The sequence below is a fragment of the Oncorhynchus mykiss genome, chromosome 4 (genome assembly GCF_057628025.1).
Source record: "Oncorhynchus mykiss isolate SJ-2025 chromosome 4, ASM5762802v1, whole genome shotgun sequence".
NCBI lineage: Eukaryota > Metazoa > Chordata > Actinopteri > Salmoniformes > Salmonidae > Oncorhynchus > Oncorhynchus mykiss.
Window position 1 is genome coordinate 61325461 of NC_143025.1, and position 288358 is coordinate 61613818.

Sequence of the window (288358 nt, forward strand, 5' to 3'; positions counted from 1 at the left end):
AGGGTCCTTAGCTTTGTGATGAGCTTTGAGGGCACTATGGTGTTGAACGCTGTGCTGAAGTCAATGAATAGCATTCTCACATAAGTGTTCCTTTTGTCCAGGTGTGAAAGGGCAGTGTGGAGTGCAATAGAGATTGCATAATCTGTGAATCCGTTGGGGCGGTATGCAAATTGGAGTGGCTCTAGCGTTTCTGGGATAATGGTGTTTATGTGAGCCATGACCAGCCTTTCAAAGCACTTCATGGCTACAGATGTGAGTGCTACAGGTCAGTAGTCATTTGGGCAGGTTGCCCATGGAAACATGTTGGCATTTCAGACAGACAGGGAGAGGTTGAAAATGTCAGTGAAGACACTTGCCAGTTGGTCAGCGCATGCTCGGAGTACACGTCCTAGAAATCTGTCTGGCCCTGCGGCATTGTGAATGTTGACCCGTTTAAAGGTCTCGCTCACATCGGCTGCGGAGTGCGTGATCACACAGTCATCCGGAACAGCTGGTGTTCTCATGCATGTTTCAGTGTTACTTGCCTCGAAGGGGGGAAAGAAGTAATTTAGCTCATCTGGTAGGCTCTCCTTCCTCCCATTGTGTGCCCTTGTTCACTTCCCTGTACCTTTTAAAGTAAATTAGTGCAATAAGAAACATGGTGGAACCTACCACTAGCCAATGCCTCCACCAATCCAATGCTTTTAGAATTATGGGCAGTAGTAAACAATTCAGGAGACATGAGACATTATTGGGACCCACCGGTGAGGTGATATGAGTACACTTGAGGCACCATTTTGTCCCATTGTCTGTGTGTAGAGAAACATGAAGCAGATGTAGCCCTGGCCTCCTCTCAGGTGATCTCTAATGATATGTAGCTATCAGCTTTCAATCTGGTATTGGATGACTTCTTTAGGGGGGAAAACTTCACCAGTTTAATGTTACTAGGTCACTCAAAAATGTATGATGCCCAAGTCGTGGTGTTGTGTGGAAACTTGGTCTGCAATGCTGTCTGTCTTCCCTTTTCTTAGAAACCCAGCATAATTGCTTGGAAACAATTATGGCTATTGAGCCACATAACAGTAGATGCATAGACAGTTTAAAAAAGATAAGGGATACATACTCTGGATATAGAAAACATTAAGAACACCTGCTCTTTTGATGACATAGACTGACCAGGTAAAAGTTGTGATCCCTTATTGGAGTCACTTAAATCCGTTTCAATTAGTATAGATGAAGGGGAGGAGATTTTTAAGCCTTTAGACATGGATTGTGTATGTGTGCCATTCAGAGGGTGATTGGGCTAGACCAACGATGTAAGTGCCTTTGAATGGGGTATGGTAGTAGGTGCCAGGCACACTGGCAGTTCTGGTGTCAAGAACTGCAAAGATGATGTCCCCCCCCCCTCCCCCCGTGTCTATCAAGAATGGTTCACCACCACCCAAAGGACATCCAGCCAACTTGACACAACTGTGGGAAGCATTGGAGTTAGCATGGGCCAGCATCACTGTGGAACGCTTTCAACACTTTGTAGAGTCCATGCACTGACGAATTGAGGCTGGTCTGAGGTCAAAAGGTCGGGGTGCAACTCAATATTTGGAAGGTGATACTAATGTTTGGTATACTCGGTGAAGAATGTTAAATGTGTTCAACTGACAGTCAGTGTTAAGCGCTCCCAATGGCCAATGGATGCTACTGCGTGTGATGCTCATGACGTCACGAGCAATTCCCTGGGGTGTATTCATTCCACCTATTCTGTTGCAAAACGTTTCTTAAACGGAAGCGAACGAAACGAAACGGGCGGAACCTACTTGAATTGGTCCAATAGAAACTCTCGTTCTGCTCTCTTTGCTTCCGGTTGGTTCTTAAACGGTAAATGGTTATCGTAATGAATACATACCAGGACTTCTGAGGGAGTCGGAGGGTGCTGCTGCAGGAAGGGGAGCTCTGGGAGAGCTCGGATCTGCACCCGGCAGTCTATCGTGGAAACTTTACATGTTTTATAGACAATTAGTGTCCGACTGCACAGGTTGAAACGCATACGAGGTAGGTAACGTCCGCGACTGTCTTTTTCCTCCACAAACTGAATCCAATGTAATTGTTGAAAGCTTTGGAAATGGTGGTAGTTTTCCGTAGCTGGCTAACGTTAGCAGGCTACATTGATGCCAATGGAGGCTGTCAACACAGAAAGCGATTGACATCAAATGTATCATTCCTTTCGAAAACCGTAAACGCTGCATCTTGGAATGTGGAATTGTGTTGCCATTGTCGCTGAAAGCAATGCTCCCTTTTAGAAAAAAACTACAGGTTTCGAATGATATGAAGCTATATCTGGAAAATTCGACATTTGACAAAAACTCCAGGACAGAACAGTGTGGGAATCACTGGTTCGTTACACCACTCTTCAGTTCAGTCGTTTCCCAGCTGTAGAGCATGCCAGACGGTTGTTTTATAACCGTTCCAAGGAATAGTTATATTCCAATAGAATCCTGTCCATCGCGCATCCCCAACGCGACTCCATGAGGATTAATGGAACCCTTACTTGTCCCCTGGCCGTGGTGTACCGGTTTGTGTATTCATTGTCCACAGTGTTAATGAAGTATGGGCTTAGGCCCGCATATATCTTACAGTACACAGTGTTGAAAATAGAAACAGATGTCATATGTGGACACACAGGTGTGCGTGCTCACGTTATGATTGCAATAACTAATGCCTATGCTCTTTTCACATGTGTAGCCTACTGTCCTGAAAATTCTACCCTTTCTGTTAATGATTACGTAAGAGTTCAGTGTGTGCAATGTAATCAACGCTGTTCTCGGGTCTGACAATTAGACCAGACAGACCACTGATGATGGAAAGAACTAGAGGTTTCAATTTGACAATTTCCCATTGGTCCCGCTGTTTGTGGAGGGACGTTTTCCACAGAACATTATTTGTCATCGTTTTTCGAGGGACTATGATCTTTGGTCATTTCCCTACCTGGTTTTACGAGAGTGAATTGGTATGAGTCATGTCACAGTGATACTGCTGCTTTTTGCCACAGAGGTGTAGTACCTGTGACATCCTGCTAGTAAATGTTGAGGGAATTAAAACTTCAAAGTGCTTTTCATGAAATGCTCACTTCAATACCCAGCTCCTGAACTAACCTGTTTTGTTTACATTCTGAAGACCATAATGGCGAGACCCAGTGGAGGCTCCTCCAGAGGAGGAAGGGGAGGACCGTTCTCAATTTTTCAGAAGTTCACTAAAGTTAACCTGACTCATAAGAAGGCAGTGGTGTCAGTTCAGCTGGGAAACTTTCCAGTGAATCGGCGCACTGCCTAAACAGTTTAATTTGCTGGTCAGCCATCTGGCCCCATCTCTGCTTTTTTAATTTAAAAAAAAGAAAGAAAGGTGTGGCAGGCTGGCAACTTCTCCCGAGGCAATGCTCCGCGTGGTCCTAAAGCCAGCCTGTCTAGATGCTTAACAGCCGTTTCATTTGAATTGAGATTGATTTTAGTCTACTTTTTTGTAGTCTACTTTTACATTTTGGCCTTGAGATATGCTATGGCGCCATAACCTGTTTGAAGGCCTTTGGATTTACTGGCGCTGCGCGTACACTATAAAACACAAGGTTTTTGAGGCTGTAAAATGCAATCTCACTGGTTACTTATTTGATTACTGTCGTCTGTGTGTTGATTGTGAAACTTGGAGATGTTTTCCTAAAACAACATCCCACACATTGGCCTAGCCAGGGTTACTGTGACCCTTTCATCAGGCGTTGGCTGCATCCTTGATAGTGCCCTACATTTGACTGGGGTCCTGGTCAAAAGGAGTGCTCTATGTAGGGGATAGGTTGCTATTTGGGACGCAGACATTGACTCCACCCATAACCGAAGCAGATTTTAAGGCTAACCACCACAGTAGTGCGGTGGGTGCCAGTGATGACAGAATGGGGACGGGACTGCACAAATGGATCGTGTTTCTGGATGGTGTGATGCTCCTATGTAAGGTTCCAGACCCCACCACCTTTGTAATTAGTGTAATGTGAGCTGAATTAGTCATGTCCCAGTGATCAGACTGAAGTCTCAGTTTAGTGTGATGAGGAGTGTCACCTTACACAGTTTGCGGTGTAGGCTATTGAGCCTCTTCTCCAGGTGCTGTGTCTGTTGTACGTGCGCGCACTGTTGTACAGGACAATATGCTTAGATTGAGGGGCAATGGAGGTTGGAGCTGTAAAAGGAAAGTATTTAGTTTTTCTTTCATTGTGCTATTAGCACATAAAACAAACTGTTCTGGTTTGTAGATGTTTAGGGGTGTAAACATTTCTTTAAATCCAATTGGGATGTTAATAAATAATAAAATCCCTAACCAAAACTTTTTCTTCCACAAAATAAAAATCCCAGCGCAGTTATCACACACTTCCACTAACAGGCGAATACTTAACACATCAATGCTGTAACGTTAGGAGACGTCTTTCAAATGATTTGCCATGGATATAAAGCACTCCGCACGTAATCGTTGGAAAAATGGCAGAGAAAGGCAAGCAACAGTAGCGAAACAGCCTGCTCTGCCCTGAGTCAATACTGCTGCCTGTGCTTTTTAGTGGGCCCAATGTTACAACGTATCGATTGTTGCTTTGGAAACATGTCGACAACTTCATCAGCAAGCTGTCAAACAGTTGTAAATAAGTGACAAGTTACACGCTGTTTATCAGTGCAGTGCCCAACATCCTTGGCTAGCTAGCTAAAATTCCATCTCTGTGTTTGTCAGGGAATCTACCTAGCAGCGGACAGGCTACAGCAAACTAAATCAGCTGATGAAATCACTGGTGACTGATTTATACTTCACAACTTTCTCAGGGCAAGTTTGTCTCTCCCCCAGTGTGTTTCATAGCGAGTGAGGCATGCACAACGGGTTGCGGGAAGCAATGCTAGCGAATCTATTTAGAATTTTTGAAATATTGATAAGTGGCAGTTGGGACATGGAGTGTGCATCGTCTCCATGATCATTTTGGCCCAAACACTTGCGGACTAGTAATCACTATCGAACAAAACAGCAAGTGCCCACTCGATAAAGGGCTTATGGGCGAATTGTTCAGTTTGAGATTTAAGACGGACTGCGGTAGGTAGAACTTCATTGCCCCCTAGAGGTCATAGGCAATATGACTATATTCGCATTGTGAATAAGTGTGGAATTGTATTCATCTTTCTAATTGAGACATATTCCCCCCCCCCCCCCCCCCCATCTGTCACATATCTATGTGATTTCTTTCTTCACTTCCTAAACCAAATGGCTGAGCCTCTGTACTGACCATGGCACATTTGGCATGACACTTACCACCTCAGACTGTTGTGTTTTGGGTGTGGGCTCGACTCTTCCGTTCATGTGTTTTTATCCCTCCATAGCTCAGCTGTGAACTTGGCCTTATTGCCAAACTTAATGCCTTATGTGATTCAGCTGGCAACATGCATGCAAATGAACCCAGACATAACTAAGGCAGGGAGTGTAACATACATTGCATTATACCTTGTCCCGGATGCCAGAGATCACACGTTTTTGACCTTTGGAACCTCAAGCCAAGGCTGCCCTCAGAAATGGCGTTAGCCTCTATGTGTGTCTCTGTACCAGATAGTCTGTACTATTGCTGTAAGGACAATAGCCTACATGGTTTAGACTGCAGTGCACGCTACAGTTAACGTAGGCCATTTCCATGTAAAAGGACCCATGAGCACCAACGTGAAGTTCATAAGGGCGCATATGATTGTGTCAAATGAAAGCAAAGGGTCTATATTTGAGAAATGAAGGCATATATATATATATATATACTTTTTTTTCCCAATCTAAAGATTTTGAATGAGGAAAGCCATTTTGATTTCTGGTTTAACAGATGGAGTAGGGGTCTTCACTTTTAAGACTTTCTGGTAGCTGTTTTATATTAGAAATGCCTCAACCCAATAATGTTGACGTTAAGACCCTTGCCAACTAATATCAACGTTTTTGTTTCGTTTTAGAATTAGAATAATAGCCAATGTGTCAAATAATACCCAAACATGCAAAAGGAGGATATGGCCTGTTTCTAACTTTTTTTTTTTTTGTACTTATTCAGGATGCATCACAATGATCACATAAGTATGCATTTCTGTATAGTACACATCAGGGACTCACGATGTCATTCACTTATCAGGTGTAAATCCGCTTCATTTACTGTACCAAAACATATTTTTTTTCAAACTCAAGGTGTCATATCTGACACCCCATTCTTTCTGCTGACATCTTAAAATCTTAATTCAGTGTAGACATTTTTTGTGTTTTTGGGGAACTTGGTGTCAAAAAAAAAAAAAGAAACTGAGGGAGATGTTCACGTCCCTATGCACTGTTCTTTGGCAATTTTCTGTGGATGTTTTGTGTAAGGTGGTAAAAATCTGTCTCCTTGTGGTTCTGTTACCATGGAAATTGCCCAGTACCCGTATGTTTTAGTGTTGTTGCTGTTAGGAAGTGTGTAATCTCGGATATATTTGGGGATTTGAGTATCAGCTCGATAGTTTTTATACCAGTGCCCAAGGCTGAATAAACCTAGTAACACACAGCCACAACACACAGGCTAGACAGAGGCCTATTAAATCCATTTATTTCCATCTCTTTTCACTGTCTGCAGCCAGCTAGTGCTCTAAGCTATGACTTTAGACTAAAAAGTTGCTGTTGACTCAAGCATGAGGAGTTTCCATTTGTAATATATGACTGCATTATTGATCCCTTCCATTGCCATCCCTGAAGGCTCATTAGGTATTTATTCTGAACAAAAATAGAGGCAACGTTTTTCAAATATTTTACTAAGTTAACAGTTCAATTGACTGATTTCCTCATGAAGTCAATTAATTAAGCCCTAATCTATGAATCTCACAACTCGGAATACAGATCTGCATCTTGGTCAAAGATGCCTTTAAAAACAAATAATAATAATAATAATAGAGGCGTGGAGCAGAAAAGCAGTTAGTATCCGGTGTGACCACCGTGCTGCGCTGCATGAGGTAAATCTCCTTTGCATGAAGTTGAACAGGCTGTTTGTGGCCTGTGGAATGTTGTCCAACCAGAGCATCCCAAACATGCTCAATGGATGGTGACATGTCTGGAAGAACTGGAATGTTTTCAGCTTTCAGAAATGGTGCGGCAAACTGCTCGTCAACATGACGTCATACATGTTGTCTGCCATTTTCCTCGTACTGTTGAAACCGGTATTCATCCATGAAGAGTACACTTCTCCAGTGTGGCAGTCAAAGGTGAGCATTTTCCCAGTCGGTTACGACGCCGAACTGCAGTCGGGTCAAGATCCTGGTAAAGATGACACGCATGCAGATGAGATGTTTTCTGACAGTTTGTGCAGAAATTCTTAGGATGTGCAAACCCACAGTTTCATCAGCTGTCTGGGTGGCTTGTCTCTGACAATCCCGAAGGTGAATAAGCTGGATGTGGGGGATCCTGGGCTGGCATGAGTTACACGTGGTCTGCAGTTGTAAGGCCGTTTGGACGTACTGACAAATTCTCTAAAATGACTCTGGAGGTGGCATATGGTAGAGATATGAACATTCAATTCTCTGGCAACAGCTCTGGTGGACATTCCTGCAGGAGCGTGCAATTGGCACACTGACATCCGCTCGACACGCCTGTGGCATTGAGGTGTGACAACTGCATGTTTTAGTTGCACCTGTGTAATCCACCTCTTGATATGCCACAACTGTCAGGTGGATGAATTCTTGGCTAAGGAGAAATGCTCACTAACAGGAATGTAAAGAAATTAGTGCACACAATTTGAATTTGTTTGTACGTATGGAACATTTCGATTATCTTTTATTTCAGCTAATGGAACATGGGACCAACACTTTACATGTTTTTATATTTTTGTACAGTATTTATTAGGGTTGTCGCGATACTCTGAGGTATCGTGGCAAGGTAACAAACATAAAGCGGACTGAATTTCTTGAACAAAAAAGTTCTGTTGGAACAAGCGGCCTTATGTTGTCACCCTGAGTCACATGTTTCTTTTCCAGACTATAGTACACAATATTTTACATACAGTACTTTAATGGACCAAAGAGTTTAGTCTGCTTTATGTTTTCCTTTTATGCCATGGAAAATCCGGTGTCGAAGTATCGCTGGTATCGTGACAACCCATATTAGGATCCCCCATTAGCTACCACGGCAGCAGCTGCTCTTCCTGGGGTCCAAACAGGAATTAAACAATACATAATAAAACAATACATCATACAAGACATTGTTATACATGTTTAAGTTGCGCCAATATTACAAATGTATTATATTGCTAAAATATTTACAGCTGTGTGTCTCCACAGTCCGTCTGGTTCCATCAGGTGTTTCATTTATTTTTTTATTTCAGGTTTTACTGCTAGCTTGAGTTACCCAGCGTGGATGAGTTCCATGTCGTCATGGCTGTATATAGTACTGTGCATTTCCTAGCCTCTGTTCTGGACTTTGGGACGGTGGAGAGACCACTGGTGGCATGTCTTGTAGGCTATGTATGGGTAAAGCTTATTCAAGGTGAACTGAACCCATATTATTCCATCAGCTCCCTTATCCCAACCCTGTGACATAAAAGGGAATAATAGGCCAGTGCTTTTAATTGAGGATGTTTTTATTTTATTTTTTGGGGGGCTATTTTTCTACACAGAAATATTCCGGTTCTATAGATAGAGTAGTGGAAAAGGTTTTGCCTCGCCCATGGGATGAGCATTCAGCGTTCACTGTTTTTAAAAATAAATAAATCAGCATTTCGCCACAGCATCCATTATTCACGTGTCTCTCTCGCCTTTAACCATGTATAGCTTTTTACTAAACTTAGCTCTCCACTGTGTTGCTATCCATCCTGTACCTCTGCTGATACTCAACTAGTGCTTTTTAAGAAACAGTGGGATAAGCAGCTTGGGGCCTCCAGACCCTATTGTGGGTTTGTCGGTCTGGGTTTCCTGGGCCGTGTGTGTGTGTGAGGCCACCACGGTTTTCCTTCCAGTCCCATTTGGCTCCAGTCAGTATCTCCATGTGTTTTCCATGTTCTCTTCAGCTGGATAAGATTGATTTGCCTCTGGGGGAAGTGGGGACTCCTCTCCTGGTTCTTTGGTTGGCGGTGTGCCTCTGTTGCTATTGGAGTGTCTTCCGACCGTGGCGCCACTGAGGCTTCCACTCTATTCATTGTGGGCGTCTGTAGAGTCCCTAAGTCCCAAATGGCACCCTATTCTCGAGTGCACTACGTATGGCCAGAGACCTATGGGCCCTGGTCAAAAGTAGTGCGCTTTAAAGGGAATAGGGTGCCGTTTGGGATGTGCACGTAGAATAATCAGTGGTGTTCACACAGCAAAGAGATTACTGTACGCCTGAAAAGACAAGATTGTGGGGAAGAGATTTTGTCTGTGTATGTCTCGAGGGACTGGCGGTAGAGGAAGTTATCTTAGGGGTTAGTTGACAAAAGACCGACTGCACAGACAGGGCCCCAGTTCTGTCTCGTTTTCAGTGAGCGGAATCCTTATTTGAGTGACTCGCACCAAAATTAGCCTATGCATACAGTATGTCAATGGAAGATTGGCACGAATCGTTGTATGTGACGATGGAATCAAAGATTATGGCGCACGACTCGAAGCATGACTGGAAATAAAATAAGAGTGTACTTTTTTTAATATGAACTTGAACAGTGATGGGCTTCTTGCCAGAGGAGTTTAAAAGCTCTTGGAAGCTGTGGTGCCAATAAGGCTGGGCACATTAGAAGTGAATTGACACTGAACATGTTAAGCTCATTTTAAAATGTTTTATTGATACTTTAATTTCAGGTAATAATGTGTGATCTGTAAGCCACCTTGGCCCTTTTTTAGTCAGTTTGACTTTTTAATAATACCAGTGGATGTAGCCTAGATCTAGTGCAGTGCAATCAGGATCAAATCCTCTCGTCTATGCTTAGGCAGAAATGCTGCTCAGTTCATTAGGGGCAAAACATTTGTTAATCTTTTTGTGGATTAAAGTTGGATTGAATTTGGACAATTGTTATTTAAAGTGCTTTCGGAGAGTATTCGGACCCCTTCCCTTCCACATGTCATGTTACAGCCTTATTTTAAAATGGATTAAATACAAGTTTTTCCCTCATCAGTCTACACAAATTTACCCCATAATGACAAAGCGAAAACAGGTTTTTAGAAATGTTTTTCAAATTTTATAAAAATAAACATACATTATTTACATAAGTATTCAGACCATTTGCTATGAGACTCAATTGAGCGCTGGTGCATCCTGTTTCCATTAATCATTATTTAGATGTTTCTACAACTTGATTGGAGTCCAACGGCGGTAAATTCAATTGATTGGACATGATTTAGAAAGGCACACACCTGTCTATATAAGGTCCCTTAGTTGACAGTGCATGTCAGAGCAAAAACCAAGCCATGAGGTTGAAGGAATTGTCCGTAGAGCTCCGAGACAGACAAGATTGTGTCGAGGCACAGATCTGGGGAAGGGTGCCAAAACATTTCTGCAGCATTGAAGGTCCCCAAGAACACAGTGACCTCCATCATTCTTAAATGGAAGAAGTTAAGAACCAACAAGACTCTTCCTCGAGTTGGCTGCCCAGCCAAACTGAGCAATCAGAGGAGAAGGGCCTTGGTCAGGGAGGATGGTCATTCTGACAGCGCTCCAGAGTTCCTCTGTGGAGATGGGAGAACCAGAAGGACAACCATTTCTGCATCACTCCACCAATCAGGCCTTTATGGTAGAGTGCCTAGATGGAAACCACTCCTCAGTAAAAGGCGCATGACAGCCCGCTTGGAGTTTGCCAAAAAGCACCTAAAGGACTCATACTATGAGAAACAAGATTCTCTGGTCTGATGAAACCAAGATTGAACTCTTTAGCCTGAAGTGTCGTGTCTGGAGGAAACCTGTCACCTTTCCTACAGTGAAGCATAGTGGTGGAAGCATCATGCTGTGGGATTGTTTTTCAGCAGCATGAACTGGGAGACTAGTCCGGATCGAGGGAAAGCTGAATGGAGCAAAGTACAGAGTTCCTTGGTAACCTGCTACAGAGCGCTCAGGACCTGACTAGGGCGAAGGTTTATCTTCCAGCAGGACAACGACCCTAAACACACAGCCAAGACAACCCAGAAGTGACAAGTCTCAATGTCCTTGAGTAGCCCATCCAGAGCCCGGACTTGAACCCGATCGAACATCTCTGGAGAGACTTGAAAATAGCTGTGTAGCGACGCTCCCCATCCAACCTGACAGAGCTTGAGAGGATCTGTAGAGCAGAATGGGAGAAACTCTCAAATACAGCTGTGCCAAACTTGTAACTTCATACCCAAGTAGACTCGAGGCTGTAATTGCTGCCAAAGGTGCTTCAACAAAGTACTGAGTAAAGGCTCTGAATACTAATGTAATTTCATTTGAAAAATGAACACTTCTAAAAACCTGTTTTCACTTTGTCATAATGAGGTATTGTGTGTAGAACTATTTTAATCCATTTTAGAATAAGGCTGTAATGTAACTGTGTAAAGTCGAGGGGTCTGAATTCTTTCTGAATGCACTGTATGCCCAACACCTCTAAACAACTGTATGAAATAGGAATTAGGCCCAATAGGAAGGAATTGTTTCGATCCACTAGACCTGTAGAATTTGTCCAATGTTTAACTTTTAAGTTGTAGAGTCCCTCTGAGAAACTTTTTTTAATGGGGTTAGACTTGAAGATGATTCTTGTCAATCTTTAAGCTGTGTAACAGGGGTTGTAGGTTGAAGTTTAGCTTTGGATTCACTGCATCTGCTGACCTCATCAAAACCAAATTCACTGGACTGGGAGGGAGTTCACAAAATGGAGTCTCTAGGAATGAGGGAGGGGGGGACTCAGGAGGGGAGGAGATTCCTGTCCATTTCAATAGCAAAAAGCTGGTAATCTTCTTATCCTTTTACACTCCTAGTTTGGGCAAGGCTTGGCTTTAGGAGAGTAGTGCTTCAGCTTTTGTACAGTTGCCTATACTGGGTCAATCGCTCACTGGGCACACAAACTGGAGAAATGTCAAATTGAGAACATGAGCAGTAATACAGGCTGAGTTCAGGTACTGTTGGCTACCTCCTGAGTTTAAGACCCTTGTTTTAAACCCTAGACTCATGTCTGGTGAGCTTGACCCCCTAGTAGCCATTACCTTCCTAGACCAGACTGGCTGGAACCAGGATCAGGGAACTTCTCCTGCTGAGCCCATGTCAGCTCCAGTTAACAGGGCATGGATAAGCCCTATTTCTGACCTGCAGTCAGGAACCTTAGAATGAGTTTACCAGACCAATTGCCAAGGTTAGAGGGTTGGAACCTGTTCTACTCATTCTATTTCTTTGGGTGGAACCCTTTCTGACAAAACATTTCTTTTGTGTGAGCATGACAGTGAGAAATTGAATTCCCCACATAGTTATAACACCTTACGGATACATCTTGTTAACTTAAATCATTAGGCCCTATAGTTCCAAAACCTGTTTTTGTCAGGTATGTACAGACTGTGTTCTAGGGCAAACCGACGCACCCTTCAGCAGGGAAGCAATAGTTTTATAGTCTCTCTCACTCTGGGACATAGGTCATGTCTCGACAAACCACCTCGACCTGACTCTTACTCCGTGAATCAAGTTCTAACATAGTTATTAAGCATGGCATATGTTATTAAAGTCCACTAATCTGCTGGAGTAGGCCTCTCCCACTCTGAGCTCATACCACCATTTAGCTTACATTTTGCAGGCTGCAATAATTGATATATCTGATTTCCAATCATGTTAAACACATTAAACAGGAAACGATAGTTCATACCAGTAATGTGCTATATTTATAGAGCTAATCATAGCCATAGAAAGAAAGGCTGAGTGTCATAGAAATTGAAAGAGACTTTGCAGGCAGATTCACAAGGCTTTGAAGGCTCAGCTCTTCTTGGCATGTTCAACACAGCCTCCAGGCCCATTGTTTCTAAACCCATCACAGGGTTTTGTGTTCAGAAGCTGTCTGTGTCCCAAATGGTACCCTATTCTCTGTATAGTGCACTGCTTTTGACCAGGGCCCCTAGTCTCTGGTCAAAAGTAATGAGCAGGGTGACATTTGGGATGCAGCCTCTCTTTTGTCTCTCCACCACGTGACTTTGCTTTACCATGACAGTAAAGCTCTGTGTGCAGCAGACAGTACAGACAATACTCCAACAATCCTCTGTTTTGTTCCCGCTGTGGCCGAGTGAAGAGTAGGCCCGACATGCATAACTCACAGCCCATTCAAACACTGCCTCTCAACTATTTCCTCTGCTAAGGTAGCAGTGTCTTTCTTTAGAATGGAAAGGCTACAGTCTGCCTTGATCTCCAGCTCCTCTTCAGAAACACACAAGAAACCTCAACCAGCAGCTGCCATTGGCCTGAACGTTCAACTGAATACCATTGGTTAACTGTCTTCACAGAACTGTCCCTTTTCTTAAATACCATTTTGGTTAGAGTGAGTAGGCTTGGCTATGTCTCCCAAAACAAATACACACACACACACTCCCACCCCTCGTGGCATCCTCCCTAAGCTCTTCTCCCATATTTGCGTCCCTCTGTTTTGACAGATTGTGGCATCCTCAGAAGAGCGAGAGTAGCGTGCAGAGTGGGTGAAAACGTGCTTTGGTGATGACATTCTATGTAACAAAATACATTTTACCAAGACACACACAATTTTCATGTCCTGAATCGTCAATCATGAAGATTCTCATGACCCCAACCATATGAAGACATTTGTGATTAACAGCCAATGTTTACTTTTTTTTTGTTTTTGAGGCTATAGCAGTCAATGGAAAAACATTCTAACATGCTGACCACACCGACCGTTTTGCGTGCTTGGTTCTATTTGAGACGCTCAACACGCTGCAAGTCCTGCCTCTCCCATCTCCTCATTGGTTTTTAGGCGCATATGCCCATGTGGGTGATTGAAAGATGAACTGAGGTCCCCACTCCAGTTGGTGGTGGTAATGCACCTTAAAGTTGGTTGCCAACCTCCATATGAAGGCCAAAGAAGACTAGAGAAGGAGTGATGACTAGAAACTAACTTCATCCTGCGTGTCCTGATCGTCTGTGGGTGGGCCAAATCAACATGGAGCACGCAAGTGGTCAGCATGTAACAGTATTTCTGATTTTTGTCTTCTCAACTCACAATCACTTTTTTTATGTCTGGCTATGACTGTCAAATGAAAATTAGTCTGACATGTCTATCTCTACGCAACTAATGAGATGAGTGTGCTTAATGAATGTCTGAGCTTTGCAAAGTTGGGGCGTGGTCAACAGTACGCACCTCATCTCTGCAGACGAGCACACTAAACCCAGCTTCACACAGATATGAGCTGGCGAAGGGTACCGTGAGTTTTGATGCTCAGAGGAAGGTGGCAGGGTATTCCCTTTGAATCAGGTATCAAAACCCCTCCGCAGGGTCCCGTGAATGCGTTGTCTGCAACATTCTGTCACATGACAGCTCGAACAGTTTTATTTCACTTACCGGCATGACAACTGAGCCAGGATCACAGTCAAACGGATTGGGAAGTAGGTCCCGAAGTGCTCTGCCAAACGTTGGCGGTGAGCAGTCACCACTCGTGTGTGTCACTTACTGATGCTGTTCTGCTGTTTTCTTTCAAAAGCATGATTCGCTTTTGAAAGACATTCTTTCCACTGAATCGATCACTCATCTGTCGAATGTTTTTGTATTTCCCCTGCATGCTTGTGTTCAGTTCATTCAGTTTCCCAAATATGTCTGTTACATAGGCAAGGAGACATTATTTTCATTACACAAAGTCAACCAAGTGTTTAAAAAAAAAAAAATTTTTTTTACATCCATTGTGAATCACAACAGTTCCCCTCTTAATGTGAAAAATATTTCCAACCCTCCCTCTTGATAACCACCAAGCCTTGGTGTGTAGCCTGGTCAGCGTGAAATAGAACATCGTCATGTTCTGATCCCACATCTCCACATAGCAACAAAAAAAACAACTAACAAGCAGTGGATGTGGTTTACAATTGAAGTTACCTGCTGTAGTAAATCTCAGTTCTGTGATAAGCTCTTGCCGACAGTTGCTCTCGTTGTATCATACAGTGCGTCCATATGACAGAGGGAGACCCCATTCATAACTAGAGTGCAGATGCCGTCGCGCCTTAGATGGAGCCCATCTGTTGCGGAAGCCCACTGTTCAACCCCATGGGATCTGTTTTTCGTCAATATAGCCACGCAGCACACTGAACATCCCCTGTGCCGTTTCATGCTTGTGAATTGTGAGACCGAACAATATTTCCTTGTGAATAGTATTCCCCCGAGATGTATAGCAAACAGAGGTCAATGCATGGGAGTCTTAGCCTCCCTCACAGTTAACATCCATTTGGAGAGCGTAAGCTATGGAGTTCTTGACTTGTTCAGTTGATTGCCAGCAATAGCAACACTTGAAGAATTGATATCTGACAAAAGGTATTGATGTGAGTTTCTGTGCCTCTGCCTCCCCACACATTATTTTCACCATATACATTTTGGGCGGTAATATGTAAGTCTCTGTCATAGTGTTTCGTAGCGAGCCTAGCCATGAACTGTAGGAATGATTCCAAGGGCAACGGTCAAGTGGCCTTTTCCCATTGGTTGGTTTAATTTGATTCTTTTAGATTTGAATAATTTTCGTTAAGGGTAACCACATTTTACAATGATTTGAGATTCAAAGACTATTAGTTTTTGTGTATGTATATATTAGTTTCTCTGGATTTGGGAAATTTTCCTGCAACCTCATTTTCATATCAGGCGACCCCTAATTTGGTTACTGCTGCCCTAACATATTAACATTTTATATCCAATAAGTCAAATTTTGTTACCTAATACATCTGATAATAAACACCAAGCTCTGGCAGAACGGTGCAGATTCCTCCCTAAAACTTTTGAGAATTTTACATTTTGTGGGCAGATACTTTGGGGGCAGCTGACATTTCACGTGTACACACAACACAATCACTGATGCAACTGGTTCATCATGATGGCATAAGGCTGTGCGAACTCTGCGTGACGGTAGTGTGTATGTCGCCTTGTTGCTGCTAATGTACCTGACTCCAGCTGGGCTCATTATGACAGTAAAGCAAGATTTTGTGGTTTCGTTGAGCTGAACAACAAGTCAACCCTTAAGTTCCCATGTCATTTGCTATGTTGTATGCTGAGCTTCTTTGAGTTAGGCCTACATTTTGAATGTTACTGAAAAAGAGCCGTGCATTGCTCAAGTTGTTCATGTCCGAAACCAGTTACTGGCCTTGATGTCTTCCTCAAATTTCTTTGCTTATTATGTAAATTGTAAGAGACGTGGGCTGATAAGCAAATACCTCCTTGTTACACAAGCATTGTCCTAGTAGGTGTGTCGAGCCAGCGTGTCATGCCCCCCCCCCCAAAAAAAAGAAATTCCTGTGAAAAATGTCTTCTTTAGTTGCCAGGCGTTTGCCCAGGCGCCGTGCTGGAGTTGCCATGATGCAGCAATACATCACAGCAGGACTTTGTCTGTCTCAAATGGCACCCTGTTCCCTATATAGTGCACTACTTTTTTTTACCACAGCCATCTAGGCCAGGCTGGGCACTAGTCCTACACAGGGAATAAGGTGCAGCCCTTGTCACAAGGCCAGGCAAATAAGTCTCGGCATGCCCTTTCCTCTGCCCAGGGATTGGTAACATGTTTTCTTCAAATGCACATTGCTCAACCTATTTCAAATGTGCCAGAGTGCCTTTTTTTTTGATCAATGGCGTGAGCTGTGAAGATTGGCTGGCATACCTAAAGTGCGTTCAGGAATCTCATTTCTGGTTTTTATTTCACATGCCAATGGATGTGATAGTGAGCATGCGTGATGTATGCCAGTCAGCCCTGTGGTGGAACTCTGACACGCACAGAAGGAGAGCCCTTTGCCATGGGACCTTTAGTTTTAGACTACGAGCTAAAATGTGACCACAATTCTGCTTGTGAACACATGGGCCTACATGCATTTTTAGGTGCTCATTGAACCTTCAATAATTCTGCTGAAGCTAAACTGTCAGATGTTGCAGTGTGTAGGCTTCTGTGGGTGGGTATCAGGTTCAGTCTTGCCTCGCTCTGCTCTGCATGGCTCCAGCTTCTTTCCATGTCATTTCAGCAATCCATGACGCCCACCATCTCAGATTTTTCTGAAATTGTTTCTGTAGTTGGAAACGGATAAGAAAAGTATTACAGAAACCTTATTCTGTTGAGTTTATAATCTGATTTCTGAGAAATTAAGCTAATTCATTGCACCAAAATTAGCATTTTTATTTATAGGATTCATTTGACAGCAGTCTATGCAGTGGTTTTGTTGGACACTGTTTCAAATGCTAACTTTTTTTTAGCATTTGTGTCACAAATTCATTGCAAGAAAATGGTACCTAATATTAGAGTTTTCGCGCTTCATATCCAAGTCGTCTAAAGTAACATCGTTGTTCCACAATCCATGTTTTATGCATTAGGATGATTTGGACATGAAGTGTGTAAATGCTCATATAAACTTAGCAAAAAAAAGAAACGTCCCTTTTTCAGGACCAGGTCTTTCAAAGATAATTTGTAAAAATCCAAATAACTTCACAGGTCTTCGTTGTAAAGGGTTTAAACACTGTTTCCCATGCTTGTTCAATGAACCATAAACAATTAATGAACATGCACCTGTGGAACGGTTGTTAAGACACTAACAGCTTACAGATGGTAGGCAATTAAGATCACAGTTATGAAAACGTAGGACACTAAAGAGGCCTTTCCACTGACTCTGGGGAAAAGCACCAAAAGAAAGATGCCTAGGTTTTCTGCTCATCTGTGTGAGGCATGCTGCAAGGAGGCATGAGGACTGCAGATGTGGCCAGGGCAACAAATTGCAATGTCCGTACTGTGAGACGCCTAAAACAGCGCTACAGGGAGACAGGACCGACAGCCAATCGTCCTCGCAGTGGCAGATCACGTTTAACAACACCTGCACAGGATCGGTACATCTGAACATCACACCTGCGGGACAGGTACAGGATGGCAACAATAACTGCTCGAGTTACACCAGGAATGGACAATCTATCCATCAGTGCTCAGACTGTCCCCAATAGGCTGAGAGAGGCTGGACTGAGGGCTTGTAGGCCTGTTGTAATGTAGGTCCTCACCAGACATCGCAGGTAACAACGTCGCCTATGGGCACAAACCCAATGTCGCTGGAACAGACAGGACTGGCAAAAAGTGCTCTTCACTGACGAGTCGCGATTTTGTCTCACCATGGGTGATGGACAGATTTGCGTTTATCGTTGGAAGGAATGAGCGTTACACCGAGGCCTGTACTCTGGAGCGGGATCAAGGTGGAGGGTCCGTCATGGTTTGGGGCGGTGTGTCACAGCATCATCGGACTGAGCTTGTTGTCATTGCAGGCAATCTCAACGCGGTGTGTTACAGGGAAGACATCCTCCTCCCTCATGTGGTACCCTTCCTGCAGGCTCATCCTGACATGACCCTCCAGCATGACAATGCTACCACGCACAGAATGAGCAGTGTGGCTGATCTCCTGCAAGACAGGAATGTCAGTGTTCTGCCATGGCCAGTGAAGAGCCCGGATCTTCAAACTATTTTTCACTTAATAGCAGGAACAGCGTCTAGGTGTTCAGAACCTGGTAGTAGTATTAGTGTTGGAGGGGACATAAATCTAACTAAGTTCTCTGAATAGGGGAAAAAATAAACTTCTCCAAATTCACTGAGAATACATTTTACACAGGATGAAGAAGCAAAAATCAGAGCCGCAGCTGCATACTACATGGGTGACTTTTGACTATTTCTTGGGATTCCTCATGTCTAAGTCATTGTTAGAGAAAAGTTTGATCCAAATCGGATGTTAGGTACTATATTTAGTTTAATATTATGTGAATCCTCTAAGTGCCAATTTGGGTGCAAACAGTTACATTTTTAGATCAAATGATTTCAATAGAATGCTACAAGAATCTTAACCGTTTCTAATAACGGGAACGACTTTGGAACAATCTGAGATGGTTGAGGTCAATCTTCTTTCTTGTACTTTTTGAGGTGGAACGACCCTCCAGGCAGTTCTAGTAACGCATTTGGTTCATGTGACTATATTAGAGTACTGCATGGGCATGTATAGTACGTGGTAGTATGTGTTGAGGTAATGTCTAACTGGGTTAATTTAGCTTGAAGATTGCTTAAGGTTAGGAAAAGGGTTAGCTTTAATGCTACAGTTCTGTCACTCGAACGTGCAACCTTTTGGTCTGTAGCAGTACTCCGTGTACCCACAACCTCCTGATGTGGTTTCAGGAATTAAGCTTTGACTTCAAATGATCCTGCATCATCAGCTCTGTCACGTGTCTTCGCATTGGGAGAACTTCCTTCTCCTCAATAGACTGGTCAGAGTGACGTTAGCCAGATGCCAAAGAGTTATTGGCCAAGTGTAGCAAAATATTATGGACAGACAAAAGAAAATAGTCTTTAGACCTAGTATTTCCAATGGAGTTAGCCTATCTCTCTCAAGAGTACTCATCAGCATGAGGATGTGATGTGTAAAACTTACAAGGGCAGGTGAATTTTACAGCCCAGCCAATAAGTTACTAGCAAAGGCTGATGTTTTGTTATGCCTGATTGGATAAAGGGACATTTCTGGAGTAGTGAGTCCCTTTTAGGGTTATGTGGAAAGCAGACTCAGCTCTTGGCACAGGGCTGAATTGATAGAGGTAATGACTGAATGAAGGTCCCCACACCTACTCATTCCAGGGTTTTTCTTTATAGTTACTGTTGTCTTCATTGTACAATAGTGAAGACATCAACTACAGTGCCTTGCGAAAGTATTCGGCCCCCTCGAACTTTGCGACCTTTTGCCACATTTCAGGCTTCAAACATAAAGATATAAAACTGTATTTTTTTGTGAAGAATCAACAACATGTGGGACACAATCATGAAGTGGAACAACATTTATTGGATATTTCAAACTTTTTTAACAAATCAAAAACTGAAAAATTGGGCGTGCAAAATTATTCAGCCCCCTTAAGTTAATACTTTGTAGCGCCACCTTTTGCTGCGATTACAGCTGTAAGTCGCTTGGGGTATGTCTCTATCAGTTTTGCACATCGAGAGACTGACATTTTTTTCCCATTCCTCCTTGCAAAACAGCTCGAGCTCAGTGAGGTTGGATGGAGAGTATTTGTGAACAGCAGTTTTCAGTTATTTCCACAGATTCTCGATTGGATTCAGGTCTGGACTTTGACTTGGCCATTCTAACACCTGGATATGTTTATTTTTGAACCATTCCATTGTAGATTTTGCTTTATGTTTTGGATCATTGTCTTGTTGGAAGACAAATCTCCGTCCCAGTCTCAGGTCCTTTGCAGACTCCATCAGGTTTTCTTCCAGAATGGTCCTGTATTTGGCTCCATCCATCTTCCCATCAATTTGGGGCGGCAGGGTAGCCTAGTGGTTAGAGTGTTGGACTAGTAACCGGAAGGTTGCGAGTTCAAACCCCCGAGCTGACAAGGTACAAATCTGTCGTTCTGCCCCTGAACAGGCAGTTAACCCACTGTTCCCAGGCCGTCATTGAAAATAAGAATTTGTTCTTAACTGACTTGCCTGGTTAAATAAAGGTTAAATAAAATAAAAAAAATAAAAAAAATTTAACCATCTTCCCTGTCCCTGCTGAAGAAAAGCAGGCCCAAACCATGATGCTGCCACCACCATGTTTGACAGTGGGCATGGTGTGTTCAGGGTGATGAGCTGTGTTGCTTTTACGCCAAACATAACGTTTTGCATTGTTGCCAAAAAGTTCACTTTTGGTTTCATCTGACCAGAGCACCTTCTTCCACATGTTTGGTGTGTCTCCCAGGTGGCTTGTGGCAAACCTTAAAATACACTTTTTATGGATATCTTTAAGAAATGGCTTTCTTCTTGCCACTCTTCCATAAAGGCCAGATTTGTGCAATATACGACTGATTGTTGTCCTATGGACAGAGTCTCCCACCTCAGCTGTAGATCTCTGCAGTTCATCCAGAGTGATCATGGGCCTCTTGGCTGCATCTCTGATCAGTCTTCTCCTTGTATGAGCTGAAAGTTTAGAGGGACAGCCAGGTCTTGGTAGATTTGCAGTGGTCTGATACTCCTTCCATTTCAATATTATCGCTTGCACAGTGCTCCTTGGGATGTTTAAAGCTTGGGAAATCTTTTTGTATCCAAATCCGGCTTTAAACTTCTTCACAACAGTATCTCGGACCTGCCCGGTGTGTTCCTTGTTCTTCATGATGCTCTCTGCGCTTTTAACGGACCTCTGAGACGATCACAGTGCAGGTGCATTTATACGGAGACTTGATTACACACAGGTGGGTTGTATTTATCATCATTAGTCATTTAGGTCAACATTGGATCATTCAGAGATCCTCACTGAACTTCTGGAGAGTTTGCTGCACTGAAATTAGAGGGGCTGAATAACTTTGCACGCCCAATTTTTCAGTTTTTGATTTGTTAAAGTTTGAAATATCCAATAAATGTCGTTCCACTTCATGATTGTGTCCCACTTGTTGTTGATTCTTCACAAAAAAATACAGTTTTATATCTTTATGTTTGAAGCCTGAAATGTGGCAAAAGGTCGCAAAGTTCAAGGGGGCCGAATACTTTCGCAAGGCACTGTATGAAATGGCACATATGGAATCATGTAGTAATCAAAAAAGGAGTTAAACAAATCAAAATATATAATAATTTCTTCAAAGTAGCCACCCTTTGTATTGATGACTGCTTTGCACACTCTTGGCATTCTCCCAACCAGCTTAATGAGGTAGTCACCTGGAATGCATTTCAATTAACAGGCGTGCCTTAAGTTACTTTGTGGAACTTCTTTCATCCTTTTAAGCCAATCAGTTGTGTTGTGACAAGGTAGGAGTGGTATTCCAAATATAACCCTATTTGTAAAATACCAAGTCCATATTATGGCAAGACCAGCTCAAATAAGCAAAGAGAAACGACAGTCATCATTACTTTAAGACATGAAGGTCAGTCAATATGGGAAAACGTGCAGTCGCAAAAACCAAGCGCTATGATGAAACTGGCTCGCATGAGGACCGCCACAGGAAAGGAACAACCAGAGTTACCTCTGCTGCAGAGGATAAGTTCAATTAATTACCAGCCCAAATAAATGCTTCAGAGTTAAAGTAACAGACACATCAACTGTTCAGAGGAGACTGTGTGAATCAGGCCTTCATGGTTGAATTAATGCAAAGAAACCACTACCAAAGGACACCATTAAGAAGATGAGACTTTCTTGTGCCAAGAAACACAAGCAATAGACATTAGACCGGTGGAACTCTGTCCTTTTGGTCTGATTCCAAATTTGACCTTTTTTTGGTTCGAACCGCTGTGTTTTGTGAGATGCGGAGATCACAGTAGATTCCTACTGTGAAGCTTGGAGGGGCTTTGTTGGTGACGCACTGATTTTATTTCGAATTCAAGGCACACTTAGCCATGCTGGTTATGTGGCAGCTTCATTAAATAGTACCCACAAAACACCAGTCAACGTCAACAGTGAAGAGGTGACTCCGGGATGTTGGCCTTCTAGGCAGAGTTGCAATGAAAAAGCCAGATACAATAAAAGATTAAGGTGGGCAAAAGAACAGACACTGGACAGAGGAACTCTGCCTAGAAGGCCAGCATCCCGGAGTCGCCTCTTCACTGCTGACTTTGACTGGTGTTTTGCAGGTACTATTTTAATGAAGCTGCCTGTTGAGGACTTGTGAGGTGTCTGTTTCTCAAACTAGACACACTAGTGTTCTTGTCCTTTTGCTTAGTTGTGCACCGGGGCCTCCCACTCCTCGTTCTAGTGTTTAAAAAATAAAATATATATATATATATATATATAAATAAAAAATTGAATAACTGTTTCATGGCTTTAGGAATGTGAACAGGCCTCTAACGGTCCCCTGTTTCTTTCCTTTTGTGTTGCAGTGCTCTTCAAGCGGTCCAATGGAGGATGGGAAGCCGGTGTGGGCGCCCCATCCAGCAGATGGGTTCCAGCTGGGGACCATAGTGGACATCGGAGCCAACAGCTTGACCATCGAGCCGCTGAAACAGGGGCAAAAGGTAGGCGATCATATGTCCTGCAAATATACACACACCCTTGCGAAAAACAGACATCATCGCTGTAACATTTTGCACATAGAGAATTTGCGTAATTGTGGTGGTGGCCATCAGTAGGCATGTTTCTATTGCACGAGGTTAAGGTGACAAAAGCAATGCCCCCCCACCCCCCTAAAAAAACATTGTGACATGTTAACTGCAGCTATAGGATAAATGCTCTAAAGATCAACTTTTATCTTTTCGACAGGTGGATTTCCTTCTAAATTTATTGTGACAAATTTTGATGGAACCAGTTTTTTGAATAACTTATGATTGACAAGGAGGGACCTCCACTCTGCAATTTATTTTAAAGGTGTACTGCTTGGTAAAATCTTGTACTGACTTTCAAGAATGCCTGCTTTGCTTTGCTTTTCTGGATGCAAGTTCCACCATCCAATTATTTCACATCTACAGGAGTGCAAGTTTCCCCATGGCACGGACCGTGGCAATACCTTGATACCTGGTAATATTTAGAAAATTGCAAATATTTAATGGGGGCGGGGGCCACAAAAAATCGGAACTCATCTTGAGGGGCCGCAGTTGCTGGCGGGTTTGCGTGCCCATTTTGCCATGGGGCGTAGAGAAATGTTTGCAGGGTATTAACATATGAGTAAGACTAACAAAATCATATCTTTTTATATAAAAAATGTTAGTTGACATGTCAGTAATTTATAGTCACTCAATTAGCCTAACACGAGAAACTACTGATGCATAACCACATTTTGAAATTGCACCTAGTGTATTCTACTATTCAAACTCTCAACAGTAAGTTGAGACCCCGACTGAGTTCCTAACACTGTTCAATATACATTCTGCGTAACCACAGCATTCAAATAACGCTGCAATGAAAACTAATGGGACTGTAGAAACTGTGGCATTAAAATCCGGGGTGTGAACTACATTTCTATTCAAGTGTTGATTGACAATGGTAATGGACCAATAGTACTGGAGAAACTGAGAAAACGGACCTCTCTGACGCGGTACTCTACATTGTGACGTTTCGGCACGCATTCTGCAACTCGTTGTGTGCCGTACAACCTCTTTCCACCAGGAGTAGCGCTTCTCTCGCAGAATAAAAAACAAGAAATGATCAATGGTGAGTTAATTACTCGTGAGTTCATCAATAGTTAATTCAATCAATAGTCAAATGTTTGCGTCATCGCTGCGAGCCGTCATGACTCTAAAAAGTCGCGATGGCCGCGGTTTACTTGTGAGAACGTTTTCCCGCACAACATATCTCCCCCCTTTTTTACCATCACTCAGTAGCCTTCGCTTTCCCCTCCGCCCTTTTTAACAAGACCTGGCAGAGCTCCATTGCCTTTTTTAGTCCTCCGTAGACGTGCAGCATTAAGGTCTCATTTATTTTGTTGGAAAGGTGAGATTGCGCTTTACAATGATATTCATATTATAGTTGACCAGGAAGTATTACATTTTTGGGGTGCTAAAATAAGGTCAAATGTACAGAAGTTTGCTAGCTAGTGTTTTCACACACCGAGTGTGTATACAATACATTAAGATCATGATTATGAAAGCTTGCAGTCTATGACCCCTTACTGATGATGTCACTTGTTAAATCCAACATCAATGTTGATGAAGGGGACGAGACCGGTTACAGAAGGACAAGACCTGGATTGTGGATGGGTGCCATTCAGAGGGTGAATGGGCAAAGGATTTAAGTGCCTTTGAATGAGCTATGGTAGTAAGTGCCAGGCGCACCAGTTTTTGTCAAGAACTACAACGCTCCTGGGTTTTTCACTCTCAACAGTTTCCCTTGTGTATCAAGAATGGTCCACCACCCAAAGGATATCCAGCCAACTTGACACGACTGTGGGAAGCAATGGGGCTAACATGGGCCAGCATCCCTATGGAATGCGTTCAACACCTTGGAGGGTCCATGCCCTGACGAACGCAATATTAGAAAGGTGTTCCTAATGTTTATATATATATATATATATATATATATATTACACAGTGCCTTGCGAAAGTATTCGGCCCCCTTGAACTTTGCGACCTTTTGCCACATTTCAGGCTTCAAACATAAAGATATAAAACTGTATTTTTTTGTGAAGAATCAACAACAAGTGGGACACAATCATGAAGTGGAACGACATTTATTGGATATTTCAAACTTTTTTAACAAATCAAAAACTGAAAAATTGGGCGTGCAAAATTATTCAGCCCCTTTACTTTCAGTGCAGCAAACTCTCTCCAGAAGTTCAGTGAGGATCTCTGAATGATCCAATGTTGACCTAAATGACTAATGATGATAAATACAATCCACCTGTGTGTAATCAAGTCTCCGTATAAATGCACCTGCACTGTGATAATCTCAGAGGTCCGTTAAAAGCGCAGAGAGCATCATGAAGAACAAGGAACAGGCAGGTCCGAGATACTGTTGTGAAGAAGTTTTTAAAGCCGGATTTGGATACAAAGATTTCCCAAGCTTTAAACATCCCAAGGAGCACTGTGCAAGCGATACTATTGAAATGGAAGGAGTATCAGACCACTGCAAATCTACCAAGACCTGGCCGTCCCTCTAAACTTTCAGCTCATACAAGGAGAATACTGATCAGAGATGCAGCCAAGAGGCCCATGATCACTCTGGATGAACTGCAGAGATCTACAGCTGAGGTGGGAGACTCTGTCCATAGGACAACAATCAGTTGTATATTGCACAAATCTGGCCTTTATGGAAGAGTGGCAAGAAGAAAGCCATTTCTTAAAGATATCCATAAAAAGTGTCGTTTAAAGTTTGCCACAAGCCACCTGGGAGACACACCAAACATGTGGAAGAAGGTGCTCTGGTCAGATGAAACCAAAATTGAACTTTTTGGCAACAATGCAAAACGTTATGTTTGGCGTAAAAGCAACACAGCTGAACACACCATCCCCACTGTCAAACATGGTGGTGGCAGCATCATGGTTTGGGCCTGCTTTTCTTCAGCAGGGACAGGGAAGATGGTTAAAATTGATGGGAAGATAGATGGAGCCAAATACAGGACCATTCTGGAAGAAAACCTGATGGAGTCTGCAAAAGACCTGAGACTGGGACGGAGATTTGTCTTCCAACAAGACAATGATCCAAAACATAAAGCAAAATCTACAATGGAATGGTTCAAAAATAAACATATCCAGGTGTTAGAATGGCCAAGGCAAAGTCCAGACCTGAATCCAATCGAGAATCTGTGGAAAGAACTGAAAACTGGTGTTCACAAATGCTCTCCATCCAACCTCACTGAGCTCGAGCTGTTTTGCAAGTAGGAATGGGAAAAAATCTCTCGATGTGCAAAACTGATAGACATACCCCAAGCGACTTACAGCTGTAATCGCAGCAAAAGGTGGCGCTACAAAGTATTAACTTAAGGGGGCTGAATAATTTTGCACGCCCAATTTTTCAGTTTTTGATTTGTTAAAAAAGTTTGAAATATCCAATAAATGTCGTTCCACTTCATGATTGTGTCCCACTTGTTGTTGATTCTTCACAAAAAAATACAGTTTTATATCTTTATGTTTGAAGCCTGAAATGTGGCAAAAGGTCGCAAAGTTCAAGGGGGCCGAATACTTTCGCGAGGCACTGTGTGTATATAGATAGATAGATAGATAGATAGATAGATATATATATATATATATATCTATCTATCTATCTATATCACATACACACACACACACACACACAGTGGGGCAAAACAGTATTTAGTCAGCCACCAATTGTGCAAGTTCTCCCACTTAAAAAGATGAGAGGCCTGTAATTTTCATCATAGGTACACTTCAACTATGACAGACAAAATGAGAAAGAAATCCAGAAAATCACATTGTAGGATTTTTTTATGAATTTATTTGCAAATTATGGTGGAAAATAAGTATTTGGTCAATAACAAAAGTTTCTCAATACTTTGTTATATGCCCTTTGTTGGCTATGACAGAGGTCAAACGTTTTCTGTAAGTCTTCACAAGGTTTTCACACACTGTTGCTGGTATTTTGGCCCTTTCCTCCATGCAGATCTCCTCTAGAGCAGTGATGTTTTGGGGCTGTTGCTGGGCAACACGGACTTTCAACTCCCTCCAAAGATTTTCTATGGGGTTGAGATCTGGAGACTGGCTAGGCCACTCCAGGACCTTGAAATGCTTCTTACGAAGCCCCTCCTTCGTTGCCCGGGCGGTGTGTTTGGGATCATTGTCATGCTGAAAGACCCAGCCACCTTCCATCAGCAAGGGCATTGAAGATGAAATGAGGTTTTCACTCAAAATCTCACGATACATGGCCCCATTCATTCTTTCCTTTACACGGATCAGTCGTCTTGGTCCCTTTGCAGAAAAACAGCCCCAAAGCATGATGTTTCCACACCCATGCTTCACAGTAGGTATGGTGTTCTTTGGATGCATCTCAGCATTCTTTGTCCTCCAAACATGACGAGTTGAGTTTTTACCAAAAAGTTATATTTTGGTTTCATCTGACCATATGACATTTTCCCAATCTTCTTCTGGATCATCCAAATGCTCTCTAGCAAACTTCAGACGGGCCTGGACATGTACTGGCTTAAGCAGGGGGACATGTCTGGCACTGCAGGATTTGAGTCCCTGGTGGCGTAGTGTGTTACTGATGGTAGGCTTTGTTACTTTGGTCCCAGCTCTCTACAGGTCATTCACTAGGTCCCCCCGTGTGGTTCTGGGATTTTTTCTCACCGTTCTTGTGATCATTTTGACCCCACGGGGTGAGATCTTGCGTGGAGATTCAGTGGTCTTGTATGTCTTCCATTTCCTAATAATTGCTCCCACAGTTGATTTCTTCAAACCAAGCTGCTTACCTATTGCAGATTCACTCTTCCTATCCTGGTGCAGGTCTACAATTTTGTTTCTGGTGTCCTTTGACAGCTCTTTGGTCTTGGCCATAGTGGAGTTTGGAGTGTGACTGTTTGAGGTTGTGGACAGGTGTCTTTTATACTGATAACAAGTTCAAACAGGTGCCGTTAATGCAGGTAACAAGTGGAGGTCAGAGGAGCCTCTTAAAGATGTTTTTACAGGTCTGTGAGAGCCAGAAATCTTGCTTGTTTGTAGGTGACCAAATACTTATATTCCACCATCATTTGCAAATGCATTAAATCCTACAATGTGATTTTCTGGATTTTTTTTCTCATTTTGTCTGTCATAGTTGAAGTGTACCTATAATGAAAATTACAGGCCTCATCTTTTTAAGTGGGAGAACTTGCACAATTGGTGGCTGACTAAATACTTTTTTGCCCCACTGTATACACACACACACACACACACGAGTATGTGGATTTGGCTATTTCAGCCACACCCATTGCTGACTGGAGTATGAAATCGAGAACACAACCCTGCAATCTCCATAGACAAACATTGGCAGTAGAATGGCCTCACTGAAGAGCTCAGTGACTTTCAACGTGGCACCTTCATAGGATGCCACTTAAGTCAGTTTGTCCAATTTCTGCCCTGCTTGAGCTGCCCCCCGGGCAACTGTAAGTGCTGTTATTGTGAAGTGGAATCGTCTAGGAGCAACAACGGCTCAGTCGCGAAGCGGGTAGGCCACACGCGCTCATCATATAGGTTTCCATTGCCGAGCTGCCGCACACAAGCCTAAGATCACCATGCGCAATGCCAAGCGTCAGCTGGAGTGGAGTAAAGTTCGCTGCCATTGGACTTTTGAGCATTGTAAACGTGCTCTCTGGAGCCCCGACCTCAATTGGAACGCCGACTGTATGTCAGGCCTAATCGCCCAAAATCAGTGCCTGACCTCATTAATGCTCTTGTGGCTGAATGGAAGCAAGTCCCCGCAGCAATGTTCCAACATCTAATGGAAAGCCTTCCCAGAAGAGTGGAGGCTGTTATAGCAGCAAAGAGGGGATCAACTACATATTAATGCCCATGATTTTGCAATGAGATGCTCGATAAGCAGATGACCACATACTTTTGGTCAAGTAGGGTATGTATTTTTAATTTGGGTGGGGCAGGGAATTGATCCGAGGACCTTCAAAAGGGGGGCCGCCAGTTGCCGATTCCTCTCATAAATGGATAATGGAAACACTTCAACCACTTTTATTTGACACTAGGTTTTTGCAAAAAATTGTTTTAAAATTATTTTTACCGACAGTCAATTGTCACATCTATTTTCTATTAACTTTTTTAAAGTCGACCAAAAATCGCTGGAGAAGTTAATGGAAACATATCTTGACACGAAGACCCTCCACTAGCTAACATACTAGTGAAACATCAAATCTCCCAGAGGCTGTAGTTTAGTCGTTTACCCTCCACTGGTACAAAATGAAGCCCCAGTGTCTGAGGTAAAGTGGCTCTTACCTAGTCAAGTAGGCTTTCCCTTCGACGCCACCAGCCACTGCTAATTCACTAGATAATGTATTACGCTAAAGCTCTTGACGTTAGCGAAACCCAGTTTCTATGGTAACTCGTACTTCCTTGTGTGGCTTTGTCATAAAGTGAACGTCCTCCTCAATTTGCTCACTTCTAGTGTTTACATCCGGCCCATAAATCATCAGACTCCGGCAGATCTTTTATTATGAAGGAAGTTGTACGTGTGTGTTCCAGTCATTTGTAACGGAAGAGTCCGTTCTCTGGCATTTATGGTCCGTTCTGTGCTGTAACAGGCAGTCTGAGGGGCACAATGTGTCTTCTGTTCCTGCAGCAGCCAGTTAGTGCCAGTCTACAGCTCCCTTCCTCCACACCCAGTCCGCTCAGAGCAGCAGCGGCGTACGCAGCCTGGCAGACCCCTGGGGGGGGGGGCTGGCTGTCAGGAGAGAGGGGCTGCTCAGTGCATGACACCGTGTCACACACACACAGCCTGAGCCACAATGGCTGACTCTGTGGCCCACAACGTTAGGTCATGTGTCCCCAATGGAACTCTATTTCCTATATAGTGCACTCATTTTGACCAGAGCTCTGTTTGAAATGGGTGCCCTATAAAGGGAATAGGGATAGTTTTTTCTTTTTTTTGTCTGTGAAGAGGGAGAGGTGAGGGACATATTTAAATTCAAGGGGGCATTGCCTCACCGTTCGTCCCTCCCCACCTCCCTCTCCTTTTACTCTTGCCTTCAGTCACCCCATGTGGCTCAGTGCTTTGGAATCCTGCCAGTTTGGGCCCAGAATGTGGCACATGTCAGTGCAGGAAGAATGAACTGACTGTACGTCACCTTGGCATCTCCACTCTTGGATGTTTTAAAACCTTCTTGCAGTGCCTCTATTGGAGAAACTAAGGACACATCCCAAATAGCACCCTATTTTCTGTATAGTGCAATACTTTCAAAAGTAGTGGACTAAATAGGGAATTGCGTGCCAATTGAGACGATACCTAAATTGCTGGCCCAGAAGAGGAGATGCCAACAGGTCCCCATGGCCCGCAGGAGGGAGCTGGCATGGGCTGTGTGTGTCCCAAATGGCGCACTATCCCCTACATAGTGCCCAGAGCGCTGGTCAAAAGAAGTGCACTATGTAGGGGATAGGCTGCCATTTGGGACGCAATGCTATGTCTGGCTTGGCCTAGTTAGCTACACACATTGCAACCCGCCTGACCCGCCTAAGGTCACCCCACATATGTTCCCCAAACGAACTTCTAAAATATTTGTTAAACATGTACGTTTTTTCCCCCTGGTGAAGAAATGTTTTTGCCACGTGTGGAATGGGCAAGGTAAAATTGCAGAAGGCTTTTAGCTGGTGCTGTGTTAGGGGCAGGCCAGGAGAATGTAGCTCTCAAACTCCAGGCTGCATTCTGCCTTCTCCCTACAGTTTTTACCAGTTAACTCAGCGCCGGGATTGTAGTTCACATGCGCTTTAATGTTTAGAAACGTCAATCATCGCTTGCGATACGGCTTTCGAAAACAACATATGGCACTTATCTTTCATCTGCGAGAAAGATAACCCTTCTAATAAAAAAATATACACTTTTACTGTAGCAGTTATGCACAGATCCATAAGGCTGTGTGTGTCCATCTGACAACTACACTTCCGTAGTGACGCTTGGAGCACACTAGATGGCGAATTAGCACAGGCGTTCACCTCGGTCTTTTGTCTGTTTCCCTTAAACAAGCGCTGTAACATTGGGATATGCCCCGGTGGGAACACTAACCCTATAAAGGTGTGTAGTAATTTAAAGTTTTTAATTAAAAAAATATATATTTGTATAATATTTATATTCTCACTGATATGAAAGATGCCTTCCTTATGTTTCTAAAACAGTACCGCAAGTGGTGCGTGTTAATGTTTACAGCAAGCGTCTGGGCTCTTACCAAAACTCCCTCGGTCAGACGATACCATCGTCATTAGGCGCTAAAACAGTTGGCGTCTCTGAATTGGGTAAGGAGAATGTATCCATGCAGAAGGAGAAAGGATGGCTGGCTGCACCTTTCACTAGCTTTGGTTATCCAAGTAGTCCACTGTGTTTGTTCATAGTTCCATAAACATGAATGCACTGCATAGCTTCAGAAACTATTCATACACCTTGACCTTTTCCACATGTTGTTGTGTTACAGCCTGAAATGTATTAAATTGACATGTTTAGTCACTGCCCTACACAAATATACCCCATAATGTCAAAAGTTGAATTATGTTTTCGGAATAAATTAAAAGCTGAAATGTCTTAAGTCAAATATTCAACCCCTTTTGTTATGGTGAGACTCATTTCAGGTGTAAACATTTGCTTAAGTTGCATGGACTCTCACTCTGTGCAGTAATGGTGTTTAACATGATTTTTGAATCACTGCCTCACCTCTACCCCACACATACAATTATCTGTAAGGTCCCTTAGTCGGGCAGTGGATTTCAAATATAGATTTAACCACAAAGACCAGGGAGTTATAACCACAAAGAAGGGAACCTATTGGTGGATTGAGTAAGGAAACTCATCAACTACCCTGAACTGCTAGTGCGCTCTCACATACGGAGTCACGCTAACTTGCAATTGCAGTGTGCTTTTGATTCTGAAATGACCCATAGTACTCGCCAGATGTGTTCACCTTAAAAGCACATGCTATGAGTTAAACACACCAGCCTCACATCTCAAGCCCTGCCTATGGGAACATGTAGCTAGCTGTATTGTTTGTCCTGGGCCATGCACGTGTACTGATAATGCATGGTGGCTGTGCTCTGCAGTGGAGGTGCTTTCTGACAACCATGGGCCTGAATAGGGGAGGGGCTGCTGCTTGCAGCCAGTCTCCACAGCGCCTCACTAGTTACTCCCAGATCCTGTTTCTGCCGCTCTCTCCAAATAATTCATTGTCCCTTGGCGTGTCACTCACTGCTGCATACACCAGGGCTTTTTGAAGCAATGGCGTTCTGAACAGTCAGTATTTGAGTGGCCGTTGGGGAAACTTGGGGATTGATGAAAGAGCACGTTAACAGACTTGGAAAAAGGTTACTGACTTGTATTTTTTAAAAGCAGGCACATTGATCGGAGTCAAAGTAGACTTAATGGGTTTATTTACTCGTGTGTGTGTGTGTGTGTGTCTCTCCTTTGTGCGTTATTTGGTATTTTAGGCCACATACTTTTTATGTACTTCGTTGAACTACTCTTCCACTTTAATGCATTGGAAAGAGAACAGCACGGTGAAATGCTTCAATTGAACAGATTTCGACCCTGTTTCACGTCCATCTTGTTTTGACAGAGCTTTACGGCCCAGATCAACCAAGTGTTCCCAGCTGAGGATGATGTCAACAAGCATGTGGAAGACAACTGTGAGTTTTTTTTTATAGCACCAACACTGCTATTGTTTTACAAGAAGTCTCCAGCACAAGGTTTTTTTGTTTCTTACCATCACATAAAGTTGCCCTAATGGGCACCTAAGTGATTTTGCAGCAAGTAATGAACTCAATTTACAACCCTGAAACTGTTACCCCCCCCCCCCCCCCCAAAAAAAAAAATCCACTGAGGATTTAGGAATGCCATTTTGTGACATTGTGTTTTCCATTTTGATCCGTCCTCTTCTTGACAGCTTGTGATTTACTGTTTTTTCAGGTTCGTTGATGTACTTGAATGAAGCCACTCTACTGAACAACATCCGCGTGCGGTATAGTAAAGACAAAATTTATGTAAGTACTTTTATAACAGACCTAACCTGTATTTACGCTGCCGTTCAAAAGTTTTGGGTCCGGTGCACAACTGAGCAAGAGGACAAGTACATTAGTGTCTAGTTTGCGAAACAGACGCCTCACAAGTCAACTGGCAGCTTCATTCAATTGTACCTGCAAAACACCAGTCTCAGCGTCAACACAGAAGAGGCGACTTCGGGATGCTGGCCTTCTAGGCAGAGTTGCAAAGAAAAGGCCGTGTCTGACTTTCCAATAAAAAGAAAATATTAAGGTCAATGGTCAAACGAACAAAAACTGGACAGAGGAACTCTGCCTAGAAGGCCAACATAACTGTAAAAGGGTTTTCTAATGATCAATTAGACTTCTTAAAATGATTAACTTGGATTAGCTAACAACGTGCCATTGGAACACAGGAGTGATGGTTGCTGATAATGGGCCTCTGTACGCCTATGTAGATATTCCATTAAAAATCAGCCGTTTCCAGCTACAATAGTCATTTACAACATTAACAATGTCTACACTGTATTTCTGATCAATGTGATGTTATTTTAAATGAACAGGTTTATTTGCTTTTTATTTCAAAAACAAGGACATTTCGAAGTGACCCCAACCTTTTGAACGGCAGTGTGAATCCTGCTGTCTTCCCCATCAGTCTTGTTCCAACAGGTTGAACCAGTAGTGGCAAGGCCGATCGAACACTCACTCATTATCATGCTAAAGCCCTGTCGCCTCAGCCACTTCTGTCTCTCTATGCCTGCTGTACTTTACTGCATGTGTTGTGTCCCCTCCCTGATGGACGGCGTGACGGTCTTATCGTTGTCACTCTGGGCTGCATGTCCGGTGGCTGATGGACGCGAGGGCCGTTACATTGACGCGCGCACACACACACCGTTATAGCGCGTGTCACTGTAACTACCCTCCCACCCAGCAGCCACCTGACAGGCAGCCCAGAGTGACAACGACAAGGCCTTCACACCGTCCATCAGGGAGGGGACACAACACATATACACACACTGACACAGCTAGCGCTTGTCATCAGTCTCCCTGCTGGCCCCTGTGTCTACCCCTTTTGTAATTGGCCAGGGAGCAGAGCAGAGCCTGGGAGCGCTATCCTGTTCCCCACTGAACTTAATTAGGTCCTCTGAGGTGACAGCCAGGCAGGCAGGCAGGGGGACATGGATGCCAGCTGGTGGGGAGAGGAGAGTCATGGGACACTTGTCTTCCAACGGGTGGCATCTAGTGGCTGCAGTGAGAAACTGCCTTGCTGTGTTCTATGGAAGTGTTTGGCTGATATGCAGTGAGACAATTCCTTTTAGCAGTGATGAGACTCATGATTTGTTAGGTACTTGAGGAAAAGCTGGGTGTTATATCAGAAGTGTTTACCCCAAAAGCATTTGATGTGTATTGAGCATTTAACTGAAATGTTGGTCATTTCTTTGCTTTTTAAACAACTAATTTGCTGACATCAGTTAAATTATTTGAATTCCATGTTTGTTTTTTTTTCCTGTGAGCTCAATGCGCAGTTTCTCTAGAGAGAAATCTGATGAAGCCTGAACTGTGTGAGTTGTGGTTTTCAACATGGCAGAAATAATATGAACGACAATAACCATAATCCATTGCATGCCTACGTGTCCGGTCTGTGTGGGGCAGACATGGAGAGGGAGAAAAGAGACAGAACGTGCTGTTGCTTTGCTTGGTATATCTACCTGAAAATGCATGATTTAAGTGATTTTGATAGTTGGTATTCAGCAGTCAGTATGCCTCATCTCTATAGAGATGAGATGCTGATATAGAATGAAGTCATAAAACAAAATAAATGTAATATACATTAAGAAAATATAGTTAAGTAATGTGAATAAATGATGGTTAATAAGTGCCGTTATGGGCAGTCACTACCATCATGGGACTTATTAATTGTTTTATTCTGTGTTACATCATTCAACCCACAATGTATGGTGCATTATATTGTTTTAAAAAATGTACGAAACTGAACCGACCTCAAAAAGCACTAATCGCTCAGCACTTAGTACCGTATCTTGCTTAAAAACTACCTTCTGTGCTAGAGTATTTCTGACTTCAGGTTTCCCTTTGTTTTTTCTCCCAGACGTTTGTAGCCAATATCCTGATTGCAGTGAACCCGTATGTTGACCTCCCAAAGCTCTACGCTCCAGAGACCATTAAACAGTACCATGGGAGGTCCCTGGGCACCCTGCCGCCCCACGTCTACGCTATCGGTGAGTACTAGGGAGGAAGGAACACACAGGCTGCATTCCAAATGGAACTCTCTTCCCTATATAGTGCACTACTTTGATCTAGTCAAAAGCAGTGCGCTATGTAGGGAATAGGGTGCCATTTGGGATGCAGGCACACAGCTGTCTCTGTGCCACTGTTGGGCTGACAATGCGTTACTTTCACATCTGTCCACTGGAGGGCAGTCTATAGTAATTTTCACAATACACTTATGCTCTGGAAAATCACATTTTATTGGTCACATACACATTTAGCAGATGTTATTGCGGTCATAGTGAAATGCTTGTGTTCCTAGCTCCAACGGTGCAGTTATCTAACACATCACAATACACATCTAAAAGTAAAATAAAGGAATTCAGAAATATATAAATATTAGGACGAGCAATGTCTGAGTGGCATTGACTAAAGTTGAATAGAATACAGTATGTGAACATTATTAAAGTAACCAGTGATTCCATGTCTATGTATATAGGGCAGCAGCCTCTAAGGTGCAGGATTGAGTAACCGGGTGGTAGCCGGCTAGTGATGGCTATTTAAGTCTGATGTCCTTGAGATAGAAGCTGTTTTTCAGTCCCAGCTTTGATGCACCTGTACTGACCTCTCCTTCTGGATCATAGTGGGGGGGGGGGCAGGACGTGACTCGGGTGGTTTGATGTCCTTGATCTTTTTGGCCTTCCTGTGTCTTGGCATATTTTCAGTGTGATTTCGCGACCTATTTCCAGTTGACATTCAATGTACAGTTTGACTTTGCCAATGCAGCCATCCATCTTGAGGATCCCATTTGGATGATGTGGTGTGTGTGTGTTACTGATGTCAACACTAATCATTTAGAAGTACAAGGAGCATTCATTGTACCTTCTGCATGGCCATTGCAACCGTATACTTCATTTATGATCCCATTGAGATACTTTTTTTGTGTCACTGAGGTAGTGTAAATAAACTGTCTAATGGCTGGATGTCTCTTGTCAGCTGACAAGGCCTATAGGGACATGAGGGTGCTGAAGATGAGCCAGTCCATCATCGTGTCCGGGGAATCTGGTGCCGGAAAGACTGAAAACACCAAGTTTGTCCTTCGGTAAAGTCATGACGTTCTCTGTGCATCGTCAACAGACCGGCTGTGTCCCAAATGGCACCCTATTCCTCATGTAGTGCACCATTTATTTTCCAGAACTAGTCAAAAGTAGTGCACTATATAGGGGAGTAGGGTGCTATTTGGGACGTACCCCAGTCTGATCTGGCAGGCTGTTTCTATTGGTTCGTGTAAAGAAGTGCAGTCAGAATATTCACATTAACTCTGACATGTTTTTTTTTCTGCCCTGTAGATACTTAACAATGTCCTATGGAACAGGTCAAGATATTGATGAGAGAATAGTTGAAGGTACATCAAAATCTCACTCCCCAGCAGCATGACTTAATACCACACTGTATGGATTTGTGTTTTGATTTCTTTTTATCAATCCCACAGCCAATCCCTTGCTGGAGGCTTTTGGGAATGCTAAAACTGTCAGGAATAATAACAGTAGTCGCTTTGGGAAGTTTGTAGAGATCCACTTCAATGAAAAGGTACAGCAGCAGCACTGTCAACAGACAACACCATGATAATAGTGTTTTAAATACTATTTGAAATTGTTAAAGTACTTTTGAGCGTTTGCTTTGGCTACGTCTGCTGCTAATTGAACCGGTGTTGTCTGGTCAGAATACTGTGGTGGGAGGCTTTGTGTCCCACTACCTGCTGGAGAAGTCCAGGATCTGCCAGCAGAGCCAGGAAGAGAGGAACTATCACATCTTCTACCGGCTGTGTGCCGGAGCCTCAGAGGACATCAGGACCAAGTTCCATCTGGAATCCCCAGATGCCTTCAGGGTAAGTGGGGCCTATCGGCCGGCCTAAAACTCACTCACCTTTCGCTAGCTCCTTGGAGCCATGTGCGCTCAAGAAGATCAACCTGAGTAAGGCGCTCCGCAGAATCGCTGATCTACAAATCATCTTGCATCTCAAATAACGAGTCATCGTGTGATTGAGATTCGTGAACCGGCGCAGCTCCTTGCTAAGGGCGATCCCCTCAAACACACTACTTGACCCTCGTATCAGTGTGAGGGAGTGAGGACTCAGCTCCTCCACCTCAAGCAGTCAGCTCAACAGCTCCTCGTTAATATTAAGGAAACTCACGTTTTGGTGTTTAGGATTGACATTTTCATAGCATCATTTTATGTTAAGTCACGATACTTGTTTGGATACATTTTTATTGTTGCGCCGTACCTCTGAGACCACTAGATGGCAGTCTCAGCCATCCTTAAAGAAGGGCTTATTTTCTTGCCATAAACTTCACAAATATAACAATCAATTTCATTGCGCTTTAATTAAACAAAAGCCAATTCTGTTATAGTCAGTTGTCAGATTATTTGAGAAGTTGTACAAACTCTCTTCCTGCCTTGTCCATTATCGTTCATCCTTTATTAAAATTCCCTGTCTGGTTCCCCTCAGACTCAGTGTTATCGACACCCAATTCTGCTGTTATTAGCTGGCAGTTGTACTAACTCCGTGCCTGCCATTTCTGTCCGTCATTGGTCTAAAGATCCATGTCAGGGGGATGAGATTCTTTTAAGACACCCCATTATGTTAACTGGCAGGTTTTTAAGGAAGTTGTACAAACTCCCCTCCTGCTTTGTCCAATATTGGTCCCCTCTTTTAAAGTTCCCTGCCAGGGCTCTTTAGGCCCGGTGGTTCCCAACCTTTTCTGTTCTGAGGACCACCAAATTGTGATCAACTGCGCCACATTTCTTCAAATTGACCACCAAGATATTTTATCAGGGAATGTAATAGATTAAAGGCATTATTATTGTTATTATTATTACTATTATTATTATTATTATTACTATTATTATTATTATTAACAATTGTCATTGTAGAAATTAATGTAAAATTGCAGAATAGCATTAATACTCCAAAAAATGGTGAACTACCTGCACACCCCTGCAGACCACCAGTAGTTGTTCAGGAAGATGAAGTGCTTTGACTCCACCTCCTGACAGGAACATCATCCACTATAATGGAGATAGTCAAACTGAGGGATGCAGTGAAATCTCAACTTGGACATTACTATTGACTGTTGGCAATTATATCGAATTATCAGCACCCAGACAACCCATGTGCTCTCTGTTTCACATCCAGTGCAGATTAGCATCGCATGGAATTGAAACAGAGTTTGAGCAGCTAGACAGGAAGGAAGTTGCAGGGAAAAGAAAGGATTTCAGTACCTTCAACATCACTTGCTGCAGACACATCATTTCAGAGTGGCTCCAAAGGTAGCCTACATCTCCCCTCTCTTCAGCTGGGCATCACTTTAATGTCAGAATTTTCTTCAGCCTCCTCTCATTTGTGTCATTTTAAGTACTGCTTTTGGCCATAGTTTCCCTGTATTTCTGTGATTTATCTCCCCTGCGAAGCATTCTGGGCAGTAAGCCAGGTACTTCTGCTCGACCGTGGTCCCTTGCTTCCTCGAATAGTCTTATCTGTCCTACCATTTTTCTGATGATCTGGAAACGGAAAATGACATTTTATGTATTGATCACAACAATTACTTTTGTGCACAGCAGAGACCCAGTGGGATTAGCAGCAGGGCTGTGTGGAGCTTTGTAAGATGTCTGTTATGCTCTATAGCCTTGTGTTGTTACTGAATATGCCCTGTCTGGAGTGTAGAGCACAGGGCTGGGAAGAGAAGGAGCGCGACATGTACAATCCTCCTCAAGGCCTATCTCTGTAATTAAAGTCTTTGTTCCGTTCCATCTGGCCAGCTGAAAATGACTCGTCTCCTACAAACAAGATAAGCAACCGGGTTCTGTTTTGTTATTCTCTCCTACCCACCTGGGACACTGTCGTCGCGCTCATCAGGCCCGTATCTCTAGTGACAGGCAGGAAGGGAGCAAGCGACTGAGAAGTCATTAAAAGTCGCACAAAGGCAATTACGGAGAGGAATAACGTATTTTGTGCCAAATACACTCTTTGCCATGAACAAATGGTGAATGATCAAGACCCAAGTAAACAGCAAATCCGCTCACAGCGAAGTGTAATCCATCATGTGGAACGCCTGTGCAGGCCACACAGACTTTACATGGAAATAGAGAGACAGTGATGTGGAAATACAATCGCTACGTTTTGTTGCCTTCACATGAACCCTCAAAAGGGAATAACATTAGTTATTTATTTTTTTGTCCTACTCCACATTTTCAAAGTTGAGCTACAATTATCAAAACGTTTCCAATTAAATAAAAAAATAAAAAATGTAGTTATTGCTCAATGCTTCACTCACCAGAGTTGATGCTTGGTGGAAGCACCTTTCGTAACCATTACAGCTGTAATCGTTTTTTTATGAACATCTACTAACTTTGCACAACTCTCAGGGCAGCATTTGTTTTTGTCAAAATTGCTCAAGGTCAATCAATTTGGCTGAGTCATTGATGGACAACAATATTCAAGCCTTTTTTTAAGTCTGTTCTGAGGCAGGACCACTCGGACTCTCAACACCTCATGGAAAGCCATTCTTGTGTGTTTTTTTAAATTTATTTTACTATTTTCTGCATTGTAGAATAATGGTCAAGAAATCAAAACTATGAAATAAAACATGGAATTATGTAGTATCCAAAAAAGTGTGATAAAATATATTTTGATTTGTTTTATCTAAATTCTTCAAAGTAGCCACCCTTTTCCATGATGACAGCTTTGCGCACTCTCCCAACCAGCTTCATGATGTAGTCACCTGAAATGCATTTCGATTAACAAGTGTGCCTTGTTAAAAGAATTTATGGAATTTCTTTCCTTAATGTGTTTGAGCCAATCAGTTGTGTTGTGACAAGGTAGGAGTGGTATACAGAATATAGCCCTATTTGGTAAAAGACCAAGTCCGTATTACGGAAAGAACAGCTCAACTAAGCAAAGACAAATGACAGTCCATCATTACTTTAAGACATGAAAGTCACTCAATACAGAAAATATCAAGAACTTTTAAAATTTCTTCAAGTGCAGTCATAAAAACCATCAAGCGCTATGATGAAACTGACTCTCATGAGGACCGCCACAGGAAAGGAAGACCCAGAGTTACCTCTGCTGCAGAGGATAAGTTCATTAGTCATCAATCTCAGAAATTTCAGGCCAAATAAATGCTTCACAGGGTTCAAGTAAGAGACATCTCAACATCGACTGTTACGAGGAGACTGTGTCAATCAGGCCTTTGTGGTTGCTGCAAAGAAACCACTACTAAAGGACACCAATAATAAGAAGAGACTTGCTTGGGCCAAGAAACACGAGCAATGGATATTAGACAGGTGAAAATCTGTCCTTTGGTCTTAGTCCAAATGTTTGATTTTTGGTTCCAACCTCCGTGCCTTTGTGAGACGCAGAGTAGGTGAACAGATCTCCCTCCGCATGTGTGGTTCCCACTGTGAAGCATGGAGGATGTGGTGTGGGGGTGCTTTGCTGGTGACAATGTCTGTGATTTATTTAGAATTCAAGGCACACCAGCATGGCTACTACAGCATTCTGCAGCGATACACAATCCCATCTGGTTTGGGCTTAGTGGGACCAACAGGACAATGACCCAACACCTTCAGGCTGTGTAAGGGCTATTTGCCCAAGGAGGAGAGCGATGGAGGGCCTACACAATCACCCGACCTCAACCCAATTTGAGATGGTTTGGGATGAGTTTGACCACAGAGTGAATGGAAAGCAGCCAACAAGTGCTCAGCATATGTGGGAACTCCTTCAAGACTGTTGGAAAAGCATTCCCTGTGAAGCTGGTTGAGAGAATACCGTGTACAAAGCTGTCAAGGCAAAGGGTGGCTACTTTGAATAATCTAAAATATAAAACATGTTTTAATTTAACATTTGTTTTTTGGTTACTACGTGATTCCATATGTATTATTTCATTAATGAGTAGGTGTGTCAACTTTGGACTGGTACTGTGTGTAATTTTTAAAATGGTATTGTTCCAATAACAAATCAAACTCTATCCCAGGGTTAGCTTTTCAGAAGACTAAGGCAGGTTTTCCTCAAACTTTTTACCTGGGCTTTGCTCCTTTTACATATTTTATCCTGACAAATGTTCCATTCCTTGCCAGTGACAAGTATATGCATGACATGATGCTGCCACCACACTACTTGAAAATACAGAGCGTTTCACTCTGTTTTGTTGTACATGATTTGACCCAAGACTGTTGTTTTTAATGAACTAAATGTCTTTGCAGTATTACTTAACAGCCTTGTTGCAAACAGAATGGATGATTTGGAGCAAGTGTTAAAGTGTTAAAAATGAAAAAAAGACTTAATTATGCGTATGCCGATCTCCTGCAGGGACTGGGGAGTTTGTTAGGATAAAAGTAAACATGAAAGTAGCAAAGCCCAGACAAAAAGTTAGAGGAAACCCTGCCTCAGTCTTCTGAAAACTTAAACCTGGGATCGAGTCCAATTTTTCAGCTGGACAATTACACACATTTTTAATGCTAAAGACACACCAGACTGGCTTTCCAATATGTGTTGAGTTTTCCTGATTGGTCCTGTCTCAGGCTTGACTTAATTGTGCTTGAATTTCAGAGACAATGATTGAATGGTTCTGTCATCAATGACACCCAACCAAACTTACTGAGCTTGAGCAATTTTGACAAGAATGATGTATATATGTTGTGCAAAGATTCTTATTCAAAATACTTTTCACTTTTCAAATGTGGAGTAGGTTGTGTACATCAGTAGGAACAAAAATCTAATTTTAAAATATTTTAATGTAATTTTAAGGCAGTGAAATGTGAAGATTGTGCAAGGGGTGTATAGACTTTTACTAGGCACTGTATTACTTACCAATGGCTTTCAAAAGTCCATAGTTTCCCATATTACTGCTAATGGATTGTGTTTGATGTGTTGACAAACCATCCTGTACCAAGGTTGATGGGATATTCAATAGATTTAGGGCCAGTTTTAACTATACTGAACAAAAATATAAACGCGACATGTAAAGTGTTAGTCCAATGTTTCATGAGCTGAAATAAAAGATCCCAGAAATGTTCCCATACGCACAAAGATTTCTCTCAAATTGAGCGCATATGTGTTTACATCCCTGTTAGTGAGCTTTTCTCCTTTGCCAGGATAATACATCCACCTGACGTGTGGCATAAAAAAAAATCTGATTTAAACGGCATGATCATAACACAGGTGCCCCTTGTGCTGGGGCCAATAAATGGCCGCTAAAATGTGCTGTTTTGTCACAACACCACAGATGTCGCAAGTTTTGAGGGAGCATGCAATTGGAATGTTAACTGCAGGAATGTCCACCAGTGCTGTTGCCAGAGAATTTAATATTCATATCTCTACCATAAGCCAACTCCAGCGTCGTTTTAGAGAATTTGTCAGTACGTCCAACTGGCTTCACAACCGCAGATCACATGTAACCATGCCAGCCCAGGACCTCCACATCCGGCTTCTTTACTTGCGGGGTCGTCTGAGAGGGTGCTGAGGCGTGTTTCTGTCTAATATATCCCTTTGTAGAGAAAAACTAATTCTGATTGGCTGGGCCTGGTTCCAAACTGGAACCCTCCAAGGCCCACCCATGGCTCGGCTGGGCTGCGCCCCTGCCCAGTCATTTTAAATCCATAAATTAGGGCCTAATTTTATTTTAATTGACTGATTTCCTTATGAACTGTGACTCACTAAAATCTTTGAAATTGTTGCATATATATTATACGGCAGTATCTTGATCCATGCAATCTTCTGTTGATTGTTATATTTCTCTGTGTTGCAGTATTTGAACAGAGGATGCACTCGCTTCTTTGCAAACAAGGACACAGACAAACAGATCCTTCAGAACCGCAAGAGCCCAGAGGTACAGTGCATGTCTTAATCTCTTTCTCTCCTTCATGTACCTTCCATATTGATTGTCTTTAGCTACTCTGGGTATTCCCAGATATCTGGACAACCACAAAGGAAAATCCTCACACTGATGCTTAGTTTTTGGCTGTCTAATGACAGATGGTTTGTCATCTCCAGAACTAACTGGAAATGCACTTAGGCACGACTGTCTGTGCTGAGAGAAAATAACAGAACGTACTCTTTCATCCCGATCTTGCTCGCTGAATCTGTCACAATGTCTTTTTACCTTTTACTAAACGACCTGCTCAGTCAAATAACGATCATTGTTCTTGGTCTGCGGATGCAATGATGTAGTGACTCTTTTTATTTTATTTTAACTGAACGAGACACTTAAATATATTTTTTTACAAGTTTTAGAACTCCCACCAGTTGCCTACAAATTTTATTTTATTTGTATCACTTTATCTGAGATGTAATGCAAACAATTTAATTAAGAAAGGAGCCAATGAGATGAGCACCCATTTGAATAGATGAAAGTACCGTATCAATGAGAATTCTTTATGCTCAGTCGAAATGAGTTCCTTGCTTTGCCTTCTCCCTTTGATTAATTATGCATAAGTTCTCCATTATTGCAACACCCCTTCAGGACTCACAAGTGTAATGAATTATTATTGTTATTATGAAATGCTCTGTACAACAGTATGCCTCTCTTACTCTCCCCTTGAGGGACATTGATGATTAATCCATTCTATGTAGTCAGGGACATCAGTGGGAGAAAATAGCGTGGCTATGAGTGTGGACGTTTTCAATCCGATAATATCATGTTTTGTAATTGTGCTGCTGATGCCGTATGTTTTACTAGAGGTTATACTACCATGTAGGTTAAAACCATACAATTTAGTATGACTTCCATTTCTATAGTTAAAACTACACAGTAAGCAAACAAATTGAGTACTTTTTGGGCTGAGTTTTTCAGCGTCTGTTTTACCTAAGCAGATGGTTTTCAGATGACTCTTTTAGACGGGTAGGAACAGTATATGTAGGTGATACCTTTGGCCCCTTTTTAGGTTCACACCAGGAGAAGGCAGTCTCCAGAGAGGTGTGTAAGCTTGTTGTATGATCATGGAGGATTGTACCTTTTTGATCACAGGAAGCACCTGTTCATGATAAATGCTGGGTTTGGCCTATTAGAGAGAATCATGTTGTGACCGATGCTGAATAAGGCCTTTATGCTCATTGTCTGTGTTCCAAATGGCACCCTATTCACCGTGAGGCCTGGTCGAAAGTAGTGCACTAACTAGGGAATAGGGTGCTATTTGGGACGGACCCCTCGTTTTATACTATGTTTACTGTCACTGTTGTTGATCAAGGTTGTATGTCTCTTTGCACTGCTTCTGCTCTATATAATACAGGATGATCAGGTGATTATAGATTTGGTGCTGTTACAAGGATTATTTATTTGATATTTTATGATGTGAATTTTGGAGTTTTGTTTTTTGTGTTTGGGTTCACATTGGTGCTGAGTGTGGTGGATTCCTTGCATGCTTTCTCTCTAAGTGCATGATGGGATTTTTCTCTGGAGTGTAAGACCTGAGGTCAAAAGGACCACATATTTTGTGTCCAGCGTAAAGTTGGACCAGAATGTCAGAGTACAATGGGTTTTTTAATGGCGTAGTCGAGGACTACAGATGCAAAGTAGCTATTAGCGAAATCTGGTGGGACGCATCATTTGAGTGCTCTGAGACGTATTTTTTTGTTGTGCATCGTCCCTGCCAAATAAACCTAAATAAATAAACTGGCACTCGGGGCAATATTATCCTTCTATTTGATATCCAAAAGTTACTGGAAAGTAAAGGAACCAAGGAACTTTTACTCGGTACATGAAATGCAGCCAAGCAGCTACTGTATAATTGGGAATGAAGTGTTCAAATGTGCTTTTAATAAACTGCTTGGTTTCCATTATTGTAATGGCTTGCATTTCATATCACCTTAGGCCATCAATTTTACTGTAGAGAAGAATAAACTGCTCTTACACACTCCTATCACTCCTATAACTTATGGTTGTTGTTTACAAGGCCATGTCTGCTCTGTACTGTTGTATGCAGAAACGTATTACTCATTGCCTTCGAGTTCATTCATAAACCAGTGCAACCACCTTCAGTTACAGAATGTCAGTTTATTGCTTTCATGAAAAAAAAATTCAAGTGTTAAGTTGAATGATGAGATGGATTCGTACGAGTGTCTCATTAGCCACAAAACCCATTCAAATGTACGTCTTTTTAAAAAAACGGTTTTATATTAGGGAAGCCCAATTATCATGAAAGCCATTTATCTGCCATTCTAATCTGGTGTTTGAAGCTACTGTATGTTGTTATTGCAATGCCAGTATAACATTCTTCTTTGTGTTGCTGGTTTTCCAGGTGTGGGCTCTACCTTACTATCCTTGCTCCTCTTCCTACCGCAGCGAGCAGGAGATGTTATGTACTTTGTCTTCCATGCAAGTTTAATGTGCTTATTCCATTTTAAAAAATCAGCCCAATTAGCTTAAAGTCCAATAGCATTGCCTCATCTCGGATCTAAACAAAAAAGTCGTGCCAGTGAGGGAGATGGATGGTCTTTTTTATTACTTTATAGGGTAATATGTTTTGTGTCATTTTATTGACGTTGGGGCACACCAACACGGCTACAATGCAAGCCTTCAATCTTTGAGACGGTACCCCTTCTGTAAAGAGCTTGTGACCCTGGTCACTGACCCATCCTCTCCCCGTGGTTCCTCAGCACCTGAAAGCTGGGCCCCTGAAGGACCCTCTGCTGGACGACCAGGGGGACTTCAACAGGATGTGCGGGGCCATGAAGAAGATCGGCCTGGATGACACGGAAAAGCTGGACCTGTTCAGAGTGGTGGCCGGGGTTTTGCACTTAGGCAACATTGACTTTGAGGAGGCAGGGAGCACATCAGGTGAGCAGGGTGTCTGTCGGTCTTTGTCCGTCTCTTCGTCTGACTGTCCTTTTTCTCTCTCACACACTCTCACTTTGTCTCTCACTTGTTCACGGCTCACTATAGTTTCCACATCAGGTGAGCAGGGTCTCGGTCTCTCTCTCCCTCCCTCTCTTCCGCTCAGCGCTCATTATAGTTTCCACGTCATGTGAGCCGGGTCTCGCGCTCGCTCTCACTGACTCCTCATTCTTTCAATATTTTTTTTGGCATGCTTGTTTGCAAGCTTTCTTAACAGATGGCTGGCTTATAAGATGTCAGAGTATATCACCCCACTCACTATTTGGTACACTAACCGACAACAAAGACACAGCTGTCTCTCTTTCAGTGCAGTGACAATATGAGTAAAGCACCAGGGCACAGGACAGGATGTCTAAGGGATGCTGAGGAAGTGGTAGTTTTGTCAGAGAGCTGGCAGATACCTTTTTGCATTTTCCTCATTTGTGTGGTGTTGCCTCAATAAGTCATCTGTCTAGTCCAGGTATGGGACATTTTGATGGGGGGGGACACAAAAAATCTGAACTCATCATGAGGGGCCGCGACCAGAAACACAAATCTTCTTTTGTGTCCTTGCAGTAGGTGCGCCATTTTTCTGTTGTCCACAGGAAACTCTGCTCTGTGATCAATTACTTTAATCTTCAGCTTTCTTCTAAAGGCCCACGTGGCCTCTTGTTGTAGTCTGAAATGTCTTTTATTCACTATCAAAGAGCCACCGACACAAGGGCACTTGGGACTTGTCATTCTCCTCCCATTCATTTATTATTGATACAAAGCCATTGGATTAATTGATGAAATGTTTCACATGTCTCTTTGTGAGTGTCGCTCTTTGTTAAGTCCCCAACGGTTATAATAATATCATACAGAATAATCTCATAGATTTCTATTATTGTTGTTAGGGCAAGTATATTCTTTCATTTGGCAAGGCTGATTCATTACGATGTGAATGTCTTAGGCTCTCCTCCAGCCACTGACTTCACATTACACAACATGCTGTTTCCGACGACCCAAAGGAAGGTCACACTTTGAGAATAGACCATTCCTTTTGAACATCAGAGTGAAACTCGAACGTACTGCCTTTCAATTCTCTTTTTTCCCCCCTCTGTGAGAGTAAGAGCGGCACAGCACGGCAGCATTTAAAACGAGTAGTTTGTACTCAGTGGGAGTCTCCCGTGGCGCGTTTTTACAGTGACCTGAAGCAAAGAGTCCAGTCAGAGAAGATGATGATCATGAGGATGGGAACTGTCCTGCTGCTCCCTGTCCCTGACATGAAACACAGGATATCCTGCCTCAGCTCCTTTTGAGAGAAGGGCATTCTGGTGTCGCACGGAAAACTGTCTCCCTTATCGCCCTTTTTCCGTCGTCACCACCAAACTGTACCCCTTATCCCCTCCTTCCCGTGTCGCCCCAGCCAAACATCCCCCTTATCACCTCCTTCCTGTCACCCCTAAAATTGTCCCCCTTCTTCCTGTCACCCTTAAACAGTTCCCATTATCCCCTCCTTTGTCTCCTCCCGAAACTGTTCTCCTTATCCTGTGTTGCACTTGAACTAGCCATTTTAGCTCATTACTTTCCCACTCACCTGCTTATTGCAATCTACAGACTGTATGCCAGATAATGTGATATAACCAAAGATTGTTGGGTGTCAGTTACAGGAAAGCCCCACACAAACCACGCCATATAATTTTGAAATAACCTTTTTAATTTTTTAACCTTTTTAATTTCTCGATTTGGACAAAAAGAAAGTATCTTTTAGAAATGTCAGTTTCCAGTTGCATGTGGTTCTACAAAAAAAAACATACATTCTGAAAGATATGAATAAATCCATGTTTTGTGTCCATTGAGATGTCATCTTCTACACATGGCCGCGTCGCATAGAAACGACTAGTACCTGTGAAGATGCTGGGAAATGTTAGATTTGGGAAGCTAAAATGGCGAGGAACCTCCTTGCTGGTTTTTGTAGGACCACCTGCAACTGGAAACGGCCATTTATAAGAGAATGAAGACAGTACCGCCAGGAAATGGTTAGCTGAAAAATCTATGGCGGCGGTTTGTACGGGGCTTTCCTGTAATGTCCAGAAAATGGACACCAAAAACCTTGTGGTTATATCACGTTGGCGTAAAATCTGTAGCTACCTCTTGTCCAACCCTGGCACGGTTGGAGACTAATGAAATGCATAGCGTTAGGCAGTGATGGGGTGCTATGGTTCAGGAATAATGAAGCCTGTTTCATTGTGAAATAGATTGGCAAAAAGGTTACGTCTGTGCTGATAAATCATGCGAGATTGTTTTGTAGGCTTTGTCCTAATACAATTGAGACCAGATTAGGGTGAAGCTGGATTGCTGTACGTAGCTAGTTCTTTTTTTTAAACGCAATAGTCCCGCAGCTAGGAAGAGTATCAGACTTTGATCGTGCTGTTTCCTTATTGACGGTCTGTCAGAATCAATGACTCTATGGCCGGAATGGATGTTATCGATATGGGCAGTATTGAACTGCAATCCATGTCATATGTCAAGACCGTGCTGTAATGTACAATATGTGCAATCACTGTATGCATCTTTACCCAGGGTCAGAGTTTACTCAGTCTTCAATAAAATCACTGACATTCTTCCTAACCGCCAACATCATTCTACACGTCATCCTTACAACGTTGCTAACAACCTTACTAGCTACTTACAACGTAACCACTCCGTATGTCTGGCCCACCAGGTGGCTGCACCATAAAGAACCAGTCAAGCCAGACTGTGGAGTACTGTGCTGAGCTGCTGGGTCTGGAAGAGTCGGACCTGCGAGTCAGCCTCACCTCCAGGGTCATGCTCACCACAGCAGGGGGCGCCAAAGGAACAGTTATCAAGTAAGTCACCATATAATGACTTTTTGAACATTATTATTACATACAGTACCAGTCAAGTTTGGACACACGTACTCATTCAAGGGTTTTCCTTTATTTTTTAAAACTAATTTCTACATTGTGGAATAATAGTGAAGACATCAAAACTATGACATGGTCCTCGTGAGAGCCAGTTTCATCATAGCGCTTGATGGTTTTTGCGACTCCACTTGAAGAAACTTTCAAAGTTCTTGAAGTGTTCTGGATTGACTGACCTTCATGTCTTAAAGTAATGATGGACTGTCTTTTCTTTGCTTATTTTAGCTGTTCTTGCCATAATATGGACTTGGTCTTTTACCAAATAGGGCTATCTTCTGTATACCAACCCCTACCTTGTCACAACACAACTGATTGTCTCAAACGCATCAAGAAATAAAGTAAAACAAATCCACAAATTAACTTTTAACAATGCACACCTTTTAATTGAAATGCATTCCAGGTGACTACCTCATGAAGCTGGTTGAGAGAATGTGCAAAGCTGTGCAAGTGTGCAAAGCTGTCATCAAGGCAAATGGTGGCTACTTTGAAGATTCTAAAATATATTTTGATTTAACACTTTTGGTTACTACCTGATTCCATGTTATTTCATAGTTTTGATGTCTTCACTATTATTCTACAATGTAGAAAATTGAAAAGATAAAACCCTGTAATGAGTGTCCAAACATTTGACTGGTACTGTATAGCGCTATAGCGTTTCTGTTTTAAGTCACTTCCTTCTCCTCAACAGCCTTGCATGGAGAGAGGACTGCGGGTGCATCTTAAATTGCACCCTATTCCCTATATGGTGCACTACTTTTGACCAGGACCTATAGGGTGTTTTTTGGGAACCATGCACTGCCTTTTATGAGAGGACAGGCAAAATAACGGGGAGCGCCTGTGTTCTTTAATTGCATGTGACATGTGTTTGAATTCCTAAACGTTCCGATGTGAGACAGTATGTGTGTCAATATGGTGATTCTAGCCTATATTTCTATTTATATTGGAAGGCTTGTCTTTGTGCAGATGGTGTCAGGTCCACATGATTAGCACTCATGCTCTGTTAACAAATGCCTTACTGTTCACATGCCAGTTACCATAGGAACCAACAGATGTGTGTGTGTGTGCGCATTTGTATTGTGTGTGTGTGCTGCAGTTGTCACTAACAGTAGTGCTGTGCCTCTGAGTAAAAATAGGAACTAGCCACTTTAATGAATACGGGCCCTTCCCTAGTCCCTGTATGTGTCCTAAATGGCACACTATTCCCTATATTCTGTAGTGTACTACTTTTGACCAGACCCCTATGAGTCCTGGCCAAAAGAAGTGCACTATATAGGGAATAGTGAACCATTTGGGATGCATACCTCGTTCTTGATCTATGGCAAGGCCCTGTGTGCATTTAGCCGTGGCCCAGCCTGTCTTATGCCTGACAGTGATTGTTGTATGGGCAGCTTGGCGCTCCCTCAGCTCGCCAGCCTGAATGCCAAGCCAGTCGCTATGTGCAATTACCCTTATGTCCTCCCTCACTAATGTTTGTCTCATTTGTGGCGAGAGAGCGACACTTTACCACAGTAGTTAAGCTTTAACTGCTGCTTTATACGGGCCTGGCTGCGTCTTAGGGTGTGTACTACTCTATTCCCTACATAGTGCACTATTTTTGACAAGGGCCCATGTTGTTCTGGTGAAAAGAACAATGCGGGGGATCTGGTGCGATTTGGGACATAGCCTCTGAGGGCGTAATATTAAGCAATTAATTAGTGGTGTGCTGTGGCTTGTTTAATTAATAGCAGCAATCGCAATGTGTGAGTACAGTTACATTAAGTGACTTATAAAGGGTGGGTAAGGATTTCAACCGGCTCTCTCGGTCTGTGGCTCCACCACTAAGCGGCCTATTTTTATGACTTATGTAAGGGGGAAAGCCGTAACTAAATGTTAGCCTGTTTAGGGACTAGCTTTTAAGGTGTTTATGTGCGAGGCAGAGTGTGTGTGTGGGGGAGGGGGTGTTAATCGTGTTGACCCCACCACGGTGAATTCACTGGCGGACTTGGCATCTCGGCAAAGCCAGGTGGGGTCAGTCCACTCTCTCAACCTGCCCATATGCGCAGTGCAGTACCAGACTCTTAACGGTGATTTAAATAAGATGTGTGCCCCTCAACTTCCTGATAACATGCTGCCGGAGGTAATTTTGTGGAGATCATTGAGCAAGGTGGATAACCTCGAGCTTCATAGGGAATACACACATCCCCCGCTACTGTTAGTATTCTGGAATTTCATACCTCTTGGTTTGTAAATGAGAGGCCAGGGCTTAACCCTGGTATTTAAATGTTTTAGCTGTGGACCGTTAGTTTCTCACTGGCTGGGAGAATATAAATGAAACATGGTTTGTGGTTGAGAGAGGGCGAGCGAGGGCCCAGGTGTACTGAGAGCTTAAGGGGGCAAAGGTGTAAGACGAGGTGGTGTGATGCTGGTATCATAATGGGGAGTTCTTGTCTTGTGGGATGTGTTAAATGGAGATCCACAGGGGGGACGAGATAATGGATAAGTCCTGCCCGAAGAGTTTGTGTGTGGGTGTGAGGGGTGAAGGTGTATGTGAGGAGAATCTTTAAATCAACTCTCACTTCAAGACATTAGAGGTGTCTTTTGGACATAGCCGTTCTCTAAGTACTTAATGGCTAAGTGCTACTTGTACTGCATTATCCTGGTTCTCTTCCGCCTGAAAGGAGAGACTTTAGAAGGCAAGTGTCACTTGCCACTTAATCACAATGATTCATTTTACATCATCTTAATGTGACAAGTGACACTTTGCATCTTGAAGTACAATAGCTTAGACTTGACATGCAAAACATTGTGGACTAATGAAGAAAAATACCAAAAATATAGTTTGAGTGGAGTTTTCCTTTTAGGTGCACGACAAAGAAGTGAAGGTAAAGCTTGACGAGAAGCTTCAGTCCACGTGGTAGTCACGGTGTACATTTCACGCTCCGCTGCATTCATAGCCCTCTCTCGGTCTTCTCGGAGTATTCAGCTGAGCACTTGACCGCAGTCCGAGCTCTGGGGACGTCGCAGTACCTTCACAGAGCTCTTTGACGCTTATACTTTCTCTCATTGTCATGGCTCTTTATCACACCACAATCACTCTTTCCCCAAGATGTCAATAACCCAATTATCCGTTTGGGAAACCAAGCAGACCCTCAGTATTTTTGCAGACCCACGGTGATGAATGCATACGATTATTTAAACAGACTCTGCCTCTGTTATGAATTGTTAGGCTATTGATTTCACCAGCCGCCATTGCTCAAGTCTCTTGCCTTAGCGCTATGTTTCTTTGCTGGTGACAAATCCAATTTCCCCTTGTGCGGACCACATGGTAGATTTTGGATGAGATATACTTAAATGTACTTTGCATGCAGAAAAGGCAAGTATTCAATTATAACATACAGTATGCTATTTTTAGCAGCTGCTTTTATCCAAAGCAACGGTCATGCTTGCATACGTTTTAGACATGGTTGGTCTTGGGAATCGAACCCGCTATGCTGGCGTTGCAGAGTACGGCGCTTGCAAAACGGAGCTACAGAGGACCAGTGCTAGAAGGAGGAATTATGTGCTCTCTCTTTGTCTCTCCCTCCCAGGGTGCCATTGAAAGTGGAGCAGGCAAACAACGCGCGGGACGCCCTGGCCAAGGCTGTGTACAGCCGGCTGTTTGACCACGTGGTCACCAGGGTCAACCAGTGCTTCCCCTTCGACTCCTCCGCCAACTTCATCGGGGTTCTGGATATCGCAGGCTTCGGTCTGTATCCCCTATATGTGCTATATCTACGTGATATATGATGTAGTGGTAAACGATATTATCCCTCAGGCGGAAAATGGTTTTGCAGCGTAATTGTCCATAAAAACGACATCAAACAGACATTTCGCCATGGACATTATACACAACATAACACAAACCACACATTGCACACGCATGCTAGAGTTCATTAGTCGGAGACGGTGGTTTACAGCTGAAGTGTCTTTTTTTTAATGTCTTTTAATTTCCTCTTCCAGAGTACTTTGAGCACAACAGCTTTGAGCAGTTCTGCATCAACTACTGTAACGAGAAGCTGCAGCAGTTCTTCAACGAACGCATCCTGAAAGAGGTGAGAGCTTCTTCCACTGTGTCTGTAGACCCCGATGCCCCCTCTCGACTTAGTTGACATCCCAGCTGTCCAAGAGCTCAATCTCAAGTTGCCTTTCTGTGATTCCTACCATCCTATCTGCCTTGACTCCTCCTCAACTGTGTTAGAGGGGAATGACCAAGGTCCCTCCCATTGGACCTTCTCCAATGCATCCTGAGAAGGAGAGAGGATGCGAGAAATCTAGGAAAGATGAACTGAGAACGAGGCCAGATGTTTGCAACAAGCAAAAGGAAACCTTGATTTTTATAAGATTCAGTTCTATTGGTTAGTGAACTTGCTAACGTAATGTATTATTGCTGGATAGCTATAATAGACAAAGCTTCTGCCCTCATAGACTTTATTTGAACACATTTGAGTCTTTGTTCTCTATTCTAATGGAGCAAATCTTATATACACTACCGTTCAAAAGTTTGGGGACACTTGGAAATGTCTTTTTTTTTTTGTCCATTTAAAATAACATCAAATTGGTCAGAAATAGTGTTGACATTGTTAATGTTGTAAATGACTATAGTAGCTGGAAACGGCTGATTTAAAAAAAATAATAATACAAAAAAATATGGAATATCTACATAGGCGTACAGAGGCCCATTATCAGCAACCATCACTCCTGTGTTCCAATGGCACGTGTGTTAGCTAATCCAAGTTGATCATTTTAAAAGGCTAATTGATCATTAGAAAACCCTTTTGCAATTATGTTAGCACAGCTGTAAACTGTGGTTCTGATTTAAAGAAGCAATAAAGCTGGCCTTTAGACTAGTTGAGTATCTGGAGCATCAGCATTTGTGGGTTCGATTACAGGCTCAAAATGGCCAGAAACAAAGCACTTCCTTCTGAAACTCGTCAGTCTGTTCTTGTTCTGAGAAATGAAGGCTATTCCATGCGAGAAATTGCCAAGAAACTGAAGATCTCACATGACGCTGTGAGGTCGACCGATTTTAAAACAATTAAAATATTTTTCAATACCGATTTATTGGAGGACCAAAAAAAGCCCATACCGATTAATCATCCTATTTGTTTACAGTTGAAGTCGGAAGTTTACATATACCTTTGCCAAATACATTTAAACTCAGTATTTCACAATTCCTGACATTTAAAACTAAACTTCCCTGTCTTAGGTCAGTTAGGATCACCACTTTATTTTAAGAATGTGAAATGTCAGAATAATAGTAGAGTGATTTTATTCAGTTTTTATTTCTTTCATCACATTCCCAGTGGGTCAGAAGTTTACATGCACTCAATTAGTATTTAGTAGCGTTGCCTTTAAATTGTTTAACTTGGGTCAAACATTTCACATTTCCACAAGCTTCCCACAATAAGTTGGGTGAATTTTGGCCCATTCCTCCTGACAGCTGGTGTAACTGAGTCAGGTTTGTAGGCCTCCTTGCTCGCACACGCTTTTTCAGTTCTGCCCACAAATGTTCTATAGGATTGAGGTCAGGGCTTTGTGATGGCCACTCCAATACCTTGACTTTGTTGTCCTTAAGCCATTTTGCCACAACTTTGGAAGTATGCTTGGGGTCGTTGTCCATTTTTGGAACACCAATTTGCAACCAAGCTTTAACTTCCTGACTGATGTCTTGAGATGTTTCTTCAATATATCCACAATTGTTCTCCCTCATGATGCCATCTATTTTGTGAAGTGCACCAGTCCCTCCTGTAGCAAAGCACCCCCACATGATGCTGCCACCCCCGTGCTTCACAGTTGGGAAGGTGTTCTTCGACTTGCAAGCATCTCCCTTTTTCCTCCAAGCATAAAGATGGTCATTATGGCCAAACAGTTCTATTTTTGTTTCATCAGACCAGAAGACATTTCTCCAAAAAGTACGATCTTTGTCCCCATGTGCAGTTACAAACCGTAGTCTGGCTTTATTTATGGCAGTTTTGGAGCAGGGGCTTCTTCCTTGCTGAGTGGCCTTTCAGGTTATGTCGATATAGGACTTTTACTGTGGATATATACATTTGTACCTGTTTCCTCCAGCATCTTCACAAGGTCCTTTGCTTTTGTTCTGGAATTGATTTGCACTTTTTGCATCAAAGTACGCTCATCTCTAGGAGACAGAACGCATCTCCTTTCTGAGCGGTATTGCGGCTGCGTTGTCCCATGATGTTTATACTTGCGTACTATTGTTTTGTACAGATGAACATGGTACCTTCAGGCGTTTGGAAATTGCTCCCAAGAATGAACCAGACTTGTGGAGAGCTACGATTTTTTTTTTAGGTCTTGGCTGATTTCTTTAGATTTTCCCATGTTGTCAAGCGGAAGAGGCACTGAGTTTGAAGGTAGGCCTTGAAATACATCCACAGGTACACCTCCAATTGACTCAAATTATGTCAATTAGCCTATCAGAAGCATCTAAAGCCATGACATCATTTTCTGCAATTTTCCGAGCTGTTTAATGGCACAGTCAACTTAGTTTATGTAATCTTCTGACCCACTGGAATTGTGATACAGTGAAATCTGTTTTGTAACAATTGTTGGACAAATTACTTGTCATGCACGAAGTAGATGTCCTAATCGACTTGCCAAAACTATAGTTTGTTAAGTGGTTGAAAAGGTTTTAGTGACTCCATCCTAAGTGTATGCAAACTTCCGACTTCAACTGTATATATATTTGTAATAATAACAATTACAACAATACTGAATGAAGAGCTTTATTTTAACTTAATATAACACATAAATAAAATCAATTTAAGTCTCAAATATATAATTAAACATGTTCAATTTGGTTTAAATAATGCAAAAACTGTTGGAGAAGAAAGTAAAAGTGCAATATGTGCCATGTAAAAAAGCTAAAGTTTAAGTTCCTTGCTTAGAGAATGAGAACATATGAAAGCTGGTGATTCCTTTTAACATGAGTTGTCAATATTCCCAGGTAAGAAGTTTTAGGTTGTAGTTATTATAGAACTATTTCTCTCTCTACCATTTGTATTTCATATACCTTTGACTATTGGATGATCTTATAGGCACTATGGTATTGTCAGCTTAATCTCGGTAGTTGATAGGCTTGAAGTCATGAACAGCGCTATGCTTAAAGCATTGCGAAGAGCTGCTGGCAAACACAAGAAAGCGCTTGTTTGAATGAATGCTTACGAGCTTGCTGCTGCTTACCACCGCTCAGTCAGACTGCTCTATCAAATATAACATTAAATATTAATTCTAATAAACACACAGAAATATGAGCCTTAGGTGATTTAATTGTGTCAAATCTGCAAACTATCATTTCAAAAACAAAACGTTTTGTTCTGAAAAATACGGAACCGTACCATATTATATCGAACAGGTGGCAACCCTAAGTCTATGCATTGCTGTTACATGGCAACCTTCAATGTTATGTCATAAATATGTAGAATTTTGGCAAATGAGTTACGGTCTTTGTTAGGAAGAAATGGTCTTCGCACAGTTCATAACGAGCCAGGCGGCCCAAACTGCTGCATATACCTTGACTCTGCTTGTGTTGAACGCAAGATAAGTGACAGTTTCCCTAGTTAATATTGCCTGCTAACAAATTTCTTAACTAAATATGCAGGTGGTCAGCCTGCCACACAGTCTCCCCGTGGATTGCAATGTAATCGTCCATACACCGATTTTGTTATAACTTGAAATTGGCCCTAATTAATCGGCCATGCCAATTTAATTTGAGCCTGTAATGCTGATGCTCCACATACTAAACTAGTCTAAAGAAGGTCCAGTTTTATTGCTTCATTAATCAGAACAACGGTTTTCAGCTGTGCTAACATAATTGCAAAAGGGTTTTTAATGATCAATTAGCCTTTTGAAATTATATACTTGGATTAGCTAACACAACGTGCCATTGGATCACAGGAGTGATGGTTGCTGATAATGGGCCTGTACGCCTATGTCGATATTCCTTAAAAATCAGCCGTTTCCAGCTACAATAGTCATTTACAACATTAACAATGTCTACACTGTATTTATGACCAATTTGTTATTTTAATTGACAAATTGCTTTTCTTTCAAAAACAAACCCATTTCTAAGTGACCCCAAACTTTTGAACGGTAGTGTAAGTAGACAGACTTAAATAATTTTCTGAATGTCATTATAAATGACATTACCAATGCTTGTTATTGGTACCGTTCTGTTTTGAATTCTAGGAACAAGAGCTGTATCAGAAGGAGGGTCTTGGAGTAAATGAGGTCCATTATGTCGACAATCAGGACTGCATAGGTTTGTCTCGTCTTCGTATCATTACATGCACATCATTTCATCGGTTTACCCTACATACATTATCCTCCGCCTAGTTTCCAGCGTTTTCCCCATGTTTTTATTTCTCAATGTGTCGCCGTTCAATGTTCTTCTGACTGGAGATGTTTTGGCCTCCGTTTGCGTGGGAAGGTGGAATAGCTGTTTTCTCTGAGGTTACGCTTTTGAGCACACTACTCTTAACCCTGACCCCAAGTTTTATGTTTCATGGTCAACAGAAATGAAGCAGTTGATGGGAGGTAGATTGATTATGTTGCAGAGCACCCCTAAACCCCTCTCTTTGAGATGTGTGGGGTACGGCGGCAGGATACCAGGGAGTGGAATGGAGGTGACCGGGGTTAATGCTAGATAGAATTGGGTCTGCGTTTAAGAGAATCAGCCGTTGGTGCAAAGCATGCCCTGTAGACTCACTCTCTGAGAACAGACATTTTACTTTTTGGCCAGAAACGCCCAACCCTATATCACAATATTTCACTTTTTTTTTAAAATAAATTTATATTTTGAATAGAACTGGTTATAAATTTGCTTTAAGTAGTGCATGACCTTAGCATGGCAACACATACATTCTAAGTGATTTCAATGAGTCTTTCTCAATACTGTTTGTTTTATACTGTTAAATCAAACTTCAAACAAATGTAATTTTCATAAATGTCTGCATTTCTTGCTCTCATTTTGAGATCATGTCCACAATGCCACGAATGGCTGCATGATATGGGCAAACAATTGAGGCCTTATTTTTTAAACAAATGTTGCTATTTGACTTGTGATTTCGATCAAAATACTTGGGTGAACTGTTGCAATCATGAAAATATATCTAAATATTATTTTAATTCTAGAGTTATAATAATGGGCACTTTGAATAGTGTTTGACATGAAAAAGCCTGGGAGTTATTGTGACCGGTTAGGAAGTGTTGGTCAGTGTTTCCCAGCGGACCCTAATTAGATGTTAGCTACGTTAATGTTTTCTCTAACTTGATCTAGCTAAAATATTCCTGTCTGATTTAGAAGATACTGTTGCATAAACAAAATGCTGACTGGTATCCGGCTGCTAGCTATGTTTTCTCAGTAAAAACTCAGTAAATGTATTAGCTAGCTAGCTTACTTGCGATTAGCAGCTAACACTATTTATTTTAGCCACTTATTTTAATTAGATTTTTTTAAAACCTTTATTTAACTAGGCAAGTCAGTTAAGAACAAATTCTTATTTTCAATGACGGTCTAGAATCAGTGAGTTAACGGACTTGTTCAGGGGGCAGAACGACATATATTTTTACCTTGTCAGCTCGGGGATTTGACCTTGCAACCTTAGGTTACCTGCTGCCACTTGCTAATAAAATACAAACTAGCTGTTTGCAGACAGTAAGAAACACAAACTAATAGTGTAATTATAGAACCCTTGTGGATTTCTATTAAGATGCCAAGTGGAAAGCGGCATCGTTGTCAACACTTTGTTTGCGTCTGCTGCATGCAGACTGAAGAGTGAAAGACGAGTGGTCTCGCGGTCGAAGCAACAACTGCGCTCCTTGAGTGACTAGGGGTGGGGAAAGAGAGGGGGAGACGGACGACTCAAGTAGCGGAGTGAACTATAAAAACTGACCTGTTACACAACACACGCACTCTACACACGTACACATGGATTTTGTGTTGATATGTGATAGTAGAGTAGGGGCCTGAGGGCAGACACTTAATGTGTTTTGAAAAGTGTTATGAAATGTAATATCATGTAATATTTGTATCTAACTGCCTTAATACTGCTGTGTCCCAGGAAGACAGCAGCTAATGGGAACCCCTAATAAATACGCCACACTGCCATGTTTATTTTATCACATTTAGCAAACCAAACATTGAAATACCGCTATAGAAGGTAAAGTAAAAACCCAAACCGGTCTGTGCGTCAATACCGATGTCAAATTTGATTGGTCACATACACATATTTAGCATATGTTATTACGGGTGTAGCGAAATGTTTGTGTTCCCTAGCTCCAACAGTGCAGTAGTAATCTAACAGTTCACAACAATACACACACCTAAAAGTAAAAGAATGGAATTAAGAAATATATAAATATTAGATTGAGCAATGTCAGTGGCATTAACTAAAATACAGTAGAATAGAATACAGTATATACATATGAGATTAAAGCAGTATGTAAACATTATTAAAGTGACTATTTTTCCATCTATTCAATTGACCAGTGATTCTAAATGTATAGGGCAGCAGGATTACGTAACCGGGTGGAAGCCGGCTAGTCTGATGGCCTTGAGATAGAAGCTGTTTTTCAGTCTCTCGGTCCCAGTTTTGATGCACCTGTACTGATCTCGCCTTCTGGATGATAGCGGGGTTCACAGGCCGTGGCTCGGGTGGTTCTCCTTGATGATCTTTTTGGCCATCCTGTGACATCAGGTGCTGTACGTTTCCTGGAGGGCAGGTGGTTACAATTCAAATTGTATTTGTCACAGGCGCCGAATACAACCGGTATAGACCTTAGCAGGAAATGCTTACTTACAAGCCCTTAACCAACAATGCAGTTCAAGAAATAGTTAAGAAAATATTTACTAAATTAAGTAAATAACTTTTTTTTTTTTTTTTAAATCTAAAAGTTTCAAGAAAACTACATAACAATAACTAGGCTTTATACCGGGGGTTCCGGTACCGAGTCGATGTGTGGGGGTACAGGTTAGTCAAGGTAATTTGTAAATTTGACAATGCGTAGATAATAAATAGCGAGTAGCAGAAGTGTAAAACAAGCGGGGGGGGGGGTCATCAATGTAGTAGTCCGGTGGCCATTTGATTAATTGTTCAGTAGTCTTATGGCTTGGGGGTAGAAGCTGTTAAGGAGCATTTTGGTTCTAGACTTGGTGCTCTGGTACCGCTTGCCGTGCGGTAGCAGAGATGAGTCTGATTAGGGTGACTGAAGTCTGACAATTATCCCCTGACACTCAGATTGTCGGTAACGTGTGCACCGAGGAACTTAACTTTCCACCTTCTCCACTGCAGTCCTGTCCATGTGGATAGGGACGTGCTCCCTCTGCTGTTTCCTGAAGTCCACGATCAGCGCCTTTTGTTTATTTGATGTTGAGTGAGAGGTTATTTTCCTGGCACAACTCTCTGTGCCCTAACCTCCACCCTGTAGGCTGTCTCGTCATTGTTGGTAATCAGGCCTACTGCTGTTGTGTCATCTGCAAACTTGATGATTGAGTTGGAGACGTCCGTGGCCACGCAGTCACAGGGAGTACAGGAGAGGGCTGAGCATGCACCCTTGTGGGGCCCTTGTGTTGAGGATCAGCAAAGTGGAGGTGTTTCCTACCTTCACCACCTGGGGGTGGCCCATCAGGAAATCCAGGACCCATTTCTTACATAGGTATTCCTCTTGTCCAGATGGGATAGGGTGGCGTGCAGTGCGATGGTGATTGCATCGTCTGTGGATCTATTGAGGTGGTAAGCAAATTGAAGTGGGTCTAGGGTGTCCAGTAAGGTAGAGGTGATATGATCCTTAACTAGCCTATTAAAGCACTTAATGATGAAAGAAGTAATTTAGTTCAGTTTGTTCCTGTACCCAAGAAATGGTGGACATCTTGAAGCGAGTGGGGACAGCAGACTGGGATAGGGTGAGATTGAATATGTCCGGGGGGGGGGGACACAATGTACAAAAGGGTGCTGTAATTTCTAAATGGTTCACCCGGTATGGATGGAAATACCTTTAAATTAAAGCTGACAGTCTGCACTTCATAGTTGTTTGTATCATTTCAAATCCGAAGTGCTGGAGTACAGAGACAAAGCAACGAAACATGGGTCATTGTCCCAATACTTTTGGAGCTCTCTGTATCTCTTATACCTTCAGTGCAGTGTTTCCGCTGCAATCATTTTGCTGTGGCGTTGCGCCACGGCAACATCATTTCCGCCACAACAAAAATATATGGAACATGAAAGGCGCACTTTCATGTTCTACTTTGAAGATGCTAGAAGAGCACACAGACTTTTCCTCTGCAAACAAAATGACTAATGAATAGAAAAATCTGACAACCCCATAGTAAAATATTATATCTATTGACCTAGTCGGCTTGTTGTTGTGCGTTCTAATGCAAGATAAATATTCCTCAAGGCGCATTCAAGTTCCCAAGTGCCATTGGGAGGGAAACATGTATTCTGTCAGTCAAGGCACAACAATTCATAAAGCTGTTTTAATGGCCTTTGTTAAAAAGAGGGGGATCCCAGCTTTGTGTTTATTATGGATCCCCATTAGCTACTGCGAAGGCAGCAGTTACTCTTCCTGGGGTCCAGCAAACATTAAAGCAGTAATATACATTTATGATACAATTTTTAAACATTAAAATACATTTTACATCAAATTTCACAGTACATTAAGTGTGTGCCCTCCAGCCACTGCTCTACTAACCACAACACACAATTCAGGCATGTGTGTGTGTGTGACTCAGTTCCACACTGTTCCGTAAGGTGTAATGTGATTTGACTGCTTATGTGAGTTACTTGATGTGGAATAGAGTTAAATGTAGTACGGTGCGCCTCCCATAGTCTGTTTTGGACTTGGGGAATGTGAAGAGACCTCTGGTGGCATGTCTTGTGGGTTATGCATGGGTGTCTGAGCTGTGTGCTAGTAGGGCTGGGCAGTATACCGTATTTTACGATATACTGGTATTGATGCTTGGACCAGTTTTTGTTTCTTTACATTCTGTAACGGTATTTGAATGTTTGGTTTGTTAAATGTGATATGCCGTGTTTCCATGTTTATAGTTTTCTACTTGAGTCATCTCTCTCCGCTCTCTCTCTCTATGCCGCTGTCCTTACAGACCTAGCCCGGAGCGCATTTGTTCCTTGAAAACGAGACACTTGCGTTCAGTGTGCATGGTCAATGCAGCACATACAATGCTCATAGGAGGTGGACATTATATTTTAGGTTGTGGCAGCATCGTTTTATTTTAATTTTGTAGTAGAATGTCCCTTTTAAAAAGTCCCCAGAACTGAGCTTCTCGGTCCTTCTACATTATTCAGTGGCCCTGGGCATGGCCGGACTACTGCGTTTGGTAATCCAGCCCTGGGCTATACAAAGACTAAACCCCTAAGGAAATACAGGAAACAGTATAGCTCAAACTGAAATATGATTGAATATAGTCATTTTGGGATACGTTGATCTTTTTACCTCTGTCTGTTTACAGACCTTGTGGAGGCCAAGCTGGTGGGCATCTTGGACATCCTGGATGAAGAGAATCGTCTACCTCAGCCAAGCGACCAGCACTTTGCAGAGACGGTACACAACAAGCACAAGAACCACTTCCGACTAACCGTGAGTTTTAACTTTAATCAGGATTCATGTCCTTTCTGTCTGTTATAGGCTGTGTGTGTGTGCATTTTAGCGTTTGTAAAGTAATTTGTGTTTCTTTCTTTTAAGCCATTTGAAAGGTCATGCTTCAGTGGTTGTATTCGTTTCGCTTATTTAAAATGGATGGTGTGTGTGATGCATCCCTCAGGTGCCCAGGAAATCCAAGCTGCAAGTCCACAGGAACGTGAGGGATGACGAGGGATTCATTGTCAGACACTTTGCAGGAGCGGTGTGCTATGAGACAGTATGTTCAAGTTCACACACAATGACTCAGCATGATGTCTGAAGGCAAAAAAAACATGACACCTTTTTTTTATGATTTTTATCATGTATATTTATGTTATCTACCATATCCTTGTGGTAGCCCTATACTGCAGCATCGCCCACCAAACATTCTCCTGCTTTGAAACCTGCTCAAAACCCAGCAGGTGGAACTCAAAGCATGTTTATTTTTGATTTAAGTGCCCCACTTATCTTCCCAAGCAGAGTAGCCTTTTTCTGAACAGGGTACTTCTGCATCTTCAAGGTTGTACATTTTCTCTGAATTGCAGACCAAGTTTGTGGAGAAGAACAATGATGCGCTGCACATGTCCCTGGAGTGCCTGGTGAGTGAGTCTAAAGACCGGTTTATCCGGGATCTCTTTGAGAACTCCAACAACGCCAAGGACTCTAAACAGAAGGCAGGCAAACTCAGCTTCATCAGCGTCGGCAACAAATTCAAGGTGAGGACGCTTTTTATGGCCACGCTTTTTATGGCCACGCTTTTTATGGCCACGCTTTTTATGACCACGCTTTTTATGACGCTTTATTCTTATGCTGCTTAACATCGTAGGTATCCCAAATGGCACCTTATTCCCTATATAGTGCACTACTTTTGACCAGGGCCCATATGTTCATGTATGTTAATCCTGTGTTTTTATAGGCAAAACAGTAGCATCAAGGCTACATGTTTACTTTATGGTCATAACAGTCATGTTCTTCCTCACTCTATGCTAAGTGATATTGACCCTGTGAGAAGTGTTATTATATTAATAATTATTAAGTGAAATCCGAGGGAAATATTTTGTCATGTTAATAGGCATTTCTTGTTAGCTGTCACGGAACTGCACTGCACCTAGACAGTGGAGAGAAGCAGAAAGGTTAAGGGCACAAAGAGAGTAGCAAAAAGTTATTGCAATTTTAGAGGGCTTGAACAGGATTCTCGGTTGAATAATGTGTTTTGAAGGTGTTGTCTGATTTGAATCTACCCTTCGTTTAGTTTCCACAGAGTTCGTGTTCTCTCTCTCTCCTGTTACCTGTGGTGTTCTTCCTAATGCCTCTCTCTCCCACTGTTCCACCTCCCTTTCTGTATCTCCATCCTTTGCCTATCCCCCCCATCATAGCTGTGATTTAAAGTTGTGTAGTGAGAGGGAGAAATACAGACAGGAAAAGCAGAAACGCAGGGGGGGTAAAAATCAATCGTGATGACTCGTAGAAACAGCCAGGGAAATAAGGTAACTCGTCTTGTGCTGTTGTGTGTGACGAATCCCACAATGCATCAGTGAATAATGCAGTGAACGCCCTGCTGTTCTCCAGCTAACCGCTTCCAGCCACCCCCTGTCCCCTCCCTCCCCAGTCTTGTCTCTGTGCTGCCTCCCTCCACAATTTGTCCCCTGCAACACAACATGCATACTTTAGGTTTGAATCTGAATTCAGCCCACGGCAAACACTTGCTAATGATATCTGGATGTTGGCAGCTTTCAATTCCAATTCATCAAAGTTATTCATTTCAATATTTTTGCAACTGCGAGATCCATAGCTTGTAGGATCAGTCTTTACTGACAGGATCAATGACCATCGATCCAATTACGATGCCTCATTGAAATTCTGACAAGTACAAGACTTATGTGCATTCCAGTTGGCAGTTGCTCCCAATATGACTGCCTGCCAAGCAGCTACTGTAAATATTATGTAGCTACTGTAAATATTATGCCGCTACTGTAAATAAGGCAGCTACTTTAGAAATAGTGATATAGATCAGAAGTCTTTGAGCTTGACTAAGGCCTGATCACTGATGCAGTGTAGTACCTGTCTGTTCTCAGAGTTACGAGGTGAGATAGAAAGCGTTAGCAGCTGACTATGGGTGGGTGGGTGTATGAATGTCAATGTCCCACTGGTGGTCCCTAGAGCAATCAGTCTGTTAAACACAGCTCTTTGCAGACTAGGGTTGCAAAATTCCCAGGTTTTCCAGAAATACTGGTTGGATAATTCCTGAAACCCAGGAATTCATTTGAACTGGGATTTCTGAGAAACCTGGCCCAGTTGGGAAAGTTACAGGGGATTTGCAACAAGAGCTCTAGAACAGTGATCGAGAGGGGCCAGCAAGCGGTTGTCTGTCTGTCTGTCTGCCATCCCACAATGCGTTCCTCCGTCTGTGTCTGTTCCTGTGGTCCTACCGGGGTTGTATTTAGACCCGTTTGCATGAATTACATTAAAACAGAATCTCTCTTGTTTTAGTTTCAATGCGCTTCAACAATAAAACGCGTGGTTTCACGGCTGTACTGTTGCTTATTAAGTAGCTGTTGATTCTGAGTTTTGGGCAGGTGAGCTGGAGGCAGAGAGCGAGCGAGCACGCTTAGTAAGCATGTGTTAATATCGTCTTGGACTAGACAGGCCTGTCGGTGTCACTAAACAAAGGTTCTCTCTTTCTTTTACCTCGACAGACCCAGCTGAACATTCTACTGGAGAAGCTTCGCAGCACGGTTAGTATTTACTGCAGTGCTCAACGATTTACTGCTTCACCCCACTCACAGGGCATCTAACTTGAGCTGAGATCAGGTCTCCTATAATATAACTTTATCGATCTCCCAGGGAAATGTTTTCTTTTGTAAGTGTCTGATGCCTAAGCCGATGTCCAACCAATCTGGGTCACCAAAGAAGTGCGCTGTGGCCATCTTCAGTGTGGCTGCTGTCAGGGCTTGACAGCCTGAAATTGCATATAGAAACACTTCAATTGAATAGGGTCTTTATGATTCTCTCTTTCTCACCCCCCCAGGGCTCCAGTTTCATCCGCTGTATCAAGCCCAATCTGAAGATGGTTAGCCACCAGTTTGAAGGGGCCCAGATCCTCTCCCAGCTGCAGTGCTCAGGTTGGTGTATATATATAGTGCTAAAGAGAAGGACTAATCAACTTGGCACCCTAGTCCTTATGGGCCCTGGTCAAAAGTAGTGCACTATAAAGAGAATAGGGTGCCATTTAACACACTCTACATTGGTGTTGGATGACGATGAGTTTCCCTACCGTGCTGTAAAGCGTTAATTATTAATTTGTTTATATTTGACTTGCGTACAACTAGACTGGGAAACATGACTACAGATGTGGATTTTTGAATCTGCCCGAAAGCAATCAAATGCAAAATGACCGGTGTGATTTCACGTGCGTTTATTGAAAACTCCGTTTTCTTTTCTCTCCAGAAATTGGCACACAATTACAGTTGACGAGCTACTGTATAGCATCTACGTTTCTGCTTGTTTGTCACAAGTTCCTACCAGTGACCTGAACTTGACAGTGCCCAGTTCCACAGCAATCCTCTTCGTCCTAGACCTAGATGGTTTTATGTGGGGGGCCCCCCCCGCTGGGGACAACAGCCAAGAGCTGTTCTACTTTAGTGTTTTCTGAACTTTCCTCTTTCTTGGACCTTTAAACTAAAGGCTGCTAGGCAAATGAAATGTCCCATTCTCCTGGTAAATTTGCATATTGCATTTTACATGCTTTTCTTCTGTGTCCTTGGAGATGCCAGATGATATATATATATATTTTTTTTTTAATCTTCACGAACTCATTAGTGATCCCACAGATAAAGGGCGAGACTCTGCGCCAGTTCTCTGAGTTTAAGTACAAATGGTAGTGCATTAACTATATTGAGTGGGTGATGGACTGAGCGGAGTCAGCAAACGTTAGTTTGATACATTGGAAGAATGAGTCTGAGAAATGTGTGTTGACGTTTACCTCTGAAGCCTTAACTATGGTTTTACAATACATTTAAATGGCGTGTCACGCCTCAACTTCTGATGCAACATTTGATTCTTTAAGGTTATTTGATGCATCGTTCGAGGGAGAAAAAAAATCCCCCTTTCGACAATAAAGCTGCCATTAGTTACAAGTGCCAAGATGTTGTGTTCTCTCTTTGGCCTGGAGTGACCCCTATGTATGTCTGTGTAGGAATGGTGTCTGTGCTAGATCTCATGCAGGGAGGCTTCCCCTCCAGAGCGCCATTCCATGAGCTCTACAGCATGTACAAGCAGTACATGCCTGCCAAGCTGACTCGCCTGGACCCAAGACTCTTCTGCAAGGTGAGTGCCTCATGGCACACATACACACACACACACACACACACACACACACACTGGCCCTGCTCTGGGCTCCTCTACAAACACAGTTTGGACATGTTGATATGACATGTATTGACGTCTTGTATTTGCGCTGCAGGCTTTATTCAAAGCGCTGGGTCTGAACGAGAACGACTACAAGTTTGGGCTGACCAGAGTGTTCTTCAGACCTGGGAAGGTGAGAACTCCACGATCTGTCTCTGCTGTTGTCATTGCGCTGGTTCTCATCATTACGATGTTCCTCTGACTGAATGCACTTCAAAGGAATCCGCATTAGTCATTTGACAGTGAGGGGAAAGGGATTTTGATAATAAGCCATCTAACACTGTGGGTATTCATTTCTGCACCAGATGAATTGGTCAGTGATGTTAAATGTGCGGTTTGGCATTTCACATTGAAGCTCTGTAGTTTGGTGTTTATGAGTAAATCAATATGTTATCCTCTATTGACCCTGACCAGACAGGAACTGCTGTTATGGCTTTGAATTAATATATCCACCCGCTATTGTCATCTCCACTGAGCAGGGAACATCCGCATACTGATGGCTGTTTTAGAGGGGAAAGTGCCTTTGACTGCTCTGTTCTCTCTCTCCCACCCGTGTCTGCCTCCTCTCTCTCTCACCCGTGTCTGCCTCCTCTCTCTCCCCACCCGTGTCTGCCTCCTCTCTCTCCCCACCCGTGTCTGCCGCCTCTCTCTCCCCACCCGTGTCTGCCTCCTCTCTCTCTCCCCACCCGTGTCTCCCTCCTCTCTCTCCCCACCCGTGTCTCCCTCCTCTCTCTCCCCACCCGTGTCTCCCTCCTCTCTCTCCCCACCCGTGTCTCCCTCCTCTCTCTCCCCACCCGTGTCTCCCTCCTCTCTCTCCCCACCCGTGTCTCCCTCCTCTCTCTCCCCACCCGTGTCTCCCTCCTCTCTCTCCCCACCCGTGTCTCCCTCCTCTCTCTCCCCACCCGTGTCTCCCTCCTCTCTCTCCCCACCCGTGTCTGCCTCCTCTCTCTCCCCACCCGTGTCTGCCTCCTCTCTCCTCCCACCCGTGTCTGCCTCCTCTCTCCTCCCACCCGTGTCTGCCTCCTCTCTCCTCCCACCCGTGTCTGCCTCCTCTCTCCTCCCACCCGTGTCTGCCTCCTCTCTCCTCCCACCCGTGTCTGCCTCCTCTCTCCTCCCACCCGTGTCTGCCTCCTCTCTCCTCCCACCCGTGTCTGCCTCCTCTCTCCTCCCACCCGTGTCTGCCTCCTCTCTCCTCCCACCCGTGTCTGCCTCCTCTCTCCTCCCACCCGTGTCTGCCTCCTCTCTCCTCCCACCCGTGTCTGCCTCCTCTCTCCTCCCACCCGTGTCTGCCTCCTCTCTCCTCCCACCCGTGTCTGCCTCCTCTCTCCTCCCACCCGTGTCTGCCTCCTCTCTCCTCCCACCCGTGTCTGCCTCCTCTCTCCTCCCACCCGTGTCTGCCTCCTCTCTCCTCCCACCCGTGTCTGCCTCCTCTCTCCTCCCACCCGTGTCTGCCTCCTCTCTCCTCCCACCCGTGTCTGCCTCCTCTCTCCTCCCACCCGTGTCTGCCTCCTCTCTCCTCCCACCCGTGTCTGCCTCCTCTCTCCTCCCACCCGTGTCTGCCTCCTCTCTCCTCCCACCCGTGTCTGCCTCCTCTCTCCTCCCACCCGTGTCTGCCTCCTCTCTCCTTCCACCCGTGTCTGCCTCCTCTCTCCTCCCACCCGTGTCTGCCTCCTCTCTCTCCCCCACCCGTGCCTGCCTCCTCTCTCTCCCCCACCCGTGCCTGCCTCCTCTCTCTCCCCCACCCGTGCCTGCCTCCTCTCTCTCCCCCACCCGTGCCTGCCTCCTCTCTCTCCCCCACCCGTGCCTGCCTCCTCTCTCTCCCCCACCCGTGCCTGCCTCCTCTCTCTCCCCCACCCGTGCCTGCCTCCTCTCTCTCCCCCACCCGTGCCTGCCTCCTCTCTCTCCCCCACCCGTGCCTGCCTCCTCTCTCTTTCCTCCACCCGTCCTCACCTCAGTTTAAGGAGTTTGATCAGATCATGAAGTCTGACCCTGACCACCTGGCAGAGCTGGTCAAGAAGGTCAACCAGTGGCTCATCTGCAGCCGCTGGAAGAAGGTCCAGTGGTGTTCCCTCTCTGTCATCAAATGTGAGTAACATCCTGCTACCTACCACATCACCATTATACACCAGGGCCTGTATTCTCAGTGTCTCTGAGTAAGAGTGCTGATCTAGGGACAGTTCTCCCAATTAAGTCATAATGAATACAATTATATGGACAGGGGGGACCTGATCATAGATCAGCTCGCCTATGCTGATATGCTTTGTGAACACGTGTTTAAGGAGACAAATGGTTTAAAGTGATTTGCACCAGTTGCTCCGACCCAATTCTGACCATAAAACGCCAACTGGCTCTGGCCATCTGTTTTGTGTGGCGATGTCCTCTGATATAATAAGACCGCCTCATAAAACTCTCAAATCAGTCACTTTAAACCTCTTCATCCTGGACCAAGATATTGCTTTTTCCTCCATTACTCTAACGTGCTGTGGGGACGTGTTGGCAGACCGTTCACCTCAGTCCTTCAGATATGATCTATTACCTGCCCAGACAGTATACACTGGGTGTACAGAACATGAGGAACCCCTGCTCTTTCCGTGACATGGACTGACCAGGTGAATTCAATCAGTGTAGATGAAGGGGAGGAGACCGGTTAAAGAAGGATTTTTACGCCTTGAGACATGGATTGTGTACGTGTGTCATTCAGAGGGTGAATGGGCAAGACAAAATATTGAAGTGCCTTAGAACTGGGAAGTAGGTGCCAGGCGCACTGATTTGAGTGTGTCAAGAACTGCACCGCTGCTGGCTTTTTCAAGCTCAACAGTTTTCCCGTGTGTGTCAAGAATGGTCCACCAACATCCAACTTGACAAAACTCTGGGAGTCATTGGAGTCAACAAGGCCCAACATCCCCGTGGAAAGCTTTCGACACCTTGTAGAGTCCATGCCCTGACGAATTGAGTCTTCTGAGTGCAAAAGGTGGATGGTACTCAATATTACACTCCTTGTGTGTGTCCCAAATGGCACCCTACCCCCTAGGTAGTGCATAGGGCTCTGGTCAAAAGTAGTGCACTAATAAGGGAATAGGGTGCCATTTGGAACATGCACTCAGTCACACATAGTCTTTGACCCATTGGGTTTACCTCTCACTGAGGCAACATTTCCATATCGTCTGCTCTTTCTGTGTGAATTACCACTGGAGTGTACTGTGCAGCGTGTCCCCTATATTAATTTAGCAGCGGCGCGCCACATGTCTGGGCTCTCGTTGTCATTCTCTTTCTCTCCCCTCTTTCTCACGCTCCATGTCTCCCACAGTGAGGAATAAGATGATGTACCGCGCCAGTGCCTGCATCAAGATGCAGAAGACGGTGCGCATGTGGCTGTGCAGGAGGAAGCACAAGCCCCGGTGGGTATCCTCTAATACCCCTCTCTTCCTCATTATACTGCACTTTCACAGCTCAGGGGTGCCAGGCTGCTTAGCACATGATGCATGCATCTCCACGGAGACCGTCTTATCTGTACCAGCTGGTGCCACAGGACTGTCTTATTACCTTTGTAAAGCTCCAGGAGATCTGTACTGATTACCACAGAGCCCGGTTGCATGAAACACCTTCAGTTACTTCTCCCTTCCCTTTAATTGTCCTTAACTTTAAGTCAGTTGCACCAAACATTTTAAGGTGAAGTCCCCCCCCCCCCCTTAAATTAAGTGGAGGTTAATTGTACCCGTGAGGTCCCTTAACGGGTTCATTCAGTATGGATATCAATGTACACATTATTTGTGGAGGGGAATGTTGCTTTCATCTCTTCTGGTTCCCAAAGGAAAACATCAACCAGCTAGCTACTTAGCTAAACAATGGAAGGTGCACAATCCATGGCTACAAAGCTAGCTGGCTCGTTAGGTATAGGTACTCTGTAAGCTAGCTTGACGTACTAGAAAGCCATATAAAAAGTAACAAGAAACAAGGTTTATTATCTTCTGAAGCAATTTGGTTGTCCTGTCTTGATTGTAGATCTCTTTGACGAGACGTTTAGTGAGTGAATCAGGTCGTGTCCATGGTAGCCAGATACTCTTTCTGCCAAACATGCCTTCAAACCACCGTAAAACCCCTTAAGAATGCCCCTACCTAAGGAGATATTTGATATTTAAACAATTCCCTTAGGTAGGGGAACATTATTCCTTAAGGTAAACCCTAAAGGTGTTTTATACAACCGGGACCAGAGCTTCTAGGCCAGTGTGATAGGTTACTATGCGTTTTTTGTAATTATTTGAAAACCAACTGTCTTCGACTAACTGTGTGTGTATGGTACAGGATCGATGGGCTGGTGAAGGTTCGTAACCTGAAGAATAGGATGGATAAGTTCAACAAGGTTATCGCCGGCCTGAAGGAGGGGAAGCAGGAGATGAGCAAGCAGATCCAAGAGCTGGATGCCTCCATCAATGCAACCATGGTCAAAATCAAGGTCTGTGAGATGATACCCCCCCTAGCCTTGTAACCTCTGAGTTCTATGAAACCTCTTCTTTCTGCTTTTTAAGTCAAACTTCTACATAACCCCTTTCTCCTCTTGTCTATGAATCCAAAAAGAAAATTCTATTTCATCAAGTTAACTCTCTCTATTTCCAAATAAATTATTTCTCCACGTTTCGACGTTGAAAACCTCTATACAACTCCTTCTTTCCCCTCTTGTCAGTTCTCTAAGAAACCAAAAACAAAAGTCTTAAGTTTGCTAAAGGGAGATCAGACATCAGACATGTTTGTTCACCTTTGTTTCATCATTCCTTCTTTGAATGTCAAACTTCTATCCAAATGCTCCAAAAATAGTATTTTGTCAAGATATTTCATTATTCATTATTTCTCTACATTCAACATTGTGTTTTCTGAATGTCATTACGCCAGTATGTGCATCGAATCTGCTCAACGTCAAAGACTTGTCCCAAACAGCACCCTGTTCCCTGTAGTGTGCGGTACTTTTGACCGGCCCTGGTCGAAAGTAGTCCACTATACAGGAAATAGGGTGCGGTTTGGGATGCAGGCATAGCGCTTATATAACACATTCATCCCAGTGTGGAATATTTAACACATGGTGGATAGTTGGAGGGAAGCTCTACCTGTTAATAATAGGCTTCAGCCAGCCAGATGGTGTGCAATTATGGCAGGCTCAGTGTACAGACTGAATGTTTGGGGAACCTCTGGGGAACCTCAAGACTTTTAAATGAGGGCAGCTTTGACTGCTGTAAATCACTCCCCTGTTCATTTTCTCTCATTTTGTGAGTAGCATGATACAGGGTTTGTTATTTATTCACAGGATCTGATGGTTTTTTTGGCAGCTATACTGTATATTTGAATCAGGCCTTCTCTCTCTCTACCCATTGGCATCGTGGCTTTTTTTTTTAAAGATGGGAGGTATTTTTCATCAGAGCCAAGGCTGGATTTAATAGGATGCCTCAGTCCATGATCTGCATTTTGAGAAGAAATGCATCTGGTCTGAGAGCCGTGTATATGAGCTTTTCATTTTTAAGGTTCTGTTAATGATCAAATTGTATTAGTCACATGCTCTGAATACAACCGGTGTAGACCTTAGTGAAATGCTTACTTACGAGCCCCTAGCCAACAATGCTGTACAAATCAAATCTTCCAAAGCCAAGTTGACAAACAGATCACCGACCATTTCGAATCCCACCGTACCTTCTCCCCTATGCAATCTGGTTTCCGAGCACCTCAGCCACGCTCAAGGTCCTAAACGATATCATAACCGCCATCGATAAAAGACAGTGCTGTGCAGCCGTCTTCATCGACCTGGCCAAGGCTTTCGACTCAATCACCGCATTCTTATCGGCAGACTCAATAGTTTTGGCTTCTAAATGACTCCCTCGCCTGGTTCACCGACTACTTCTCAGAGTTCAGTGTGTCAAATTGGAGGGCCTGTTGTCTGGACCTCTGGCAGTCTCTATCGGGGTGCCACAGGGTTCAATTCTCAGGCCAACTCTTTTCTCTGTATATACAGTGAGGGGGGAAAAAGTATTTGATCCCCTGCTGATTTTGTACGTTTGCACACTGACCAAGAAATGATTGGTCTATAATTTTAATGGTAGGTTTATTTGAACAGTGAGAGACAGAAAAACAAAAAATCCTGAAAAACGCATGTCGAAAATGTTATAAATAACAACAAAAAAATCAAGAAAAAAGTAATGTTAAAAATGTATTTGCATTTTAATGAAGGAAATATGTTTTGCAGAGGGGTCAAATACTTGACTTAGTACTTGGTGGCAAAACCCTTGTTGGCAATCAGAGGTCAGATGTTTCTTATAGTTGGCCACCAGGTTTGCACACATCTCAGGAGGGATTTTGTCCAACTCCTCTTTGCAGATCTTCTCCAAGTCATTAAGGTTTCGAGGCTGACGTTTGGCAACTCGAAACTTCAGCTCCCTCCACAGATTTTCTATGGGATTAAGGTCTGGAGACAGGCTAGGCCACTCCAGGACCTTAATGTGCTTCTTCTTGAGCCACACCTTTGTTGCCTTGGCCGTGTGTTTTGGGTCATTGTCATGCTGGAATACTCATCCACGACCCATTTTCAACGCCCTGGCTGAGGGAAGGAGGTTCTCACCCAAGATTTGACCGTACATGGCCCTGTCCATCGTCCCTTTGATGTGGTGAAGTGGTTCTGTCCCCTTAGCAGAAAAACACCCCCAAAGCATAATGTTTCCACCTCCATGTTTGACGGTGGGGATGGTGGTCATAGGCAGCATTCCTCCTCCTCCAAAGATGTTGAGTTGATGCCAAAGAGCTCCATTTTGGTCTCATCTGACCACAACACTTTCACCCAGTTGTCCTCTGAATCATTCAATGTTCATTGGCAGACTTCAGACGGGCATGTAAATGTGCTTTCTTGAGCAGGGGGACCTTGCGGGCGCTGCAGGATTTCAGTCCTTCACGGTGTAGTGTGTTACCAAGTGCCTTGAGATCATTGACAAGATCCTCCCGTGTAGTTCTGGGCTGATTCCTCACCGTTCTCATGATCATTGCAACTCCACGAGGTGAGATCTTGCATGGAGCCGAGGGAGATTGACAGTTCTTTTGTTTCTTCCATTTGCGAATAATCGCACCAACTGTTGTCACCTTCTCACCAAGATGCTTGGCGATGGTCTTGTAGACCATTCCAGCCTTGTGTAGGTCTACAATCTTGTCCCTGGCATCCTTGGAGAGCTCGTTGGTCTTGGCCATGGTGGAGAGTTTGGAATCTGATTGATTGCTTCTGTGGACAGGCCTTTTAAACAGGTAACAAGCTGAGATTAGGAGCAGTCCCTTTAAGAGTGTGCTCCTAATCTCAGCTCGTTACCTGTATAAAAGACACCTGGGAGCTAGAGATCTTTCTGATTGAGAGGGGGTCAAATACTTATTTCCCTCATTAAAATGCAATTCAATTTATAACATTTTCGACATGCGTTTTTCAGGATTTTTTGTTCTGTCTCTCACTGTTCAAATAAACCTACCATTAAAATTTATAGACCGATCATTTCTTTCTCAGTGGGCAAACGTACAAAATCAGCAGGTGATCAAATACTTTTTTCCCTCACTGTATATCAATGATGTTGCTCTTTCTGCCGGTGATTCGCTGATCCACCTCTAGGCAGACGACACCATTCTTTATACATCTGGCCCTTTGGACACTGTGCTAACAAACCTCCAAACAAGCTTCAATGCAATACAACACTCCTTCCGTGGCCTCCAACTGCTTTTAAATGCTAGTAAAACTAAGTGCATGCTCTTCAACCGATTGCTGCCCGCACACTCCCACCCGACTAGCATCACTACTCTGGACGGTTCTGACTTGGAATATGTGGACAACTACAAATACCTAGGTGTCTGGTTAGACTGTAAACTCCCCTTCCAGACTCACATTAAGCATCTCCAATCCAAAATTAAATTGAGAATCTGCTTCCTATTTCGCAACAAAGCCTCCTTCACTCAAGCTGCCAAAAATACCCTCGTAAAACTGACTATCTTACCGATCCTTGATTTCGGTGATGTCATTTACAAAATAGCCTCCAACACTCTACTCAGACTGCATCCAATTTGCTATCACAGTGCCATCTTTTTCGTCACCAAAGCCCCATACACTACCCACCAATGCGACCGGTATGCTCTCGTTGGCTGGTCCTTGCTACATATGTCGCCAAACCCACTGGCTCCAGGTCATCTAGAAGTCTTTGCTTGGTAAAGCCCCGCCTTATCTCAACTCACCGGTTACCATAGCAACATCCACCCGTAGAACGCGCTCAAGCAGGTATATTTCAATGGTCATCCCCAAAGCCAACACTTCCTTTGGTTGCCTTTCCTTCCAGTTCTCTGCTTCCAATGACTGGAACGAATTGCAAACATCACTGATGCTGGAGACTTATATCTCCCCCTCTAACTTTAAGTGTCAGCTGTCAGAGCAGCTTACTGATCACTGTACCTGTACACAGCCCATCTGTAAATAGCACACCCAACTACCTCATCCCCATATTTTTACTTATCCTCTTGCTCTTTTGCACCCCAGTATCTCTACTTGCACATCTCACTCCAGTGTTAATGCTAAATTGTAATTATTTCGCCTCTGGCCTATTTATTGCCTTACCTCCCTACTCTTCTACATTTGCACACACTGCACGTAGATTTTTCTATTGTGTTATTGACTGTACGTTTGTTTAACTGTTGTTTTTGTCGCACTGCTTTGCTTTATCTTGGCCAGTTTGCAGTTGTAAATGAGAACTTGTTCTCAACTGGCCTCCCTGGTTAAATAAATAAAAAAGAATAAGAAATAAAAGTAACAAGTAGTTAAACAGCAACAGTAAAATGGCAATAGCAAGACTATATACAGGGGGTAACTGGTACAGAGTCAATGTGCGGGGGCACCGGTTAGTCGAGGTAATTGAAGTAATATGTACAGGTAGAGTTATTAAAGTGACTATGCATAGATGATAACAGAGTAGCAGCGGTGTAAAAGAGGGGGGTGGCAATGCAAATAGTCTGGTTATCCATTTGATTAGATGTTCAGGAATCTTATGGCTTGGGGGTAGAAGCTGTTTAGAAGCCTCTTGGACCTAGACTTGGTGCTCCGGTACCGCTTGCCGTGCGGTAGCATAGAGAACAGTATGACTAGGGTGGCTGGAGTCTTTGACGATTTTTAGGGCCTTCCTCTGACACTGCCTGGTATAGAGGTCTTGGATGGCAGGAAGCTTTGCCCCAGTGACGTACTGGGCCATATGCACTACCCTCTGTAGTGCCTTGCGGTCAGAGGCCGAGCAGTTGCCATACCAGGCATTGGTTACCAGGCATTGATGCTCTCGATTGTGCAACTAAAGAACCTTTTGAGGATCTGAGGACCCATGCCAAACCTTTTCAGTCTCCTGAAGAGGAATAGGTTTTTTGTGGTACCCTCATCACAACTGTCTTTGTGCTTGGACCATGTTAGTTTGTTGATGTGGACACCAAGGAACTTGAAGCTCTCAACCTGCTCCACTACAGCCCCTTCGATGAGAATGGGGGCATGCTCGGTTCTCCTTTGTCTTGATCACATTGAGGGAGAGGTTATTGCCCTGGCAACACACTGCCAGGTCTCTGACCACCTCCCTATAGGCTGTCTCTTTGTTGTTGGTGATCAGGCTGGTCTGTTTTGTCAGCAAACTTAATGATGGTGTTGGAGTGATGAGTGAACAGGGAGTACAGGAGGGGACTGAGCATGCACCCCTGAGGGGCCCCTGTGTTGAGGATCAGCGTGGCGGATGTTACCTACCCATACCACAAGGGGGCGGCCAGTCAGGAAGTCCAGGATCCAGTTGCAGGGGGTGGTTTTTAGTCCCAGGATCCTTAGCTTATTGATGAGCTTCGAGGGCACTGGTGTTGAACGCAGAGCTGTAGTCAATAAATAGTATTCTCACATAGGTGTTCCTTTTGTCCAGGTGGGAAAGGGCAGTGTGGAGTGCAATTGAGATTGCATCATCTGTGGATCTGTTAGGGCGGTATGCAAATTTGAGTGGGTCTAGGGTTCCTGGGATAATAGTGTTGACGTGAGCCATGACCAGCCTTTCAAAGCACTTCATGGATACAGACGAGTGCTACGGGTCGGTAGTCATTTAGGCAGATTAAATTGGTGTTCTCGGGCACAGAGACTGTTGGTCTGCTTGAAACATGTTGGTATTACAGACTATGTCAGGGACAGGTTGAAAAAGTCAGTGAAGACACTTGCCAGTTGGTCAGCACATGCTCGCATTACATGTCCGCAGTACATATAATCCGTCTGGTCCTGCGGCCTTGTGAATGTTGACCTGTTTAAAGGTCTTACCCCCATCTGCTGCGGTGAGCGTGATCAGTCTTCTGGAACAGCTGGTGCTCTCATGCATGTTTCAGTGTTAATTGCCTCAAAGCGAGCATACAAGTAGTTTAGCTCGTCTGGAAGGCTTGTGTCACTGGGCAGCTCTCGGCTGTGCTTCCCTTTGTAGTTTAATGGTTTGCAAGCCCTGCCACATCCGATGAACGTCAGAGCTGGCGTAGTACGATTCGATCTTAGTCCTGTATTGATGCTTTGCCTGTTTGATTGTTCGTCGGAGGGCTTAGTGGGATTTCTTATAAGCTTCCAGGCTCCTTGAAAGCGGGCAGCTCTAGCCTTTAGCTCAGTGCGAATGTTGCCTGTAATCCATGGCTTCTGGTTGGGGTATGAACGTACGGTCACTGTGGGGACGACGTCATCGATGCACTTATTGATGACGCAAATGACTGATGTGGTGCACTCCTCAATGCCAACGGAGGAATCCCAGAACATATTCCAATCTGTGCTAGCAAAACAGTCTTGTAGTTTAGCATCTGCTTCATCTGACCACTTTTTTTAAATTTATCAAGTCACTGATGCTTCCTGCTTTCATTTTTGCTTGTAAGCAGGAATCAGGAGGAGAAGAATAATGGTCAGATTTGCCAAATGGAGGGCGAGGGAGAGCTTTGTACGCGTGTCTGTGTGTGGACTAAAGGTTGTCTAGAATTATTTTAACATGCTGTTAGAAATTATGTCAAACTAATTTAATTTTGCCTGCATTAAATTCCCTGGCCACCAGGAGCACCATCTCTGCGTGTGCGTTTTCCTGTTTGCAGCTCATTGAGTGCAGTCTTAGTGCCAGCCTCTATATGTAGACAGCTATGAAAAATACAGAAACTCTAGGTCGATAGTGTGGTCTACAGCTCATCATGGGATACTCTACCTCAGGTGAGCAAAACCTTGAGGCTTCCTTAGATATCGTGCACCAGCTATTATTTACAAAAATACATAGTCCGCTGCCCCTTGACTTACTAGACGCCGGTGTTTTATCCTGCCGAGACAGCGTATAACCAGTATGTTGATTATGTCATCGTTCAGCCACAACTCCGTGACGCATAAGATACTACAGTTTTGAATGTCCCGTTGGTAGTTTAATTTTCTGGGTAGGTCATCGATTTTATTTTCCAAAGTTTGCACCTTTGCTAACAGAATCGAAGGCAGGGGTTTATTCAATCGCCTGCGAATTCTCATAAGGCAGCATGCCCTCCGGACCCCTTTTCTCTGCCTTCTCTATATGCAAATGATGGGGATCTGGGCCTGTTCCCGGGAAAGCAGTATGTCATTCACGTTGGGCTCGATAAAGGGAAAAAAGGATTCTGCCAGATCGTGTTGAGTAATCGCAGTTCTGATGTCCAGAAGTTACTTTCGGTCATAAGAGACGGTAGCAGCAACATTATGTAAAAAAATAAATAAGTTGCAAACAAAAAATCACCATTGGGTAGGAACACGTAAAATGTCAGCCTTCTCAGTCGTTATGTTTACAATTGATAGTACAAAAAAAAGTGTTAAACAATTCATTCCTTTGCGTCCAACTGATTTGTTAGCCTTTTAAAAGTTCAACTTTTTATTGTAGAGTAGTGGGCCTTTTTAAGGTGAAACTAACATCAAATGCTGTTAAGTGTGACTTCAGAGTCTGATGTCGTACACAAAGCATAATTCAACGGATGTTTGGGTTATGAAAACCGAGTGAGGAGACGCTCTGTAGCCGTGTCCTCGGGCGGTAGTAAAACACATCAAACACAGGCCCACAGCTGCGGAGCAGAATAGGGCCTGATAAAAGGTTACTTTGACGGCAGATGTGTATGAATATTCATCAGCAGCAGTGTGTTGCTGTAATACGTTTGCCTCTAATTCAAACCTACACCACTGTCTGTGGAAGCTCTGTAAATGCCAGCAGTCACAAATGTAGGGGCTCTGATTGGGATGAATGTGTTAGTGCTCAGGGACGGAGATGGCACCCAACAGAAATATGAACTTGAATACCCTCCCGTGCCATCAAGTCCAATTAGTTGAGGCGTGAGTCTTGATGGTCTGGGAAGGTGTTCCAGGATCGTATTTCTGTTTGCTGCAAGGAGACACTTGCTGAATCCCAAACCAGTCCCTTCCTCTCGGCCCTCCATCTGCGGAAGTGTCCCAAAGCTGAGGGAGTGAAAATTAAGTGTGTAGGGGCTAATTAGACCCTTCAATAGTCAATTCGACCAAGCCAGCAAAGCTGAAGTACTATTCCAACACGCGCCAAGACTTTGCTCAATTGCATACAAAATAATGGAGAGGAGTAGCTTAATATTTGCATTGTATTTGTTTGTTTTTCGAGGTTAAAATGACATCTCTCTTACCTGTACAGATGTCCTACTCCCCCTTCAATGTAGAGATTGGGTGGATACTGCACCCTGTGTTACTTGGTCTTTACTGAATTCAATCAAATTTTGGCTGATGCCTTTTTCACGGAACTCTACTCTCTCCTCAGACTACAGTCATGACCCGCATGGACATCGACCACGAGTACCAGGCCCTGGTGACCCGGTCAGAGCAACTGCTGACCGCCATGCAGAACAAGAAGAAGGAGGAGGAGGAGAAGGAGCGACTGAAGAAGATCCAGGAAGAGATGGAGAGAGAGAAGAATAGGAGGGAGGAGGAGGAGCAGCGCCGCAAGCAGGAAGAAGACGACAGGCGCCTGTGAGTGGAGGGGGATGGAGAGATGGAGGGATGAAAAGAGAGCAGAGGTTGTCAGATACATTAGTCATGCTTAGTGTCCTCCCCTCTTTTCATTGGTGTATAAAACCATTGAGCAGAACTAATGGCCTATTGTATCTGTCACTAGATCCTAATTTAAGGCATTAGAGACGACTACCAAAACTTTATGGACCTCCGACAACTCTGCCAACTTTATATGCTTGGTAACTGAAGGGCACCGTCATGGATATGGTCTAATAATTTGGCCTACCTACTGCGGAGGCACTTTGAGCATGACCATGTCAGAGGACCTTGATAAAGTCATAGATGTCGTAATGCAATTATCAGGGCTCTTCCAGTGGTCACTTACTGTCGGTTGGATTTTTTTATCCAATTATTATTTATTGGTTGAATCCAATTGAATTGATTCATCTGTTTCACCTCCCTTAATACTGTAGCAGTGTCCTACCAGGATGGATAAAGTATTGATCTACAGACTGTATGAGCTTGACTAGTACTGAGGAGCTGCTGTATGTTACAGTATTGATGATGAAGTTCAACCTTTATGACTCTGTGAGAGAGACACCAGTCCCTAACAGCCTTCCTTATTCTCCCTCTTCCTCAGGAAAGCAGAGATGGAGCTGAAGAGAAAACACGAGGAAGAGGAGCGGAAGAAGAGGGAAGAAGAGGAGAGGAAGCTTCAGGTTAGTGGCAGTGTTCTTCGAGCGCTCTCTCTCGAGCGCGCTCTCGAGCTCTTTCACTCTCGAGCTCTTTCGCTCTCTCTCTCGAGCTCTTTCGCTCTCTCTCTCGAGCTCTTTCGCTCTCTCTCTCGAGCTCTTTCGCTCTCTCTCGAGCTCTTTCGCTCTCTCTCTCGAGCTCTTTCGCTCTCTCTCTCGAGCTCTTTCGCTCTCTCTCTCGAGCTCTTTCGCTCTCTCTCTCGAGCTCTTTCGCTCTCTCTCTCGAGCTCTTTCGCTCTCTCTCTCGAGCTCTTTCGCTCTCTCTCTCGAGCTCTTTCGCTCTCTCTCTCGAGCTCTTTCGCTCTCTCTCTCGAGCTCTTTCGCTCTCTCTCTCGAGCTCTTTCGCTCTCTCTCTCGAGCTCTTTCGCTCTCTCTCTCGAGCTCTTTCGCTCTCTCTCGAGCTCTTTCGCTCTCTCTCTCGAGCTCTTTCGCTCTCTCTCTCTCGAGCTCTTTCGCTCTCTCTCTCTCGAGCTCTTTCGCTCTCTCTCTCGAGCTCTTTCGCTCTCTCTCTCGAGCTCTTTCGCTCTCTCTCTCGAGCTCTTTCGCTCTCTCTCTCGAGCTCTTTCGCTCTCTCTCTCGAGCTCTTTCGCTCTCTCTCTCTCGAGCTCTTTCGCTCTCTCTCTCTCGAGCTCTTTCGCTCTCTCTCTCTCGAGCTCTTTCGCTCTCTCTCTCTCGAGCTCTTTCGCTCTCTCTCTCTCGAGCTCTTTCGCTCTCTCTCTCTCGAGCGCTTTCGCTCTCTCTCTCTCGAGCTCTTTCGCTCTCTCTCTCTCGAGCTCTTTCGCTCTCTCTCTCTCGAGCTCTTTCGCTCTCTCTCTCTCGAGCTCTTTCGCTCTCTCTCTCTCGAGCTCTTTCGCTCTCGAGCTCTTTCGCTCTCGCTCTCTCTCGAGCGCGCTCTCGCTCTCTCTCGAGCTCTTTCGCTCTCGCTCTCTCTCGAGCGCGCTCGCTCTCTCTCGAGCGCGCTCTCTCTCTCTCGAGCGCGCTCTCTCTCTCTCGAGCGCGCTCTCTCTCTCTCGAGCGCGCTCTCTCTCTCTCGAGTGCGCTCTCTCTCTCTCGAGCGCGCTCTCTCTCTCTCGAGCGCGCTCTCTCTCTCTCTCTCTAGCGCGCTCTCTCTCTCTCTCTAGCGCGCTCTCTCTCTCTCTAGCGCGCTCTCTCTCTCTCTCTCTCGAGCGCGCTCTCTCTCTCTCTCTCTCTCTAGCGCGCTCTCTCTCTCTCTCTCTCGAGCGCGCTCTCTCTCTCTCGAGCGCGCTCTCTCTCTCTCTCTCTCTCGAGCGCGCTCTCTCTCTCTCGAGCGCGCTCTCTCTCTCTCTCTCTAGCGCGCTCTCTCTCTCTCTCTCTCTAGCGCGCTCTCTCTCTCTCTAGCGCGCTCTCTCTCTCTCTAGCGCGCTCTCTCTCGAGCGCGCTCTCTCTCTCTCTCGAGCTCTCTCTCTCTCTCGAGCGCGCTCTCTCTCTCTCTCGAGCGCGCTCTCTCTCTCTCTCGAGCGCGCTCTCTCTCTCTCTCGAGCGCGCTCTCTCTCTCTCTCTCTCGAGCGCGCTCTCTCTCTCTCTCTCGAGCGCGCTCTCTCTCTCTCTCTCTCGAGCGCGCTCTCTCTCTCTCTCTCGAGCGCTCTCTCTCTCTCTCTCGAGCGCTCTCTCTCTCTCGAGCGCGCGCTCTCTCTCTCTCGAGCGCTCTCTCTCTCGAGCGCGCTCTCTCTCTCGAGCGCGCTCTCTCTCTCTAGCGCGCTCTCTCTCTCTCGAGCGCGCTCTCTCTCGCGCGCGCGCTCTCTCTCTCTCGAGCGCGCGCTCTCTCTCTCTCTCTAGCGCGCTCTCTCTCTCTCTCTCTAGCGCGCTCTCTCTCTCTCTCTCGAGCGCGCTCTCTCTCTCTCTCGAGCGCGCTCTCTCTCTCTCGAGCGCGCTCTCTCTCTCTCTCTCTCGAGCGCTCTCTCTCTCTCTCTCGAGCGCGCTCTCTCTCTCTCTCTCGCTCGAACTCACTCTCACTCACTCACTGACTAGCTCTCTACACCCACTCACTCCAGTTCCGTGGAGATGGTTAGACTTCTGATGTTTATATACTGTCCATCTGGCTCCCCATGTTGTCCATCTGAAGAGGGATAGCACGAAAGCGCCCCAGAGATCTGACCCTGGATAATCTACAGGCTTTTTAGCTTTTATTGCTGAAAACTGCACTCTTAAATCAGTGTCTGGCCTAGAGCCCACCCTGAGCCAGGGACAGGGTTGGTGCTTACGCAAACAGCCTTTTTAACCTTTAGATACCCCATCAACATCACATTTGGCTTCCGTGTACACGTTGGTATGAATATGCATGATTTACACTGCAGATGTTTGAGTTTTGGGAGGAAATAACTACATGAAACAGGGCTGTGACGGTCACGAAATTTCGTCAGCTGGTGATTGTCAAGCAAATAACTGTCGGTCTTACGGTAATTTACCATTTAATTAACATAAACACATTTAGCATATCATGGCCTATATGCCACTGATGCAGACCTTTGGAACATCTACATTTTAAGTTGAATAAATCCATGTAATATAGCCTCTACTTTCAAAATAAATCCATTATTTATTTTAGACAGGTCTAAAGAAGCATGATAGGAAGAGTCTATTTCAGAAGAACAGAATAGCATACTCTGAGTTGTCCTTATGGTAGGCCCTGATCTGGCTATGCCTTTTGCGGCCAGTGGATGTTGTACCCTTTGCCTGGAGTGCTAGTTGTGCCGTTCTCCCTGATTGCTGCGAGCTCCAAAGCACCTCTCACTCATATGGCTCTCCATCACGTAATTGGGTCTTTCTCACAGGTTACAAGTGAAGACCGACACATCGGGGACGCAACTGCATGTGTCCTTATCCAATTCCGAGGTGCATATTGAAGATATTGAAAGAACTGTCCACATTTACTTCAGCCAACAAGATGAGTAGGCCTTTACTAACAGCAAAAGCACTAGCCTATGTCAATCGACTATCCCCCATAGTACAAAAGTTGACCCATTATATTCTTTGCAATAAATAAATATTCCAAACATAGGCTGGGACAGTTGTGGGATGCAATGGATCTCAAATTAATACAACCACTAGTATCAAAATATGCAATGTGACTGATGCAACAGATACGAACATTTAGCTTAAAATGTTGATAAATTATTAGGCTATTTCTTCACATGAGCGCAGCAATGCGCACATGGCAGTAGGCTATAAGCGCTTATGTTCCATTAGCGGAAAACACCGTTATCAAAAGTGACCGCAAATGTGATTATGCAAGTCATGCTTTTATTATAAAGGTGCAGCTTTATGGTGAAAATGATCTTCCCCAAACTTGAAACTCATGCGCTGCTTATGTATGCCTGTCTGCCAGGCTTTACGCCCCATATGAAGCGGATTTTTGCTTAATTTTAAGAAGTTATTTGGCCACTTTGTGCGCTCCGAGCGCGAAACGCTCCAAATTTACAAACTGACAATTTGACAAACGCTCTGACTTTACGAGCGCACTCTGGCACTCCAGATTGAATTTAAGAACACACCCGAAGTTGTATAATGTAATTTGTTATGCTAACTAGCTAGTAAGATGTTGCATAGCAACAGCATCAACTTCAGGTTGACGGGCTAACAGCACAACTGAAAGCATAAGGTTTGTTTACAGAAAACTAAAAATAAACTAATAGTATATACTCATTAAGTACGTAGTATACAGTATGTTAATATGGGTATTCGAACACAGTTTGATTTAGAAAAAGTTGCAACAAAAAAGGCATAATTTCTTGCCTTATGCTGGACATCATTCACAAGTGATAGGCTAATATTGTCACCCATCAGACTATTCTTGATTTATTCTTGTCTTTACATATACTAAATAATATGTGACATTTTGGGGATTTAGAAAGGTGCGTGCTAATGGTCCAATCTCGAAGCAGGGGCAACGGGAAAAATGCATGTCATCTATGCACTTAAAATAAATTGAGGACACTTTTCCCGTGATTCATTTTCATGCCAGGCAGGTAGGCTATACTCCTGTTGTAAAGATAAGCAATGTACTTAATATTAGGAAAGTTGAAATAAATATAGTAGGCCTAGCCGATAGAAAGCTGATGGGGTCCTCTTTTTATTAAGAGGCCATCACTGTTTTCCCGTACAAATGCATAGCCTATAGAAATGCTGCGCAACATGAGCTCATGATGTTTGATTAGATTTTCGATTACATTTGCATTGATGTCAGGTGATTAGAGGGACAATATAGTGCTGACTACCAGGCAGGTAGCAAGTTTGGTAGACTACTAATGACCAGCAGCAGCATTAGAGCTTGGAGAAGTCTAATTACCGGAACTAAATGGTCACGTGGAATTTGACTACCTTCATGACTCGGCGGTTGTCTTCCTGAATGGCATTTCTCTCAACCCAGGTGTTTCTTTCAGTGGTGTAAAGTACTTTAAAGTACTACTTAAGTCGTTTTTGGGGTATCTGTACTTAACTATTTATATTTTTGACTACTTTTACTTCACTACATTCCTAAAGAAAACATTGTACTTTTAACTCCATAACATTTTACCTCCATAACATTTTACCTGACACCCAAAAGTTAAATTTTGAATGCTGAGCAGGACAGGAAAAGGGTCAAATTCACAAACTTATCAAGACAACACATGGTCATCTCGTCTGCCTCTGATCTGGTGGACTCACTAAACACAAATGCTTCTTTTGTAAATGATGTCTGAGTGTTGGAGTGTGCCCCTGGCTATCCATATATTTTAAAAACAAGAAAATGGTGCCGCCTACTTTGCTTAATATAAGGACTTTTAAGTGATTTTGACTTCTGATACTTAAGTATATTTTAGCAATTACATTTACTTTGAAACTTAAGTATATTTTATAACCAAATACTTTTACTCAATTAGTATTTTACTGGGTGACTTTTACTTGAGTACCTTTCTATTAAGGTATCTATACTACTACTCCAGAATGACAGTTGGGTACTTTTCTCCAATTGGGTTTCTTTGAACACAAGTTCTCCATTGATCTTATTGCCAAAAAAATTTGGTGATATTTTCAACCCTGCCCCTTGTATTTTTTCCCAGTAGAAAACTTGACCAAAATATAAATGTGCTTGGCTTGGTACTGTGGACTCCATTCCCTAGTTGCATGCCTGAGGGCTGCTTATCTCCTGACCCTGGATGGTGGCCAGCTCCTGTAGACTACAGCTAACAGTCCCTCAGGGATCGACAGGCAGAGGAAAGGCTCATTAGTGGATGTGTAACGAGTCTAATCAGGCCCTGCCTCACATATAGCCACCTCCTTTACATCTCTGTGCTTAAGTCCCTGACAGACTGTATAGAGACTGCGGCGGGGGGGCGCAGATGTAGACTGGGAGGACGAGACTGGGAGGGCGCGAGGGCAATTTGAAGGTGCCAAAGGGAGTATCACCCAATCTTGTGAACCTGCAGTCATCCCGAGCCTGCAGCGATGAGCTGCTATTTTGAGAGCGCTGTAAAACGTCATGCCCATGTTTATATGCGTCAACTTCATACAAGGCGTCTTTGGTGCCCTCCATGAGTCTGGCTTGGGCAAGGAGTGACTTATGAAAATGCTCATAAGGACATGGTGCAGGCAGGACCATCCATTGTATTACTGGGTCCATCAGAAAACCACATGCCACCTTCAGCGTAACAGGAAATGAGGCTGTCTTCTGACTCGCCTCACTCCCACAGGGCTCATTCTACGCTGCCTTGGGTGTGTTATTGGATGCTGTACTTTGTGTATTTGTGCTTGTGCATTACAACATCCTGGGATGTGGTGTGTGTGTGTGTGTAAGCACGTATATTAAGGTAAACTGTCTCTGCAGGCGGAGATGGATGTTCAGCTGGAGGCTGAGCGAGAGGAGGAGGCGGTGCGCCAGAACATCTTGGAGCAGGAGAGACGCGACAGGGAGCTGGCCATGAGGATCGCCCAGAGCGAGGCTGAACTCATCCCAGAGGAGAGCCAGAACGACGCAGGCCTGCGCAGGTAACAGCTCACTAACACCGCTAACACACCTCTATAGACCATCTGTTACCCTCTGATGAGAGAGGGTCCCCAGAGATGGGTCTTGATGAGGACTTTGGACCTGGGGAGAGACTCTGACCGTCTGTAGGCCTGCCTAACCAATCTCTTCTCTTCTCTTCTCCCAGTAACGACACCTCAGGTGTTCCATCATCCCCAGAGAGCGCTACGTAAGACACCAAGATTTAAACCCCTTAACCCCCCCCGTCCCGTCCCGTCCCGTCCAACCTTAACCTGACCAGTGAAACATAACTACCCTGCATGCTGTAGCAATCTGCCAGCTAAACCAACCTTACCTCTTACATGCAAACACAGCCATTGATTGATGCTAGGCTAAGTATGATATTTAAACCAACTCATAGTTCAGTTAGTGCTGACTTTTGATTCAGAATCACCTTTATTTACCAAGTACATTTACGTGTACCAGGAATTTGACCTCCGAATTTGATTCCCAGACATGACTGAGCTCACTTGATCAATCAAGTCCATTTATTTTCAAATGATTGCCAGAGGAATGATCTGTCCTTTTAACCAATCAAAGAAAGAGGAAAAGGAAGCACCTTTTCTTCCAGTTCCCCATTGTATTGTGTACGGTTGTAATCCTCATCATTCTCTTGTTGCAGTGGAGCTGGTGGATCTCAAAAGCTCAAGGGCATGTCCATGTAGGTTCCTTTTAAACATCACCTTTTCTGTGTAAATGCACCTTCAGCACACTGGCACTTCTTCTTTTAAATTCAGACGAGGTGCACGTAGAATATCACACGTTATGTTTTCTATTAATGAACTATAAGGATCTGCACTTCTCTTTGCATGCCTTTTGTTCTCTTTTTTTTGTTGCCTTGAGGCTGAAAATAATGCATTGTGGGAAAAGCAACGGCTAGGCTGACTGCACTGACCGTTATCTTGATATTACTAATCCACTGTGTGCTGTAGCAGCATCTGCCAACTAGACCTCTGCTCCCCACAGCATTCCCACAAGCCCCTGAACTGCACCAACTCACTAACCTACGTGTTGATGGATGTGTCACGTTGTGAATCAAAGACATGCTGATGTGCACTCTGAAAGGGTGTTTTGAAGGGTCATAATGGATTTGCCATGTGGTTACTCTCTTTTACAAGCCACTGTTCCTGTCAGTTTAAAAGATTTCTTTGGAAATACGCTCGCTCTCATCCGGTAATAAGAAATTGCTTGGAAACACAGTAATACATGTTATAGGCAGAGCATAGCTATAAGAATGTACACGTTCTCTCAGTTCTACGTCACCTGAGAGTGAGCAAACCGGGAAGAGAAGCGCTAAACAACAGGAGTGAGAACATCAGAGTGGTGAGTTTTTAATCAGTGGCCCTGTAGATCAAATCTAAGTTTGGTGGTGGCGTCCACAGATTTGCAAGTGAAGCTAAGCGTTTCTGTTTATAGCTGCAACAGTTCACATGCTGAGCTCTGGGCTGTTCACACGGCCTCATGCGGAAAGGATCTCACACACACACAGATTTACATTTGAGTCATTTAGACAATTATCCAGAGCGACGTACGGGAACAATTAGGGTTAAGTGCTTTGCTCAAGGGCACATACAGATTATTTTTTTCTTCACCTAGTCGGCTCAGGGATTCAAACCAGCAACTTTCCGGTCCAACGCTCTTAACCACGTGACTACTGTCCGCCTGATCAGCCTCTGTATGTCACGCCAGAATGTGAGACCTGCTTAGATGATACAGTGACCAGTAAACCAGCAGTGTTCCAGGGAGGGAGGGAGAGTGCATTATATTCCTGGCTGCACCTGCACACACCTTTTCTCTCTTTACACGCCTTCTTTCTCTCTCCTGTCTTACAACTGCAATCAATGTGACAGTTGGCTGGTATTGAAAGTGGTTCTAACTCTTATTATGCTGGGCTCATCATGTCCTTTTAGGGAGGAAATGGCCAAGGAAATGTCTGAGCTTCTGTCTAGGTGGGTAGAAATCCTTTCAATTCCATGAATTAAATCTCAGGTAATCGTTACGATCAAATCTCTGGATCAAAACGTGTGATTCTGCGTATCCATACTAATCTTCTTAGTAGATATGTATCATCATTTAGGCTAATTCTTCATAATTCCACACAATTAACCATTGAGTGTTCCTACACAATGGGGTAGGGCTCCTCACCATGCAAATGGATGGATGATTGGTTTTCAAATCTTTTGAAAGTTGTTAAATCTCAGACGATCACTTAACTTCAACTAGCTTTTGCTACTGGTAAGTAAATAATGGTGGCCTCATATGTTTGTTCCAACTATTATAGTTACTCACACATGATATAAGTCAGCTATATCCTGATTCCTGGCCCACTGATATTGCACTGTAGTAGAGCTCTTCTTTATTGGGATCCCAATTAGCTGGCGCCATGTGGCCAGCCGTCAGAATGACTGAATGAGAGATGTTTGCTGGAGCCCGTCGACCACAAACCCAGCAGGCACTGTTACGTTGTCTGTTTACTAATTGGTTCAAGCCGCCTCCCACTACGCCTTATTGCGACACATGGCCACAGGAAGTGGGAGCAGAAGGTGCCCCGGCCTGCTGGCCCAAGGTTGATGGGGCTGCGTGCTTCTGGGTACCCGGAATAGCCGCCAACGGTGGAGAGGCTAAATCAGCCAATAGGATTAGAGCGTGGCCCAGGGCCCACTCCAGCCTCAGATCCAGAGAGTCTAAAAGGGGCAAATCCCAGCCAGGATGTAATTAGCCCTGTCAGCAGTTAGGAGGAGGAGACCACAGATCAGACTAGCAAGAAACAGCTGGAGAGTAGAAAGACACACAGGGCCAATTTCCCCGACATGGATTAAGCCTAGTCCTTAATCTGTGTCAGGGAAACCATCCCATACAGTGCTAAATGGCTGTTCAACAGAATAAAGCAGCACTGGAGCAGCTCCATGACCAATTCCGTGGCCTTGTGGTTAGTGTCCTGCCTGAGGTTGGGAGTTCGATTCCCGGCCGAGTTATACCAAAGACTGTAAACAAGGGACCCAATGTGTGTCTGTTTGGCACTCCGCATTATGGAGAAAAATTAGGGGCGAGGCCCTGTGATAGACTAACATCCTGTCCAGGAGGTGTAGTTGCACATCGAGCTGCCTCACGCTACAGAAACAGGAGATGGGCTCCTGCTCCTATGAGCCGTTCCAGCTCCATACAGTTGGGTTGTGAATAGTCTGTGTTACTGGTGTGGGGTTGTTAAATTTCTCTTGTCTAGCTGCAGTTCACCTGACAAACTTCACATTTCACCCCACATCATCCTGCTCCCAACTCCTCCAATGAAAATCGCAATATGTCATCATGTGATTATGACCTTTGATCTCTCTCGTTATGGATCCTGTCATTCTTGCTCCACTGGTGTAGGGTGAAGTTGCTCCTAGATGCTGATCTTGGGTCAGCTTAGAATTTTTCCCACCGATGGTTAAGGATTGGGGGAGGGTATGCCGATCCTACATCTGTACCTAGGGGAAACTTCACCCCGGAGCCTGCTCTGGTTTTGGTTGTAATCCCACTGTCTTGATTGTTTCTGTGCTGCCAGAGGCCCACAGGTTCAGGCCACCAAAGCTGCTGCTGCTGGCACCAAGAAGTACGAGCTCAGCAAGTGGAAGTATGCCGAACTGAGGGACGCCATTAACACATCCTGTGGTAAGAAAGTCAGCCATGTTGAATGTTTGGGTGAAGCTCATTTAGAAACTTGACTCTGACATTTTGACGTTAAGAATCTTGACTGGGACATTTTGCTGAGACAGTGTCGCTCCTAACGAACCTTATGCAATATTGAACTGTCAAACTGTTTTCTGAGCCTGGTTCGCTTCGGTCTAAAAGTGAATTGTGATTTTACAGCTTTAACTTGCTCCATGGTTATTTATTAATGCCTACGTTATTATTTGATCACTTCCTTGTACATGAAAGTCAAATTCTTCTATCATTTGGTAAAACAGTGGGGTACCAGTGGTCAAATGTTGTGCAATATGTAGGGCAGGGATCCTCCATTACATTAATCCTCGGGCCATTTTTTTGTAGTTGAGCAGATGGTTATAAATAATTTGTATACTGCAAATGGACCACAAGAAGCCAAAACGGGTATAGTATTTGACCAAAACATAATCATTTCAAACCTTGATTATTGATTTACACACTTGAATACTCTAACAGATTTCCTCAATTAGAAACACTACGCTGATTTCAACGGGGGGGGGGGGGGGGGGGGGGGGTTTAAGTCACCCCTGACCCTATTGGGGAACCCTAGAATTGGCTTTCATTTTGGGCGCAGGCTCATTCATTCGCTGCTCCCCAAGCCCTGTGTCTTATGTGCTACCAAAAAATGCCCAACAATGGGTTATCTGGGGTTGCTGACACATTTGTATTGAAAGTATTCACAAAGCATTCAGGCATGCTGATATTAAGTAGTGTGCCCATTACAGGGAGACCTTTTTGACAGTGAAATGACTAATTTATCTGGTAGGTAGGGAGCCATCTTTGTGAATTCAACTTTACCAAGGCACTTAGCGGGTCTGCTGATGACAGTTTAAATGCGTTTTAACCCTAGCAGCAATTGTTTTAGAATTTCATGAAGACATAGAAAGACAAACCCATAATGCTGTCTTGTCTTTTTATTATTTTATGGCTTTTGAATTGTTGTTGAAGTAATGAAAGTCTTTTAGCTGTAGCTATCGTCTCTCTGTTGGTCGTCCTCCATCTCTGTGTGCAGCTCTGTCCTTTGTGGTGCTGGTCGACTTTAGAACCTGCCATGCTCTAATAGCTCTTCCTCTCTCGATCTTTCTCCCTCCCTCTCCACCCACAGATATTGAGTTGCTGGCTGCCTGCCGAGAGGAGTTCCACCGCCGGCTGAAGGTCTATCACGCCTGGAAGTCAAAGAACAAGAAGCGTGGCAACGACACCGGCAACACTGAGCAGAGGGCCCCCAAATCAGTCACCGACTACGGTAAAGGGACCCCACAGGCCACCTTGTCCCCAACCCACAGGGTGTTTCAGACAGTGTTATACAGTACAACATCAATGTAGGCGTCTTATTATGGGTCTCTTTCCATGCTGTGATAGTCGTGATTTGGAAGCATACATTTTTTTTATTCTGCTCCCAATATCAGACCTCTAGTCCCCTACTGATATATTCTACTGCAATACTGAGACTGTGGCTGCATCCCAAATGGCGTCCTATTCTCTACATAGTGCACTCCTTTTGACCAGACCCATGTGGGCCGTGGTCAAAAGTAATGCACTATCTAGGGAATATGGTGCCATTTGGGACACAGCCTGTTGGTGCCTGCTCTCATCCTCCAGCCTGACCTTTTCTCTTATTGTTCTCCATAGCACCCCATGCTGTCTCGCTCTGTGAGCCGCAAATGGGTCCTTTCCATGTACAAAACATGGAGTCGCCATGACAACAAACAGCTATTTTTCCTGTGTGGCAGATTGCAGATCCACTTTGTATGTGCTGTTTGTTAGACAACTGCATACCACATACACAGCCCCCATAGAATTACATGTATAATTCTAGGATCTGTAGCTATGCCCAGCCCCCACCTGTCCTCCTCTCACTTAGTGCTCTATTTTCATCTGGCGTTAAGAAAGCACTATTGTCAAACGTGTGCTTGTTTGCAATTTCGACCTGTTAAATCCCGACGCTCTTCTATTTTCAAGCCCTAGCGCCAGGATTGGTAATTTACCTGTCTTATATGAGCCCGCTTGCGCAAAGGTTGGAGGGGTAGCGATATCTGATTTGTTTCCTTAAAAACATGCGCCGTTTTCAGTATGAGCTGGTGGGGATATTTTAAGACCAACCGAAAGCTGGTTTTAGCGGTAACGCGGTTGGTTATGGCATGGATTTTGACAGCAGAAGCTCAGCCTATCCAGCCATGATGCATAGTGCCCATATACACATGGAGCAAGAGATGTGCTTTGTGCCCGTGAATCTCCTATTTAGAAACTTTTTTTCCCCCATTTTTGTTGTGAGGATTGTGAGACTTCTTAGAAATTAATCTTGATCACCAAAGTTTTATTCAAAGATCAAGTTTGGCAGCAGCAAAACTGTGAGCGGACATCACTTTTTTTTTAAAAATCTATGCAGGCTATTACATTATTTTAGCCAGCGCCTCTTATTATTATGGATGTGCATAAAACCCCTCCATGTAGACTAATTACCCATCATGGAACGAGAGATAAGATCATCCGGTGACATTAGTATTTAGAATTTTTTTGTTATTTTCCATTTTGTTTAATAAAAAAAAAATATAATAATAATAATTAAAACCTTAGTAGGCTACCCTTACCCTACTATAACAAAAGCTGGTTCAACAGCAATACATCTGGTGTCAATCTTGTCCTGGCCATGCATTAGCCAAGTAGCCTTTCTATAACGCATGCGGTATTAAGGCATGGAACGCCATGATTGGCTAGTGAGTGACCAAGCCTTCGTCACAACCACAACTTGTTTATTCATCAAAACCCAGCCCTTTCGCGCCACCGCCAGCTATTGCGCTCATAATAACGGCTGTGAAAATAGCAACAAACAAAAAAATATTGCCCGGACCAATAGCGCTACCGCCACTGCTTAGATTTACCATTGCGTTAGGTTTGTTAAAATAAAGCCCGTAGTGTCAGACACAGCACAGTGCCAGCTATGCCTACCTGCTCTCTGACACATTAACAAGGCAGAGGCTGAGGAGAGCTCTCATATTTTCAGGCTCCAAGGATAATGTAACCTACAATCAAATGGTTTTGCTTGTGAATGGCCTTCCCTGTACTTCCATGCCTATGGTCTCATCCATTTAGGCCATGGCTACAGTAAACACATGTAAAGACATGGTAATAGCGCTACCATTAATATCTATGAAGAAGAGGCATTGATATTGGTGATCGGCTCAAAATAGCCTAGTCTTTCTAGGAAATTAATTTGTAGTTCCATAATATTGTCTTGCATGTTGATTTTGTTTTATACCTGTGTCATACTGCATGTGTTTGTAAGTGTAACCTGGCATGTTTACTTTCAGATCTCGCACCTCATGTGAGACAAGCACGTAAGTGGTTCTCCATGATGTAGTAGCACCACTAACCTCAGCCCAGTGCTAAGCCCTCTATTAACCATGGGGAAATGGAGGGGAGGGCTGTCTGTGTGTGGTGGTCACTACTCGCCTATGTGGAAGGGTTTTACTTTCTGTTTTGGGATAAGGCTCTGGTCAACAGCAGTGCACTATATAGGAAATAGGGTACCGTTTGGGACATAACCTTGGTGATGGCGTGAGGAATCTTACAGCAACTGGTTTCTTTCTAAATGTAATCGTCTTTGGTGTGCATGTTATTTTATAACAGAAGAAGGGGTTTCAGCTAAGTGCACCTGGAATTATTTGTAAGTGTAGGCTATTGTATGAGATGCTACAGACTTCTAGTTTTTTTTTTTACAAGGCAGTGTTCGATTTGGATGGTGTTTTCAAATGTGGAACTCGAGCTGATAGAGAATGAGGATGGGCACAAAGAGATTTCAAAGTGTTAAAATGGCTGCTGTTATTGATGTTGCTGCAAATGTTTTGTGGCTACGCTTGACAATTGGAGCTAAAATCATTCAGGGCACTTAGGCTAACTGGTGTTTGGATGGATGTGTGCCCGCCTCCCAAATGGGACCTTATTCTGTAGATGGTGCTCTACTTTTGGGCCAGCAGCCGAAAGGTTGCTGGTTTCTAATCCCTGAGCCGACTAGGTAAAAAAAAAGATCTGTCTGTGCAGACCCTCTCATTCACTGAAGTGCATCAGACAATGAGTAGCTGGCCGTACAAATCGACGGACATCCTTGCAACAAAAATAATTCACATATAGTGCGTCTGTCAAGGAGTATGTTCAAAAGGAATGATGTGTATTCACATAGAGATTGTGTACACGTCATTGGAACAAACACCACCAAAAATTCTGTCAGTCTCGGTTGCAGCTTTTGCAAGCTTTTTCTCTGGACAAAATCAACTGTTTATATGAGGGAAGGACTCTCTGAAAGGTGTTGGGAATGAGTGGGCGGCCATTGTTTCTCTAGTTAATTGTACCGCAATGGTGTTGGTTGCAAAGTGTCATCCTCATAGTTAACGGCACAACCTTTTCGGCTTTCTCACCTTTTAGTAAAGGATCCGTTTTGTTTGGTGGCAGGGAGTCAGGGAGAGGTTGCTCTAAACTAAAGAAAAATATGTACTGTACCATGCCTGTCAACAGGACTGAGGCTACTGCACCCCCACCCCCCCATCTTTCCCTGGTCCTTTTCTCCATAGAGCCTCCCACCCCTTTCAATCACTTGGCCTATGTATGTTCTTTATGTTTTGATACGAGCAGGCTCTGTAACAAACATCTGACATGCCGCTTGTCCCTGATTTGCTCTCTGCTAATGCTGACCCCCCCTAGCTCTAGCAGCAACGCAGTCCCAGCATCCCTATTGGTTCCTGTTTTCATTTCTATTGGTTCCTGTTCCTTCCCATCCCTATTGGGTTCTGTTACCATTGCAATCAGCCAGCATCATTAGCCTCTCTAACTAATCCCTTCCCCAACAGCCCAGGCGAACCCAGCCCCACCCATCCCAGCCAGGCAGCATGAGGTGGCCATGAACCGGCAGCAGCGCTACTTCCGCATCCCCTTCATCAGGCCCGGAGACCAGTACAAGGACCCCCAGAACAAGAAGAAGGGCTGGTGGTATGCCCACTTTGACGGGCCCTGGATCGCCAGGCAGATGGAGCTGCATCCGGACAAGCAACCCATCCTGCTGGTGGCAGGTCGGTCAGCAACCTGACCCCGTGGGGTGTCTTTGTGTGCATTTTGTGCGCGCATGTGCCTGTCTGTTCTTTTCATACTGTTACTGCCTCATAAAATTTGTTTTGCTGTTTTCTCTGTGTGTCTGTAGGGAAAGATGACATGGAGATGTGTGAACTGAGCCTGGAGGAAACAGGCCTGACGAGGAAGAGGGGAGCTGAGATACTGCCCCGGCAGTTTGAGGAGATCTGGGAGCGCTGCGGGGGTATCCAGTACCTCCGGAGCGCTATCGAGAGCCGACAGGCCCGCCCCACCTATGCCACAGCCATGCTGCAGAGTCTCCTCAAGTAAAAAGTGTAGGGTGAATTTCCCCCTAGTCACTGATTCTGGGTCAGTTTTTCATTTTCCCCACTAATGGTTAGGATTAGGGAAGCTGATCCTAGATCTGTACCTAGGGGAAACTTCCACCCTGGCGCTAAATCCCCTGTCCCAAACCACAGGCCTCTATCTCACTACAGCAAAGGGAAGAATGCATTTAGCTACTGTACCGAACACGGCGGGCATTCAAGCATACTGTACCATGTTTTGACTGGAGGTACTCAAGTCATAAGTGAACTGCTTTTTGTTCATTGTCCATTTTTTTTTTCTTCATGTTCTTGCCGGCTTTCAATTCTCTTGTTGGTTATTATTTGTTGGTGGGAGCAGAGGAATTTGCAGTGAACCTATGCAGAGTAATCAGACACTAATTACATCTAGTTTTGTTTCTTGAGCAAATGTGAGGTTTTTCTTTAATATTCCTGCTACTTTAACTACGAGGCCTTATAAATAAAAAACGACTTTAACAGGGTCATTTGCTGAAAGTAGGGACTGTTTTCAAAGCTGCGCCTCCAAATAAGAGTTTTAAGAGTATTAAATCGTAGATGTTTATTACTGTGTTGGTGGTTTAACCTGACATCTCATCGTTTTCTCTCTGCAGTCTTAATAACAGCTTTTTGATGATCTCACGTAAACCAATACTTTCTGTTCATGTGGTTATTACAGGACAATACTTGCACAAAAGAGATGTTTGATCCATGGGTGGAAATGGGCTTCAACGCATTCTGGGGGTGGTGGTGTTGGCGGGGTGATGATGATGATCTCTCATGTGAGGCAGTTATACTTGAGCGTCAGGTTCTTAAGGATTATTTTCAGTAACTGCACATAAATTCATTCATTTCAAATTATTATATTTGATAATACTGTAAACTTCTTCTTTTTTTTTACCTCTGACTTTCAGACAGAATGTAATTGAGTCGATTTTGTTCCTTCAGTCTTTACTTTTTGTTTATGTGTGATTTAGGAATGCTAATGAGAGAAAGAACGAAAGAAAGCTAAAGATGTTTTCATTTTCACATTCCCCAACCATTCATTCCTAAAGCCACATGGTTGAAATTGAAATGCATTGTTTTATGTTGTCCACACAAGGCTATGATATTCCAAATATTGTCTTAAGAAGAAAAATAATGTGCTAATCAAATTTAATTTATGATGTGGATTACCAGAAGTGAACCATACAAATCTTGAGATACTCTAGGATTTCAAATAGCATTCAAGTCATACTGTTGGACCAAATGTGTGTATGGGAGCAGAACTGAATGGAGAAATGAAGTAGGAGGGGTCAAGGAGACCTCAAGCTCAGATACAGATATCCAGCTAGTCTTCCCTCCTGGATATATCATCTCATATTTCAATAGACACTTACGTACAGGATATTTTATGATACAAAGAGAGTAATGTTTCTACAGGAATGTACACATTTATTTTCAAAAGAAATCTTTCTACTCTAAAATCAAAGGGTTTGGGCACATGACTCATGTTTCTTGAAAAAAATAACTACTTTAAAATGAAGCAATAATTCCTCAAAGCTACAAGGAGAAGGACAGCCTTTGTCATGTACAGTACTGTGTGTTTTAGAGACAATCTCTTGTGAGACTAGAACTACTCTCTTCAGGTAAGGCTGATTGTTAGTCTGGGGTTTGTTTTCTAGCGCTTCTTCTCATTCCCTTTGACGCTCGGCACAAGCGAAAAGGCGACGTCGTGGTTGTTTTGAATGCATGAGATCTATCCACTCGTGCGCGTGTCTGAGGCATGTCTTCAGTTTAGATCTAAGTATTTATTTATGACTTGAACACCAGAGTATACTACTGTACGTACTGTGTGGTCTCCTGGAATATCTCTTGTAATGTACAACCAATTACTGACTGGCTTCGATATGCTCTGTGTGTCTCTCTCCACGCGTTACAATCATTCCTCAAATACTGCCTTTTCACTGTCACGTTTTTCTAATGCTGATCTCTAACTGTTGAAATAAACGCATTCTTTCACTCAACTGATATTGCTCCTCGTGTTTTACGTTCTGTTACTCAATGCTACAGCAACACAAATAGAGAGAGTTCTGTGAGGAAATAGTTTTAAAAAAGCCCTATTGAAGATGGTGAGCAATTTCATTTCCCCGACGTGTACAGAACAGCAGTAGTTTTACGACCCTGAGGAAACACCATTACATTATTACAGAGACAGATGTATCATTAACATCACCCACACAGGTGTACAGTACGTGTTATTCACTATACAACGTTGCAACATAAGTACCTCATTATGAGGAAAACATTTCTTGTAACTTTTCGTCTGGCATTTTTACATTAACACTTTCACTACTAAAATAAATGTCAGCACATATGTATAAAAGCAGTTAGCGGTCCTGGGATGCCATAGCAAAATGATCACATCCGTTTGACATTCATCTGTCGTTCCCGAGTCATTTGTTCACTGATGACAATGACCGAGTACGGCTGTCCAGAGTTCGCCTGAATGTCTGTTTGACAGAAAACGGGAGTATCCTTTCTGGTGAAACACAGGCTTCGGAAAGGTCAAATGAAGGGGTTGTCTGGCTGAGTGCCTGTCTGTCCATCAGTAGCCAACAGGTCAATGTCTTTCTGCAATCACAACATTGTCCGTGATCTGCATCTGCGATTTAGCTATTGTTTTATTAACATTCCTGTGTCTCTTCTGCAGTTGCCAAGTCTAAAAAAGAGAGACACAGATTCCAGTTGTTACCTTTCACAAAGACTGTACAGTGCAAGCTAAAATGTATGTCATTAATCTAACTGGGATACTGTATAAACCCACGTCTGATGCTTTGAATTGTATTATCTTTTGAATGAAAGTTAGTCAAACTCAATTCTGCATTCCGTTTCCTTTCATTTAACTCTTAATTCAATTTGACCCTGTTCCTCAACAACTAACACTGACCCGGAAAGAGGATCAAAGAAGGCCAGACTAATCACAAAGCCAGACTACCGACAAAGCCTACATTCCGAAAGCAACAACGGCTTCTGCTCATAAACAGGCTTGACAATCCGCCTCTCCTCCATCAAGAGGTGAATAACATGGGATAAGCCTTCCCTTTGGTAGGTTTAGTTTGTCTGTGTGAAGTGTTTGTCTGTCTGTCCGGCTTACTGTCGTGTAGAAATACACTCCGCTCTAAATCCATTTGAGATCCACCCGTAAACTATCAAAATATAATGGAACAGTTTGAATAATAATTATGTCATGGTTTGATTCGCCTTTCTTGTTGCGATAATGTAATTTGACACCTTGGCATTCTCTGTCTGGGTCAGAAATGGAGGTCAAATGAAAGTCAAAGTTGTCCAGAGAGCACAAATGACCTAACAAGTCCTTACCTCAATACGGAGGGTTGTCATTCAACACTCGACGTTCTTAATTTGTCAGCCCTGGAAGACGTATACTTTTCTGGGTATCTACAAAATAAGAGAACTGATATTGAGACAAAACGAGCAAAGGAAGCAGCAAAAAATAAAACCATTATCCCAAGGGGCAAAGTCACATGGGGTGAAGCGCAACAAGGTTTTTCTGTAAAGAATATGTATTAGTCAGGAGCTTCTAGTGTACATTATAAAGACCTGTGAGATGGAAGGACACCAAGTTAAATATGGTGCAGTATCCTCTTCGCGAAAACAAAGTACTTGACCTTCACGTTGCTTATAGACCAATCATTTTCAAATATATCCTGATTGTAGGCCTAAATTGCTGTTCAATAGCAAACGTCTTTGAGAAAATAATACATTCCATAATGTATACATTTAATTTCAATTTGGCTTTAGACCCAACCATTCTACAACTACAGCATTAGTGAAACATACTGATGATGTACCTTTTTCATCTGACCAAGGCAAACTAACGGGTGCCATTTAAAAATAAATGAAAAAGCATTTGATTTATTTCAATATTCTATCTTAAAATAATAAATATTTGGTTTCACAACAACAAATTTAAACTGGTTCCATGCGTATCTGTTTTCATAAGACACAAATCACAACTTCTTGGACTCACAACCTCAAGGCTCAGTATTCATCATTGAATTGCCTCATTTGTCAGAATACACATGTTCACACACATGCTAATACAGAGCTCCCTATACATCAGGTTAAAATATTTTGCAGATCCAAGCAACACTCCAAGATGATATTAACACTGGTTTTAAATCAAACAAAGTCCTATATGCTGTTTAGTACATGGCAGAGAATAAACTCCACATCAGGCAATTGGGTTACTATACAGATCTACTGTAAGAATTGTTTTATTGTAACCAGTTGTGTTACTATGGTGACTATCAAAACACTACCAAGACCTTACTTTACGAATTAGATGTCATTTATAACCATCTTTGCAGATTCATTCTTGGATGCCGTTATAAGACACATTGCACAATGTATGAATAACTAAATTGGCTGTTACTCCCAAACAGGAGATGACTGCATTGGTACCAATTTCTTTTTTAAGTGTATCAACTTACAATTCCTTGTATATATTAAGGAACACCTAACTTCACAAGACTCGCACTACTCCTTTCGGCAACAGCAGCAATTCCACATTCCAAGGGTACATCACGAAGTTGGAGTAAGATCTTCCAGATACAAAGGCCCAAATGACTGGAATAATTTACCTATAGAAGTCAAGGCATTAAAATGAGTGAATTTAAGAAAGCTCTTTTTCAAATGTTAACCGTTAGTTTTTAACTAATAGAAACATCTCCATGAAGATATTTGTAAATATGTATGCTGTTGAAGTCGAAAGTTTACATATACCTTAGCCAAATACATTTAACATTTCACAATTCCCGACATTTAATCCTAGGTCAGTTAGGATCACCACTATATTTTAAGATTGTGAAATGTCAGGATAATAGTAGAGTGAATATTTCAACTTGAATTTCTTTCATCACATTCCCAGTGGGTGAGAAGTTTACATACACCTAATTAGTATTTGGTAGCATTGCCTTTAAATAGTTGAACTAGAGTCAAATGTTTCAGGTAGCCTTCCACAAGCTTCCCACAACAAGTTGGGTGAATTTTGTCCCATTCCTCCTGACAGAGCTGGTGTAACTGAATCAGGTTTGTAGGCCTTGCTCACACACGCTTTTTCAGTTCTGCCCACAAATCTTCTATAGGATTGAGGTCAGGGCTTTGTGATGGCCACTCCAATACCTTGACTTTGGAAGTATGCTTGGGGTCATTGTCCATTTGGAAGACCCATTTGCGACCAAGCTTTAACTTCTTGACTGATGTCTTGACATGTTGCTTCAATATATCCACATAATTTTCCTTCCTCATAAAGCCATCTATTTTGTGAAGTGCACCAGTCCCTCCTGCAGCAAAGCACCCCCACAACATAATGCTGCACCCCTGTGCTTCACGGTTGGGATGATGTTCTTTGGCTTGCAAGCCTCCCCCTTTTTCCTCCAAACATAACGAGGGTCATTATGGCCAAAAAGTATGATCTTTGTCCCCATGTGCAGTTGCAAACCGTAGTCTGGCTTTTTTATGGCGGTTTTGGAGCAGTGGCTTCTTCCTTGCTGAGCAGCCTTCCAGGTTATGTCGATATAGGACTCGTTTTACTGTGGATATAGATACTTTTGTACCTGTTTCCTCCAGCATCTTCACAAGGTCCTTTGCGGTTGTTCTGGGTTTGTTTTGCACTTTTCACACACAAGTACGTTTATCTCTAGGAGACAACGAGTCTCCTTCCTGAGCGGTATGATGGCTGTGTGGCCACATGGTGTTTATACTTGCGTACTATTGTTTGTACAGATGAACGTGGTACATTTAGGCATTTGGAAATTACTCCCAAGGATGAACCAGACTTGTGGATGTCTACAAATAAATTCTGATGTCTTGGCTGAATTCTTTTGATTTTCCCATGATGTCAAGCAAAGAGGCACCGAGTTTGAAGATGGCCTTGAAATTCATCCACAGGTACACCTCCAATTGACTCAAATGATGTCAATTAGTTTATCGGAAGCTTCTCAGGCCATGACACATTTTCTGGAATTTTCCAAGCTGTTTAAAGGCAGTCAACAGTGCATGTAAACTTCTGACCCACTGGAATTGTGATAAAGTGAAATAATCTGTCTGTAAACAATTGTTGGAAAATTATTGTCATGCACAAAGTAGAAGTCCTAACCGACTTGCCAAAACTAGTTTGTTAACAAGAAATGTATGGAGTGGTTGAAAAATGAGTTTTAATGACGCCAACCTAAGTGTATGTAAACTTACGACTTCAACTGTATATTATAGGTAATTGTTTTATTCGTAGTTGTAGCAGTAGTTTTTATTAGTTGTAGGGTAACACTATACTTGACATCTAGCATCATAACACATTATGACATGGTCATAACCATGTCATAAAGACATAACAGCTGACAACTTGTCTTAACCTGTCATAATATGGTCATAACACTGTCATGGCCCATATATTTAGACATTGTGATATTGCGTTATTTTTATGGCTGGTTATGACACCTACATAAGTTTCAAAACCCACATTTTATTCAAATGCTTTTTTTTCCTGCCAAGAAGTTTCCTTTCATTTGAAAGTTTGTTAACTCATTTTTTGTTGTTGTAATGAGTTCTTTAAAGTCATGTTTTTTTTTCATATTTTAAATAACTTGTAGAAAATACACTTTATGACACTGTCATGACGCATAATGACCATCCTGTCACTTTACTTGGATTAAGAAAATGACCTTTATGGCACTGTCAGGAAGCCTTATAGCCATCCTGTGTCACTTAGACTGAGAAAAATGCACTTCATGACACTCATGAAGCATTACGACCATCATAATTATAAAAGAGGGTGTGTTGTCCTGCTCCTGCAATATGATTTCATATTCATCTCAGTCATCAGCATCAGAGCATTGGGGTAGGTGCATCTCTGACATTAATGTGTGTGCAATTACAATGATTACTTAATATGGTCAATTTCAGAAAATGATATATAGAAAAATACTGTGGACAAGTAGGCTATGGTGTAATAAAATGTTTTGCTTTGTAGTGGTAGGTTTTTTTTGGGCACTCTTATGTTGTCATAATCAGCCATAAAATAACACTATATAGTACCAGTCAAAAGTTTGGTCACATCTACTCATTCCAGTGAAAACATTTTTATTTGACTTTTCTACATTGTGGAATAATAGTGAAGACATCAAAATGATTGAATAAATATGGAATTGTGCAGTAAAAACATTTGTTAAACAAATCTAAATATTTTATATTATATTTATATAAGTAGCCACCCTTTGCCTTGACAGCATTTCTACACATCTTGGCATTCTCTCAACCAGCTTCATGAGAAATCACCTGGAATGCATATCAATTAACAGGTGTGCCTTGTAAAAGTTTAATGCGTTTGAGCCAATCAGTTGTGTTGTGACAAGGGAGGGGGAGCTGTACAGAAGATAGTCCATATTAGGGCAAGAACAGCTCAAATAAGCAAAGGGAAACAACAGTCCATCATTACTTTAAGACATGGTCAGTCAACTGTGAAAGTTTCTTCAAGTGCAGTCGCAAAAAAACATACATCGCTATGATGAAACTGGCTCTCATGAGGACCGCCACAGGAAAGGAAGACCCAGAGTTACCTTTTCTGCAGAGGATAAGTTCATTAGAGTTATCAGCCTCAAATGGCAGCCCAAATAAATTAGTTCAAGTAACAGACCCATCAACATCAACTGTTGAGAGGAGACTGAATCAGGCCTTCGTGGTCGAATTGCTGCAACGAAACCACTTCTAAAGGACATCAGTAAGAGGAAGAGATTTGCTTGGGCTGAGAAACACGAGCAATGAACAATAGACCGGTGTAAATCTGTTCTTTTGGTCTTGTGTCCAAATTTGAGATTTTTGGTTCCAACCGCCGTGTCTTTGTGAGACACGGAGTAGGTGAACGGATGATCTCCGCATTTGTGGTTCCTACCGTGAAGCCATGGAGGAGGTGTGATGGTGTGGGGGTGCTTTGCTGGTGACACTGTCAGTGATTTATTTAGATTTCAAGGCACACTTAACCAGCATGGCTACCACAGCATTCTGCAGTGATACACCATCCCACCATCCCATCTGGTTAGGGCTTAGTGGGACTATCATTTGTTTTTCAACAAGACAATGACCCAAAATGCACCTCCAGCCTGTGTAAGGGCTATTTGACGAAGGAGAAGTGTGATGAAGTGCTGTGTCAGATGACCTGGCCTCCACAATCACCCGACCGCAACCCGTTTGGGATGAGACGGACCTCAAAGTAAAGGAAAAGCAGCCAACAAGTGCTCAGCGTATGTGGGAACTCCATCGAGACAGTTGGAAAAGCATTGCTTATGAAGCTGGTTGCGAGAATGCCAAGAGTGTGCAAAGCTGTCATCAAGGCAAAGAGTGGCTACTTTGAAGATTCTCAAATTTAAAATTGATTTTGATTTTGTTTAACACTTTTTTGGTTACTACATGATTCCATATGTGTCATTTCATAGTTTTGATGTCTTCACTATTATTCTACAATGTAGAAAATCGGTAAAATAAATAAACACCCTTGAATGAGTAGTTGTGTCCAAACATTCAAATTGTACTATATGTCACAATAGGTCTAAATATGTGTCATGATCATATGACAGGTTATGTCAACTGTTATGACTGTTATGACGCTGGATGTCAAGTAAAGTGTTACCTTATTTGGGGGGGGACACACTCTTGAAAACGAGCTGCTGCATCTCAAGAAATTCAAAATGTCTAAATAAAATGGTTTCATAGAATAGATCTGCTGAGACAAAATTGCTCTTTATCTTTGACCGGAGAAATCTTAAACTAGTTACAATAAGATTACAGGAAAGCTAAATAACGTATTAACCTTTTAGATGTTCTAAGACTTGATATTGTTGACTGTCTGTGGTGCTGTCTGGTCTAGGAGCTAGATTAGTACTATATACGGAATAGGTTGCCATTTTGGATGTACACTGTGTTAATGGGAGATGGCAAATCTAGGTCTGTGTGGGTGGGTTGACTGGTTCCTTGTAGGGTTGAAGCCCTCAAATCCCCAGACAAGCAGAAAAGCTGCTCTCACATGGAACTAACTGGATCAGAGGGGGAACTAAAGCCACTGACACTTTAACCTTTGCTTGAACACGACTTTGTCACTGTAAGTACTTTATCGCTGTTTTTACATATACTGTGTCGAGGGATTAGTTAAGTGGTAGCATAGTTAGTGAAGGATATTTGGACGTTTCTGATTCTTGTCGTATGGGCTTTACTGAAGAATAAACATTAAAAAGTTGCCCCCATACAGAAATACATCTTTAAGCATATACCAGTAAAGACATAATGATTAGCTTTGAATGTGTATGTTAAATAAGAACCAAGATTTGAGTGGTGGTGACTTTAAAGATTTAATCCCCAAAAATAAAACCTTTTTTCCAGAAGGTGAGTATGTTTAATCGGGTCTAAACAAAATGATATTAAGGGAAAAAATGATTATACAGAAATGTTTTCTGTAGGTTCCAGTGTCAGCATGATGCTGTCTGGATGACTGCGAGCTGTGAGCTTATAGCGCCAAGATAACGTCACTGAAGTCCACTAGTATTAAGACTACAGTACCAGTGCTGCTCTCAAAGCAAAATGTATGTTATCTCTAACCAGAGTGTATGTGTATATGTGTGTGTATATATATATATATATATATAGCAAGTGTAGAAGTAAAAACACATATAGTACAGCTAAGTACATGTACCATACAAATCCGCACAGTGAAGAAAATAATTTTGCTCACGCCAAAGTCACTGTCTCTCTGGTCCGTCTACATTGTGTGTACATGAATGACATGAGAGCTATCACGGCATAAACAAAGGACAGGAAGCCCACAAAGCAGCTCATGAAAAGGAAGGGGTCTACTGGCACAGCCACCAGCTCAGTGCAGCGCTCCCCGTTAAAGTGCCAGACTTTACCTATTGGGCATCTAAAGCAGTGAAAGACACTTGGTTAGAGCACATAATGTACAGTTCATGAAGAGTATGTGTAGTGTTGACTGTGGTATTACATTGTCACGTTGTGTTGCTTCCCTCGCAACACTTTAAGTAAACAACATAAACAAGTAGAACAACGTAACAGGTGAGAGAAACAAGTGATGACAATGGATATTATGAATATTAGGTAGCAGTAAAAATGTACGGTTTAATACAAATCTTGGTACACGTATAGAAACCTACTGCAATGCCTCCCATATGTTCAGATAGTTGAAGTATTCTAAGGTACCTGCAAGTGGCTCCATGCCTTGGTACTATCTCACAACGGCCCCCGTTCTGGCAGTAGTCAGGCTGCAGGACACAGATACTCTGACAGGGCAGGCCGTCCATAGCCATGTACCCCGGGTCACAGAGACATTCGGCCTCCCGTGACCACCGATTCACCACACAGTGAGAGAAGTCGTTGCACGCCAAGAACTTACAGGGATCTGCTTGATCAGCTGTTCAAAAAAAATGAGGAAGGGGGAAATGGTAGGATCAGTTTCCATGAAATACCAAAGTATCTGTGTCTTCTCCCCTTTTTCTTCTCAGGGAGGTAGTCAAAAGAGTTCAATGTTTAATGAGGTTTTCCCTCTGTTTTTGTCAGAATCTAATTTGAAGGTTTAGCACTTTAGTTATTGAAAAGTCTAGCAATGATGGCCCATTGCATTCGATAGATTTTAGACTCTCGACAATTTATGGTCTGCGATAAAAGTGCTTTATTCTTTCAAGCTGTAAAAGTCTCCATGCAAAATGTTCTCATTCATTCGACTGTTACTACAGTATATTTGTTATGTTCTGTAAACATCTTGAAATGAGTGCAACTGCAGTGAAACATGGTCTGTCTGAAATGGCACACTATTCTTATGCATCGCACTACTTTTGACCAGGGCCCTACCTATGGGCCCTGCCTATGGGCAAAAGTAGTGCACTATATATGGAATAGGGTGCCATTTGGGACACAACCCCGGGCCTCGTCTCGTACCAGGCTCTATGTCCAGAGAGTGACTGTCAATCTCAATGTTGAGTCTCATGGCTGCAGCGTTGCAGAAGTCTTCCAGGACACAGTGGACGGCCCGGGTCACGTTGTATGGCACTGACTTGGTGAACTTCATCTTGCTGTTGACCACAATGCTGCCATTCCTGAAGTTAAGAATCTCTAGCTTCTTGAATCCTGTTAGATTGGACTGCAGGTACGGCAGCAGCTGAACAGAAACAGAAGAGAAAAGCCACAAGTGACTAAAGCGTTGAGGACAAATTATTTTCAATTGACATTTAAATGTGTTTAACTTTTTTCTCTTAGGCATAGAAAGAGATTATTGGCCTTCACTGACTTGAACGACTTTCTCATAGCAGTGACATTTAATCACTATCCGTAATAACCATGTGGTAGTTCAAAGAGTTCTACCCGCTACTCCCCATGTTTTTATACACGATTGAAGTGTAACAAAGCCCTTTTACTAAAAATCCTCTACTTGTGTGTGGCAGGGTCCCATTATTCAAAGCCATGAAGTGATAATACCAGGTCTGAGGTCTAACCAGGTCTAAGCCAGGTCTAACCAAGTCTAAGCCAGGTCTAAGCCAGCGCCTTCCCTCTGAGTTAAATAAACCATTTAAAAGGATGTAATTCCTCGGCTCCTGAGCATAGATCAGACAAGTCCGGGGGGCAAAAAAAACTTTGCCTTCAGTGATTTCTTTCAATTGGAAATATTGAATGTAGAACCGTTACTGGCAGGCAGCACATTGAATAGTTTTTGATCTTTGGAGGAAAACTTAGGACAGCTTTGATGCTGGTTGAGATCTCGGAGCTTGGCAGTTCATCAGACTTTTGTTGTCAGCACAGCAATCTTCCTTATAGTTTTTCTCACTCCTTGGTTTTGTCAAAGGGATTCAAAGCTACCATTTTAGACAAACAGAGAGCATGACCCACTCTGCAATTATATGTTAATTATGCACAAATTGTGAGTGAAGTGCCATATCTTTCGAAAATACATATCCTCAAGAGTTGAAACACCTTAAAGGTTGCCTAGTTAAGGCTCTACGGGTCCAGTATAGAATAGATCTGATCAGGCTCTATGGAGCATTTGGTGTTGAAGTATCATGTTATTATGACGCAGCTGGTCATAATGGCTCTATCATTCATTTATCCACATACAGAACGTGCATATGTTTACAATGAGCCGTCCATTTCAAATCCATTAACTTCTCAGAGAGTCTGGCCCTTCAATTTACAAATAGCGTTATTTTTTAAGCCTGAAATTAGCCCAAACAAACTATTCAATTGGAGTCTGTACATGTGGAGAGGCTGAGGGGTTACCAGCACGCTTTTAGTGATGAAGCTATGGGGTCAATGACAGCAACAACAAAAAAATGGTTTGACATATGAAATATTTAATCTCCCTCTCTCTCTCCTTCTCTCTCTCCCACATCTTGTCACGTCAAAAGGAACCAGACCAGTGTCTACGTGCTCGGTTGTCAACATGGCAGCCCTCATCTTCTACAACTTATTTAACTGTAAGCTGAGTCATTGCACTGTATACCGAGGGGAACGGTGCAGTTGTTTCAGCGTGAAAGCGAGACATGTTATTCGACTTATGTGCATAAGTAAATCTAATCGATGTAAATATCTGTTGATGATACAACCAATCATTAAAGGCAGCTAATAGAGTATTCCTATCTAACATGTCAAGTTCAAGAGAAAGGTGAAGACAGGTTAGCTATGCATATACTTTCACAAACAATATACCCATCAGCTGCATCATTTCAATGTATCTTATTCTGAAAGCTAAATCTGCTATCTTTATGACTCGTTGCTAAATTCGCTCAACGTTAAAGCAGGCACGTCAGTTTAGTCCGGGGAAAAAGGAGTCATGCGAAACGCAGGCCTTAAAAATATGGACGTCACTCTTAAATAGACGTCACTCCAAAAATGAACAAAGCTGAATTGATGCATTTGCTAAAAAAAAAAAAGAAAAAGGCACTGCATCGCAGTGTTGTGGCGTCACTACAGCCTGGAGTTCGATCCCAGGCTGTCATTACCGTCCGGTAAAAAACATACTCTGATCTTGTATATTATTTAGGGTTAGGAAAATATTCATGAGTAATAATAAAAAAGAGTTCTGGAGAACCTTTACAGACTAAATATCTTGGTGAATCAAAAATACAGAGGTTCGATTCATCCTGAAAGTTGACATTTTCAATTGTTTAATCCGTTAAATATTGGGAGGTGAGAAACGAGTACAACAGGGGTGAAACGGTAGTACTATAAATCTACCTTAATAATCCTCACTAATCACGGAACTGTGATGACAACCGTTCAATCTCCAGGTTTAAACTGCTACGTATGGTCTGTGTTCAGTAAGGATTCAAATAGGCCACATGTCCCAAATTATTGCACAGCTTGTAATACGTTAGCCTAATTGGCAAGCGATCCTCAGGAACAACCACACAAAGGTGACCGAGGAAAGATATGCTACCGATAGTGGGTAATATTTAACACAATACAAATTGTCAAATTTTGCAAATCATAAATCAACTGAGTAGGTTTGGTGTTATAATGTCATTTGCTAATGGCTACAGAAGCCTATAGCTTGGGTCTCCAAATGTCATCCCTGCAAGGTTAAAAGGCCAGTATTTCATAAATGTCCCTGTGGAAAAGGTGATATGTTGATATGTTACAGTTTGCCTCCGTACTGTACGACTGGTTTCACATTTGTCTCGGAATTCCCCCCTTTATGAACATATTTCATTCTCACTCACCAGTTCCAAAAAGGTGTTCTCCAGGGATCTGTATTCTGAAGAGCTCTTGTTGAAGAGGTCATCTGAGAACCTCATGTTAGTAACCCGTAGACTGAAGAACACCACCAGCTCCCTGCCTTTACTCGCCGTGGTCATGGAGGGAGTGGTCAGGTATCTCAGTGGTGGAGAAGCTGTGGTCTCGACGGGGTGCTGCTCAGGAGACAATGAGTATCCACTGGCCTCTGGAAGGTTAATGGGCTCTGTGCTTACCAGGTCCATTTGATCAAGTTCGTCTGCAAGGTCTTGCACACGCTCGTCCTCAGGTTCTGAGTCCTCTACGACTTCCTCTTTAGCCTCTTCATCGATAACAACCACCTCCGGCTCCTCAGTATCCTCCACCATCAGCTCTAATTCTGAAGGTGACTCTGTTACATCTACCACAGGCACAGTGTCAGATTCTGCAGGGGGTGTTGACGTAGAGTCAGGGATGGGTTCTGCTATCATTGCTATCTTCTCTTCACTCTCCTCTGGCAGTGGAGCCACTTCCACTTCACTGACCTCTGCTGTGTCATCTTTGTAATAGAAGGGGATATTTCAATAAGTCACTAACCATCACAAGTGTGTTTTACCCATACTGCAAATGCCTGCCAACTGTCCAATACATAATACATTATCCTGCTTTATACTGAATGTGGAGCTTCATTCCCTATATGACTGCTGGAATGAAACCGTTCCAGGCGAGCCATTCATTTCTGCCGGGGCCTTGCAGTGAATAATATTTGTCTGATTTATTCTATAAAAATCAATCAGCATCATTTGATAAAGTATCTCTCAGCGGTATAAGCATTGGTAATGAATGAATTGTCAAAAGCCTTGTGTTTACTGCATACAAAATGATAAACACGACAAAAGATTAATCAGCAGGCAGCACAGCATTCAGCCCAAATATAGACCATTAATACATCTCCTCCCTGGGCCGGCCTGTAATTATTAGTTGTGATGCAGCAACAAAATTCATTGTTGAAAATGTTGAATTATATATGACTGTTATCTGTTCTTTACTGGTCAAAAACAGCCTTTGTAACCTACATTACTCACCTGTTTCTTCCACATTATCAACAGCTTCCTCAGGATAGCTGTCCTCATACCCGTGGTATTCAGGCAATAGTTCCTCCATGTCCTCCTCAGTTGACTGGTCTTCTATTGGGACAATATTGTCCTCTTCAACAGGATCAGGTATCCAGGTTTCCTCTCCAAATAGAGTGTCCTCTAAAGAATCCACAGGTTGGATGATTTTAATTTCTTCAGCTGGTGGCTCACTAATATTTTCCTCAAGCTGTGTTTCCTCAACTACCCCTTCCTCAGGTTCTGGATCTTCAACTTCCTCTTCCTCAGGTTCCGGTCCTTCAACTTCCTCTTCTTTAGTCATTGGTTCTTCTACTTCCTCTTCCTCAGGTTCCGAGACCTCAACTACCTCTTCCTCGGGTCCTGGGTCTTCAACTTCCTCTTCCTCAGGCTCCGGTTCTTGAACTTCCTCTTCCTCAGGCATTGGTTCTTCAACTTCCTCTTCTTCAGGTTCCAAGACCTCAACTACCTCTTCCTCAGGTTCTGTTTCCTCAATGACCTCTTCCTCATATTCTGGTTCTTCAACTACCTCATCCTCTGGTTCTGGTTCCTCAACTACCTCTTCTTCAGGCTTTGGTTCCTCAACTACCTCTTCCTCAGGCTCTGGTTCCTCAACTACCTCTTCCTCATATTCTGGTTCTTCAACTACCTCATCCTCTGGTTCTGGTTCATCAACTACCTCTTCTTCAGGCTTTGGTTCCTCAACTACCTCTTCCTCAGGCTCTGGTTCCTCAACTACCTCTTCCTCAGGTTCTAGTTCCTCAACTACCTCTTCCGCGGGTTCTAGGTCCTCAACTACCACTTCATTAGGTTCTAATTCCTCAACTACCGCTTTCTCAGGTTCTAGTTCCTCAACTACCGCTTCCTCAGGTTCTGGTTCCTCAACTACCTCTTCCTCATATTCTGGTTCTTCAACTACCTCATCTTCTGGTTCTAGTTCCTCAACTACCGCTTCCTCAGGTTCCAATTCCTCAACAACCTCTTCCTCAGATTCTAGTTCCTCAACTACCGCTTCCTCAGGCTCCGGTTCCTCAACCATGTCTTCCTCAGACTCTGATTCCTCAATTACCTCTTCCTCATATGCTGGTTCTTCAACAACCTCAACCTCTGGTTCATCAACTACCTTTTCCTCATGTTCCAAGACCTCAATTACCTCTTCCTCGGTTTCTGGTTCTTCAACTACCTCTTCCTCAGGTTCTGGTTCCTCAACCACTGCTTCCTCTGGTTTCTCAACAACCATTTCCTTAGGTTCTGAGACCTCAACTACCTCATCCTCTGGGTCTGGTTCCTCAACTACCTCTACCTCAGGCTCTGGTTCCTCAACTACCTCTTCCTCAGGTTTGAGTTCCTCAACTACCTCTTCCGCGGGTTCTAGGTCCTCAACTACCACTTCCTTAGGTTCTAATTCCTCAACTATCACTTTCTCAGGTTCTAGTTCCTCAACTACCGCTTCCTCGGGTTCTAGTTCCTCAACAACCTCTTCCTCAGGTTCTAGTTCCTCAACTACCGCTTCCTCAGGCTCCGGTTCCTCAACCATGTCTTCCTCAGGCTCTGATTCCTCAATTACCTCTTCCTCATATGCTGGTTCTTCAACAACCTCAACCTCTGGTTCATCAACTACCTTTTCCTCATGTTCCAAGACCTCAATGACCTCTTCCTCAGTTTCTGGTTCCTCAACCACTGCTTCCTCTGGTTTCTCAACAACCATTTCCTTAGGTTCTGAGACCTCAACTACCTCTTCCTCAGGCTCTGGTTCCTCAACAACCTCTTCCTCAGGTTCTAGTTCCTCAACTACCTCTTCCGCAGGTTCTAGTTCCTCAACTACCGGTTCCTCAACAACCTCCTCCTCAGGTTTTAGTTCGTCAACTATCTCTTCCTCAGGCTCTGGTTCCTCAACTATGTCTTCCTCAGGCTCTGATTTCTCAATTACCTCCTCCTCATGTTCTGGTTTTGCAACTACCTCATCATCTGGGTCTGGTTCCTCAACTACCTCTACCTCAGGCTCTAGTTCCTTAACTACCTCTTCATCAGGTTCTAGTTCCTCAACTACCTCTACCTCAGGCTCTAGTTCCTTAACTACCTCTTCATCAGGTTCTAGTTCCTCAACTACCTCTTCCTCGGGTTCTAGTTCCTCAACAACCGCTTCCTCAGGTTCTAGTTCCTCAACAACCGCTTCCTCAGATTCTAGTTCCTCAAATACCTCTTCTTCTGTTTTCTCAACTACTTTTTCCTCATTTTCCGAAACCTGAATTACATTTTCTTCAGGTTCTGGTTCTTCAACTACCTCTTCCTCAGGCTTTGGTTCCTCAACTACCGCTTCCTCAGGTTTTAGTTCCTCAACTACGTCTTCCTTAGGTTCCAAGAACTCAACTACCTCTTCCTTTGGTTCTTCAACTACCTCTTCATCAGGTTCTATTTCCTCAAGTACCTCTTTCTCAGGTTCCAAGACCTCAACTACCTCTTCCTCAGTTTGTAATTCCTCAAGTACCTCTTTCTCAGGTTCTGACAACTCAACTACCCCTTCCCCAGGTTCAAGTTCGTCAACTACTTCTTCCTCAGGTTCCAAGACCTCACCTACCTCTTCATCAGGTTCTGAGACCTCATCTACCTTTTCACCAGGTTCTAGTTCCTCAGCTACCTCTTCCTCAGGTTCCAAGTTCTCAACTACTTCTTCCTTAGGTTCCAAGACCTCAACTACAAAGACCTCATCTACCTCTACCGCAGGTTCTGGTTCCTCAACTGGTTCTTCACCTACCTCTTCCTCAAGTTCTGGTTCCTCAGTTACTTCTTCCTCAGGCTCTGGTCCCTCAAATGCCTCTTCCTCAGTTTCTGGTTCTGGTTCTACCTCTTTCTCAGGTTCCGAGACCTCAACTACCTCTTCCTCTGGTTCCTCAACTACCTCTTCCTCTGGTTCCTCAACAACCGCTTCCTCGGGTTCTAGTTCCTCAACTACCTCTTCCTCAGGTTCCAAGAGCTCAACTACCTCTTCCTCTGGTTCCTCAACCACCTCTTCCTCAGGTTCTGGTGCCTTAACTACCTCTTCTTCGGGTTCCGAGACCTCAACTGCCTCTTCCTCAGGTTCTGGTTCAACTAATTCTTCCTCAGGTTCCAAGACCTCAACTACCTTTTCTTCAGGTTCCGAGACCTCATTTACCTTTTCACCAGGTTCTGGTTCCTCAGCTACTTCTTCCTCAGGTTCCGAGTTCTCAACTACTTCTTCCTCAGGTTCCAAGACCTTAACTACCAAGACCTCATCTACGTCTGACTCAGGTTCTGGATCTTCAACTAAGTCTGCATTGGGCTCTGGTTCCTCAAATACCTCTTCCTCAGGTTCTGGTTCCACAACTACCTCTTTTTCAGGTTCCGAGATCTCAACTATCTCTTCCTCAGGTTCTAGTTCAACTACTTCTTCCTCAGGTTCCGAGTTCTCAACTACTTCTTCCTCAGGTTCCAAGATCTTAACTACCATGACCTCATCTACATCTGCCTCAGGTTCTGGATCTTCAACTACGTCTTCATTGGGCTCTGGTTCCACAACTATCGCTTTTTCAGGTTCCGAGATCCCAACTACCTCTTCCTCAGGTTCTGGTTCCTCAACGTCTTCCCCTTCAATCGGAATATGGATAATATCATCCTCAACTTCAAAGTCCTCTATTGCTTCAGTGGCAGGCTGATCTGTGATGGCTGAGAGAGTCGTCACATGTAATTCAGGGTTAGATACCTCTTCCTCAGTGGCAATGACTGTGGTAAGCTTAATCTGAGTGGTCGGAGTAGGCTCAGCCTCCTTCTCAACAACAGCCTCCTCCTCTGATATCAAGTTAGGAAGGAGTTTAGCTGGAGCATTAGTTTCTATATTTTTTATTTCATGGGCAGAGGTAATATCCAAATCCTCATGGGGCAAAACAGGGTACCCATTAGTAGGGACTAAATTACCAAAAGGTGGCTCAGGGTATTCCTCAGCAGGAGAGGTTGGGAAATAGTCTCTTACAAGCTCACCAGTTCCCTCATCAATGGCTTGAATGGTTTCAATCATGTGTGTGATAAATGGCACCTCTTCCTCTGGTTCAGTTGTTGCTTCAGATTCACTCTCCACTAATTCATCACTAGTGTCCTTGTAGATGTAGGGCACATCTCCCCTCTCTGGTGGTGCTGCTTCTTCTTGTTTTTCTGGAATATCTGTAGAGTCCAGGAAGGTGATGAGCGCATTTTCCTTTTCCACAGGGCCAAGTGGAACATCCAGACGAGGCTTCTCCATGGCAATCTCTGGCTCATCTGTGGATATGTCCAGATCGTTGTGGAAAGCTGGCTCAAACGACTGTTGATGAAACAGACAAAAAAAAGGCATGTTGATGCAAAGTATGGTATTTTACCATTAGTCTAGATTAATAAGCCAGTACTTACATCTTCAATCGTTTCCTCAACAGCTTCCTCAACTGGTGTTGTAGTTGGTGGAATCCCTTTTACTGTGGAAAGACGTACAACAACGATGCAAAACATGTATTTCACAAATATAACAACTTATTCACAGTGATTTGGCTACCTGGTTCAAAGTTTAATGACTGTAGATCCACTGGCAGAGAGGCCTCTTCACTCAAAGCCTTGGCCACCATTTCCCGCAGGTTGGGCACAGCTGACACTGGAGTCCCTGTGTCATCCTCTGAAATTGTCTGAAAGACCAGAGAATAGTGCACTGTCACTCCTCCAGGTCTGAAAAAGAAGAATATATTGTATGAGAGAAAATAAGAGTAGTTAGTGATTACTGTATTATACAGATCTATATACACTTTAAGCAATTAACTAAATCAACTAAAAACAAAGCAATCCCCTGGTAGGTTTAAGAATTGGAGAGTCAAGATACAAGATCAATTGAAAAGTAGTGTACTTGAAATGCAGAGCATGGAAATCAACCACTTTTTTCTTGCAGATTTGAATGACACTATCAAAAATTTAGCAATATTCAGCTCTGTCAATGCGGAAGCTGGAGGGTAAACATATTAGTTCAATGGGATTAATAGCAATGATACATCAATGTTGATACATCAATTTCTTTCCTTTTTGTTTTTGTGAACAGTGAAGATGCCAAGGTCGAATGAGTTGTGTAATCCTTTATCAGATTAGTGAAGCGGGCTCGAGCCACTAACTGGCATGGATATTATTGCATGTGACAGCACTGGCCACCACAGGGCCCGCAAATTAGGGAGGGAGCAACTCTGCAATTATTCTATTCACACAGGGCTTTGTATTGTACTACTTACATGCCTTCCATCCTAAGATGAAAAAGCCTATGAAAACCTTGTTAACCCAAAAGGGATACTTTGTGATTTTGGCAACGAGGCCCTCTATCTACTTCCCCAGAGTCAGATGAACTCGTGGATATAATTTTAATGTTTTCATGCAGTTTGAAGGAAGTAGCGCTTGAGAAATTGCTAACTAGCATTAGCTCAAGGACTGGAAATCTACTGGTATGCTACTAGCATGCTAGCAGATACCCATGGACTTCCAGTCAATGTGCTAATGCAGTACCTCTAACTTCCTTCATACTGGACACAGAGACATAAAAATGGTACCCACGAGTTCATCTGATTCTGGGGAAGTAGATAGAGGGCCTTGTTGCCAAAATCACAAAGTATAAATGAGCTACAGAAGGGGAGAAAAATGAGTCCCAGTTTCAGCTGACTTTGGTCGCCATTTCTCAACAATGTCCCTGGTTGATGTATTGACCCATCATGGCTGCAGTGCACAAACAGCCGAGTAATAGAGCTCGCCAGCTTGTAGTCCTAAAAACCAGAAATGATTTACCTCTGGTTCGTTCAGCCATTCCTAATGGGCAGAAAGAATAGAGTTTTGGAATAAATGCCAAAAATAAGGTCTGAGGTTAACACAGGCTTCTGAGATCTTATATGTTTTGTTCTACGAGATAACATCAGTCAGTTAACATGACCTTTATGAATTATGAAGCCTTAGTCTATTACTTTAAAAAAGTTCACAAATTCTTCAAAATTCACAAAAACTGATGTAAGCTGATGAAGATTATAGCATAGAACAAAACGTATATATGATCTCCTAAACTTATGTTTACCACAGACCTTATTTTCGGTCTTTATAAAAAAAAAACTATATTTTGACATAGGCTTTGTTGGTGAGTTGGTGCCTACAAAAAGACGCCATCACTCTCTATTAATCTCTATTGCCGAGTTGCTGTTTGTTTAGGGGAAAATCCATTTGAATTCAATCACTTTTTTAAAGCAGTCCTTTTTGATTTGAACGAAACCTTCCGTACATATTTGTGATTCGTAGAAGTGCTCAGAAAGTGACTTTTTGGACTTGAATGGCAAAACATTCAGGCGCTAAAGATGCTGAAAGTTGACCTATTTTGCATACCCCACCATAGCATGAGACATTCATGTCTTCATTACTGGACAATATAAATGGTTGAGGTTGACATCATTAGAAAGCTTACGAACAGGGTTGTTAAACCATTGTATTATTTATTGATTTAAAATAAGAATAATTTTGGATAATTCTTTTTTTCAAAATAATATATATGGGTGATTGGAAATTATGCAGACAGTTACATTGATAGAAGCCACAATCTATCTGCAATGTTAAAGCTGATATTATTTATTTCATATTCACATATGTTGTAGCTTAGACCCTATTTTACATCATCTGAGGTTTTTGTGTTGTGCCCGCCATCGGTTGAGACACAACATGCTTCTAATTACTTCTTTGTGGTTCTAATTACAACCACAAAGATGGCCCTTGGTCCACCCACCAAAAAAAATCGTGAGTTTATCCATTTTTAGATAATGTTTTTTATAAAAAGAAACTCAACCATAGGTTGAAGATGTGACGAAGACATGGACGTCTCGTGGTATGGTGGGGTATGAAAAAGGGGTCACCTTTGAGCACCTTTATCTCCTGAATGTTTTGGCATTCGGGTCCAAAAAGTCACTTTCTGACCACTTCTTCCATGGACAAACATGTACAGAAAGTTTTGGTTTAAATCAAAAGGGATGCTGTCAAAAAGTGATTGAATTGAAATGGATTTACTCTCAGGTTATCTGATCCCTCTCTCCCTGGGTCCTGTGATAGATCCAGATACACACTGAGCGAAGCAGCAGACTGGCAGGGACAAGCACAGACACAGAGGGAAACTGCAGCTACCACTCAAGATGGCTCTCATCACAGTAATTAAATTACCCTTCACTCTCATGGGCCTCGCTAAGATTTGGAGAGAGGGAAGAAAAGAGGACAGACATTAGTATGTGATATATTGACTTGTCAGCCGTTAGTATGTGATGTAATGACTTCTCAGCCATTAGTATGAGATATAATGATTAATCATCTACAAAGGAAATAAAACGTCCTTCATTGCTGGTCGGGTGTCATCACAAACATGTGCTTTTCACTCGTGACATGTATTCTTTTGTATTTGAATGTAAAGATATAATGACCTTTAAAGATATAATGACCTTCAAAGGAAAGATGTATTTTTGGCATGCATGTCGTTCACACTAATGACTAAAGAACTCTTATTACAGTCAGCATAGCCAAGACCACAACCTGTAGCATGACAGAATGGCTGGATGGCACTAAAATATTTTCTGTTCCTGGCATTTGACTGCATTTCAGCTAGGTGGGAATGGACTTGTTATGTGTTCAAATGAATCCAGAGTCCATTCCAAATCAACACGTAGTTAAAGGTCCGATTAAAATAAATTGAGTCTGAGAGGAATTTCTCAGCGCAGTGAGAGGCTGTGCTTCACTTCTACTGGTGGAGCTACCAGCTTTCACCTGGCTTTCATCTGTCTCACCTAATCTATTGCTTTTTTCATTAGCTCTCCAAAATGTTGGAATTAAGCTCGAAGGCACCAGATGTGATTATTCATGTCTGCCACAGACTTACCTGATTCCCAAAACACTGATCTCTTTAAATCCTGGGAGCTTGTCAAAAACATGGAGCATCTGTTGAAAAAGAAGATGGACTAAATTAAACTTGTTTATTACAGAATCAAATATGATGCCATTTTCTGTTGGCACAAATGTTACTGGTTACCAGCTCTCATAATGTAATCTGAGGATATCTAAAGTACTGTAAGTCAGGAATGTATGAACGGGACACTTACACTCATATATCTCTACCTTTAGTTACTCACATTTAGCAGACACTTGCCACTGGGCACACACTGGTTGAATCAATGTTGTTTCCACGTCATTTCAATGAAATTTCTTTGAACGAACGTGGAATAGACGTTGAATTGACGTCTGTGCCCAGCTTTGAGAGTCCAATGAATTTCCGCCATTGTAACATCCAATGGGAGAAAATGTGCAAGTGCATATTTCGGGAGAAGGGTGGAGATCGGGACTGAACCATGGTGTATTCAGGTTGAGAATCCATTAATTGCAACTCAGTAATCTGCTTTCTTTGCTTCTGACTCATGATCCTGTGGCATTCTATAATTATTTTTAACCATGAACCCCTTCAGAGGGCCACAACCCATGAGGACAGGAGCACTTGTAGCAACGTGTCACAGATCACACTCTACTGCATCAGGTCCCTGTATCTGTTAGTTGATCGTGTGACACTGATAAGATAATGACTTTATTTCCAATGGAAAATGTTGTTTGCGGCACTGTGCATACATTAAAAACATGTTTTTAAAAAACCCATCAAGACACCAAATAAACTGTACCTCAATGGGATAGCCCATTGGTCTTAGGGACATTTACATTACTGATGGACATAAAGAGGGTATACAGACTACAGAGCCTGGCCTCCCATAAGTCTTTCCATCTACTGTGCAGTATCTCGACTAGCCTGAGTGTCAGTCCGTTTGCCCCATCATGCCAACTCCTTGTCACTCATTTCCATTCTATTTGGCTTGACAATGACAGCAATGGTTATTATCTCACCTGGTCTTGCAGGTGTTGAGAGAGGTCAACATATTGGGGGGAGTCAGGGTCGTCCAGTAGTTCCCTGTAGCCTGGGTCCACCAGGTCAATGCTGAACTCCACTATCTCCTCCACATGGTTCTCCGGAACAATGTTGGGCAGCTCAGAGTCCTACAAACAGTGGAAGAAAACAGGGCCCTATTCATTAGGTACCAAAAGAGCCCTATTGATTAGGTACCAAAAGAGCCCTATTGATTAGGTACCAAAAGTCCTATTCATTAAGCATCAAAAGGAAAGAAAACAGACTGAAATAGGGAGGGACAACCTGAACTTAAGAAATACCCATTTTAGTTTTCCCTTGCAAAACGTTATGCTATGGTGTAGGCTCGGCCCTAACATACTGTATGTGCTCTCTGTAACCTCTGGGTCTGCATGGCAAATGGCCCAGGAACACAAGGAACATTCTCAAGGACCAGTCAATCCTTTCCCCATCAAGAGGCCAAAATGCCTTTCTCTCTCTCTGTGACACAGTATGCAGCGGATAAACTATTGAAATGTGTGTTAGTGATGCTTGTTTGGTCTCTATCTGAAACTTGTACCCTGAAGAGAACACTGATGCTATCTACGTGGATGTATGATCTCTGTAGTAAGTCTAGATGGTCAGAGTGAACTCTGACGACACTGTATGCAAGGATCTCTCAGGAATGATGTCTTCTCTCTAGTATACCCAGCCCTCCCCCTCAGGTCATCAAACATAGATGTGACCGCCTTCCTAGAGGATGTTGGCTGGTTCGATCTGATTGGATATCTTATTTTTATTCATTTTGGTTTGGTCTGTGGTTGTCAAAAAAACATATTTTCAACACAGATAATTCAGATCTGGTATAAATGGAATGGAAGTACTTACTTCTCTCACTTGCTTCTGTTATCCACTCTACAGAAAGGTTGTTTGGACATGTTTCTCTTGTAGGCTGCTCGGCCTTCTGCCTGAGTAGACCTGTTTTGTTCATGCTTTGCTTTGTAACTCTGACATCTTTATGCCTAGAATAATTCCTTGTAGTGCTTGTTAATGTTTTGTAACTTAAGCTTTATGCCTTGTGTGGGATTTCATTGTTTTACAATGTCATGAAATATCTGCCTTAGGCAATTCTCAGACATTTCTCGATGGCTTATTACTGTAATCCAACTATAGTCTCTTGCAAAGAAAGCGAAATCATCTTTATGTAGTCAGGTATTTCGTTTTAGTAGACTTTGATCATATTAATTGCATATTAGTCTTATGATGGGTCATATGTAAGGTATACTGTATATAAAATGCATATGATACATATTACTTCACTACAATGGTTTGCCCTAATGAATAGGAACAGCAGTTAGATAATGTATTTGATGATAGCTTTTAGACCATATGGCTAAATGTTATCAGCTCACCCTCTCTGTCTGAGACATACAAGGCAACAGCTGGGCTGGGCAACCACAAGCAAACATTCTGTCAGCTTTCCTTTCAATCTGCAAGCTGTTAGCAATCTTAACATCTAGCCTAAGCTACAGTGCCTTCAGAAATTATTGATACCCCTTAACTTATTACACATTTTGTTGTGTTACAGCTTGAATTCAAAATGGATTCAATATTTTTCTTACCATCTACACACAATTCCCCATAATGATGAAGCAAAAACTGATTTTTATAAATGTTTGCACAGCTATTTAAAAAAAAGAAAGAACTGAAATATTACATTTACATAAGTATTCAGGCCTTTTACTCAGTACTTTGTTGAAGCACTTTTGGCAGCGATTACAGCATCAAGTCTTCTTAGGTATGACGCTACAAGCTTGGCACACCTGTATTTTGGGAGTTTCTCGCATGCTTCTCTGCAGATTCTCTCAATCGCTGTCAGGGTTGGATAGGGAGCGTTGCTGCACAGCTATTTTCAGGTCTCTCCAGAGATATTAAATCGGGTTCAAGTCCGGGCTCTGGCTGGGCCATTCAAGGACATTCAAAGACTTGTCCCAAAGCCACTCTTGCATTGTCCTGTCTGTGTGCTTAGGGTCTGTGTCCTGTTGGAAGATGAACCTTCGCCCCAGTCTGAGGTCCTGAGCGCTCTGTAGCAGGTTTTCATCAAGGATCTCTTTGTACTTTGCTCCGTTCATCTTTGCCTCGATTCTGACAATTCTTCCAGTCCCTGAAAAACATCCCCACAGCATGATGCTGCCACCGTAGGGATGGTGCCAGGTTTTCTCCAGATGTGATGCTTGGCATTCAGGTCAAAGAGTTCAATATTGGTTTCATCAGACCAGATAATCTTGTTACTCATGGTCTGAGAGTCGTTAGATGCCTTTTGGCAAACTCCAAGCAGGCTGTCATCTGCCTTTTTACTGAGGAGTGGCTTCCATCTGGCCACTCTACCATAAGGCCTGATTGGTGGAGCACTGCAGAGATGGTTGTCTTTCTGGAAGGTTCTCCCATCTCCACAGAAGACCTCGAGAGCTCTGTCAGAGTGACCAACGAGTTCTTGGTCACCTCCCTGACCAAGGCCCTTCTTCCACGATTATTCAGTTTGGCCAGCTCTAGGAAGAGTCTTAGTGGTTCCAAATGTCTTCCATTTAAGAATGATGGAGGCCACTGTGTTCTTGGGGACCTTCAATGCTGCAGACAGGTTTTGATACCCTTCCCCAGATCTGTGCCTCGACACAAGCCTGTCTCAGAGCTCTACAGACAATTCCTTTGTCCTCATGGCTTGGTTTTTGCTCTGACGTGCAAAGTCAACTGTGAGACCTTATATAGACAGGTGTGTGCCTTTCCAAATCATGTCCAATCAATTGAATTTATCACAGGTGGACTCCAATCAAGATGTAGAAACATCTCAAGGATGATCAATGGAAACAGCATGCACCTGAGCTAAATTGCGAGTCTCATAGTGAAGGGTCTAAATACTTATATAAATAAGGTATATCTGTTTTTGATATTTTATACATTTGCAAAAAAAATGAAATAAGGCTTAACAAAATGTGGAACAATTCAAGGTGTCTGAATACTTTCCCGCTGGCAAGATTTGAAAACGGCTGTCTAGCAATGATCAACAACCAACTTGACAGAGCTTGAAGAATAATGTGCAAATATTGTACAATCCAGATGTGCAATACTCTTAGACTTACCCAGAACGATTCACACCCCTGAGTCAATACATGTTAGAATCATCTTTGGCAGCAATAACAGCTGTGAGTCTTTCTAGGGTACATACAACATGCGGAAAAAGTCAAGGGGTGTGAATACTTTCTGAAGGTACTGTCAATGGCGTTTACCTCCTCAGCAGCGGTTTCTTCTTCTACTTCAACTGTATCATCAGGAGCATCAGGGACACTGGAATCACTGGTCACGGGAGTGGGTGGTTCTGGTGCAGCAGTCTGGGTCTCTTCTGGACCTAAACGGATCATTGATGTCATGAAGAAGGGCTCATACCCGAAACGTTTGTGCAGGAATACAAATCTGTTCATTTAAGCTGTTTTGGTTGTCCCCTAAACAGATCATTACAATCTAATTATACTATATGCAAGACAAACATACTGTATATTCAGATTTATAAAATCATTGATTAACTATTGATATGTGCCTTTTGATAAAGTGTCTTGCCATACCTGCTATCTCAGTGACCTCTGGTGCTGCTATGGTTGCGGCTGCTTCTGCTCTGCAGGTGAAAGAGTAGATCATACGAATAATGAATGATGAATGTTTGTCCATAATAGCCCAGCTGTGAGTGTTTAAGCTAATGGTTTGTGAAAAACAGCATTTGACAACAAGCACTTATCCCCCAATTACTTTACAAGATAATTACCATGGCAATGCACAAGCTCTCCACCTGTTTTAAGAATACAATGGTCTTCAACCAGCAGCACCATACAAGAGTGCATGCACATGTACAGTATACCAAAGCAGATGTAATGTACAGCATATAGTAACAACCTGGGCAAATACTTGGTCATTTATGGTAATTATGTCACGTGATATGGACTTTGACCTCTAGGGTACATATCTGAATTACCTGTATAAATTGCTTTAAAAAAAGAAACCCTGATACATTTTAAACTATGTTGCCAAGTGTTTCTAAAAGGTGATGAAATTACCTTTCAAATTATAAATAATATAACTCTATGGACAAGCTTCCGACATTCTAATGTCAATGGCACAATAGGGCCTATTTTTAAACAATAGTTGTAGGTGGTGCTTTCAAAGTTGGTTATATAACAACAAAGTAACAATGTATCAAGGTGTCCTTTTTAAAGCAATTTATACAGGTCATTCGGATATGTACTCTAGGTTCCCAACCTTTTTCCTCCAGGGCCCCCTTTATCACAATTGAAAAATGTAAGCCCCCACCCTACCCCCACCCAATTCACCCCTGAATTCCCAAAAATAAAACGTTTTATTATGATATGTATATAAACCTTCAATTTAATTATGGGGTATACGTGAGCAATAACTTGTTGACATTGTTTGTCATAGGGTTAAATCCATATGGGAAATGTGAAGAAAGCTGAAGAAAGCACGCAGAAAGCTCTCATTGCTGCAATGCTATCACACATTTTCCAACTCTAGGGACATAAACCTCCAGGAGAATCCCTATTAGACATCGTCACCCCAAGTGAGCCTGACCAACCCCCCCCTGGCCCATGGACCACATGGAGTGCTGGAATTATATGGCAGGTCAAATTCAAAGCCGGACTCAAGAGGGCTGCAGTGTGTGTGAGAAAGAAGCACCGTTGACATCTATCAGCAGACAGCAGGCGGCATACTGCCTTGTCTCTAAGCCTTACCCAGTCGACTGCCTCTCGTCTCGCAGATTCATCCTCTACGAAAGTAGAAAAATCACATCACCACATCAGTCATACACATCATCTGGACTTTAAACCAATAACATAATACATCAAAACTGTGTAGCATATAAAGTATCACTGAAACTTGGGAGTGCTGTCTGCAAATATACATGCATTTTATAAACTCTTATAGATGTAAATGAACCAAATTGACTAGACTAGAGATTAATATGATGCTGTTTTGTGTATTAATGGGAGCAATATAACAAGGATATGTTTCCCCTTCACTCAAGAGACTGATATGTAATTAATACTGAGAGGAAAGACGAGTTCCTACAATTACTTTCCCTGTGGCTATTGTGCAAAAAACAATGCTGTTGTTTCCTGAGGAAATGTACTAAAATAAATGGATTTCACATGATATCATAAATTCACCCATTGGCTATTGCCATTGAAAATTGTTTTACCCTCAGTAACGACGTGCATATGCTCATTCAAATAATTAAAGTCATTATTGGTCTCACTGCTACAAAACATAAAAGGAAGGTGTGTGTTGTTGGTTCCTCACCCTGTACACCATACTCATGTGCTCCTCTGAGTTGCTGAAGTTAGTGGCCAGGTCGGCGAGACACAGAGACTCGTGTTGACATGTGTGAACCCATGTTGTGTACTCTGTAGTGACAGGGATCCTGTCAAAGAAGATTCGGAAGGCCTCCCACACAGCCTCCTGACAAACTGACCAAAGACAGAACAGTCTTCCGGTGAGAATGAAAGATCCTCAGCACCTCTACCAATAGATAGAGATCCACATAAAGTCCAAGTGTACATCCCAAATGGCACCCTATTCCCTATATTGTGCACCACTTTTGACCACAGCCCTATTGGCCCTGGTCAAGAAAAGTAGTACACTATAAAGGGAATAGGGTGCCATTTGGGGGGTGATAGAGATGTCTCAAAGGAAAAATAACTCTAAACAAAGCAGATTGTTTTCAGATACATGAGGGTTCAACAGTAGTGAGATAAAAGCTGGGAGAACGGCGGCTTTATCTTGTCAAGAGAACACACCGATGGTTCTCATGATGAACGACTAAATTCAGATTTTTTTCCCCTGACCTGTCCTTAGCCAAGTTCCCCACTCCATCCTCCATCCTCCCCTCAGGATGGCCCAGCGCTATCGGATTGGTTACCCTTTCAAATGCGAAATGAACTCAAGGCTATTGCTGCAATCATTCAGTTTGTTCTTATCCTTCAATCCACCTATTTTGAGACTCTCAGCACGAAAAGAGTTGTAGAGTAGACACAAAGTCTTATGTCTGGTGAAAAGATAAAAGTCTGCTCTTTTATCATCTTTACAAAACCTCTGGGGGAAAAATGGAATTCCTATTCCCAAAGGTGTGCTTTTATGTTTTTAAAAGGCAGCGAATAAGTCCCAAATGGCAACCTATTGCCTATATAGTGCACTGCTTTTGTATTGCATGCTGCCTCAGGGTGAACCTGTGAGTTTTCTCCCTGGATTACTTTGTTGTTATTCTGCTGCCCAGTCTTCAGTTCTCCTCACTGTCTACTGTAGACTGTAGACTTATCAACATGTTCTCTCTGGTGCACACCTGGATATCAAGTTGTAGGTATTGCTGGGCACTGCTATGGTCCACAATCTATACTAATTGAGACGTTTATCACTGGTGCATACCACAACCTTCACGATTTAGTTTGAGTATAGGCTTTATACTCACCACGCAGCAGGCAGAGCCTCAACTCATGCCCTCTGGGGCAGAAGAGCTGGATACTAAACATATCACCCGGCAATAGCCAACATGATAGCATTTGATGACATAACTGTAATGATTGTCTGTAATGAACGGGAGGCCCATACCTCTGAGCCTGTAGTAGGCTTGATGGCTGGCAATGACCTCATTGATGGTCTCCTGAGGACAGACTCTCACTCCAGAGTGAAAGACTGCGGACCGCTTCCTCCGATGCTTTTCCAGGTCAAATACCGTTCTGACATTAACGTTTTGTTTGGTCGTTTTCAGAAGTTCAACCAAGTGCATTGAATTGATGGCTTCTGTTTCTGTCCCGATTACTCCTCTCTGCAAAGAGCCCCGATTATTCCTCTCTGCAAAGACAAGATAAAAGGAAAAATACATTCAAAACATGATATTTACAAGATGTGTCAAATTGTATAATGTACTGTACGATGTTTGAAAAGCCTGTGTTGAAAAGCAACATTTTCTCTCATGGCTATCCTGAAATAGTTCTGTTATATCAATGCATACAATATTCAACCATGTCTCTGGCTTCTATTTGTGATACAATTACATAATTGACTGATCTCTCAGCTGTGAGAGAGAAGAATTCTACTGTAGTGGCGGGAGGGAAATTCTCAACTTATCAGCAGAAAGTATCCCAGCTAGCACAAAGCGTTCTGAGAACCGTATGTTTCTTAGAGTTTGGTCAGAGCGTGGGAATGGTGCAGGATAGTTGCTTGGCTTTGGACATTCTCAGCACATTTAAGGAACTTAAAAAAAATTCAGTACTTCAGCATAATGTTTCCTACCGGTTTGCTCATGGTTTTATTTAAAGTAATGTTCTCAAATTGTTCCAAAAATGTTAAGAAACAACGTTCTTCTGTAGGAATTTCAGTACTTCACCATGACATTTTCATACAGATTTCCTCATGGTTCTTTCAAAGAAGCGTTCTCAAATTGTTCCTGAGGACATTAAGAAAACATTCCATAAAAACCGCAGGAAAACTTTGTTAAAGTTCATGGAATGTTCTAGAAATATTATTTAAAAACATATCCGTTCCGTTCTAGAGAACAGAAGATTATAGGTTTGAATCTCACTCATACCGGATCACAATAACAAACAAAAATGTGATTGCATTAATGCCTAAGGAAATTCATTTCCATATGTGCTTGGAATTCAAATTCCCCAAATAAGCTAGCAGTGTTATTACAACTCTTAATGAAGCATTCCGTGAAAGTTTTAAGGAAGTTATCAAAAAAACTCAAAATAACCTATAATTTCCGTTCTCGGAGTGTTAATAAAACCTCCCAGGAAAACCTTCAAGGAACCAGACTAAAAGCTTCTCAGAAAGTCTCTGCCACCTAAAAATAGGCTTCCCAGAACAGGCAAAATGTTCACTATTGTTCTCAGAACGTTTAAAAAACGTTCAGTTTTACCAGTCAGGAAACCTATGGCTTCATTCCCACAACCAATGTGAAACCAAAAACATACATTTCCACAACTTCAAAGGAACTAAATGTGCTAGCTGAGTTATGTTTACATCCCCTAACCATGAAAGAATGTAGCCTTTTCAGATTTGCACTCATCACCAAGGAAACAGAGACCACCGCAGTCTTAATTTAAATGTTGCCAGTAGATTTCCATGTCGTACACAGACAGGAAAGATCCATGAAATTGAGGATCAACATGATTCGGAAAATGATTGTTACTTCATGGTCATGGGTGGATATTCCAAATTGAGTCACTTCCTTTCATTGCAAATATTTACAGTTTGAGTAATTCTTTAAGACCTTGAAACAGCCTTTCGTCCTGCGCGTGTGTGTCTTTAATACTACAAGAAAACATCTGTCTTCTTTTGATATAACAACAAAAAATACTGAGCACTTTGTGTGGATATCAAGTTGTGGGTACTGCTATGGATACCGCCATGGTCCACACTCTATTAGCCTACTTATTTAGACATTTCTGCTGGTATGGTGTAGAACCGTGATCACGGCACAATCAAACTACAATAAACAGGCATTCATTTGTCTAATGTTAAATTTGACCCTTTGTCTCTATAGCCTTGAAACAGTTATATCTTCCAAGCCATTATTACGTCACCGAGTTAGTGCCAGCTGGTTATGCAACCACAATGAGCTCTAAATTGTTCAAACAATGCCAAAAGTTCAAAGAGCTTGTGACGCTCACCTCTTAGGAAAACTCACCAGTATCAGGATGGGAAGCACTGTATGTATAGTAGATACTCTATGAGATATTGTAGAACTACAGGCCTGTTGTTATGCCACCATTATGCAACCTGCTCATCCTGCCCGTCATATTCCTATCACGCCAGCCATATTCACCATCAAATTCTGGCTTCCTTGCTGCCATATTCACTCCTTACAAGGTGCAGTATCTCTTACGTGCGTTTCAAACGCAAGGCTGGGAGTAGTATCTTACAAAACCTTTTGTGCAAACATATTGCAGTTGAATCAGTATAATCAGCGTAATCAGTAGGCCTCTTGTGTCAGAGCTTTAATGGTAGCAGTGATATACCAGTGGTAAAGATAGAAAGCTCATTTTGGATCATTCTAATGCTTGGTTACACCCAATTACCCTTAAAGTAATCTTGCAGATTGCCGTTGTAAAGTTCCACACACAATGTCCAAAATGTAAAATCGTCTTAGCTATGAAACTGAAATGATTTAACCCACTGTATAAGGGGTGTAACATTTGATATCTAAAGCAGCGAGATCCCATAAAAACGGATTAAGTGTAGTGCCCTTCAGGTACTTAAGGTTTATGGCTCTGTGAACTAAAATGGAGCTGGAAGCTTACCTTTAATTGCAGTGGCGTGGAGAGTGAAGAGGACCAGGAACAGCGTAATAACGAGTCCACATTTCCAAGGCATAACGGAACCGTTTTGTTTGCAAAGTTAGAATAAGAAAAAAATCCAGGTGCGGAGTTTATCTCATGTGGTGCTAATACAGTCCTTGGGATCATTTAGTATCAGGGTGTCTATCGATTCCGCATGTAGGAGGCTGGTCATTTAGGCTAAGGCTTTGACTTGCTTCCCGGCAGATAGTGAGAATTTGAGGGTGGCATCTGATAGACATGGCATGGAACTAGGCAAGCTCTCTGGGTCCAACTAGGGATAGTGGACTCGCTCGAAGTGCGACAAGAGGGACAGGGTTAAAAAAGCAGACACTGTTTCGGGAATAATCTGTTTATCTACTGCTCAGACATAATCCGTCTTTACCCCATGGGCCCTACAGCCCCAGCGTCATCCTGTTAGGGACTTTCTTGGTGGAAGCATCTGTCAACCAGACCTGCCTGCCACCCCCTGGCACTCCTGCCCACCTCATCCTCCACTCCCATCCTCACCTGATACCCCCCCCCCCCTTTACCTCCTCACCCCATCAACTACTCACTATGTCACCCAGATCCCTACTGTCCTCTTTAAGCTTACTTGGAACCCAACTGCAGCAGCTTTCAGTAAATCCTTGACAAGACAATGCACTCTGTTCCCCCGTGTGTTGTACTGTACAGTACGTCAGACAGTGTTGTGTCTCCTCTAGGGTTTAAAGTGGGTGCTTTAACTGTGGATTTCCCCCTGCACTCCTGTCAGCTAGCAGGGGGGTTGCCAACCGCCGCTGTTATTTTTGTTCTTGCCGCTCTAAGCCCCCTCTTAGGATGAGTGTCTATGAACTGTGACCTGATTGATTAGGATGAGTGGGGGAAAGTTGCAAGTACTTACTTATGTCACTGACCATTCAAAATGCCACCCAGTGGAGGCACAGCTTACGCTCGTTGGTCAGAATATTTTTTACATGTAATGTCTTACTGACAATGTATGAGCAAACACAACAAGTCCACAATCGTGGTTCTGTGTGGTTCAATATTGTGAGTTGTAGCATTTAAGTTCCATTCCATTAACCACGTAATCCCAAGGCAACTGGATGGTTGACATTTTATTATTAAGTAGCCTCCTTCTGAAGCTATCACCGTTAATATTCAGATGCTGTATTCATTGCCCTATTCACAGAGGCAACACGCAAAGTGTAAATTGACTCCTTAACAAAAGGAAGTGATGAGCTAAAAATAATTGATATTTGTTTGGTACAAACTGTAGTATAAATACACATGTAGGTAGACTCCATTCTCCATTTTTTTCCTTCCTTTTCTTTTAAGAGCTTTGTCACAACGGACCACTCAGTCAATGCCCCCTCAGAGGTTATGGAGTATGCAGTGTCACTCAAACGGAACATTCTAATAGAAAATGGTAGCTGGTAACTATTGAACGGAATTGTTAGATACTACTACACTGTTGGAGCTAGGAATGCAAGCCTTTCGCTACATTTGCAATAACATCTGCTAAATCTGTGTATGTGACCAATAACATTTGACTTGTTTGTACGTAAAGGTGTTTAAGCCTTACACTTATAACCATAATCTCCATGATTGAAGCCAATTTCCCAAATCAAGCGACATTATTTTGTCTTCAAAAGGACAGCTCTCTTATAGTGCATTTCAGCTAAATATGAAGATAGATTTTCCACAGGAATCTATAGTATATGGCTATTGTCCTTTGTCCTGTAAGTGCCCTATACAGTTTCACCCTGCCTCTGTGATAACATTGACAATGAGGGCTAAAATGTCAAGTCTTAACACCTGCATGGAAACACTAGCTACTACAATGCTGTGTATGTTTTTACTTTGCTCAATTGAACACTTCATGCCATAAAATTATTATAACTTTTGTTCCATTGTCATGGATGATCAGGCAGTGCTGTCTAACCTATGTTTGGTTGTCCCCCTCTGACCCTTTTAAATAGCATTATGAGTCATCATCTCATCACTGTTTACACTCCCTGGGGCTAACCATGTTGCCTGAGGGCTTTGCTAACATGAAAATGTCAATGCTGTTATAGAGGCTGTTTTATATCATATGCTTGGTTGAGCCTTTCCTTATCATCTTGAGTCATGTTCTGAAGGGAATAAGCATTATAGTCTTTCTTAAAGTGATATTCATTAAGGGATTTGTTGGGGGTAAAGGTACATGTCATTGGTACAGAACAAATCCTTATCATCAGTCTAAACGAAAGAGCTCCTCCGGGGGTTTACTTTTGAACAACGCCCTATATAACATCACGTTTACCATCGCAAATCCAACATCCTCTTTCCCTTTTAGAACAGGGTAGCGAATCATTTGGCTATGGTCTGTGGTGTTCCATTGGTTCAAGTTTAACTTGAACAAACTAAGTTTGCTAACTAATCCTGTCAAGGCACTTCAGTTCTGCCTCTGGATTACTCTGTCTGTCGGTTTTGCAGACAAAGATCTGACTCACCCTCAGTCTCTAAAAATGTAATCTTGTTCCAAAATGTATCCTTTGATCTCTCAGCATGCCAGAGTGTGCGTGTGTAAATGTTCTCATTAGCATCCCAGAAAGAGGTATATTTGTAGGCCTCAGAGAAAAATAAAGTGTATGATTTTTGTAAAATTACTATTCCATTAAGCATTTACCATCTTTTTTTGGTCCTGTCCAGACCGGCTGTCTTCTCTAGGTATTTTTTTGGTGCGGTCCGGACTGGACTTGATTTCAATGTCCAGGGACGTATATTTTTGGTTCGGCCCGGACCAAATCTGAACCAATCATAGATGTCTATGTTTGTTTGGCCTTAATTTCAATGTCCACAGACGTCTGGTCTATATTTGGCCCAAATATAGATGTCTATAATTGGTTCAGATCTGGTCTAGTCCAGACCAGCCTTAATGTGGCCCAAACACAGATGTCTATGATTGGTTCAGATTTGATCAGGTCTGGACTAGACGAAATCTGAACCAATCATAGACGGCTATGTTTCATACGTTTGGACAGTACAGCAGAGCACCACAGATTACAGTAAAGTACAGTAGAGCACAGTAGAGTACAGTAGTATGTCATGTATTGTACTCTACTGTAGTCTACTCTATTAAACTCTAGTGTTCTGCATTGAACTAAACTGTACTGCACTCAGTGCATTCGGAAAGTATTCAGACCCCTTGACTTTTTCCACATTTTATGACGTTACTGCCTTGTTCTAAAATTTATTAAATAAATGTTTTCCTCATCAATCTACACACAATACCCCATAATGACAAAGGGAAAAACAGAAATACCTTATTTACATAAGTATAAGTATTCAAACATTTTGTTCGGGTGCATCCTGTTTCCATTGATCATCCTTGAGATGTTTCTACAACTTGATTGGAGTCCACCTGTGGTCAATTCAATTGATTGGACATAATTTGGAAAGGCACACACATGTCTATATAAGGTCCCACAGACAGTGCATGTCAGAGCAAAAACCAAGCCATGAGGTTGAAGGAATTGTGCGTAGAGCTCAGAGACAGGATTTTGTCATTGCACAGATCTGGGGAAGGGTATCATTTCTGCAGCAGTGAAGGTCCCCAAGAACACATTGGCCTCCATCATTGTTAAATGGAAGACATTTGGAACCACCAAGACTCTTCCTAGAGCTGGCCGCCTGGCCAAACTGAACAATCGCGGGAGAAGGGCCTTGGTCAGGAAGGTGACCAAGATCCTGATGGAGCCTGTGGAGATGGGAGAATCTTCCAGAAGGACAACCATCTCTGAAGCACTCCACCAATCAGGCCTTTATGGTAGAGTGGCCAGATGGAAGCCACTCCTCAGTAAAAGACACATGACAGCCCACTTGGAGTTTGTCAAAAAGGCACCTTAAGGACTCTCAGACAATGAGAATCAAGATCCTCTGGTCTGATGAAACCAAAATTGAACTCTTTGGCCTGAATGCCAAGCGTCATGTCTGGAGAAAATTTGGCACCAGACTGGGTTCACCTTCCAACAGGACAACGACCCTAAGCACACACCCAAAACAACACAGGAGTGACTTCGGGACAAGCCCAGACTTGAACCCAATCGAACGTCTCTGGAGAGACCTGAAAATAGCTGTGCATCTGTGACTTTCCCCATCCAACCTGACAGAGCTGGAGAGGATTTGCAGAAAATAATGGGAGGAAGAAGACTTAAGGCTATAATCGCTGCCAAAGGTGTTTCAACAAAGTACTGAGTAAAAGGTCTGAGTACATAATTTAATATTGAAATTTTTGCTTTGTCATTATGGGGTATTGTGTGTAGATTGATGAGGATTTTAAAAAATCAATTTTAGAATAAGGCTGTAAATTAACAAAACGTGGAAAAAGTCAAGGGGTCTGAATACTTTCCGAATGCACTGTAACTTTACTGTACTGTATGGTACAGTACAGTAAGGTACTATACTCTACTGTACTGTGCTGTTCTATACTGTGCTGTTCAACCTTGGGAAACATAGACGTCTATGGTTAATTCAGATTTGATCCAGTCTTTACCGGCCTTAATTTGGCCCCCAGAAAGACATCAATGATTGGTTCAGATTTAGTCCGGACTGGCCTTGATTTGGCCCAAACAATATCTATTATTGGTCCAGTAGGGCGTTTGCCTTTCATGCCACGACCCGGGTTTGTCGTTCTCTACAAATGTTAGCCATGACCGTAAAACATCATGACTGGTAGTCCAAGTAATATGGTGAAAACTCATTCTACTAGCCTATAATTCCACTGATCCTGCTTTTAGATTAGTGGGAAATACTGTAGGGAATGAGTATAGGCCTACACTTATTTTTTTAAGTTGTGGGGAAATGCCCTTTATAGGAACCTTCTGAGGCTGAATGATTGATTTCTCTCCGGATCCAGATTTCCTGCAGTAGCAAATACATCTTTCCCATCCAATCAAATTACTGAATGAACAGGCATAATCAACAAATTGTTGCTACAGCAGACCAGGTGTAGCTTGTTAAACACCATATGGAAAGAAGAAGAAGTAGCTTGGCACTTGTGCTGCAAGACAGACGGAAGACTCACTAAACTGGGTAAGCTTTTTCTTTTTCTAAATTAACATTCAATTCAACGTTATTTCTAATTCTGCCTATTCTACTTAAACTGCGTTTGGTAAATTCGCCAGCAGCGATGGCTAGGCTACTGGTATACTGTAAAAATAAAAAATAAATAAAAAGAAACTGTAGAAACTTAGCTAACGTTAAATATAATCAGCGTATTATGCTGTCTATATGCTGTAAGAGTTGATAACCAATTGGTGTTAATTGTAATTTTTATGTCATATTTTGCACGACTCTTTAGTCATTTTTGACCTAGTGCGTACAGCGTACTACGATTCCCAGAGTGTTATTCACCTCTCAGAGCGCCAGTAACCTCCCTCAATAAATACACTTAGATGATTGTGTGTTCTGTGTAATTTCTTTTGTATTTTCCAATGCTAACTAAATGGTGAATGTCTGGTGTCATTTTGTCTTCTTTTTGTATGTGAGAAGAGATGTTGTTTCTTAGAGGAAGGTAAATGTTCATTTTCTATTCTGTATATTTGAACAAAATTCCTTAAGGTGCCCGTTTAAGACCTGGGAAAAGCTACACATCTCACTGTGGGGTAGATGGTGAAAGCTTCTAAACTGAATTGTCATCAACACGTTTCCACTGTCCATACCTGCCTACACCTTTAACACCTTAGACAACATGATTACTCAGTTTATTTGGACTATTAAAAGGACAAGGATTAACCTAGCTAGATTAGACAGAGACGGGAGAATTAAAGCTGCTTAACATGTAATTATATCAAGAAGCCTTTATAACTGCCCAAATAGGCTCTAATAGGGCAATTTGGGTTGACATTGAAGAAGAACTTAACGCCCCATTTGGAGCATCGTTTTATCTGAGTCCACACTTAAATGTGGGACTGCAGAATCCCATAATGTCTGGTACTAAGAAATATGGCGTCGGAAAAATAAGAGACATCTTCACCTTTCCTGACAAGCTATGCTTCGTTATGGAACAACCATACATTAGGAGGACAGGTGGTTTTCTGGAAAGAGTGGTATACGTTTTGTCTAAGCCTCAAAACTAATACATTTCACTTTTGCTTTTAGTGTCAACTTGAATTTAAGTTAGGCTGTGGAATACTGGTCCCTTGATGATGTCTACAAGTGGCTGAATACCAATGATCTCCATGATTCAATACCATCATTCCAAGGTTAACAATCTGTCTGAAGAATAACAACTCTATTCAATTGTCCATTTGTAACAAACATACTTTCTCTGTGTCCAGACCACTCACACATATTGGCCTCTATCACCAGCATGAACCATGTTTTCCAATTACCGGTGGACTTAATGGGTGTGGGAAAACAAAAAGATGTTTCAGAGCCTATCGGTCACACATCTACCGAAACCACTAAGAGCTTTTAAGCGCCAACTTAGATGAGAATTGCCCTCGTGATGAACCCATTGAAGATAACGTGAGCAGTGTAGAGACTCTGCCAGAGGCTGAACATGTTCATGCCACAGAGATCAACAATGACCAGCTATTTCAAGGTCTAAAAAATAATATCTGTCTTTTTATTTTGAAAATCAGGGAAGAACACTGCATCCCAGCTACGGTACAGAATAGCATATTTGAGGACCTCAGAACCATTTTTGATGCATTTATGAAACGCGACAATGATGCCCTCAGGTTTTACCTTAAAAATAAGCAAAGAAATGTGGCTGAAGATGACAATCTCAGGGACTTGCTTAACAACTCTGTAGTAGTTGAGGAATTCATTAGAGTGGATGCTGGAGCACTACTGTGTGAAAGAATTGGATATGGTCAGGCCAATTTGTCAGGCCAATTGAAGTACCCCTGAGCAACAAAGAAGGTCATAAAACAAGGTCATTTCAACACATCCCATTGGTCAGCATACTGCAAAAAATAGCAAGTAATGAACAGGTCTGGGCCACCTTGAATCAATATCAAAAGCCACATAATGATGAAATTCTGGAAGACTTTACTGACAGTGAAGTGTTCAAATGAAATCCCAATCTAAGGAAGCAGAGCCTCCATCTGCAGTTCTGTATAAATGCATTTGAAGTTGCCTTCTAAAAAAGGCAAGCACAAATTGACCACAATGTACTTTAGATTAGGAAATCTTTACCACAAGGATACTTCCCATCTCCAAAATATATACCTCTTCACACTGGTTCATCGCCACCTCATTAAAAAATCCATCACTTACGAAGAAGTATTGAAGCCTTTGATACGTGACATCCAGGAATTGGAAACACAGGGTGTTACGTTATCATGCAATGGTGAAAACGAAACATTCCGAGGCACAATCACAACAATCTCAGCAGATATTCTCATAAATTCATTAAAAATCCTACAATGTGATTTTCAGGATTTTTTTTTCTCCATTTTGTCTGTCATAGTTGAAGTGTACCTATGATGAAAATTACAGGCCTCTCTCATCTTTTTTTAGTGGGAGAACTTGCACAATTGGTGGCTGACTAAATACTTTTTTGTCCCACTGTATCTCCCCAAGCCGATACCTCGTCGGCCCTGGAAGCACTTCACTGGACTCCATGTAAACTGGAAACCATACATCCTGACGCTGCATTTATTGTAGCCGGGGATTTTAACAAAGTTAACCTGAGAACGAGTCTTCCTAAATTCTATCAGCATATCGAATGCGCAACACGGGCTGCTAGCATTCTGGATCATTGCTACTCTAACTTCCCGAAATGCATACAAAGCCCTCCCCGCCCTGCCTTTGGCAAATCTGACTCCAAATCTGACATGACTCCATGTTGTTGCTCCCAGCCTTTAGACAGAAAGTAAAACATGAATTGCCCATGCTCAGGTCTGTCCAACGCTGGTGTGACCAATCAGATTCCACACTTCGGGATTGTTTCGATCACGTGGACTGGGATATGTTCCGGATAGCCTCAGACAACAACATTGATGTATACGCTGACTCGTGACAGAGTTTATTAGCAAGTGCATCGGAGATGTCGTACCCTTTGTGACTAAAACATTTCCTGACCAGAAACTTTGGATTGATGGCAGCATTCGCACAAAACTGAAAGCGATAATATTGAAATGGAACGGCGAAAGTATTCGGCCCCCTTGAACTTTGCGACCTTTTGCCACATTTCAGGCTTCAAACATAAAGATATAAAACTGTATTTTTTTGTGAAGAATCAACAACACGTGGGACACAATCATGAAGTGGAACGACATTTATTGGATATTTCAAACCTTTTTAACAAATCAAAAACTGAAAAATTGGGCGTGCAAAATTATTCAGCCCCCTTAAGTTAATACTTTGTAGCGCCACCTTTTGCTGCGATTACAGCTGTAAGTCGCTTGGGGTATGTCTCTATCAGTTTTGCACATCGAGAGACTGACATTTTTTCCCATTCCTCCTTGCAAAACAGCTCGAGCTCAGTGAGGTTGGATGGAGAGCATTTGTGAACAGCAGTTTTCAGTTCTTTCCACAGATTCTCGATTGGATTCAGGTCTGGACTTTGACTTGGCCATTCTAACACCTGGATATGTTTATTTTTGAACCATTCCATTGTAGATTTTGCTTTATGTTTTGGATCATTGTCTTGTTGGAAGACAAATCTCCGTCCCAGTCTCAGGTCTTTTGCAGACTCCATCAGGTTTTCTTCCAGAATGGTCCTGTATTTGGCTCCATCCATCTTCCCATCAATTTTAACCATCTTCCCTGTCCCTGCTGAAGAAAAGCAGGCCCAAACCATGATGCTGCCACCACCATGTTTGACAGTGGGGATGGTGTGTTCAGGGTGACGAGCTGTGTTGCTTTTACGCCAAACATAACGTTTTGCATTGTTGCCAAAAAGTTCAATTTTGGTTTCATCTGACCAGAGCACCTTCTTCCACATGTTTGGTATGTCTCCCAGGTGGCTGTGGCAAACTTTAAACAACACTTTTTATGGACATCTTTAAGAAATGGCTTTCTTCTTGCCACTCTTCCATAAAGGCCAGATTTGTGCAATGTACGACAGATTGTTGTCCTATGGACAGAGTCTCCCACCTCAGCTGTAGATCTCTGCAGTTCATCCAGAGTGATCATGGGCCTCTTGGCTGCATCTCTGATCAGTCTTCTCCTTGTATGAGCTGAAAGTTTAGAGGGACGGCCAGGTCTTGGTAGATTTGCAGTGATTTGCAATACTCCTTCCATTTCAATAGTATCGCTTGCACAGTGCTCCTTGGGATGTTTAAAGCTTGGGAAATCTTTTTGTATCCAAATCCGGCTTTAAACTTCTTCACAACAGTATCTCGGACCTGCCTGGTGTGTTCCTTGTTCTTCATGATGCTCTCTGCGCTTTTGACGGACCTCTGAGACTATCACAGTGCAGGTGCATTTATACGGAGACTTGATTACACACAGGTGGATTGTATTTATCATCATTAGTTATTTAGGTCAACATTGGATCATTCAGAGATCCTCACTGAACTTCTGGAGAGAGTTTGCTGCACTGAAAGTAAAGGGGCTGAATAATTTTGCACGCCCAATTTTTCAGTTTTTGATTTGTTAAAAAAGTTTGAAATATCCAATAAATGTCGTTCCACTTCATGATTGTGTCCCACTTGTTGTTGATTCTTCACAACAAAAAAAAAATACAGTTTTATATCTTTATGTTTGAAGCCTGAAATGTGGCAAAAGGTCGCAAAGTTCAAGGGGGCCGAATACTTTCGCACTTTTGACCAAATAACATTTGTTTGATGTGTGACTGTTATCTGCATCATTGATTCTGTCACATTGATCCTATTCCAATCCTCTGCTCTTTTGTTTCCCTTTCTGAGCCTGAAACACAAAACAACTGTGTTATTGTTAGTTCACAGTTATAGCAAACAGCCCAGAAAAATGACCCAGTATGTCCAGCAAAATGACCCACCGACTGGCCTTCAGCATGACATATCAACTAGCCAGCAACAGGACATCAAATCAGCCATCTCCCTACTGTGCGCTCGAAGTGGAGGTCTCAGATTGTGTAGGTCTTAGCTTAATGTTAATGATATAAGTTCCTCAATTATGAATCATAATGCTTGTGTGTGTGTGTGTGTGCGTCATCCTGAGCCCTTCTCCTGTCTTCCATACTCTCTCCCATACTGTTGTCATAGCCACTGCATCAGATAGCATAGCACATATTCAACTTTTACATGATGATAATCAACGGCATCAATCAATGTCATTTGCATTACAAACATAATTGTTGGTCTAAATGTAATGTTGTTTAAGTACCCCAGTACCCGGCAATACATGAATGTGTGCACAGCTCTCAATCAAAAGTACCCCTTGTTGAGAGACCAGACAGGGAATGGATATGTAAAAATTCTTCAGTTTTCCGACTCACACTAATTCACACTAATAACCTTTTTACACTATTTTGCCTACCCAGACCATAATGTGCTGGCTTGGATATTTTCTTCTCACATTGTTAAACCATCACATTTCCAGCAGCATAACAAGACCATCTCTAGTCTGCTCCTCTGACCTCAGTCCCAAAATCTGTCATGACATTTCTTCTCTCCACATTTTATTTTTTTAAGGAGTCAAGCCACGGGAAGAGAAATAATAAATACAAAAAAAGAACATCAGCCGCTTGCTCACGTTGCACAAGTACAGGAAATGCAGAAGAGGTTTGGTAGGCAAAAAAACCCCGATGACACCAAAAGTGAAGACCCGACCAAAATAGCCAAGGCAACTGCTTTCAAAAAATGGCCCGTATTCAGTGTGTCAAAGTCGCAGAGCTGATCACGGATCAGTTTTTAATATCAAATAAAATTGTATGGACAGGTGGGACCTGATTCCAGATCAGCACTCTGAGATGCTTTGTGAATACGGGACATTTTGCCTTTTTCTGTAGACTTTGATCCTGTTTGAGGCTGTATGTATCAATATTTGATCATATTAATATTAGATTTTCAGATTGAGGCTGGTGAGGATTCCTTCAGTCAGAAGTTACATGTTGAAAAGATGCAGGTGGAATGCCAAAAAAAGAGACAGAACAGAAGTTCCCTACAAAACAAAATGAAAAGGACTGAAAAATATCACTTTCTATGAAACAAAAAGGCGCCAAGAACATCTTAAAACAGTACCCAACACTCCGTTTGTCAGCCATTGTAAGTAGACAAAAAGTTGCAGAATCTCTACACACGGTGGTTATTTTTTTTAAAGCATCGTTACTGCATGTAAAATGTACCCTTAACAGAATAGACACGTTCTAATAATATTGATTCTAATCTAGACTTTTTATTGCACACCCTCCAAGTTAAGGTCTGATCACTGCAGCCATTTTGCTCCTCCCCTACTTCTTCAAAGAAGATCTAGTGGGCTGTACGTCACAGACAGGGTATGTATTTCCCAGCAGACAAATAAATAAATACAAAGTTAGTAGTACTGTGTAAGGTCTACTGGGCTCAGTTGCTAACTTACTGTTTGAAATATGACTCGAGTAACTTTCATTTCATTTACTTTTTAATTTATTTGGACTTTTTACAGTGAGTAAAGTTCCCATCTCTGTAGAGAGGGATAAGGGAGAGCAGAGATTTTGTGATGTCTGCAAGTGAGATTTCTGTGACTTTTAAAGTCAATAAAATGAATTTGTGACTTTACAAGCTTGCCACTAAATGTTATTTGTATTATTATTGTTAATGTTATTATTATTATTCATAATAGAAAGCATGGGACATAAAAGGTTTCTAAAGGTTATTTTAGGGACCTTTTTAAAAGCTTCCTCAAGGAAAAGGTTCCTGGAAGTACCTTAATGTGTTCCGTCATTGTTGAACCCCTAAAGGTGCCTCCGGGAATCTTTTCTTTTTAGAGTGTGCTACTGCTTACATAGCTGTCTATAACGATGCCATAATTGAGTGCATGGCTCTCTCGGCACATTTTAGAATGGAGACTAAACGCAACTTCTGCTATGTTCTGTAGAGACAGACTGCACTTTTTCCTTGTGATGCAGTTTGACTGCAGAACATAGAAATGCGAGGAAATGTCAGCTATGTAGGTATAAGTATGGTGTCGTAAGGAACATTGCAGAAGTAGTGTGTTTAGTCTCAACTGTAAAACGTTGTGCTGACAAATAGTAGCCATGCACTTTGAGCTGTCATGGTACACGATAACGTCCAGCTGCAGGAGTACCAGCTCTGTGGTTCTGCGACCGCTAAATTACGGTCTCACTAATTAATATGGTAAAATACTTCCAGAAACGCGTCCTGTTTTAGCTGGTGGCAATATTGGAGGATAGGTGGAATCGCAAAGCCAGACGACTCAGCCTTTCATATCAGGAGGCTAGAAATTAGAGGAGCATCTGGAGCAAAAGGTCCAGCTAAACAATTCAGACGCCATGGTAATGTTTGATTTCTTTGAATTAAGACAACTAAAAATGGCGTGTCTACCACAAATTGAATATTGGTCACAATCAAGGCAGAGAGTACTGTATGATGTATCATCTTTGGTAGTTCATGAAATGGTACAACATTGTTTTGCTATAGATTATTCTTACCCTCAGATTGTGCTGCTGGTCAAAATTGGTGGGAGGGATGTGAAAGACTGCACCAACAAAATCCTGGACAGGTAGTTACTTGATCATCTAATCATCTAGTTTCCTGATCTTTTCTATTCATTTGAGGGTTAAAGCAAATAGCTGGTCCCTTCTGCACAGCCCCTTATACAGTCAAGTAGGCTCATGCATTTTGCAGTGTTATTATCTTACTCAAACGTGACTACATCATACACCTTTTGCTCACACTCACTTATACCTAGTCATTGTTATTAAATTTGCTTGCTTGACATTTTTGGCTATTCTTGCTTGTATCCCATGAGTTTATTGTGTTTCAGGATATTCACAAATGGCCTGATGGCAAAATTGTACATGAAAGGGGAGGGGGAAACTGTCTAAGATACCCTTCTTTAACACCAACATCTGTTCTGTAGTGAACGTAACTACCACCATTTTCCATTGTTTTGTGAATTAATCATTTGCATTTGCTTTCTTTCTTAGCTTTGTACCTTGACACTGGTACGACGTGTTTCCTGAATTTACCGTGACTTGAAATATAAACTGAAATGTGACGTGGAACTTTACCCCTAGAACTGTTGCGTTAGAACCGTAGGCTCTATTACACCCTGCTCCTTTAGGGTATCAGTAATTCAAGCCATTGTTTTAGCATTTCTGCACTCATGAGTGCAGGTATGTGCACAGATAGAGGTCTACCCCTGCCCGAGCACCTGCCCCTTTGCCCTCCCAAGTGTCCTTTTGGGTGGTGGTATACATATTCTTTTTTTTGTATACCATTTGTGTCGTTGCCTCCAAGTCATCGTGACATCGTCAGGTTTGCCACCCCCCCATCCATACCCAGTCCGTTGTTCTGCTCTGCACGGAGCTGATCTGCGCCCAGTTTAGCCTTTTTCACAGTCTGCCCTGTATGGAGATTACGCGCCACACCCGGTATCCAAACATGCATGGCTTGAAATGTGGTAATGGTTGGCTGATGGCCTACATGCAGCAGCACGTCATCATTTATTTCGTAATAAAATCATAGCCCCGGGAAGGGTGCTGGAGGTGCTGCAGCACCCCTGATAAATTGAAATACATTTTCCAAAGTTATGGAATTACTGCTCTCTGTTCAGAAATAAATTAAATAATTCAGAATAGCCTACAACACCATGAGTAGGCTTTTAATTTAGCCACAGAGGACCAATAGCTTCTTTTTGAAAATAGCCTAGCTGTGGATTGTGTGTAGCCCAATAAAAAGCAGTGATCCACTATATGGATAGCCACGCCAGTTTCGCCCTCATGTCAGTGCTAGCAAGCAGGCTGGGCAGTGCTAGATATAAATCCAGTGGGAGCTGGAAACTATAGTGAGTTTTGATTGGTCAGTCGAAGTTCTGCTTTCCCAACTTTGGTCCCGACGTGTTCACACTCCCTCGCCCATGCTTGCTTTGCCCAACGGTCCCCTGCCCACTTCGCTTCCCTTCATTCAGGAGATGATTGTGGACAACAGGAAAAGGAGGACCGAGCACGCCCCCATTCCCATCAACAGGGCTGTAGTGGAGCAGGTTGAGAGCTTCAAGTTCCTTAGTATCCTAGCGGTTGGAGCCAGAGCAGTTGCTATACCAGGCAGCTGGTGCAGCTGTAGAACCTTTTGAGGATCTGGGGACCCATGCCAAATCTTTTCAGTCTCCTGAGGGGGAATAGGCTTTGTCGTGCCCTCTTCACAACTCTTAGTGTGTTTGGACCATGTTAGTTTGTTAGTGATGTGCTAGGCACTACAGAGGGTAGTGCGTACGGCCCAGTACATCACTGGGGCCAAGCCTCCTGCCATCCAGGACCTTTATACCAGGCGGTGTCAGAGGAAAGCCCTAAAAATGGTCAAAGACTCCAGCCACCCTAGTCATAGACTGTTCTCTCTGTACTTCATGGTAAGTGGTACCAGAGCGCCAAGTCTAGGTTCAAAAGGCTTCCTAACAGCTTCTACCCCCAAGCCATAAGACTCCTGAGTAGCTAATCAAAGGGCTACCCAGACCCCTCTTTTACGCTGCTGCTACTCTCTGTTTATTATCTATGCATAGTCACTTTAACTCTACCGACATGTACACATTAGCTCAATTACCTCAACTAACCGGTGCCCCCCGCACATTGACCCTGTACCGGTACCCCCTGTATATAGCCTCGCTATTGTTATTTTACTGCTGCTGTTTAATTATTTGTTACTTTTATTTTCAAATAACACTTGTTTTTCTTAAAACTGTATTGTTGGTTAAGGGCTTGTAAGTAAACATTTCGCTGTAAGGTCTACCTACACCTGTTGTATTCGGCACGTGACAAATAAAGTTGGAAAGCAAATGATTCTTGCTGAAAAGTGAATACTCTGATCTGTCTGTAGGCTACCAAAATATTTTATCTTCCAAATAGGCCTATTGAGCGAACATTGTTTTTGAAAGTAAAACAAGAGAGAGGTAGGCTTTTGGCAAAAGTTCATCACGGCCATCGCAGCGAGTAAACTGCTCATCATTGGGTGACTCAGTGAAACTGGACAGCTTTGGCCAAGCAAGTTAATGTTTCCATCATTTTTGGACCACTAAACAACTATTGATTTAGAACCATAGAGAGTTACTGCAAGTCGCAAAGGAAACAGCAGCTGCCTCCACTATTTGGGCGGAGCCTGACTTCCCTTGGCCTCGATGAATACAAGCCACTGTGACAAATTCTCCAGTCATGTATAATGACAGTAGAATTGCATGAAATGCAAGGCCAAATCTTTCCCAGACCCTAGGCTACAAAAAATAGTCCCCATGTGTGCAACTACTGCTCTATGCCACTACACAAATGCGATGATATGCATAAAATGCTTTATTACAAAAGTTAAAAGAAATGTCATCTCATGCGTTCTAGCTAACTAGAGGATTTGCATCAATCATCAACATCAATGATCAGCTGATAGCCCACCCTCTTTTCCCGATATCAGCCATGTCTTAAGGAGGCACAGTAACTAGCTTGCTTACAATTTGCGCTGAGTGAGTGTGTTGTTTCTGAAATAAATAGGCCTACCCAACAACAAAACATGTAGAACTGTCGCTACAGAGGCAGTTAGCATGTTATGAATTTCGAGATGTGAATTACTGTACGGTTGTTGAGCACCAGCCCCCACTGAAAGGTCTGTGCACGGCCATGCAATGGGGTATACTTTCCTGTTAATGTTGCAGGTGCAGTAAAGAAGTGGGATCTGAAGGCCCTTGACACACAAACATAAAGGGTGCCATAGCAAACCACTTAAAACATGCGCCAGCAAGAGCCGGGGGCGGTGGCTATAGAAAGGGGTTTACATTGATCTTAGTGGCTGCTAAAAACGCATGTGATACTATATGCACACGTTTTAATGCAGATCATTTTTGAAGGTATCAACGACATGATTATTTGTTATCGAATACTTTAAATACTTTCTGTTTATTTGAGCATTTTCAAATAAAGTGGCCAGAGTCAACTACTTCTATTTTAACTATTTAGAAATGTTTTTAACATTAAAAGGCTACTATTTGAAAGTATTTTCAAATGCTTAAATCGAAGTACATTATTTCAAATACCAACAGACCTGGGATCATATTTCTATTTGAAAATACTGTGTATTTGAGTATTTTCAAATGCTTGCCAATACATTCCAAGAGTATTTCACAATACATTCCAATATTACAGATAAAGAATGTTTAAATATTTAACTTCCAAACGTAATGGAAATACCCTAAATCGTATTTGAACCAAGGTCTTTTATGTCTTCTAACTTTTCCTTCAGCACCTGAAATGCACGTGACCCTGAAATGCACGTGACCCTGAAATGCACGTGACCCTGAAATGCACGTGACCCTGAAATGCACGTGACCCTGAAATGCACGTGACCCTGAAATGCGCGTGACCCTGAAATGCGCGTGACCCTGAAATGCGCGTGACCCTGAAATACGCGTGACCCTGAAATGCACGTACCCCTGAAATGCACGTGACCCTGAAATGCACGTGACCCTGAAATGCACGTGACCCTGAAATGCGCGTGACCCTGAAATGCGCGTGACCCTGAAATGCGCGTGACCCTGAAATGCGCGTGACCCTGAAATGCGCGTGATGTCAAAGTCTGGAAAATACATTGAAAAGATGTCATTCAGGGGTACTTCAAGAGGAAGCAAAAAGCTTATATTGACCACAAACGATTTCTGTCAGACATCCTACCACCTCAGGCCAAAATGAAATGTTAACTTTCTCTAGCAGTACTCTTAGCTTCTCTCTCTTGTTATAAGGGGCCGATTGACTGCCTGAAGATTACATGTTCCCCTCTGCAGCATAGCACTGAGAAGATCCCCCAGCTGTAGAGACAATGGTGGCCAACAGAGGGCACAGTGTGTGATACAGTATATAACAGTGATTAGAAGCTACAGTAAGTGATTCATGATTGCCTACATGTTGCTAACCAAATGGATGCATTGGACATGACAATTAAACTTGAATGGAAAGATCTTGGGATCTTTCCATTCAGCCCTGCCAGTATACTGTTTCCTCATGTGTATTCGCACCTATTGAATGTCACAGTAACGTCTGGAAAGAGTATTTAACGAGTTTGAGAGGTCTGAGTATCATTGTCCACACCTGATAACACATCACACATCAACAATATGTTATATTTCTCACAGCAGAAACACCATGGAGGGAAACCAGATGCCCTCTGTCAGTCCCTTACTTCTTCCTTCGCCTGGGTTGATAAAATGCTCCAGATTAGATATACATTTTAGTAATTTAGCAGACACTCTTATCCAGTGATCATTTTTCACATGTTTTTTTCTCCACACTGGAACCCACAATCCTGACGTTTGCTCTACCAACTGAGCCACACGGGACAGGAGATTTATAGTGTGTCAACGCAGCAACCCTGCAGTTTAAATCCCAGAATGACCTTGGGGCATTTTATCATTAGAAATGAGCACTATGGGAGGAGAAACAAAGGCCATTTGTCTAGTACTGCAAGCAAGTTATGACTCGTTATGACTCGTCTATACATATCAAAGATGGGGATGCCTTTTCAACTGGACAGACAGATAATGACTGTGTAATGAGATGACCTTCAACGTTCACCTTTGCAGTGATTAGCAATGTGACTGTTAGCATTAAGCCATTCTTCCATCCATGCCATCTGTCTAACTGTAGTAATTTAATTGCTGCCCTATGTCTCATCATCACCCGGAGGTAATATTACTGTAGGCCTACATGAAATCATTTGATAATTGCATCATTAGATTCCTGTGCTGGTAAATGCATTTAGTGGTGATTTATGCTATATTTGGGCACATCAATGGGGAAAGCAATTGCACCATTTTGATTCTGACTCTGATAACCAGATTTGACATAGCCTACAGTATGCCCAGATAGCACATGTGGTTCCTTGGAAGTTGAGGGAACGTATGTTTTTGGATTCCCATTGGTTCTGGGAAAGAAGCCATATGTTTCCTGACTGTTAAAACTGAATGTTTTCTGGGAACATTCATTTTGAGGTTGCAGGGAGGTTCCGAGAACGTATTACTATGGTTCCCTGAACATTTTCCTGGGAGGTTTTATTAACGTTCTGAGAACGGAAATTCTAGGTTATTTGAAGGTAATTAAAAAACAAGCTGAGAACATGTTTCAATAAGACTTTTAATAACACTGCAAGCTTAGTTTGTGTTAACTGTTCTGAACTCCAAGCACAGAGAGGACACATGGAAATTAATTTGCTTAGGCGTTAATCACATAGATTTTTTATTGTGGCACCGAGTCAGTGAGATTCAACCCTCTTATCTGCTGTTCTCTAAACATGAAATTAGTCCACTGCACTACCAGGATGGAGCTAGCATGCCATGATTCTTTACTCATACAAAGCTGCTAATTGTTTCCTATTCAAACAACCACTATTTTAAAGGAAACACCAGTGGCATGTATTCATGGATGCCAAAGGAAGCCAGGTTCCCCCCCAAAATGTATTTTGCCTGTCTGTGTTTCATAAATGTCCTTCAATTCGCAAGAGGCTGAATGTATCTCACTGTAGAAAGCACCCTTCCCCTCTGTCTCAGTATGTGTAGCCCATCTATAGGATGCTGTCTGGTCAAAAAGAGTATGACACTGTTGTCGCCCATAGCACTGAAGGCAAGGATAGCCAGCGACCATTTGGCCACCCAGGATAAAATAAATAAATAAAATAATAGCCAATCAGCATTAAGCTAAACTGAGTGAGCTAAGCTGTGAATGGTCCTGGCGCACAAACAAAAAGTGTCAAGGGAAGCAATTATGGATTTGGCTTCACACCAAATCTGAAGCCAAACGTCATTGACAGAAAAAAACTTGAATTGTTTTATCTCGTTGTGTTATTGTCCTCCGGTGGCTAGCAGGCAGAGAGAATACAGTATACGGCATGTGTCCGAAAGTGATTGATGATCTATTTTATGTGTTTATGCCCATTTATGGACATCCTGTCCGGATGTTCTCACGCTATCGAGTGAGTGCTTTTGTAGCATGATAGTGCAGCTGTTTTGGGTAAAGCATATGTTTTATGCAATAAAACTGTCCTGGTGACTGATGTGTTGTGACCTTGCTGAACTAAAAGAAAATGTGAAACAGTTGGGAAATTTTGTAGTGAACTTATGGATCTGCTGTTAAGGGAGCGTGTATATGAAAAAGTAATTTCCGGGGTAGGTATGCCTGAGTATAAGTAAGAGCTGTGAACACTACGAGTGACAAGAAACCTCAAGAGAGATAAACTACATAAATCATGGCTCCTAGACCAATTCTCAGTGTATTGTGTCCTTCATGTCATGAACACAATGACAAATCCATCGATGCAATTCTTTGTGATGCCCCTGATTGTTTTAATGGTGTGATGGATATGAGTGAAGGACATATGGGTTACATTTTCCAACCGGACAATTCAACGGTGAAGATTTTCACAAACAGCTGCCTCAACACTGTTACACATTTTATTTCAGTTCAACAAGGTCACAACACATCAGTCACCAGGACAGTTTTATTGCAAACATATGCTTTACCCAAAACAGCTGCACTATCATGTTACAAAAGCACTCACTCGATAGCATGAGAACATCACGACAGGATGTCCATAAATGGGCATAAACATGTGACACATAAAATAGATCATCAATCACTTTCGGACAAATGCTGTATACTGTATTCTATCTGCTAGCCATGGATGGAAATAGAGATTTGGATAATTTTACTTAATTCTCCGTACTGGCCAATGATTATAAAGGCGATTCATAAATTCATACATTGTGCCCCTGGTCTGAGAGGATGGAAGTTCAAAATGTAGCTAGATGTACTAGGCTAATTTTAATTAGCTGGCCTGGCGCATCGTTTCCCATGAAAGGAAGTTAGGCTAGCAAGCAAGCATTATAGCCAGGTGGCCTAGTACAACAAAACCAAACGGGTGTACTGTGTGACAGAGTCATAGACCGTTCAGGCAACATGAAAGAGTGGGATGCATTGGAGTTTCTCTATAAGTAGGGTGAGTCTGCTTTTTTTTCTACTTGCACGCACACACATAAACAGGAATCAGTAATATGGAAAGCCATATCATATATTGTTTGGACTAAATATTTTTTGGTATCTTTAAGTCACCTTTTTAGAATAAGCATAGGTGATGCTGAAATGTTGAAGTTGAAATGGTGCTGGGATAGTTGAGGCAGTGACTTGCAGTAACTTTCCGTGGTTCTAAATCAATAGTTGTTTAGTGGTCTGAAAATGTCAGAAACAATAACTTGGTTCACATTGCTGTAGATCATGTAACTGTTTGTTACATGCAATATGTTTTGTGGACTTCAACAGACAGATGTTGCTCTCTGGTTTCGTGATGAAACAAAGGTGTGGTTGAATTTATTCTGCCCGCTGTCTTATTGTCTCGGTTTAGGTTTCTAATTAACATTCTTAGAACATTGTTTGAACGTTACTAATGTTTTTCTATGCAAGGTTTTCTTAATGTTCCGAGAACACGACTTGAAATAGAACCACGAGGGAACCTGCAGAAAACATTATGCTGAAATTCCCACAGAAGAACATTGTTTCTTAATGTCCTCTGAACGTTCTGAGAACATTACTTTCAATAGAACCGCGAGGAAACTGTCAGAAAACAATATGCTGGCGTATTGACATTCCCATCACTCATTTCTTTACCTTGGAAATTCTTCAACACATGAGCACCTCATTTTGAGGACTCAAGTATTATCATTTTAATCCAGAAACATTTAGGCGAACCACTTGCGAGTCAAAATTCTGTCTACATTTGTTGCTGAGAAATGTGTGGTAGTATTCACACAATATTCTGCACACAACAGTATTTGTAATCCCCATCTGTAGTTACAGTAGCTAGTACTGCTAGTTTAGAATGAGAAATGCCTATACTGTTTCCCATTCTGCCTAAAGAGTTTCCAGACTTCACTGTACTGTACCTGAATACAGAGTACTGGGCCAGAGGAGGACTGTAATTCAATAGGGGGGTGAATAAGGATAAACACATTTCACCAAGCCTTCTTTCATCAACAAGTCCAATTCAAGTCATCTGACATTTCATACACATAGTAGTCTGTGTTTATCAATGGCTTAAATGCAAAAAAACATCTCTACATTTACAGGTCAATTGATACAAATTAATATGTATTTTTAAATTACACCAATAGCAAATATGACATGCCAAATAGTCTAATTCAATTGAGCATACTGTGTCATTCTCAATGACACAGCAGGGATGGATGTATCCATGTGCAGTATTGCCTGTGGGTCTAAATAGTTGTGTAATAGGCACAGTCCTGGCTAATTAACTTAATCGTAATTTACCAAGTACACACCAGTCCATCACTGTCAACCCTTAATGAAGAATGTCTGAATGAATGGACAGACTTGTAGTACATTTAATTAGTGTCTAGCCTGAGATTATCTCTCATTAATGTCAATGATCCTGTTCCTTTGCACAGCTGACCTTGTAATGGGACATTTTACTGGCTAAACATCAATGGGGGGGGGGGGGGTGAGCAATTTCTAGGTAAGTGGTTGAACTGACAAGACTCACCTGTGTAGACGCAAGTCTAGAGACGTTGAGAGTCAGGTTGACCGCCGTTACCCTACGAGAGATGGACTTGTAGAACACTCTCCTGACAGTTCATGTAAGAGGGGAGGAGGAGTTGTGTATTGGGGTTGTGCCGCAGAGCATCATGGGAGTTGCATGTGTTGAGATGAGCAAGTTGTAAAACTAAAGTTTTTTCTCCCCAATTTTGTGGTATCCAAATGGTAGTAGTTACAGTCTTGTCTCATCGCTGCAACTCCCGTACGGACTAGGGAGAGGCGAAGATCGAGAGCCATGCGTCCTCTGAAACACACAACCCAACCAAGCCGCACTGCTTCTTGACACAATGCCCATCCAACCCGGAAGCCAGCCAGCCAGTACCAATGTGTCGGAGGAAACACTTTTATACTGATAACAAGTTCAAACAGGTGCCATTAGTACAGGTAACGAGTGGAGGACAGAGGAGCCTCTTAAAGAAGCCTCTTACAGGTCTGTGAGAGCCAGAAATCTTGCTTGTTTGTAGGTGACCAAATACTTATTTTCCACCATAATTTGCAAATAAATTCATTTAAAAAAATTATTATTTTGTCTGTCATAGTTGAAGTGTCATAGTTGAAGTGTACCTATGAGGCCTCTCCCATCTTTTTAAGTGGGAGAACTTGCACAATTGGTGGCTGACTAAATACTTTTTTGCCCCACTATATCTATCCGATTTGGTCCTGCCGTACATACCTACAAGTACGCTACGGTCACGAGACACAGGCCTCCTTATTGTCCCGAGAATTTATAAGAAAATAGCTGGAGGCAGGGCTTTCTCCTATATAGCTCAATTTTTATGGAAAGGTCTGCCTATCCATGTGAGAGACACAGACTCGGTCTCAACCTTTAAGTCTTTACTGAAGACTCGTCTCTTCAGTAGGTCCTATGATTGAGTGTAGTCTGGCCCAGGGGTGTGAAGGTGAACGGAAAAGCACTGGAGCGACAAACCACCCTTGCTGTCTCTGTCTGGCCGGTTCCCCTCTCTCTACTGGGATTATCTGCCTCTGACCCTATTACAGGGGCTGAGTCACTGGCTTTACTTGTGCTCTTCCATACTGTCCCTAGGAGGGGTGCGTCACTTGAGTGGGTTGAGTCACTGACGTGATCTTCCTTTCCGGGTTGGTGCCCCCTCGTGCCGTGGGGGAGATCTTCGTGGGCTATACTCAGCCTTGTCTCAGGGTAGTAAGTTAGTGGTTTGAAGATATCCCTCTAGTGGTGTGGGGGCTGTGCTTTGGCAAAGTGGGTGGGGTTATAACCCGGACAGGTTATGCCCTGTCCGGGGGTGTTGTCAGACGGGGCCACAGTGTCTCCCAACCCCCTTCTGTCTCAGCCTCAACTATTTATGCTGCAATAGTTTCTGTGTCGGGGGCTAGGGTTCGTGTTATATCTGGAGTATTTTTCCTGTCTTATACGGCGTCCTGTGTGAATTTTAAGTATGCTCCCTTGAATTATATCTCTCTCCCTGCCCTCCCGGGGGAACCTGAGCCCTGGGACCATGCCTCAGGACTTCCTGGCCTGATGACTCCTTGTTATCCCCAGTCCACCTGGTCGTGCTGCTGCTCCAGTTTCAACTGTTCCCTGGAACCCTGGCAAGTTCACCGGACGTGCTACCTTGTCCCGGACCTGCTGTTTTCGACTCTCTCTCACTCTGCCGCACCTGCTGTCTCTAACTCTGAATGCTGGCTATGAAAAGCCAACTGACATTTACTCCTGAGGTGCTAACCTGTTGCACCCTCAACAACCACTGTGATTATTATTATTTGACCCTGCTGGTCATCTATGAACGTTTGAACATCTGGCCATGTACTGCTTTAATCTCCATCTAGCACAGCCAGAAGAGGACTGGCCACCCCACAGAGCCTGGTTCCTCTCTAGGTTTCTTGCTGGGTTCCTGCCTTTCTAGGGAGTTTTTCCTAGCCACCGTGCTTCTGCATTGCTTACTGTTTGGGCTTTAGGCTGGGTTTTTGTATAGCACTATGTGACACCGGCTGATGTAAAAAGGGCTTTATAAATACATTTGATTGATTGATTGTAGATAAATGGTTGAACTGATTCCTGTCTCCCGTCTCATCAGTATTGAATTGTGGTTCTAACAATATTATTACTCAGAAACACACACAGGCCAACCTGTAATGGCTGTCGTGGGTTGAAGAAGGTGAAGAGGACCAAAGTGCAGCGTGGTACATGTTCATGATGTATATTTATTTTAACTCAGAACACTACGATCAAAATAACAAAAAATAGACCAACACGAAACAGTTCTGTCTGGTGCAGACACAGAGACGGAAAACAACTACCCACACCCATAGTGAGAAAACAGGCGGCCTAAGTATGGTTCTCAATCAGAGACAACGATAACCAGCTGCCTCTGATTGGGAACCATACCAGGCCTAAACATAGAAACACAACACCTAGACATACAACATAGAATACCCACCCACATCACACCCTGACCAAATAAAAAATAGAAACATACAAAGCAATCTACGGTCAGGGCGTGACACAACCTGATTCCATACACTGGGAGTTGTTTGGTCCCCATACTGATTACACTGCTACAATATGTGAAGTGAGTGAATGAGCCACAGTTATCATAGCAGCTATTAGAGGAATATGCTATAATGGAAGTGTGCCAATGGGATATTATAATTGGGTGATTTGACTGATAGACGCATTGGCACAATTATATTTTAAAGAGCTAGTTGAGCCATAAAAATATTGGTAATGACATGTGGAGATAGACTTTCAAGTAGAAAAAGTGAGAATGAAGGAAAAATCACAACAGTGTGTCTAATCTCACCCCACTTCAGTTCTCCATTAGCAAGGCCAAACATAGCTCAGTTGAGAATAATAACTGTCTATTTTTAACAAGTTTTATTTCTCTGAACAGAAGCGACAAAAAAAACGTTTCAAATGCAGGTAAAATGTGAGACTGATCTTCAATATAGAGAATCATCAAAAGATCAGCGCTGTTGTCAAGAGATGAGAAGCGGTGGCGCCTCATTTCTGTGAAGGAACTGAATGGGATGAGTCAAATATAAAATTGACCTCCGTCCGTTTCATTATAGACTGATGGGGAAAGGTGGGGTGATATGGGAATATGCATGATAACACATTTACTCAGACAATTTGAGAGAAAATGTCTGCGTTAAGCCCATTGAATAAGTGTTCAATGGACAGATACTGTCGATTCTATTCCAGAATGCCCATCGTCTGTGAACTCTATTTGCTTTCGCAGCAGTTTCACTATTGGATTCATCAGAATATCATTTTGCCATAGAAGCTATTTAAACTTGCAAAAGAACAGTGCTGCATAATTTAAAGTCAGGTTATAAAAGAGCAAATGTGACTTGATACTGCCGGCTATGTCTGGAAATACTAATAAACCACTTTTGCCCCAACAATCTCAGAAGTCAATTAAATAGTTCCAGTAAACATGACTATTTAATAGGGTAATTTCTATTCAAGTAAAACATAATAGTATTTACGTATTCAAAACCCCAAAATCAAAGATTGCAATTATTTTGATATGTTCCTCATTTATAGTCCAACACCCCCAACTTCTGAAAAACACTTGGTGCCATTCTCAATTTATGAATGTCAATAGAGCTAATAGCCCTTGAGACAAAGACGTTTGAACTGAGAAGCTAAGTTAGACTGTCATTACTGACCAAGTACTGGAGACAGACCCACTGCTAAACTTGAAAATGAGTTTGCCATGTCACTGGTTGGGGATTTATCTTGATTTGGATGAAAAGCATAATAGATCCCAGTTGATCCATAGGTTCCGGATTGAAAAAAATACATTCATAATTCTCAGGGGCGGTTTCCTGGACACAGATTAAGCCAAGTCCTGGTTTAAAAAGCATGCTCAGTACACCGGTATTTCTTCTTCTGTTTCTTGCCAATACACTTGAGAGTGCTGTCTATCACCAACTCTTTCGTTATATCTCTCAGAGCAATCTCCTTGACACTAACCAATCAGACTTCAAGGGACCGCTCAACTGGGGCCGTTTTCCTCTGTCACACAGAGGCTCTCCAGTCTACCAAAGTGAACTCTCTCCTTTGTTCTTACACTCATAGATTTATTCCAAGAAATGTAAAGAAAGTTAAAGCTCATTCACTGCAATTCTATACAGTTTAAAAAACTCTAAATCGCTATTTGGAGAACACAAACGAGCAAAAATGACCCCAGCCGTTATCACATTGGTTGCTGTAGATTCATTGACCTCAGTCGATCTACAAACATGTAGCCTATTATCTATACAATTAGCTACTACACATGAACAAACATTAAGTCAGCACCGGGATTAAAAAATATAATTGAATAGGTACAGAGGGATCTGTTAGCAGAAAAATGTTTTATGAACAAAAGGTAAACAAATGTTGCTTTACAGGACAATTTTCTTAGCAGTTTTACAGCTAATTTCCTGCAATTCTACACATTTTGGCATGGGGAGAACATTTTCCAGTGTTAATGCTAATTACCTGGTATTCAACACATTTTAACATGACTTATGCCATGTTATTATGATATCTGAGTGAGAGTGACTTACAAAATCAATGGAGGCCCCCTGGGGTATGAGCCCTGCATGCGCGGTCGGTAATTCGGAAATGATTACTACAAGTTTAGATAGCTGGCTAACTAAACTAACTTAACAATCTGAAAGAAAACCTAAATTGCACCTTGTGTATTATACTATCTTAACTCTCAACAGTAAGTTGAGACCCCGAATGAGATAAAAAAATAAAATAATGATGTCCTCATATGTAGCTACGGCCCTGTACGGGGGTCAGCTCCCCCTCTCATCCCAGTCAAAGTTCTTCTCTGTCATGGCACCCCAATGGTGGAACGAGCTTCCCCCTGAAGTGAGGAGCTCCTGACCATCTTTCCCGAAAACCTACCTCTTTTTATGAAGTATCTTAATTATACTACTAAATCTATTACATTTATAAAGTGCTTTTCAATATACAAGAATAATCTCAAAATAAAAAGTGCCTAAACTAAAAATAGTAAATAGAATAACAAAAATAAATAAATGTACAATACCAATAGAACACAATATCGAGGCTATATACAGGGGATACCATTACAGAGTCAATGTGCGGGGGTACCGGTTAGTCGAGGTAATTGAGGCAATATGTAGATGTAGGTAGAGTTACTAAAGTGACTATGCATAGATAATAAACAGAGAGTAGCAGCAGCGTAAGGGGGGTGGGGGGGGGGGGGGGGCAATGCAAATAGTCTGCATAGCCATTTCATTAGATGTTCAGGAGTCTTATCAAATCAAATGTATTTGTCACATACACATGGTTAGCAGATGTTAATGTGAGTGTAGCGAAATGCTTGTGCTTCTAGTTCCGACAATGCAGTAATAACCAATAAGTAATCTAACCTAACAATTCCAAAACTACTACCTTATACACACAAGTATAAAGGGATAACGAATATGTACATAAAGATATATGAATGAGTAATGGTACAGAACGGCATAGGCAAGACGCAGTAGATGGTATAGAGTACAGTATATACATATGAGATGAGTAATGTAGGGTATGTAAATAAAGTGGCATAGTTTAAAGTGGCTAGTGATACATGTATTACATGCATTACTGCACTGACCTCGCCTTCTGGATGATAGCGGGGTGAACAGGCAGTGGCTCGGGTGGTTGTTGTCCTTGATGATCTTTATGGCCTTCCTGTGACATCGGGTGGTGTAGGTGTCCTGGAGGGCAGGTAGTTTGCCCCCGGTGATGCGTTGTGCAGACCTCACTACCCTCTGAAGAGCCTTACGGCTGTGGGCGGAGCAGTTGCCATACCAGGCGGTGATACAGCCCAACAGGATGCTCTCGATTGTGCATCTGTAGAAGTTTGTGAGTGCTTTTGGTGACAAGCCGAATTTCTGGCAGTCGTGGGTGAACAGGGAGTACAGGAGAGGGCTCAGAACGCACCCTTGTGGGGCCCCAGTGTTGAGGATCAGCGGGGTGGAGATGCTGTTACCTACCCTCACCACCTGGGGGTGGCCCGTCAGGAAGTCCAGTACCCAGTTGCACAGGGCGGGGGACCCAAGGTCTCGAGCTTGATGACGAGTTTGGAGGGTACTATGGTGTTAAATGCTGAGCTGTAGTCGATGAACAGCATTCTCACATAGGTACTCCTCTTGTCCAGATGGGTTCGGGCAGTGTGCAGTGTGGTTGCGATTGCGTCGTCTGCGGACCTATTTGGGCGGTAAGCAAATTGGAGTGGGTCTAGGGTGTCAGGTAGGGTGGAGGTGATATGGTCCTTGACTAGTCTCTCAAAGCACTTCATGATGATGGAAGTGAGTGCTACGGGGCGGTAGTCGTTTAGCTCAGTTACCTTAGCTTTCTTGGGAACAGGGACAATGGTGGCCTTCTTGAAAAATGTGGGAACAGCTTCAAGAGGATTGATTGAATATGTCCGTCAACACACCAGCCAGCTGGTCTGTGCATGCTCTGAGGACGCGGCTGGGGATGCCGTCTGGGCCTGCAGCCTTGCGAGGGTTAACACGTTTAAATGTTTTACTCACGTCGGCTGCAGTGAAGGAGAGTCCGCAGGTTTTGGTTGCGGGCCGTGTCAGTAGCACTGTATTGTCCTCAAAGCGGGCAAAAAAGTGATTTAGTCTGTCTGGGAGCAAGACATCCTGGTCCGCGACGGGGCTGGTTTTCTTTCTTTCCTAATCCGTGATTGACTGTAGACCCTGCCACATACAGTGGGGAGAACAAGTAGGAAAACCTGCCGAATTTGCAGGTTTTCCTACTTACAAAGCATGAAGAGGTCTGTAATTTTTATCATAGGTACACTTCAACTGTGAGAGACGGAATCAAAAAATCCAGAAAATCACATTGTATGATTTTTAAGCAATTCGTTTGCATTTTATTGCATGACATAAGTATTTGATACATCAGAAAAGCCGAACTTAATATTTGGTGCAGAAACCTTTGTTTGCAATTACAGAGATCATTCGTGTCCTGTAGTTCTACATGCTTAGTAAGTAGGAAAACCTGCAAAATCGGCAGTGTATCAAATACATGTTCTCCCCACTGTACCTCTTGTGTCTGAGCCGTTGAATTGCGACTATACTTTATCTCTATACTGACGCTTAGCTTATTTGATTGCCTTGCGGAGGGAATAGCTACACTGTTTGTATTCGGTCATGTTTCCGGTCACCCTGCTCAGGTTAAAAGCAGTGCTATCAGTTTCTCGCGAACGCTGCCATCAATGGTTTGGGAATGTTTTAATCGTTGCTATGGGTACGACATCATCAATGCACATTCTTTTTTTTTTTTTTTTTCTTGAAATTTACCCCCTTTTCTCCCCAATTTTGTGGTATCAAATTGTTAGTAGCTACTATCTCGTCTCTACAACTCCCGTACGGGCTCGGGAGAGACGAAGGTTGAAAGTCATGCGTCCTCCGATACACAACCCAACCAAGCCGCACTGCTTCTTAACACAGCGCGCATCCAACCCGGAAGCCAGTCGCACCAATGTGTCAGAGGAAACACCGTGCACCTGGCAACCTTGGTTAGTGCGCACTGCGCCCGGCCCGCCACAGGAGTCGCTGGTGCGCGTTGAGACAAGGATATCCCTACCAGCCAACCCCTCCCTAACCCGGGCGACGCTAGACCAATTGTGCGTCGCCCCACGGACCTCCCGGTCGCGGCCGGTTACGACAGAGCCTGGGCGCGAACCCAGGGACTCTGATGGCACAGCTGGCGCTGCAGTACAGCGCCTTTAACCACTGCGCCACCCGGGAGGCTGTCAATGCACTTTCTAATGAACTTGCTCACCGAATCAGCGTATTCGTCAATGTTGTTGTTGGTCGCAATGCGGAACATATCCCAATCCACGTGATCGAAGCAGTCTTGAAGCGTGGAATCAGATTGGTCGGACCAGCGTTGAACAGACTTGAGCGCGGGAGCTTCTTGTTTTAGTTTCTGTCTGTAAACTGGGATTAACAAAATGAGCTTTTCTGAAAGGAGGGCGGGGGAGGGCCTTATATGTGTTAGTTAGAATAACAATGATCCAGGGTTTTACCAGCCCTGGTTGCGCAATCGATATGCTGATACAATTTAGGGAGTCTTGTTTTCAGATTAGCCTTGTTAAAATCCCCAGCAACAATGAATGCAGCCTCAGGATATGTGGTTTCCAGTTTGCATAGAGTTAAATAAAGTTTGTTCAGGGCCATGATGTCTCTGCTTGGGGGGGAATATATACGGCTGTGATTATAATCGAAGAGAATTCCCTTGGTAGATAATGCGGTCGACATTTGAATGTGAGGAATTCTAAGTCAGGTGAACAGAAGGACTTGAGTTCCTGTATGTTGTTATGATCACACCACGTCTCGTTAATCATAAGGCATACCCCCCCCCCCCCGCCCCTCTTCTTACCAGAAAGATGGTTGTTTCTGTCAGCGTGATGCGTGAAGAAACCAGCTGGCTGTACAGAGTCCGATAGCGTGTCTCGAGTGAGCCATGTTTCCGTGAAGCAAAGAACGTTACAGTCTCTGAAGTCTCTCTGGAATGCTACCCTTGCTCGGATTTCATCAACCTTGTTGTCAAGAGACTGGACATTGGCGAGTAGTATGCTAGGGAGTGGTGCGCGATGTGCCCGTCTCCGGAGCCTGACCAGAAGACCGCTTTGTTTGCCTCTTTTACAACGTCGTTGTTTTGGGTCGCCAGCTGGGATCCGATCCATTGTCCTGGGTGGAAGGCAGAACACAGGATCCGCTTCGGGAAAGTCATATTCCTGGTCGTAATGATGGTGAGTTGACGTTGCTCTTATATTCAGTAGTTCCTGACTGTATGTAATGAAACCTAAGATTACCTGGGGTACCAATGTAAGAAATAACACGTACTAAAACAAAATACTGCATAGTTTCCTAGGAACACGAAGCGAGGCGGCCATCTCTGTCGGCGTCGGAAGGTATTGGACGCCTCTTGGACCTATACCATGTTTAGACGCCTCTTGAACCTATACTTGGGAGCTCCGGTACCATTTGCCGTGCGGTAGCAGAGAGAGCAGTCTATGACTAGGGTGTCTGAAGTCTTTGACAATTTTTAGGGCCTTCCTCTGACACCGTCTGGTACAAAGGTACTGGATGGCGGGAAGCTTGGCCCCAGTGATGTACTGGGCAGTATGCACTACCCTCTGTAATGCCTTGAGGTCGGCGGACGAGCAGTTGCCATGCCAGGCAGTGATGCAACCAGTCTGGATGCTCTCGATGGTGCAGCTGTAGAACCTTTTGGGGATCTGAAAACCAATGGCAAATATTTTCAGTCTCCTCAGGGGGAATAGGCTTTGTCGTGCCCTCTTCACAACTCTTAGTGTGTTTGGACCATGTCCTGTTTTGGTGTGCTTGGACCATGTTAGTTTGTTGGTGATGTGGACACCAAGGAACTTGAAGCTCTCAACCTGCTCCACCACAGCCCCACAGCCCTTTTCCTGTTGTCCACAATCATTCAGACTCAAGGCTGTAATTGCTGCCAAAGGTACTTCAACAAAGTACTGAGTAAATGGTCTGAATACTTATGTAATTGTGACATTTCAGTTTTTATACATTTGCAAATAAATTGAAAAATCTGTTTTTACCTTGTCATTATGTGGTATTGATGTAGATTGATAAGGGAGAAAAACTATTGAATTCATTTTAGAATAAGGCTGTAAGGTACCAAAATGTAGAAAAAGTCAAGGGTCTGAATACTTTCCAAATGCACTGTATATTATAGAGATCAGTCCTTTCGGTGCCCAGATAATTTATTTATAAATCCCATAGTTCGGTAGTTGGGTTTCCCAGGGGACTCCATAGGCCAGCATAGCTGACCTAAGTTGTAAATATAGAAAAAAAGATTAGCTTGGTCTTTCAAATCTTGGAATGTTCTGAAACAATTACTGTCCATGATATCGGCAAAGGAACGGATTCCACATTTGGACCATTGGTGGGGATGCAAAATAGCATGCCTATACTCCAATATTTAACAATAACGCCTCACCCTCCAGATCGCAAGGCGTTATTGTTAAATATTGGAGTATTGGCATGCCATTTTGATTCACAGTTACATTGCTTTTCAAATTTTGCGCCAAATAGAAATCGTCTGAGCAATAATAGGACCAAAGCAATAGTTTACCATGTTTAAGGCATATATTAGTGAAGATCACCTTTTCCTGGGCAATAGGAGACCCCATATTTCTCTATATACTCAGCGGAAGAATCATGTCTAAACCAATTTAGGATGGAACGAAATGCTAGTACTTGGAAATAGAACTTAAAATTTGGTATGGAAAGTCCTCCTATATCTTTGCAAGTTAGTTAATTTATCCAGGCTCACTTACTTTGCCATATAACCTTTTGAAACCGCACTATGGATTATACCCCAACAGCCATTGTCGTAAGTAAGATATCATCAGTGTATAATGAACCGTACTATTGAGAGATATTGGTGTAATTTCTTTTGATTGTGCAACGGCTGTTGAAAGGAGAGGACCAAGGTGCAGCGTGGTGAGTGTACATTTTCATTTATTAATCAAAATGACGCCGAACAAAACAAATAACACTACAAAAACAAACCGTGAAGCTCAAAGGCTATGTGCCTTAAACTAAGTCAACTTCCCACAAAGAAAGGAGGGAAAACGGGCAACCTAAGTATGGTTCCCAATCAGAGACAACGATAGACAGCTGTCCCTGATTGAGAACCACACCCGGCCAAAACATAGAAATACAAAAATCATAGATAACAAAACATAGAATGCCCACCCCAAATCACACCATGACCAAACCAAATAGAGACAAAAAAAGGCTCTCTAAGGTCAGGGCGTGACAGATTGTTGAATTGCCTGGGCCAGGGCCTCCAGAGACAAAACAAAAAGCAGAGGTGAGCTGGGATCACCTTGCCTGCTACTTCTAGTTATTCTGAATGGAACAGAGCAGGTATTGCCTGTTATTTCTATGGCCGAGAGATTGGCATTTAGTATTTTAATCACATTAATTAAATTGGAGCCAAATCCCATACAGTATGTTCCAAAACTGACCAAAGATATGACCATTCTATTCTATCAAAAGCTTTTTCTGCATCGAGAGATAGAACTGCCCAAGGAGCATGTACAGTCCCTTGCGAAAGTTTTCGGCCCCCTTGAACTTTGCGACCTTTTGCCACATTTCAGGCTTCAAACATAAAGATATAAAACTGTATTTTTTTGTGAAGAATCAACAACAAGTGGGACACAATCATGAAGTGGAACGACATTTATTGGATATTTCAAACTTTTTTAACAAATCAAAAACTGAAAAATTGGGCCTCGCTTCATACTCGTCACCAAACCCACTGGCTCCAGGTCATCTACAAGACCTTGCTAGGTAAAGTCCCCCCTTATCTCAGCTCGCTGGTCACCATAGCAGCACCCACTTGTAGCACGCGCTCCAGCAGGTATATCTCTCTGGTCACCCCCTTAAACCAATTCCTCCTTTGGCCGCCTCTCGTTCCAGTTCTCTGCTGCCAATGACTGGAACAAACTACAAAAATCTCTGAAACTGGAAACACTTATCTCCCTCACCAGCTGTCAGAGCAGCTCACAGATTACGGCACCTGTACATAGCCAATCTATAATTTAGCCCAAACAACTACCTCTTCCCCTACTGTATTTATTTATATATTTAGCTCCTTTGCACCCCATTATTTCTATTTCTACTTTGCACATTCTTCCACTGCAAATCTACCATTCCAGTGATTTACTTGCTATATTATATTTACTTCGCCACCATGGCCTTTTATTTGCCTTTACCTCCCTTATCTCACCTCATTTGCTCACGTTGTATATAGACTTTTTTTCTATTGTATTATTGACTGTATGTTTGTTTTACTCCATGTGTAACTGTGTTGTTGTATGTGTCGAACTGCTTTGCTTTATCTTGGCCAGGTCGCAATTGTGAACGAGAACTTGTTCTCAACTTGCCTACTTGGTTAAATGAAGGTGAAATAAAAATAAATATATCAAATCCTTACCTTTTTTTAATAAAAGTGAAATTAGTGCTGTATTTTACATCCCTGCCAAATGAACGACTGTGTTAATCATCTCAAGTAACAGTGGACCTGATTGGTTCCGAAAATCGTAAATAGACCTCGGGAGGAATACCTTCACAACCAGGGGATTTTCCTTTTTTCATGTTATCCAATACCCTTTTGAGTTCATGTAGGCTCATAGCAAGTAGGCTTCCTCAGATGAGAGAAGAGGAGTTATTATATCCGTTAATAATGACTATCTGGCTTGTTGTGGAATTACAATCAGAGGTGTACAACTCTTTAGGGGTGGCTGGTAGCCTGGCGGGTAAGAGCGTTGGGCCAGTAACCGAAAGGTTGCTTGATCAAATCTCCAAGATAAAAATCAGTTGTTCTGCCCCTGAGCAAGGCAGTTAACCCACTGTTCCCCAGGTGCTGATGACGTGGATGTCGATTAAGGCAGCCCCCCACAGCGCTCTGATTCAGAGGGGTTGGGTTAAATGCAGAAAACACATTTCAGTTGAATTCATTCACTTGTACAACTGCCTAGGTATCTTTCTTTATAGTAACAGGAGAATCTTTGGTTGAGTAATTTGGGTTCTGATAGTAATTCACCTGATACAGATTCAATAGTTGCAATATCCGCTAAATGTTCATTACTGCGAAGCTTGTTAGCCAGTAGAAGACTGGTTCGATTACCATGGAAGTAATGGTTGAGTCTAACTTGATGGATGGCAGATTCTGCTCTCTGTCTAAACAATAGATTTAGTTCTGCCTTGGCTTTGAAAAGCGTAGTCACTACCTGGTCTGAAAAAGGTGTTTGTTGAGAACGCTCTAACGTTAACAACTTCTGCAATTCTGATATCTTCTTTAATTGTGATTTATCCTCCCAGAAGCAAATGTAGTTGCATGGTTTTTAATAAAACCTTTAATGGCATCCCAGAAAATCACAGAATCATCAACTTAATTTTTGCTAATCATTATGAGTTCAAATTGTTCACAGAGAGTAGAATTTTGTAGTAAGGAAACATTAAAGCGCAATCTTATGGCTCTTTTAGGAGATTCTGACATTTGAATCTGGCAGTAATAAGCATTATGATCACGAGGAGGATGATTTTACAGTCAATTCTTTGAGGAATAGGTAGTCAATGGAGATTAGCAAGGATGTGGTGATGTGGGCAGACTTTTTGCTAGTGTCAGAATCCTCGTGGCACCGTTTTGGATGAGCTGGAGTTGAATTTGCAGGCAGTACCCCAAGTACTTTGTTTCAATAATCAATTCTGAAGCCAGATGTGTCAGATGTGGTGAGAGAGAGTCTGAGGCGGGTGATGTTCTTAAGGGGGCAGAATTACAGATTACAGACGTGACTAATGTGGGCACTGAATGAGAGCGCAGGGTCGAATTTCACACCCAAATTAGTGATTGAGTAGAGGGGGTTGATGTGACCGTCAATGGCAGGGTGGATGCTGCAGGAGTTGGTGATCTGTTGGGTTGGTGCCCATCAGCATTGACTCTGTCTTGCTGCTGTTGAATTGGAGGAAGTTGTTCTGCATCCATGATTTTACTCCTTCCAGACAGTTGGACAATGTTGACAGAGAATATTGTAAACTATGTCATGCTTGGAAGATTTTTTACATGACACCCCTTAGTTCCTGTGAAAGGATACTTTACGCTACAACATACAATGACATTCTAGACAATTCTGTGCTTCCAACTTTGTGGTAAGTTTGGGGTAGGCCCTTTCCTGTTTCAGCATGACAATGCCCCTGTGCACAAAGTGAGGTCCATGCAGAAAGGTTTGTCGAGATTGGTGTGGAAGAACTTGACTGTCCTGAACAGAGCCCTGACCTCAACCCCATCGAACACCTTTGAGATGAATTGGAATGCCGTCTGCGAGCCTCTGTAGCGCCTTGTGGTCGGATGCCAAGCAGTTGCCATACCAAGTCGTAATGCAGCCAGTCAAGATGCTCTTAATGGTGTAACTGTATAACTTTTTGAGGAACTGAGAGAACATGCCAAATCTTTTCAGCCTCCTGAGGGAAGAGGCGTTGTTGTGCCCTCTTCACGACTGTGTTGGTGTGTGTGGACCATGATAATTCCTCAGTAATGTTGGCACCGAGGAATTTGAAGCTCTCGACCTGCTCCACTACAACCCTGTAGATGTAGATGCGCTCGGCACTCCGTTTCCTGTAGTCCACAATCAGCTCCTTTGTCTTGCTGAGCAGAAGGTGGAGCAGGCTGCTTTTAGTGTTTTGAAATAGCAAGCCTGGTGGTATTTATAGGCCAGTAGGTGTACAGTTAGTTCAGTACTTCTCCACAGATGCTTTAGTCTTTATGCTGCACAGCTCCTCTGTGAACCATGGGGAGGACACTTTGTGTGCTTTTTCAGGGGCAAGGCTGTTTAAGGTGTTGTTTAGAGTGCTGTTATGCAGGTTGACTAATCCCACAGTACCCCCCTCACCCCCTAAAAACAACACCCTTTACTTTCTTGAACTAACACTCACACTTGACTTTTCCTACTAGCACCGATATTACTGATAGCTACTTTGTTGAGATATATATATATATATATATTTTTTTTTTACTGTAGCTAGGTTTCCATCCATTTTGCAACAAATTTGTATGTAAATATTCTAGAATCCGCACAATGACACATCTTCCCACCAGTGGTATTTTTCCACCAAATGAATTTATTGTGGATAGAACTTTGTGCGTGATGACGTAGTGCACACAAAATGTACTTGTCATGTACCAAATAAATTATAAAGCTCAATGTGTTTCCATCGCATTTTCAACTCTACCGATAGTTTTGTCACAAAAACAATTGCGTTAAATGTGCCTATGGTCTTGGCACCTACACTCTAGCCGACAGATCCCAGATACAGAGCGAGCAGCTGCGCGGGTTGTCTAGTCTACATGAGGAAATTATTATGGATAAGATCAAGAATATTTATATTAGTCAAACGGCAGTCAAGCATGGATCAAGTAACCAGAATAAGACCCTCAATATTAATTGGAAAGCAGCATCAAGCTCATGTGCACTATCAATAACCTGTGAAGTTCATCGTAACTTATTCCATCTGTAGCCTAATAAACTGCACGGTTTCCTGAGTCCTAGAGGGAGAACCACACACCATATCACCACGTGACTCCAAATCACCTTTGAGATGATGGTTATTTTCTCAATATTTGCACATAAAGTGTTTTCACCGCCATTTCCAGCATAATACATTTTACAGACACAAAAGATCCCACCATGTCGAACAAACAGATGATCTGTTGGCATTTATGAAATTACACCAAATCTCCCTTTTTCCATCACAGCTGTCGTGATTTCTTTTTCTTTTCTTTTTTCTTTACACAATATGACTTTACTCACATGAAAACTGTGGATGGAAATATGGTTAATGACAGATTTTATGTATTCTTTATTTATTCAGGGAAAACCCATTGAGACCAGGGTCTCATTCGCAAGGGTGTCCTGAATACAGATACACAACAATCAAATACAATATGAAACAAAACAGCGATCAATTCAAAGTCAGATAAAATAAAATATACAGCACATCACTACATTTAGAAAACAAAGTTACATTCCTCAGTTACCAGGTCATCAATACAATTCCTTAAAATGATCCGAGTGGCACCAGAACATCCAATTGTAATGAGTTTTGTAAATTGTTCCAGCAGTGAGGTGCATTAAAACTAAAAGTGGATGTGCCTAATTCGGTGGAGACCCGTGGAACCTCAAGAGTTAACCAACCCTGTGAACAGGTTTGGTAACTTATGTTTTTATACTTCCACAACGAAGTTAGGTAAGTCGGAAGCTAGTGTAGTAGACCTTTGGAAACAAATTGGGAATAGTGAAGTGATCAAAAGGACTTTAATGAGGACCATCCAACCTTTTGATGCAGGATGCATTTCTAAAAAAAAAGAAGCCCACTTTAAATCTTTGCTTTTTAACTAGCTCATCAGTAAATGTTTTAAACGTTAAATCCTTGTCAATCCAAATGCCCAGATATTTATTGGCGGGAACCCAATCAATGGGAGAACCATTGAATTAATAAATATGTAACATTTGTGAGAATTACAGAAGACCATTACCGAATAACATATATACAGTGGGCTCCAAAATGACTGGCACCCCTGACTGGCTATGCACAAACAATGCTTAAACAAATATAAACAATATAATTAAAGAGATACACTCAAAATACCAACATGTGAGAAATACTGTACTTTATTAATGTTTCAATGGAACCAACCATAAATAATTTTATGATTTAATTAAAAATCAATGTCCACCAAATCAAGGTTTCACAATTAATGGCACCCAGATGACTGTTAATAACATCTACCAAAATTAAACCACAAATTAAATTCCACTTATTTAAGTTTATCTAAATCTTAGGGAACTATATTGAGCCATTACTTCCCTTCCTGTTTCACTAGGGTATAAAAATGAGGTAACACACATGCAATATCCCGCTGTCATCCAACACCATGAAGAAACAAAAGAACTGGCAGTTCAAAAGAGACAGATGGTCGTAGACCTCCATAAATCTGGTAATGGCTACAAGAAGATCCACAAACGATTGAATATACCGCTGAGCACTGTCAGGGCAATTATTAAAACATTTAAAATATATGGAACAGTTGAAAACCTCATGGGTAGAGGACACAAATGCATTTTGCCCCCCAGGATAGGGAGGAGGATGGTGAGAGAAGCAACAAAATCCCCAAGAATCCCTGTTAAAGAATTGCAGATCTTGGTGGCGGCTTAGGGTCACCAGGTTTAAAAAAGAACCATCAGACGCCACCTCCACATCCACAGGCTCTTTGGAAGGGTTGCCAGAAGAAAGCCCTCTCTGACCACAAGACACAGACACAAGCGCTTGGAGTTTGCCAAACGTCATTTCAATTATGACTGGAAGAAGGTGCTCTGTTCAGATGAGACCAAAATTCAACGTTTTGGTCAGATACAGCGTCGGCATGTTTGGTGCGAAACAGAGATGCATACAAGGAGAGGCACCTCATACCCACGGTGAAATATGGAGGGGGGTCAGTGATGTTTTGGGGCTGTTTTAATTCCAGAGGTCCAAGGGGCACTGGTTAAGATTGATGGCATAATGAATTCCACCAAGTATCAAGCAATTTTGGCTGACAATCTGGTTGCCTCTGCCAGAAGGCTGGGACTTGGCCGTAGGTGGACTTCCAACAAGACAATGACCAGACACATACCTCAAGATCCACACAGAAATGGTTCTGTGACAACAAAATCAATGTTCTGCCATGGCCATCTCATTCGCCGGACCTCAATCCAATCGAAAACCTGTGGGATGAGTGGAAGAGGGCAGTTGATAAGCGCAAACCCAAGAATGTGAAGGATCTTGAAAGGATCTGCATATAGGAATGGTCCAAAATCCCTCCAAATGTGTTCCTTAACCTTGTCAACCATTACAGGAAAAGACTCCATGCTGTTATCCTTGCCAGAGGTGGTTGCACTAAGGGCTAAATGAGGAGTGCCAATAATTATGAAACCTTGATTATGGTTAAATTTCTTTTGTATTCAATAATTGTATGATTTTGGGTGGTTCCATTGAAACATTGATAAAGTACAATATTTCTCACATGTTGGTATTTTGAGTTTCTCTATAATTATATTGTTTCAATTTTTTTAAGTCTTGTTTGTGCATTGCCAGTCAAGGGTGCCAGTAATTTTGGAGCCCACTGTATAACAGAAGAACATATATATTACAGAAGAACACATAATGCAGCTAGCTAATTTAGCCTCCTCAAACCTCCGGCTCTAACAGAGAGGAATGCTATTTATGTTAGCTAGTTGGCTAAGGCTTTCCAACAATGGAACTCAAGGTAAGCTTTCGATTTGATTAATTTATTGCCACCGGTGTAACTCCTAAACTGCACACTGTACTGTGTGATTGTAGCAGGTTTACTAATGCGTTAGTTCTAGTAGCTATGTTGTCTATGATGTTAGCTAATATGGTGACATTAACAGCGATGTAGATTGTGTGTAGTGTTTATGGTATGAAGATATGGCTTGGAAAGTTCTCGCCAGCTAGATAAAGGCAAGCGTGTGCGAGGCGGGATTGAATGTGTCACTGTCTGTCACCTTGATTACTCCAATTTGTCTCTCGACCTGTTCACCTACGTTATAAACTTGAATTTGTCGTCAAAGTTGTAGCAACCTCATGGTGGATATAATTAGAGTATCATGTAGTGGCCTAAACCTTTCAATGTTACATTGAGCCGGGTGAATGGAATATGAATGACAGTCATCCAATATGCTGTAATAGAAATAAGGTAATAGAAATGGGCAAATGGGTCATAAAAAAACAACAACATCCTCTCTAACCTTAAATGGCAGCAACCGCCACTGTTATACACATACCCCAACAGTACTCTGCTCTATTTGTGGTAAAGGCAGAAGACAAGACAGTGCCAGAGAGGCTTGGATTAATGTACATGGTGCAGGTGATAATGTTATGATTAGAACACAGAGGGCTGTATTTTAATAAACCTAACGCTATGGTAAATCTTAGCGGAATATGTTTGGGAGGGAGGTCAGAAATATTTTTTATATTTTCACAACCGGAATTATGGGTGCAGTAACTTGCGGTGGCACGAAAGGGCTGGGTTTTAATGAATAAACAAGTTGTAGGTGTACCAAGGCTTGACCCCTCACTGGCCAATCAGAACACGTTACATGGCTAAATATGCGGTTGCTTCAAGTTGTGTATTTACAGTCTTTTCTGTATTGCATTGTCATCAACAATGACAATGGGGGGGGGGGTGGGGGGGGGGGCAGGGGTGAGACTAGTCTCAACGTCAACAGTGGAGAGGCGACTCCGGAATGCTGGCCTTCTAGGCAGAGTTCCTCTGTCCAGTATCTGTGTTATTTTGCCCATCTTAATCATTTATTTTTATTGGCCAGTCTGAGAAATAGCTTTTTCTTTGCAACTCTGTCTAGAAGACCAACATCCCAGAGTCGTCTCTTCAATGTTGACGTTGGTTTTTGAGGGTACTATTTAATGAAGTTGCCAGTTGAGGACTTGTGAGGTGTCCGTTTTTCAAACTAGACACTCTATGGTGCACAATTGCTCAATTGTGCACCAGGGCCTCCCACTCTTTCTAATCTGGTTAGAGCCAGTTTGCGCTGTTCTGGGAAGGGAGTATTACACAGCGTTATACGAGATCTTCAGTTTCTTGGCAATTCCTTGCATGGAATAGCCTTTATTTCTCAGAACAAGAATAGACTGATGAGTTTCAGAGGAAAGTTCTTTGTTTCTGGCCATTTTTAGGCTGTAATCAAACCCACAATTGCTGATGCTCCAGATACTCAACTAGTCTAAAGGCCAGTTTTATTGCTTCTTTAATCAGGACAAGAGTTTTCAGCTGTGCTAACATAATTGCAAAAGGGTTTTCTAATGATCAATTAGCCTTTTAAAATGATCAACTTGGATTAGCTAACACACGTGCCATTGGAACACAGGAGTGATGGTTGCTGAAAATGGGCCTCTGTATGCCTATGCAGATATTCCATAAAAAATCTGCAGTTTCCAGCTACGATAGTCATTTACAACATTAACAATGTCTACACTGTATTTCTGATCAATTTGATGCAATTTTAATTGACAAAAAATGTGTTTTTCTTTCAAAAACAAGGACATTTCTAAGTGAACCCAAACTTTTGAACGGTAGTGTATATGACAAATATTTTATGAAAAAGTATTTTTGGCCTTACTGGTATTAGCCCATACAATCACATTGAATAAAATATTCACTACATGGAACAACAGATTGTCCCCCCCCAAAAAATCGAAAAGATGTTTGTTCTGAAGTGTCTGTCCTATATCTGAGAGAATTTTACATGTATTTAACCTTTTATTTTTGGCACTAAAACAGTCTCTATATATGCCTCCATTCATTTTTTCATCTGGTACCGGGGGACCTTTCAGATTAGTCTTGTGAAGCCTGTTGGCGTCCTGGAACAAAACAACCAACATGCATGTGTTCGTGAGAGTCTCGCCTTCCCACAGTGGGGTCATATTATTGTGAAGCCCAAACTGTTCTGACGCTACAGACAGAAGTTTGCAGATTGGGTTTTCTGACGGGTCCCAAGACACTTGTGGGGGTTGTAGAGCAAAACAGATCGGGGTTGAAGAGTATCGTGATCGTGAGAATCTCATCTTTCCATAGAGGGGTCATAATAGTTTGTCGGCCAAACCAACGATTTTGTGAGAAGACCGATTTCTGGGAGGTCTCATGGTCTGACAAACACCACTCTACAGCTGTCTCCTTTCACCGCTGTTGCGACGCATCCAATACATAAAACAAACATCTCTAGCCTAAATTGACAGATTTTTCTAGAGAGTTTTGAATTATGCTAATTCGATTTCCGCAGAGGCGTGGACATCGACTTTAGGTTATAGCCTAGAGAAACAAAATGTATGTACAGTTAGGCCCCTCCCATCTTTGCTAAATATGTTGAACATCTTTGCAGTCCACACTGTAAGAAGCCTAATTACATGCTGCATGGCTTCAATATGGAAATATATTGTTAAATATAACATTTGCACTGCTGTAGAGGTCAGGCCTACTGTAAATGTCATTACTGTATGTCTGCCATGTCTGAGCCATGGACATGCCAAATGTTGTCAATAAGATTAAATTAACTATTGATAAGGCTTAAAAAGACTGAATAATTCAAATAAAATTTGAATCAAAACAACTCGTTTTAAATGTCTAAATGCACGCACCACAATTGCCCCCCGTGGGAGCAGGTAAAGGTAAACTATGGAGGCTTTTATGCACATCCAAACTTTTGCATTGGGCATGGGAAAAAAAAGCCTTCATTGCTTGGTTTTAAATCAAATGAAAAACAAGCAACCTGTTTTTAAAAAAAAAACTATATTTCTAAAACAGGATGGGGTCAGAAGCATGATATCATAAATCGCATCTCTCGTTGGCACTGTGTGCACACATAGGCCTAAATGTTTTTACGCATAGCGTTTTCACTTCCATACAAAATACTACGCTCCTGTCAATTGTATTGTTGCCTGTGGTTGTGCAAGGAACATTCTCCCAAAAATCTGCGGTTTATATGTCATTATAAGTGGACTTGAATAGTTTAGAGGAGTTCGTCTTTGAAAATGAGGATGGATAACCTACTTGAACAAGCAAAATGAAGTATACAGGTTTTTTATGTTTCTAAATATGAGATTCACCGGCACAAAAGTCACAGCTCTCCTTCCATGGACACTGTGCGTCATGGCTGGATAGGCTGCACTTCCGTTCTCAAAATCCATGTAATTATTGACTGTGTTACCATTAATACCTGCTTTTTGTGGGTTTTAAATGTTCCCTTTAGCGCTGCATGAAATTGTCCGTTTTGTGCTTGTTTTTGAGGAGACACCTCAAATAGTCACCCCACCCAAGCAAATTTATGTTTTAGACAGGTAAATTGCCAAACCTGGCGTAAGGGGTGAGAAATTCCAGTTTACACTTCCACCTCCTTAGCGCCAGCCACAAATAGAGCCCAAAACAGAGACTACATCCCAAATGGCACCCTGTTCCCTATATTGTGCATTACTTTTGACCAGGGCCCTAAAAGTAGTGTACTATGTAGGGAATAGGGTGCCATTTGGGACAAACACACAAGATTGGCTGTGTCTGTTACTACAGCACTGCACAATGGTAGCAGTTCTCCAAGCCTTAATAACTCATTCTGTGACTGCTATGATCATGGGGAAGATGAATGGGACTGCAGGTCTACATGATCCATCTCTAGCATTTTGGAGCTGTCGAGGAGAGTAATCGCTGCTCCGCTGTGTGCTAAACAGAAGGCTACTATAGGGGTAAACATAACCCCTACACACTCACCCTTACACTGGCCTTTGCACATCCAGCTGCCTGTTTATCCACTCTTTGGTGAGTTAAACTATTCCTACAGTACTGTGAAAGTCTTATGACTAATAATGGTCAAATGGTTTTACATGTGGTACTTTATTCTGTCCGTGCACAGCATAAACAAAAACACACAAACGTGTTGAATAAATTCATTTGGTTATCAAATTGAATGCAGTCAACAAAGCAGATACTTCAGATCGTTGTCAGCGGTATACATTATGCGATAATTCATTAGGCTTTGTATTGTCCTTGGTAAACAACAAACATTGGGTATACTAGCCAGCAACAATCTGGTCGGCCGCCAATTCTGGAAGCTCTCTGGATTTGGAGTGAGGAGAGATCAAAGCTTTGTTTAACTTTTTATTTCCCCCCCGGCAGAGTAATCGTTGCACAGCTATAGAAATTAAGTGTGAAGTGAGTCATAATGTATTCTGTATGGAATTTTGTACCTGTATTGTTTGTATCTTCCATGACCTCTACTACTCAATGCGGCTCAACTCTTCATCCCAAACTCTTAACTTTCAAAGTGAGACAGTGCTTGAAACTTTGTTTGGCAAGGAACCAGAGAGATTAAGGTACCGTACCTCTGTGTAGCAGCCTCTCTGGTAGGGATGCAATGAAGCTGTGAGCTGATGTTTTAAATTATGACAGGGGAGAAAGTAGATACACTTCATATCACAAATCAATGTGTTCATATAGGCCTATAACATCACCTGAAAAATCCCTGGCCCACAACTACACTCTTAGAAAAAAGGTGCAATTTAGAACCTTAAAGGGTTCTTCAGGTGTCCCCATGGGAGAACCCTTTGAAAAACCCTTTTTTGGTTCCAAGAACAACCATTTTGGGTTCCATGTAGAACCCTTTCCACAGATGGTTCTACATGAAACCCAAAATGGTTCATCTGGAACCAAAAGTTTTTTTTTTTACCTAAAACCAAAAAAGGGTTATCCTATCCTTACCCTTTTTTTCTAAGAGTGTAGCCTATTGCATGACTGTTGCAAGTGTTAGAGGACAAACTAAGCTGGACATAACAATCTCAGAGGCCAGACTACCACTTGGCTGTTCAGGATATGTCTGTAGAAAAGGGCATGCAGTCAACCGTTTCAGCCTTTTCAACACCCCAATCACAAAGTAGAAGGCTTCGAACAAATCACTTCAAGCCACTCCACCTCAATATTTCTCTTGCATATTGCTGCAGCAGACAATCCACATGAGGGAGCGGAATGAATAGAACGGTTTTAAATACATCAAACACATGGTTAGATGCCATTCCATTTGCTCCATTCCAGCCATTATTATGAGCCGTCCTCTCCTCAGCAGCCTCCGCTGATACAATTGTCTGTGCTTTTTATCGGCAACAAGATATATGTACAATTAGCTCACATTTACTTTCTATCTCTCTCAGAATGTTCTGACCTCTTTGTTTTAAGTTTACAACTGCAGGGTACTGGTTGTAGTGAGACTGTTGTCATGAGACTTTTGAGTCAAAGTCTGACTGCTGAGGGGCCTCAAGTCACCTTCCTATAAATGTCAGTCTCTTTCCTTGTTTGTTTCAGTCCTAGTTTGTTTGTCCTGCCACAGTACCTTACTGGTGGAAAAAGAGCAGATTGTTTATTGTTATTGTATCTTAGAATCTGCAGGAAAGACAGATGTTTTGTGTACCTGAAGCCTGTTACATCTGCTGAATATGCTTGTCATAAACTATCTGTAACAGGTTTATTTTAATAACTGGGGGTCAGCAAGGTACCAAATAAAGGAGTAACATGGGTAATGCATGGCATGCATGTCCAGTTCATTTCACAAGTGCATGATGTCAAGCTTGAAAATGACACTTTTTTTCTTCTTTTTTAAAACTCGCTGTAGGAACTTTGATTGTTTTGCAAACCAAATTATTTTCAAGCACTGCACATTTCCACGTTCAAGTGTGACTGCATGTCATTGACTTGGTTACGAGCATATTAATACACATTTATATTCCAAGGTTAGAGGAGGTAAGGCAAAAAGTATCAGTGAACGAACATCGCCCGTGGCAACACAGCTGTTTCCAGAGTGAGCACCTGACTTAGGCCCAAACAACAATATCAAAATGAAGTTAGAAAAAAAGTAAGAAAGAAATGAATCTGATGATCATGTTCAGAGATTTCAAAGATTCGATTCTCATTTGCCAAATGGAAGTTCTCTCAAATGAGCCATGATCAAAGACATTCATATTCTTTGGGCCTTGTCACATTTGACTTTCACTGGCAGCCAGAGAAGCGAGAACTAATTTTGCAGTACTAATGAGTGTTGCTACCACTACTTAATTTGTGTGCCAGAGGAGAAGGACCGATCCGAAATATTGATACCTCTCTTTTCCTATAATAATCTCAGATTTCACTGTTATAATGAGCACTGATTAGATTGTACAGCACAGACAGGGAGCATATAATGGAGTTCAATTCTCCCTCAGTGTTTCAAGACCTATTTGGGGTTATGAATGATTCAGTTTCAGCGGAATGATGCTAACATATTAACAATAAATAGGAATAAAAAGAGACATTGTGAGATGAGTGGCCTTGTGACGAAGCCAGAGGACATATCGCATAATAAAAAGGTAGGGAGTAGGAGCCCATGATGTCTTGAGAAAGCATTGGTTAGTATTTTTATTAGATCCAATATGGACTTGTCTCATAAGCCCAATGTATCAGTTCCAATCAAACACTCACCTTTCATTCGAATGCTATGACTGAATTTGAATGCTATCAATTCGATATTTGGTATACAAAAAATATTTCGCTCCTACGTCATATTGTGAAAAACACACAAAGATGAAATGGTGGGTTTCTTCTGTACATTGGAAAACGAATCTGTCTATCTATCCATATCTCAATATTTTAACGTGATAGATGTAGATCAAATCAAATGTATTATAAAGCATTTTTATATCAGCAGAATACTAATCAGAGAGAACAAAAGATGTAGTCAGGCACTTTGCCTTTACAAATGTCAATACTGACAGAAATCTAATTTCTCTATGAGAATAAGGACCATTATGATGTTAATTCATATTGCAGACACATGAAAGGAGGAAATTCAAAAGGAATAAAAAAATATATATCTATTTAACGCATAAACTAAGTTTATGCGTAGCTAGTTTTGAAAAACGGATGAATTAAAGAACAACGCACTGTAATCAGTGTATCTGGGAGAAAAGCACACAGCACTCAGGTAGAACCCTTTCTGGCTCCAGGTGGAACCCTTTTGGGTTTCATGTAGAACCCTCTGTAGAAAGGATTCTACATGGAACCCAAAGGGGTTATATCTGGAACAAAAAAGTGTTCTCCTAAGATTCTAGATAGCACATTTTTTCCCACTAAGAGTGTACTCAAGTAGAAGTACTGTTACTTTAATAACATCTTACTCAAGTAGAAGTAAAACTACTGGTGTGAAAATAAAAAGCTGGGTAAGGTTACCTATTAAGCCCACATACCCATTAAGTCCACTCCATCTTTGGTTGTTGTAGCCATACCAGTTATTTTCCCAAGCCAATTTGATATCCTTATCAAGTTATTGACAGTTAATTTTTGCCCTCAGAACAGCCTCAATTCGTCGGGGCGTGGACTCTACAAGGATTTGAAAGCGTTCCACAGGGATGCTGACTCCAATGCTTCAAATGCTTCAAGTTGGCAGGATGTCCTTTGGGTGGTGGACCATTCTTCATATACACAGGAAAGTGTTGAGCGTGAAAAACCCAGCTACATTGCAGTTCTTGACACAAACCGGTGCACCGGTTTGCTATTCTGTATTTATTATTATTTTTACAATAAAGCATTGCTGTTCCAATTAAAACCTGTTATTCTCCTATTAAGCCCAGTTTGCATTGAAACACATGGCGATTGTGTGTTAATCCCTAATATTCAATAAACCTGAGTATAAAAATAGACATATTTTTAAATCTGAGATTTATACTCAAACTACTGTTATGCATATTATGCATCTACTGTATCCATGGTGCATTTACCAGGATTAAAATCAATTAAGAATCCGTTCAAATCCTCTGTACTCTCTCCAAGACGTTTGGAGTGGACATGTAATCGTTGATGCAGAGAGAGAAGAATAAGATCAGAGTTGAAGGATATCAGGGATAGAAGACCTACAAGTAGTGGACAAACACGGAAACAAATGAGGGACAAGAGGACTATTGGACGACTGCTCATGCAATTAGGATAGGGGCAATGTCATCTTGTTGTCCATCATTCATCCAGATGTTTCTATTTTTTGGTACTGTACCTTTGTAATACAACAGGGAGATTTGAAACTGTCTTCAGACAGGCTTTAGGAAGCCAAGTTGAACTAACAAAGAATACTACAGCAAATGTGAACCAGCTTTCAGATAATTGGAAGATATTTGTGTTACGATCTTTGTGCATGGTGTCTTATCCACAGAGGGCCAGTGCAGGTTTTTGTTCTAACCAAGCAGTAGCACACCTGATTCAACTAATGAAGTCTTGATTCAAGTCTATGATTGGTTCATTAGTTTAAAAATCAGGTGTATGCAGGTTGTCAAGAACAAAAGCCTGGGCCCAAATGGATCTCTGCAGGTACAATTGGAAACCCCCTGTTACGAGTGCTACTTCCATGATGAATAGTAATGATCAGTTGATTTTAATAACTTTAGGGGAGATTATTATAATTTGAATTTACATCAATGTCAGTTTGTAAGTTTCAACATTTGGAAATTAATTTAAATTGATTATTTAAGGGGTGGACTTATTTGGAACAGGGTATATTTGATACCCATTAAACTCAGTCTGGACTTTTCACATATTTAATCAAATATTATTATCTCACAATAAAGAATTGTGTAAGTAAAGTCATACACTACATGACCAAAGGTATGTGGACACCTGCATGTCGAACTTCTCATTCCAAAATCATGGGGATTAATATGGAGTTGGTCCCCCCTTTGCTGCTATAACAGCCTCCACTCTTCTGGGAAGGCTTTCCACTGATGTTGGAACATTGCTGAGGGGACTTGCTTCCATTCAGCCATGAGCATTAATTGAGGTCGGGCACTGATGTTGGGCGATTAGGCCTGGCTCGCAGTCTGCGTGCCAAATCATCCCAAAGGTGTTCGATGGGGTCAGGGCTTTTTTTTGCAAGCCAATTCAAGTTCTTCTACACCGATCAACAAACCATTTCTGTACGGACCTCGCTTTGTGAGCGGGGGCATTATGCTGAAACAGGAAAGGGCCTTCCCCAAACTGTTGCTACAAAGTTGGAAGCAAATTGCCTAGAATGTCACTGTATGCTGTAGCGTTAAGATTTCCATTCACTGGAACTAAGGGGCCTGGCCCGAACCATGAAAAACAGCCCCAGACCATTATTCCTCCTCCAACAAACTTTACAGTTGTCGCTATGCATTGGGGCAAGTAGCGGTTCCTGGAAGCCGCCAAACAAAGATTTGTCCGTTGGACTGCCAGATGGTGATGCGTGAGTCATCGTTCCAGAGAACTTGTTTCCACCGTTGCTCCAGAGTCCAATGGCAGCAAGCTTTACACCAGCCAACAATTGGCATTGCACATGGTGAGCTTAGGCTTGTGTGCGGCTGGTCGGCCATGGAAACCCATTTCATGAAGCGCCTGACAAACAGTTATTGTGCTGACGTTGCTTCCAGAGGAACTCGGTAGTGAGTGTTGCAACTAAGGACAGAGGATTTTTACGCACTTCAGCACTCGTAGGTCCCATTCTGTGAGCTTGTGTGGCCTACCACTTCGCGGCTCAGCCGTTGCGGCTCCTAGATGTTTCCACTTCACAATAACAGCACTTACAGTTGATCGAGGCAGCTCTAGCAGGGCAGAAATTTGACGCGAACTGACTTGTTGGAAAGGTGGCATCCTATGACGGTGCCACATTGAAAGTCCCTGAGCTATTCAGTAAGGCCAATATACTGCCAATGTTTGTCTATGGAGATGGCATGACTGCGTGCTTGATTTTATTCCCGTCAGCAAAGAGTTTGGCTGAAATCGACTGACTCCACTAATTTGAAGGGGTGTCCACATACTTTTGTGTAAATAAATTATAATGCCCAACTTCACATTAGAGATTAATCTTTCAAATTAGGGCTGTATACGTTAGAAATGTCTAAACTTAGATTTTGGTGTGCTTAATAGGTACACTTGCTCTAGCTCATTTAAAAAGTACTCAGAGTAAAATAAATTTAGTTACTTAAATCATTGACCTTGATAATCCGTTATTTTTGCTAAGGTTACCTGAATATATTATGCTTACTGGATGAAGTTAAAGCAAGCCAGTCAGACTGCCTTACTGAGACAAAATGCAATATAACATTTTGGGGAAATAGTTTTGGGGATGGCCTTCACCAGGAAGAAAGGGATGCAAGAAGCACCAGTTGAATCTTAAGATTAAAAACGGATTTATTAGACGTGAAAGACAACATCCGAAGAATAGAACAAAAGTAAGATTATGCTGTAATGGAAAGTATTAGCCAATAGTTCAATATGACATGGCGCTCTCAGCGATGGAATCAAACATTGGATGTGTTTGCTTGCAATAAGACATTTGCATGTACGTCGAACCCAACCACACATTCCGTAATGCAATATGTCTAGTTTACAAGGACCCGATAGCTGAGCGTTGAAGCAAATCATGATTGCCCAATTGCGACAAGATATGGGCACATGCCAGATGTGTCTAGCCCAATGCTGGCCTGCTGAGTGCCTTGCATTGCTACAATTAAGAATGGACAATCATGAAATGGACACCAACGACTATATCTATTTATGTGACTGGATACTCACTAAATGAATCAAACATTTTCTGAAGGGTTTAGATTAAATGCTACAGTACCAGTCAAAAGTTTGGACACACCTACTCATTCAAGGGTTTTTCTTTATTTTGACTATTTTCTATACTGTAGAATAAAAGTGAAGACATCAAAACTATGAAATCATGTAGTAACCAAAAGAAAAGTGTCAAACAAATCAAAACATGTTTTATTTTATCTAGCCACCCTTTGCCTTGATGACAGCTTTGCACACTCTTGGCATTCTCTCAACCAGCTTCACCTGGAATGCTTTTCCAACAGTCTTGAAGGAGTGCCCACATATGCTGAGCACTTGTTGGCTGCTTTTTCATCATACTGCGGTCCAACACATCCCAAACCATTTCAATTGGGTTGAGGACAGGTGATTGTGGAGGCCAGGTCATCTGTTGCAGCACTCCATCACTCTCCTTCTTGGTCAAATAGCAAAATAGATTTCCACCGATCTAATGTCCATTGCTTGTGTTTCTTGGCCCAAGCAAGTCTCTTATTGGTGTCATTTAGTAGTGGTTTCTTTGCAGCAATTCGACCATGAAGGCCTGATTCACGCAGTCTCCTCTGAACAGTTGATGTTGAAATGTGTCTGTTGCTTGAACTCTGTAAAGCATTTATTTGGGCTGCAATGTTTGAGGCTGGTAACTCTAATGAACTTATCCTCTGCAGCAGAGGTAACTCTGGGGCTTCCTTTCCTGTGGCGGTCCTCATGAGAGCCAGTTTCATCATAGGTCTTGATGGTTTTTGTTCTTGTTCTTATTGACTGACCTTCATGTCTTAAAGTAATGACTGACTGTCATTTCTCTTTGCTTATTTGAGCTGTTCTTGCCATAATATGGACTTGGTTTTTTACCAAATAGGGTTATATTCTGTATACCACCCCTACCTTGTCACAACACAACTGATTGGCTCAAATGCATTAAGGAAAGAAATTCCACAAATTAACTTTTAACAAGGCACACCTGTTAATTGAAATGCAGCTGGTTGAGAGAGCTGGTTGAGAGAATGCCAAGAGTGTGCAAAGCTGTCATCAACACAAAGGGTGGCTACTTTGAAGAATCTCAAATATAAAAATATATTTTGATTTGTTTAACACTTTTTTGGATACTACAAGATTCCACGTGTTATTTCGTAGTTTTGATGTCTTCACTATTATTCCATGAGTAGGTGTGTCTAAACTTTTGACTGGTACTGTACGTCTGCTTGTAGGTGAATCCAACCAACGCATGCTGTAATGCAATTTGTATAGATACAATTACGCGCTTGCTGTGCAACAATTACACGCTTGCTGTGCATGAAACCCAGATTGGCACAATCCCTGAGTGTCTGGCCCAATGTGGGCCTGCTGAGTGCCTTGCATTTGTTATATTTACGAATGTGCAATAATAAATGCCCGCCACAAGCTATATGCATGTGTGTGATTGGATACTCAAACACTAATGTAACTGTGTGTTTTGATGCTAGAATTATGTGAATGAAGCAATAATGAATGACCACCACCTGCTAGCTATATGCATGACTAACTAAATGCATGACCGTGAAGCCATGATGAAGTCTGCTTTAATTGATACTAACGTATGAAGAATAGGTAGAGAATGACCAACACCTAGTTGCTGGAGATTGAGGTTGCAGCCCCATTCTGAATGAATGGCCAGTATAAAGGTGGAGATGGAAGATAACACAGTTGTATGTGGTAGAGTTGATATGTACACCAGGTTAAGAAAAGGGATGTTTAGGAGGGCTACGAAACAGAAGGTGAGCAGAAGCAGAGAGAGGTAGAGCAAGAAGATATTTCAATGTATAAGCACAAGGACCGAATTCAGTGTTTATGCGAGCTGAAATAATGCTGCGACCGAAACCCATTAGAGTGCTTAAGCGTATGGAGATAGCGACTAGGGTGTAAAACCAGATCAAGAAACATGTATAACGAGGAGGAAGGAAAGCCCCTGTGGAAGTTGTAAGCTCCCCACAATAAAGAAAACCAGTAAGAAGACCGCCTCAAGAAAACATCAATGCAGAGTGAAACAGCCTTGTCTGAGTGTTTGATGTACAGCAGAAAAGGAATAGTAGCAGGTAGCTTAGTATCATGAATAAAACTGTTGTATTACAATGAAAAGTCATGCAGATTGAATATGAGTGGGACTATTGTGCGTTTCAACCATTGCTACGTGAAGCAGTCTCTAGGCCTATGAGCTGAGGCCCACTATTACCGTTAAACCGGAATGCAAGCGCAATGACCTGCAAACTACTGAGCCTGAAGAATCCCCCCCCAAAGTACATGGATGGGAAGCATCCATAGTAAAACCCAGACTCCGAGATGAACTGTCAACACAATGAGATCTTGAGATCGTCCAGACAGAGTCCGAGATGATCTGTTGATCCAGAACCGAACCAGTGTGCATATGTAATAAGATCCCGTTTGGAGTGTGATGGAAAAGCCTAGGTGGAGCTAGGGCCCGGGCGATATGACGATATATATATATATATATATATATAGTGTGACGATAGAAAAACGTCTATCGTTTATTTCGTTGTGTCGCAAATCACACTCTTTACGGCAATATTTTTGTCAATTGGACGACGCTTTGGAACACAAGCAAACATGGAGAGTGAACGTGACACAAAACACAGAGACACGGAGCTCATGTCTAAAAGAAGGGCTACTTCGGTCACATGGACATGGTTTGGGTATGAAAACTCTGAGTCGGACCAGAAAACCATCCTCTGCAAAATATGCCGCAGGTCGGTCCTGAACAACAGGCTCAAACACCACTAACCTCTTTTACCACCTACGCAAGAATCAAGTGAAACAGTACGGAGAGGCTACGGATGAGACCCAACAGTACAGTCGAGGGCTCAAAACAAACAATCCCCAAACTCAGACGTTGCAAGAGGTTTTTGCCCGCGGCACACCATATGGCAAAGAATCACAAAGATGGAAGGAGATAACAGCTGCTGTTACAACTTACAACTGCAAAGACATAGCCCCAATGACATGGCCCCAATGGGGGTTTCGTGAGTTGGTGCTAATACTCGGTACCAAATGCAAATTGATATGTGACACATATTAATGCCAAAATAATATGCAAAACAGGCAAGGCCCCCCCCCCAAAAAAAATATATATTTTGGGCATATGTTTACTGTATTTTATTTTCAAGGATAGTTGTGTTTTCTATTCACCTTTTCAGATTTTATACATTAATATTTTGTTACATGCTTAATTGAAAATATGCACAAAGGTTCTAAATAAAGTAAGAAATAATCAAATATGACTAAGTACCTTTTATATGTTGAGTATAATTAAAAATGTAATAAGAAATAGGCCTTTACATGTGGTAATTTTATATCAACTATTTATTCATTGAATTTACACAAAATGTGCTGTATGGTGATATGTATCGTTATCAGGATATGAAATGACCTATTTCAGGATATGAGATTTTGGCCATATCGCCCAGCACTACGTGGAGCTAAAATAGTCCATTGATATGTAGCCTAATTCAGATGCAAACGTTAACTTGAGTAAAGTTGAATCATGATGCAACCTTGCGGAGAAGAGCAAAAAACGTACACAAAACAACTGGCCAGATCGGAAGGCATGAACATGCCTCATGCCGCCAACATTATTATTTTATTAACTAGGCAAGTTATTATTAACTAGGCAAGTCAGTTAAGAACAAATTCTTATTTCCAATGACGGCTTAGGAACTGTGGTTAACTGCCTTGTTCAGGGGCAGAACGTCAGATTTTTACCTTGTCAGCTAGGGGATTCGATTTAGCAACCTTTCGGTTACTGGCACAACACTCTAACCACTACCTGGCATGTAGCTGGTGCAGCAGGCTACATAGGCTATTATCTATGGAGACCGTGCTTCATTGCAAGAAACATAACAGATGTACAGAGAAATAACATTTAGTTCCACCTGTAAAATATCATAAAACAATAACTTTGATCAAATATATTTAAAAAAATAAGCCAGTTACACATTATTTTGAGTCTTTAGAAGATGTGGTCAAATGTGCTCTTTGTACAGTACTGTAGTAGTTATCAACAATGTGATTGTAAAAAGTTTCTGAAAACAGAATTTCTCGAGTCGACTGCGAATTTAACAAAACATTGTTTTTGACATTGTCGCCATTGATGGTGGATGAAGTCTTATCTCCCCCAGCAGTAGTGGTAACTAAACAACTCTTATCTCCTTTCTCTCTCCGTCTCCCTCGCTGTGTCACTCTCCCCTTCCATCTTTCTCCCCCTTTCTAAGTACAGTATATTAGATTGAGTTTTGGACTTAGTCAAGCATATGTTCTCTGCCTACCTCTCAGATTCATGTTTAGATAAATGCCTTGTTCATAAAGTATTATCTTGAAATGTAAATCTCACATCCTTGTTTAATGTATTCATCAACTATGTTAAAGAGGTGGTTCATCGAAAAATACGTTTAATCTCACTAGAACATTTTCCTAGGCATTAGCCTTCACCAGAGACAGTTAATAGGTTGGATGGATCAGTATTTAGTTTAGCTCATCAGCGAATTCTACTTCTCCCTCTCCCATAGAAACCCCATTTAATGTCAAAGTTTATCATAAATACCTTTGAAAGACACCACCTGTCACACCCTGGTCTTAGTATTTTGTGTTTTCTTTATTATTTTGGTCAGGCCAGGGTGTGACATGGGTTATTTATGTGGTGTGTTTTGTCTTGGGGGTTTTGTAGGTTATGGGATTGTGGTGTAGTATAGTTGTCTAGGTAAGTCTATGGTTGCCTAGAGTGGTTCTCAATCAGAGGCAGGTGTTTATCGTTGTCTCTGATTGGGAACCATATTTAGGCTGCCATATTCTTTGAGTGTTTTGTGGGTGATTGTTCCTGTCTCTGTGTTTGTTTGCACCAGATAAGGCTGTTTAGGTTTTTTGACGTTTGTATTGTATCGTTATTAAAGATAACCATGCTGCATTTTGGTCCGATCCCTGCTACACCTGCCTCTTCAGAGGAAGAGGAGGAAGAAAACCTTAACACCACCGGTGCTTCCAATAACTGAAATAGTAGTTAAAATCTTGATAAGATTACTTTGATCAAATATTTACCTAGCCTAATATTTCCCAATGATATCGGTAATTTTTTCATTAAAATCCAGGAAGTAATTTTCGATTAATCCGCGCCAAGCCGCGACTTGGGTCAGAGTCAACTTCTTGGTTCAAAGATTGGATCAAAGATTTGCATCAACCAGATGACACAAACTGAAAACATTTGCTCTAGTAGGTCGATTTTTGGTATATGTTTTGAAGCCAATCAGATTGTTTTATGGCAATTCAACGACGAGACAACATTTGTTGCATAAAGTGAGGATAAATACATATCGTTTTTCATACATTCTAAATAAAATAGTAAATGTCGCATTTTTAAATAAAATTGCAAAAGTCTAAATACTGATCCAGCTAACCTAAAAATGGTATCTGGTAAAGGCTAATGCCTAGGCAAAGTTCTAATGAGATTAAAAGTATTTTTCGATGAACCACCAGTTCATTCATCATCACCAAGTAAATGTATTTGAATTATAAAACCATTCTCGCAGTCCTTTCTGCCATGACTCAAGTTGTTTGCTTGCTGTACTCCGTTCGATAGTTTTGTATAATCCTATATGGCGCTCTATAAGTTAAAACACTTATAAGACAAATTATCATTGTACTACAATATGCATTAAACATTTATGTTAAATTAAGCTAAACTGCACATGCATACAGTATTTTCCTGCTTGCTGTATTCAAATTGTGACTAGTTTGCATCCCCGCTTTACAGCTCAAGGTTTGAAGTCACGCTACCATGCTGTCTGGGAGGGTTGTGACGGCTATGTCTTGGAGTGCTGCTTTTGGGGGTTGGAAGAAGGGCGTGGATCCACCAGCCATGTCTGGGAACACACAGTATGACACACAGTTAAAGAGATTGAATACAGATTCATTCAACCACCTCCTTACAACTTCTAATCATCCCTCCTACTCTCAATCTCTACTCCTCATATTCTGATCATCAATCAGCAACAATCTATAACACACACACCGTTAGAAACTGTTTTTTTCTCTCTCACCATTGTGAGATTTGGAGATGGGTCTCAGACCACCAGCAATGTCTGGGAACACACAGTATGACAGACAGAGAAAGTGAATACAGGTTCATTCAACCACCTCCTTCCAACTTCTAATCATCTTTCCTACTCTCAATCTCTACTCCTCATATTCTGGTCATCATGCTTAAACCAAACACACAGGCACTCTTTGAAGTTGTGTGTCTCATTCTCTCCCTCTTTAGATTTTTCACCTCCTGGAACAAACCTGGCAACTCTGAAAATATAGAACATAATGGGCTATCATTACACTTGCATGCAATATGCCTTCAACTAATAGGCAGACACTATACAACTGCACCTACTCACAGATACACCTACAACTGAACCTAATCACAGTATCTATGGGTATATACACAAGTAAACCTGGACTTGCATGCAGGGTGAGAATATTCAGTGGGAGCATCCACAAACAGGAAAGCTTACCTTCAGCCACGGAGAGAGATTGTCTGAGTGCTGCATTTTCTCGTTAGAGCTCCCTTATTTGAAAGTTTGCAGTGATTAGCTGCATTTGCATTTCCTGGTCCTCCTCAGGTCCTCCTCATTCTCTGTGTCACTTTGAGGTCTGGCCTGGAAGAACAAGTTTGTAACACTTACAAATTTAGACATGAATAGTGGAAATGTTTTTTTAAGACAAAATCCACAAATTGACACTATTTGTGGTAAATTGTTCAAATGTATTTGGTTGTGTTGAGGAGAAATCAGATTTTTATGACAAAGTGTTAATACATTAAATAGGTGAGACAGGGTTAAAATCACCTTTAATGCATCAACTTAAATTGCACAACGAATGCTCAAAGTGTTAGAAACTTACTTGACATGATATACTGGTCATTAGTTCCACCTGGTGTTTTTTTCCAGACTTGGCCATCTTCTTTTTCTGTGATACACTCTTGTAGTGTAACACAGCTACAGTCAGGAAATTACAGGTTCAAAGTTTCAGAGACTGCAGCTGGCTGATGGCGTGCTACAGCAGGCATGGAAGGAGTCAGCTACAGGAGAGGAGAGGTGGCAGGTGGTGGTCCCAAAAGCACTGCGGGAGGCTGTGCTCCAGAGTACTCATGGGGGGGGGGGGCTGGACACTTTGGGGTCACAAAACACTCCGCCGCCTCAGTCAGGGCTTTAACTGGGGCAGCACAAGAGGGATGTGGAGGACTTTTCCCGCCGCTGTGACAGTTGGGTTAATAAACTGGAAATTCGTAAACCTAACCCCCTGTCTGGACAATTGTTATTTTATGATCTAGTCAGATCATTACAATACCTTTTGAGTAGTATTTTCTGCTTTTTCCACCTAATGCAGGTTCTTTCTTTTCTCCCTCATTCCTCTCCTTTTCTTCTCTTGCACATTCTGACCTGGTCCTCTTTTTTTTGTTTTACATTTCTACTAACGTTAGTCTCTTGTGATATTCTACAAAGTAAAAATGAACATTATTAGCTAGGCGATAGCTAGGAGCGGCTCACACCACTCACCATGTTGCATACCCCCCTCGCCCCATAATACCATAAGCTGTGTTTGCAACTTAGCTTACTAGCTAGCTATATATTTTATTTTACTTTACCAGGCAAGTCAGTTAAGAACAAATTCTTATTTACAACGGCCTGGCAATCAGCCCAGTTAGTATGTGTTAGCTAGCTTTTGTACTAACCAGCAGCTAGTTAACATTAGCTGGTGGATCGGCCTGCCGAACAGCTAACTAGCATGCTACCTACACATACCAGTGAACTTAAGTGATATAACTAGCTCCTTAGCTAGCTAGGGTTAGCTACATCAGTTGTTATTGTTATAGCCAATGTCTTGGCTGTATTACTTTTTTCATAACCAAGTTTAACGATTGATAACATTAACCATATCGTGTTAGCTAGCGACGTTACACTGTGTCATTAGCTGGGTAGCTAGCTAGTTAGCTTTACCATCCAGAGCCATGACAAAGGCGGGATATCTTTTCCCTGTGCGCTATCAATTAACAATACATTCTTTCAAATTGTCGCACGTCCCATCAAACTCTTCAATATTTTTCAACTGGAACAATTTCTGATATCCCTTCTTCTTAAAAAAAAAAAAATAAATCCACAAGTGCATACATGTTTGGTGATATTTTAACTTTCGCCCATGAGCACTATTTAGTTACGTAGAGCTTGACGCCTTTTATCGCTAGCGACGGAATCAGTTTCATTAGCAGTTGACGTGACGCCAGCAGTTTTCAACAATTAGCTCATTTGCATATCCTTGTAAGAAATGTGTCCAGTCTGGGTGATAAGGGGACCATATAGAAAATGGATGCGTGATGAATACTTCCCTTTTCCCTTGACAGACCAGGCCATGCAGGGATATTATTAAGGTATTGTTGTTGTAATATTGCTTTAGCAAGGTGTGAGCTCTAGAAAACGAGATTCATTTTTTTTTATGTAGCTTCAACCATATTACTGCTTGGGGTGTTCAACTGCTGATGCTATGCTGTTACTGGTGTGTATACAACAGCTGTATATCTGCAAGCTAGATGCAGTAGCTAGTTAACTTGCTAGCAAGATGGTACATTGTCAGTGTTTGTATTCAGTATCTAGTTTCTAGCTAGTTACTTACCAACCTCAATCAACATTGAGGTTGGTATCTACAGACCCCCCCCCCAGACGCACTCACATACACACACACATTCAGTTTCTTTGCCTCACCCTTGTGAAGTCAGTGTCATGTATTCTAGCTAATCATTTCTTTAGATAATGTTCTGTGTTGATTTCTCTGTTCATTTTTTAGGACCCTCTAACACACCCCAATCAACCTGGCTTTGATGATTTAGACTGTGATGATGCCGGAGATGGTGTCAGGTGCACAAACATACACACACACACACACATTCTGTTTCTTATCCTCATCCTTGTGAAGTCAGTGTTACGTATTCTATCAAATATTTTTGTTACATAATGTTCTGTGTTGGTTTTCTCCATGTATTCCTAATTTAGGACCCCCAGACACACCCCAATCAACCTGGCTCTGATCATTTAGACTATGATGACCCTGAGATGGTTAGTGTCAGGTGCACAAACACACACAACTCTCAGGCCTTAGCAATCTGTTCTACCTTTGCAGATGTATTATATGTTTCCTTCTGGCTTAAACAAATGTCTAAATATACCTTGCATCTAACTCTTTTTAGAACGAAGAAAGAATTTACCCTGGGGCATCAGTAACAAAGAGGCAACTTCTTATGGCAATAATGTTCTTTGTTCTGCTTCATCACCTGACTGGAACTTCCCTGATATACCTACTTGCCTTGCTGAATTTGCTTGTCCCCAACTTGGTTCCAACATTTAATATCTCTTCAAAACGTTTTTGGGTAATCCAGCCCTGACAGCTGTCTCTCGTTTATTTTGTGATGAATGCCAAAATCACTTAGGAAGCAACCCGAAGACACAAATTGCTCACATTGTGGAACGATCTTCATCAGAGAAACAAAACTTTTATTTTTGTCAATACCTTTGAGGGACCTTCTGTGAGATACACCGGAGAACCATGGAATAGATATTTTGAGGAAAACGGTGAAGGAAGAATAATATGAAATCGAGGATGTCGTGGATGGAAAGATGTACCAGACATTACTGAAAGAGATGAGGCTATCTGCTGACGATTTAACATTAACCTGGACCTGTAAAGGAGTACCCATTTTTAACACCTCAAATTACTCAGTTTGGCCCTTTCAATTTACCATGAATGAATTGCCTTACATACATCGGAAAGAAAATGTGATGCAGGACTTTGGTTTGGCCCAGAAAACCCCAGAATGGATACCTTTTTAAAACCTTTTATTGATGAATGTTGCGATTTAGCCCAAAACCCATTACTTTGGAGAGATAACAGTTGGATTCTGAAGAGGACAAAGGTCTTCTCCTTGATGTGTTCCTCAGATGCAATTACCAGGCCAATCCTTTGTTACTGTAAGCAATTCAATGGTGAATATGGTTGTGACTGGTGCTTGCACCCCGGTAAAGTCGGGGGGGAATTTGATGGGCATTTCAGTTTGTTACACTAAAGATTCTAATTCGCAAGTACACAATAACACAGCTATGATATAATTTGACAGTTCTGTTTTGCCTTTCAGTCAGTATACTTTCAGTAGGTTAATTGTACATTACTTATACTGCCATACTTACTTTCAAGGCAAAGACCCCACAAGAAGTAACATCTTGTTGGCATGGGTGAGGAAGGGTACCACACGCCCATCTGGATATATTACACCCCTTCTCTCTCAGGAATGATCTGAGCATATATGTTAATAAAGGTACAACATTTTGAAACACTTTATTGATTACAATGTAGAGTTAACAACTGCAACTGCGACCTGGCCAAGATAAAGCAAAGCCGTTCGACACATACAACAACACAGAGTTACACATGGAATAAACAAACATACAATCAATAATACAGTAGAAAAATCTATATACAGCGTGTGCAAATGAGGTAGGATAAGAGAGAGGCAATAAATAGGCCATGGTGGCGAAGTAATTACAATATAGCAATTAAACACTGGAATGGTAGAATGTGCAGAAGATGAATGTGCAAGTAGAGATACTAGGGTGCAAAGGAGCAATATAAATAAATAAATACAGTATGGGGATGAGGTAGACTAGATGGGCTATTTACAGATGAGCTACAGTGCCTTGCGAAAGTATTCGCCCCCCTTGAACTTTGCGACCTTTTGCCACATTTCAGGCTTCAAACATAAAGATATAAAACTGTATTTTTTTTGTGAAGAATCAACAACAAGTGGGACACAATCATGAAGTGGAACGACATTTATTGGATATTTCAAACTTTTTTAACAAATCAAAAACTGAAAAATTGGGTGTGCAAAATCAGAAGAGGAAGAAGATGACCGTTACATTAATCCTCGTTAAAATTCCCTGTCTTAGGTCAGTTAGGATCCCCACTTTATTTTAAGAATGTGTAATGTCAGAATAATAGTAGAGAGTGGGTCAGAAGTTTACATTGGTATTTGGTAGCATTGCCTTTAAATGGTTTAACTTGGGTCAAACGTTTCAGGTAGCCTTCCACAAGCTTACCACAATAGGTTGGGTGAACTTTGGCCCATTCCTCCTGACAGTGCTGGTGTAACTGAGTCAGGTTTGTAGGTCTTGCTCGCACACTTTTTCAGTTCGGCCCACAAATTTTCTATGGGATTGAGGTCAGGGCTTTGTGATAGCCACTCCAATACCTTGACTTGGCCACTCCAATACCTATCCTTAAGCCATTTTCCACAACTTTGGAAGTATGCTTGGGGCCATTGTCCATTTGGAAGACCCATTTGCGACCAAGCTTTAACATCCAGACTGATGTCTTGAGATGTTGCTTCAATATATCCACATAATTTTCTTGCCTCATGATGCCATCTATTTTGTGAAGTGCACCAGTCCCTCCTGCAGCAAAGCTCCCCCACAACATGACGCTGTCACCCCTTTGCTTCACGGTTGGGATGGTGTTCTTTGGCTTGCAAGCCTCCCCCTTTTTCCTCCAAACATAATGATGGTCATTATGGCCAAACAGTTCTATTTTTGTTTCATCAGACCAGAGGACATTTCTCCAAAAAGTCTGATCTTTGTCCCCATGTGCAGTTGCAAACCGTTGTCTGGATTTTTTATGGCGGTTTTGGAGCAGTGGCTTCTCTTCCTTGCTGAGCGGCTTTTCAGGTTATGTCAATTTAGGACTTGTTTTACTGTGGATATAGATACTTTTGTACCGGTTTCCTCCAACATCTTCACAAGGTTGTTTGCTGTTGTTCTGGGATTGATTTGCACTTCTCGCACCAAAGTACGTTCATCTCTAGGAGATAGAACGCGTCTCCTTCCTGAGTGGTATGACAGCTGCTTGTCCCATGGTGTTTATACTTGCGTACTATTGTTTGTACAGATGAACTTGGTACCTTCAGGTGTTTGGAAATTGCTCCTAAGGATGAACCAGGCTTGTGGAGGTCTACAATTTTCTTCTGAAGTCTTGGCTGATTTCTTTTGATTTTCCCATGATGTCAAGCAAAGAGGCACTGAGTTTGAAGGTAGGCCTTGAAATACATCCACAGGTACACCTCCAATTGACTCAAATGATGTCAATTAGCCTATCAGAAGCTTCTAAAACCATGACATAATTTTCTGTAATTTTACAAGCTGTTTAAAGGCACAGTCAACTTAGTGTATGTAAACTTCTGACCCACTGGAAATGTGATACAGTGAATTCTAAGTTAAATAATCTGTCTGTAAACAAATGTTGGAAAAGTTACTTGTCATGTACAAAGTAGATGTCCTAACCGACTTGCCAAAACTATAGTTTGTTAACAAGAAATTTGTGGAGTGGTTGAAAAACAAGTTTTAATGACTCCAACTTAAGTGTATGTAAACGTTTGACTTCTGTATGTGTATGTGTATATAAACTCAGCAAAATGTTTTATTTCTTCAGGACCCTGTCTTTCAAAGATAATTCGTAAAAATCCAAATAACTTCACAGATCTTCATTGTAAAGAGTTTAAACACTGTTTTCCATGCTTGTTCAATGAACCATAAACAATTAATGAACATGCACCTGTGGAATGGTCGTTAAGACACTAACAGCTTAGAGACGGTAGGCAATTAAGGTCATAGTGAGAAAAACTTAGGACATTAGGCCTTTCTACTGACTCTGAAAAACACTAAAAGAAAGATGCCCAGGGTCCCTGCTCATCTGCGTGAATGTGTCTTAGGCATGCTGCAAGGAGGCATGAGGACTGCAGATGTGGCCAGGGCAATAAATTGCAATAACCGTACTGTGAGATGCCTAAGACAGCACTACAGGGAGACAGGATGGACAGCTGATCATCCTCACAGTGGCAGACCACGTGTAACAGCACCTGCACAAGATCGGTACATTCGAACATCACACCTGCAGGACAGGTACAGGATGGCAACAACAACTGCCCAAGTTACACCAGGAAGGCACAATCCCTCCATCAGTGCTCAGACTGTCCGCAATAGGCTGAGAGAGGCTGGACTGAGGGCTTGTACACTAGGCCTGTTGTAAGGCAGGTCCTCACCAGACATCACCGGCAACAACTTCACCTATAGGCACAAACCCAACGTCGCTGGACCAGACAGGACTGGCAAAAAGTGCTCTTCACTGACGAGTCGCAGTTTTGTCTCACCAGGGGTGATGGTCAGATTTGCGTTTATTGTTGAAGGAATGAGCATTACACCGAGGCCTGTACTCTGGAATGGGATCGATTTGGAGGTGGAGGGTCTGTCATGGTCTGGGGCGGTGTGTCATGGCATCATCGTACTGAGCTTGTCATTGCAGGCAATCTCAACGCTGTGCGTTACAGGGAAGACATCATCCTCCCTCATGTGGTACCCTTCCTGCAGGCTCATCCTGACATGACCCTCCAGCATGACAATGCCACCAGCCATACTGCTCGGTCTGTGCGTGAGACAGGAATGTCAGTGTTCTGCCATGGTCAGTGAAGAGCCCGGATCTCAATCCCATTGAGCACGTCTGGGACCTGTTGGATCGAAGGGTGAGGGCTGGGGCCATTCCCCCCAGAAATGTCCGGGAATTTGCAGGTGCCTTGGTGGAAGAGTGGGGTAACATCTCACAGCAAGAACTGGCAAATCTGGTGCAGTCCATGAGGAGGAGATGCACTGCAGTACTTAATGCAGCTGGTGGCCACACCAGATACTGACTGGTACTTTTGATTTTGACCCCCCTACCCTTTGTTCAGGGACACATTATTCCATTTCTGTTAGTCACATGTCTGTGGAACTTGTTCAGTTTGTCTCAGTTGTTGAATCTTGTTATGTTCATACAAATATTTACACTAGAGGTCGACCAATTATGATTTTTCAACGCTGATACCGATTATTGTAGGACCAAAAAAAAAAGCCGGTACCGATTAATCGGCTGCTTTTTATAAGTGCGTATGTATATATAAGTGTACATATATATATATATATATGTAATAATGATAATTAAATATATATGTTTGTAATAATGACAATTACAACAATACTGAATAAACACTTATTTTCACTTAATATAATACATCAATATAATCAATAAAATCTATTCAGTCTCAAATAAATAATGAAACATGTTCAGTTTGGTTTAAATAATGCAAAAACACAATGTTGGAGAAGAAAATAAAAGTGCAATAAGTGCCATGTAAAAAAGCTAACTTTTAAGTTCCTTGCTCAGAACATGAGAACATATGAATGCTGGTGGTTCCTTTTAACATGAGTCCTCAATATTCCCAGGTAAGAAGTTTTAGGTTGCAGTTATAATAGGACTATTTCTCTCTATACCATTTGTATTTCATATACCTTTGACTATTGGATGTTCTAATAGGTACTTTAGTATTGCCAGCCTAATCTCGGGAGTTGATAGGCTTGAAGTCATAAACAGCGCAATGCTTGAAGCACAGCGAAGAGCTGCTGGCAAATGCAGGAAAGTGCTGTTTGAATTAATGTTTACGAGCCTGCTGCTGCCTACCACCGCTCAGTCAGACTGCTCTATCAAATCATGAACTTAATTATAATATAATAACACAGAAATACGAGCCTTATGTAACGGGATTCTTCCGTCGAAAGAGAGGAGGACCAAAATGCAGTGTGGTTGAAATTCATGTTTGTTTTTAATAAGAAAACTATACATGAATAAACTACAAAAACAACGCGGAGCTGGTATGTACCGCACCGGGCTATGCACCCGCACTGGGAACACCGTGCGCTTCACAGCATAACACCTGGCTTCTCCACACTTCCTGTGTGCCCCCCCCCCCCCCAATAATTTTTTGGGTCTGACTCTCGGGCTTCCATCCACGCCACCGTGCTGCCTCCTCATACCAGCGCCTCTCCGCCTTCGCCGCCTCCAGCTCTTCTTTGGGGCGGCGATATTCTCCTGGCTGTGCCCAGGGTCCTTTACCGTCCAACTCATCCTCTCATGTCCAGTCCTCCTTGCGCTGCTCCTGCTGCCTGTCACCACGCCGCTTGGTCCTTTTGTGGTGGGTGATTCTGTAACGGGATTCTTCCGTCGAAGGAGAGGAGGACCAAAAAGCAGCGTGATTGAAATTCATGTTTGTTTTTAATAAGAAAACTATACATGAATAAACTACATAAACAACAAACGTGTAAACCCGAAACAGTTCCGTGTGGAACAAACACTGACACAGGAGACAATCACCCACAAAGCCCAACACCAAGCAGGCTACCTAAATATGGTTTCCAATCAGAGACAATGACTAACACCTGCCTCTGATTGAGAACCATATCAGGCCAAACACAGAAACAGACAAGCTAGACACACAACATAGAATGCCCACTCAGATCACACCCTGACCAAACAAAACATAGAAACATACAAAGCAAACTATGGTCAGGGTGTGACACCTTAGGTCATTAATATGTTCAAATCCAGAAACTGTCATTTCAAAAACAAAACGTTTATTCTTTCAGCGAAATACGGAACCATTCCGTAATTTATCGAACAGGTGGCATGCATAAGTCTAAATATTGCTGTTATAATGCACAATCTTCAATGTTATGTCATAATTTTGTTAAAATCTGGCAAATTAATTACTGTCTTTGTTTGGAAGAAACAAGCCAGGCGACCCAAACTGCTGCGTATACCCTGACTCTGCTTGCACGGAACGCAAGAGAAGTGACACAATTTCCCTAGCTAAAATAAATTCCTGTTAGCAGGCAATATTAACTAAATATGCAGGTTTAAAAATATATACTTGTGTATTGATTTTAAGAAAGGCATTGATGTTTATGGTTAGGTACACATTGGTGCAACGACAGCGCTTTTTGGGGGAATGTGCTTGTTATATCACCTTTTTGGTGAAGTAGGCTGTGAATCAATGATAAATTAACAGGCCCCGCATCGATTATATGCAACGCAGGACAAGCTAGATAAACTAGTAATATCATCAACCTTGTGTAGTTAACTAGTGATTATGTTAAGATTGATTGTTTTTTTATAAGATAAGTTTAATGCTAGCTAGCACCTTACCTGGCTCCTTGCTGTACTCGCATAACAGGTAGTCAGCCTGCCACGCAGTCTCTGCGTGGAGTGCAATGTAATCGGCCATAATCGGTGTGCAAAAATGCCGATTACCGATTTTGTTATGAAAACTTGAAATCGGCCCTAATTAATCGGCCATTCCGATTTAATCGGTCGACCTCTAATTTACACATGTTAAGTTTGCTGAAAATAAACGCAGTTGAGTCATTTAAAGTACCTTTTTTTGCTGAGTTTATATCTTGGTATATATTTTTTATTTAAATGTATATTATTATTATAATTATTGTGTTTTGTGGTTGAAGGGTGGGGAGAGGCTGAAGGTGGAGGTGCTGGGGGTGTCCTATTGAGGGTTGATGGGGATGGTGGAGGTGCTGGGGGGGGCTGTCCTATTGAGGGCGAAGGGACCTATTGGAGAGGGGATTCTTCATGGAGGCACATTCAGTCATAGTTTTGTTTATTATATTATTGTACATTTATTTTTTTCTATTATTACAACAGTTACTGTGATTATGGATATGCACTCATATTGACTTGTATATAACTTTCTTTTTGGCCCAGAGTACAAATGTTAGATTTATTATTGTTATTATTATATTATTATTATTACTACTGTAACTACATTCTTAACTATAACAGAAAGTGTTTTTAAAAAAGTAAGAAAATCCATAAGAGGGAAGATGACGGGATGGGGGATTGAGGGATGGGTAGAGAGAACAGTAGAGGGCTCTGAAAAATATAATTGCGAAAATAACCACTTCCTTTTGTGACTAGAGTCTAATACTTCCTGTGGCACACATCAGAGGGCATAATAAACATTTCAGAACAACTACTAGTCTAATAAGACATGGGAAAGATGCTGAATTTTGGCAAAGAGATTTATTTACAGACTAATACACTTGAAACAAATAGCCAAACTGAAAACTGCGGACATTACTAGTGCCTCCCCCGCTATCAAACCAACATAAAAAATCTGAAATCTCAACTAGCAAGCAAGTCGCAGCAATGAGGAATTGACTGCGTGCACGTTCAAGGAGTTTCAGGGATGCCCATTCGATGATCTGATCTCGGGTTGACTTTAGTTCAAGTCCACTCCATTTCATGTATAGATCAGCTGCAGCAAAACCACCTGCGCAGCCCCACGGTCTGGGCTTTCACAGGCCAGGCACGGCAAATTCATGGAAATGAACACTGGTGATTTATGGCGTTCCTATACATTCAGGACAGAACTAAAAGAGGCAAGAGCAAAACAGGGTAGAGAAACGGCACAAACACATTAAGCAGGAGAGAGGCCTAGGTGTAACCAGCTCGCAGGCTATACACCTGAAATGAATTATGCATAAACTGCAAATGCGTGCTGTTCATGCTCATTCAACATGACATGATAAGTACAGACGTAGCCCTATAATGAGTGAATAAAAGTGCCACCAATTACGTACAAAAGCCGCTACAATAGCCTAACAGCTATAATGTAATCATTATAGCTGTATTTATGCATTGCCTACATACCGTTGAGAATTAATGTGACAATATATGAAGATGAATGTCATCAGAAAAATATATACATGATTCATACTTGCGAGTCACTTATCCAGTAACGGCTACTAACAGTAGCCTGTGCTCTCCTGTCTGACTGCAGAGAAAATATTGGGCCATTCACTCCCTGCAAAATAAAGTTTGACAAAAAGCACCATATTGTTTAACAAGCAGATTGTTATTATTCCTATTATGAATCCCGAAAGTAAAGAGAACCTAAAGGCTCGTGTGTATTCCATTAAACAGCCTGAGAGACAATGCATGAACAGTGCATTTACAAAGCCAAATCTTCTTCTTTGAGATTGGGTTGGCGGATCGCCACCTACCATACTGGAGTGTGAGGCCAGTCACGACCTACCAACAGTACATTAAATTGTCTTCATTAGTCGTCTTCCTCTAAGAAAGTGAAATAGAGCCCTAGACACCACTTTCCTCCCCCCACTAAACCACCCAAACCCCAAGCCCGTCCAGCCTCTCTAACCCTTTCACACAATCTCTCCCTATCTACATCATACAGTTAACAAAATATCAACACATGCTCCACTGTTTCCTCCACTAAACACTCATCACACAGACTTGATCATGTCTGCCCATCATCCACAATGTGACATTCTAACCTGTGTCCCCAAACCATAGTCTACTCCACACAACTTCCTCTGTCCAACATCCCATACTCCCCACCTCTTATTTTACTGACAAGTGCACACGATCAAATTACCTCCCCTTACTACTAGCATCCCAAAGATCGAGTCCTTTTGCCCGGATCAAGGACTTGACTTGCCTGCGGCCCAGCGGGACCTGAATATCTACCCCCTTTCTCCTCACCACACTCTAAGCCACCACAACAGCCTTCTCATTACCCTCCACACCCACATGGGCGGGAACCCAGCAAAAGCTTACCACCACTCCAATCCCATTAACAGCACCATCATATCCACAAACAAGACTCCCCTATCCGACCTGCCCATCTTCACACTACTCAACACTGCAGCCAAATCAGAGCGGATCACCACTCTGAGTGGTTTCACCACCTCCACCCATCTCAGACCTATAATCATGGCCGCCAACACGGCCGCATACATAATCAGTTAACCGCTTACATACTCTAACATTGATATCTGGGATATACACCCCTGACCCACCCTACCACTGACTGGATCGTTTGAGCCATCTGTATATATTCTTTAAAAAACGAATAAAACTGATTTATCAAGATATCTCTCCGCACACCGTCTCACCTCCTCACCCCATTCTCTCCTACCATCAATCATATCCACATCTACACTTGTTTTCGGAAACAGCTATGGAGGTACGTTCCCGAATGCAATTGCCAGCCCTATCTCTCTCTCTTGCCCAGTCCATATTCTACCACTTTCTGCCCAGTTGTCCACCCGTATGCCCTCTGCTCACACACTCCTTTATTCCAGCATTCCCCAGTTGCTGTGACCACAGGATTTCCTTCTGAACTCCATTTCAACCTCACCCAGTACGCTAAATCAAGTTTGTCCCTCCTTATCCTCAGTGGCAGTTCCCCACTATCCACCTGCAATGCCTCAACAGGTGTCGTCCTGAAGGCACCCACACACAATCTCAAGGGCCCTTGAGGCACTCCAGGCACTCTAGTACCATTTTGGCTGCCAATCCATATACAAAGCAACCATAATCCAAAGATGAACTGATCGATGCCTAATACATATACAACAGTGTTTGTCTATCAAGCATTTCGCTACACTCGCATTAACATCTGCTAACCATGTGTATGTGACAAGTAAAATTGTATTTGATTTTGATTTGACCCTCAATCATATCCTGCCACTGCCCTCGTGATGTTTAGCACCTTCCTACACCTAATTTCAATAAATGTCACCTTCCTACACTTAATTTAATCTCAACCTCTTATCAAACTACATATCTAAATACTTAAGCTCAGACACCCAACCTTTATCCTTACTGTATATATGCAGCCTAACATCTTTAACCTTCCTCCTAGAAAACACCATCAATCAGGACTTGGCCATAGACATCCTAAACCCCCATGTCAGAGACCAATCTTTCACAACTCCCACAGCTTCTTGCATCTTCCTCATCACATATTTCACATTCTGACCTCTTTTCCATACATCCCCATCATCAGCAAACAAGGCCCCTGCCTGTCCCACCACCTTAAATATGTTATCTCTCATCAGGGTGAACAACACTGGACTAACCACACTTCCCTGAGGAGTACCATTGTCTACTTTAATCCACATGGACAATTCTGACCCCACCCTCAATGCCCAATGCACTCAACTTGAGCAACAACCCTTCCCTCCACATGGTATTGTAAGCTTTCTCAATGTCAAAATACACATCATTCATTACCTATTTTTTTTTGTCAGGGCCTTGGCTATCTCTGTACTAACTGTCACCAGGGCATCCATGGCAGACCTCCCTCTCCTGAACTCACTCATCAAATCCCTAACTTCCAAGAAATACATCATCTTTTCCTTGGATGACAACACGATGGCCTATAACTGGTATCACCCCAGTCCGCCACACCTTATTATACAACCCTAATAATGCTTTCAATGCACTGTTCGGTGCATGCTTCAACATCACAAAGCTAAATCCATCTGGTTCAGCTGAGATTAATTAAATGTATCAACGTCGGATGAACACTAGACATGCAGCATGATTGAGTGAAAAAGTGGACCACGTGACATGCGATGCAGTACTAAAAAACAAAAGTACAGAGATACTAAATATGTCTGCGTACTAGGTTTGGTTTGCTACTAGCAGAACTCGGCTAGGTGACGCGAACGTCTGTGCTTCGCATACTAATTCAAACTATTTCCTCAAAATAGTCAGAATTAATCTAAGATAAATCAAGAAACCTGTAATTACTTTAGACTTTTTTTTTGCCACGGTTGTTATTTTAATCTAATTCAATCCCATGAGTTAAGGAAAACATTCTCACTTGTTTGAATAGGCCTACCGTTCACAGCTTGCCGACCATGGTCATAGGTAATATAACTTCAGCTTATATAGTGCAAAGAAAAGAAGGTAGGCTAATTGACAGAGCAATAATTAAAATAAAGTTTTCTCCGAAGCGTGGTGGCCTACACGACTAGCCACGTTAGGCAAAAGCATGCCAATGTGCCTGAACAAAGGTCGAGTGGGTGACTCGACGGAGTGCTTCTGCTGCAAGAAGCGAGTCGGAGAGAGAAGTTGTCTGTTGCTGAAAAACAAGAAGTGAGAGAACAAAGATGCGTTGACATATAAATACATCCCAAGATTTATGCCAATTGGTTGAGAGAGAGAAAAGGTGATAATTGACACCCTATTCCCTATATAGTGCACTACTTTTGAACAGAGATATGTGGCCCCTGGTCAAAAGCGGTGCACTAAATAAAGAATAGGGTACGATTTGGCATAAAGACATACAATTTATGTATTTCTAGTAGCTGTTGGACAAGCAGATTCAGAGTTTGATTAAAACGAGGCAATTCTCAAACAAAAACATCCCAAATACTGTACATCACCCAGGAGGTCAGTGTGAATAGGACACACTGTACAGTACCTGTCAGAATGACCACACATACTGTATTTATCATTTAAAAGTTGTTTAATCTTTCCCCTTAGCCATCCACAGAAAAAGTGATTAACATATTGTTTGTTGTTAGGCAGCTGTGACACGTGATTTTGCTTCAATGGATCATTGATGCTTCTCCATATGAAAACACTGATAATTATGTTGTCAATTCTTGAGCCACCATAGCATAAAAGCCTCTTTCTGAGGCGTGATGAGCCAGCTGAATGTTTAATTATCCCTTTCTCCTATGCTGGTCTGAGGGTCTCAAAAAGCTCCTCAAACTGTTTAGCATACATGTGCACAGCCAAAAAGAGGCAACGTTTTTGTCTAGAATCTCTGGCACAGTGCAATCTAAGCCAACAGTTCTCCTGAGTGAAGCAGGAGAAGAGATAGAAAATGAAGCAGCCAGAACACGCTCTGCGAATCCCAAATGGCACAATATTCCCTATATGATGCACTACTTTGAGCCCTATGGACCCTGGTCAAAGGAAGGGCACTATAAAGGGAATAGGGTGCAATTTGGGACCCAGTCGGAGCACACTGGGCAATGGATCCACTCTTCATTCCAGGCCCAAAGCTATGAAATTCATGAACCACCCATGAGACACTTATTTCTCAAAGTGGGAAAATGAGTACTGTACATATAACAGCTTGGAGATACAACTGGGAAGACCAATTCATGTTATATGAAGGAAAGTGGTTAATCACATTCAAAGTCCCTAAGTCAATTTGCAACTATGATTTTTATTTTACCTTGGCAAGTCAGTTAAGAACAAATTCTTATTTTCAATGATGGCCAAGGAACAGTGGAAATTCAGTGAAATTCATGAACCACCCATGAGACACTTATTTCTCAAAGTGGGAAAATGAGTACTGTACATATAACAGCTTGGAGATACAACTGGGAAGACCAATTCATGTTATATGAAGGAAAGTGGTTCAGGGGCAGAATGGCAGATTTGTACCTTGTCAGCTCGGAGATTTGAACTTGCAACCTTTCAGTTACTAGTCTAACACACTAACCACTAGGCTACCCTGCCACCTCTTGAGCTTTAAAATGGAGAGCCACTTAAAAATGGAGAGACAATCATATCTTGTGGATACAGAGATGTACATGAGAGGGATTTGTGTAACCAAAATAGCCCATGTATGAAAATTATTTGACATTTAAAATATCTTGTTTGTATTATCATATTATTTGTAATTGATGTCTGAGTAAATGTCGAGACTGAAAAGCTGTCTGATGTATTGAAGCTCAGGAGGAATTTCACATTGGGCAGCATAATGGTAAAGGCCAAATTCGGCTACTTTCCAGACAGAATAAGATTATATTTTAGATTGAGGAAGTGTCTGGTGAAGTGTCTGGTGATCAGGGTTGGGTCAATTCTGAATTGAGTTGCATATTGCTCTCTAATTCCAAATAAATTCTTTAAATTTAATTGGCCACACCCTACAGGAAGCAGAATTGCAATTGAATTTGAATTAAAGAAAGTATCATTTAATTCAATGAAATTCAAATGCTTTATTTATTCTACACATCACCATAATGTTTTTATGTTGACATCATGTTTGGTGACCAATACCATGTAGCACAACTCTAGATTGTCTTCATCATGCTTTCCTAAACTGAAAATATTGTGTAAAGATGGTTTTGGAGTCAGTGGGAGTTGGTATGGTATAAATCAAATCAAATCAAAATCTAATTTATTCATAAATCGTACATCAGCTGATATCTCAAAGTGCTGTACAGAAACCCAGCCTAAAACCCCAAACAGCAAGCAATGCAGGTGTAGAAGCACGGTGGCTAGGAAAAACTCCCTAGAAAGGCCAAAACCTAGGAAGAAACCTAGAGAGGAACCAGGCAATGTGGGGTGGCCAGTCCTCTTCTGGCTGTGCCGGGTGGAGATTATAACAGAACATGGCCAAGATGTTCAAATGTTCATAAATGACCAGCATGGTCCAATAATAATAAGGCAGAACAGTTGAAACTGGAGCAGCAGCACGGCCAGGTGGACTGGGGACAGCAAGGAGTTATCATGTCAGGTAGTCCTGAGGCATGGTCCTAGGGCTCAGGTCCTCCGAGAGAGAGAAAGAAAGAAAGAAAGAGAGAAAGACAGAATTAGAGAGAGCACACTTAAATTCACACAGGACACCAAATAGGACATGAGAAGTACTCCAGATATAACAAACTGACCCTAGCCCCCCGACACATAAACTACTGCAGCATAAATACTGGAGGCTGAGACAGGAGGGGTCAGGAGACACTGTGGCCCCATCCGAGGACAACCCTGGACAGGGCCAAACAGGAAGGATATAACCCTACCCACTTTGCCAAAGCACAGACACCACTAGAGGGATACCTTCAACCACCAACTTACCATCCTGAGACAAGCCCGAGTAAAGCCCACAAAGATCTCCGCCACGGCACAACCCAAGGGGGGGCGCCAACCCAGACAGGAAGATCACATCAGTGACTCAACCCACTCAAGTGACACACCCCTCCTAGGGATGGTATGAAAGAGCCCCAGTAAGCCAGTGACTCAGCCCCTGTAATAGGGTTAGAGGCAGAGAATCCCAGTGGAAAGAGGGGAACCGGCCAGGCAGAGACAGCAAGGGCGGTTCGTTGCTCCATAGTCTTTCCGTTCACCTTCCCACTCCTGGGCCAGACTACACTCAATCATATGACCCACTGAAGAGATGAGTCTTCAGTAAAGACTTAAAGGTTGAGACCGAGTTTGCGTCTCTTACATGGATAGGCAGATCATTCCATAAAAATGGAGGTCTATAGGAGAAAGCCCTGCCTCCAGATGTTTGCTTAGAAATTCTAGGGACAATTAGGAGGCCTGCGTCTTGTGACCGTAGCGTACGTGTAGGTATGTACGGCAGGACCAAATCAGAGAGATAGTTAGGAGCAAGCCCATGTAATGCTTTGTAGGTTAGCAGTAAAACCTTGAAATCAGCCCTTGCTTTGACAGGAAGCCAGTGTAGGGAGGCTAGCACTGGAGGATTATGATCAATTTTTTTGGTTCTAGTCAGGATTCTAGCAGCCGTATTTAGCACTAACTGAAGTTAATTTAGTGCTTTATCCGGGTAGCCGGAAAGTAGAGCATTGCAGTAGTCTAACCTAGAAGTGACAAAAGCATGGATTAATTTTTCTGCATCATTTTTGGACAGAAATTCTCTGATTTTTGCTATGTTACGCAGATGGAAAAAAAGCTGTCCTTGAAATGGTCTTGATATGTTCTTCAAAAGAGAGATCAGGGTCCAGAGTAACTCGGCTGTACAACCATTAAGATTAATTGTCAGATTCAACAGAAGATCTCTTTGTTTCTTGGGACCTAGAACAAGCATCTCTGTTTTGTCCGAGTTTAAAAGTAGAACGTTTGCAGCCATCCACTTCCTTATGTCTGAAACACATGCTTCTAGTGAGGGCAATTTTGGGGCTTCACCATGTTTCATTGAAATGTACAGCTGTGTGTCATCCGCATAGCAGTGAAAGTTAACATTATGTTTTCGAATGACATCCCCAAGAGGAAAAATTTATAGTGAAAACAATAGTGGTCCTAAAACGGAACCTTGAGGAACACCGACATATACAGTTGATTTGTCAGAGGACAAACCATTCACAGAGACAAACTGATATCTTTCTGACAGATAAGATCTAAACCAGGCCAGAACTTGTCCGTGTAGACCAATTTGGGTTTCCAATCTCTCCAAAAGAATGTGGTGATCGATGGTATCAAAAGCAGCACTAAGGTCTAGGAGCACGAGGACAGATGCAGAGCCTCGGTCTGATGCCATTAAAAGGTAATTTACCACCTTCACAAGTGCAGTCTCATTGCTATGATGGGGTCTAAAACCAGACTGAAGCATTTCGTATACATTGTTTGTCTTCAGGAAGGCAGTGAGTTGCTGCGCAACAGCCTTTTCTAAAATTTTTTAGAGGAATGGAAGATTCGATACAGGCTGATAGTTTTTTATATTTTCTGGGTCAAGGTTTGGCTTTTTCAAGAGAGGCTTTATTACTGCCACTTTTAGTGAGTTTGGTACACATCCGGTGGATAGAGAGCCGTTTATTATGTTCAACAAAGGAGGGCCAAGCACAGGAAGCAGCTCTTTCAGTAGTTTAGTTGGAATAGGGTCCAGTATGCAGCTTGAAGGTTTAGAGGTCATGATTATTTTCATCATTGAGTCAAGAGATATAGTACTTAAACACTTGAGCATCTCTCTTGATCCTAGATCCTGGCAGAGTTGTGCAGACTCAGGACAACTGAGCTTTGAAGGAATATGCAGATTTAAAGAGGAGTCCGTAATTTGCTTTCTAATGATCATGATCTTTTCCTCAAAGAAGTTCATGAATTTATCACTGCTGAAGTGAAAGCCATCCTCTCTTGAGGAATGCTGCATTTTAGTTAGCTTTGCGACAGTATCGAAAAGGAATTTCGGATTGTTCTTATTTTCCTCAATTAAGTTAGAAAAATAGGATGATCGAGCAGCAGTAAGGGCTCTTCGGTATGCACGGTACTGTCTTTCCAAGCTAGTCGGAAGACTTCCAGTTTGGTGTGGCGCCATTTCCTTTCCAATTTTCTGGAAGCTTGCTTCAGAGCTCGAGTATTTTCTGTGTACCAGGGAGCTAGTTTCTTATGAGAAATGGTTTTAGTTTTTAGGGGTGCAACTGCATCTAGGGTATTGCGCAAAGTTAAATTTAGTTCCTCAGTTAGGTGGTTAACTGATTTTTGTCCTCTGGCGTCCTTGGGTAGACAGAGGGAATCTGGAAGGACATCAAGGAATCTTTGTGTTGTCTGTGAATTTATAACACAACTTTTGATGTTCCTTGTTTGGGGTCTGAGCAGATTATTTGTTGCAATTGCAAACGTAATAAAATGGTGGTCCGATAGTCCAGGATTATGAGGAAAAACATTAAGATCCACCACATTTATTCCATGGGACAAAAAGATTAGAATATTATCTGCTATGACTACAAGGTCCAATAGGAATTCAGGGAATGCTGTATATGGCGTTCCCAGGAGGCCTGTAAACAGTAGCTATAAAAAGTGATTGAGTAGGCTGCATAGATTTCATGACCTGAAACTCAAAAGACGAAAACGTCATTTTTTTTTTGTAAATTGAAATTTGCTATCGTAAATGTTAGCAACACCTCCGCCTTTGCGGGATACACGGGGGATGTGATCACTAGTGTAGCCGGGAGGTGAGGCCTCATTTAAAACAGTAAATTCATCAGGCTTAAGCCATGTTTCAGTCAGGCCAATCACATCAAGATTATGATCAGTGATTAGTTAATTGACTATAATTGCCTTTGAAGTAAGGGATCTAACATTAAGTAGCCCTATTTTGAGATGTGAGGTGTCATGATCTCTTTCAATAATGACAGGAATGGAGGAGGTCTTTATCCTAGTGAGATTGCTAAGGCGAACACCGCCATGTTTAGTTTTGCCCAGCCTAGGTCGAAGCACAGACACGGTCTCAATGGGGATAGCTGAGCTGACTACACTGACTGTGCTAGTGGCAGACTCCACTATGCTGGCAGGCTGGCTAACAGCCTGATGCCTGGCCTAAACCCTATTTCATTGTGAAGCTAGAGGAGTTAGAGCCCTGTCTATGTTGGTAGATAAGATGAGAGCACCCCTCCTGCTAGGATGGAGTCCGTCACTCCTCAGCAGGTCAGGTTTGGTCCTGTTTGTGGGTGAGTCCCAGAAAGAGGGCCAATTATCTACAAATTCTATCTTTTGGGAGGGGCAGAAAAAAAATGTTTTCAACCAGCGATTGAGTTGTGAGACTCTGCTGTAGAGCTCATCACTCCCCCTAACTGGGAGGGGGCCAGAGACAATTACTCGATGCCGACACATCTTTCTAGCTGACTAACACGCTGAAGCTATGTTGCGCTTGGTGATCTCTGACTGTTTCATCCTAACGTCGTTGGTGCCGACGTGGATAACAATATCTCTCTACTCTCTACACTCGCCAGATTTAGCTTTAGCCAGGACCATCTTCAGATTAGCCTTAACGTCGGTAGCCCTGCCCCCTAGTAAACAGTGTATGATCACTGGATGACTCGTTTTAAGTCTAATACTGCGGGTAATGGAGTCGCCAATGACTACAGTTTTCAATTTGTCAGAGCTAATGGTGGGAAGCTTCGGCGTGTCAGACCCCGTAACGGGAGGAGTAGAGACAAGAGATGGCTCGGCCTCTGACTTCGACTCGCTGCTTAATGGGGAAAACCGGTTGAAAGTTTCTGTCGGCTGAATGAGCGACACCGGTTGAGCATTCCTACAGTCCTTGAAGCCCAATATAAGCCTGAGAGTTCATTCAAGTTTGACGTAGGTAACTGGCAAAAACATATTTTTTTTAAAAATGGCTAAATAGTAGTATGTCTCAAAAGTGAGTCATAAGATTATAGTACGTGGCTGAGAAGGAAATACCCGGGATAGCATATGGTCTGCCTTTTGGTGCCTATTGTGTATCATATTGTGATTGTCTTGTATATACAGTTGATGTTGGAAGTTTACATACATGTGGGGGAATAATCAGAATTAGTTGGGTAACATAGATAAGATGTTATATTTTCATTATATGCTTGTGAGTTACTTCTCATCAGAATGTCTATTTTTGGATAATACTGTTGGCCGGTTGCAGTTATCTGTTCTCTGTCAAGGTTTCAGTTACGGGCCGCAGAGAGGGCAGAGGTCAAGATTGTCTTCATATGTAAACATATCTTTTAAACCAATTATTTCTTGGCTCCACAATGTCTGTGTGCCAGTCACTGTGTCTCTGTGATCTTGTCCAGGAGGGGTGTATTTGATATATGCCTGTTGATGAGGTTTTGTTTTATGGTCCTGAGAGCGAGATGAGAACATAGTTTAGGAGACAAAGCTGAACGATAATTTATAGCCAATGCTGTCTGGCTATGTGTGTCTTTGCTATAAAGGATCTCAGTTGCAATGTGTAAGGACTCTCAGAGAATTCATTTACAGACACTGAATTTATCTGAGAGTCACAGGGTTGTGATGGAGCTCATATAATTAAAGATGGAATTTATGATAACTCTGACTTGTGTGTGGTTTGCTTTCATGATTTGGTAAATACAGGAAATTTCCACTACAATACACCTTAGCCAAATACATTTAAACACAGTTTTTCACAATTGCTGACATTTAATCGTAGTAAAAAATCCCTGTTTTAAGTCAGTTAGGATCACCACTTTATTTTAAGAATGTCTTCCACAAGCTTCCCACAATAAGTTGGGTGAATGTTGGCCCATTCCTCCTAACAGAACTGGTGTAACTGAGTCAGGTTTGTAGGCCTCCTTGCTCGCACACACTTTTTCAGTTCTGCTGACACATTTTCTATAGGATTGAGGTCAGGGCTTTGTGATGGCCACTTCAATACCTTGACTTGGTTGTCCTTAAGCCATTTTGCCACACCTTTGGAAGTATGCTTGTGGTCATTGTCCATTTGGAAGACCCATTAGCAACCAAGCTTTATCTTCCTGACTGATGTCTTGAGATGTTGCTTCAATATATCCACATAATTCTCCTCCCTCATGATGCCATCTATTTTGTGAAGTGCACCAGTCCCTCCTGCAGCAAAGCACCCCCACAACTTGATGCTGCCACCCATATGCTTCACAGTTGGCATGGTGTTCTTTGGCTTGCAAGCCTCCCCCTTTTCCTCCAAACATAAGAATGGTCATTATGGCCAAACAGTTCTATTTTTGTTTCATCAGACCAGAGGGGAAAAAAAGTCTGATCTTTCTTCTAATGTGCAGTTGCAAATGGTAGTCTGGCTTTTTTATGGCAGCTTTGGAGCAGTGGCTTCTTCCTTGCTGAGCGGCCTTTCAGGTTATGTTAATATAGGACTTGCTTTACTGTGGATATAGATACTTTTGTTACTGTTTCCTCCAGCATCTTCACACGGTCGTTTGCTGTTGTTCTGGGATTGATTTGCACTTTTCGCACCAAAGTACATTAATCTCTAGGAGACAGAACGCATCTCCTTCCTGAGTGGTATGACGGCTGCGTGGTCCCATGGTGTTTATACTTGCGTACTATTGTTTGTGCAGATGAACGTGGTACCTTCAGGCATTTAGAAATTGCTCCCAAGGATGAACCAGACTTGTGGAGGTCTACAATTATTTTTCTGAGGTTGGCTGTTTTCTTCTGAAAACTTCTGACCCACTGGAATTGTGATACAGTGAATTAATCTGTCTGTAAACAATTGTTTGAAAAATGACTGTCATGCACAAAGTAGATAAAACTGTAAAACTTCAACTGTATTAGGGATTGATTGTTATATATATTAAGGGTATGTGAGACAAGGATGTACCAGTCCATAGTTGTTTATTAGGAAAGGGAATTGTGCCAATTATCTCATATTATGGAACAAACAACAATTTTGTATTTTTTTACCTTTATTTAACTAGGCAAGTCAGTTAAGAACAAATTCTTATTTTCAATGACGGCCTAGGAAGAGTGGGTTAACTGCCTGTTCAGGGGTAGAATGACAGATTTGTACCTTGTTCAGCTCGGGGGTTTGAACTTGCAACCATTCCAGTTACTAGTCCAACGCTCTAACCACTAGGCTACCCTGCCGCCACTGGGCTACCCTGCCGTCTGTCATTGTCTGTTGCCTCTTCAATTGCCATCTAACCTTGTTGCATTCCCCCTTACCTCTTCAAAATGACCACAAAGGAAATAAGCTTTTAAGCTTTGTGTTATCCTCGATGATTTAAAAAAATATATTTGTTGAAGCGTCACCGGCTGGAGCGCCCTTATGTATGTATTTAAAATATGTTCTAATAAATTAAATCAATCAAAACTAATCCATATGGCCTCTTCTGGCTGTAGGGTTGTAGGGTACTGTCCACCTAGCAAAATAGGTAATGTATTTTCTTGATTCACTTTAATTAACTATCTAGTTATCGTTTAAAAATAGTTTAATTATCTGCAGAGAAAGTGTTGTTTGTTATTAGGCAGCCGTGACTCATGATTTCACATCAATGGATCATTGATGCTTCTCCATATGAAAACACTGATAATTATGTTGTCAATTCAAGAGCCACCATAGCATAAAAGCCTCTTCCTGAGGTCCGATGACCCAGCTGAATGTTTAATTATCCCTTTCTCCTCTGCTGGTCTGATGGTCTCCAAAAGGCTCATCAGACTATTTGGCATACATGTTCACAGCTAAAAAGTGGCAATGTCTTTCAAAAATGACTAAGAGTGTCCTTCATTAGTCAAGATGAGCCTACTAGGCTATAAATCACAGTCACAGCCAGCCATCATCATCAAGACATGTCTTGAGACGTCTTAACCAAGGTTTTATGGTAAGCTAAAACTGAAACTAATCATGAAAAGGTCTACATCTAAAGAAGCACCCCAGCTATTTTTAAAATTACTTTTCCTGTTGAAAAACACACCTGGACTTCATAACTACCTTGATTACTTCCCCTTTATCTGCCACTCTGTAGCCTCACTCATCAGACAGTATTGGTTCTGTTTTCTTATCCAGCTTTTTGTCTCTTGTTCTGTATCTATGTTTGTTATTAAACTCACCAACTGCACCTGCTTCTTGCGTCTCCGTTACAAAAGAACAAAAGAGGAAAGGCCAACCCCCCCACTTGTGCCATGTCATGACATACCCGGACCACATATTGAGATGTCTTTTGTTAAGAAACTTTCCGGAGAAAGTATAAAAGATCGGTGAAGAATCCAGCTACGAACTGGTCCGTTTGTCACAACTTGGGGAAGCTCATGGGAGATGGTGTGGCCGCATTACCATAACACTGTTTATATAATAGCCTCAGATATGAGGTTTACATCTAATTGTTGTAGAAGATGAGTATGATACTGTTTGTAAAATTGTGTAGTATGATTTTGGACTGTTTAATGAAGGAAAACTCAAAAAGGGGATTGGAGTTAACTAAATCAGAGGATCGCCCGAGCCCAGTTAGGGTCAGGCATCCTGGGACAGCCCTTTTCTGCCTTCCGAATAAAACCCCCACTCGGGTTTTCGATCAGCAGACCGAGCTTACCTCAATTACGAGGTAAGGCCTGCTAAAAGTTGCAGACCATGTTTTTCTCCATTAGGAGGACAAAGGTTGTAGACCATTGCTGAATCTTTTAACCATACGTGGTTAAACTCTTAGTCTATCGATAGAATAAGAACAAGTCTTTGATATTAATTACTAGTCTGCATCTAGGAATTCGGTATCATTGAATGCGAAGAACGACAACCGCCGAAACATCCATTCTATAACGAAACAAATGAATGTCACTATAACCGACAGGGAGAGAGATGGACAATTCTACAAAAGAAATGAACTTTTTACCAGCGATCAAGACGACACACCGAGCGTAAATATATATATTGATTGCAATTGTTTCTGAATGAGTGAGCGTTCATGTGCAAAGGATTAGCATTTCAATTGTTATAACTATCACTTTGACTTTAGTTGACCCCCACTTCCCCTTTTGTCTAACAAGCCGGTTTAGCCCACTAGGGCACATTCTCATTTCATGTAACCACATTTACCTTGTTTGTTTGTGCATTTCTGTGAATTACTTCGTAATAAATAAATTATTTAAGACAATTGATGTTGTCACGGTCGTCCTCCCCTTCATCTGAAGAGGAGAGGCGAGATGGATCGGCGAGATGGATCGGAAGACCAAAATGCGGCATGGTAAGTGTCCATGCTAAATCTTTAATCAAGAAAGTACTGAACACTGAAAACTATACAAAACCAGTAAACAAAATAACAACCGTGAAGCTAATGCGAGCTGCGCTGAAACAAGCCATCAACATAGACAATCACCCACAAACAAACAGTGCAACCCAGGCTACCTAAGTATGATTCTCAATCAGAGACAACTAATGACACCTGCCTCTGATTGAGAACCATACTAGGCCGAAACATAGAAATGCCCCAAAACATAGAAAAACAAACATAGACTGCCCACCCAACTCACGCCCTGACCATACTAAATAAATACAAAACAAAGGAAATAAAGGTCAGAACGTGACAGATGTATGGATGACTCATAGTGAAGACTGGGTTCGTGCAGACCAACAATTTACGACGTTTGGAATGAGACTAACATAAGGTAAGGTAAATAATGAATTAATTCGAAGACCAATTGATCAGATAATATATATGAAAAGTTATTTTAGGAAATGATAACTTTGTAATCTGAATATTTTTCCTTGGTGCCCCGACTTCCTAGTAATTACGGTTACATGATTAATCCGCCTAATCGCGTAATACTAATTACAGAGAATCTTTGATAAAAACTATCCGTCTTCAGTTAATGATAGTAAAGACACGACAACTGTAACATTCTTGTTGAATTCCCTTTCTGAGTAAACATTAAATATGGTACACTCCCCTGTTTTTTAGATTTTGACAAATACATGTTATTTGGATATCTGAATGTCTAACATCTGTTTGATGCTACAGAGACCTGTACAGTTTATGTAAATATATTCTGTGAATCCATAAAGGCAGATACATTTAGAAGATTTATTGAAAAGATCCCTATTTATTTACATTCCTTTATCCGGCTTCGGTACACTGACAATGGTGTTTGGCATAGTAGGGTGTGGAAGCAGAGTGCTAGTGGTGAATGGTCTTGGGGGCTGCAGAAGGTGTGTTCTTACACGGTATGTATTGTTGTGTATGGGAGATTGAAGAGAAATTGCACCTTTCAATCATTGTCCTACACAACAATACAAAAAAGACTTCCTCATCTCAAAGACCTATCTGTAAACCTCCCCCAGCCCATTGACTTTGACAGATCATTCTTGTCAATAGTAGCAGGGGATTTTGGTACCATGTTTTGGTATCATGTATCATGTTTTGAGAATTTGCAGAGAGAAGAATGAGGTGGTTGTGATTAATTACATGGTCTGGAATGTACTCTGTGGTCCTCAGGCTACATCTAACCACCTTTAATCCCATAACACAAACACTACCCAATTCATGTTTATGCCATGCTTACTGTAAATGTAGCTATCTATACGCTTGTAAATATTTTTGCATACTAACCTTCATCTTGTGCAGGGCTAGGGATTGGAAACATGCTGGTGGAATCAGATTATACACCACCTACATCAAAACACACAGCAATACACAATTTTACCACCCCACTAATTGTATCGATCTCTATTAGACTGGCTAGCATAGCACACCTAACATGCTATTAGCTAGTTAGTGTCACTAAATTTGCAGCAAGATTGCTAGCCAGCTGAGAAACTTACAAACCATAGACAATTTATACACATTCATTATTACTACCAACACACCGAGAGTGAGTTAGCTATATCGATAATATTTTTTTTTCGTTTTCCAGACAAGGGTGGAATAGATGGCTACTAGATTGAGTTATTATTATTTGCTAACATTAGCTAACTTACGATAGCTAATGTTAGTCAAAGATAGAACAAACAGACAAACATGTTTACTCTTTCGAAGGTAGCTACTAGTCTAGCAGTGACTACCATGGCATATGCAAAATTGATTGACAGTGTGTATCCAAAAGATAGCTAGCTATATGATTTAGGTGATGGCTTTTAGAGTTCAATACAGCAGGACTGTAACGTTAGCTAATGCTAATTTACCTGGTCCAGCTAACGTTACCTTACCTCTAATCGAGAATCTTCCGTTTTGTTGTGAAGGGAGAAAACTATGGTATCGCATCACTTCTCAGCTGTCATCTAAATGGGTTCCCCATCCGTTCAACCTGAAAATACCTCTGATAATCTTTGGTCACCGTAAGCATCATTCTTGATAGCCGCAAACCACTGGCAGCATCACGGTATATTTCTGTTAGGTAGAATGTTCCACATCTTAGTTGAATTGGTTTAAATTGCTTAGAATTAAACTTCCTTCAATACAAATTCAATAAAATGTTTGCATCCTGTGTGGTGTGGCCAATTCAAATGTATTGTTTGAATTTGAAATAAACTCTGAAATTCCTAATTGACCCCAACCCACCAGGTGGTTTAGATGAGATATGTTTTACAATATTCATCTCTGAGCGTTGAATCTTAGCCCTCTATCATACTATGGGCTTTATTTTAACAAACCTAACGCAATGATAAATCTTAGCGCTGGCGAACACACTATAGGTCCAAGGATGTGCCAGAAATATTTAGCTATTTTCGCTGCAGGAATTATTAGTGCAATAACTGGTGATGGCGTAAAAGGGCTTGGTTTTGATGAGTAAATAAATGATACAGTGCATTCAGAAAGTTTTCACACCATTATATTTTCCCACATTATGTTGTGTTTCATGGCCTACGGAGCAGCGACCAACATGCATAGCAAAGAGTATCTCTCCTCTCTCAGTAGCAGAAGTTTGAGATTCACGTTAAAGCAATGGTGTTGGGTTTACACAGGCGCTTTCCCATAGTCGGCCAATTTGATGGTTTTTAGGGGTTCTTCATTTTAAATACACTAAATGTTCCATGTTCTGGTCGTTTCATGGACACTCATGTTAATCGTATTTTCATACACTCCAAGATTTAAGACTAGCAACTGATCATTGGTTTTAATCACTACAATTAACACTGCTTTTCATCCTCTCTTTCATGTTATGCTACCTGCATGCCGATCACGGGCGGCACCTGGAAAACCTCTCTTCAACATTGATGCTAGCAACAATGACAAGATACTGGAACTCGTCATGGCTCTGGTTCCTTCGCTATCGCTGCGGGCTAGCTCTGAGCGATAGACATCTCACTCCAGCATGGGTGCTGCTACTGCTTCACAATCGGTCCCAGCTTCACCCTGAAGATTATGGGCCGATGATCCTCTGCTGCTTGTGTACTAACCACAAGGAAATTCTCGAGGGAAACTTGTTTCAGTCTTATGGGCCGATGATTTGATTAAATGTTCTGAGATCGTGGACGCCTAGAGGAGGTCCTGCAGTAATTGCTCATTTTGCCATGACTGTCTAGTAGCTATGTTGCTTTTCTCTTGCAGCATTGCAATCTTCCATATAACACTGACTGTATATATAGCTGCAACTGGTTGGCTGGGTTCACAGGTAGAATATTGTCATGTACCAGATGAGAGCTCATTTTGCCTCTGCGAGGGCACTCGGCTGTGCGTCACATGAGAATTAGCCTACTCATAAGTCTCAGAAGCTATCTCAGTGGCGTGATTACGGCACAGTGTAGATGGGTAGATGATTTTAATTTACCAAGATGGCAGGTTCATCTTGCCTCAGCAAAGTCACTGGGAGATGAGTAACATGGGAAATGAACTTACTGCGGGTGTGCCTGCTATAGCCCACACATAAATTCACTTGCATGCTACACATACAGAGGCTTGCGAAAGTATTCACCCCCCTTGGCATTTTTCCTATTTTATTGCCTTACAACCTGGAATTAAAATGGATTTTTGGGGGTGGTTGTATAATTTGATTTACACAACATGCATACCACTTTGAAGAAACAAAATATTTTTTATTGTGAAACAAGCAAGAAATAAGACAAACCATTTTTTTACTTGAGCGTGCATAACTACTCATCCCCCCCAAGTCAATACTTTGTAGAGCCACCTTTTGCAGCAATTACAGCTGCAAGTCTCTTGGGGTATGTCTCTATAAGTTTGGCACATCTAGCCATTGGGATTTTTGTCCATTCTTCAAGGCAAAACTGCTCCAGCTCCTTCAAGTTGGATGGTTTCCGCTGGTGTACAGAAATCTTTAAGTCTTACCACAGATTCTCAATTGGATTGAGGTCTGGGCTTTGACTAGGCCGTTTCAAGACATTTAAATGTTTCCCCATAAACCACTCGAGTGTTGCTTTAGCAGTATGCTTAGGATCATTGTCCTGCTGGAAGGTGAACCTCCGTCCCAGTCTCAAATCTCTGGAAGACTGAAACAGGTTTCCCTCAAGAATTTCCTTGTAGTTAGCGCCATCCATCATTCCTTCAATTCTACCAGTTTCCCAGTCCCTGCCGATGAAAAACATCGCCACAGCATGATGCTGCCATCACCATGCTTCAGTGTTCTCAGAGTGATGAGAGGTGTTGGGTTAGCGCCAGACATAGTGTTTATCTTGATGGCCAAAAAGCTCAAGTTTAGTGTCATCTGACCAGAGTACCTTCTTCCATATGTTTGGTGGATTTCCTGCATGTCTTTTTTTGCGAACACATCATGCAATTGCTTTTTTCTGGCCACTCTTCTGTAAAGCCCAGCTATGTGGAGTGTACGGCTTAAATTGGTCCTATGGACAGATACTCCAATCTCCGCTGTGGAGCTTTGCAGCTCATTCAGGGTTATCTTTGGTCTCTTTGTTGCCTCCCTGATTAATGGCCTCCTTGCCTGGTTCGTGAGTTTTGGTGGGCGACCCTCTCTTGGCAGGTTTGTTGTGGTGCCATATTCTTTCCATTCTATAATAATGGATTTAATGGTGCTCCGTGGGATTTTCAAAGTTTTAAAATTTTTTATAACCCAACCCTGATCTGTACTTCTCTACAATTTTGTCTCTGACCTGTTTGGAGAGCACCTTGGTCTTCATGGTGCCGCTTGCTTGATGGTGTCCCTCTTCATTGTAAAAGGTTTAAACACATGCTTGTTCAATGAACCATAAACAATTAATGAACATGCACCTGTGGAACGGTCATTAAGACACTAACAGCTTACAGATGGTAGGCAATTAAGATCACAGTTATGAAAACTTAGGACACTAAAGAAGCCTTTCTACTGACTCTGAAAAACACTAAAAGAAAAATGCCCAGAGTCCCTGCTCATCTGCGTGAACGTGCCTTAGGCATGCTGCAAGGAGGCATGAGGACTGCAGATGTGGCCAGGGCAATAAATTGCAATGTCCGTACTGTGAGACGCCTAAGACAGCACTACAGGGAGACATGACGGACAGCTGACCGTCCTCGCAGTGGCAGACCACGTGTAACAACACCTGCACAGGATCGGTACATCCGAACATCACACCTCCTTGGATAGGTACAGGATGGAAACAACAACTGCCCGAGTTACACCAAGAACGCACAATCCCTCCATCAGTGCTCAGAGTTACACCAGGAACGCACAATCCCTCCATCAGTGCTCAGAGTTACACCAGGAACGCACAATCCCTCCATCAGTGCTCAGAGTTACACCAGGAACGCACAATCCCTCCATCAGTGCTCAGAGTTACACCAGGAACGCACAATCCCTCCATCAGTGCTCAGACTTTTCCGTTTTGAAAGTTTTAGAATTTTTTGAAACAAGTAATTTTTTTGATTTCACTTCACCAATTTGGACTATTTTGTGTATGTCCATTACATGAAATCCAAATAAAAATCTATTGAAATTACAGGTTGTAATACAACAAAATAGGAAAAATGCCAAGGGGAATGAATAATTTTGCAAAAAAGCTCTTAAATGGTGCACTTCTACCATACACATAGTTTGTTGTCTGACAACAGTTCTGCTGTTTTGGGGATTGGGCTATGGTCAAAAATAGTGCACTGTTTGGGAATAGGGTACTATTTGGGACTGCCTTTCAGCCGGCTGACAAATCTGGGAACAAAAATGATCTGATAGGTTGCAAGATGTAAATAAACCATCACATTGGCCTTGCTATTACCCTCAGCCTGAACTTGCTTTTTTTCCTGTTATCAACTCCACAGAAAGAATAGGCTGCATTAAGCCTTTACATTTGGGGATTCCTCCCTATGATGGCATTACAAGCCCTCCAAAACACTCCCATCAGTACTTTTGAACAGTCCTCGTAAATTGTGAGAAATTATGGAAGTTCTGTCCGAGCTGGAGAGTGGGGAGTTGGCAGCCTCTTCTAACTGATCTATGGATCAGAGAGGCTGTGTGGGACAGAGAGAGGCTTCTGCGTCCCAAATGGCACCCTATTCCCTACATAGTGCACTACTTTTTTAAACCAAGCTATTCCCTATATAGTGCACTACTTTTGACCAGGCCCTGGTCAAAAGTAGTGCACTATATAGGGAATAGGGTGCCATTTGGGACACACACAGAGTGGCGGTGCCAGATATAGAAGGGGCTTGGGCTCTGTTTGCCAGATGGATCGACACGACGCTGCTGGCGAAGGTCTCATTACAACGACTCGGGGGCCTTCCTAAGATAAAACAGGCATGGGGATCTGAGGAGAGAAATCCAGTCAGCATTCTGGCAGCCCAGTGCGCTCTCTCTCTACCTCGTTCCCTCCTCCCCCCTCACCCTTCAGCCGACCCCTCCCTGGCTTCATCAGAGCGCTATTGTTTGTGCTGTGGCAGAAAATAGCCCTGTCCACCATGTAGCCCAGCAGTGACATAGGAACACTCCAGCAGAGAGGAGAGATTCTGTCTGCTGTGAGCGATGCACCTGTGTGGTGACTCAGAGCCCAAGATGGAGTGGCAGAGTTGGCAGGTGTTGTTGCTCCGTCAGGTGGTTATTTCCCTGGTTGTTATGTAGAGCTGCAATTAGAACTTGTGATGAGTTGGAGGAAATGGTAAACAACCATGTTGTGTGAAAAATACAGCAAGTAGAGGTGGTGTACTGCTAATGAATGTTTATATACTGTAGGCTAATAGTGGAGCTGATTATCTAAGAGGCGATAGCATGACTCTTGCTGATCCGAGCGTCCCAAGGCAGGAGGGGGGAGGATAAAGACATCTCTTACAGGCACTGAGTGCTGGATGACAGCGAAGCTGAAGAGATTGAGCTCGGCGCACATGTGATAGATGAGCTGCACGAGCCTGCATGAGCTTCTGTGACTGGGGTTTGAATCTTGGCTGTCTGTCACTACGGCAGAAGAGGCTTGGCATGTGGGCCAGCTAAATAATCACACCACTGCGATTACTGGTCCATTTCTAACAGGATAATCCGCTGTGAAAGATGAATGGGGAAGTTATGTAATTGTGAGGGATATTATGGAGCGGGACCTAGCTACAGTACATCAATCTATTTTAAAATCTATCTCTGCATTCACACCTTCAGTGTCTTTTGTAGTATAAAGTAAAAGTTGCCTTGGCTGGCTTGTGCGAGCCAGAAATACTCATAGGAGCAGGAGCCGGTTTCAGTATCATGAGACAGTTTAATGTACAAGTATACCCTCTGGGCAGGACGGTAGTCTGTCGCAGGGCCTTAGCCCCAATCTATTTCCTTGATGCTGAGTGCTAAACGGACGCATCGGGTCCCATTTTAAGGTCTATGGTAGGACTTGGCCAGATAGAACTCCCAACCTTCCAATCCCAGGGCGGACACTAACCACAAGGCCCCTGACTTGGTCTGTTGCAGTGTATCTGGTATTGATTGTTTTTGCCTCGTTGGAAAAATGTGATTGTTTGGATAGTATGATTTATATTTCCAGTTGAAGTCGGAGCTTTACATACACCTTTGTCAAATACATTTAAACTCAGTTTTTCACAATTCCTGACATTTAATCCTAGTAAAAATGCCCTGTCTTAGGTCAGTTAGGATCACAACTTTATTTTAAGAATGTGAAATGTCAGAATAATAGTAGAGAGAATGATTTATTTCAGCTTTTATTTCTTTCATCACATTCCCAATGGGTCAGAAGTTTGCATACACTCAATTAGTATTTTGTAGCATTGCCTTTAAATTGATTAACTTGGGTCAAATGTTTCAGTAGCCTTCCACAAGCTTCCCACAATAAGTTGGGTGAATTTTGGCCCATTCCTCCTGACAGAGCTGGTGTAACTGAGTCAGGTTTGTAGGTCTCCTTGCTTGCCAACGCTTTTTCACTTCTGCCCACAAATGTTCCATAGGATTGAGGTCAGGGCTTTGTGATGGCCACTCCAATACCTTGACTTTGTTATCCTTAAGCCATTTTGCCAAAACTTTGGAAGTATGCTTGGGGTCATTGTCCATTTGGAAGACCCATTTGAGACCAAGCTTTAACTTCCTGACTGACGTCTTGAGATGTTGCTTCAATATATCCACATAATTGTTCTACCTCATGATGCCATCTATTTTGTGAAGTGAACCAGTCCCTCCTGCAGCAAAGCACCGCCACAACATGATGCTGCCCCCCCGTGCTTCAAGGTTGGGATGGTGTTCTTCGGCTTGCAAGCCTCCCCCTTTTTCCTCCAAACATAACGAGGGCCATTATGGCCAAACAGTTCTATTTTTGTTTCATCAGACCAGAGGACATTTCTCCAAAAAGTACAATCTTTGTCCCCATGTGCAGTTGCAAACCATAGTCTGGCTTTTTTTATGGCGGATTTTGGAGCAGTGGCTTCTTCCTTGCTGAGTAGCCTTCCAGGTTATGTCGATATAAGACTTGTTTGACTGTGGATATAGATACTTTTGTATCTGTTTCCTCCAACATCTTCACAAGGTCCTTTGCTTTTGTTCTGGGATTGATTTGCACTTTTCGCACCAAAATACGTTCATCTCTAGGAGACAGAACCAGTCTTCTTCCTGAGCGGTATGATGGCTGTGTGGTCCCATGGTGTTTATACTTGCGTACTATTGTTTGTACAGATGAAAGTGATACCTTCAGGCAATTGGAAACTGCTCCCAAGAATGAACCAGACTTGTAGAGGTCTACAAAAAAAATGTCTGAGGTCTTGGCTGATTTCTTTTGATTTTCCCATGATGTCAAGCAAAGAGGCACTGAGTTTGAAGGTAGGCCTTGAAATACATCCACAGGTACACCTCCAATTGACTCAAATGATGTCAATTAGCCTATCAGAAGCTTCTAAAGCCATGACATAATTTTCTGTAATTTTACAAGCTGTTTAAAGGCACAGTCAACTTAGTGTATGTAAACTTCTGACCCACTGGAATTGTGATGCAGTGAATTATAAGTGAAATAATCTGTCTGTGAACAATTGTTGGAAAAATGACTTGTGTCATGCACAAAGTAGAGGTCCTAACCAACTTGCAAAAACTCTAGTTAGAAATTTGTGGAGTGGTGGTTGAAAAACTAGTTTTAATGACTCCAACCTAAGTGTATGTAAACTTTCAACTCCAACTGTATATACAGTGCTGTGAAAAAGTATTTGCCCACTTCCTGATTTCTTATTTTTTTGCACATTTGTCACACATAAATGTGACATAAAATGTTTCAGATCATCAAACACATTTTAATATTACACAAATATGACCCAAGTAAACACAAAATGCAGTTTTTAAGTGATTGCTTTTTTCCTTTAATACATCAATTTATCCGAACCTTCATGGTCCTATGTGACAGAGTAATTGCCCCCCCCCCCCTTGTTAAATCATGAATTTACTGTGGTTAATCATATTTTTTGGAAAGCTGAGTTCAATCATCACTAGCCACACCCAGGTCTGATTACTGCCAGACCTGTTTAATCAAGAAATCACTTAAATAGAACCTGTCTGACAAAGTGAAGTAGGCCAAAAGATCTCAAAAAGCAAAACATCATTCCACGATCCAAAGAAATTCAGGAACAGATGAGAAACAAAGTAATTGACATCTATCAGTCTGGAAAGGGTTCCAAAGCCATTTCTAATGCTTTGGGACTCCAGCGAACCACGGTGAGAGCCATTATCCACAAATGGAGAAAATTTGGAACAGTGGTGAACCTTCCCAGGAGTGGCCGGCCTACCGAAATTACCCCAAGAGCGCAGCGACGACTCATCCAAGAGGTCACAAAAGATCCCACAACAACATCTAAAGAAGTGCAGGCCTCACTTGCCTCATTTAAAGTCAGTGTTCATGACTCAACCAAAAGAAAGAGACTGGGCAAAAATGGCATCCATGGCAGAGTTCCAAAGCAAAAACCACTGCTGACCAAAAAGAACATAAAGTCACGTCTGACTTTTGGCAAAAAACATCTTGATGATCCCCAAGACTTTTAGGGAAATATTCTATGGACTGACGAGACAAAAGTTTAACTTTTTGGAAGGTGTGCGTCCCGTTACATCTGGCGTAAAAGTAACACAGCATTTCAGAAAAAGAACATCATACCAACAGTCAAATATGGTGCTGGTAGTGTGATGGTCTGGTGCTGATTTGCTGCTTCAGGACCTGGACAACTTGCTATGATTTATGGAACCGTGAATTCTGCTTTCTACCAAAAAATCCTGAAGGAGAATGTCCGGCAAACAATTCGTGACCTCAAGCTGAAGCGCACTTGGGTTCTGCAGCAGGACAATGATCCAAAACACACCAGCAAGTCCACCTCTGAATGGCCTAGTCAAAGTCCGGACTTGAATCCGATTGAGATGCTGTAGTATGACCTTAAAAAGGCGGTTAATGCTCGAAAACCCTCAAATGTGGCTGAATTAACACAATTCTGCAAAGAAGAGTGGGCCAAAATTCCTCCACAGCGATGTGAATGACTCATTGCCAGTTATCGCAAACACTTGATTGCAGTTGTTAGTGGGCAATTACTTTTTCACATAGGGCCATGAAGGTTCGGATAGCTTTTTTCCCTTAATAAATACAATTATCACTTAACCCAAGTAAACACAAAATGCAGTTATCTTTGTGTAATATTTACATTTGTTTGATGATCTGAAACATTTAAGTTTGACAAATGTGTAAAAAAAAAAAAAATCAGAAAGGGGCAAATACTTTTTCACAGCACTGTATATATCTATCTTGGCAGTGATCAAGGTGAGCTCTTCAAAAAGATGTTGCTGTGTTTTGTTTGTTTGATGTGGAGGCAGCCTTGCTCCCATTCAATCAGCGGGCTACAGAGCTGTAAACTAAACTCCTCAAGCCGCCATTCACTCCTATCACAGCCCGATGAACTGAGTCCTTTGTAGACCATGCAAGACAAATAGGTACTAAAGGCAGAGACTAATAACTTCCTGGCAGGATTTGAATCTGGAGCAGCAATTAATATTGCCCTCTTCATATCAACTTCAGATCAAATACAGTATGTAACCAGTAATGTGTCTCGATTCATCTCACTCTGTTCATATCAATTTTATACCAAACGAGAAACCTTCAATATCTCAATACTTTCTCACTCGACACCACCCAGAGAAACATTAAAAAGAGATGCCTTTTGTAATCTAACTTTCAAATGTATACAGATTCCTCTCCGCAAGGGAGGTTTATCTACACAAAATTCACATAACAGAAAGTACAGATGTAGAAAAATGCATTTGGAGCGTACCTTTTCTTCTAAATTGAAGTCCACCCCTCTTCATCTTTCTTCATCCATATCCCGTTCAATATGTTTTTTTGGCAATAGCAAAATAACCAACTACCCACTGAACCTCTGTTCCTGTTTGATAAAGCAATGCGAGGAACCATGGAAACAGTAATCAGAGTGCAGACTTTTAAATGTGTCAAAGTTGGCCTAATCGATCTCAGAGGCAGAGCAGGATATTAATTTTAGACTGGGTAAGAATAATATTGTTGCCATAGAGTCTGTCTCCCCTAAGCACAGAGGCTTTTACCTGAGAGCAAAATGTACCACAAGAGGGAAAATGACATTTTTCATATCATAATACAACTGAATCTAATGTACAGAAGGCACCATCCATCCAAAATCCCAGTACGATTCTAAAATGGTCAATTTAGAAGGTGCCCACAGCGTATGTTAATTCTCCTATACACACACACACACACACATACACACACACGAACACACACGAACAAACACACACACACACACAGACACACACACACACACACACACACACACACACACACGAATACAGTGGGCAGCTTCTGGCAAAAAAATAAAGAAAAGGATGCACCACCATCCACACATCTGGTCTCTGACTTTCACATGAATTAATGATTGCCTATATTATTTTGAACAATTAGGATTTGCAATACCGAGCTGTGAGAAGTGCCTTGAAGTGATGAGAACAGAAATATTTTAAAAAGCAACAGTGATAGTGAACCTCATTAAATGTCATCTGGAGCATTTTCATCAGTGATGTCCAATAATTCAAATGGTCTTTAAAGTTGTGTTCGATTATTAACTTATTAACGTACCGCTAAAATGGTTGTTCGGTGTTCAAGGAGGTCGTAAACACCTGGCGTATGTTATAACACACTCTACTATCCCTTTAAGTTTGTTATCTGTTTTGTTACAGCATTCAAAAGATGGCTTTATCTCCTCTCCACAATTATGAGAAACTGATACAGCAAACAAATGTTATTACTATTTCAACATCATGATTTAACAATATCAAGCTTTTTGGCTGGAATATAGCGGTTGACCAGCATCATCATTTTTTACCACAGTCTGTTCTGAATTATAACCTGCTATGTTATCTAATACTTTGGGCTTTTTAGTTGCATTTCCATCTGACGTATGAAGTGCAAACTCATCATTTACCATCCTTCTACCATCTTGTTTTTTCCAAGGAAAATGGCCATACCCTTAGATTCCATTGAACGTTTTATTTCTTGTATTTCACAATAGCAGAGGTGATTTGTACTCCACTGGGATGGACCTCTACTCGCAGAGTCAATGCAATTACAGTGCATTGCTTATGAGCAGAGAAGCTTTATTGTACAGCATTAGTCAATTTGGATCAAATAGAACCTCCATTACATGAGTACTTAGCTGTTGCATCTCTGTAGTTTACTGTGGTTGTATTCGTCAAAATGTGATGTTTAACAATCAAATCTCAATGGATCTTCAACAGCTTATTATTTCTGTAAATTCTGTCAATTTTATCTAGCACTTAACACATGCAGCCTGGAATGTAAAGGGAATGCTGAGACATCTTTGAAACATTATCAATATGAGAAATGGCACTGTAGGTGAAGAAATGTGTTAGGTGTCTGTATTCTTGTCTGTCATATTTGACTTTGATTGGTATAATTCTACCAACAGCAGTATTTTGTAATACCCAGAAGGTTGCAGCAGAGTGAACTCACAGGTAATTTAAGCAGCTCCATAGCAAAATATAACAAAAACTACACACAAAAAAAATACACACGTTACAATGCGTACAGATATAGATACTTTGATTGAGGCTTGTTTGATAAAACAAGAAGTCCGCTTATAGTCCAGTTTGAAGTAAACAACCTTATTCACAATAAAAATAATAGTCAATTGATTATTTTTACATTGACCATGAGATTAAATGAGAGATGGTGTTTAATCATAAAATCCATGCTAATCTCATTAAAGAGTTAGAACAATAGTAAACATACAAGAAATGGAACAGGAAAGGTCTCTGTTGGCACCAAGATTTTTGATGTGACTGAGTATTATTTTCCTAAGGGGGGAGGGGCCTTCCCAGAGGGCTCAGAACCTATTTGTGCTTATCATTCCCACATGAGTTAGCCTACAATAAGTATATGTCCCGAATGGTACCCTGTTCCCTACAGTGTGTACTACTTTTGACCAAAAGTAGTACACACTGTATGTTGGGAACAGGATACCATCAGGATACCATTTGGGACGGATTCTAAATCTGTCATACAGCAGGCATTCCATGAATGTTTAAATATTAAACGTTATATTAAGCCTCTGTTCCTCCAAGTCAAAGAGCTATTGATATCCAACACATATTAACCTTGATACCAATAACGCAAAAAAGTTATTGCTGGTTTAGGTTGGAATATGAATTGTTTAGCCTGGGTGGGTGGTAATCTCATGACTGACTGCCAATCATAAGGAAGGTAGCAGACTATATAGCCTATTTCTGAATAGGTGTCAGTGATTAATTAATACATTTTTGCTTTGCAAAATAATCAAGTTCCCAAACTTGCCTGCAGGCCATGTAGATAGGCTTATGAAGTATAATATCATGTTCCTGGGCTTTTTGAAAACATACTAGATACAATACTGCAATAGGCTAACATGCTGTAATTATTGGAGAGCTGCAGTTTGTGGTGCTGCTGACGTAGCTGAGTAAAATGAAATGGGTTTGGCACCCTTTGTCTGGTAGGTAGCTTATTTTCAGGACCTGCAACATCTAAAGCGTATTAGTTTGTGGAAAGCCTTTTTAAAATCCTCATTGGACATGGTGTAAATGATGGGGTTTATTAAAGAGTTAAGATAACCCAACCAAGTGAATATGTCAAATAATTCTGGATAGAAACATGACGCACAGACTGAAACCACTAAAGTGTAAATGAAAAACGGTAGCCAGCATATGATGTAAGCTCCAAGAATGATCCCTAAAGTTTTTGTCGCCTTTCTTTCCCTGGCAGCGGAGATCCTCTTCTTCTCCAGGAGCGCGTCGGATACAATGACTTTCACATGGTTCACATTGGCAGTTGAGCTATTAGCGTCGCAAGAAGAGGCTTCGTTCGTCCCGTAATTTAGAGAGGTGGTGGATGCCACAGAATGTGTACCCGGTGAGTTTGTTATCAAATGGGCAGAAGTGAGTCTTTTCCCCGGTTTATTAGACGACTGTTTCAAGATTCTCTTTCGGGCTTCCACGTAGATCCTACCGTAAAGGGCTATGAGTAACAAAGTGGGAATATAGAAGGCTCCAAAAGTGGAATAAATAGTGTAGAAAATGTGATCAGTATTCACGTTGCAAGTGGTAACCTCGTCCGTTTTCACCTGACGCCAGAAGAAGGGCGGCAGTGAGATGGAGATGGCAATCACCCAGGCAGTGGCGATCATCCCCGCTGCGCGCGATGGTGTGCGCTTCTTGGTGTACTCAACCGCGTCTGTTATTGCCCAGTAACGGTCCAGTGCAATTACGCACAGGTGAAGAATGGATGCGGTGCAACACGTAATGTCTGAAGACAACCATATGTCACACATAACTTGTCCCAAAGTCCATGTTTGACTCACCGTGTATAGTGCACTGATTGGCATCACCAATACCGACACTAGAAGGTCTGTCAGGGCGAGTGATGCTATCAGAAAGTTTGCAGGCGTATGCAGTTTTCTGGATTGATAAATAGTAGCAATAACGAATGCATTTGATAATGTTGTTGCAAAGGTTATCAGAGATAATGTAAATGCTAAACCGGCTTGGAAAGCCAAACTATCCACCTCCTCTCCTTCAGTCGTAACATTTACATTGGTATCATTGGTTGACATATTCCAGAACTCTCCATAAATAAAAGAAGTTGGCTTCAACTGACTGGCGCGCTCCATCCTTCGACACTCTTTTGACAGATGTCATTGAGCTTTGAAGGAAAACCCTTCATAAAAAGGAGCACAGGGACTGCTTATCCAACGTAAACGTCGCATTTATTATCATTTTCCATGTTATGCGCAGCTTCATCCCCTTCGGTGTCCATCAGACGCACATTGATTATCCAAAAATCACAAGAAAAAAATGTGAACCCTTCTTCTTGAAATATCCTTTGCCTTGACTTCCCATTAATGTACTTTATTGTTTGTTATACATTCAGCTTTTGAATGGAATGTAGATATGAGAAACTTCCCATTCTATCCATTATTGATTGTCATTAGTTTGCCCAATTAAACGTGCATTTATTAATTATGTAGGCCTATCACAGTATTGATAAAAACATTTAAAGAATGATAATGATCTGTAGTAGTTTGCTTTCTTTATTGTTGTTCTTTGAGTCTGTTAATCCGCTCTTCTAGCCACTGTGCTGGATCTGCGGCACTTCAGAAGTTGGGCGCGGGCGAGGTTTCACACTTGGTTTTATAGAGAACGCTCGAGCTGGCAGAACCCTACAGATATCACACTGGTCCTCCTCTCTCTGTCTCTCAAGGCTGAGCAAGTGGTTTCATACACCGGGTCATAATGCCCTTGGGTTTAGTATTAATCATAGCCAGAAAAGGGCTATTAAACTATTTTGACATGCAAATATGGTTATGGTATCTGAAATAGGCCTAACTAATAACATAATAAAACAAATCTTACATTTACAAATGCATTCCGCCACATAACATTGATTGAGATGCAGTGCAACGCCAGAAAAGTGTCAATCAGCACCTTGGATAGCTCCACACAGGCGGTCCGCTGCAAGGATCTTTGGACAGCTCCTCTTCGGAAGTTTGTTACAATGTCATCAGTTCAACCGGGAAAGCCACGCATTGTGATGATTATATAGTACTTGGATATGTTGTTGGTGATATTATTATAGTCTATACGATACTGGTTGTGCTCTGTTCTTTAGAAAATGAAAATACAGGTTTTGTAGGGCGTATAATGAATACCAATGTCAAATCAAAATCAAATCAAATTGGTAGTGTACACATATTTTGAAAATGTTATCGCAGGTACAGCGAAATGCTTGTGTTCTAGCTCCAACGGTGCAGTAATAGGCTACCTAACAATACAAAACAATACACACAAATAAAAAACATTTAAATAAAGTAATTACGACAGATGGGGATGAGCATCCGGAATATAAATATATGTGTATATGATGGTGTGTATAGACTTTACGGACAGTATATGAATAGAAAAGGTGTGTACAGCAGTAGTTATATAGGATGAGCCTTGACTAGAATACAGTATATTCTGTACACTTAAAGTCGGTAAAACAGTATGTATTAAAGTGACCAGTGTTCAATGACTATGTACATAGGGCAGCAGTCTCTAAGGTGCAGGGTTTAGGACCGGGTGGTAGCTGGATAGTAACAGTGACTAAAGTTCAGGGCAGGGTACTGGGCGGAGGCCGGCTAGTGGTGAAGTCTGCTGGCCTGGAGATTAGATCTGGGGCTACATGTCTGCATTAGGCCACTGAATGCATAATTGGTCGTCCAGTCAGACCTTTGTATCTAACGATGTATCCTATGATCAATCAATGTAAAACCATAATGGCATTGCCAATCTGCCTGTCTTTTTGGATATCTTTGAGTATGGCATATAGCCTTTCTCTGTCTGTCTTTTTGTATCTCCACAAGATGAAAATAGAGAGTTGAGACTGAGATGGGCTTTGTGAACTTTGTTATTAACTTTGTAAATGATTAATATGTTGGTGCATAAATTATAGAAGACGATCTCTATTAGTGTTCAAAATAGTTATCCTCACAATCCCTCAAGTCACTACAATAGGGGAAATCAATTGTGCAATGCATATTGAAAACGTTTGAGTTATCTTTGTGTAAAGAAGTTGAAGCAACTATGTCTCTACACCAACTGGGGATTTTATAGTTTATTAAGCTTCTTGGATTTTACTCAATTTTATGCCTTCATTCTAAACTCAACTTAACTTTTAAGTGGGTCATTATTAAACTTTATTAGGCAGTCATTTTCAATGAAATTATATCTGGGGTTCATTCTCTTTCCCCAACCTAGGTCTTGAACAGAGTCAAGGATGGTGAAATCTGCTGAAGAGAATAATCATCCTTATCTGCTAGTGAAAAAAATAAGGTCAAGCGGTTGCTTATTGCATTTCTATTGACAGAGACACTTTGCAATCGTGTAGAATTTGCCTTTGCAACACGAAAGCTGATTGTGATATTGATGTGAGCCTAAATGCTAATTATGACTAATGTATAGTGACTGTACATTATCATTAAGTACTAATTTAGGACCTGTTTGTCAGTCTGTCTTTGTTTCTTCCTGGCTGTACCTCCACCGTCAAAGCTATGCTTTTCCAATCCTACCTGCCTTAACTCCCAGGCTTTCAGCCTAAGCCAAATAGAGACATTCAGTGTCTCTACCATCTCAATTGAAATGTGTTGTTTGTTTGTATAGCTTTTGATGAGCTTTGAAATAATGTTCTGTAATGAAAAGTGCTATACAAGTTAAATAAATTATTATTAATCATAATCAAGTGAATCTGTATTAAAATAGGCTATATCATTCGTATTTATCAAAGCTAGATTGAATGTTTGAAACATGTCCTAGAATCCTTTCTTTGTGCTGAGAACCCTGAATATCACTGATTTAATTTATTTGATCAAATCAATACGTTTCTTTCATCAGATCAATTTACTCTAAATTAGACCATCATTGTGACTGGGACAAAAGTCTTCTCCCCAAGACTTGAGATAAAAAACAGTAGGTCTCTGGTGTTACTGAGAAGGCCATATTTTATCTCTTCACTTGATTACAATGTTAATGTATTTGACTGTAAAAGGTCTACCTGAAGCTGGCCACGGTCTTGTTCCATCATTGTCTGGTATGACAATGACAATTGCTGCTCTCCTCTGTCCATGAGAAGGATTTGTCAGTCAAGAGTAGGGTGAACACATTTAATATACCCAAATGCAGGACAATAGGAGGATTTTTCAGGGTCAGTGTAGCCTAAGAATAAAAACTATCTGGCCAGGTTTTGTAACTAATTTTGTGGCACAGACTCTACGTGGATACCTATACATGCAGCCAGAGACAGTAGCCAGCAACATCGCCCTTGCAAAAAAAATCTGCAACAGATTGGCTGGTGAAACGCACACTCGGTAGTCTGAATGGACCAGCAAACTGTCAATCAACACAGGTCGGGTGAGCTAGCGAACAGATTGCTGATTTGCTGTACAGCTATAGGATCTATTTCCATTGCAGCACAAACGTCAAATTGTAGGAAGAGAGGATTGCCATAATAATGAAATATGCAGCTCCAAAAAAAAAATGGTGACCAAGAATATTAACTTTTTACTTTGCAAACGCACCAGCAATGGGACAACAATTACTAGCATATGCCCACTGGTCATTTGGTATGTAACAATTACTTGAAATTTATCATTTACTTATGAAGCTTGCATTTTGGAATTTTTTGTTAAAATTATTACTGTGGCGAAGATGCACCATAGGCGCGGCTCTTCACATGCACTCTCCAAACTTCCACCACTGGAAGGTGCTTTATGTGCTCTTGTTGAAATGTTTGCGTTTGCTTTCCATGTTTAAATGCATAGGCCCTATGAGGTGAATCTATGTTCCATCTAATACTACAATAATTGCTAGCGTTTCATCATTCCGTCCATGTACCGTGTATTGCAACATATTTCTATTACATTTTTAATAGGCCTACATAGACATTTCTGTTTCATGTTTGATAGGCCTACGACACATTTCCATTTAGCCAACCATTTGTTACCCTGCTCTGAGTGGGCTCGATGTTTATAGTGCACATGCACATTCCTAAGACCCATGAGGTAAAAGTTATGTTCATTTAATTCAATGTATGATTTCCTTTGTTTATATTTCCCGGGTTATGCCAGAGTTATGTGCGTCTGTGTCCATTCTGTCATTTTTGTTGTTCATAAGGAGCGCGCTCCTCAGTGCGTGGCCTGTTCTCCACGCGTTGGAGTCAGAAAGTTGAATAAGAGAACATTATTGTTCCATGTATGCATGGTGTTGAAATATAATGAATAATCATTAAGTCTGATTAAGACGAATGTACCAATGTATGTGGATGTGGAAATGGCCTTTTACATTGTAGAACCAATGTATTGGTTGTAATTGTCAATTGGGTAATTGTGTGGTCCTGGGGGCCAAGTGTTTATATTATGTAGGACTACCTGTTTGAGCTCCTGTTAGACAGATTCGATTTGGTTTCTCAAGGGGAGGCTGTTCAGTCTTGCCCTCTAGCTATGTCCGTTCAGATTGTATCCGGTTTAACCTGTCCTAAGGCTATTTCTTTTGGGCTATTGCCCATGTATATTTGGTAAATCTACTTGTATATTTTGAATGAAATGGCGTTTTTACCATTGGATCACCAAGACCTATAAATACATTTACACTATGAGCACGTCAACTTGCATTGCCTTCTGCTGATTTCATGCCCTTACGACTGTTACAAGGTCCCTATTTTAAAATGACATGGGCTAATCAAAATGTGTTGTAGACAAAATAATGAAATGGGCTGTCTGGTAGCCTCAATAAATAGACAAAGATGTGTATTTGAACAAGTCATTGTATGTATATATATATATATATATTTTACTAGACTTGAGACTCTTAGAAAGCATGACTTGGGCTTGACTCGAGTCTTGACCTGTTTGTTCTACTTGGGACTCGACTTGAGACTCGGGTCTTGTGACTTTCTTGTGACTCGAATAATAGTGATAGTAGTCCCACTATAATTTCTCAAAGATGGTACCGATAGACTCATTTTATATATATATATATATATATATATATATATATATATATATATATATATATATATATATATATATATATATATATATATATAATGAGTCTATCGGTATATATATATATTTACTATTCAGCTGACCATCCTTAAACCTAATAAGAATAAGGTGGTGTTTTGGGTGTAACAGTAACGTCATACCTTTACATTTGGTTATGTAGAACACCAATTAATCATTATGTGATCTTCCGAGACATTGATTCAGCTTTGATCTAACTTTACTAAACGAGCACCATTGTGAGAAGTGGCGGGTGCTATGGTAGCACTACACCCCCGCAGTCCGCTGAAACGAACAAGCAATTGAAGCGCCCCTAGCCTACTCTTTTGCCTCTTTTGCCCGACCACCTGTGTGGCTGTTTTATGAAAATCTGGGAATATTTGGCCAAGGAAACATTTCTGGTTGTTTTTAAAACAGTTAGGAAAGGAGACTTTTAAAAGGGGATTGAGTGAAGTAGCAGAAAATATGTTGAATGAGCATCTAATAAGCATGGAGAGCCTCACATGTTTGACTAATTTACCTCATATCTTTCAGTTTAATATGGCTATTTACTTACTTTTGTAGCTCTTCACTAAAAGCACACTAGTTAGGCTGAACTGTCCTCTCCAACTTAAGCTGGAATTTAGCCCTAAAGGATTTGAGAAATATGATTGGTTGACGATAGGCCTATGACGTTGGCCTACGTCTCATCTTGCGCTGCACAGCATATCAGAGCTCAACAACGATTGGAGATGCGTTTAATCACCAGTTGGCTTACGCTACCACATCCTTATGATATATATTTTAATACGCGCAACGCGACTGCAAGAGAGGTCTGAATGTCTGACTGAAATACGGGACAAATTATATAGATTTTTTCTTCTTCTAAATTGGTGACGTTTGATGTTCGGTTGCGAGACAAAGGGCCAAAATCCAGGACTCATAGTCACACTTCAATTAATAAATTGAAAGTACTGGATATGTTCATTAAAACATATCGCAGGTTTGGTCAGTCTCATGCACACGCGCCTTCATATGATTGACAGCGATCATCATGCGCGAGAGGCTAACTACTGGTAACAATGGCCTAGTTAGCCACCGAACGTGCTCGTTCAGGCAGGCATCATATCTGATATTTTCACAATACAACGAGAACAAGAGTAACTAGGGTGACTAGCCAAGTTAGCTAACTATATGAAGTTAGTAAAAATACCAATACCTTGGGGTAATCCGCCTCAGGTTTTTATGAACTCGGCTTGAATGATGGATCACAAAATTGAGCGAAGTCCGGCTACCAATGGTAAAATTGCATAGCTAACTTTGGCTAGCTAGCTTGTTAGTGTGATGTTGTGTTTGCCTGCTTGTTCGTTTTAACGCAACGTGTGTTTACCATTCCCCAATGTTAGGCAGCCAATTATAGTGACATTGATGGGCTAGCTAGTTAAGCTACTTCTTGCAAACATTGGGCAGACGGTTAGCTGCTAACGTTAGCGCCAATATTGTGGAGGAAGATGGCTAATTGCGCATAGGCAGGAGTGTCTGGTGTCGAACGAGACTAGAAGATGCATAGCTAGCTAGCTAAATGAACACAACAACATGATTGTTTCCCCTTGCTTTCAGGGATAGACACCGCGGAATGGGGTATTAGAAAAGCTAAACTTGTCGTGGCTGTTGCCATAATAAAGAGTAAACCTCCCGGGATAAGTGGTCGGAAGCATGCGGAACATTTGGCCAACAAGCTGAATAGCCAGACTGAGGCCTGGAAGACCAAAGCTCAGAGGCTGCAGGAGGAAGTGCTCAGAATGCGTCAAAAGCTCCTTCTCACCCAGATGCTCTCAAAGCCAAAGAACACCAGTGGACCAGAAGCTGGTGGTGGGTCTCATTCATCCTCTGCTAGTTTGTAACTAGCTAACCATCAGTCCTTTAAAGTGTGACTAATAGCATATACCCTATGCTAGACATTTAATTTAATAAAAATGTGTCTTCTATTGGTCCATCACATGTGAATACAGTATACTCAGTAGGCCCGTTGTACGTTAGGTTTGCTGGATAGGTCCAAAGCAATGCATTTAGAATTAGATATCTGTGCCTCTGGATAGGGCTACAGCAGTGTACTGTCACAGTAAATAGCCTCCCAGTTTTATTTTGTTCAATTGAAGAACAGTAGGATTCATGCTCATTTAAATGTAGCATATTTTCAGTTAGTAAAGGACTGTTCAGCATGGATTGGATTACAATGTCTACATGAGGAGTGGAGCCTAGATTTCATACCTTAGCTATCAGCCGGGGTGGGGTGTACAGTCGTGGCCAAAAGTTGAGAATGACACAAATATTAATTTCCACAAAGTTTGCTGCTTCAGTGCCTTTAGATATTTTTGTCAGATGTTATTATGGAATACTGAAGTATAATTACAAGCATTTCATACGTGTCAAAGGCTTTTATTAACAATTACATGAAGTTGATGCAAAGAGTCAATATTTGCAGTGTTGACCCTTCTTTTTCAAGACCTCTGCAATTCACCCAGGCATGCTGTCAATTAATGGACCCAAAATATCAATGTTTTGTTCCCCGAGCCACTTAGTTATCACTTTTGCCTTATGGCAAGGTGCTCCATCATGCTGGAAAAGGCATTGTTTGTCACCAAACTTTTCCTGGATGGTTGGGAGAAGTTGCTCTCGGAGGATGTGTTGGTACCATTCTTTATTCATGGCTGTGTTCTTAGGCAAAATTGTGAGTGAGCCCACTCCCTTGGCTGAGAAGCAACCCCACACATGAATGGTCTCAGGATGCTTTACTGTTGGCATGACACAGGACTGATGGTAGAGCTCACCTTGTCTTCTCTGGACAAGCTTTTTTCCGGATGCCCCAAACAATCGGAAAGGGGATTCATCTGAGAAAATGACTTTACCCCAGTCCTCAGCAGTCCAATCCCTGTACCTTTTGCAGAATATCAGTCTGTCCCTGATGTTTTTCCTGGAGAGAAGTGGCTTCTTTGCCACCCTTCTTGACACCAGGCCATCCTCCAAAAGTCTTCGCCTCACTGTGCATGCAGATGCACTCACACCTGCCTGCTGCCATTCCTGAGCAAGCTCTGTCCTGGTGGTGCCCCGATCCCGCAGCTGAATCAACTTTAGGAGACCGTCCTGGCACTTGCTGTACTTTCTTGGGAGCCCTGAAGCCTCCTTCACAACAATTTAACCGCTCTCCTTGAAGTTCTTGATGCTCCGATAAATGGTTGACTTAGGTGCAATCTTACTGGCAGCAATATCCTTGCCTGTGAAGCCCTTTTTGTGCAAAGAAATGATGACTGCACATGTTTCTTTGTAGGTAACCATGGTTGACAGAGGAAGAAAAAGTATTCCAAGCACCACCCTCCTTTTGAAGCTTCCAGTCTGTTATTCAAACTCAATCAGCATGACAGAGTGAGCTCCAGCCTTGTCCTCGTCAACACTCACACCTGTGTTAACGAGATAATCACTGACATGTCGTCAGATGGTCCTTTTGTGGCAGGGCTGAAATGCAGTGGAAATGTTTTTTGGGGATTCAGTTCATTTGCATGGCAAATAGGGACTTTGCAATTAATTGCACTCTTCATAACATTCTGGAGTATATGCAAATTGACATCATACAAACTGAGGCAGCAGACTTTGTGAAAATTCATATTTGTTTCATTCTCAAAACTTTTGGCCACGATTGTATTATTGAACTGAAGGCCATTGTGGCCAATGAGCGGCTTGCTCATTAATGAAGTTGAGCATCATGGACACACAAGGTTGCTTTGGAAACAAGGCCCGTTGATGTGCAAAACAAGTAAGAATTAGACCTATATGAAATTACACAAGGTGGTGGTGAATTACTTAAAAGGCGAGAGAGACATAATTGAATGGAGTTTAATGACAAAGCTAATTGTGTGAAAACTGAGGGTGTTTTAATTATAGGGCCTAATGCTTAATTCAGTGACACAGAGTATAATGAAGCTGTGCATAGTGATGAAGCTCATGTCCTACTTGGTGCAACCTGCAGGAGATGGCTTCATGGACCTGCTCTCTCAGGACTTCATGGGGCCGGGCTTGGTGAAAGATCCGCTCAACTCAGACATGGACTCCGGCTGTGGGATGGAGAACAACACAGAGACACTTCTGCCCACTCAAGACTCTGCAGAACCCAGTGCCCAGCCCGCCTTCCCACCTGTCACCACCACACCCCCCCAGATCCCATTCTCCAGCCTGTGTGAGGCAGACCCTCGTGGGAAGGCCATGCTGCTCCACATGCAGTTTCTCCAGAGCCTGTGTGGGCTGAACAGGGTGGAGTGGGAGGCAATGGGTGCAGAGGCTGGAGGGTTTAGCCTGGACAGGGACAAGGACAGGTCCGTGGTGGCAGACTCGGTGTGCCAGCTGCTGTCCTGTGTGGTGTCTGCTAGTAGGGATGACAGACCCCTGCCCCCACGCTCACTGCTCCTGCAGGCGTCCCGGGTGGCGGCCCAGGCAGTGGATCACTGGCTCTCCCACAGACAGCCCTCCCAGCTATTTGTGACAGGCATGGAAGATTCCCTGAAAGAGCTCACTGATGTTCTATTACGCAACGGCCAGCTCAACAGGGTAAGAGAACATAATGCATATCGTAGTGTATTAATGACAATATGTTTTACAGTACTATATTTGTGTAGGTGTTTAAAATATACTTCCTTTAGGAGGTAACACCAGACATTAAATTCCAAAGCGAGAGGTTCTCAGTCCTAGTCTCACTTACAGTTTGGATGATCATAGCATGGCTAAATGTAATATCAAGTTGACCGGAGATTGATGAGTTCAGTTGTTCTTAGTATGCAGTCCAGAATAACAGCCTGTATGTTTCATTACCCTCAGAAAGAAATGACAGTCATCAAAGTGGCATTGAGGTTTATAGATGATCATATCACCAGCTGACTGGTTTTCTGATTCACGCCCCTCCCTACCTTTAAGGTATCTGTGACCAATAGATACATATCTGTATTCCCAGCCATGTGAAATCCATAGATTAGAGTCTAATGAAATTATTTAAATTGACTAATTTACTTACATGAACTGTAACTCAGTAAAATCTTTGAAATTGTTGCATGTTGCGTCTATATTTTTGTTCAGTGTAAATTGAAGACAGACAATTTTCTGTTTTAATGCACAGTAACATTAATATACACTGAGACTGTAGGAGGAAGGAAATGAGAGCATGGAGAAACAAGTGAGATAAAATGGGGAACGCCACCACACCCACTGTTATGACTAATCATGAGATATGACTGGCAGCACCAATACTTATTAGCTTCTGAGGGGACAGACAATCACCTTAGTGTCAGCAGGCTTGAATAAATGCTGTCACAGTTGAGTTGTGAAGGGCGTGTTGTCCCTTTCCGAATGAAGATTAATAGGTGGGAGGTTATATGTTGCTTTTAGGCCAATTGTTATTACAAATCTAGCCACAAGTCGCTTTGGATTTCCTGAAAGACTGCTTGAAAGATTCTTATCTGGCGTAAAGCATTATGTTGATTGTTGTACCAAACAACTTCCAGTAGTTGGACCATTGGTTGAGAGGCTGCTGAATCATAGTTATTTTGGTTACCCGATTATATGAATGGCCAGCAGTTTGCATGTTAGTCTTGGCTGGAACCCAGAAACAAATCTGTCACCAGAGACTAATGTGTCATAGCATTTCCATTATCCCCAAATAGACAGTATGTTGTCCGTCCGTATAGGCTAGGTCAGGGATGGGCAACTTTGATGGGGGTGGGGGCCACAATTAATCTGAATTCATCACTAGGGGCTGCAGTTGTGCTGCCAACATGCCCTGACCATGATTACTATGTTTAGATATATGGCCGCTAGACTAACAATCTAAACATTTTAGCTGATATGGGCTAGTTGAGTGACTCTCGGTGACTGACATAACAAGAGAAAAACTGCTGATGCACAAATTTCAAAATTGCACCTTGTGTATTCTACTATTCTAACTCGCAACAGTAAGTTGAGACCCGAACTGAGTAAAAAGATAAATATAGATTTTGTATACTCGTGTGTGTGTGTGTGTGTGGGGGGGGGGGAGTGATCCGAGGGCGAGTGTAAATGTAAATAATGTATAGTGTAAATAATGTATAGAATGATTTCCATTGGGAGCTCTCAAACATGTCTGGCTAAAGTTCCGTTGGATATTTGCAAACACTGTATCCCAAGTGCTACCCTACTCCTTTTTTAGTGCACTACTTTTGACCAGTGTCCACGATCAAAAGTAGTGCACTGTATAGGAAATAGGAAATAGAGTAGCATTTGTGACACCTAGCATGCTTTGGTCTCTGCGTCTTTAGCATGTCCTCAAGGTTACTGTTATTTAGCGGGACGGTAGATTGATGACCAGTCAGTCAAAAGGGAAAACATATAAGCTAGAAGTCAGCTTAATGTCAGTCAAGGAGGAACAGTCACGGCTGCTCTAGTCTAGAGAGTACAGAATGTTTTCCCAATCGTAATACACTGTGTACAAAACCCTCACAGCCATGTTGCCTGCACCTGCCACCAGTATTTCAGAGTGGAATAGCCTAAATCATTGCAATGGTTTCTGCATCACCTGTAACAGCTCTCGTTGGTAGAAGAGTGGACCAAAGCGCAGCGGGGAAAGTGTTCATGATACTTTTGTTATTTAAAAAAAACAAAATAACGAAAGCGCACAGTTCTGTCAGGTACAGACACTGAACAGAAAACAAGATCCCACAAAACCTAAAAGGAAAATGACAACTTAAATCTGATCCCCAATCAGAGACAACGATAGACAGCTGCCTCTGATTGGGAACCACACACACACACACACACACACACACACGGCCAAAAACAAAGAAATAGAAAACATAGACATTCCCACCCGAGTCACACCCTGACCTAGCCAAACATAGAGAATAAAAAGGATCTCTAAGGTCAGGGTGTGACATCACCAGTATTCACGGTACACAACACAGTTTGAGGCAGTCTGGGACAGTTTATTCTCAAGTGCAAACTACTCAATAATGACCTTTGTTGAAAGGTTAGAGAAGTTATGATATCAAATTAATTGACATCAAGTTTCCTTATGAATATAATATATATACAGTGCCTTGCGAAAGTATTCGGCCCCCTTGAACTTTGCGACCTTTTGCCACATTTCAGGCTTCAAACATAAAGATATAAAACTGTATTTTTTTTTGTGAAGAATCAACAACAAGTGGGACACAATCATGAAGTGGAACGACATTTATTGGAAATTTCAAACTTTTTTAACAAATCAAAAACTGAAAAATTGGGCGTGCAAAATTATTCAGCCCCCTTAAGTTAATACTTTGTAGCGCCACCTTTTGCTGCGATTACAGCTGTAAGTCGCTTGGGGTATGTCTCTATCAGTTTTGCACATCGAGAGACTGACATTTTTTCCCATTCCTCCTTGAAAAACAGCACGAGCTCAGTGAGGTTGGATGGAGAGCATTTGTGAACAGCAGTTTTCAGTTCTTTCCACAGATTCTCGATTCGATTCAGGTCTGGACTTTGACTTGGCCATTCTAACACCTGGATATGTTTATTTTTGAACCATTCCATTGTAGATTTTGCTTTATGTTTTGGATCATTGTCTTGTTGGAAGACAAATCTCAGTCCCAGTCTCAGGTCTTTTGCAGACTCCATCAGGTTTTCTTCCAGAATGGTCCTGTATTTGGCTCCATCCATCTTCCCATCAATTTTAACCATCTTCCCTGTCCCTGCTGAAGAAAAGCAGGCCCAAACCATGATGCTGCCACCACCATGTTTGACAGTGGGGATGGTGTGTTCAGGGTGATGAGCTGTGTTGCTTTTACGCCAAACATAACGTTTTGCATTGTTGCCAAAAAATTCAATTTTGGTTTCATCTGACCAGAGCACCTTCTTCCACATGTTTGGTGTGTCTCCCAGGTGGCTTGTGGCAAACTTTAAACAACACTTTTTATGGATATCTTTAAGAAATGGCTTTCTTCTTGCCACTCTTCCATAAAGGCCAGATTTGTGCAATATACGACTGATTGTTGTCCTATGGACAGAGTCTCCCACCTCAGCTGTAGATCTCTGCAGTTCATCCAGAGTGATCATGGGCCTCTTGGCTGCATCTCTGATCAGTCTTCTCCTTGTATGAGCTGAAAGTTTAGAGGGACGGCCAGGTCTTGGTAGATTTGCAGTGGTCTGATACTCCTTCCATTTCAATATTATCGCTTGCACAGTGCTCCTTGGGATGTTTAAAGCTTGGGAAATCTTTTTGTATCCAAATCCGGCTTTAAACTTCTTCACAACAGTATCTCGGACCTGCCCGGTGTGTTCCTTGTTCTTCATGATGCTCTCTGCGCTTTTAACGGACCTCTGAGACTATCACAGTGCAGGTGCATTTATACGGAGACTTGATTACACACAGGTGGATTGTATTTATCATCATTAGTCATTTAGGTCAACATTGGATCATTCAGAGATCCTCACTGAACTTCTGGAGAGAGTTTGCTGCACTGAAAGTAAAGGGGCTGAATAATTTTGCACGGCCAATTTTTCAGTTTTTGATTTGTTAATAATTTTTGAAATATCCAATAAATGTCGTTCCACTTCATGATTGTGTCCCACTTGTTGTTGATTCTTCACAAAAAAATACAGTTTTATATCTTTATGTTTGAAGCCTGAAATGTGGCAAAAGGTCGCAAAGTTCAAGGGGGCCGAATACTTTCGCAAGGCACTGTATATATATATAGTTCCTTAAAAAAAAAAATCTGTCAATTTGTCTCTGTTATTCAAATCGAAGCCTGAAAGTTTGGATAGGGATTTGTTTGTTTGTGGAAACCCCTCCTCACAAAGTCCCTGAGAAGAGTTTCCTTTCCATTGTGCACTAAGCTGGTGTTTGGCTGAGTGTTGGCAAAGTGTAATGCTTTGACAAATAGGATCAATGTTTGCTGTAAAATGTTTGCCATTATGCCATGACTATTAAAATCTCATGTTCATAAAAAGACAAGGGAGGAAAGCTAACTTTGATTTATCTTAATATAGAGATCAATTGGCTGTGTCAAACTATCACAATTCTGAAATATTTTAAACTTGTCATGTGCCCATGGGCATCAGCAACAAGCCAACATGTTGGCGTGAAGTGGTGCAGCATGGTTGAATGGACCTGCAATTTAGGACTGCGTAATACATTGATTGTTAAGTCATTTATAATGAAAACAGGACAAACAAGTGCCCAGGGAAACTATTTTAGGAGGCTCTCAAACTCACTCCAAGCGGGTGCCCTCACTCCTTTGGTCCAATAGTTTCTGGTGTAAAATACGACAATAAGAAAGTCCGAACTAAAGTGGCTTGTTCGGAGGAGGGCACCATAGAATACCGCTGTAACTCTCTTTCACATGGCCATTTACAGGACAGTGAATGATCCGGACCAGGACGAACCTGCAGCACTCTGTGCCTCTATGAATCACAGACTGCTGAAATTGGGCTGTAGCTTTGGGACAGGAGGGCATGATGCAATGTCCTCTACTGCTGTGACAGGGACTAAGCTCCTCAGCCCTGTTCTGTCTGTAGGACTCGGGAATCAGCAGCAGAATAACAGAGGCTACATCCCATATTCCCTATAGCAGTGTTTCTTAATCCTGGTCTTGTGGACCCGAAGCGGTGCACATTCTTGTTTTTGCCCTAGCACTACACCGCTGATTCAAATGATTAACTCCTCATCAAGCTTTGATGATTTGAATCAGGTGTGTAGTGCTAAGGCAAACACAGAAATGTGCACCCCATTGGGTCCTCAAGACCAGGATTAAGAAACACTGCTATAGGGAATATGGTTCTATTTGGGATGCAGTTTCTGTCATTCTGTTGCTGATTCCCCAGGACCAGGATTAAGAACTGCCCTATATAATGCACTACTTTTGACCAGTGTCCTTAGGGTGCCTTTTGTGACTCACATCACTCCAGACATCCTTGATTGTGTTTGTAAAGAAAAACAATTCTATTCACCTCATGCCTGACTGATATTGCCAGTGAATAAAGTCATTAGCCAGGTAATTTTTACTCCGGCTGCCTGTATCAAGCCAAACAGCAGTCGGCCTTTGGGTCATTTCCATGCAAATGAAGGCTGCTCACTGCTCAGAAGGCTGATCACTGACACAGCTTGAGTGACTGAGGAAGAGTAGGCTGTATGCCGTTTCAGCAGGAGGAGCATCACTGCTGCAGAGTATTCTTTTTTTGAGATGGAAGCATCAGAGATACCGAAGGAGTTGTTTAAATGATTTCCAGCTCCATCCTGTAATTAGCGTAATAGGAGCTGTCTCCTCTGCTTTGGGATGACGCTGATGCTACTGGAGCTTATTGATGTCATTTGCAGTTGTGGAAATAGGATCCTTCAGTGATGTGACTTTATATTTATAACCCTCATTTCATTCAACTTGATTAATTTCAATTAAAAAAAAACTGTAAATTAAACCAGATCCCATCCTATTGCTGGCTCGAGCTGTGTTAGTTAATTCTGCTGAGTAACTAAATGTGGGCGTAATTTTTCTTCTTCCTATTTCACACATGTGGAAGTGTGTTAATGTGTTTACTATGTTATGAATTGGTGGTTTGGTTTATAACAACTAACAAAAGCTTGAATGGTTATCAGCATCCTCAAGGAGGAAATCCTTAATTGAAAAATATGTTGTATTTTTATTCCGGTTCTAAACTGTGCTTCTTTAGGCCTCCTGGGAATCTGCCTGCAATTTTCTATTAGGCTTAAATCTCTATCTTGACTTCAAATGCACGCTTCATTCCCTAGCAATGTGAAAAGAGATGAACTGTTACCATCAAGACGATGATGATGAAATACGCTATAGAGGCCTCTCTCAATAGCTGACATACTGTCAAATAATTTGGACTGGGTATTTCATCTGGAGACGTGAAATAGGTAGGCGATATCATTTACACCGACTGCAGCCCTCAACCTGGGTGATGATGGTAATGCCACAGAAGACAGAACTAGATTGAGATTCTATGGTTAATGCTGAGGCCCTTATGTCTGAATCTTTACCTGGCCCTGTCTGTCTGTAATGGCTTCACAGCTGTCTAGGGGCCAGTCTACTCTAGTCATGAAGGTGACGCGCCTAGATTAAATGGAATATCGTGACTCCCCAGAGGCACCAGTCAAATGTCACTCTCATAGCGTAAAAGGCTCAAGACTATAAGGTGATATTATTTCATGACAGTATTTTATTTCAACTGAGAATAGCACAAAGTTTAGTTGTCTGTCTGGTCACATAGTAGTCTCACTTATTATCATGGCTCCCGTTTCTCTTAGGGTGCTCAGTTATTACCTGTATCTTATGTGAAGACCTACAATTTGTCCAGCTTGTTCTCTTTGCGATATCGAAAAACCTTAGGCCTATAGTCTGAAATCTGAATACATTTTGTATCATAGTGTTTACGGTAGCCTATTGCATAGCATAGCCCTGCATACTGTGCAGGGATGATATTATAGTACAACCGTTCTCGTACGCTGTTCAAAACAAATTGCCAGTAGCCTAGCTATACACTGAGTGTATTCCATGACATAGACTGACCAGGTGAATCCAGGTGAAAGCTATGATCCCTTACTGTGAAGTCCACTTCAATCGGCGTAGATGAAGGGGAGGAGACCGGTTTAAGGAAGGATTTTTAAGCCTTGAGACAATTGAGACATGGATTGTGTACACTACCGGTCAAAAGATTTAGAACACCTACTCATTCAAGGCTTTTTCTTAATTTGACTATTTTCTACATTGTATACTAATAGTGAAGGCATCAAAACTATGAAATAACACATGGAATCATGTAGCAATCAAAAAAGGGTTAAACAAATGAAATATTTTATATTTGAGATTCTTCAAATAGCCACCCTTTGTCTTGATAGCTTTCTCTCAACCAGCTTCACCTGGAATGCTTTTTCAACAGTCATGAAGTAGTTCCCACATATGCTGAGCACTTGTTGGCTTCTTTTCCTTCACTCTGCGATCCGACTCATCCCAAAACATTTCAGTTTGGTTGAGGTCCGGGGATTGCAGAGGCTAGGTCATCTGATGCAGCCCTCCATCACTTTCCTTCTTGGTCAAATAGCCCTTACACAGCCTGGAGGTGTGTTGGGTCATTGTCCTGTTTAAAAACAAATGATAGTCCCACTAAGCCCAAACCAAATGTATTGAGGATTGCTGCAGAATGCTGTGGTAGCTATGCTGGTTAAGTGTGCCTTGAATTCTAAATAAATCACAGACAGTGTCACCAGCAAAGCACCCCTACACCATTCAGTGTCACCCGTTCATCCACACCACTTCTCACAATATCGCCAATTTGGACTCCAGACCAAAGGACACATTTCCACCAGTCTAATGTCCAATGCTCATATTTCTTGGCCCAAGCAAGTCTCTTCTTGTTGGTGTCGTTTAGTTGTGGTTTCTTGCAGCAATTCAACCATGAAGGCCTGATTCACACAGTCTGCGCGAATCATGCCTTCATGGTTGAATTGCTGAAACGAAACCACTACTAAAGGACACCAATAAGAAGAGACTTGCTTGGGCCAAGAAACACAAGCAATGGACATTAGACCGGTGGAAATCTGTCCTTTGGTCTGAGTCCAAATTTGCGATTTTATTCTGCAGCAATACGCCATCCCATCTGGTTTGGACTTAGTCCCACTATCATTTGTTTTTCAACAGGACAATGACACAACACACCTCCAGGCTGTGTAAGGGCTATTTGACCAAGAAGGAGAGTGATGGAGTGCTGCATCAGATGACCTGGCCTCCACAATCACCCGACCTCAACCCAATGGTTTGGTATGAGTTGGACTGCAAAGTGTAGGAAATGCAGCCTCCAAGTGCTAAACATATGTGGGAACTCCTTCAAGGCTTTTGGAAAATCATTCCTCATGAAGCTGGTTGAGAGAATGCCAAGAGTGTGCAAAGCTGTCATCAAGGCAAAGGGTGGCAACTTTGAAGAATCTAAAATATATTTAGATTTGTTTAACACTTTTTTGGTTATTACATGATTGCATGTGTTATTTCATAGTGGATGTATTCACTATTATTCTACAATGTAGAATAGAGGTCAACCGATTAATCGGAATGGCCGATTAATTAGGGCCGATTTCAAGTTTTCATAACAATCGGAAATCGGTATTTTTGGACACCAATTTGGCTTTTTTTTTTTTTTTTTTACACCTTTATTTAATCTTTATTTAACTAGGCAAGTCAGTTAAGAACACATTCTTATTTTCAATGACGGCCTAGGAACGGTGGGTTAACTGTCTCGTTCAGGGGCAGAACGACAGATTTTCACCTTGTCAGCTCGGGGGATTCAATCTTGCAACCTTACAGTTAACTAGCCCAACGCTCTAATCACCTGCCTCTCATTGCACTCCAAGAGGAGCCTGCCTGTTACGCGAATGCAGTAAGCCAAGGTAAGTTGCTAGCTATCATTAAACTTATCTTATAAAAAACAATCAATCAATCATAATCACTAGTTAACTACACATGGTTGACGATATTACTAGTTTATCTAGTGTGTCCTGTGTTGCATATAATCGATGCGGTGCATATCGTTGCTCCAATGTGTACCTAACCATGAACATCAATGCCTTTCTTAAAATCAATACACAGAAGTATATATTTTTAAACCTGCATATTTAGCTAAAAGAAATCCAGGTTAGCAGGCAATGTTAACTATGTGAAATTGTGTCACTTCTCTTGTGTTCATTGCACGCAGTCAGTGTATATGCAACAGTTTGGGCCACCTAATTTGCCAGAATGTTATGTAATTATGACATAACATTGAAGGTTGTGCAATGTAACAGGAATATTTAGACTAATGGATGCAACCCCTTAGATAAAATACGGAACGTATTTCACTGAAAGTTAAAACGTCTTGTTTTCGAGATGATAGTTTCCGGATTCAACCATATTAATGACCTAATGCTCGTATTTCTTTGTATTATCATGTTATAACTAAGTCTATGATTTGATAGAGCAGTCTGACTGAGCGGTGGTAGGCAGCAGCAGGCTCGTAAGCATTCATTCAAACAGCACTTTTGTGTGTTTTGCCAGCAGCTCTTCGTTGTGCATCAAGCATTGCGCTGTTTATGACTTCAAGCCTATCAACTCCTGAGATTAGGCTGGTGTAGCCGATGTGAAATGGCTAGCTAGTTAGCGGGGTGCGCGCTAATAGCGTTTCAAACGTCACTCGCTCTGAGACTTGAAGTGGTTGTTCCCCTTGCTCTGCATGGGTGTGGCTGTTGTCGATGTGTTCCTGGTTCGAGCCCAGGTAGGGGTGAGGAGAGGGACGGAAGCTATAACGTTACTGTTACACTGGCAATACTAAAGTGCCTATAAGAACATCCAATAGTCAAAGGTTAATGAAATACAAATGGTATAGAGAGAAATAGTAATATAATAATTATATAATATAATAACTATCTAATAACTAATAACTTCTTACCTGGGAATATTGAAGACTCATGGTAAAAGGAACCACCAGCTTTCATATGTTCTCATGTTCTGAGCAAGGAACTTAAGCTTTTATATATATATATATATATATATATATATATATATATATATGCGCCATCTCTGTGAACTATTCCATTGCGGAGGCCTAGACTAAAAGACAATTTATGCTTGTTCTGAAAATGTGGTGGAGGCTCCGTGTGGAGGGTGTGAGGCAATTGCCGAACCTCCGTACCGCATCGCCATTCGCCTCCCAAATGTAGTAACAATGCAGAGGGCTCTGTATAGCACCGCATTGACATGATTGTGTGACGGGAGGTGGGGGCGGTACATCCTGTATAAACACAAACTCACTTCACAGCTTTGACCTGCTCTGCGACGCTCAAGAAGTATGAATGCCCTGATTTCTGCTGAGTCTGTATCACCGTAAATTCGGCATGGCCAATGCAGACATTGGATTGACCCTGCAGCGCCCAGATGCACAGTGCTCTCCAGGAATGCGCTCTCTCCCGCCAATTTGTGCACATTCATTGTTTCTTAACTTCATTGTGTGAATTGTTCGCAGGTGGTTGTTAGGAATATATGTAATTCCCCCATTACATATATCACCAGTCATACGTTTACCTTTAATTCCTATAATTTCTAATCTACAATGTTTGTTTGGTTATGGTAATTTCTGTTAATGTATTCAATATATTATTATTCCAGTCTTAAGGTTCTCATTGTCGGAGTAGACACATTGATTGCATAGCGCACAATCTATGCTACTCTTGTGAGAAACAAGTTTTGGTTTATTTCATTCCATTTAGAGTTTTGTCAATTCAATTTAGTCATTAACAGAAGCGCTCCAAACAAAAGACAATGTTGAGTAAGGACGCACACCTGATTACGCGTAGAAGTATATAGGCCTAGAGGCTACCTGGCCTGCACGCAAATGTAGGCATATAAATGTGCCTGTTTAGGGATCTAAAAGTATTTCTGATTGGATTAACACACCACCACTAATGAGCTGTGGAGCTTCTCAACTTAAAGTTTTCTTCACCTCAAACAGCAAGCAAACAAAGTCTGTTTTTACACCCATTGACAATGACAATATTTACTCAATGTAGTAACTCCACAATACTTTTGAGATAATATTTTATAAGAGGAACAGGAGTAGAACATTTGAGGTGCTAGTGCTCAGCTCCGGTGAGCTCCTGCCCAAGTCAAGCACTGCTTCTTATCCCTTGCGCAAATAGCCTACAGCTGTGTCTGTCTCAAACTCACTTGCATGGGAAACTGAGGGCCCAGAATATTTATATAGCAAGTTCGCTAGTGCAAGCTTCTGGCTGAACCCAAGTTAATAATTGATACAATGATTCAAGTTCGTTGCAGACAGGCCATGTATAGCAAATGTGATTTTTAGGATATTTTTTCTTTATCAGGATATTTTCTACCTGCAGGTTGCAATGTTTTTATTTGTTGCCTTTATATAGGCTATTTTTACATAGTTGACGATGGCAATAGAAGGGACTTTTTAGGTTTGTATCATTTTCATTTAGATTAGGATAGAATTCTAATTAACCACATGACAATGATTTGGAGATATGAAGACGATGTTTTAAATGAAATGAAATTGTTCCACGAAAATGTGCATATGAAAACCATAACTGGCACGCAGATCAGTATAAATAATAAGATATATTGGCAAAATGAGAAAGGTTACCGACTTCTAGTATAGTCTATTACCGGCTTAAAGCATCAGACAAGCTCAATATATATAGTTGGTTTTATTAAAACACATAGGGTGTGTCTATATATGCAAAAATACACCAATTGATTGGTCGAAAGAACAAAACTTTTGGTTGACCAAGATTTTTTGGGGGTTGGGGACAGCCCTAGTTAAGTGAAAGAATATGGGGGTTGGTGGTGTTACCGTGCTGTTTTTTGATGTGTTTCCCTCTGGTCTGCATCAGTTCCAGGTTCAGGAGAGGCTGACGGAGTGTTTGATCCTGCTGGGAGGGAGCAACTTGCTTAGGTCCCTGCTCATCCGTCATGTGCTGTCTGAGATCAACCGGCTGGCAGAACACCTCTGGATCACCTGCCAGGTAAGGACCAGGACACGCGCACACAAACACACACACACACACACACACACACACACCTCTTGTTTGCCAACGCTCTCCACACAGACCTGGGGTGGGGGAAGGGAGGATGTTACAGGTTTGTATAGGATGAGTTAAATCATTGAATTTAATGATGTTTATAGTACTGTTTATTATGCATATGTAGTGAGCCAATATTGGGACAGTGACATGTATTTTGTTGTTTTGCCTCTGTACTCCAGCACGTTGGATATTAAATGATACAATGACTATGAGGTTAAAGTGCAGACTGTCAGCTTTAATTTTAGGGTATTTTCATCCATATCGGGTGAACCGTTAAGGATTACATGACTTTTTAGACAAATTCACCCCATTTTAGGGGACCAAAAGTATTGGCACAAATGTACTTCAAGTAGTAAAACGTTAAGTATTTCATCCCATATTCATTGCACGCAATGACTACATCAAGCTTGACTACAAATTTGTTGGAAGCATTTGCTTGTTTGTTTTGGTTGTGTTTCAGATAATTTTGTGCCCAATCGAAATTAATGGTATATAATATATTGTGTCATTTTGGAGTCAGTTTTATTGTAAATAATAATAGAATATGTTTCTAAACTCTTCATTAATGTGGATGCCACCATGATTACGGATCCTGAATGAATTGTGAATAATGATGTGTGTCTAACTTTCTCATTCAACTCTCATACCCCCCCAAATAAAAAAAAATAAAAAATGCTAACCTCCACTCTTAATGTAATAGTGTTAGCATGTCTTGGTGGTATGATATTTGAGTGTCTGTAACTTTCTCACTCAGGGCATATTGCACAAGCCTACATGTCACAACATTGGTCTCAGGTAGCCTACAAGGTGTGGTGGGTGATGCTGTTTGACTGGCACGTCTCCTCTGAAAGCCAGTGTATACACACAGCCCAGCCGCCAGCGCTCATGCAAAATAGAAATGTGTGAATAGGGAATTGAAAGCAGATTATTCTCCCTTCTCGTGGCGCTCAACTCCCACTGTAGAGAGACAGTTTGTGTGTTTTTCCTTCATCCTATTGGGGGGAAAAAGCCCTTATTTAAGCAGCCCTGAGCAAAAAGCAGAACACAGTGCTACTGTACCAAGTGAATGAGAAAAGAGAATTTCTGTCACATCATTTTGTCTGCAAGCAAAGTCCTAGACATTGGTTTATTAAATACTATAGGCCCTTTTCTTTGCTGAGACCATTGTTGTTGAGTTATTTAAGTACACTGTGGCTGCTACTGTAGACCACTGTCATTTGGTTATAATGTATTCAGATGACCTGTAATTGTTCACTTAATTTTTGGGGCTGTTGACTTGCCTCGTACCCCTCTAACATTGAGGTCTTGACACTTCATAGTACTTGTGCCTCTTCAAAGCCATTATGGCCTTGCACTTGACCCCTCTGCTGTCAATGTAGAAAAAGTGTCGTTTGAAGACTTAGCCACCAGACTGGCTAATTAGTATAGCCTGACCGATATATTGGTTCACCGATATCGGCTGATATTGGCCTTTTACAAACATATCGGTATCAGCCGATAATTCCACCGATAACCAATATTCAATAAATAGGATGAAAAAAGGGAATCTCATGCTTATCCGAACACTTAGATAGCAATGTTTCATTATTGTCACAATGCAAGAAATCAACATTTGAAGCATATTTCTTGGACAATTGGTCTTTTGGATGGCAATTTCTGAGAACTCGTGTGGAAAAGTTACACGTAAAACAGTATATCAGCAGATGTATCGGTAAGTTTTGTACCCCCCAAAATATTGGAATCGGTATCGGACCCCAAAAACACATCAGTCGGGCTCTACTCGGCATAGTACCTCACCCCCCAGAGAATGGATGTCCCTGTCTGTGTCCCAAATGACACCCTTTTATAAGACACCACTTTTGACTAGGGCCAATAGGGCTCTGGTTAAAAGTAGTGCACTATATAGGGAATAGGGTGCCATTTGGATCGTATCCCCAATGATGCGGTTGAAAGGATTGAGGTGCATTTAACAGAACTTAGAATGGGCTGCTGGCTTGCAGTCGCACTGTGGTACATTATTACAACAACAGGCTTAATTTGCTCTACAAGCTTGTCTGTGCTGTTGAATGTTTGCATGAAAATTGAGACATAACAGGCTTCTTTTTGGTTGATTTAGAGTCTTGGAATATGCTCTCTATACAATAATACATGAATGCAACTGTGGAGAAGAGGCCAGTGCATTGAGAGCTGTAGGCTGGGCTTTTGTCATTATTTTTTTATTTCACCTTTATTTAACCAGGTAGGCCAGTTGAGAACAAGTTCTCATTTACAACTGCGACCTGGCCAAGATAAAGCAAAGCAGTGCGACCAAAAACAATTACACAGAGTTACACATAAGCAAACGTACAGTCAATAACACAATAGAAACATCTATGTACAGTGTGTGTAAATGTAGAAGATTAGGGAGGTAAAGCAATAAATAGGCCATAGAGGCGAAATAATTACAATTTAGCATTAACACTGGAGTGATAGATGGGCAGATGATGATGTGCAAGTAGAGATACTGGGGTGCAAAAGAGCAAAAAGATAACAATATTGTCAGGTCTTCTAGGAGTAGTGGGTTTGGAGTCAGGCGCAGAGGGTTAGGACAATCAAATTTATTCCGGTGCAAAACGGCCACGCCAAAAACACTAGGCGCATAAAAGTGACCGGCCCAAAAACAGGACCCAAACAGTCCGGAGAAAATACAATACAAATGCACATCCACAAACTAACAGAGGAACAAGCCCGCACAAAAGCAGGCAGGCCTAACCGGCTTAAATAGCCCTAACCAAAACCCAAACAAGAAACAGGTGTAACTAAACTAACAGAAGAGGAAAAGGGGATCGGTGACAGCTAGTAGACCAGTGATGCCAAGCGCCGCCCGAACAGGAAGAGGAGCCACCTTCGGTGGGAGTCGTGACAAATTTGGGGATGAGGTAGTTGGATGTGCTATTTACAGATTTGCTCTGTACAGGTACAGTGATCGGTAAGCTGCTCTGACAGCTGATGCTTAAAGTTAGAGAGGGAGATATAAGTCTCCAGCTTTAGTGATTTTGCAATCGTTCCAGTTATTGGCAGCAGAGAACTGGAAGGAAAGGCGGCCAAAGTAGGTGTTGGCTTTGGGGATTACCAGTGAAATATACCTGCTGGAGCACGTGCTACGGGTGGGTGTTGCTATGGTGAGGAGTGAGCTGAGATAAGGCGGGGCTTTTCCTAGCAAAGACTTATATAGACTTATATAACCTGGAGCCAGTAGGTTTGGCCAGGAATATGTAGTGAGGGCCAGCAAATGAGCGCATACAGGTCACAGTGGTGGGTAGAATATGGGGCTTTGGTGACAAAATGGAAGGCACTGTGATAGACTACATCCAGTTTTCTGAGTAGAGTGTTGGAGGCTATTTTGTAAATGACATCTCCAAAGTCAAGGATCGGTAGGGCTGCCTGATTTGCCCATCAAAACACAGCGAGTGGGATTGTATACCGCATCAAGCCTCTGTTACTGCATCTTGCCTTGCAATGCAGTGGAGCAGTTTCTGTTAATACTGTATGATTTTCGAGAGCTGTGGTCGAGTCCTGGGAAATAAAGTTTGAAGACTTGCCAGCAGGGCCTAAAACTAACTTTTTAGTTTTAGTGGCAGTACTGTAGATAATCAAATCTACCAGCCACACTGATTTTCTTACCATCCAAAATATTTTGGATGGATATTTTACACAAAAAACGGATGAGCATGCTTATTAATGTTTCTAAGCATTAAATGTATTACTAGCAAGAAGTAATGTGGTATATTGCTTGATTTAATATTCTGTGACCTATGATGTCTATTTTTTCTAGCAGTGGGAGCAAACTCAAACATTGAAAAGCAACCGAGCTTGTGAACAAAACAATGTAAATAGACAAGAAACACAAGGAAAACTTGAGTAAATTAGACCAATTTATATGCCCGTGCCCAATGCTTCTACAAACAAATCTTTCGGGCACTCACGGCCCCCCAGACAGGCAGTGTTGCTGCATGAGGTGGGATAGCTACAACGTTCGGATTCAGATTTCTTTGTGCCTTACTAGATATGAAACAAAACGGCAGAAATAATTTGAAAACAGCTACAGCAGCGTTTATTTTGCTATAAATCACAACTCGCACTTGTGGCCATACTTGACCATTTTTTTTCAATTGCTCACACTGTAGAACCCGGAGTGTTACCACGCGGTAACGTGGCTGGTAAATCAGACATTCTTACCCACCAATGCCAAAACTCGCTTTTGGCAGGTGGCGGGTGTTCATTTTAGGCCCTGCTTGTCACACTTTAGTCTAGCCGTGGCTCGAAGGTCTTGTGAAAAAAAAAAAAAAGTACTAATTTATCAGTCTCTTCTTTTCCGTCCTCGTGGCTGGGTAATGCACGGTACTGTATGCAGGGAGCATCCTCGGACTGATAGCCTCCCTGTACGTTTGAGCCTCCCATGTGTCCGTGCGTGTTACCCCTGTCTTTCCCCCAGATCTGCAGTGGGACTGTGATAAAAGCAGACCAGTCAGACCAGTGAGGTGTATTTCTAGGGTGATTTATGTGAGCATTAAGATTCCGTTAACCCTTCACACAGAGTGACAGAGCCACATGGTTTCTTCCTGCCTCTGTAGCTTCATGCACTCAGTAAGGGGTAACGCAGTGGGGGCTGCTCCTTTGGGATGGAGGTTGGGATGATCAGTTCAGTCCACCGACACACACACACACACTGCAGCAACATAAACACACACTGCCTTGGTCGCTAGAGGTGAGATAGGCATCCCCATCTGTTTACTAGACCCTTCCCATGGTAAAAAAAATAAAAATAAGTCAGGACTTGGTAATGGTTGTATAAGGGACAAGATCTGTGTGTTGGCCTAAAATGTAATTTTAAAAACCATGTCACTAGTTGCTTCTCTGTTAATGTAGCGGTCTGGTAACACCTAATAACAAAACAGTTCTAAGGACAACATGGAGAGGATGCTCAATTATGCCAAATTGTTTTAACGATGAGTCAGTCAGAGCTCTATTGGATCTGGTTGTATTCTGAGAAGTAATTTAGGATCAAATTGTTGTATAATTGGTTTGTTGCCCGATGGACATTGTAATCATGATTATTATGAGAATGATTGCATTTCTAATTGTTTTTTCTACAGACATGCTGTAGGCTGCATATAGCCTAATACTGAACCAAAGAGTGGTGCTGCCTCAAGTCTCTAGTGATGACAATCAATTAAAGAATGATTACTTCAGTAGTATTTTCTTTAAGCCATTATTATTTAATCGGGAGTAGTGACTATTAGGGTTGGGCGATATTACAACACAATCGGAAATCAACGATGTTTGACAGACATTGTCGATTGCAACGACATCATGATGTGACAGATGATAGTTTTTATATGTTTACATTTTATTTTTTTTACAGATGATAGTTTAACCTATTTGAACATGACTGGCACAGCAGAAGTCGGCCAGCGCACAACAGTGCAGCTCACAGCCTGGCGACACGCCAAATGACCTACCTATTCCTATTTGCCGTAGCCTTTTTCATGAATTATGTAGGTAGACTTAGCCTACTACATAACGCACGAGTAGGCCTGCAATGTAGACGGCGCGGAGAGTTCCAAAAGCTGCACAAAACGTCAGATAACATTTCTCTCGCTCACCTCTCCAATGTCGGATGATCATGGGCCTTTTGCAGCAGACACTCCGTTGTGTGGCTTGTTCTGAAATCTTCATTTCCCTTTTTGTCCCGTTCCCCATGTTTTATTTGCATGTGACTTGTTAGTCTAAGCAGATATTTCACGATCAACATTGAAATTAATCCAGGAGGCCAGTAACCCGAGTTCTATCTCAGTTATGTTTGTGAATATCCTAAATAAAAACATGATATGGTAATAATGAGAGATGGATAACCAACAATTGCAAGATGGAATAATTGAATGGGAGGTTAAACAAACCTTAAACGTTTTTGGACTCCACCTGACCAAAGTTTTTAGGAAAAACAAAGTGTTCCGCCGGAAATTCCTTGCAAACTTAACAGCCAATAATATAGCCCTACACTAGGCTACTGTCAATAAAATGAGCAGTTAACGTTACTAGTACAAGTTTAAATAGATGTTTGTATTATTGTGGAAGTGTTTATTCATATCCTTGAATTGCGCTACGGGCATTACATAACCACCCGCAGCAGCGCTTTTGATAAGCGCAAATACAAAATGTATGTTGCCTATAAAAAGAGTGGCTACAAATTACAAAATGAATCAAGTAATCAAAAATAAGTATGAAATTAACCGAATAAATGAAAGTGCAAAAAAGTTTTAAAGCACACAACAGAGTATTCTAGCCTAGGCTACATTTATTTTGAATAAGACACATCTGTGAATACAGGCTTTGAAAATTAAACAAATAATGCAATGAAGAACCATTGACTATTTTTCTTTTCATTATACACTGCTCAAAAAAATAAAGGGAACACTTAAACAACACAATGTAACTCCAAGTCAATCACACTTCTGTGAAATCAAACTGTTCACTTAGGAAGCAACACTGATTGACAATAAATTTCACATGCTGTTGTGCAAATGGCATAGACAACAGGTGGAAATTATAGGCAATTAGCAAGACACCCCCAATAAAGGAGTGGTTCTGCAGGTGGGGACCACAGACCACTTCTCAGTTCCTATGCTTCCTGGCTGATGTTTTGGTCACTTTTGAATGCTGGCGGTGCTTTCACTCTAGTGGTAGCATGAGACAGAGTCTACAACCCACACAAGTGGCTCAGGTAGTGCAGCTCATCCAGGATGGAACATCAATGCGAGCTGTGGCAAGAAGGTTTTCTGTGTCTGTCAGCGTAGTGTCCAGAGCATGGAGGCGCTACCAGGAGACAGGCCAGTACATCAGGAGACATGGAGGAGGCCGTAGGAGGGCAACAACCCAGCAGCAGGACCACTACCTCCGCCTTTGTGCAAGGAGTAGCAGGAGGAGCACTGCCAGAGCACTGCAAAATGACCTCCAGCAGGCCACAAATGTGCATGTGTCTGCTCAAACGGTCAGAAACAGACTCCATGAGGGTGGTATGAGGGCCCGACGTCCACAGGTCGGGGTTGTGCTTACAGCCCAACACCGTGCAGGACGTTTTTCATTTGCCAGAGAACACCAAGAGTGGCAAATTCGCCACTGGCGCCCTGTGCTCTTCACAGATGAAAGCAGGTTCACACTGAGCTCATGTGACAGACGTGACAGTCTGGAGACGCCGTGGAGAACGTTCTGCTGCCTGCAACATCCTCCAGCATGACCGGTTTGGCGGAGGGTCAGTTGTGGGGTGGCATTTCTTTGGGGGGCCGCACATCCCTCCATGTGCTCGCCAGAGGTAGCCTGACTGCCATTAGGTACCGAGATGAGATCCTCAGACCCCTTGTGAGACCATATGCTGGTGCGGTTGGCCCTGGGTTCCTCCTAATGCAAGACAATGCTAGACCTCATGTGGCTGGAGTGTGTCAGCAGTTCCAGCAAGAGGAAGGCATTGCTGCTATGGACTGGCCCGCCCGTTCCCCAGACCTGAATCCAATTGAGCACATCTGGGACATCATGTCTCGCTCCATCCACCAACGCCACGTTGCACCACAGACTGTCCAGGAGTTGGCGGATGCTTTAGTCAAGGTCTGGGAGGAGATCCCTCAGGAGATCATCCGCCACCTCATCAGGAGCATGCCCAGGCGTTGTAGGGAGGTCATACAGGCACGTGGAGGCCACACACACTACTGAGCCTCATTTTGACTTGTTTTAAGGACATGACATCAAAGTTGGATCAGCCTGTAGTGTGATTTTCCACTTTAATTTTGAGTGTGACTCCAAATCCAGACCTCCATGGGTTGATAAATTTGATTTCCATTGATAATTTTTGTGTGATTTTGTTGTCAGCACATTCAACTATGTAAAGAAAAAAGTATTTAATAAGAATATTTCATTCATTCAGATCTAGGATGTGTTTTTTTAGTGTTCCCTTTATTTTTTTGAGCAGTGTATATTAACCTACCTAAAGGTTACTGGCAAGGAACACAAGCATGTTCACCTTTTCTGGCTTTAATAGACTCTGATGTGGCATGCTGTATGTAGACCCACTGAAAATACATTCAGACCGAACACTTTTTGCACAAATGCAGAGGTAAAAAAAAAATGTTGATGATACAATTGTATAGTAACAAGGTTTGGACAGGTCGATGTGTCATTCCAGACATCTCCCAACCCTAGTGACTATTCCATAAGCAGAGTTTAACCCAGCCAGCAGGTTTGCAGGCTCCGGTGGTGGGCAGGCGGGTTGCCACTGCCCTTGGACCATTCAGAGAAGCCCAGCCATCTGGGCCCCGTGTTGCACTGTGACAGGGCATGACAGTCACAGCACATAGCACCCAACCCAAACAGACAGACAACCCACACAGCCCATAGGACAAATGGTACAAACACTCACTCACTTCTCCAATAACACTATAACACTGGGCAGTAAAAATGAAAATCTGGACTGTTTTTCTGACTGTGCTTTATGTCAAGTTTAAATCATGGTTGTTCTGTGGCTATTGTGAAGCAATTTATCACCCTGGCCCTGCCATTTTGTAATTAGTAAAACACTTTACCGGAGCCATATATTTAGATATATGGCTCTGCTATTTACTGATGGTTGTCTTTTTCATCTTACACAGGGGTACTCCAAGGACAAACCCATAGCCTGAATATTATCTATCAGACTCGGTGTCCAAGCAGCAAACCTGTTTTTTATTGTCTAATTAGAGTGTGCTAGCTATCCCAGTCTTAAGTCTGGGGAGGGAAGGGATTGTCAGGGATGACTACCTTTTAATAATATGAAGTTTGGCTCCAGGATGATGAATGAAAGTTATCAGATGTGCAGAGCTCGGTCAGCTATCATGTCAGCTAGAGCCAGAGGAAATGAGTGTCAGAGCTGAGGCTTGTAAAGGGCAATGGCAGCTAAAACTGTTCTGTTTAGCCTCAGAAAACTGCAGTGTAATGCTCGGGGGAACATTTTCACTCCGGATTACGCTGTCCATCTACAGTAAGCAGACCACTTACTTTTCATCCCTAAATGTCACGAGTGAGATATCTGTATCTGTACATTTTTAGCCAAAGCTTTCAGTAGAATCAGCTTTCCCTTTCATTTCTGGAGAGAGTATGCTAATCTTTCCTGAGTTGGGAAGGATGCACACTGAAAATTGAGAGCGTAATTATATGTGATCATTGTCAGTTTGAGATGTGTTATTTAGAGACTTTTTAAAGAAATTTCATTGCATCCCACTTCACCATTTATCATTTATCAATGACTAGTTTCTGATGCAAAGCACCTTCTCGTCATCATAACATCCTGTATGTCGCCATGGCAGCCTGAAGGCCTATGTATACACTGCAAATTGGCCGGTATTACCTAGTGTTGATTTTCAGTATAACATGTAAGGGAAAGGGGTATACCTAGTCAGTTGTACAACTGAATGCCTTCAACTGAAATGTGTCTTCCGCATTTAACCCAACCCCTCTGAATCAGAACGGTGCGGGGGGCTGCCATAATCGACATCCACGTCTTCGGCTCCCAGGGAACAGTGGGTTAACTGCTTTGCTCAGGGGCAGAACGACCCATTTTTACCATGTCAGCTCGGGGATTCGATCCAGCAATCTTTCGGTTACATGTAGTGTTGATTCAAGTGTTAAATTAACACTAGTTGGTGTAAAAATAACCCTAGTGTTTGTGTTAATAACCATTGTTAAACCAAGACCACGCCTATCATATTTCCCAGCATGCTCTGTTGCAGGTTGATTTTTAGAATGGTTTGTTTCATGCTATGTGTTTGCATGTACATAGATTAATTAATCTTATGCATCTCATATAAATAACATAAATGTTTCTACTAATCCAATCTGTTACTTAAATTTATTGCACCCGTTACTGAAATGGTTGTACCAGTTTAGATGCTTAGGTAGTCTCATATCTTAGTCTTCCCAACCTGGCAGTCATTCGGAATGCATGTTGCGGGGTGAATTAAAATTCAAAATGTTGGATATCCCCACTCTGGCTGGATTCCAATAAGACTTGTACATCACTTTGCACACCATCATAAAGTGACTTGCAGGCCCGATGTGGCTTGTAAATCATGAGTTTCGGGCCACTCTATTAGGCTAAAGCTCTCAAAATAAGCCTTGTGAAATATGTATTGTGTGAAATAATTTAATTTGAATGATAACATATTTGCTTAGGATCTCATCACTGAAAATGGATAATTGCAACAACCATGTCACTGACAAATACAGTCATGGGTGGTAACTCTACAATTCACTCGAAAGGCAAGGCACTCTGGGAAATATGCAAATAGGGCATTACACTAAGCATAGTGTTAATTTAACACCGGAGAATTTGTGGCGTAGTAATGCACATGTACATGAGAGATTTCAGCTGAGGGACACTGCCTGCCCTACCACGACAGAGTCAGCAGCTCAGACTCCAGCCCCACACACACACACATAGTGACACAGAATCACACACTCATGCCTGCTCTGCTCCCCCACCCGTCCTCCATTAGTTAGTGGTAGAGTGAGGTCAGGACCCTGCCTAGGACATCCTGTACCCTCAGTGCATCAGGATATTTGTACAGCCGTCCTCTGAGGGACACCGTCCCTGCTTCTGCCTTGGGTTAACTGCAAAGAGCCTTTTCAGGACAAATATTCCTCTCTCACACACACATGCACAGTGACACACACACACACACACACACACACACACACACACACACACACACACACACACACAAAGGGTGTCCCTATAAAGACAGAAAAATGATTCTTCTGTGTGAATTATTCTTATCAGAGAGAAACTAATAACAGTACTTTTGTACTAAAACAATTGAGGTCATCGTTGTTGTTTTTCTACCACTGTAAATGTGAATTTTTTTGCACATCTCACTGAGTCAGCGGTAAAGTGACCAGTGAAGATGGCTTTTCTTCTGCGGGAGAAAGACACCTTTGTCTATGAACAGCTTCCGTACCAGTCACACTATTTATAGCTCCTCAGACTGCAGACTGCAATCTCAGGCCTGTTGAACTTCTCTCGGCGGGATCATAGAGATCTACAGGCCGATCTATTCCATTTTCAGTAGATGACAATACCACATATCCCACAACTCCTGTCTAGGTCCCACAAGACATGACCAGGCATACCGATCCTTCTCTAGTAAGAACAAGTTATTTTATCTGCTATGTGGACTGCTTAAAGGATAACTCCAAAGTATTTAGTGGTGTCATACACAATTTTTGTATAATTGTATGATTTAACGTCTATTGACTGTTTAGTGATGAGCAAAACAGGAAAGTGCTCTTCTGTGACGTTTTCATGGAGGATCTCAGAGATAACTAATGCAAGAAATGGATAGTCATTTTCAGCGATCTACAGCATTCAGACCCCTTGACTTTTTCCACATTCTGTTACATTACAGCCTTATTTTTTACACGCAATCCTCCATAATGACAAAGCAAAAACAGGTTTTTAGATATATATATATTTTTTATTGGTACTTTTAACTCTTTTTTTCCCCTTCCCTAACCCGTACGACACTGGGTCAATTGTGCGCCGCCTCGGGTCTGTAGTGTCATGACGTTGCCCTCTTTGGGTACAGCAAGCCCCACCCCCCTCTCCCTGCCTCCTTCAACTAGGCTGCTGTGGTCAGAGAGAGGTCGTAAATTCCTGAGGAGAGGATCTCCTCATGGCCACACAGTATAGAGAGAGAGTGAAGTTTCATAGAGAACAAAGGAATTTCTTCCACCTCACAGAACTTGAGGTCCGAACAAATTTCATGTTCCGGAGAAGGTATAAAAGATTGGTGAAGAATCCAGCTACTGGTCCGTTTGAATCCAGCAACTGGTCCGTTTGTTACAACTTGGGAAGCCCATGGGAGACGGTGCGGCAACATTACCATAACGCTGTTTATATAATAGACTCGGATATGAGGTTTATATCTAATTGTTGTATAAGATGAATGAGTGAGTATGATACTGTTTGTAAAATGGTGTAATGTGATTTTGGATATTTTTTTACCTTTATTTAAGGCAAGTCAGTTAAGAACAAATTCTTATTTTCAATGACGGCCTAGTGGGTTAACTGCCTGTTCTTGCAACCTTCTGGTTACTAGTCCAACGCTCTAACCACTAGGCTACCCTGCCGCCCCGTTCTACCTGTTCAGGGGCAGAACGACAGATTTGTACCTTGTCAGCTCGGGGGTTTGAACTTGCAACCTTCCGGTTACTAGTCCAACGCTCTAACCACTAGGCTTCCCTTTTGAGTTGAACTAAATCAGAGGACCGCCCACGAGCCCAGTTAGGGTCAGGCATCCTGGGACAGCCCCTTTTCTGCAATTCCGAATAAAACCCAACTTTGAGAAATTCTCAGTAGACCATGTTTTCCTCCATTAGGAGGGGACAAAGGTTGCAGACCATTGCTGAATCTTTTAACCATACCACGTGGTTAAACTCTTAGACTATCGATACCGACAGAATAAGAACAAGTCTTTGATATTAATTACTAGTCTGCAGCTAGGAATTCGGTATCATTGAACGCGAAGAACGACAACCGCCGAAACATCCATTCTACAATGTCACTCTGAACTATCCACTATAACTGCGACAGAGAGAGAGAGAAGGACAATTCTACAAAATAAATGAACTTTTCAACAGCGATCAAGACGACACACTGAGCGTAAATATATATATTGATTGCAATTGTTCCCGAATGAGTGAGCGTTCATGTGTAAAGGATTAGCATTTCAATTGTTATAATTATTAACTCTGTAGTGACTTCTTTGTCGACCCCCAGTTCCCCTTTTGTCTAACAAGCCTCCATGTCAGTTTAGCCCACTAGGGCACATTCTCCTATCATTTCTTGTAACCATATTTACTTTGTTGTTTTGTTTATGCATTTCTGTGAATTACCTAGTTAGTAATAAATAAATGATTTAAGACAATTGATGTATGGATGACTCATAGTGAAGACTGGGTTCGTGCATATAACCAACAATTTACGACGTTTGGAATGAGACTAACGTGAGGTAAAGTAAATAATTCATTAATCAGAAGACTATTGATCAGATATGAAAATATTTGAAAAGTTATATTGGGAAATTATAACTTTGTAATCTGAATATTTTCCTTGGTGCCCCGACTTCCTAGTTAATTACAGTTACATGATTAATCAGTTTGATCGCGTAATACTAATTACAGAGAATCTTTGATAAAAACTAAGTCATCAATTTAATGATAGTAAAGACACGACAGTAGTGACGCATCCTATTTCCATTGATCATCCGTGAGATTTTTCTACAATTGATTGGAGTTCACCTGTGGTAAATTCAATTGATTGGACATGATTTGGAAAGGCACACACCTGTGTGTATATATAAGGTCCCACAGTTGACAGTGCATGTCAGAGAAAAAAACAAGCCATGAGGTCGAAGGAGTTGTCCGTAGAGTGCCCAGACAGGATTGTGTCGAGGTACAGATCTGGGGAAAGGTACCAAAAAATGTTTGCAGAATTGAAGGTCCCCAAGAACACAGTCATATCAAATTTCAAATCAATTTATAAAGCCCTTCTTACATCAGCTGATATCTCAAAGTGCTGTACAAAAACCCAGCCTAAAACCCCAAACAGTAAGCAATGCATGTGTAGGAGCACAGTGGCCTCCATCACTCTGACAGAGCTCCAGAGTTCCTCTGTGGAGATGGGAGAACCTTCCAGAAGGACAACCATCTCTGCAGCACTCCACCAATCAGGCCTTTATGGTAGAGTGGCCAGACAGAAGCCACTCCTCAGTAAAAGGCACATGACAGCCCGCTTGGAGTTTGCCAAAAGGCATCTATTGGACTCAGACCATGAGAAACAGGATTCCCAGGTGTGATGAAACCAAAATTGAACTCTTTGGTCTGAATGCCAAGCGTCTGAAGGAAACCTGGCAGCATCATACTGTGGGGATATTTTTCAGGGACTAGGAGACTAGTCAGGATCGAGGGAGAAAATTAACGGAGCAAAGTACAGAGAGATCCTTGATGAAAACCTGCTCCAGAGTGCTCAGGACCTCAGACTGGGGCCTTCCAACAGGACAAGCACACAGCACACAGCCAAGACAACCCAGGAGTGGCTTCGGGAGAAGTCTTTGAATGTCCTTAAGTGGCCCAGCCAGAGCCTGGACATGAACCCGATCGAACATCTCTGGAGAGACCTGAAAATAGCTGTGCAGCGATGCTCCCCATCCAACCTGACAGAGCTTGAGAGGATTCAACAAAGTACTGAGTAAGGGTCTGAATACTTATGTAAATGTGATATTTCCATTTTTTTAAATACATTTGCTAACATTTCTAAAAAGCGGAATGTGGAAAAAGTCCAGGCGTCTTAATACTTTCCGAATACACTGTAAGCCTTTGCAACATTGACCAATTAAAAGCAGTTCTGTAGCGATTAAGTTTCTGCAGTATACTATATACATTATCACTGCTATGCTTGCCCTGCCGATGTTGTTCTTTTCAGATCATTTTAAAATTATATTTCAAAACTTGAGTTCTATGATCACACTGGTAATAGATCATAATTTGTGGCACAGCTGAGTGAGAAATAATGTACTTTCTTTATAGACTTAAACATGAACTCACTCATAACAGCTGTATTCATTGACATGTGATAGTCTCTCTCTTTATCATTTTAGACATTTTAAAATCACAGTAGTATCAACTGCCTTTGCTGTTTGTTCGAGGAAGCTGCCGTGCGTGTACAGACACTGATCTGAGCAATCCGATTGGGTTGTGGTTGGGCTATAGGTGTATTTGATTTGCTGTCCGGGTATGCTGAGTAGGCAGAGGTTACCTTCAGACACATGAAATTATTCAAAATAGGAACACTTTGCCTACCCGGCGCAAGGCAGCTGAAACAAGTGCACCTACCGCCAACAGCAGCCTTTATCGTTGGGTATTTTATAGAAATGTTTTGCGATCGATTAGGAATGCCTTGGAGATCAACCAGTCGATCGCGATTGACTGTTTGGTGATTGATTTAGACTAAGCTTAGTCTGGGCTTTATAGCCAGCTTGCTATGCTAACTGCAGGCTAACTAGGAGGAGCATTGCATCATGAGAGATTAAATGCACCCTGGCAATCGTAGTATGCTGTAAACGAGGAATCGTGTGGTATGACTAACAAAAACAACATCAATGTGTATCAAATCTTACAGTAGTGCATGTATACTAAAAATGTAATAACTGGTTAGAAAGTGTCGCAATTGTCCTTTTTTAAAGGGAAAAGGTAGAAGGAAAAACTGACGAGTAGACTTTTCATGAGGATGTCAAACTCTTATAGCCTAGTAATGGGTGGTGTGCAGTGCACCTGAGGAAAAACAACACTCTTTGCCAATTTATCCTTTACAGAATATCCTGGAATGTAGAGAAGGAGAAAAAGAGCGTGTGTGTTCATTCATGTCCAAGTGAGTCTCTCTCATAAAAGTCATTTTATTCTAGCATTGTTTATGTCCCCCCAGCTGACATGCACCCGGGCTGAACCGCCTTATATCGTATCCAGCAAGCCTACGAGTCTGAGGGAAACGTGACTTATGGCTCTCAGCACTTCATGATACTGATGCTCATTAAAACCCTGGCCATTCTGACTGAGCTATGTCTCTCATTACACATCTGCCTAGTGCGTTTACGAGATTTGTGTGTGTGTGTGTGTGTGTGTGTGTGTTTGTGTGTGTGTGTGTAACAAAGTGCCGCCTCTCTCTTTGTGCTCTCTCCTATTCTCTCTTATTCTCCACGGTTGGTGCTTTCCCTTCTGGGCCAGTGACCGGTTTCAAGGAAGATCAGATTAAGAGCTGCAGCAGAGGTTTTGCTGGACCGTTAAATAGCCAAGGATCAAAGTCGTACTTGGCCCCTCAAAGCAGCACAGATCTCTAACCGAGAGGGAAAATGAAGCTGTTTGATCAAAGTCATGTTATGATGAAACAAAGCCAGGAGCCACCAGTGCGTCGGTAAATCGCCTCATTTTTCCACTTCCTTCGACAGACTCTCACACTCTGCTGATGGCAAACAAATGTGTATCATGGTAGACAACGTGTTTTTCTCTGTGATATCTTGCATTCTGTTCAGGAGGCTCTACATACGTCTATGTTGTGAGATGGAACATAGTATACAAATAGTATATTTCTTTTGTTGTCTTTTGGTGCCTTGACAATATAACTTTTTATTTAAATTGTAATAATATTCTTATGTTATTCTTGTCTATAACTGTTCTGTAGTCTGTCATGTATTTTATGTTTTATGTGGGCTCCAGGAAGAATAGCTGCTGCATGTGCAACAGCTAATGGGGATCCTAAACTAGGAAGCCACCAGGGAAGAGGATATGGTAATGCTCTGCAGACCAGCCCTCTTTGTCCTTCAGCTTAGCACGTAGCAGCAGCAAGCGTCTCTGTGCCATCAGCATTGACCTACACACAGAAGTAGTGGGGATGAAGAAAATAAAGCCTTATCTGAGCCAGAACGCCCCACAGGGCAGGAGTCTATCTCCTGTGTCTGTAGTGTGAGGCATCTTGATGTACAAGTAAACCCCCTGGACAAAAAAAATGGATTAAAAAACACCCCCCAAAAAACAGACCTGGTAAATAGAGCAGAGAGGAGCCTGGGCAAGCTGGAGGCTGGAGAGATAGGTAACTGGGGAGAAGGTATACTGTGGTGTCAGGCCCAAGGCGGGCGAGCTGACAGAGGCGGCTATAGCCTGTGGGGTTTCTGTCTGTCAAACCATATTTATTGGGGAAATTGACAGAATATTGCAGTTCAACCCAGGTGAAGTAATAAATCTCTCTGAAGGTTGATGTCACTTTTGGTCTCTTCATGAGTGTAGTGGGCAGTGAATGTGCCAGTGAGTCAGCGTCCGTATACTCACTACATCACAACGGTTCTGACTGAGGAAAGACCTCGAGAGACAGTTTTCTGAAGAACTACAAAATGCTTTTCTTCCTCAGAGAATAGCCTAGATTTTAATGGTGTTGCTTTTGAGGCAAGCTTGAAGAACTTGATGTTTCTTTTATCTTGTAACAAAAGGTATATGTCCTCACACTAAAAGCGGTCAAAATGCAGTCAGATGTAAACTTGGAGAATTCCCTCGCGGATGAGATGGGATCGATTAGCTGTCGGAGAAATCAGTGTATTGTCAGTCCACCGCCTTGAATGAGACGCTATGAAACACATTGTAGCTTTCTCTGAGGCAGAAGACAAATCAATTCTGGGGAGTTGTTTTCCTTATCTTGAGCCAAGGTGATGACGGCTGTGTGGGCTAGTATTGTCTGCCTTTGTAGTGCTGGCTACAATAGGCTTCGGTCAGATGGCTATCAGAAAATATTAGATTCACTAAGAGCATCTGCTCGGCTCTGCTCTCCACAGTTTACACACCGACCTCGTGACATAGAATGGGATTGCAAATACCGGACCAACAGTCCTGGAAAGAACCCATTTTTCGGCAGCAGTTTTGTTTCCACAGAAAGAGATTTATTGAAACTTATCCTGATTTATGGTCCAGGATTTTGTTTTTTTTACGCCTCATAACATGTCCTGCACAGATCATTGATTTGCTTTATAGTGTTTATGAGTGACTTGCATAACATAATTTGCAAATAAGTACAGTACAATGTTCCTCAAATAAATGGATTGAAATTGAGTTCAAAAGTTACCTTTTAAAAATTATTTGAAATGGGTACTCGTCATCTTTTGGCTGCTGATATCTCAGACTCCAAGTGCTAAAACATTTTCCAAGTTTGGAAGATCAACCCTCCAAATGTGTGGCCGGCAGGCAGGTTTTGTTTGACATTTGATTTAAACTCTAGCATTTTGGTTTGTACAGCCAATCTGTCACAGACGCGAAGTTTGGTGTTTTGAGGATCTGGCTACTAAGTTAAGTGAACAGTGTTAGTGATGAGCAAATGTCTATTTGCTTTAGTGTTGTTGGCTCTGTACTGAAATGAGCAAGCACTGCATGGATATATTGTCCAAACTCCAATACAAACAGACACCTGTGTATACAGTCAGGTACATAATTGTTGGCACCATTGATAAAGATGAGCAAATAAGACTGTATGATGTAAGTAATACAAATACTGAGCAATATTGTATGCTCCAAAAAAATGGGAAATTATACTGAAGAAATATATAAACGCAACATTCAACAATTTATAATATTTTACTGAGTTACAGTTAAATGAATTCATTAGGCCATAAATCTATGGATTTCACATGACTGAGCGGGGCGCAGCCATGGGAGGGCATAGGCCCAATCAGAATGAGTTTTCCCCCACAAAAATCAACATTTTGCAACGGCCATCTCAGTTTCCAGACTTGAACCCCTTTGAAAACCTGTGGTTTGAATTGAAGAGGACTCTACATAAGAACAGACAAAGGATATCAATGATCTGGAAAGATTCAGTATGGAGGAATAGTCTAAGATCCCTCCCAATGTGTTCTCCAATCTCATTAAACATTTTAGAGAAAGGATCAGTGTCGTTATCCTCACAAGGGGAGTAATAATGTATTTTTCATTATTACTTGTTAAACCAAATCTCTTTCTCTGAGCAATTTTATTAGTATAAATATAACTCAGAATTTGTATTTATTTTATACAGTCTTTTTTGCTCATCTTTATCCAGGATACCAATAATCATGGACAGAGTTTGATACTGAGTTTGTGCAGAGATCAGGTACCTGTAATATTAGAATCTTAGCATCACTAACATTCTTTGTCTACCCACAGTGCATATTAATTCCATTCAGGCCACATTGGAGTCTGTTTTACCCTCGCCCATATTAACCACCAAATAATTACGTTTTCTGTCCTTCTCTATCAATTGAAGGCCTTTAATGTATTTGTTTACTAGGATCCCCATTTAGCTTTTGCAGAAGCATCAGCTACTCTTCCTAGGGTCCACAGAATACAACAAAAACAACATGACAAATAACAAAACATTGATACACATTTAAAACACGATATACAAAGAACACTACCAGGGTGTCTGTGTGCGTGTGTCCCCTCACAGTCCCGCCGTTCCATGAGAGATGTTGTTTAATCCGTTTTTTAAAGGTAATTTTGCTGTTTGCTTAAGTAATTGTAGATGGAAAGAAGTTCCATGCGATCAAATCGAGTCTAATTGTATTTGTTGCATGCGCCGAATTCAACCGGTGTAGACTTTACCGTGCAATGCTTACTTACGAGCCCTTTTCCAACAATGCAGAGTTAAAAAGTCAAACTAATTTGCAAAAATGTCAAAAGGAAATAGTAACACAATAAAATAACAGTAACGAGGCTTTATGCAAGGAGTACCGGTGCCGAGTCAATGTGCAGGGGGTAATTGAAGTAATATGTACAAGTAGGTGTGGGTAAAAGTGACTAGGCAATTCAGGATATATAATGAACAGAGCAGCAGATGTGAAAGTGTGTGGTTTTTTTTTTCAAAGTCACCTTTATTTAACTAGGCAAGTCAGTTAAGAACAAATTCTTATTTACAATGACGGCCTAAGAACAGTGGGTTAACTGTGCAGGTGCAGAACGACAGATTTTTTACCTTGTCAGCCTGGGGATTCGATCCAGCAACCTTTCGGTTACTGGCCCAATGCTCTAACCACTAGGCTACCAGCCGTATGTGTGAGTGTGTGGGTAGAAGCTAGTGAGTGTGCATAGAGCCAATGTAAGAGAGACTGCTGCCCTGAATTCGTTTTGGACTTGGGGACTGTGAAGAGAACCCTGGTGACATGTCTTTTGGGGTATGTAAGGGTGTTTGAGCTGAATGTTATTTGATTATACAGACAGTCTGGAATTCTCGTCAACCCTCAACCAGGAAATACTGGTATGCATGTTGTTGGTTCTGTATGTGCAGTTAAGGGCAAGGTGTCCTGCTCTGTTCTGAGCCAGCTGCAGCTTTGCTAGGTCATTCTTTGCTGCACTTGATCAAGACTGGAGCCATAACCTTTTACTGCAGAGGTCTAAATCAGGGTCACACAGTGTTTCTTGGTAGTCTTAAATACATTTTTGAAACAAAAATATACACCTCATACCTATGGTTATGGGCTTTTAAAAAAAAGACACCTGTACCATGTCAGATATAGAGTTGAAATGTAGAAAACGTTTAGTTTGCATACCAATATTACACTTTTATATATACTGAACCAAAATATAAAACATGCAACAATTTCAACGGCTTTACTGAATTACAGTTCATATTAGGAAATCATTAGGCCCTAATCTATGGATTTCACATGACTGGGCAGGGGCGCAGAGTGGGCAGGGGCGCAGAGCATAACTGGGCAGGTTCGCAGAAGAAGAGAGCTAACTGGAAGTTAACCCCCACCCCTCACTTAGCAGGCACAGGCCATTTGACCATAGTTACGGGCCCTGGTCAAAAGTAGTGCACTATATAGGGAATAGGGTGCCATTTTGGATACGGCAACAGTGTGTACCAAAGTCCTGGTGGATCGCAGGCTATGCATTTAAGTGAGCGTTAATACTGAGCCTGCCCGCTGACTGGAAGTCTGGACACAGTATTGTTGCGTTAGTGAGCACTGAGAAGGGGAGCAGCTCTGTTCTGGAGAAGGGAGAAAATTGTATATTCCCTTATCTTTCCTCCTTGTCTGAATCAAACTGTGGGCTTTTCTGTTTCGCCTCCGCTCTGTCAACGAATCAATCTCTGTCTATCATTATATTACTACCCCTTTAGGCCTCTTAGCACAGCTTTATCATGCTGTATATACTTTTTCTCTCCCAATCTCTGAGATTGTGATGGCTGACTCTCCAATCAGAGAGTGGGACTGTATGTAGTCTCCTAGCTTTAACGAGCCGCAAGTCTAATCAACACGGCCAATTGAATTCCGTTCAGGGTCCACTTCATTATCTCAAACCTCTGCTATCAAGGTCACAGCACATTGTGATTAGAATCCCTGCAGACAGACAGATAGATCCAGTACAGGAGGCCCTGACACCACTGAAGGCAGAGCCGGACTACCGCATTTGGGGTACTTCCTGCATATCAACACATTTTGTGTAGGACAAATGTACGCTTTTATTATGCTATTTTACATATTATGTCATGAGGCTAAGAGAAAATGTTTGACAAGGGGGCCCCCAACCCCTCAAAACAAAAACAAAACATTCACACACGTATTAGTACACACCAAACAGACACACACACAAACAGCATTACAAAGAGAAGGGACTAGTGGAAGTTGTAATTGGACAGAAGGAAAGCATGTATTACACAGTGGCATTACTTGTAATAATAACAGTAGCAGCAGATAACTGTATAATAGCAGTGTACTGCTATATTATTTAAATAACAATATGCAATACAGCAGCTAATGCAGTAGCGTAGCATAGTTGGAGGCTAGCAATGCTAGGGAAAAGCCATGGAGGCAGCCATCTTGGGTTGCATAACAACACCGCAGCCATCTTCAGGCCTATAGTAACAGTGGAGAGAATACTCCTAATGGCCTGGATACTATACTGTAGGGTTGGGCGGTAATACTGTGTTTTACAATAAACCAGTATTGATCGGTTTGCGTTTTTACTTTACCTTCTATAACGGTTTTTGAATGTTTGGTTTGCTAAATGTGATACGCCGTATGTAACGTCCCTTTTTATAATTTGCTCAGCTACTCGAGTCATCTCTCTGATCTCTCCGTGCCGCTTCCCACACAGACCTAGCCCCGCCCCCTGTCACTCAAGGGGCGCATTTGTTCGTTCAGTCTGCATTGTCAATACAGCACATGCAACAATATTGGTGACAACGATGCTGTTTTCACTTTGCTTCTTCATATAAATCCACTGGCGTTCTATAATTACACTATGAGTTTGTGTTTCATACATCTGTAAATGGCTAATTTGTCTTTTCTTAGCTAATTTTAGATCTTCTGAATGGAAACTTGAACGTTGTTCGAATTTTGTGCAACTTCCGGCACGTGTTTACAGTTAACTCTGAGGCTGTACCCCTACAGTTTTAGACAGTAGCCAATAGGCTATTATTGCAATTTGAGCATAATGTATGCTTATCAGAGTGGCCAACCAACAAATCCAATGGAGAAAATCCCATTACATTTTCACATGTAAATAGCTTTTGATTTCTATGATATAGCCTACAGCCTATATGTGGTGTTCAATGCAGGCCTATATTGCATTAGACGTTTTTACATTATGCAAGGCTTGACATGAATTCATTATTATTATTGTTTTGGTCTATAACACCATGGGCCAAATAGGTGACTGTAAATTGCATTGTATTGTGTTGTATGATGTAAGAAACCACTTTACAAAATATAATTGATTATTATGGTCATACAGAGAATTAGACAATGTAGGCTACCCCTCGGGATATTGGCTTATTTGTACATTCAAGCCTGTCTCAAAATACAACATTGCCCTGTTAATTAAGACAAAATATTTTTGCCTGTCTCAAAATACAACATTGCCCTATTAATTAAGACAAAATATTTTTACCTGACTTGCTTTTCAAAGACAGCTTGAAATGTAGCCTACACGTTTTGTGTTTGAGTAGGAAGCAGTAACTCCCTATTGCTGACCTATACTTACCTATAACTGGGCTAATAACGCACTAACTATCAAAGAATATCCACAAATGTGCACATGCGTGGCTCTGATCTGAGCTGATCTGAAAAGCACATTCACTTGCGGGTGATTGAAGATTGAAAGACCGCTTGTGGGCTAACTACCTGCCAATAGAATTCTACTCCTTTGCGATTTGGCTCTGCCTACAACAAAATCCACCTCAATCTTACAAAGTTAGATTTGTTTTGTTACATTGAAAGGGGGCTGAAATAATGTTGACTCTATCACAGAAAAAACATTGCTCTATATAGTGCAAACTAATGAGGCGAACTCGGTGAAGTTCTGCGCAGCCTGGCATTTCTTCTGCGGCGCAGTCCTGGAGGATTGTTTTAGCTTGCAGTTTAATTGGAACAGTTTAAAACAATCAGAATGGAGAAAGATCCATTGAAATCACTTAGAATGTATGTGCTGACCCTTGGATGGCATACGTATTTATTTATAAATACCTTGATGTGATATTTTGCCCATATCGCCCAGAACTACCCGAAGGGCGTATGTGGCAGGGGCTTCTAACGATCACGGATTACAAAAAAAAAGCCAGTCACGTTGCAGATACCAATGTCGCCCTACTGAACAAGCTAAACACCTTTTTCTCACGGTTCAAGCAAAACGACTCTGAGCTGCCGATGAGAGCCTCTGAGGACAATGAGGGTTACGTCTCCACGGAGGATGCATGCAAGTCATTCAAACATGTTAACCCCTCGCAAGGTTGCTGGCCCAGATGACATCCCTAGCCACGCCCTCCAAACAAGTGCAGACCAGCTAGCTGTTGTGTTTTTGGACATCCTGTTGTGTTTTCCGTTATCCCCACCTGCTTCAAGATGTTCACTATCATCCCTGTGCCCAAGAATGGTAACTGAACTGAATGACTACAGACCCGTACCACTCACTTCCGTCATCTTGAAGTGCTTTGAAAGGCTAGTCAGACTACATCAGCGCCTCCCTCCCGACACTGAACCGTCTCCAATTTGCCTACCGCCCGACAGATCCACGGACAACCCAATTACCATTGCACTGCACACTGCCTTCACCCACCTGGACAAGCAGAATGCATATGTGAGGATGCTGTTCATCAACTACAGCTCGGTTCTTCAGTACCATAGAGTCCCTTTATGCTCACCACAAAGCTCACAGCCCCGGGACTGAACTCCTCCCTATGCAACTGGGTCCTGGATTTCCTGACGGACCCCCCCAGGTGGTGAAGGTAGGCAACATTAACTCCTCCACACTGATTCTCAACACTAGGGCCCCACAAGTGTGCGTCCTCAGTCTCCTCCTGTACTCCCTGCATACCCACGACTGTGTGGCCTCACACAGTTTTCAACTCTCATCATCAAGTTCACTGACAACACGACAGCAGTAGGCCTGATTACCCACAACAGCGAGATGGCATACAGGGAGGAGGTAGGCACTCTGACGGTGTGGTGCCAGGTAAACAACCTCTCCCTCAACGTCAGCTAAACAAAGGGACTGATTGTGGACTTCAGGGGGAACGGGGCCGCCGTGGAGACCGTCAAAAAACGTAAAATGGTCAAACCACACAGACACCGTGGCGAAGAAGTTACAAAAGTCACTCTTTAACCTCATGAGGCTGAAGAAATGTGGCCTGTCCCCAAGGGCCCTCAGTCTTCAACAGAAGCACCATTAAGCGTGTACTCTCCTCCCTGCCACTAAATCTGCCATGTGCATGTGACTAAATAAAAATCTAAGGGGAACAGTAGGGAAGATGTGTTCTATGTAAGATTAGCTATAACACTGATATGCATTAGCCTGCTAACACACTACATTGAATGAGACATGTAGCAGTAGTATAGTAGGCAGTAATACAGTAGCATGTTACATTTGAATAGATAAGGTACATGCAGCAGTTGAACCCTAACCCACTAGGTGTCCACTTACATGGTCATTCCATGCACTAACCCAGTGGTTCCCAACCAGGGGTACTAGGACCCCTGGGGGTACTTGGCCTATCCACTGTGGGTACAAGAGAAGCCTCATGAGACCATAGGTGTACTGGTAAAATAGACGAGGGGGTACTTCAGGGGTAATCCAGGCAGAGCTAAATTCAGTTCTTGGTACAGTAACCAGAAACGGTTGGGAACCACTGCACTAACACACAGTTAGGAAGTCCAGATTAGAGGATTGTCCATGTGGAAATGGGAGAGGTCCAGTTGTTGAATTGTGATGGAGGACAGAGACACTCAACCTGCCCTCCTTGGAACAACTAAAGCACCAGCAGGAATTGGGGGCCTGTTACCACCACCAGGTTAGACCGCTGATTGGCTGGCCAAGGTCAGCTGACCCACACCAGGAGAGAGATCCAGAAGAGGTGTGAATAGGTTGGGGGCAGAGAGACCTGTAAACAATGGAAAGCCAATTCCCCGAGTACCTCTGCTCTCTGCTAGGGTAATAAAGGTCCTATTCCCACTACGAGATATGAAGGAGAGTCTGTAGAGCGGGGTGGCGAAAGATAATTCAACTTTTCAATTCACATGACATCTTTGCCTCCCTCACCTTTCGTTCTGGCTGGTAACACAACATTCTTGGTCTGCAGCTCAAATTGACTGTAAATGGCACAGTAGCCACTAGCCAGTAAACACAAACAATTCAACAATAGCAGAACATGTTCTTCTAAAATGTATGACACTATTGAATAATACAACCAAACCATATTACACTTGAATAATGCAGCAATTCACAAGCATGTATGTGCAGACAATTTATTTTCTCGTACATTTAGCTTCAAGACCAAAGCACAGAGTTGCTAAAAGAGCGTGTCTTCATCAAGTAACGTTAGCCTATCAAAAATGAATGATTAACCCTCTCATGCCAATATAAAAGTACAGTAGGCCTACCTTACATTACTCCAAATCAGCTTCATTTCCCTCAATATCATGCAAATCATTACATATGCTAAAAGCTCATTGTGACTGACAACATGGATATAAGTGAATTCACCACGATCAGCGGTGGAAGCCTAAGGAAGCCCCCCCCCCCCCCCCCCCCGCAAAAAAGAATCTGACTGTGAGTTATGACATAGTAAATCATAATTATGAGATACTAAATCATAATTATGAGATCTGTAAGTCATAATTATGATATATAGTGAGTCTGGATCATGGACTTGAAAAGTAATCTGTGATTCAAACAATAAAGTGGCCCCACTGAGGAAAAACAAAAAAAGCTGAGGAATGGGGCAGGAGAAATGTAACCACTCTCAAATATGTACATAGTCTCAAGGACTCTCACATAGGGATGCAAGGACTGACCATCCATGAGATCAAAATGATAGTTTTAACCATGTTTTGAAGCTATACAGTGTTTGTTTACAATTATACTGTTTACAAACAATGGAGTTAAACAAGCTTATATTTTGGTTTCTGATGGCATAAGTAAGAACGTTGCTCATGAAGCATTTCTAAGTTACATTCTTAAGGAATCAATGGCTATATATACCAAACCCAGATTGCCCCTTTAACAGATTGGATTGAATTAATGCATTAGTCATATCTGATCAGATGTGAACCAGATGTCATCAAGCAGGCACCAACTCATATCACACACACACACACACTGTGATTGACTATAGGATATACAGTACATAAGGCTGTCCTTTGAAAGTTGAGGGCCTGATGCAAAGTGCACATTGGATTAATGTGATACAGATCGCCTGAACGTGTATCATTATTATGACTTACTATCTCATTATTATAACTTACTATCTCATTATTATGACTTACTATCTCATTATTATGACTTACTATCTCATAACTCGAAGTCAGATTAAATGAAATAGATTTTGTGGTGGGAACAGACTTCCATAGTCAACTTGCACAATTAGTCTGTGCTTCAATCTCACCAACTGTAGCCTACTGATAACAACCACAGCTGCAGGTAACCTAGAGAAGCCTATACGCATCTGGGCAAACATAACTGTCACGCCCTACACCTTAGAGAGCCTTTTTATTCTCTATTTGGTTAGGTGGGGGTGTGACTAGGGTGGGCAATCTATGTTGTATTTTCTATGTTGACCTGGTCAAAGGCAGCTGTCTATCGTTGTCTCTGATTGGGGATCATACTTAGGCAGCCTTTTTTCCACCTTAGTTTGTGGGATCTTGATTTTGTATAGTTGCTGTGTAGCCTGCAGAACTTTACGTTCGTTTTGTATTTTGTTTTTCGTGTAACAATAACGTCCTGTTTTTATAGCCTAAGCTATGTATTTATAGCCTAAAATAGGCCCATTTATTTGTGTTCTGAGAAAATGTGAATGATCAAATTTGGTTTATATTCACACTTCGTGTGACTAGGCAACCTAGTCCTTTTTAATCACAAATAATTGACTGGAATTAATCAATCAACACAATTGTGATGACATACTGTATGAGTATCTGTTTTATTACAGATGCAAAGGCCTACAGGATGCAACCATGCATACAGTGAGCGCAGCCATGTTTGTTTTTTTCCGATCACAGTTGTCTCTGTCTGTGTAAAGGGTTTTCATGTTTTCATCCTCCCTAGGGTTAGGACTTTTTCCAGGGTTGTTCTTTTTTTTACCATATGACCTGATCATACACTGTAACAAGGGTCTGCAGTTGATTAGGTACCAGATCAGGAAAAACTCTGGGCCCCAGGAAAACAATTTCCCTCTACCACTCTGGAACCTGTAGTGCCACCTTTGAAATCACCACACAATGTTACAAATTAAAAAACATATCCTATTTGTATGACCACCACGTTTTTGGTGGTGTGGAGGGGCTTCCATACTTTTACATGGCTCAGTGCAGCCGGCAGCTACTGCGACAATTTCAGAATGTAACAGGCTGTTACTGAAATTTCTGGTTAAAAAATCTCAATAAACGTTTCAAATATTTGAAAAAAATGTCAGCTGTTTCAAAAACATTGCTCTGCTATTACCATTTATATTGTAGGAGTGTTGAGTCAATGAGACAATTCTGTTTACACTGCCTTGTTTCAAGGGGGTCAACTGTCGGGCGAGTGTCGTAGCGATCTAGACTTAGCAAGTATGCACGCTTACATTTGAGTAATATGTGTAGTCGACGGTATTTTTTTGTCTTGGAGTTGTGTCTCTGACAGGGTAAAAGAAGTCTGAGAGAAGTGTTCAGGAGCAACTGTATGGGTTTTCTACACCGTTACGTTATTCTCTGTATATCGGTTATGATGCGCAAAAAGCAGGGAGTTGTTTTAGTGACACAAAGATTAGAGGACATTGGTCTCCAAAGAGAAACGACTAAGGCTCTTTTCCTTCTGAATATCTCTTCAAGCTGTAAGGTGCCCAAAAGGTAGTTGTTTTAGTGACTCGGTGTGTCTGGGCTGTTTTCCTTCTTCAGGAGGACTCTTATCTGCAGACCATCGGTGTTCTGGGGGTTTGTGAGCTACTCAAAATGTTTACTACTAGGCTACTTTAGTTTGCCCCCTCAGCGTATTTTGTCTTTGCAATGTTGGCACAATACTCATGTAATGTTAGCCAGCAGAAGGCATTATCTGCCGCTGTTTATTGTGCTTGTTCGGTGCTATTCTCCATGGTGGCATTGGTCAGCTCATTGAATAGCTTCCTCTGTTATAATAGCGGGATATTTACCATGGGACCTAAGTGGAAAGTTACTTCTGAGGGGAGAGGAACCCAGACCCCCCACCGCCACCGATAGAGGTCTTGCAGTTCATTTCAGGACTTCATCTACATTTTAATTTCCCAACCTGCTGCATTATTAACGGGAAAATGTGTGATCTTGTTTTCTGTGACACAACCTATTGGGGGAATAGATTGCATTGCGAAACATTTATAAGCCTTATGATTACCGTAGATATTTGATCATACTTTCCCGGGTTGTTGTGGTTTGGGAATACACCTCTAACACTACGGGAACCACCTGAGATGTGACACAAGCCTCAGAACCTGAGGAGCGGGAGGCAGGTAGGTAGGTAGTCGAGCGGCTGGAGCGTTAGGCCAGTAACCGGAAAGTCGCTGGTTCGAATACCCGAGCCAACAACGTGAAAAATATGTCTGTGCCCTTGAGCAAGGCACTCAACCCTAATTAGCTCCAGGGACGCCGTACAACTATGGCTGACCCTGTAAAACAACACATTTCACTGCACCCATCTTATTTATTTATTTTAGTTTTCATGGCAGCAGCCATATTGAGACTATACCATTAGCACCCCAGGGAGAGGAGGTGTATGTTTGTGATCTACCCAGATGGGGTCCGAGTGAGTCAGGCAGGAGAGACTATTTCACATCCTGTCAGCTCTCTGGAGACAGCCAGCAGCCTGGAGCCGCACCTGACAGCCATCTGGCTGCTGTTCTACTCATTTTCACTCCACACACACAAACACACATACACACACACACACACACTCACACAAACAGCACAAGCGTAAATGGCACTCATACACATACACAAATACACGCACACAGTGATACCAGTCAACTGGAATTAGGCTTCAAAGCACACTTTTTGCACACAAGTAAAAAAAATTGTCATCAGTTTTTCTCTAAATTCGGTTGACTGTATATAATTATTTTTCATTTCTCTTTTTAGAAGCCTGTAAAATGACCTGAGAGCAGGTTGAGTTCAAATATTAAGTGTGAGATGCTGTTGGTATTTATTCCAGCCAGGTAGTTTACTTTAATAGGTAGTTTACTTTAATTTCCTCTGTGATGTTTGTGTTTTTCAGGGGGAAAGCAGCGAGGGGTCCGGCCAGTTTGACATATCCCTGTATGAGAACTCCTTCTATCTGTTCTGGCTCCTGGAGCAGCTCCTTCAGGTCGGACAAGGACCTCCAGGGGCCACAGGGGGAACTGGGCACCACTGGAGCCCAGAGCAGAGGATCCTTCTGGGCCGGCTGGAGCATAGCGTCTTGCTCCTGTCCGATGATTTCCCTCTGTACTCCCTCTACATGTGGCGGATAGGGGCTCTCCTCGCCCCCTCCGACATCAACAACACCCAGACCTGAGACTGGCGTTCCAGGAACGAGCGCGGCACCGCCACATGCGTGTAATTCCACCTCCAGATCTTTCTACTTCAAAGGGCTGCAGAAGTTGGTGCAGTTAGTCAAGGAGGATTTGACTAACTTAGCAGGAATCAAAAGACAGGACTTGACAGGACTGGAGAATGAGGTGGTGGCTCCATTTGAAATTCTCCTCGGAAGAAGAATCTAAAAATAGTGTTGTGGCTCGTATAGTAAGCTAAACCAATTATTATTGTGTGGCAATGTGAGAAAGACTACAGTGGATGACATTAGAAAAAAAGCATTACATTTTTAATTAGTTTTTATTTACAGACTGTAAATGTAGAATTAACATGCTGAGTATTGTATGAGCAGCTATTTATAGGAACATATTACTGTAAGGAAGGAATGTACAGAATGTTTGTGCTTAGACATTCGCGTTTTAATTTGTTGATTCTATTAGCAACATTTTTACTAAAAGGACTTGAATAGAAAAAAAGCCTAAATGTTTGTATTCCAGATTTTCCCCTTTCACTTTACAGATTAAAGTCCATGTAAATATTTTGGATTTTAGACTTTGATTTATTAGACCTGTTTATGGAAGTATTAGCTGATATATTTAACATTTTAAAAGCAACATCCTGCTCCTTACCTGATCTTTCCAAAATATTTGTATTTTACATCGCTCTATTGTCAGAATTGTAATATCTCAAACAGAAGGGCCCTGGACTGGGATTCTACTAAGCTAACATATGGAATTGTTTTAAGATGGTAATACCAACGAACATTTAGCATGATTTTTTTAATGTTTTATGAATAATTTCATAAAACACAGAATTTAGCCTAACTGCTATTAGCCTATAGAAACGCATTGAATAACATTCATACATGGCAAAACAGATAGTCCAAAAATTTATAAAATTGAAGTTTGTTTTGAAGTGTCTGTCCTAAATATGAGATTTTTTTTTTTTTTTAAAGCTCAGGAATTTAGTATATCTATTTTTTTACACATTTTTAACCCTTTTTTGGGCACTTAAGTACTTCCATATTCATTCAAAATGTATTTACCCCTTGACTTATTCCACATTTTGTTGTGTTACTGCCTGAATAAAAAATAAATGAAATAGATTCGCTCTCACCCATCTACACACAATACCCCATAATGACACATTGAAAACATGTTTGATATTTTTTCAAATATATTGAAAATTAAATGCATATGTCTAATTTACATAATTATTGACACCCCTGAGTCAATACTTTGTAGAAGCACCTTTGGCGGAAATTACAATCTTTAAGAGGATTGTACAATATTTGCCCATTGTTCTTTCAAAAATTATTCAAGCTCTGCCAAGTTGATTGTTGATCATTGCTAGACAGCCATTTTCAAGTCTTGCCATAGATTTTCAAGCCAATTGAAGTCAAAACTAACTAGGCCACTCAGGAGCATTCAACGTCATCTTGGTAAGTCCAGTCCAGTGTAGATCTGTCCTTGTGTTTTAGGCTATTGTCCTGCTGAAAGAATTAATCTCCCAGTGTCTGTTGGAAAGCAGACCGAACCAGGTTTTCCTCTAGGATTTTGCCTGTACTTATAGCTATATTCCTTTTATTTTTATCTGCCCAAAAATTCCCTAGTCCTTGCCGGCGACAAGCATACCCATAACATGATGCAGCCACCAACATGCTTGAAGATATGAAGAGTGGTACTCAGTGATGTATTGTCCTGGATTTTTTCCCCAAACATAACGCTTTGTATTCAGGACCAAAAGTTATTTTCTTTGCCACATTTTTTGCAGTATTACTTGCCTTGTTGCAAACAGAATGCATGTTTGGAATATTCTTATTCTGTACAAGCCTCCTTTTCACTCTGTCATTTAAGTTAGTATTGTGGAGTAACTACAATGTTGTTGTTCCATCCACTGTTTTCTCATATCACAACCATTAAACTCTGTATCTGTTTAAAATAACCATTGGCCTCATGGTGAAATCCTTGAGCAGTTTTCTTCCTCTCCAGCAACTGAGTTAGGAAGGACACCATTATCTTTGTAGTGGCTGGGTGTATTGATACACCATCCACAGCCTAATTAATAACTTCACCATTCTCAGGGATATTCAGCATCTGTTTATTTATTACAATTTTTGAAACATCTACCAATTGGTGTCCTTTGCGAGGCATTGAAAAACCTCCCTAGTCTTTCTGGTTGAATCTGTGCTTGAAATGTACTACTCGATTGAGTGACCTTACAGATAATTGTATGTGTGGGGTACAGAGATGGGGTAAGCATTAAATGTAACCAGGGGCCTCCCGAGTGACACAGCGGTCTAAGGCACTGCATCCCAGGCTGTGACCGGGAGACCCATGAGGCGGTGCACAATTGGCCCGGCGTCGACAGAGTTATGGGAGGGTTTGGCCAGCCCGGATTTCCTTGTCCCATTGCGCTCTAGCGACTCCTTGTGGCAGGCCGGGCGCCTTCAAGCTGACTTCGGTTGCCAACTGGATGGTGTTTCCTCCGACACATTGGTGTGGCTGGCTTCCGGGTTAAGCGAGGTGTGTGTCAAGAAGCAGTGCGGTTTGGCAGGGTTGTGTTTCGGAGGACGTATGGCTCTCAAACTACGCCTCTCCCGAGACTGTAGGGGAGCTGCAGCAATGGGACAAGACTAACTACCAACTTGGATATCACAAAATTGGGGAGAAAAAGGAGTTAAAGTACAACAATAACAACATAAAATCATAACCTCATTAACCACTATTATTTAACACAGAATGAGTCCATGCAACTTATAATGCATTTTTTACTCCTGAACTTCAGGCTTGCCTTAACAATACTTGAATACTTATTGACTCAAGACATTTCAGCTTTAAGTTTCCCAAATTTTCAGCAACCACAATTTCACTTTGAGATTATGGGGTATCAGTGACACAAATGTAATCAATTTAAATGTAATCAATTTTAAATTCAGGCTGTAACACAACAACATTTGGAAAAAATAAGAATAATACATTCTGAAGACACTGTACTTCCATAATTTTTACTGATAATTACTTCAGACAAGTCTCGTGAGGCTTCTGGGCATCCTAGAGCAAAACACGTGTTTGTGAGAGTCATCATTCAGTAGAGGGGTCGTTATTAATTTGTACACCAAACCATTATGACGCTACAGACATTTTTGTGAGAAGACGATTTTTGGGATGTTTCCTGGTTTGACAAACACCGCTGTAGCTCTGCCACCTTCCAACGCAGATGCGGTGGGTTGAATTGCGGCCCATGCAAAAAAATCAGATAGCAGACCGATTTTGCTATTTATAATGCTAATTAGATTTCCACGGGAGCACAGTGTCATGACGTTGGCCTGGGGGTAGGTTTATGACAGTCATAAATACCTCTTTCCCCCCTTTTTCCTCTCTACCCTACTGATGTGAAATTTGAAAATCCCTTGGTTAACATAGAGATTCTGGGAACATCAGAAGGTGGGGGGAAATGAACTATATTCTGGTAATCCGACCAATTGAACATATGCGGTGGTACTTAATGAATATGATGTCAGTTCGGTTGTCATCTGAGACATTCTCATCAATGATAAGATGACATAAACTCTACAGTGGAAAGTCTGCACATTGTAGTTATCGGATTCACATGGAATTGTTGTTCAATTTAAATGTTTGAATATAAAATTATTGGTGAAGAGATTAAATGTAATTTTAGCTTCCAAATGAGAGATTTGGGTTTTCATAAGGTTCTGCTCAGTCAGTGGCCCGCCCCTGTGAAGGGACATGGGTTATAAAACTTTTCAAACATGCCCTCTCCCTTCCTATATAAAGCCTTGACGACAATATAACCCCCTGTTCCAAGTACGTGAGGTCTGCAGCCTCTACGTTAAAAGGACTAACACGTCAACTACAGAACTAAGCCAACCTCAGCCTGAGCTTTGGTTGCGAATGGTATGAACTTTGAACTCTTATTCACTACAGAAGTGATACCTCCTAGCTGTTGACTTAGAACCAGCAGCTGCAAACGCGGGCAAGGAAAAAACAGACAGAGTATCCCGTCTATCATACAACGACATTACTACAATGAATCCAATTAAGCGCAGCTCAGAGTAAACATTTATTGCATTTTCCTTTTCCAAATGGACGGTAATTTAGAATGCATAAAATACTGTATTTACGATAGCACAGCTTCTCCCTTTGTCCCTCAGTCTTCCCGCTCTTTCACTCAAACCCAGACCCTTTTCTTTTGTGTAACCTGCTGTCATATCTGTTCTGCCCGCTAGGGACCTTTATGACGTAATTTGTAATCAAGGTATGATTCATTCTTTGTACATGTAATTCTGTGTGATTAGTTAGGTATTTAGTAAATAAATAATTAAACCCAATTTTGTATTGCTTATTCAACTTGTTAGCCAGGGTTCGTGAAGATAACCAAGAATATACAATTTTCAGATGAGACTGAATTAAAGTGACGATTAATATTGACTGTTATTGTTACTGTTATCATATTACCAGGTCTTTAAGAGTTTATTCGGAAGATAACAGCTCTATAAATATTATTTTGTGGTGTCCTGACTCTCTAGTTAATTACATTTACATACACAATCACAGATCACGGAGAAAGGATTTTATAGAATAGCATGTCATATCACTTAATCCGGCATAGCCAAAGACACAACAACAGATATCGACTCTAGGGAGTTTTAAGACATGATTGTATAGATTGTCAGTGACATTAATTATCAGTAAATCTGACTTACTGTTTTTACTATTGTAAGTCGATAGCAGGGGTATTCGACCAGGGTTCCGCTGCCAGTGGATTTTTTTCTCTCAATGGTTTTTTTTTGTATTATTTTTTTTTTCTACCCCTTTTTCTCCCCAATTTCGTGGCTACTATCTTGACTATCTTGTCCCAACTCCCGTACGGGCTCGGGAGAGACAAAGGTTGAAAGTCATGCGTCCTCCGATACACAACCCAACCAAGCCGCACTGCTTCTTAACACAGCGCACATCCAACCCGGAAGCCAGCCGCACCAATGCGCCGGAGGAAACACGGTGCACCCGGCCACCTTGGTTAGCGTACACTGCGCCCAGCCTGCCACAGGAGTCGCTGGTGCGCGATGAGACAAGGACACCCCTACCGACCAAGCCCTCCCTAACCCGGGCGACGCTAGGCCCACGGACCTCCCGGTCGCAGCCGGTTACGACAGAGCCTGGGCGCGAACCCAGGGACTCTGATGGCACAGCTGGCGCTGCAGTACAGCGCCAGTAACCACTGCGCCACCCGGGAGGCCTTCTCTCAATGTTTTGATGAATATCGCTAGCAACAACAGAATAAACTAATTTTGAATTACATACCTATAGTAGAAACGAGGAGAATATCTTTCTACTTATGTAAACTTCTCAACTCTTAATATTGAGCAAATTACACTCACTGGAGCCAATTACAGTCACTGGAATATCTGACATAGGCTTTGAATAAGCACCTGTGTATAGGCTACCAGTACGGCAAGTGCTGCTGGTAAGCTTTCTTGACTTGCGCATACATTTTTGCCAACACATGGCTAACCTTTGTTTAAAGGTCCAATGCAGCTGTTTTTTTTATGTCAATATCAAATCATTTCTGGGTGAAATCATTTCTGGGTACCTTACTGAGGTTGTTTTCTATTAAAATGGTCAAAAAGAAACAAAAATTGCTTCCTAGCAAAGAGCAATTTCTCAAGCAAGAATTTTGCTAGGACTGTATGGGTGTGGTCTGAGTGGGGAGGGGAAAACTGAAAATTAGTTGTCGTTGGCAGAGTGGTTTGGACCTCCCTTTCTTATTTGTCTTATTAACCAATTTACCGCATGTTCACCATTGACGGCGAGAACTCCATCCCACCAAACCAGGCTGAAAAAACAGCTCTTACTCTAAAAGGACATTAACATAATTTTCACAATTTCACAGTATTATTCCAACCACACAGTTTGGAAATATATATAAAACACAGGAAACTGCACTGGGCATTTTACCATCTTAACAGTGGCTCTTAGCAAAAATTTACACTTCCTTTACACTTCCTCTTCCAATTATAATGTGGGGAGGTCAAAAGAATAAAAATGTATCTACCAAATCTATTCATTTGAAAATGTTGATTACTTCTTTCCATGATCAGTCACCCGATGATAAGAAAAGACGTGAAAACGTATGATGGGGGTCCCTTGGTCTCCACTTTGCCTGGGAAGTGGTCCCAGGGCAAGATAAGGTTGAAGACCCCTGTCCTAAAGCAGTGATACAATAAGTCTGGCTTACTGTTGTGTTCTATAGCAGTGATACCCTAAGTCTGACTTACTATAGTGTTTTAGTTAGTTATTTATTTAACCTTTATTTTAGCAGGGCCTCTTTTTCAAGGGATCCCTGCATGTAGACAAATCATACACATTTACAACATTTACAAATACAATATTTATTTACAAGCAATTTAAGAAAAGCAATCACATTCCTCAACACGGAGGTCCTCCATCAACAACTTCTACTGCCCTAGAGGTAACAGGGGATCAAGTTGCAGCGAGCTCTGCAGATAATTCTATACACGGGTGCAAAAACACTGAATGCAGATGTACCTAATTCTGTAGAGATCAACAGGACCTCTAGAGTTAGCCATCCCTGTGATGGGGTCTGGTAAGTCTTTAGGTACAGTGGGAGTTGGTGCAAAAGGGCTTCATTAACAAAAAGAGAGCAGTGTACCAATCTATGAGACTTGAGATGGCCAGCCTACATTCTGATATAGGATGTAATAATGTGTACTAAACCTGTCGCCCGTAATAAAGAAAAGTGTTCTGTGGTAAACTGGATCTGATGGTTTCGCATTCATAAAAATGGTTTTACCATAGTCTAACACTTGCAGGAAAGTTGAATGAATTATCTGTGATCAATGAGGGCACTATCCAATATACATATGCATAAATCATCGGAAACTTTTTAAAGTAAATTGGAAAACATCATGTACTTGGTTTTATCTGTATTAAGTACCAATCTCATTTCCACAAAAGCTTTCTGCAAAGCAGCAAAAGCAGATTGCAGCCCCCTTAAAAGCCTGGTTGTCACGCCCTGACCTTAGTATTCTTTGTTTTCTTTATTATTTTGGTTATCTCAGGGTGTGACATGGGTGATATGTGTTTTTGTCTTATTCTAGGGTGTTTGTACTGTCTAGGGTTTTTTGTAGATTTATGGGGTTGTTTTCATCTAGGTGTTTATGTTGGTCTATGGTTGCCTAGATTGGTTCTCAATTAGAGGCAGGTGTTTATCGTTGTCTCTGATTGGGAACCATATTTAGGCAGCCATCTTCTTTGGGTATTTCGTGGGTTATTGTCTATGTTATACATTAGCACATTGTCTATATAGCGGTCACGTTCGTCTTATTCTTTTTTGTTGTTTTTGTTTAAGTGTTCTTCGTGTTCTTCATTAATGAAGAAGAATGTATTCTAACCACGCTGCGCTTTGGTCTACTCCATACGACGATCGTGACACTGGTCAACCGTGTACTCTTATTATCCACCCCTCAGAGCCTGGTTGCTCTCTAGATTTCTTCCTAGGTTACTGGCTTTCTAGGGTGTTTTCCCTAGCCACTGAGCTTCTACATCTGCATTGCTTGCTCTTTGGGATTTTAGGCAGGTTATCTGTATAAGCACTTTGCGACCACTTGCTGTATGTAAAAAGGGCTTTATAAAATAAATGTTGAATGATTGATTGGGTGCAATAGCATACACAACTGTTTCATCTGCGTACAGGAGTATGTGATTTTTTTTTGTTACATATAGACCACTATTATATACAGTATATAGACAGTAAAAAGTACAGAACCTAAAATCAACCCCTGTGGGACACCTTTTGTAATATAAAGGATACTTGACTTAACACCATCAGAAAGTACACATTGCGTCCTATCTGTCAGGTAGTTTTTAAAACAATTACAAGAAGCCTGGTCCAGGCCAATTTCAGACAACCTTTGAATTAGTAAAGAGTGGTCGACAGTGTTGAACGCTTTAGACAAGCCAATGAATAGAGCAGCACACTGTTTCTTTCTATCCAAACTATTCGGCACATTTAAAACCAGTGTTGCTGCTGAGATGATGATATGGTCTGAAGCCCGACTGATGCACATTTCAAATAGATTTTGAGGTTAAGAAATATTTAAGCCGAGTGTTGAATAAAGCACTGTATTGGTTTTGACTGACAGACATTATAAACTTCATTACTACATAATTTTTAAAAATATTTTTTTATTACAAGAAGATGTCCCCATACCTCCCGCTAATTGGGCTACCTTTGCACATATTTTGTTGTCTGAGTGTGGGAAATGCTATAAATCGAGAGGAGTCGATGTGTTCTGAAAGATGAGATGTTGAGAATTATAATAAATACCGCTTTGATGTCTTCAAGCAAACCGCACACCCATGAGTCCAAATGTTTACTTCACATTTCCACGTTTGAAAACTCATGTACATTTACAGTATCAACTTTTATCATCCACAGTCACAAGGATGACATGTGTTATACCCTGGGTTGTCCTGAACAGAAGGTCAGATGTTTGAGAATGCCTACGTTTGTCGTATTGTGAATAAAAATGACCTGCAGAACACTCACGTGAACGCACTCATGACTCCATTCTATGCGCATCAAAATGACAATGTTTGTCTGAAGTAGGCTTTTGAAAGTTCAACACTTATAAGGTCACTTATAACAATAGGAGAGGTTTGTGGCCACTTGGAGACCCCACTTAGACCTCTCACTCACTCATTTTTTTTCCTATCTTGCACCTACACCAAAATGTCAACAAATATTCTTGTGTTATTGAATGTATCTAGAGTATTTTTTTAATTGTGTTATGGGCAAATGCTTTGAAATGTACAGTTTGGATTATTTTCTTTTGTTAGTTTAAATGTTGTGTCCTCACTTTGGTCTGATCATTTCCCCATAATCTCCAAAGTGTTCTCTTTCAATTGATACCATGGTCATGCATATGCTTTTAGTAGTTCTTCTGTTAGAAACATTTACATTTGCCATATTCTTATAGGCCCATTTCCACGAGTTTAAGGGGTTAGTAAGCAGAGTGTCTAGCACATCACAAGTATAAAGTTGTTGAAAGGAAAACAAAGATTCACTACAAATTGACAGATTTTCCATCATGCTAACTAGTGGCTGGGAGAGGGAAGAGTGGTCGATTAAAGTACAGGGTACCAGGGTCAATTAAAGTACACTTTCTTTCAAATAAAAAGTCTGCCGAGATTAATTGCTGATTAAAAGCATCACTTATCAAATTGTTCTTAGTAAATATGTTAGAGTCTGACATAATTTGCTTTGGTAGGGAGGGAGAGGAATTCACACGCTTCAGTGCATAGCAGCGATGGCTCTGTGGACAGACTGAATAGGGTCTATAAAGCTGCGTTTAGACAGGCAGACCAATTCAGATCTTATTCTCACTAATTGGTCTTTTGACCAATAAGCTCAACTCTGAAAAATATCTCATGTGAAAAAGACCAATTAGTGGAAAAAAAATCTGAATCGAGCTGCCTGTCTAAACTCAGCCTTACATGCTGGGAGCGTCCGCGTGCGTCATCACGTGCACTTTGATTTTGTCCATCCACACCAGACATGATCAGGACACGCTATATTAATTTGGGGACATGTCGAAAAGCATCAAACAGTCATGGCAATTTAGCTAGCTAGCTTTCTGTTGCTAGCTAATTTGTCCTGTGATATAAACATTGGGTTATTATTTTACCTGAAATGCACAAGGTCCTCTACTCCAACAATTAATCCACAGATAAAAGGGTAAACCGAGGTAGTTTATAGTAATCTCTCCTCCTTCAGTCTTCTTCTTCTTCTTTGGACTTTATATGGCGGTTGGCAACCATTTTTGAGGTGCATTACTACCACCAACTGGACTGGAGTGAGTACCTCAGTTCATCTTTCAATCACCCACGTGGGTATATGCTCCTAAAAACCAATCAAGAGATGGGAGAGGCGGGACTTGCAGCGCGTCAAGCATCACAAATAGAATCAAGTTCTATTTTAGCGCCTGGCTACGCTTAGCCTGTTGACGTGCGTGAGCAGTTTGGATGCAATTATTGAATAACATTGCGGTGTCAGTGCTGCATCTTCCTCCCCAGTCCCCACTGTTGTT

At 42.1% G+C, this 288358-nt stretch overlaps 4 protein-coding genes across 16 annotated transcripts; 2 read left to right on the forward strand and 2 right to left on the reverse strand.

The window, feature by feature from the left end:
- The first annotated feature begins 1894 nt into the window (after positions 1 to 1894).
- Positions 1895 to 98168, forward strand: LOC110522093 (unconventional myosin-VI). Of its 12 annotated transcripts, XM_036975640.2 has the most exons (36): positions 1895 to 2025; positions 22956 to 23090; positions 32756 to 32825; positions 33106 to 33179; positions 35284 to 35413; positions 36399 to 36504; positions 36752 to 36807; positions 36895 to 36992; positions 37126 to 37290; positions 43211 to 43291; positions 46057 to 46237; positions 48981 to 49125; positions 52767 to 52924; positions 53179 to 53270; positions 57424 to 57496; positions 62705 to 62832; positions 63017 to 63112; positions 63420 to 63590; positions 65571 to 65609; positions 65903 to 65996; positions 67070 to 67200; positions 67337 to 67414; positions 69237 to 69366; positions 70589 to 70679; positions 71584 to 71734; positions 80091 to 80299; positions 80922 to 81000; positions 86858 to 87018; positions 87183 to 87224; positions 87678 to 87716; positions 88966 to 89004; positions 90600 to 90706; positions 91866 to 92006; positions 94072 to 94098; positions 95605 to 95823; positions 95952 to 98168. In XM_036975640.2, exons 2-36 carry the CDS (start codon positions 22974 to 22976, stop codon positions 96149 to 96151), a joined length of 3918 nt encoding a protein of 1305 aa, XP_036831535.2. In that variant the 5' UTR covers positions 1895 to 2025; positions 22956 to 22973; the 3' UTR covers positions 96152 to 98168. The 12 variants fall into 12 exon arrangements, with proteins under 12 accessions (XP_036831535.2, XP_036831536.2, XP_036831537.2 ...); XM_036975641.2 differs by lacking the exon at positions 94072 to 94098; XM_036975642.2 differs by lacking the exon at positions 88966 to 89004.
- Positions 98169 to 98235: 67 nt separating this feature from the next.
- On the reverse strand, positions 98236 to 129925 carry LOC110522089 (uncharacterized). Of its 2 annotated transcripts, XM_021600182.3 has the most exons (17): positions 129312 to 129925; positions 126616 to 126858; positions 125311 to 125477; positions 124743 to 124777; positions 123567 to 123616; positions 123234 to 123352; positions 119952 to 120101; positions 118945 to 119003; positions 118239 to 118259; positions 115576 to 115742; positions 115437 to 115498; positions 111009 to 115350; positions 109932 to 110482; positions 107158 to 107377; positions 106423 to 106633; positions 99523 to 99600; positions 98236 to 98863 (listed from the first exon to the last, which is right to left on the reverse strand). In XM_021600182.3, the coding sequence occupies exons 1-16, from the start codon at positions 129382 to 129384 to the stop codon at positions 99540 to 99542; spliced, it is 6531 nt and encodes a 2176-aa protein (XP_021455857.3). In that variant the 5' UTR covers positions 129385 to 129925; the 3' UTR covers positions 98236 to 98863; positions 99523 to 99539. The 2 variants fall into 2 exon arrangements, with proteins under 2 accessions (XP_021455857.3, XP_090088567.1); XM_090232441.1 differs by lacking the exon at positions 129312 to 129925 and having other exon boundaries at positions 126616 to 126889.
- A 94433-nt stretch (positions 129926 to 224358) lies between these two features.
- On the reverse strand, positions 224359 to 227499 carry LOC110522094 (5-hydroxytryptamine receptor 1B-like). Its single transcript, XM_021600197.3, has one exon. It carries the CDS (start codon positions 227038 to 227040, stop codon positions 225883 to 225885), a length of 1158 nt encoding a protein of 385 aa, XP_021455872.1. The 5' UTR covers positions 227041 to 227499; the 3' UTR covers positions 224359 to 225882.
- Positions 227500 to 232748: 5249 nt separating this feature from the next.
- Positions 232749 to 278764, forward strand: mei4 (meiosis-specific, MEI4 homolog (S. cerevisiae)). The gene is made up of 5 exons (XM_021600199.3): positions 232749 to 233242; positions 233563 to 233814; positions 235967 to 236541; positions 248390 to 248521; positions 277931 to 278764. The coding sequence occupies exons 1-5, from the start codon at positions 233203 to 233205 to the stop codon at positions 278207 to 278209; spliced, it is 1278 nt and encodes a 425-aa protein (XP_021455874.3). The 5' UTR covers positions 232749 to 233202; the 3' UTR covers positions 278210 to 278764.
- The last annotated feature ends 9594 nt before the right edge of the window (positions 278765 to 288358 follow it).

Excerpts from the sequence above, each read along its gene's own strand:
- LOC110522094 (XM_021600197.3), bottom strand. The coding sequence starts at position 227,040 with ATGGAGCGCGCCAGTCAGTTGAAGCCAACTTCTTTTATTTATGGAGAG.
- mei4 (XM_021600199.3), top strand. The coding sequence starts at position 233,203 with ATGATGGATCACAAAATTGAGCGAAGTCCGGCTACCAATG. Across the intron at positions 233,243-233,562 it reads GCGAAGTCCGGCTACCAATG|GGATAGACACCGCGGAATGG; the intron begins GTAAAATTGCAT and ends CCTTGCTTTCAG. Across the intron at positions 236,542-248,389 it reads GCAACGGCCAGCTCAACAGG|TTCCAGGTTCAGGAGAGGCT; the intron begins GTAAGAGAACAT and ends GGTCTGCATCAG.
- LOC110522093 (XM_036975640.2), top strand. The coding sequence starts at position 22,974 with ATGGAGGATGGGAAGCCGGTGTGGGCGCCCCATCCAGCAGATGGGTTC. Across the intron at positions 36,505-36,751 it reads AACACCAAGTTTGTCCTTCG|ATACTTAACAATGTCCTATG; the intron begins GTAAAGTCATGA and ends TCTGCCCTGTAG. Across the intron at positions 87,225-87,677 it reads TCATCCCCAGAGAGCGCTAC|TGGAGCTGGTGGATCTCAAA; the intron begins GTAAGACACCAA and ends CTCTTGTTGCAG.
- LOC110522089 (XM_021600182.3), bottom strand. The coding sequence starts at position 129,384 with ATGCCTTGGAAATGTGGACTCGTTATTACGCTGTTCCTGGTCCTCTTC. Across the intron at positions 125,478-126,615 it reads AGCCTACTACAGGCTCAGAG|TTTGTCAGGAGGCTGTGTGG; the intron begins GTATGGGCCTCC and ends GTCTTTGGTCAG. Across the intron at positions 120,102-123,233 it reads AAGAAACCGCTGCTGAGGAG|GACTCTGAGCTGCCCAACAT; the intron begins GTAAACGCCATT and ends CACTGTTTGTAG.